This window comes from Macaca nemestrina, chromosome 4, assembly GCF_043159975.1.
Source record: "Macaca nemestrina isolate mMacNem1 chromosome 4, mMacNem.hap1, whole genome shotgun sequence".
In the NCBI taxonomy this organism is placed as follows: domain Eukaryota; kingdom Metazoa; phylum Chordata; class Mammalia; order Primates; family Cercopithecidae; genus Macaca; species Macaca nemestrina.
The window spans coordinates 86381140-86669497 of record NC_092128.1 but is presented as its reverse complement, the minus strand read 5'-3'; the positions used below and the strand labels follow the sequence as shown (position 1 = coordinate 86669497).

General features: G+C 35.5%; 1 protein-coding gene and 1 long non-coding RNA gene across 3 annotated transcripts; one reads left to right on the top strand and one right to left on the bottom strand.

The window, feature by feature from the left end:
• Positions 1–169254: 169254 nt before the first annotated feature.
• LOC105475617 (uncharacterized) lies at positions 169255–212941 on the bottom strand. Of its 2 annotated transcripts, none has more exons than XR_011622196.1 (8): positions 212865–212941; positions 205866–206469; positions 203124–203239; positions 198993–199580; positions 184379–184477; positions 176423–180337; positions 172889–173041; positions 169255–170502 (listed from the first exon to the last, which is right to left on the bottom strand). It is a non-coding gene; the product is annotated as an uncharacterized lncRNA (long non-coding RNA). The 2 variants fall into 2 exon arrangements; XR_011622197.1 differs by having other exon boundaries at positions 198993–199432.
• A 1616-nt stretch (positions 212942–214557) lies between these two features.
• Positions 214558–287004, top strand: LOC105475616 (mesenchyme homeobox 2). The gene is made up of 3 exons (XM_011731041.3): positions 214558–215439; positions 273912–274084; positions 285606–287004. Exons 1-3 carry the CDS (start codon positions 214926–214928, stop codon positions 285828–285830), a joined length of 912 nt encoding a protein of 303 aa, XP_011729343.1. The 5' UTR covers positions 214558–214925; the 3' UTR covers positions 285831–287004.
• Positions 287005–288358: the final 1354 nt, after the last annotated feature.

The window sequence follows — 288358 nt, the reverse complement described above, 5'->3', positions numbered from 1 at the left end:
CATTTCATATGCCTATTTGCCATCTATATCTTATTTCTCTGTTAAGATCTTTGGTCCATTATTTTTCCATTGGGTTGTTCTCTTATTGTTGAGTTTCAAGAGGTTGTTTTTTTTTTTTTTTTTTTTTTTTTTTTTGTATATTTTAGATAGCACTACTTTATCAGATATATCTTTTGCAAATATTTTCTCTTACATTGTGGCTCATCTTTTTTATTTTCTTGGTATTGTCTCTCACAGAGCATAATTTTTAATTTTAATAAAGTCTGACTTACAAATTATTTATTTTATGAGTTATGTCTTTGGTTTGGTATGTAGTCATGACTGTACCCAAGGTCATGTATATTTTCTTCTACGTAGTCTTCTAAGAGTTTTGTAATTTTGCATTTTACACTTAGGTCTGTGATCTATTTTGAATTCCTTTTTGTGAAGGGTACAATATCTGTGTCTAGATTAATTTTTTTTTATATGTGGATGTCTAGTTGTTCCAGCACCGTTTGTTAAAGGACTATCTTTGCTCCCTGTATTGCCTTCACTCTTTGTCGAAGGTCAGTGGACTATATTTATGTGGATTTGTTTCTGGGCTCTCTGTTTTGTTCTGTTGATCTATTGACCTGTTCTTTTGCCACTGTCACACTGTCGTGATTACTATAGCTTATTGTGAGTATTGAATTTGGGTAGTTTCAGTCCTCCAACTTTGTTCTTCTACTTCAATATTGTGTTCACTGTTCTGGATCTTTTGCCTCCCTGTATAAACGTAAGAATTACTTTGCCAACATCTACAAAATAACTTTTGGGGATTTGGTTAGGATTACATTCAATTTATGTATCAAGTTGGGAAGAACTGACATCTTGACAATATTGTGTTTCCCTATTTATGAAGATGGACTATCTATTTAGTTCTTTTTTGATTTTTTTATAAGAGTTTTTATAGTTTTCCTCACACACACACACATATATACACACACACACATACATATGCATATATAATTTATACCTAAGTTTTTCCTTTTGGGGGTGTTAATATAAATAATATTGTGTTTTTAATTTCAAATTTCACTTGTTTATTTCTGGTATATAGGAAAGTGATTGACTTTTGCAAATTAATCTTTTTTTATTATTATACTTTAAGTTCTAGGGTACATGTGAACAACGTGCAGGTTTGTTACATAGGTATCCATGTGCCATGTTGGTGTGCTGCACCCATTAACTCGTCATTTACGTTAGGGATATTTCCTAATGCTATCCCTCCCTGCTACCCCCTCCCCACAATAGGACCCAGTGTGTGATGTTCCCCTTCCTGTGTCCAAGTGATCTCATTGTTCAGTTCCCACCTATGAGTGAGAACATGCGGTATTTGGTTTTCTGTTTTTGTGATAGTTTGCTGAGAATTATGGTTTCCAGCTGCATCCATGTCCCCACAAAGGACACAAACTCATCGTTTTTTATGGCTGCATAGTATTCCATGGTGTATATGTGCCACATTTTCTTAATCCAGTCTGTCACTGATGGACATTTGGGTTGATTCCAAGTCTTTGCTATTGTGAATAGTGCTGCAATAAACATACGTGTGCATGTGTCTTTATAGCAGCATGATTTATAATCCTCTGGGTATATCCCCAGTAATGGGATGGCTGGGTTGAATGGTATTTCTAGTTCTAGATCCTTGAGGAATCGCCACACTGTTTTCCACAATGGTTGAACTAGTTTAGAGTCCCACCAACAGTGTAAAAGTGTTTCTATTTCTCCACATCCTCTCCAGCACCTGTTGTTTCCTGATTTTTTAATGATTGCCATTCTAACGGGTGTGAGATGGTATCTCATTGTGGTTTTGATTTGCATTTCTCTGATGGCCAGTGATGATGAGCATTTTTTCATGTGTCTGTTGGCTGTATAAATGTCTTCTTTTGAGAAGTGTCTGTTCATTTCCTTTGCCCACTTTTTGATGGGGTTGTTTGTTTTTTTCTTGTAAATTTGATTGAGTTCTTTATAGGTTCCGGATATTAGCCCTTTGTCAGATAAGTAGATTGCAAAATTTTTCTCCCATTCTGTAGGTTGCCTGTTCACTCTGATGGTAGATTCTTTTGCTGTGCAGAAGCTCTTTAGTTTAATTAGATACCATTTGTCAATTTTGGCTTTTGTTGCCGTTGCTTTTGGTATTTTAGACATGAAGTCTTTGCCCATGCCTATATCCTGAATGATATTACCTAGGTTTTCTTCTAGGGTTTTTATGGTTTTAGGTCTGTTATTTAAGTCTGTAATCCATCTTGAATTAATTTTCATATAAGGAATAAGGAAAGGATCCAGTTTCAGCTTTCTACATATGGCTAGCCAATTTTCCCAGCACCATTTATTAAATAGGAAATCCTTTCCCCATTTCTTGTTTTTGTCAGGTTTGTCAAAGGTCAGATGGCTGTAGATGTGTGGTATTATTTCTGAGGGCTCTGTTCTGTTCCGTTGGTCTATATCTCTGTTTTGGTACCAGTACCATGCTGTTTTGGTTACTGTAACTTTGTAGTATAGTTTGAAGTCAGGTGGCGTGATGCCTCCAGCTTTGTTCTTTTGGCTTAGGATTCTCTTGGCAATGCGGGCTCTTTTTTGGTTCCATATGAACTTTAAAGCAGTTTTTTCCAATTCTGTGAAGAAAGTCATTGGTAGCTTAATGGGGATGGCATTGAATCTATAAATTACCTTGGGCAGTATGGCCATTTTCACAATATTGATTCTTCCTGTCCATGAGCATGGTATGTCCTTCCATTTGTTTGTGTCTTCTTTTATTTCACTGAGCAGTGGTTTGCAGTTCTCCTTGAAGAGGTCCTTTACATCCCTTGTAAGTTGGATTCCTAGGTATTTTATTCTCTTTGAAGCTATTGTGAATGGGAGTTCATTCATGATTTGGCTCTCTGTCTGTTACTGGTATATAAGAATGCTTGTGATTTTTGCACATTAATTTTGTATCCTGAGCCTTTGCTGAAGTTGCTTATCAGCTTAAGGAGATTTTGGGCTGAGACAATGGGGTTTTCTAAATATACGATCATGTCATCTGCAAACAGGGACAATTTGACTTCCATGTAGTTGAGCGGTTTTGATTGATTTTCTTAGTCCTGAGTTCTAGTTTGATTGCACTGTGGTCTGAGAAACAGTTTGTTATAATTTCTGTTCTTTTACATTTGCTGAGGAGTGCTTTACTTCCAACTATGTGGTCAATTTTGGAATAAGTGCGATGTAGTGCTGAGAAGAATGTATATTCTGTTGATTTGGGGTAGAGAGTTCTGTAGATGTCTATTAGGTCTGCTTGGTGCAGAGTTGAGTTCAATTCCTGGATATCCTTGTTAACTTTCTGTCTCGTTGATCTGTCTATTGTTGACAGTGGGGTGTTGAAGTCTCCCATTATTATTGTATGGGAGTCTAAGTCTCTTTGTAAGTCTCTAAGGACTTGTTTTATGAATCTGGGTGCTCCTTTATTGGGCGCATATATATTTAGGATAGTTGAATTGATCCCTTTACCATTATGTAATGACCTTCTTTGTCTCTTTTGATCTTTGATGGTTTAAAGTCTGTTTTATCAGAGACTAGGGTTGCAACCTCTGCTTTTTCTTGTTTTCCATTTGCTTGGTAGACCTTCCTCCATCCCTTTATTTAGAGCTTATGTGTGTCTCTGCATGTGAGATGGGTCTCCTGAATACAGCAAACTGATGGGTTTAATCTAAAATTATAACATCTACTCTTGCTTTATTTTGATTAGTGTTAGACTGGTGTATTTTTTTCCATTCATTTATTTCTAATCTATCTGTCAATCTATCTCTCTCTATATATATATATCTTCATATTTAAAGTGGGTTTTTTGTAGAGAATATAAATTTGGGTCTATTTTTGGTGAACCCTGAGAATCTCTGTCTTTTAATGGCTGCATTTAGAATATCATTGTTTAGAATAATTATTGATGTAATTTGATTAATATCTACTATATTTCTTCCTGTTTTCTATTTGTTGCCTTTTTGTCTTTCATTCTTTTTCTGCCATGTGTAGTTTTAGTTTAGTACTTTAAATGATTCAATTTTCTCTCCTTTCTTACTATATCATTAAAAAAAAAAGAAAAATTTTTAGTGTTTGTCCTAGAATTTGCAGTATACATTTACAACTAATCCAAGCCCACTTTCTAATAACACCATACTACTTCATAGGCTAACAAAATAATCATAATTCCTTCCTCCTGACCTTTGCATCATTGCTGTCATTTATTTCACTTATATGTGAGTATACATAGGTATATACACAGACACAGACACACACATGAACACACAAACAGCCCACAAATATTTACATAAGCATACCTAGTCAAACACATTATTGCTATTATTATTTTGAACAAGCTCTTAGTGTTAGACTAATTGAGTAAGAAAAGAATGTGTACATATTTATTTTTGTTGTTGTTGTTTTGTTTTTTGAGACGGAGTCTCATTCTGTTTCCCAGGCTGGAGTGCATTGGTGTGATCTCAGCTCACTACACTCTATCTCTGCCTTCCAGGTTCAAGTGATTCTCCTGCCTTAGCCTCCAGAGTAGCTGGGATTACAGGTCCACATCATCATGCCCAACTAATTCTTGTATTTTTAGTAGAAATGGGGTTTCATCATGTTGGCCAGGCTGGTCTTGAACTCCTGACCTCAAGTGATCCATCCTCCTTGGCCTCTGAAAGTGCTGGGATAACAGGCATGAGCCATCAAGTCCAGCCTATCTTCACTTATTTCTTTTTCAATCCTCCTCCTTTCTTTATATCAATACAAATTTCTGAACTATATTTATTTCCTTCTTTCTAAATAACTTCTTTTAACATTTCAGGTCTACTGGCAACCGATTTCTTCAATTTTTGTTCATCTGAGAAAGTCTTCATTTCTCTTTCACTTTTAAAGAATAATTTTGCAGGGTACAGAATTCTAGATTTGTGGAGTTTTTTTCCTCTCAGCACTTTAAATACTTTCCCTTAATTTCTTTTTACTTAAATGTTTTTTGAGGAGAAGTAAGATGTAATTTTTATTTTTTTTTTTCTTTATAAGTAAGATGTTTCATCTCTGCCCCTACTTCTCAGACTCCTTTCAGGATTTTTTCTTTATCTTTGATTTTCTGTAGTTTTTTCTTTATTTTTGATTTTCTGTAGTTTTTTGTATTCTTAGATGTGGGTTTTTTGTTTTGTTTTGTTTTGTTTTTTGGTATTTGTCTTGCTTGGTGTTCTCTACATTTCTTGGGTCTGTGGTTTTCTGTTTGACATTAATTTGGGGTAATCCTCAGCCACTATTGTTTAAAACATTCCTCTTCCTCCTCCACCTTCTCCTCCCCCTTTCCCTTTCTCTTCTTCTTTTGTTATCCCATTATGCATGTTACACCTTTTGTAGTTATTTCATAGTCCTTGAATATTCTGTATTTGTTTTTACTATTTGGTGTTCTCTTTTCAATTTTGGAGGTTTCTATTGATCTATCCTCAAACTCAGAGATTCTTTCCCCACTTGTGTCCAGCATATTAATAAACCCATCAAAGTCATTCTTCATATCTGTTACACTGTTTTTGACATCTAGTATTTCTTTTTCGGTTCTTTCTTATGATTTCCATTGCTCTGCTTACTTTGCTCATCTGTTCTTGCATGCTGTCTACTTTATTCCTTATAGCCCTCAGCATGTTAATCACAGTTGTTTCGAATTCTCAGTCTGTTAATTCCAACATCTCTGCCATATCTGGTTCTGATGCTTGCTCATCTCTTCAAATTGTGTGTGTGTGTGTGTGTGTGTGTGTGTGTGTGTGTGTGTGTGTTTTGTCTTTTGGTGTGCTTTGTAATTATTTTCTTGATAGTGGGATGTGATGTACTGGGTAAAAGGAATTTCTGTAAATAGCCCTTTAGAAATGTGGTGGTAAGGTGTGTGGGAAGGGGGAGCATTCTGTACTTATTATTAGCTCTCAGTATTCTGGTTAGTCTATGCCTCCGAACTATGAACTTCATGTGTGCTACTGTGCTACTGAGTCCACCAACTTTAGATAGGACAGGATAGCTACAGTAGGCTGAAGTTGAGTGTTTCTCTTCCTCCAGGTTAGTTAGGCTTTAATAAAAACCCAACATGTTAGGCTGTGGTTAACTAGTTTCTTCTGAGGGCAGGCCTTATTAAGAACAGGATGCTTTGGCAAATTTCAAAATGGTTTATTTTCCTTTTCCCTACAGAAACCATGAAGGGATCTTTCTGTGATATTTATTGTGAGAACCTGGCCAATCTCCTGGACGTAAATCTTACAAAATTGTGAGGGCTGCCAAATCACTGAGTTCCCCTGGAGTTTTTAACTCTTGGAGTTGTCCACACTGAGCCTTCAGCAATTTGTTAATTACGGTTAGGTTTCTTACTGTAGCCCGGGTTGCCTTGGAGGTTTCTGCTTGTGAGGCAGTTGTGCTAAGCTGTGACTCCTGGCATTCTACCTGTCTTTCCAGTCTTGGGGCAGCAGTTCGTTGTGTGTCCTGACTCTCTCTTTCGGATTCAAGAAGAGTTACTGATTTTTCTGATTGTATAGTTTTTTACTTGTTAGAATGGGTTGCCAATTTCCAAGCTTGTTACATGTGGAACCAGAAAACAGAAGTCAATTTTAATTAATTTAAATTTAAATTTAAATGGCCACATGTGGCTAGTGATGACCATGGACATTGCAGAACAAGACAATCCCTAGGTAGTCTTCTAATTTAATTATTTTTTGATAATTAAATATGTGTAATAATGTTCAATTTGAATCATGTAACCAGATAGGCTGAAAACATATCTCTTAGAAATCCTGTTAAAATAAAATTATACAATTGACAATGGAGATTTCTGGAAAATACCTAAATTCATATTTGGTATAAGATATTGTTATGTGACAAAATTATTTAGTAATTAAAAATGAGGAGAAAATGTACGCAATTTGCTTTATAGTGTGGTAACACAGAACGGATTTCTTTGTCAAACAAAGGTAGAGCTGAAGTTTGAGTTTCTAAAATCACATTTGTGGCTGTATGACTATGAGCATGTCAGTTTACTTCATTATACCTTAAACTCTACATCAACAAGACAGAGATAAAAATAAATATTTTATCAGTTTAATTATGAGAACCAAATGAAATAACTTGTTAAACACTTAACATACTGTCTAGCACATAGCAGATTCATAAGATATTGTATTTCCTTCCATAAAATGGTTTAAAGTTCATTAGAAATACCCTCTGCATAACTTTATTAAAATCTGGAGGGTAACTGCCTATTGTCATGTCCTGTTGGATATGGTTTTGTTTCTTAAAGAAAAAAAGTCACAAACAACAGCAATAAAAAAACCCAGTACGCTATATATCACAAATCAAAGCAGGACAGAATTCAATCACTAAACAATAGAAAAATATTCTTCACCTTGAAAGCTCCTGTTTCCAAAATACCAAGTTAAAGAATTTCTTCACCCACTGTTGATGCTGGCAAAGAGACTGCAATGTGTTTGTTTTCCTTCTCATCTCCTTTTACTCCAAGTATTTATTTCTAAGCTTTGCCACTGGAGATGTTGGTTTACATACTTCCAAGGAGACCCTCTCATTTAGGGAAGGACTTGGGGCAACCAGGTTGCCCATGGCTCCATGCCCCAGCAGGACTGCCAAATGTGTGAGTAGCTTACTGCTATGTGTGGGCTGTGCCCAGGCTTTGGTACCGAAAGTTGTGTGGGGTCCGTTCTCACCATGTGCCTCCCATTTATTGCTGAAGCAATCTTGGAAAGTCAAGTTCCAAAAGCTAACCAAACAGCACAGATAAATCTTGTGACAATATACATTGACATTTATAATATGGTTGAGAGAAACACAGAACAGCAACAACATTGCCATGCTTGGTAACCTAGACCTATACTGATATGGCATTCTCAGTTGGAGAGATGTTGCAGACATTTCTATTTTAATATTTCTCCTTCTCCTTCTCCTTCTTCTCTTTTCTCCTTCTCCTTCTCCTCCTCCTCCTCCTCCTCCTCCTCCTCCTCCTCCTCCTCCTCCTCCTCCTCCTCCTCCTCCTCCTCCTCCTCCTCCTCCTCCTCCTCCTCCTCCTCCTCCTCCTCCTCCTCCTTCTTCTTCTTCTTCTTCTTCTTCTTCTTCTTCTTCTTCTTCTTCTTCTTCTTCTTCTTCTTCTTCTTCTTCTTCTTCTTCTTCTTCTTCTTCTCCTCCTCCTCCTCCTCCTCCTCCTCCTCCTCCTCCTCCTCTTCTCCTCTTCCTCCTCCTCCTCCTTGTCCTTCTCCTCCTTCTCCTTCTCCTTCCTCTTCTCCTTCCTCTCCTTCCTCTCCTTTCTTCTTCCTTTTCCTTTTTTTTTTTTTTTTTGACAGAGTTTCACTCTTGTTGCCCAGGCTGGAGTACAGTGGCACAATCTCAGCTCATTGCAACCTCTGCCTCCCTGATTCAAGCGATTCTCCTGCCTCAGCCTCCCAAACAGCTGGGATTACAGGCGTGTGCCACTATGCCTGGCTAATTTTTTGTATTTTTAGTAGAGAGGGGTTTTTGCCATGTTGGTCAGGCTGGTCTTGAAGTCCCGACCTCAGGTGATCCGCCCTTCTTGACCTCTCAAAGTTCTGGGATTACAGGCATGAGCCACTGCTCCTGGCCACACAGACATTTCTATTTTAAAAGTCATAGAGTTACCTATGATTGTATTTGCTTTTCTTTTTCTAATCACCAGCCCTTGAATGCTACTGGCAATTCCCATTGTGGAACTACTTTCTTTTTAGACCTTCTAGGATTTTCAAGATCTGTGAAAAGTTTTTTTTTTTTTTTTGATGTGTGTGAAGACTCTGAAGCACAATTTAACCGCAATAATTAGTTAATGAATGTTTCTTCAAGTAAGACCCACTATTGTAAAAGTAGGGCATGGTGAGTATGGTTGCAAGCATAAAAATCTCTCCATTTTATGCTAAAATGTGCAGGTATTTATCTATGTAGGAACAGAGAGTGCAATGGTTCCTTTAAGAAATTTTTCTGTTTCAATTCCTCTTATATTCAAGAAGCACATGCTTAATTCAGTGGCAACTTGGAAACATGTGACAAATGTACAGTAAAACACACCTATGCCCACACTAAGGGCTCAAAAGGAAAATTAAATCTAAGTAGAAGAACACAGGCAGTCATTTTTTCCATACTTTCCTGTATGTGCTCCAAGCTCTGGAATGTACTGAGGAATGCATATTGAATGATTTGGTGTAGATATTTTTTCTTCAGTTTCCATCAGATTTTATTGCATTCACAGGGAAATATGAAATCACTAAGTTATCTTATCCATAGATTTACATAGAAATGAAATAGTGTTTGATACTTAATGGATATATTTCTTTCTATGTCTAAGACACTTTTTTTTCTCCTGGGGAAAAATCAAATACATTTAAAGCCAGTTGTAATGCACCTTTCAAAACCCTAGGTTTGGTCTTGGCTGTAGACTGGAAATTAAATCACATCTCCCCTGTGTGTAGTGAGATACAGTAATGACTCATTTATCAGGCATTGTTAAAGGACAAGGAGCTCCATGTAAAAAATAAAAATAAAAATAAAAATAAAAAAACTCAGATACTTGAATCTTATTCCTTGATGTGTAAATCAAAAATTTAAAAAAAATTAATTCTTTAAAATATTACATGTTGCCTTCATAGGCAAAGTGTCCTGAACATAATTTAATCAAGTGTAAAACCGAGCTCAGCCACTTATTAGTTATATAACTTTGGCAAGTTAGTAAAATCCAGCTTAGCCATTTACTAGTTTTATAATTTTGGCAAATTAGTTAGCCTTTGTTTTCTCATCTGTCAAGCAGAGATAATTATACCTATGTCACAGTTTGAATTAGCTAATCTATATAAAACACCTCATAAAATGCCTAACACATAGTAGACCTACCCAGCATAGCCTCCTGGCCAGGCCTGTGGACTCCGTAGCCAGACTGTCTGCATTCGAATGTTGCCTATGCCACTCCCTAGCAAGTAAATGTAACAATCTTTTTACCCTAATCTCTCTGATCTTCAGTTTCCACATCTCTAAAATGGAGATGAAAATGCCGGGCATGGTAGCTCACTCCTGTAATCCCTTTGGGGGATTATAGCACTTTGAGAGGCTGAGGCGGGTGGATTACCTGAGGTCAGGAGTTTGAGACCAGCCTGGTCAACGCGGTGAAACCCTGTCTCTACTAAAAATACAAAAAAACTAGCCGGGTGTGGTGGTGCCTGCCTGTAATCCCAGCTACTTGGGAGGCTGAGACAGGAGAATCACTTGAACCTGGGAGGTGAAGGTTGCAGTGAGCTGAGATGGTGCCACTGCACTCCAGCCTGGGTAACAGAGCAAGACTCCGTCTCAAAAAACAGACGAAACGAAAAGAAAAGAAATGGCATGTAAGCATTAAATAACTCATGTAGAGCCCTTAGAGCAGTGACTAGTGGATATAGTGTTTTACAAATTTAACCTCTATGAATAAATGTTTTCGGAAGCATTTGTAATTCAGCTGTATATAATTTTGGTAGGAATGCGTGCGTGACTGCTTGTGGGAGTATGTGTTCTTTTCCTCTTGTTATTTAGATTTTGACTATTTCACTAATGTATTTCTACGCGTCAGCCATAAAAAGTTATCCGAGATAGATCAACATCCATTTCTATGCTTTTGCAATCTGTTTGTTAGTTTTGTTGTTCCTTTTTTGTTTCCTTGTGAAAATATCACATTCATCTCAGCCAAATGCTGGGGAAAGCCCAAGGTGGCTGAGGAAATAAGAGATTTGTTCAGGATCTGCCACTATTGCAACTGTGGTGGCCCAATACGAAATTCATGTCTCTGAGGCAAATAGTGAAATGAAACTTCAGTAGCAAATAAAATGGGTGTGCCCACTCTACTCTGCTCAGATTTACTTAAAGGAGTCTGTGCCTCTGGCCACATTTCTTCCAAAGAGCAAGGATTTGGGTAGGGCTTAAACGACACACCCACCAAAGTCCATCTGTTGGCCCACCCTCCAGATGATTACACTGACATGTTCCTCACCAGACCCAAGGATGGCTCAGGGGAAGCTGTATATGGAAAGAGGAACAAAGCTCAGATGCCTTATCTGGACAGTCCACAAAGGAGTGCACTGGGTAACCTTCTGTGGGGTGGAGAGGAGCCAGAGCTGGGAATCTGGAGGTCAGAAGGCTTTGGCTTGGCTTCCTCACATGTCTACACTCAGGTGTGAACTCTGAGTTTGCCCTCCTAGATCCCTCTGCAGGTAGATATGTCAAGATAAGAGGATAAAACCTGTTACCTAAGAGTTTGCCAGCTCAAGTTAGAACTTTTAAATATTAGACTATCATATGTTGATTTCCATTTATACTCCTTTTCCAGCCCTTGCAAACAATAGGAGTAGGCATGTATATGCATCTTTTCCCAAGTCGATTGCTTCTTTCAAGTTATTGATTTAAAACTTGGATACACAAGAGATGGTTTCATTATTGCTTAATGTTGAAGTTAATAATACTAAAAGGCACAGAAATATATGAGACAAGAATGACTTTGGGCCACAATGAGATGCTATTACACAACCAGTATAAAGGTTAAAGCTATATAGACTGACAACACCAGATGTGGATGGAGATATGGAGCTATTCATTTTTTAGTCAGAATGTAAAATGGTACAACTGCTTTTGAAAACATTTTAGCAACTTCTTATAGAACTGAACATGTACCCACCCAGTGACCCCGCGATGCCACCCCAATACATTTAGCTAAAATACAATTTAAGTTTACAAATACACTTTTCATAGTAGTTTAAAACTGCTGATCACCTAATTTTCAATGAACAGGAGAATGACTAAAACTTGGCATATGCATGTCATGGAATACCACTGTAGACGTATGAAAAGGAATGACTTTCTGATGCAAACAGTATGGATGAATCATGACATGTTGCTGAGTGAAAGAAGCCTTCCACAAACATACAGTACATTTTATATGGTTCTATGTGCATGGTTGTATTTACACAAATTTTAGAGTAGGCAAAACTATTCTATGGTTTAAAAAAAATCAGAACAGTGACTGCCTCTGGAGGATGGCAGTAGGAACTGATGGGGAAGAATACGATGAAACATCACAGCATGAAGATAATGGGTGTGCACGTGCTTGTGTATAAGGTCACATTTTTTGGAGATGGGGAAGCAGAAATCTAGCTGGGATTGCTTCCCCAGTAGTAGGAAGAGGGCCATGATTTGGCTCTGTCAATAGCAGAGATTCTCAAGGTGCTGTGTTCCACGGCAGTGGTGAAATGTCAGAGTAAAATGACCTGGTGCAACTAGAGAGCTTCTACAGTATAAGCACCAGGCCTGTGAGCTATGGCAAGGATCCCCGGTTTTCTACTTTGCACAGGAGTAGTCTCTTTCAAGGGATGGGTTGGTCTTAAATAGTAAATTAGAGCAGATAAATACAAACTAAAGACCAGAAAGCATTCCTTGAATAGGCTTTTGTAAGACTCTGGGGTTTTCACAAGACTTGGAAAGGGCAAGCACTCAAACTGACCGAGATGGAATTTTATGCTGTTCTGGCAAGCGAAGTCTCAGCCAGAATAGAAAATTAAGTCATGTTCTGGGTCTTCTACTTTGAGTTTATATTTAAAAATTTAGCCCTACTTTAGAAGGATTAAGTTCACGTGTGTGGCCCAGAAGGCAAAAACCATGACAAATGCATAGAAGTTTTACAGAAGTTTGTGTCAGCTCAATATAAAGGATATTTCATGTGTTCATCAGCTAATTTACATGGTTTAGTCTACTTCAAATTTGATATTCTCTTTGCAGATTAATAAACGGTATTCTGAGACATTAACACAAATATAAAACAGAAGGGGTTGCTGTTGTGAATTTACCTAAATGAATCTCAGAAAGATTGGGTTCCTTTGGTTAGATATCTATAGCCTGCAGCACCCTGCTACCATTTGGTACATTACAATAAAAGCAACTCCCAGGCTGAATTCTGCCACAGATGTATTTATTAGCAAACACACACAAATCAGGCTTTCGAAATTCATCAGCAAACCTGATGAAGTTTTTTTTTGGGGGGGGGATACGGGGGGGCACTCTTGCGATGAACTTAAATGAAAGGTCCCCATGTGGTAAATGTCACAATATTCCAGTAGCAGAATTATATTAGTTTGCTAGTCAGCATGGGAGATTATAACCTGAAACGTAAGGCACTATTTTGAAGGATTCAACCAAGGTTGGTATGTCCTATTCAATCAGTAGCAGAAGTGATACGTGCATGTCATCTGATGCAATACTCCTTTTATCACAGAAAAAGCACTGCTAATTTTCCTTAGAGTGACTAGCATACCATCTAACACTGAGCAGGGATAATGACTCAAGACAATTGAATTGATTATGAACGTAATTCTCCCGTGTGAGATTCAGATTAGGATTTTCCAGGTAGTAGTTAATCATCCCTAGAATGTGAAGTGTTTTTTTTTTTTTGTTGTTGTTGTTTGTTTGTTTGTTTGTTTGTTTTTAATAAGAGAGAGAGCTGTCACTCAGGCTGGAGTGGTACAATCCTAGCTCACTGCAGCCTCGAACTCCTAGGCTCAAAGGGATCCTCCTACCTCAGCCTCCAGAGTATTTAGGGCTACAACTATATGCCATCACATCTAGCTAGTTTTTTTTCTTTTTTTTTTTCTTTTTTTTTTTTAGAAAACTTGTAGAGATGGGGATCTGGACCTCCTGGCTTCAAGCTATCTTCCCACCTCATCCCCACAAAGTGCTGGAATTATAGGAGTAAACCACTGTGCCTAGCCCAGGGTGTGTGGTCTTGATTAGGATTCTTCCAGGTAACTAATTATCCATAGGGGACATGCACATTTATATCACTGTATTTAAACTGAAGTAATTGCAGGTAATTTTTAGAAAACACTATATGCTTCATGAATTAGTGAGCTTTTGTCAACGTAAGTGTGAAAGCAGAGGCTGTAAGATCAGCTGTTACAGTCCTGTCTATTGGAGAAAATGTCTTCACTGAGACCTTTGAGTCCTCATCTCATTCTAAAGTTCTCTATTTTTACTCAACACCACACATCTAATTAGTGGTAAAACCAGGAATGGAAACTGGGTTCTTCTTTTGATCAGAGTTTCTCATTCAGGCTGGCTACAAGATTTAACAAGTTATTCAATATATTCCTAGTCATTCCTGATTAAGATTTATAATTCAAACACCAGTTGCTTTTCTTACTGAGTACTATGTAAATATTTCCTATTATTCTCATTTTTTGTTATTTTTATGATTAAATTTATAGACTTTAAGTGGTTTCTTATTCTGCAGACTAATTGCAAATTTTATTTTATATAAAAATGGATAAAAATATATTAACCTCATCTAAAATGTTAAATAAGAGTTACTTCTGACATTTATTAAAGTGTCAAGTGAGGATTTTAGTTGCTCCACATCTCACTATTCACACAATAATTTGGGGAATTTGTAATTTGTCACAAAGCTCATATCAAGTATTAACATCTTTTATTTTTTCTAGATTAAAAGCTATGAATTTTAGTATATCCAAATAAGATAAAAAGGTTACTATATGTATATTTATCCTGTTCTGTTAATTTAAAATGCAAAATTAAGCATGGTAGTCCTAAACTTTAGGACATACAGTAATGAAAAATAAATATTATGACTGAATGATATTCTTAGTAAGTTCATTTCAAAAGAATGAAAATTGTTTTAATTTTCACAGTGAAATTGAAACTATTTTCTTCATTAGATAAAAAATATTCTGCAAGAGAACCAGGCTTCTAATTATTCTTTTTTTTTTTTTTTTTTTTTTTTTTTTTGAGACGGAGTCTCGCTCTGTCGCCCAGGCTGGAGTGCAGTGGCCGGATCTCAGCTCACTGCAAGCTCCGCCTCCTGGGTTCACGCCATTCTCCTGCCTCAGCCTCCCCAGTAGCTGGGACTACAGGCGCCCGCCACCTCGCCCGGCTAGTTTTTTGTATTTTTTTTTTTTTTTAGTAGAGACGGGGTTTCACCGTGTTAGCCAGGATGGTCTCGATCTCCTGACCTCGTGATCCGCCCGTCTCGGCCTCCCAAAGTGCTGGGATTACAGGCTTGAGCCACCGCGCCCGGCCCAGGCTTCTAATTATTCTAAGGCAACTTTCTCATTTCTTTATTGAGGAACCTTTCTTCCTGTCCTCACCTTCAAGTTTCAGGGACTGTGAAACCAACAAAAGGAACAAACTGTTCTGTGGTGTCAGAGTTGGTGGTTTTATGGAAACTTAACAGGATCCTTCCTTCTCAGAGCTGTCTGTATATTCTCAATGAGGACAGCTAAAAAAAGGCCAAACCAAATGTTTCCTTTCTGAGGTTTTGAGGCCTCCACTTCCAGTTGAGAAATAAAGGCACACATTTAGCGTGTTGGTCTGTTGGAATAAAAACTACTATTCATGGTTCGAGCAGTTAGATGAGTGGCAAATTAAAAGTCTGAAGACTTTTTTTAAAGGAATATTTTGATAGACTATATATTGATGAAGATGTCTAATTTAATTTTCAGCACATTAGATAATTTAGAAAATGGTTTTACAGCTGAATTTCTCTACAGTGCTTTGAAAACATGTATCTTCCAGTGTGCTACAGCAGAGTCAATATAGACTACAATTTCCCTGAAGACAGATACCTTGTGTTATTTATCTTTATAAACCAAGAGCTCAGTCAGAAGGTCAGTGGGCTATCACTAAATAGGGTTAATTAATACCTTAAGGATGCAACTCCTCTGTATAGATACAGTGAAATGAGAGCTGGATCAGTTAGTGATCAGATTTCAAAAAGATGTGTGAATGATCGTAGGCATTTTTTTTTTTAATCAAGGAAATGCAAATTAGCATCACAATGAGGTATCTTTACATTATTGAGTCTCCCGACCCATGACCACTGTATACTTCTTCATGTGTTTATAAGTGTTCTTAATCTTTCCCAGCAATATTTTGTAGTTTTTGGAACAGAGTTCCTGTACATTTTTTGGTATATTTATTTCTAGGCATTTTATGTTTTTATGCTATTGTTAATGGAATTGATCTTTAGTTGATTTAAATCATATTTTGTTAATGTATTATTCCGCACAAAAAATAAATGAGTTATCTAGACTTTTTATTATGATTAAATTTAATTCCATTGTCTTTATACCCTATTTGACATCCTTCTGAAATTATTATGGTTTTATTTCACAATATATTTACTTTGGTGGATGTTTGATCTGCATTTGAAATACATATATATTCTGCAGTTGTTGGGTCTATATATGTTCAGTAGGTTGATAGCTACAATGGAATGAATGTTTGTGTCTACCCAAAATTAGTATGTTGAAATCCTAATCCCCAATATGATGGTAATAAGAGACGAGGCCTTTGGGAGGTAATTAGGTCATGAGGATGAAGCCCTCCTGAATAGATTAGTGGCCTTATAAAGGAGACCTCAGAAAGATTTTAGCTCTCTTTCTGCCATGTGAGAATACAAGGAAAAGTTAGAAATCTGCAAAATAGAAGAGGGATCTCACCAGAACTCAACGATGCCCTGATCTCAGACTTACATAATCTGATCTCAGATTTTTAGCCTCCAGAATGGTAAGAAAAAATTTTCTGCTGCTTTTAAGCCACCCAGTCTATGATACTTTTGTATAGCAGTTTGTAGTAAGGCAGTAGTGCTGTTCAAATGTTCTGTATGCTTATTTTAACCGTTGGTTTTATAGCTTAGTGAAAAAGGAGTGATAAACTTCTACAAAAAATCTACTTTTATTGCAAACTTGTCTTATTCTTTCTTTAGTTCTGGTAATTTTTCTTCCTGATTTAAAACTCTTTTTTTTCAGGGTCTTGCTCGGTCACCTAGGCTGAGGTGCAGTGGCACAGTGACAGTTCACTATAACCTTGAACACCTGGGTTCAAGTGATCTTCCTGCCTTGGCCTTCCAGAGGGCTTGGATTACAGGTATGTAAAACTCTTTTTAAATTAATATTTGTGTTGTTACATCTTTTTGATGAATTGACCCTTAATCCTATAACTTTCATTTTATGTATGATAGTATTGCTTGTTTGTAGTCTACTTTGTCTGATATTAATATAGTTATTAACAACTTTTTTAAGATTAGTAAATGCATGGTAACACTTTTTCCATTCAGCTTTGTGGTTTTAAATTTTAAGTGTTTCTCTTGTAAGAAGCGTATTCTTGGATATTTCTTAAAATTTATACTGATTTCTCTGTCTCTTAATAGGAATGTTTGGTCCATTTACATTTAATGTAGTTCTTGGCACTGTTGAATTTGTCTACCATTTTCCTGTATATAAAATATAATTATATATAATATAATATATTCAGCTAATATATGTTAGATTAATACATATATTAGTCTTCCTTTCTTATATATTAGACATATTATTATAAGACTAATATATGTTATATATTTATATATTGATTATATATTTATATATTAGTTATGTATATAATATTAGACTAATATATATATTAGTCTTCATATATTCCTTTGGAACAATCAAATATTTTCACATATTTCATATCATTCCCTTTAATAACTTTTATCTATAATTCATTGCTTTATTTTTTGTTGTTTTATAGACTAAAATATGCATTCCATATGCTTTTCTCATTTGAACTTCTCTCTATGAGATCAGGATAAAAGTTTTTGGTTATTTAACACAAATATAATTTGTGTTCTAAGCTCTAATTTTGGAGATATTGAAAGACAAGGTATTTTCAGAGTGACTATGAGAGAGGAGGGTAGTTCTTATAACAGGAGACAGGAAGATGGGAATAACAAATCTGAGATAGACTAAGCCTTATTTATATTATTTGAACCTAGGAGTAAATATATAAATATTTTCTTTAAATATATTTTAGATAGGTGATACAGCACAATGAGACTTGATCTAAAAATAGTAGTGCATACCTGAAGCTATTATAGAAAGCTATTATAGAAAGCTATTATAGTTTTGAAAGAAAACTGCCTCAGATCAATGAAAAATATATTTGATTATAAGCCACTCAAGGATTTACATTTACATTCTATCAAGATAAAATATAACTCACTGTTTTCTTTTCATTCATTCATTCATTCATTCATTCATTCATTCAGAAATTATCTCAGTTTGCAATGGATATCACCATGACCACTAGGAAGTCTTGAGTTGATTCCTAAGGATAAGGCCAAGAACAGCTAATGTTTCTTTTTTGTTTCTTCAAAGCAAAAGGAGGCCTGGCCTAAATTAAACTGGGTGTGCTTTTTGCAAAGCATACCAAGCTTTATGGGACTTCAAGCTCAGCATTTTAGGCACAGTATTTCAAACTAAATCACATGAAAAAAAAAAAATTCACCACTATATTACTTCTTTTAAACAGTTCGGCATGGTACATTTTTTTCTTTGGAAATGGGATACAGCTGCTTCCTGGGTCATGATTATGTTTGATAATCTTTTATGGTAAACTGAGGCCTCCCTGAAGTATATCACTATTAAAATGTGCAAATATAAGTTCTTACTACACTAAACACTTATTCAGCTGTAGAAAAAATAAGAATAAATTTGCAGCAAAAAGGAATGAAATTCCATCTTTCTAATGCATATTCTTCAATTTTGTAAATTCAGCATCTTGTTTTTAAACCATTAAGAGAAATTGAAATCAGATTTGTATTTTTAAGTGAAAGAACACATTTTACTAAACAATACAGTGTAAGAAGAAAGGGTTCTATGGCTTCTTCAAATGTTTAAATACAAATATATTTTACAACCAAACTTTTGTGAAACATTTCCTAATTTAACAGGAACTAAACATTCTTTAACTTATCCTTTATCTTACAAATATTTTTACCATAATACAGATTACCTTATTGTTTCTTTATGTATTTTTTTCCTTATTTTTTAGGAGATTGCTTTATTGGGATTTTTATTTTTCTCTAATTGCAAGAGTAATAGATAGTAATTAGAAAAAAAAAACTGTAGAGGGAACATAAAAAGTAAATATTTTAAAGTCTTACTTGCTAAAATAGCCTCTATTACTATCTTGGGAGATTTTATTTCAGATTTTTTCTATGTATGTATTTAAATACCAAACATACACATGTATGCACATATAAACACACACATATAAACATATATATGTATATATATAATTTTCCAAGTATGTGTTGTTTTATATGCTACTTTTGCTCCTAAACATGATTTAGAAATGTTACATATCTATAAATATAGATTTAATTGGACTTTTATACCCATTCCATTGAAACGGTTCTATGATAAGTTCCCCACTAACTTCTATTTCAATGTGCAAGCTTCATTCTTCATTTTACTTGACACTGTGGATCCCTGTTGGTTTTTTTTTCTTGAACCACTGTCTTCATGTGACTTCCAGAGCTCTTCTAATTTTGCTTTTCTGACTGCTATTTCTTGGTCTTTTTTTTTTTTTTTTTTTATTTTCTGAGACAAAGTCTCACTCTGTTGCCCAGGCTGGAGTACAGTAGCATGATCTTGGCTTACTGCAACCTCCACCTCCCAGGTTTAAGCAATTCTCCTGCCTCAGTCTCCCGAATAGCTGGGATTACAAGTGCCCACCACCATGCCTGGCTAATTTTTATATTTTTGTAGAGACGGGTTTTCACCATGTTGGCCAGACTGGTCTTGAACTTCTGACCTCAGGTGATCCGCCTGCCTCGGCCTCCCCAAGTGCTGGGATTACAGGCGTGAGCCACCGTGCCCGGCCTTTTGGTCTTTTTGACTGACTTCTCCTCAATTCTGTCTCTAAACATTGGAATATTATTGGGCTTAGTCTTTACACTACTTTCCCTCTAGTTCCACAACCATTTTCTTAGTACACATACAGTCTGATACCTTTAAATATCATTTGCATGGTGGCATCTCCCAAATATATATCTCTACTCTGCTACCTTCCCTGAATTCCTTACTGCTGCATACAACTGACTAACATCTTTATTTAGAGGTTTCATAGGCATCTCAAACTTAAAAACTTCAAAGTTCAAGTTCAAACCTGATTTTCTGATGTTATCTGCCAAACCTACTCCTCTTCCCTGTATCATTGAATGACAACTCTATCCTTTCTGTTACTCAAGATAAAAACCTTGAACTATTTTTTAACTTGTTTACTAATATCCCACATCTGGTCTGATTTTTAAAAACGTTCTGTTGACGTAAATAAATCCTGAATCTTACTGTTTACCACCTCCTACGCCCAGGTCCAAGCCCCCATTATCCCTTGTTTAGATTATTGAGGAAACTTTGCTATTGGTCTCCTTCCTTCTACTCTTAGGTAATTCTAGTCTTTTCTAAATGCAGCAACCAGAGTGATCTTATTACAATGTGGAAAGTTCACATTTCTTCTCTCTTCCATCCTTTCCAAAGCCCATCACAGGACCTCTTTTCCTCCTTGACCTCATGTCCTACTGCTCACGTTTTTGCTTATTCCCCCTCAGTCCATGCAGGCTCCTTTCTGTTGCTCAGGGGCACTGGAATTTGCCCTTCCCTCTGGGTTAGGTGCTATTCCTCCATACACGGGTGACTTATTCTCTCATCTACTTTAGATCTTGTTGCAAATTCCACCCTTTCAGAGGGTCCTTTCTCAGCCACATTATTTAAAATCCTACCATCCCATTTAACTGCTTAATTTTTCTTCTTAGTGCTAATATACTATGTACATTGCTTAATACTATCTGTAGCTAGAATGTAATCTCTAGGGAGGCAGAGCTTTTTCTGTTTTATTCATTTCTGTGTGCCCAGAATATAGAATAGTACCAAGAATATTATGAGCAGTTAAATATTTGCCAAGTGAATAAACAAATTAAATGAAGTCACATTATTATTTGTAACTACTAATAGTGTTTTATTACATGGATGAACTGTTACTGTTTTGAACCAATTCTGCATTGATGCGTGTTTAGGTTATTTCTCACCTAACCTGTGTATTAGTATTAACACACTATAATAACATTTTGTGACAACATCTAAGCGTTTATTTAAGGTAAGTTTCTGTTAGTAAAATTGCTGCATTAAAGGACTGTCATCATTTGGCCAGGTGCAGTGGCTCATACCTGTAATCCTAGCAGTTTGGGAGGCTGAAGTGGGCAGATCATGTGGTCAAGAGATCGAGACCATCCTGGCCAACATGGTGAAACCCCATCTCTACTAAAAATAGAAAAATTAGCTGGGCGTGGTTGTGCGTGCCTGTAGTCCCAGCTACTCGAGAGGCTGAGGCAGGAGAATTACTTGAACCAGGGAGGTATAGGTTGAAGTGAGCTGAGATCGCACCACTGAACTCCAGCCTGGTAACAGAGCAAGACTCTGTCTCAAAAAAAAAAAAAAAAAAAAAAGAATTGTCATCATTTTAACACTTTAATTACTTGGCCAATAGTCCTCCAGAAAAGATGTAAAGTCGGTATGTGAGTGCTTCTAGACCAATGTATTGGCTATAGTGAGTATAATCATTCTCTATAATGCTTCCCAATGTGATAGCAAAAACTTGCTATCTCAGCATTGCTTTTTGTTCATACAAGGCTTCTTTAAAGGCTAGATGGTGCCATCTCTCTCAGTCAATAAGTGTATGGATCGCTTTGTATAAAACTGTGTTGACTGCACAGAGCAATTTCTAGAAATTCCTCAAGCCTAATTGACTTTCCACATTCACGTGTAGTTTTCTCTTTCACCAGGCTCTGATTGTACTCTGTTGTTTGGTCATCATTTCCTACTAAGATCCAGTTTTTGCAGAAAACAATAAGCAAAATGGACAAGCTATAGATTGAATGTTTATGTCTCCTCACACTTCATACGTTGAAGCTTAATCACCAGTGTGATGATACTAGAAGGTGGTGCCTTTGAAGGGCATTAGGTCAGGAGGACTTATCATTTATCTTTCATAAGCACCTTTATACAAGAGGCTCAGGAGAGGTCTGTTACTTTTTCCATCATGTGAGAGCTCAGCTTAGATGCCATCTATGAACCAGAATGCAGGCCTTCACCAGGCACTTCTGGAGCCTTGATGTTGGACTTTCCAGCATCCAGAACTGTAAGAAATAAACTTCTGTTATTTATAAGCCATCCCATCTATGGCACTTTTATTATAGCAACCTGAACAGATAGAGACACTACCATAGGTAACATGATCATCTTTACTAACGAAAGTCTCTTGGGGAGCTCCTGTCTGTCATTAGACCTTTAGTTAATTTTCAGATAGTGCAGGTTTTGCCATTCCTTTAGGGAGAAGTAAGATAGTCAGGAGTGTGTTGCTGTTCAGTGAGTCTACCAAGTTTTTTTTAACTAAAGCCTATTTGCTTTGGCTTTGATTCTGACAGGCCTCCTTCCTGTCCTCTTGTTAGGTTTTTCTGGCAACATTCATAAAATAGGGAGCCTGTCTCTTAGTGAATATTGAATTCCCTGTGTGATAACTTGTGATTTTAATGAAGTTTTGTTAATCTCTAAAACATGTGCTCCTTTGTGTCTAGTCCCTTTAATCTTCCTGAGCTTTTGTTCACTTACTTAGATGTTACTATTTTCTGTCTGTATAGTTCAGAAATAAAAGGATGGCCTATGTATACATTTAAAATTACATTTAAAAAAATAAGTTTCTTTCAATGACTTTAGAAATAGAAGTTTTACTCTGGTTAAAAGTTGTAATATGTTGGTTGAGACTAAACAGGGAGTAATGGTGACAGAGAAAAATGACTGTGTATGTGTGTTTGCTTTTTAAGGAAAAAGTAGAACTTTCTTAAAGCTGCATTTCCCAAACCTTTTGGTCTCTGAATACCTTTCCACTCTTAGAAATTGCTGAAGATCTCAAACAGCATAATTTTGCAGATTAGAACTATAATTTTTTGCCATATTAAACATCATAACAGAAAATGTTTAAATATTATTTAAATACTGGCTCACTGATTTATTTAGAGATAGAAGTGGTAAGCAAATTTCATGTTAATAGAAAATATTTTTATAAAAATAATGGTTTCGAAAATGTCCTTAGTGAGAAGAGTAGCATTGATGTATATTTTTGTAAATGTCTTTAATATAAGTTAGTAGAGAACAGGTAGATTCTCAACCTGCTTCTGCATCCAGTCTGTGGCAGTATCACGCCTATAGCTTCTGGAAAACTCCAATGCACATTTATGAGAGGATGAGAATAAAAAAGACAAATGACATTTTAACATTATTATAAAAATAGTTTTGACCTCACAGATCTTCTGAGGGTTTTCCAAGGAACCCCAAACCATATGATGTCCTAAAAAAAAGGTTCAACATGTTGCAAATATGAAAGAGCATAATGAAGGACAAAACTTGGAAAGTGGATTTTGTTAGTCTTGATTTAATGTACCTATATCTGAAAAGAAGCTATGAAGTCTGTTAAATTTTTAGTAACATTTGCTCCCTTTTGAGGAGCTCACATCCTTAGTTTACTGATTAGTGCTTTAAGCTACTTTATGAAAGGGTTTTCTTTATTTCTATGCAACCTGCCTAGAGAGCAGAGGCTTTATCTCACCAGAATAATTTCCTGTGCTTTATATTGACTTTATTATGTTCCCAATTATTTAAGAACAAAATAAAAAAGAACAAAACTTCCTCACTTATGCAAGAGCTAACGTTCTTATAATGATATCCTCTAGGTTTGTTTTTAAAATAACATCAGTTTTATTAAATAGACAACTAGGAATTATTTCTTAGTACCCGTTTTAGACTATTAAAGCTCCAAAATTGCCTCTGACAGCTCTTGATTTTGCCTTCCCTAAATTGGTCCCTGAATTTAGAAAATAATGAAAACATTTTCAGGGCATATTTTGCACCTAAACCTATATTTCAGATTTCCAAGAGGCCCCATGAGAAATCACCAAGGTACGTTCTTTAACCTTACAGAAAGAAAGATATGAGTCGAATTTATGTTCATGTGATGTGATATTATTACAGGAGTTACTTGGGAAGAGTTGTCAGGTTAGGAGAGACACAGACTTCTCTAGATACTGTGTGTATTATCTAGGTAAAATTGTATTAGTACAAATATTTGGAAATAGGGAAAATCCTGGAGTTGAAACAGGAGAGTTTCTGCGCCCCCTCCCCCCCGCAGGACATGTGACAGGAGTGTGGCTCTCTGTTCAGCTTAAACCCCTTATGGGAGGGGGAGCAGGCAGATGGACAGGTGAGGGAACTGAGGCAAGCACTTTTGGGTTCTGGCCCAACGGCAACATCTAGGGGTGGGTGTCTGTGACACCCAAAGCCCAAATGGGTATGTGTTACAGTGTGCTCCTTTAGTCTTGCCATCCATGGACAGCTTAAGTGTTAACCAGCTTAGTGGACCCGCTGCCTTTTTGCAAGAACAGAGGGTCAGTGTGACAGCTTTCTGTATCCCAAACTCTTGTCCAGCATCCTGGAAGAATTGGGTCGCACACTGACTTGAAGGATGAATGCGGAGGTTTTACTGAGTGATGGAGGTGACTCTCAGCAGGACGGATGGAGAGCTGGACAGACGATGGTGCAGAAAGATGATCTTCCTCTGCATTTTGGCATTCCAGTGGCCAATTCTCTGACCGTCCCCAGCTAAACTCCTCCCGATGTTCTTTCTCTTCTCTCCTTCTCTGCTGTGCCATTCTGCCATTTGTCTGATCATCTCCTCATCTCCTTGTCTGTTTCTGGAGCCCGGGGTTTGGGGTTTATATGGGTACAGGATAGGGGGTGTGGAGGGCCAAAAGGCAACTTTTTAGGCATGAAAACATTAAAAAATTTGGGTGCCTGTTCTCACATAGGGCCGTGGGTATCCAGGCTTGAGAGTGGAGCGTTTGCTAGGGAACCACCCTCTTCTACCCGGTAATTTCCTGTCTCCTGTCCATATCAGAATTTGTCAATGTCTTCCCTATTTAATGTGCTTTATCCCCAGGAGGAAAACTGCTCAAAACTCTTATAAGTTTGTTATGTATTATACCCCAATAGAAAATCTTACTATTTTTTATTTGGATACTTTTTATTATGATAACAATGTTTCTGATTGTGGTAACAAATTAATAACAGCCATCAAGTCTCTTTCATCTGTACACAATTTTGTTTTATTCTGATGCTTGCCTGAAGTCTCTGCCATAAGCTATAAACCAATAAAGAAAGTCTCCGAGGTTTTTTTTGTTTTGTTTTTTGAAACGGAGTCTCACTCTGTCACCCAGGCTAGAATGCAGTGGCACGATCTCGGCTCTCCCGGGTTCACGCCATTCTCCTGCCTCAGCCTCCAGATTAGCTGGGACTACAGGTGCCCGCCACCACACCCGGCGAATTTTTTGTATTTTTAGTAGAGACGGGGTTTCACCATGTTAGCTAGGATGGTCTTGATCTCCTGGCCTCATGATCCGCCCGCCTTGGCCTCCCAAAGTGCCGGGATCACAGACGTGAGCCACCATGCCCGGCCGAAAGTCTCTTGAGTTTTTAAATTATTGACACTTCACAGACTAGACTCAGGTACAGCCTTCAGAGCTAACATCATCACATAGACAACTTTAAAACCATGTTAGTGGACTGCCTCTTGAAAGCAGACTACTAATCCAAGGACTAGCAGAACAAAAATTAGTTTCCTGGGAATAAAAAAAATCAAAGAAGAAAATTTTATCATAATTGGGCATACTGTTGCTGTTGTTTTAAGTTTCCATTTTCTGAATATATGAAGCTCTTATTCTTCTTAAACTGTCTATACTGCATATAACTTAGTAAAATCTGTTTTTTTTAAACTTAAAGCATTTTAAGATAATACTTGATTCTTAATAACCACCTATATGAGTTATCTAGGGTTGCCATAACAAATTGCCACAAACTTGATGACTTAAACAACAGAAATTTATTATCTTAAAATTCTGGAGGTCACAAGTCTAAAATTCAAGGTGTCATCACAGTTTGTATTTTCTGAAGACTCTGAGAGGGAATCTATCCCTTGCCTCTCTCCTAGCTTCTGACGGTGGTTACATCCTTGGCCCTCCTTGACTTGTGTGTATATAACTTTAATCTCTTGTCTCTGTCTTTACATGGCTTACCCCAATGTGTCTGTGTCTCAAATCTTTCTTTTCTTTTTCTTATAAGGGCACCAGTCATTGGATACAGGATCCCCCTTAAAGCTAGGACGATCTTATCTCAAAATTCCTAATTACAGCAGCAAAGGGCCTATTTTCAAATAAGATCTCATTCACAAGTGTTGGAATCTGAACATAGCATTTTCGGGGACATAGTTCAACCCACTACCACCCCATCTCCATAATTCAGAAACTTAGTAAGTCTCCCAACTTTTCATGGAAATATTTACATAGGGACAAATAGAATCTATCCTCTAATGTTTTGCCTGAGGTGTTATAGTTGAAAATTATGCTTTTTAAATCAGGTATGACAAGTCTTTATTTAAGAAAAAAAAGGGGGGGCTTTGTTTACGAGCCAATGCCTCCAAACTTCTCCCAAGGAAACTGACCCAGTGATACCTGGCATATAGGGGGACAGGCTTACCCTTAAGAACCGTAAGAAACATTTTTGGCAGGCAAGGAACATTAAAAAATTTGGGAGACTTCCAGAAGATGGTATAATTCATTCCAATGTACCAATACTGCTGGTGAAATCTGATGGGGAGAGGTTCTTACGCTTAGCTTCCTGACCTTGAGATAGAAAAATAGAGTCTCTTAAAAGGTACAATCTGAGATTCCTTATGACATATTCAGGCAAAGGTTAATTTATGGACTTTGTAGCTGTTCAGTATTGTATGACTCAGGAATTGCAAAGCAAACTCAAGGAGCTTGTATGGTAAATTAATACTGTTCCTGTACCTATGTAAATAATCAGGTCCAATATAATAGGCCTTTTATAATCAAGAATAACTTTTGAGATTATGATCACAGGGGGATAGACTGTCAGAAAAAATGTGAAAGATTTTGAACAGGCAAAGATTATTTGGTGTCCTGTCTAGCATACTCTTTTGGGTTATATGTGCCTTCCATTGTTTTTGAGCTATTTTCTTACTGTAATCTGTAGAGAAATAGTAGCAATAAAAATATTCTTATTCATAAAACATAAATCAGTTTTATCTAATGCACCTCCAAGAAATCAGTTTTGTACCTATTTACAAAGTAATTTCAGCATCCCTGAGTGCTCATATTGTACTCATTTAGTTTTCTTTTAAACATGTTCTAATATTGTCCTGGTTGGCTCATTTATTAATAATAGTTTTAATAACAGTTATTAATGATCCCTTGTTTATTAATTGGTAAACAATTAAAATAAAATAAAATATGTCTTGTGTTAAAAAATGAATAAGATATAAAATTTGTATCTGTTGGATTTATTTACCATTCAGAAAAAATAAAATCTTGAGAAACTTTGGGATAATGTGAGAAAACTGCATATATTGATCTTTTTAATTGTTTATATCTTCCTCTAGAATGGAAGCCTCATAAGGGCAATGACTTGGTTTTAGTCAATACTATTATCTCCAGAAATTAGAATAGTGCCCGGCACATACAAAGTACTCAATGTTTATTGAATGAAAAAAAAATGATTAAATGAACACGTTCTCAGAGAGTGGATTATAATTTTTTTACATGATTATGTTTGAGTCAGCATTTCAACTCATATCCATGGAAGGAATTAAAAGATAAATGCCTTGATAAATTTAACAACTTGAATAACCATTTAATACAGTTTAAGCCAATAATATCATTTATGCATGTGTGCACTGTAAAATATATGTTAAAAATCATTTATGCCAGTATTTTTAGAAAAATACTAATTCAATAAAATCCAAATGTTTTGTAAAAACAAATTACCTGTTTTTAGCACTATCCTGTCTAAAATAAAATAGTATATAGTAGGTTTTTCATTTTCTTCTATAGGCCTTATTTCCTTTTTCAATGCCTCTCCCTCTCTTTCTCGTCTGTCCCTCTGTCCCTTTGGCACACAGGGCCATAAGGCTGTTTGACCTACAAGATTCACCTGTGGAAACATCCCTGCTTCCTCCCTGTGGGAGAACTAATGGTACCTGAGAGTTCTAGGAATTCTCGTCACAGGTGATATTATGGTACACAAGGTTCGATGGCAATCAATTGCAATATCCTTCAATTTCATATGCACCTTTCCTAAAACTAATCTGTCTTGAGAATATGCCTGAGGTCATGTGAATATGACTCTTCTTTCCTATCTTCCTTATTGCAATCATCATAATCACACTTTTTAAATAAGTATAGCTCTTATTTCATATCAAATCTTACTGTAATATATTGTTTCAATATGTAAAACCTCAGGGCACTAAATAAGGAAACATTAATTTCCACTTCATGAAGAGACAAAATAAATAAATAAATTTTATGTTCTGGTGATGAATTATTATTTGTAATAATTCAAAATATCATTTTCATATCAGTAATCATCATAATAAAAATTAAATCCAGAAGAAAAGTATTAAGCCTTAAGAACTCATTGTCACAGGAAATTAAAAACATTTCAATTTCAATGTAAATATACATGAATATATATTGTAGTTACAGCAAAGGGTGAAAAAAAGGATGGTTAATATAAAGACTTTCAAATATAAAAATATGTTACTTAGAGATGAATTTGGGGAGAAAGAGAACAGAAATAGTATTTCAAGGAAAAAAATAAACTGAAGTGAAATTCCCAAATACTAAAGAAGAGCTTGCCATGAGTATTTTGATAGATGTTGAATGTCAAATGGCTATTGTATTTCCATTACAATTTAAATTGTACAAATTGAAAGAGGATATTCTAAAAATGTACACCTAAATGTGTCTAAAGCATTAAACTTGCCTTTCAAAACATTCTTTTAGAGGCACACTTGCAAAAATTTTGATTATTGATTTATGCTATTTTAAGTCTCTAGGTACTCATTAAAGTAATGACTAATAATGAGTAACGAACCTGTGCTATTGTATTAGCTAGGGCTGAGGAAACCTCATCTCTTAGTACATTTAAAAGTCTAGAAAATCTTCACAAATATTCTAATGATGGAACTTTAAATGATACGCCTATGGGAACAGACGTTCTTAATGGTAAAAGACTTTGTATCGTACTATTAGCCTTGTAAAATTTACTTGCACATAGCACAGTACAGAGTATTGATTAAGACCCTGGCACACCAAATTACTGTTATTTTCACCAAATTGCTTAAATTTCCAAATCCCAATCTCCATTGTTTAAAATGGGGCTCTGCTGTGAAATAGTCCTATCCCTTAGAATCCTTCTGAGGAATTAATTACATATCGTGTTAAGTACAATGTCTGAAACATGAAAAACTATTAAATAATTGTTTAGTAGTATAATTACCTACAAAAATGCTGATTAACATATTGTCTACAATATGTGATTATTATGACTATTTAGCTCATTCAGTGTCACTGAGGATCTTTCAAATTTTTAGTCACAGAAATTCACTAATGCCAACATAATGCAAACTAACACATCTGTGAATCATGCATTAGGAAAGAAAAATAATCTTTCAGCAAAAAGTAGGACTAAGAACCAAAAATTTCAAATGGGCAGTTCTTCCTTTTTAATCCTATTATATAAAAATAACCAAGAAAAAGCTTAAGGGTAAAAGCTACCTATTATTTAAATAACAACGTGGCCTTCATTTTATTGCACCGCACTGCATTAGTTTCTTTCAGCCTACAAACAAATTTTAAATGACAAAAATAAAGCCCAAAACATTTTCTTTGACTATTTCATTATCAAGATGAAGGAATACACAGAAGAGAGGCTCAAGTCTGGGTATAACATGAATTTGGGAAGTCTGCATTGTTCATTATTACACCATTTAGAACCTAATTAAATTTTTAAGTACATAGACTTACAAACTTACATATATTCAGGTATTTCACAGATGTATAAATGTTTTGGTTTGGAAGACTAACTCTATCTTATTGGCATAAGGTCTCTGATAATTTAACACCTATATATAATGACAGTTAAATAAAAATTTTCAAAAGGTTTGCCAAACATTCAGTCAAATCATGCGTCTACCTATGTCTGCAAAGAGCATTGCTCTCTATTCTTCTTGTCCTTTGACTATTGGTATAACCAATCAGGTTGGTTTTAAACTTATTTCATGTTGGTTTTGTCGATGTGTGTACTGATGTTTAATGAAAGATGTAATGCATCTGCTGGTTTATTTGCAAATTCTCAAGTGTCTCCTGTTGTCCCTCAGAGTACTCCTAATTCACTCATATAGTTGGAGTCTAGCTAGCACCATTGCGGAGTTTTCAGCTTGTTAATCATACTAAATATTACACCATTTATTGACTCTCATTTTAAGCTAGGATAAGAAGTCAAATATAATCTCAAACATAAATAGTCTAATTAGTCTGCATTCCAAATGCTGAGGAAATATGATAAGGCAGTACCTGCAGAAAAGAAAAGCCAAGCAGCTTGAATTTGGTCTTTTTCTCATAAAACTGTGGTCGTTTTTCAGTTCTCATCTTACTGTACCAATCAGTGGCATTAAACACGCTCGTTCATTCCTTCCTCATTTAAACACGTTCTTTACTTGGCCTCTGGAACACCCCTGGCTTGATTCATTTTTTTTTTTTTTTAACTCACTGGCCTCCACTTCTGTTCTCCTTCCCTAGTTTATGTACTTATTGCCTAACTGCTAAACCCTGGTGTGCCCAGGAGTCAGTCTTAAGCCTCTGCTTGGTCTGCACACAACTCCAAATAATGTTTTCTTATCCCATAACTTTTAATACATCTACATGCTGGTAACTTTTACATATAAATCCTTAATCTCAACCTCTTTCCTGAACTCTAGAGTTGTATACCCAACCATTTCAACACTTCTCAGTGAATACCTATAAAAATCGTATTTTTCCCCACTAATTCCAAATGTTAAAATTGCTAATTCCAATACTGAACTCGTATTTCTCTCTCCCTCCAAAATAGCCTATCTGCAGGTGCGAGAATCTTAGAAAAAGAGTACTCTGTTTATTCAGGGCAAAACCACAGAGTCATTCCTGACGCCTTTCTTTCTCTCACAGTCTTTAGCCAGTCTTTCAGCAACATTCAGAGTATATTCAGAATCTTGCAACTTCCCTCACCTCCACTGTTGTCTCCTGAGTTCAAGCCACCATTGTTTCCTTTTTGGACTATTGCATTTGCCTCCTAACACGTCTTCCTGCTTCTAACCTTGCCTCCTTACACAGTCTGTTTCCTCACTTCAACAAGAATGTCACACCTTGCCAGGGGGCAGTGGCTTACCGTGTAATTTCAGCACTTTGGGAGGCCGAGACAGGCAGATCACTTGAGGTCAGGAGATCGAGACCAGTCTGGCCAACATGGTGAAATCCCATCTCTACTAAAAATACAAAAATTAGCCAGGCATGGTGGCAGATGCCTGTAATCCTAGCTACTTGGGAGGCTGAGGCAGAAGAATCGCTTGAACCTGGGAGGCAGAGGTTGCAGTAATCCAAGATCGTGCCACTGCACTCCAGTTTGGGTGACAGAGTGAGACTCCATCCCCCCCCTCCCAACAACAACAAAAAAAGTCACACCTTTGCCCAAAGTTCTTGAGAAGAGGAAAGTCTGAAGCCTTTATCGTGGTCTACGAAAACCTACAGTCCTTACCTCTATGTCTGCTCCAAGGTCTGTGTCCTCTTCTCCATGTCCTTATTTTTCATCACTCTGCTAATCACTCTACTCCAGCCACACTGGTCTTTTTGGTTTGCTTATAACACATCAGGTGTTCTTCCACCTCAGGACCTTTGCATGGCCTATTCCTACTGCCTGAAGACGTTTCCTCCAGACATCTGCATGATGGCTTCTCTCTGTTTTTTTGAGTTACTGCTTAAATCTCTCCCCCTTCTGTTTTTTAAGTACTTTTCTCACCACCTTCCTTAAAATAGCACACTCTCTTACTATCTATCATCTCTACCACTTACTCTCATTCTTGCTCTCCTTCCTAGCACTTATTCCCGTATGACAGGTTATAGACCTGTCTATTTGTTTATTGCCTTTCTGCTCCTTTGAAACAGTAAACTCCTTGTCATTGGAAATCTTGTTGGATTGTTTACTGTTTCTCTCCAGCCTAGAAGAGTGATTGACACGGCTCAACTAACTTCCTATTGTGTGATTCAATTCCGGGACATCGGTTCACTGAAAATGCCTTCCTTCATTCTTATTTCCTTCAATATGACACCTTCTGGAAGGCAAAAATGGACTAGTAGAGATTCTAATCCATGGTCCTGGATAACCAGCAGAGCCAACATAGGGGCAGGGATCCTCTCAGCCTTTTTCCACTTGTCTTAAAGCTCCTATATCAGTTTGCAAGATTTTGGAGCCATATGTGCAATAGAAAATCCAATTCAGCCTGGCTTAAACAATGAAAGGACAGAGGTAGGGCATGCTTTAGGATTGATGGAGCCCTGGCCCCACCAAACCTTTATGAGTTTACAAGTTCTGTCCATCTGCTTTGCCCTACCCAGTGCTGGCTTCATCCTGAAGCTATTTCTTGTTAGGTTTAGGGAGTAGTTGTCTGAGCCATTAAAGTCACAAACGATCTAGTCCATTTCTAACGTGAAAGAGAAGCTCCCTCTATCCCTCTCAGCAGATCCATAAAGAACTTCTCTTGAACCTCCAGAACACTTTATGTCTATTTGGCTAAAGTGAAGTCACATACTCACACTTGACTCAGTTGCCAGTAAAAGACGGAGGCTACCTTAGACGAATCATGCCCACCCATAAGCAGAGACTGATACAGTCACCCTTCTTTTGAGGCACATGGTTTGCATGAAGGATGTTTGGAAACCTGACCAAACTGACTCAGGCTTCTCTGGAAGGCAAACAAAAAGAGTGTCTGCTAGTCAGGTTGCCAAGAACATTTACTGTATTCTCAAACCAAAGGCCTGAAGGGACAGTGACTTGAAAGCCAAAAAAGCCAACAGACTGCATTAACCATGACAGGTGAGGCAGGCCGTCTGGTTTTCCCAGGGAGCAAGGATATGTAGAGAAGGCTGCAGACACATTGGTTGTTTCTTTGCTTCTTTGCTTGGGCCTTGGTCAGTTCAGTGCTCCAAATGAGTCTCGCCGAATGAATGAAGTGTGAATGAAGCCAAATCTCTTCCATTTATTTATGTTTTTACTCCCTTGGTGTTAAGTACAGTTTAAAAATTGTGTTTAGTTGCTTTCCATTTCTCGCTTGTCAGTGAAGTAAATAAAATATGCATTTGTGAATAAGAATGATTTGGCCCAAAATCCAACTTCACTTTCAACAGCATGCCCTTGGTGATGTTATTTTCTCTTTTGGAGATTCATGTTTTTATTCACTAAATGGATAACTATAATGCTACCCTTAATGACATTTAATTCAGATTGAGTTAGTGTGCAGAAAACATTTGGCATAAAGGAGATATCTCTAAATACTGACCTCAGACTTTCCTTCTTTTACAGTAAGACATACAGCTGTGAGTTTATAAAAGTCTACAGATTTTCATCAAATAATGGTAAGAGAAAAATAGATAAGCTTTCTTTCTTTTAGATTATGGATCACAAGACTCATTGGATTCATAAATTTTTATCGACAAAATAGTTAAATAAATGTTTTCAGTTGATTGGTTTGATTATTTTCTTTCCTTGGCCTTATTGGAAATAAGATAACTCAGTCATTATTTGGCAATAATACTGCATTTAATTCCAAATTTCAAATATATTAATATTTCCTTCTTGTGTATATATGAGATTTTTGTATTTCTTGTGTTACATTTTTGAAACTCAAAATTACTATGAAAATTTTTTTTTTTTTTCTTTTTGTGACAGAGTCTCACTCTGTCATCCAGGCCGGAGTGCAGTGGCATGATGAAGGCTCACTGCAGCCTTGATCTCCCAGGCTCAAGTGATCCTCCCACCTCAGCCTCCCGAGTAGCTGGGACTACAAGTTCATGCCACCATGCCAGGCTAATTTTTATATTTTTTTGTAGAGATGGGGTTGCTTCATGTTGCCCAAGCTAGTCTCAAACTCCTGGGCTCAAGTGATCCGCCCAACTCAGCCTCCCGAGTAGCTGGGACTACAAGTTCATGCCACCATGCCAGGCTAATTTTTATATTTTTTTGTAGAGATGGGGTTGCTTCATGTTGCCCAAGCTAGTCTCAAACTCCTGGGCTCAAGTGATCCGCCCAACTCAGCCTCCCAAAGCATTGAGATTATAAGTGTGAGCCATTGTGCCTATGTTAATTTACATGTGTTACTTCTTTCCTCACACTGGGTTTGAGAGTTTAAATACTTTGTAACTATATTGATTGAAAAAAAATAAGATGGGTCATATCTTGTGCTATTTACAAGAATATCTCTGTGCCCATTACCTCTTCCCAGAGTCTTCCTGTTTACTCACTATGGACCCAACCTCTCGGTGACCATTCTGACCCACAAATATAAACAACTGTCATGTCAGCAGTGTTTCCACAACCACTTTGTGAAATTAGAGCATTGTCTGACAAATAAATGAAATGTAGAGAAATGGAAAAACCAAAACTTTGACACGATTCATCCAGGTAAGAACTAAATATGTTTCCAAGTCATTCCTTTTTCTTCCTGGTACCAAAGCAAAGGCCAATAATGCCAGAAGCCTCACAATTCCCTTCAGTACTACCTACTGGCTTTCATTGTCAGGGCAGGAGAAGAGAACATTTTCCGTTTTTTTAGGCACCCCAGACTCTGGAACTAGCTTTGACCTCCTGCCAGTATAAATGAATTGCTTTAAGATAGTAGCTATTTCACAAAAATAATTAATTGGATTTCCCAGGCCAGATGACACTAGTGCCAGAAAATTCAAATAAGTGAACCTAACTCTAGGTCAACCACCGAAGTAGAGGAAAAGGGAAAAGAAAATAAACAAAAAAAGCAGGTCCAAAGACTAAAGGCAACACTTTTTATTTGATAATTCTTCATATTTTCTAATCCTGTATAACGTCTAATGATTTCTTTACTCATGCCTCGGTCTGCCCCAGCAGCACCAACTGTGCTTTTCTTGGCATCTTTTACAAACCACTATAATCTCAGTGCAAGTTTGCTCGTGGAATCCTGTCTAGCACCCGGTTACACTTCAGTGGAGCCAAGGTTCTCAATTCCTCAATCACTTACACCAGCCAGGGGCTCTTCTGATGGGCACACATGCTTTTCCCACCAAAGCCATGACTCTCTGCTGATTTGTGCTGATTCTACACACTCCTTGGTTGCAAGCTCATATTTGGATCTAAGCAGTGAGATCTGTTCAGACTCCAGGGCCCATTAAACTTCATCGTCTTGAAGTTCACTGGCATAGTTATTATTTTCAAGAACACTTAAAGTATGAAGCCCACATTCCACATTTGCTAAGTATAGCTTTCATCACTAAGAAAATTCCCATATTCAAAGTATGAGCTTAGATTTGATGTACGCTTTATGAAAGAAATCATTAGAAAGTCTCCATTACAGTTGAATACATGCTCTTTAATTTGTGTTTTTTCAAGAGATTATTTCCAAAAAGAAGAAACATTATACTGAGAAATCAGAAGATTCGCCCATGAGATAACTTTAAACATAAGCATCATTACATCTTATTCTGACCTCACATCAATTCCAGCTGATGCTCTGGAGAACAGGAAGGCCTTTATAACAATGCCTTTTGTAAGGGTTTTTTAAATTATTATTTTCGTTGTTTTTAACATATTTAGAGGAATCAATTGAAGAACACAGCCAGCAATTAAAAATTAAGCGAATGTTTATATTTGAGGCATTACCTCTGTAGAGATTGCTTTCATTACAAATATGAATCTTAATGTTTACACCTTCAAAGTGGGCATATTAACCAAAAGAAAAATCAGTTTCTATTTACCTTTTCTAGACAATTCTCTGAGTAGTGCTAAAGTGTTTGAGCAAGTAGGATGGCAAATTCCAAGGTGGTTTTTAAAAATGCAATTATTTCCATTTTTGTGAGCTTTTTTCTTTTAACATATCAATGCCTGACATCTCTCCACTGTCAGATCTATACCCACTGAGGTCCAAAAAATGTCACAAGTAGAGTGTGAAAGGAAAAGTTGGCATAATCTTTCTGGAGCTAATAAAATAGTGCATAATATACGTATTCTAAAGAAACCTTCATTCATAGATGAAATTGAAAAATCTTGCACTGGCAGTGAGGGGTCAATGATCCCCCTTCCACTTCCTCCGTGTCTTTGAAAGAGAACATGGTTGTCAAGTGCCCTAGAATTAATGACACTTTTTGATGGAAGCATGAGAAGGTCTACACTTCAGAGCCCCCAGCCACAGAACAGGAAATGGAGCTGTTTCCAAGAGAAATGAAGTTGCCTTCTCTGGGGGAAACACAGAGGAGCATTTCAGCAGGCAATTGATCAGCAGGAAGACTGTAAGGTGATAAAAGAACTGGAAGTCACAAAAGCCCTTGGCATAATAGTTTTAATAAAAAGGATTCTGTTCCAGGTATGCTTTATGCAATAAAATCCTTGACATATATTTCTAAATTTTATCTTTAACAATACAGGTGTTGTCATTGAAAGCCAGTCCCTTTCATTACCAAAGTTAAAAGGATCCATTTGGACTATTTATCTGACCAATCAGGATGTGCATTTATTTGGTTACTGATTTACTTTGCTCTTCTCCATTGTCCTAGGAAGGAGAACTGCAGTTTTGGATCAGTGACTTTTCACTGATTATATCTAGAAATAATTTTGAAACCATTAAAAAAAATAAGCACCCTTTTTTCCCTTTTTTAAATTAAGTTGCTTCTTGGCAAAAGTCCCAATAATTCTGAATAAAATATTAAATGGCCCAAATTGATTAGTATGTAAAATATATTCTAAAACATTAAAAGAAGTTAATATTTAACATGAAGACTCTTATAATATGCTGACTTGTATAATTTATATTGTGATAATTAGATTAGGATCTCACAAACAAGAACTAGATCATTATAAAGGTAGTATAAAAATCACAAATGCATTCCATATTCATATCTCCTCTTTGTGAATATATCATTAGATGGCACAGAGCCAAACTAGCTATTAAAATGATTTTCAGTTCAAACTGGTATATCTTGAGTTTCTAATTGGGATTTTCAGATTTGAAAATAAATTTACATAAATAAACAGTGGTGGTCCTGGCTCCAAATGATACATTCTAGTGAAGAAATTGTCTTTGCCTGTGCAGAAATTGATTTGTAGCATACTGAGATGATCATGGTGAAGTTTTCTCTAGTTTTCTCCTCCATACTTTCAGAACAAGCATTCAGCTGGCATTACCTGGGTAGTTTAAGATATCAGTACCACTGCAAGACATCCACTTTTGTTTTTTAAGTTTTATTTTAAGCTCAGGGGTATATGTGCAATGTGTGACATACGTAAACTTGTGTAATGGGGGTCTGTTGTACAGATTATATTCTCAGGTATTAAGCCTAATATCCATTAGTTATTTTTCCTAAGCCTCTCCTTCCTACTATCCTCCACCCTCTGATGGCCCCTAGTGTGTATTGTCCCCCTCTTTGTGTCCATGTGTTGTCATTATTTTGCTCCTACTTATAAATGAGAATAGGTGGCATTTGGTTTTCTGAGGATAATGCATTACTTTGCTAAGGATAATGGCCTTCAGCTCCATCTACATCCCTGTAAAGGACACAACCTTGTTCTTTTTTATGGCTGCATAGTATTCTATGTACCATATATATACCACATTTTATTTATCCAGTCTATCACTGATGGGCATTTAGGTTGATTCCATGTCTTTGCTATTGTGAATAGTGCTTCAATTAACGTACACATGTATGTAAGACATCCACTTTTCAAAATTGGTGTGAATAATAAACTCCAAATCATATGCTCTAGATGTTTCTTTTTTCTGGGATCTATTAAAAGACAATTTGTTTAAAAGACCCCAGAAAAAGTCAGCAACGCATCAGAATCTGTTGTCCATAAGATCCACTAGAATTTTCTGAATATCTTTTCTAGTGGTTTGAGAGTTGGGGAGAGAAAAACTTGGAGGGTAGGCAGCAGTCTTTTGACTTTGTGTATTAAGAGAAGACAGAACAGATTTTGTACATCATTTCTATTCACAATTCTTTGGAAATACTGCCTAGAACACAGAGAAAGATTAGAGAGAATCTCTCATGAAATCTCTGGCTGTCTATCAATATTTGTAATATCAGATTCATCTGGAGGTTACACCAATCCACCAAATATCCTACCAAGTACAGAAGAATGCATTGGGATTGGAGATGTTAAGGGATGGTTTCTTACAAACATAGAACATCAAAGCCATAATGTGTCCTTGGCCTAAGTCAAACCATTACTTCATAAGTCCTTTGTATATATGCTTTTAAAGAACCCAACTAAATAATAATAGTTGAAAGTAGTTAAAATTTTAAATATAGACTAATATAATCTCATGTTAAAAGTTTCTACGTCCAACTCTTTACTTATTTATGTATTTATCTGTTGTAATTAAAGAAGACATTTGTGTCAGCTACAGCCCAAGAGATACATGTTGACTCTTCTTTATGGCCATACTTTCTAATATTAGGTGCAAAGAATGTAGGTATCAGAACCCATCACAGCTGAATCAAGTACCAGCTCTGCCTCAGTGAGCTGTGCAAGTTCGAGTAAACTTCTTAACTTCTTTGAGTCTCATTTTCAATGAAGTATAAAAGATAAGTTTTCCTTGAGATTGTTTACTTTGTCTCACTTTTCATATAACCACTTATATGGCAGTGTCTTAGTCCATTTTCATGCTTCTGATACATACCTGAGACTGGGAAGAAAAAGAGGTTTAATTGGACTTACAGTTCCACGTGGCTGGGGCAGCCTCAGAATCATGGCGGGAGGTGAAAGGCACTTCTTACGTGGCAGTGGCAAGAGGAAAAATGAGGAAGATTCAAAAGCAGAAACCCCTGATAAAACCATCAGATCTTATGAGACTTATTCACTACCATGAGAAGAGTATGGGGAAAACTGCCCCCATGATTCAAATTATCTCCCACTGGGTCTCTCCCACAACATGTGGGAATTATGGGAGTACAATTCAAGATGAGATTTGGGTGGGGACACAGAGCCAAACCATATCAAGCAGTAAAGTCCCAATTAGGGAAATGCTGTATTACCGAACAAATATATAATTTAGTGTCATAGCCAGTGTGACAATGTTTTAAAATTATGATTTCCCTATAACTAGGGATTTATATAGTTGATCACCCAAATTTTAACACTTTTGCAAATGAATGTGGGCATGAGTAATCACCTTAACTATATCCACATGAAGTGAGGGGTTGGCAGTGCAATTTAGGAGAGTCTGGGGGTAAAAATGTCAGAATAAAAATAATGACTAATTATGTGCTTATAATCCCCTTAGGACATAATTACAATATAAAATAGTTTTTACACTCAGAGTAGGCTTTTTAAGAGTTTGAGTACTCTATCAAAGGTTAAAAATGGTTTTTCTTAACTACTTTCATTGTCTACTCAATGTTAAGTATGGTTCCATAAATCAGGGACATGCTGGTTAAACAACTTGAAGTGGGTTTCTATTCTGCAGAACTCTTCAGCTTCTTAACTACATTTATGACTACACTGACCTCCAAGGAAAGCTGCCTTAAGTATGGTCCCTCACAAGCAGATCCTGAGACGAACATTTATGTGCAAGGGATTTGCCAAGAAAGGGCTCCCAGTCCTTCCTTGCTTCTTTCCTCCTTTTCCTTCTTTTTCTTTTTTTCCTTCCATTCCTTTTACATGCTCAAAGATGGAATGGAGTCAACGATATAAGTAATGGAAGGCACAATGTATTATGAAAGTTCAGGGGAAGGAATTAGCTGGGCGTAGTGGTCGTGCCTGTAATCCCAGCTACTCGGGAGGCTAAGAAACTAGAATCACTTGAACTTGGGAGGCAGAGATTGTAGTGAGCCGAGATCGTGCCACTGCACTCCAGCTGAGCAATAGAGCAAGACTCTGTCTCAAAAAAAAAAGAGAGTTCACAGGAAACGATTTAATGCAGCGGTGGATGTGACAGGGAAGCATGAAGCAGAGGACCTATGCCAGAATGAAAGTGCACAGCTACACAGCTGGAGATGGAAGAAAAATCACACCATAACGTTCTTCTATGTACAAGGTCCCAATCAAGAGTCCAGTAGTGTTTTTTATATTGAATTTGGAATGGAAGCCAAACTTCTCTCCACAAAATAAAAGGTTATGCAAGATCAGGCCCCACCTGCCTATCTGACCTCTTTTCATGTCATTCTTCTATGCCTCCTCACTATGCCACAGCGACACTAGCTTTCTGTCAGTTTCCTTAACCTGCCAAGCTCAGTCCCACCTTAGAAATTTTGCACTGTTTGTGCTTTCTGGAAGAGGCATAAGGGAATTTTTTAGGGGAATGAAGATATTCTATATCATGATTGAATTGGTTGTTACATGGATAGATATAAATGTATTTGTGAAAATGCAAACTGTATATTTTAAGTCCATTTTATTGTATATTGTATTGTTGAGGTACATTGTAATACACCTCAACAAAGTTGGCTAAACAACAACAAAAATAGATTCACTAGTTCAGTTGTAGAACTCAACAATAAAGTAGAATTGATTTTACAGTATTTATTTTAAAAAAGAATTTTGCAGGAATGTGTTATCAATTCTTTAAAGTCACTGGTAAAATTCCACTTCTTTGGAATTTAGAAGCTGATTTTCCCAGACATTAAACATAAATGAATGGACATAGATTCAGCCTAAAGGAAGTGGAATTTGGCAAGGGACAGATTGCATGAACTGAAAATGGGTGGTGGACTAAGAATTCAATAGGGAGATATTACAGACTTCATCTATGATTTCCATCCAGGAACAGATCCAGACAGCTGTAGACTGTGTAGGGGGCCTTTAAAATACAGTTGCAAAACTCTATTTTAACTTGGTTTGTGTTAAAATCTTAAATCAGATCCCAGTTCATCACAGCAAAAACAAAACAAAACAAACAAAATTCTTTGGCTCCTTCTCTTTTAATATGGGGAGGTATACTTAAGACAGTTTCAAGGATAATCTTGAAGTAAGCCTCTTACAACCCACTTTGTATACAAGTAAAAGAGATCCTAAAAAATAAGCCAAGAGGGAACAAAGAAAGCATATACTACTGAGAAAAGCAGTATATTGTAAGAAAAATAAAATTACTTGTGATTATGAGCGGTATTTTTTATTATTATTATTTTTTTGCTATAGCCTTGATTAAAAGGAAAGGGAAGGATTTATGCAGTTGGTTTACTACCCCCCAGATTTTTAGAATTATGTAAGGATAATAGTATTTCCCCACCCATCCCCTGAGGAGCTTTTAAGACTAGCATCTGTGAGGTGCATTTCCTAGATAAATGCAAACTGCCCTTTGACTCTCTTCAAGATAAGAAAACATTGACCCTTTCAACCAAGTTATTTATGACATTCACATAATGTGAAACAGTGCTTAGACCTGATGGGAACGCCCAGAAGTATATACACTGAAGGCAGTTAAGATTCCCCTCTGCTACTATCCAGGAGAGGCCACCACACAAGTCGAACAATGCCCAAGGCTCATTAAAGAGTTTGATGAATTTAATACAATTCAAATTAAAGAAGATCTCAGGGGAACACGGTTAGAAAAGAAAACCAGATGGGGCTCCAGGGTAGAGCATCCCGGGAGCAAGTGTTGGATGCCGTAAAATCCTAGAGATTCTGGAAACATGAGAAAATGCGATTTATCTTCTCGGTGAATTAACATGCAAAATGCGTTGGTGGCATGATATTGAGTTTCACATTTTATAATGTAATTTCCAAGATTGTGAGGGGAAAAAAGACCACTAGATATTGGAAGGAGTCACCTCCCCTTTCCATGAGACTTGCCAAAGTAAAGGGGAATAAGAGAAAAATGCATGCAATATACCCACACTAGTTATCAAGTGTGAAATGGCAGAATGTGAGCCACCAAGTAGATAGAGATCATAGATTAAAATGTCAGTGGGCCCAGGAACTGTCCTTTCTTTTTCTTAGTATAGGAATAACGATGCTAAATGCTGCTGTTGGTCACTGGACTGAAGGGTGATGGGGTGCAGATTCTTTCAAAAGAAAGAGTATAGAAAAAGGGAAAAACACTGTTTGCTATTTTACAAAATAGACATAAAGTTTCAAAATAAACCTTGAAATAGGAAATAAGAAAGTTTTATTGATTAAACATATTCACAGTATGTTACCTCCATTTACTCTGGAGTTGTCAATTTGATTTAGTCATCATGGCATTACTACTTGTGAAATAAACCCTGACTAGGCTCAGGCACAGGTGAGGCCTAGTATCTCTCTTTGGTCAGACAGGGGCTCCAAACTATGAGGAAATGATGAATGGAAGGCTTTTGGTTTACTTTTGCTTTGTTTTGCAATATCTCTTGAAAACATTCTTAAAATAGAATGTTGGTCATTTGCATGACTAATATCTTGTTGAAAGTGTTAGCAGAGCTTGAACCCAGGATAAGTATTCCCAAATAAACAGAGAAAGGATTCTGAATTTTCAAGGAGCAGCTTTCTTTGCCAGAAGGTAAGACATTGTAAACATTAAAGTCATCTGAAATTCTATTACCCAAATAGAATTATGGACAAAACCTATCACAATGTAAGTTCATAGCTTATATCTAATTATGTAACATGCTTTTCTTTTATTACATATAATGAATAGCTTTTCATTTCAAAATACTAAAATAATTTTTAATAGCTGCTTAGCACATTATCTATGTACACTATGACTGTCACTAAGAATACCATCTTAGAGAATTTAGGTTATTTTTCAATATTTTCTGTGCTTAAAAACAATGCTAGAGTTAATATACGGAATTATTGGAACAAGTGCAAAGTACTTTAATTATATTTCTGGTTCTTAATAAATAACAACATTACAAAATTAAGGGTAGACTCAACAGTTTTAATTTTATGGTATATAAATTACAATGTATCAGAATTCCATTTTGCCCATAATTCTTTATCTTCACTTATTGACATAAACTGGTAAAAGGAAACAGGAATCATTTAGAGAGGAATTAGAACACAGGAAGCCTGGAATCTCCTACAATGACCTTATCAGAAACCTAAGGAAAAATATGTGTCACATATAAAAAATAACTTGACTGTAGCTCACGTTGGCAAGCTAAAATGGGAAATGAGGAAAGATCAGAGATGGTCGAGAGAAGGGATAAGAGCATCTTTAAAGGAAATCAAGAGATACACAAACTATGGCAGGTTAAATAGTAAAACAAAGTTGTACTTGGTAAATAAAGAGTTATGCTCTATATTTAATTGACAGACTAGTATAAATAAGTCATCAGGGATTCTGGTGAAACTTTTGGCTAGAATGTGCAAGCTGTCATGCTAAGCTGACTTGTGGTAGCAAAGACTAATGGTTTTCAGTACACAGTGTCCTTTGGGAGGAAACTGGAAGCAAACCTGGGAACTTCAGAGTGGTGATTCGTATCCCCATACTTGTCAGGAGGGCAGCAGCTGGAAAGAATGATGGCATCATGGATTCCTAGAAAAATACAACTTTTGGGGAGATATGTAACGTAGCTTCTATAAGGGGAAAATAGTGTCCCACTAATTAACTCAATCACAATTGGAAATTCCTATTAAATCTTCTAAAAACACATCTTCTCCCTTCCTTTCCTTACTGTTGCTACTCTTTAATGGTTCAGAGCATTGGACTAGATTTTTCAGATAACTTGCAAACATGCCTGCCTGCTTCCAGCCTTGTGTTCCATAGTATATTCTTTATTCCACCATCAGAGTAAACGCTCTAGCACATCTCTTATTGGTACCCACCCCTGCCTGCAAATATTTAATTGCCCAGACTGTAGGAACTCTCCACCATAGCTCAGAAGGCCTTCTGCAATAGGGCCTCTTCCCATCTCATCTTCCTCCATAGCTCCTCTCCTGAAACACCTGCTAGCCTGCATGCCCTTCACCACATCATGATGCTGGTGCCTGCCTTCATGCCTCAATATGTGCTCTTCCTTTTTCTCAGAATGCACCTCCTGTCCCTTGGGTATCAAGTGAGTTGTCTTTGAAGACTTAAGTGTTCACCTCAGTTAAATCTCCGTAGACATCCATGAAAGTAGAGTTAGAGGTTTGCCTCTCTATCTCATTACAGCTCTTAGCAGATTGCAGACAGCAAAGCTTTTTGAAAGCAAAATGGGCTTTTCTTGTATGTATCCTTAGAGTCTCTTACAGTACCTGGCACATAGAAGGTTATCAGTACCAATTTATTAAATAAACGAGTGTAGATTTTTCAGAGGTGATATGGACAAAAGAGAAGGTAATTTTATTTCCACTTTCAAAGAGATTGAAAGTGTATATCCTATAGGTGGTCAAACACAATTTTCAAAAACCGATTTCCTTGTTATTATGGAAAGTGTTTTGTCTTTAAGCGTGGAAATGGCTTAATAACAGGAAGTAATGTGTAGGAATAAATGAGCATTTCTCTACTTAGAGAAGGGTTAGTGTCAAGGTTCCCTAGGGACTGAGGCTGGAACACAATCTCAACTAATACGTTAAATATATTGCTTAGAATAAAGACAAAAAAAATTTAAGTTTTTTCTCTCTTATTACAAGGTCTTCTGTGTAGTGAAATATTGAGTTGGTAGACACAGCAGGGAAGAATTTAATGAAAGCAATGAAAATAAAGAATAATGACATTTGAGTTTGATGTAGGAAAATTAATAGAGTTAAAGAAGACCCATTAATTCAACTCATTTTGAGTACTTATTATATATAATACAAAGTCCTATGTTAAAAACTGCAGGGTTATAGAAGTGAATAAACCTGAGTCATTGTGTCTTGAAATATGAATGCAAATTTTCCCCAAAATAAAAGGCATTAAGCCTCAAAGTTACAAAGTTATATAGACGTTTCAACATAGTAAGAGATACATTTTAGTTGGAAGAATTAGAGCTTCATAAAAACCATGTTATTTGAGTAGCTATTGATGTGTGAATATGATTTTTAAAGGTAAAACTAGAGGAAGTGACTTAAAATAAATGATAAGAAAGGATTGAATATGATTTCCTAAGTAAAATTTAGTGTGACTGAAAGGAGATAGTTACCAATAAAAAAAAAAAAAAACTCAGAAAGTGGATTGAAGGGAGAAAAAAGGATCAGTTAGGATGGGGCAAAGTAAATGTATAAGTTACTACACTCTGAATTATAAATCATGACCTAGGAAAAATTCATGGAGTCTAGAAAACACCTTAGAATATTGTTGCAATGGTAACAGCAGCAACAACAAAACCATGCAATTATGCATTCTAAATGTTATTGAAAATAAAGAGTTTTATTGGCAATAAAGCATTTTATTAGAAATAAAGCATTCAGAGAGACCCAACTGTTCTGTAAAGCCATGGTGCTCCTCCACTTGAATAAGACTTAACTTTTTTTATTCTATTATTTTTTAATTGTTTTATTACACTTTAAGTTCTAGGGTACATGTGCACAATGTTCAGGTTTGTTACATATGTATACATGTGCCATGCTGGTGTACTGCACTCATTAAATCATCATTTGCATTATGTATATCTCCTAATGCTATCCCTCTCCCCTCCCCACACCCAAAGACAGGCCCCAGTGTGTGATGTTCCCCACCCTGTGTCCTGCAGGCATCCCACTACCTGACTTCAAACTATACTACAAGGCTACAGTAACCAAAACAGCATGGTACTGGTACCAAAACAGTGATATAGACCAATGGAACAGAACAGAGCCCTCAGAAATAATACCACACATCTACAGCCATCTGATCTTTGACAAACCTGACAAAAACAAGAAATGAGGAAAGGATTCCCTATTTAATAAATGGTGCTGGGAAAACTGGCTAGCCATATGTAGAAAGCTGAAACTGGATCCCTTCCTTACACGTTATACGAAAATTAATTCAATATGGATTAGAGACTTAAATGTTAGACCGAAAACCATAAAAACCCTAGAAGAAAACCTAGGCAATACCATTCAGAACATAGGCATGGGCAAGACTTAACATTTAAAGCTTTTTATTGTTTGCAAATTCTTTCATGTATGTGACTTCACATCAGGTGAAAAAGAACAGGGCTCTTACGTTCATTTTACAAGTAGAATTACATAGATCTAAGTGGTTTAAATAGCTTATGTCAAACTTGCATAGCTAGTGAGAGATAGATCAGTCCAGGGATAGTCTAGGTTTTCTGTAGGCAAATTCTGTTTTTTTGTTTGTTTGTTTGTTTGTTTTTTAATCCGCGCTACTTAGCACTCAAGGAAGATATGGATATAAAGAACTAGAAAAATCCTAAAGAGCATGCTAAAATAATCAAGAGAGCAAAGGGGATTCTATAGAAAGAAAACTTAAAAAAAAAAGTATATGTATTAGAAATCTGGTTTGAAAAGCAGTAGATTTTGTTAGTAATTGTATAAAGGTCACAAATAAAGTGAAGATGGCTTAGAACAGCAGTCCCCAGCCTTTTTGGCACCAGAGATTAATTTCAAGGAAAACAATTTTTTCACAGATGGTGACCAGGGACAATGGTTTCAGCATGAAATGGTTCCACCTCAGACTCAGATAATCAGGCATTAATTAGATTCTCTTAAGGAGTGCACAACCTAGATCCCTCAAATGAGCAGTTCACAATTGTTTGTGCTCCTACGAGAATCTAATGCCGCTGCTGAGTGGACAGGAGGCTCAGATATACTCAGATAATTAGAATTGGAAGCTAGACCAGAAATTACAAATACATGGTCTGTCAGTCACACCAGTCTGCTAGATACACTTTGTATGACCTTTGCAGTATATTTTAATTCAATATTTTAAGTGGTTGATATAATTTTGAAATTGAGAAGTTTTATAAAAAGATCCATATATGCAGCTTCTTTTTAAAATAAGAAGCTCTGAACAACATTCATGTTCTTTTTTTTTTTTTTTTTTTTTTTTTTTTTTTTTTTTTGAGACGGAGTCTCGCTGTGTCTCCCAGGCTGGAGTGCAGTGGCCTGATCTCGGCTCACTGCAAGCTCCGCCTCCCGGGTTCACGCCATTCTCCCGCCTCAGCCTCCCAAGTAGCTGAGACTACAGGCGCCCGCCACCACGCCCGGCTAGTTTTTTGTATTTTTAGTAGAGACGGGGTTTCACCATGTTAGGCAGGATAGTCTCGATCTCCTGACCTCGTGATCCACCTGCCTCGGCCTCCCAAAGTGCTGGGATTACAGGCTTGAGCCACCGCGCCTGGCCAACATTCATGTTCTTTGACCCAATAGAACACTCAGCCAAAATGGAATAGGAGTTTTGCTCTTTCAAAGAGGAATTTTTTTTTTTTTTCTACTTCAATACATTCTCACCAGGGTACACTACCAGGGTACACTTCTCCCACTGCATTACACCTAGACTGCCTCACATCTTTATATGAACGTGGTAAGTAGGCATTTCAGTCACTGTTCCAGAATCTAAGCACAGAAATGTTTGAGGTGCTATTTAATGATGATGACAGGCAAGTTAGTTGTATCTTCCTCCAAACTAACTGTTTGGGTATGCTAACAGAGAATGAACATCGAATGGGACTTTAGACACATTCTATCCATAAAAATGGGCTTCCATGTTAATGGTAGGTCTCCAGGGGAAAAATCTAAATAGTCTTCTTTTGAAATGACATGACCCTGATTCTTTCTGAAGTCACAACTTATTTTTTCTCAGATTTTATAAAATTCAGTTTCAGTCCTTTATTCAACAAATATTTGAATGCTCATTGTACGCCATTTGTTTTAGTTGCTGAGGCCAAAGCAATTGGTCTATATATAAATCTTAAAATTGTATAAAATCTCTGCCCTCATGGATCTTACATTTAGTGAGAGTAGATGGAAAATAAACAATATAAATAAGTCAATATGCAATATGTCAAGTAAAAGGAGTTGAGAATCTATAGGGGATTATAATTTTATTAAAAGAGGTCATGTAAAACCTCAGAAAGTTACACTTGAATAACGATTTTAAGGAAAAACAAGAAAAACTGAGACGTATCTGAGGGAAGAGGACTCGAAGCAAAGACTCTCAAAACCATTCCTATATTTTGCCCTTTATGCTTGTTAGTTCAAGTTGTTTCCTGCTACTGGTAAATAAGAGACTTAATAATTTTGATCCCCTGAATGTGAATGGTCTGATGATTCTTATGTCATTAGATAATTTTTTAAAGGATATAATTTTAATTTATTAGGGGAAGGGTAAATGGAGTACTGAAGGATCTAATAAGCTCAGTATCTAACATTCTTTCAGTTGCTCTTATCAACTCTATACTAGATGTAAGATTTTCTTTTCATCTCCTCTTTTAAAAAAGAAATATCAAGGAGCTATGCATTCAAAAGCAAACCATTATTGCCAGAAAAGTGTAGAATTAATTTGGGCTTTTTTGTAAAGTGACACTGGGGAGAAAAACAACATTTATTTCTGATGTTTAGGATTCTTCCAAGGCTCTCAAATTAATTGTCATTTTTGAAAGGGGAAGAAAGAAACTATTATTCATTTTGCATTGAGCATGGGTCAGATATTTTAACATTAGTTTTGCCTTGTAAAAAAATCACAGCACAAATGTGTACATTGAGACTCAGGGTAAATAATCTATACAAATTTATAGAGTTAATACAACAAGCCAGCCAGGATTCCACCTCACCTGATTTTAAAGTATGTTTCTATATTGTGATAAAACTGAAGGTCGTTCTTGACTACAATATAACCATAACCAGGTAAACACAATGGCGCTTACTTAAGATGGCTCTTGAATATAACACTAAGGGAGAAACTGGTGTCATTTTTTGGAAGCATTGCATGATGCTGATGAAAATATATGAATGGGGAGATTCATAAATAAATTGCTAATAAAACAAGTGTCTGTTACTGGCCGATGGCCTCCTGCAATTCTATCTATGTACTGTTGGACAACACTCCCACTTCCAAGAGCCTTCTGGAAAAGTCACCAAAACAGCAGTTCCTATATGTAGAAACCTAGAGCAATTTTTTGAAAAAGAAAAAAAAAAAAAAAAAGAAAAAGCTGAGCTCCCAATGGGCTCCATTGTGCTCAGGACACAGCAACAAAACACTGTTCTCTGCAAAAGAAATGTCAAGCCCATGGTGCTTGGAGAACCATCCAGCACTCTCACATAACTGTTCTGATGAGGTGTCGCCTATTTCCATCCAAAAGCTGTTGTAATATGATAACACCTTTGGGATAAGGCACTTTTCTGTCTATGAAATTATTGAATGCAGGCCTTATTCACCTCTCTACGTTAGACTTGGATGCTCAAAATCTGACTTCAGGCCCTGCAGAAATGAGAGGAGGCATCCAACATACAAAAATCTTCCATCTGGAAAACTCTTTAATAGGAAATAGATGAACTAGATGATCCAATGAGGTCTTCCACATCTTTAATTTCCATGATTCTGCCTAGGAAGTATTTTGGAACTTTCCTAAACCAAGGCAGATTCCATTGATTTCTAAGCGGGGTGGGGGACTGGCACTGAAAAAAGGAAAGGAACTGTTCTTGATTTCTAGAGAAAGATGGAAAGCCTAGGGAGGGAGAAATTGGGGAAATTGATCTCATACCACCTTATCTTGGTGAAATACCAAGAAGAGAGAAGGAGAGAACAAGCTGCCAATTTGCTGACTCTTCTGGCAGTGGAGTGGTCACTGAAACTATCCTCCCAGTAATTAACTGTTAAGAAACAGACTCACTTTCCTCTTTAGGGCCTAAGGCCTGTTTTTACATAAAATAGGCAATTAAGTAAATCCTTTTTGGTTTTCAGTCACTTCTTTAACTTCAGTTTTTAATCTGGTTGTGGTTAAATGTCCATAAGAGATAACAACCGGCTGTGGAAGATCTCAGTGTGAGGAAACCAGAAAGGGATTTGCAGTGTTTGGTGAAATATGCATCTTACTGGACTAAAGGAGACATGTGATATGATCTGTACACATTTCTGAAATGTTGCTTGGAATACTAAATAAAAAATTTTCAATTTCAAATATTTTTGGACATAAGAAAATAAAATATAATGCTCTGCTACTTTATCTTAATAGTCATCAATGTTACGGAATCTTACTGAAACTATTGTGACAGAGCCAGTATTTCAAACTGGATCTGTCTTTCCCAGGGTCAAGGCTCTTAATCAATACACTTTTAGAATTAGAAATTATAGTCTCTCTATTTGTTAGTGAACTAGTTGTATCATGAGTAATACAATTTCCTATTTGAAATTAACCATATTTTCTCTTTCTTTTCTTTTTTGTTTTGAGACATGATCTCCCTCTGTCTCCCAGGCTGGAGTGGCAGGATCTCAGCTCACTGCAACCTCCACTTCTCAGGTTCAAGAGATTCTCCTGTCTCAGCCTCCCGAGTAGCTGGGATTACAGGCGCCCACACCATATCCAGCTAATTTTTGTATTTTTTGGGTAGAGACGGAGTTTCACCATGTTTGCCAGGCTGGTCTCAAACTACTGACCTCAAGGAATCTGCCTGCCTCAGCCTCCCAAAGTGCTGGGATTACAGGCGTGAGCCACCGCACCCGACCAATTTTCTATTAGTTTTTAACTTTAGGATTAGGATTTGGGATCCGTCCTGTGAGATTTGTCAAAAGTCTCTGAGGGTTCACTATTTTTCAGTGGTCTCTTGTGACCTGTATATACAAGGATATCCTAGGTGCTTATTTCTGATTCTAAATATTCACTCCTAGGATATGTTTCTATTTAAAAATACTTCAATGATACATATATACTTTCTATAAAAATATGTTGTGCCACATTTTCTTAATCCAATCTGTCACTGATGGACATTTGGGTTGATTCCAAGTCTTTGCTATTGTGAATAGTGCTGCAATAAACATACGTGTGCATGTGTCTTTATAGCAGCATAATTTATAATCCTTTGGGTATATACCCAGTAATGGGATGGCTGGGTCATATGGTACATCTAGTTCTAGATCTTTGAGGAATTGCCATACTGTTTTCCATAATGGTTGAACTAGTTTACAATCCCACCAACAGTGTAAAAGTGTTCCTATTTTTCCACATCCTCTCCAGAACCTGTTGTTTCCTGACTTTTTAATGATCGCCATTCTAACTGGTGTGAGATGGTATCTCATTGTGGTTTTGATTTGCATTTCTCTGATGGCCAGTGATGATGAGCATTTTTTCATGTGTCTGTTGGCTGTATGAATGTCTTCTTTTGAGAAATGTCTGTTCATATCCTTTGCCCACTTTTTGGTGGGGTTGTTTGTTTTTTTCTTGTAAATTTGTTTGAGTTCTTTGTAGGTTCTGGATATTAGCCCTTTGTCAGATGAGTAGATTGCAAACATTTTCTCCCATTCTGTAGGTTGCCTGTTCACTCTGATGGTAGTTTCTTTTGCTGTGCAGAAGCTCTTTAGTTTAATGAGATCCCATTTGTCAATTCTGGCTTTTGCAGCCGTTGCTTTTGGTGTTTTAGACATGAAGTCTTTGCCCATGCCTATGTCCTGAATGGTACTACCTGGCACATATACACCATGGAATACTATGCAGCCATCAAAAAGGATGAGTTTGTGTCCTTTGTAGGGACATGGATGCAGCTGGAAACCATCATTCTTAGCAAACTATCACAAGAACAGAAAACCAAACACCGCATGTTCTCACTCATAGGTGGGAACTGAACAATGAGATCACTTGGACTCAGGAAGGGGAACATCACACACCGGGGCCTATCATGGGGAGGGGGGAGGGGGGAGGGATTGCATTGGGAGTTATACCTGATGTAAATGACGAGTTGATGGGTGCAGCACACCAACATGGCACAAGTATACATATGTAACAAACCTGCACATTATGCACATGTACCCTACAACTTAAAGTATAATATTAATAAATAAATTTAAAAAATATATGTTGTGAAGCATTTACTGAAATATAATTGTTCTCTAAAAGGAACACTGACATTTATCTAACCTGATATTCTTAAATAACTGCAATGTAGTTTTGTTTTTTAACACCTTGAGAGTATCTACCTGATGGAAAAGTCCTCTAATCTCCTGACCCTTATTCCTGAACCTAAAGAATACATTTTTGACTGGGCACGGTGGCTCACGCCTGTAATCCCAGCACCTTAGGAGGCCGAGGCAGGTAGATCACGAGGTCAGGAGTTCAAGACCAGCCTGGCCAAGATGGTGAATCCCCTCTCTACTAAAAATACAAAAAATTAGCCAGGTGCGGTGGATAATCCCAGCTACTCTGGAGGCTGAGGCAGAGAAATACTTAAACCTAGAGGGACGGAGGTTGCAGTGAGCTGAGATCACGCCACTGCACTCCAGCTTGGGTGACAGAGCGAGACTCCATCTCAAAAAATAATAATAATAATAAATAATAAATAAATGAATAAATAAATAATTTTTAAAGTAATGTTTTTAGAGAGTAGGAAGTATAAGGAAAACTGCAATTCAAAATTCAGTGAAGGGTGCGAATCAATGTCCTAGCATAACCTCCGTTCTCACTACTTACATGCTGCCTTTCACGATTGTGGTACTAACAGTCAGTGGCACCTGTGACTGATTTTGAATTTTTTTTTTTTTTTTTTGAGAAGGAGTCTTGCACTGTCACCCAGGCTGGAGTGCAGTGGTGCGATCTCAGCTCACTGCAAGTTCCACCTCCGGAGTTGACACCATTCTCCTGCCTCAGCCTCCCGAGTAGCTGGGACTACAGGAACCCGCTACCACGCCCGGCTAATCTTTTTTTGTATTTTTAGTAGAGACGGGGTTTCACCGTGTTAGCCAGGATGGTCTTGATCTCATGACCTGGTGACCCGCCCGCCTTGGCCTCCCAAAGTGCTGGGATTACAGGCATGAGCCACCGTGCCCGGCCTGATTTTGAAAATATTAAGGTAGGACCCTTTGATTTTTTTTCACTCCATGTAGCAGGAGACATTATCTTGGTGCCATGCCCATAGGCCATGAAGAGTCCTCAATGGCCTTTGCTTGTTAAGGACCAGCTCATTCTGATTGTTGCCTGTGGAAGCAGAGAGCAACTCTTTCCTGCTGGGATTCCACCTAATATGTCCAACTCTGGGTCCCCAACTTTTAGCACACTGCCTTGCCTAGGGGAAGGCTCAATACATGTTTGTTAAATGTTGACTGACTAAATTGATTGAATAAATGAATGTTTATTCATTCACTATTCATACAGAAACAGTAATATACTTTTTTTTTTTTTTTCCTGTTGTAGGACCACCAGCTGTTTGGAGAACAGTGAAGGTAGAATCGTATTAATACAGACAAACATGGTCTCCCACTAATTATACATGTGACCTTGTTCAGGGGACTTCCCTCTCTAGACCCTGGTTTCCTCATCTATAAAGTGGGTAAATTAAACCAGATAATCTTTGAAGTCCCTTCCTGTTATTCCTTACAATGATTCCTGTGTGATGACATAGCACATGCTTTAGCGTTATTTACAGTGTTGGGGCCGATGGACTTGCATGACACTCACTGCTCTTTAAAAAGGACATGAGTTGAGTTTAACAGGCAAGCGAGGAAGAATGCAAAAGTAAGGGATTTATTCCATTCCACAGCCTGGTAGTTTTTTTTGTTGTTGTTGTTTATGTTTCCAGAAGCAAAGAAGATAAAAAATGGAGTTAGAGCACAGAAATTATTTTTAATGCAGGGAAATATTTTATTTAGATTAACTGGATGATGGTTTTACTCAAAGGATAGTGCTTTTCATATTCGTAAAATATTAATGATTCCAGACCCATTTAATTTCCACACATCTGTTAAGCACAGAAAAAAAAAAAAAAAGAAACCTAATGATCTAAGAGAAAAACACACTTAAGGATAACATTTGGTTTGCAGATCTATCATTCTGTTGCCAAAATGAAGTTACTGAAGCTTTTGTAGTAATTGCTGTGACCGGGCAGAGCAAAGGCACTTATGTATATTCATGCTGGTATGTATACACATGTATTTACGCCTCTGGAGCCCGTATTAGAACCTGCTGTTTATTTCCTGAATGAAGCTTAAATTAGATAGTTGTATTCATTGATGCTGTTGAGAAATGGATGTTCAATGTGTTCTTATTTAAAAGAGAGACAATGAGTAGACAACAATACAGGAGCATCAAATTACTATGTCCCAATTTATTTTTTAGTGCAATTCCTGCTGAAAGGTCTTTCAGGAAAACAACGACATTCAGGGAAGTCATCCTCAGTCTCTGTTGCTGAATGTGTTTATTGAGAGCATGCTTGGTAAGCCTTGAACATTCTCTACTTTTTGAAAGTTTTTAATGACTGCTTTTATTAATAACTAATTGCCCTCTTTTTTTCCCCCTCCACAAACTACTCGCTGCTACCTTTTACCAAACACATGTGCCCAGAAGCCCATGCTGTGAATCTCAAAGTGGGTGAATCCTGCTATTTAGGTTCTCGGCCTTCTCTGCTTTATGCTTCCTTGGTATCAAAAGTATCTTCTGCTGTTACCTGTTGAACTTCTGTATTGAAAAGGGTTCCTCCAGATACCATAATGATTACCTGTCTGTGTCTTGGAGTTCCTGGCTACTTGGTTTGTGTGCGAAATTTAACTACTTCAGTTCATTCACCTCAAGTTTCCCTTTGGAAGCCAAGTGGTTTCAAATCACCTAAAGAAGGCTGCTGGCATTGACACCCTCCTGAATAAAGGAAGGGAGCACACCACATGGCCTTCTTTTACCTAACTCTTTTAATAGCATGTAACAATGTGTTCTGTGGCCAAAAGCGTATTTGTTGACTTGAATCAATATTGAGAGTCCTTTCTGCGTATCTCTACTTCCTTAATGGTTCTTTTAGTTGAATTCTTAAATATTTGAGTGTTTATAATTGGCCACAAAAGATAAAATTAGGCATTAGAGAAATAATATAGTGTACAGTACATCATTCTTGATCTTATTAAACAGGACAGAAACAAAAATCATTAAAGGGCTTCTTAACCATAAGCGTACGAATTTAACCACCACTCTTTGTAAACTCTAATAGAAAGATATGATGTTTAAAACTTTTCCAATCAATTATAGGGCTATATTTTAGCCATTCTAATTCAATGTTGGAAATTTGAGTTATATACACTTTTAAAACAAAAATGTATAATATACAGTAATTATTTCTATTTAAGAATTGTTTCTTTACAGAAAAACACATTTTAATATGTCCATGTCAACCATATTTATTGTATTTTTCCTACTCAGGGCTAGAGTGTGTGATCAATAATATTTGCTAGTTTTTTTTAAAAATACATATTTTAATTAATTGCTGACTAAATAAACATATGGCCCACAGGTACATCTTTGATCAGAAGCTAGAATTGACAAATCAATTAATAGAATTCATAGAGTGTGGAACAGGAAACAATTCTAATTAGCTGTTGCTATCTCTTTATGTCTAGGTCTTAATAAATTATATTTTGTTGCTAACAAGTAATTCATACTATGGTGGTATTGGTGATAATGTTTATTTTAAAATCCTGAATTTTCTTATAACTCTTGATTTTCTTAAGACTTTCCAGCAATATTTCCTATGATGTCTAAGAATGGGCTTTTCAGGAATCTCTGGGATCAAAGAGGTTATTTCAACTTGAAAGATGTTAAGTTCACTTAAGTAATTAACCAGCATCCACAGATCATTATGTTCTCCTTCATAATAAAAAGAACAATTGGATGATTATAAATTATATTAAAGTAACAAACCAAATATTGGGAGAGGGGGCAATGCTGAATAGGGTCCAAAAAGGAACTTATATGTGTGGACCAATGTATTTTTCTCTGATTATATATATTTTTAATTGTGTAGATATGAAACTGTTTTCCCTGCCATTTGACAATTCTAAGAAAAAAGAGCTAAATAAAAAGAAAATTCCAAAGTTGTATGAATTTAAATAGTACAAGTGTATATATTTTAAATGATTAGTATACATTTAAAAGAAACAGCTTAATGAAATACAAGTCAGTTTATTTTATATTCAACCCACAGCTTTCCAAAGCAGCAGTTGAATGTTTTGTTGAGTTTATACCATTCATTCATTCATTTTTTTTTCCTTTCTTTCATTCAGAAAATACTGGATGTTTCATATTTATTTCACTGTGCTAGTTTCTGGGACTGTGTAAGTCATATGCCATAGTCCTATTCTCTATTTATCTCTAATTTAGGAGGCATTATTTTTATTTAGTGAAATATGAATCAACATAGAGAAGAGTCAGGTGGTCATACTGAGTAGTCAGAGAGGTCTAATTCAAATACCTTCTCTGTCTTTATCAGATGAATGACTAGAAAATCTTATGTAAGTTGAATTTTCTTACCAGAAAAATAGGGGTAATTTTTCTTATCCTAGGGTTTTGTAGATTAACCAGATTGGCAGTTTAATGTGGTTAACTGAGTTTAGACATCCTGTAATAAATTTCAAGGCCTTTTATTGGCACATATATAGCTAAGAGTTCATGAATATCTTGCTTTAGGCTGGAAAAATGGAGGCTTCCTTCCATTAATTTGGAGTTTGTCACAATAACCATTTCTCTTGAATAGTCATTGAAAAAAGTCAATAAATATAAGTAAACTCTGCTGTCAATACTTAGAAATTGAGTAAAACAAAAAGCACCTGAAAAAATGTAAACAATGGAGGATAAAATTGTTTACTGATACTTTTACTTTAGAATTCTATATCATCTAACATATTTACATTTTCCTAAAAAAGTCAAAATGGATCCCAGACCCTCCTATCTGGACTGTAACATTCTTCAATGTATTAAGTTGTTTAAGGAAAGAATATGTACCCTCATGGAGAAATCATGTGGGTCATAGAATTTGGACCATTCTCATCATGCACAGAAGTTCTCACAGCAAAATAATAAACTGGTTGAAATATAATTTGGTTTCCTTTGTGACTTGACTACAGGTAAGGAAGAGGCTGGCTGTGTGGATGAGGGCAACTTGCTTTTTACAATAATCATTTGTCATTGTAAATTAACAATTTGCTCTTCTGGTATTATATGGAAGTCCTTGATCCTGTTGATGGCACTGCCTTCGCTTTTGCGAGATTAAAATGAAATGAAGTTTCTGAGATGTTAACTCAAATCTTGACCCCAAACATGACACCAAGATGACTGGATACAAGAAGAAAATTAATGTCACCTCAGGAAGTATCTCCCCCATACTCCATCAAGAGCACTTATAACCCCATAAGCACTGGCCACATCCCCATGCACCTGGGAACAATCCATTTATTTTCTAAAATTTTAAAACTTCCTACAAACCTGATTTTTCAATTTTCAATATGTTTCTTAAAGTATTTTACCAAGATTTTTTATTTATTTCCAAATACTGGCTTGGATTTTTTTTCTCATCTGAACACTGAGTAATTCCAGGAAAAAAAGAGTTATATTTGGTACTTCGTGTCTTCAGATTTTGATGCAACGACTTTATAAATTAGTCTATACTGATAGTGTAAAACTGGGTTAAAAAATAAAAAAAGGAAAAAACTTAGACACATGTGGAATATTTACCAATATTTACTTTAAGGTATAAAAATGTGAATAAATGAAAGTAGAAAAACTGGGCTGAAATGTATCCACCACTCTTTTGGTAATACAGTAGTAGGTATTCATTATGATTTATTTTCCCTTGAAGCATATTTTGTCTTTAAGTTATTTCGGTGTATAAGACCAGAGTACATTCACATTTGTGCTTTTTTTTTTTTCTTCAATAAAACTGTTGCTGCATTGTTCGTTCTAATATGTATCTCTGCATTGAATTGCTTCTTGAATTTTTCTTTTTTATTTTTAAGTTTCATATTCTACATGAGAATGTGTTTACTTCTCTACTCCGCTGCCAGGAAGTTAAATGTAACTGTAAAACTTTATTGAGAAGTAGAAAATAGAAAATTTTTGGAAATTGAAATTCTATGTCTTTCTTCTTTTGGAGAAAAGATTTTTGTACCTATGTGCTTTGGGGATTTGACATTAGTCATTTGATTGACCCTAGGAAAGGATGTGAACTGAATCCTCTTGAATGAGATCATTTTTGTTGTAAAATTTTTTGGTATTCTTTGTATAAAACTGATCTAAAAGATTCTATCTATTCTGATTGTTTTTCCCTCTATAAGGAAGTATATATATTTTTTAATGTTATCAATCCCTGTACCTATTTGTTAACATTTCCTTAAATGTGTTTTCTCCAGATGTTGGAAGTTAAAAAAAAGTGCTTGTTATTTTTTCCATTGTCACTCTTTACTACTTTCCATAGGCAGCATATTGTGCAAGCCAAGAACTGGAGGAAATAACAGACGTGTGAGCCCCAAAATTATAGGCACAAAAATAACTTTCATAAAATAGGTTTTAAATGACACCACTTTCCAAAAAGCCAGCTCTAATTGACTCAAGCCTAGAAAGCAGTAACTTAAGGGAACATTAGACACACGTCCACTGATCCCAGAAAGCGGTCCACGGTGTGACAGTGTGACATTAGCGGGGATGATGACATTCCCAGCTTGCTGCCAGCACATTCCAGATGGCAGGCCCGGCATTTTGGTACCAGTTGGGCCAGTTCTCAATAGTACTGTTCTGATATCATTGAGATGATAGTTTACGTATGTAAGCAACTTCCGAGATCCCCAACTACCTTGCTCACCCGCAAGAGATAGTAGAAAAGAAAGAAAAAAAAATGATAGAACGCAGAAATAAGAGGGGAGACTCCTCTGTTTTTTTTCTTTGAATGCAGACAGAATCCTCACCCGGGTTTACGGACTGGAGCAGCCCGGGTTCCTGCTGTTCATAGAATGTTACAGATGGCTGCCTGGGCAGGAAGCCCTCCCCCTTCCTTAACGGGGCTCTGGGGAATGCAAGGGGCCTGGAACCAGCCCTCTCCTTCCCTTCCAAACCTCTTCTCCAAACCCCTACTGAGTAAAAAAAAGAGAGAGAGAGAAAAGAAAAAAAAAATACGCACGTCCCTGGAAACATTTCTGCCAGTCTGTTTTTAGTGGAATCTTGAATTAACCTCTTCACTCCCGATTAGAATAGCAATTTATAATTTTGCCGACATCTCTTTTATGTCCTGAATCAGTTTCACCAGCTCATTGAAGTACCGTACCATTTGGGCTGAATTATAATAGTACTTTTGAGTTATGCAACAATTTCAAGTGAGAGAAAGCAATTTTGAATTCGAAAATAATTAAAAGTATTTTTAGCACATCAAATATAGTATTAATAGTGTTCTCTCCATTTTTTTTAAAAAAATCACATTTTGAATATTTTGTTTTTTTCATAGATTTTCCCTGGTGGTATAAATTTTATAAATACATTATCTCTTTGGGCACCAATAACAAGGGCTTAATTTCACAATCATACTGTTTTATTTATATTTTTAAGGCAATTTCATTATCATAGTCTTCCATTTATAAACTTTTACAGCATACTAGTATACTAAATCAAGATGTTTCTTAAAGATAACTTTTATTTTGGGCTTTTTAAAATTTTTATTTTAGGTTCAGGGGTACATGTGAAGGTAAACTCTTATCACACATATATGATGATAATCTCATAATAAGGTAAACTCTTATGTACAGATTATTTCCTCACCCAGAAATTAAGAGGAAACAAACCAAATAGGTTATGCTAAAGTATAAAATGAACTGTTATTTTTAACCTCATCATTGCCCTCATAGGAGAAGCAAAATATGCCACATAAAGAGTATATTTTTGTAGAACATTTATATTACATTTATTTAATTCAAAGCTATAGACTATGCAAACTCTATAATGCCTATGATAAAACGGTTAGGTATTTTGTCACATGAAGAATAACATGTTCCGACCAACTATATCTATACTGCACAAAAAGAAAAAAGCATAGAGAAAGAAAACTATTGAACAAGTAATTAGAGAATGTAACAGATGGAAGAGTTTAAAAAAAAAAAAACCCTTAATTTCATATTAAGCTACATCCAGATATTTTGTGATTGGTTACATCTATTCATTGATTAATTAACTGAATAGAAATTGCCTTCCATGTTTTAAGCATCATGCTATACATTAAGGATTCAATCATGAGTAAAACACACAGTTCGGGGGAAGACATGCCAGTCTGGGTTTCCATCACCGTCCATGTTCTGTCTAAATGAACACATGTCATTCCTCCCATTCTGACGCCTCCTTGGTCTTCACACCTGTCATCCATTCTGACTAGTCACTGCATACGCTCTGGTTATTTCCCAAGTTGCACCATTTACAAACATTTTTAGTTGCATGACTTTTTAGATCCAATAGAATTTGGTATTCTCTCAAATATTTTTAACAATGTATTTACCTTATATATGCTTCACTTCTGGCTGAAAACAAACATACAAATAAACAAATAAAAACATAAGTGGAAATCCATTGAGGAGTTCTTTAGAAATGTCTTTTCTTTGGGGACAAAAAAGAGAAATGTGAAAAGAAAGCCTTCACTACTTTTGTCCTCATCTTGAAGATTCTGGTGTAGGGAAGTGAGGGAGGTGGTGCTACAACAGTCTGTCAATTGTGAGGGAAAGCAAATGGCAGAGGTGCTGACCCAGGGCCCTGCAAACTTGAGTTGCTCAATTAACCCACCTGGAAAGGAACCTCTGAATTTCTTACGTGAGCTATATTGATAATTTTCTTTTTAAAAACCACTTTTGTTTTGAAAATCGGTTACTTGCAGTGAAAAGCATCTGAACTGAAATAATACCTTTAGAGGAAGTGGGATGACTTTTATTTCCTAGGAATAAAAATGGAATGTCTTTACTTATATTCCAAGTAAGGGATTTTGTAATATGTATATAGTTCATGCAGGTTTCCAAATCATAAAACTTCTTGGGAGGCATATTAAACTCCATAAAATCTAGATTCTAGAATTAAGTATTATTTCTTTGATAACCAGCCTTCCTCCAGGCATTCTTAAATTTCAGTTTGTCTGACTCTGATAGCTAACTTCAGGTGACTCTCAGCTTGCCAGTTTCAGAATCAGTGGTAGGGCCTGTAGTTATACCCCACAATTTGATCAACCACATCATAAAACACTCAATAGAAATATTGGCCAACACATTCAAGTGAGAGCCCAGGCCAAAAGCCAAAGTTTCCATCTCTAGATTTAATTGTCATTGACTCTGAATATGTATTTGAGGAAAAAGAAGGCCTATTGGGCAAATTAGAGCCTGTCGACATCAGCTCACTAACTATATCACAATCATTTTCACATCATGTATATCAAATTCAGCCAAATCAAGGGGTCCAGAAAAAAGACGCATGCTGTTTACACAGCACCTTTTGTCTCCAAGACTACAGACTTCTTTTGCTATAGTACAGTTGATTCCAGTTTGCATGGAGACAAGGGTTTTTGAAAATATATATATTTGAGGAATCTGAACAACTGATGTCACGCAGTTTATTGCTAAGTCGTTGAAGCCCAGGGGTTTTAAAAAGATGCATTGATTTCCTAAGCACAGAGAAAAATTTCATAGATATCCTCAATAAAAAACAAAAAAGCAAAAGTTCTCTGTGTGTATGTGTGTGTGAGTGTGAATGATTTCATTTATTGTGGTTTTTACTGAACAGCTGAATAGAAAGAATCATAATAAAGATACATGAAAGTGGAAAAAGAACCTCTGTTGTTTAAGTGTAATAGATAAAACATGAAGTGTGCTTCAGGGAAAACAATCAAATCACACTGGAAATGCCTTAAGTGTCTACATGTGTAATGATTCAGCAAGGCCCAATGCGCTAATGACAGGCCATTGCCACGTGCCACAATGCTGCAAAGCAAAGCCATTCCTTTACGTTGCCCTTATCCAAGTCCATTAAGAAATAATGGTTCTAAGATGAAAGTCTTGTTAGGGTTTCAATGAAAATGTTTGGCACACCACGATGAAAAGTCAACAATCTGCTTTTAACGAGAGACACTGGAAAAATGTTGGTTAACATACCACTGAAAATATTAATTCTCCTTAATGGCAGGATGCAACGTAGCTTTTTATAGTTTTTGATCCATGCCATAAATTTGACTATGACAAAGGGGATATTCCGGCTTTAACTCTCTGGCAAGAACATTAGCTATTTTCCAGGCCTAAAAAGTTTGGTCCTTAGTATTCTTTGTAATGCACCAAAGGGCCAGATTTCTGTCTTCAGAAGGACGGGCTGTGTTTGGGTATATGGACATACATTCACCTGTATTTGTGAGTGTGTAGTTAATGTGTGTGGGTTGACTGGGAGTAGTTTTCTTTGAACTTTTAGAGAAAGAAAAATACTACAAGTCCCAAGTCCCAGATTGTAGCATCATTGTCAGAATTCCAAAAATTGCAAAGCTGAATGAATGAGGAAGATAACAGCCTTACAAAACACAATGAGTTGGTTACTAAATGCCCCTTTCCACTGGATGTTGTTAGGAAAAGTATATTTTATCCTATTTTTTTTTTTTTTTTGCTTAGCATAATTATAAATTTTCAAATTTTAAGGGTGAGAAGGAATGACCAAGCGGGAGGAAGGGGGGAAAGTAATCTTCTCAGCTCAGAGCAATGAATTTTGGCTTTGAAAACTTACATTTTAAAAGAGGGTTATCCTTGTTAAGAATTTTCATGTAAAGTCTTTTTCTTGTAAAATACCTACATATATGTGTATGTGTATACAGCACCCCCCACATACACACACACATACATATATATGTGACGAGTATTAACATCAGTGCCAGACTTGAACATTTTATCCCTAATGCCTTCTCTCAACTCTGCCAGTGAATGAGTGTTTGTTTTGTTTTTTCTTCAACAGTATTGAAAGGAAAAGGAATTTTTTGAATTAGATAACTATAGGGACATTTACTAAAGGAATATTTTTTATTGCTATAATGGAAGTACATAATTATAACCATAATGTTATAAGTTTATTCCTGATTTTTTGGCATTCTTCAACAACAAAAACTTTTAAATTTAAAATAAGCTAATAGATTTATGTTTCTTCTATTTTAAATTTCAGCGTGTATCCAATGTTTTAGAGCAGTGATTGAAAAGAAAGAAGTGTAAATACAGAAAAAATAATTAATCACTGGAACACGTTAAATTTTTTTTTTTTTTTTGGAAATGGAGTCTTGCTCTGTTGCCAAGCCAGAGTGCAGTGGTGCGATCTCAGCTCACTGCAACCTCCGCCTCCTGGTTTCAAGTGATCCTCCTGCCTCAGCCTCCTGAGTAGCTGGGACTACAAGCGTGTGCCACCACACCCAGCTAATTTTTGTATTTTTAGTAACTAGTAGTTCTTTAACTTTCATGAACCCAAGCATCACTTAGTAGTGGTGAGTGACTTGTTAAATATCCAAGTTTCTTGATGCAGAGAGTCTAATTCAGTAGGTCTGGAATGGGGCCCAGGAATGTAAATTTAAAATATAACTTTCTCCTTTTCCCACTGATGCCATTGGTCCTTTTCTCAATTTTGAGAAAACACTGCTTTAGATCTTATGAAAAAATGCCTTGGACAAAGGGAGTTAGACTTATTCATGCCCCAGTTGGTTTCCTTGTTAGGGAATATCTTCATACACTCATAGAAAATGTGTACTCCTTTTGAAGACCATGGAGGCCTCTTCAATGCAAGTGTTCCTGTGTTGACTTGACAAGCACCTGGAGAAAATGTTATAAAAAAATTTGAATATCAGAGGGATGATTAAATTAAGTTAGCTTCAAGGTCACCTCTAACTTTGACCTTTATTCCATCAGTACTGTGTATATTCAGTATTAATTCTTTTTTTTTTTTTAATTAAACGTCAGAAAAGGGAAAGGGGATGATAAAGCAGTGAGTTGTCTGTTTTGTGTCTTTGATTTTCTTAAACAACATATGGTTGAGGACTAACATTACACACCTGTGTGTAGTGGCCTCTGATTATGTAGAGTTGAAATAATCTGTCTCTTCAGTCATTGCATGCATTTTTTAGTTTATAGGTACTCTAGCAAAATATGTGTTCTTTTAGAATGCACACATTTTTAGTTTACATACATGGAATGGTATTATATATCACATTCTCTTCTGTACTTTCCATTGACCATCATGACTTTAAAATCAATTTACATTGCAATGCATAATCGAATCTGCAGCATCTACCTGCTCCATAATCTCCATAGAGTCAATCCTTTACATTGTACCTATATGTTCTCCAAGAGATGAAGGAGTTTCCAGGTTCCCTCCAATTCCTCACCACCAAAAAAGATGCTAGAGTTAACATCCTCTTACATACCTTTTGATGGACCTGCACACATCAATTTCAAAGCATATAAAAACAAACTTTAACAAAGAGAAATCTATTGGGGTTTCAAATTTTCTGTGTCTCTTAGGAACACTGAAAAGTCGATTTATGATAACCTCATGGAAAATGTAGCTTACTCCTTGAAATAATTGTATTAATATAATTCACCCATTCTCCCCCGTAGCGCTCTCTAGAGTCAGAACCTGATTTAAACAAAAAGGAAAGAAAAAGAAAAAGAAAAAATAAAAATATTCTCTCTTCTTTGCTTTTTCTAAAACAAACGAGAAATAAATCGTACCTACCCCTCTAACCTACTTAGGTGAACTTGACCAAAAACACAGTATTTTTTCCCCTGTGATCATTTTAAAAATCAGTCCAAATGTATACAATGGTCTGACTCAAATTTAGAGAATAATTGAATGTTTTTTTAAAAAATTATTTCATAGCATTAGCACATTTTGAATTTTATATTTAAGAAATAGTATTTGAGATTCACATACCTTTTAATAAGGTACATACTTAACCCATTAATTCCATTAATAGGTCGGTCTGTTGTATTCATATTTATTGAATGAACTCTCACATCCTTGCATTTAATGAAGTGTTACTGTAATTTAATTCGTTTATCTGGTGCCTATTTCTTTATATTTGAAGTCATCCTGCCAGCCGACACACAAAAGCTGCTGTGCAGAATCAGCAAATATCTTTAAAAACTTAGCAATTTAAAGGAACCTTTTGAGCACATGTTAGAGATCCTTGTACAGCCCCTGAAAGCATCTCCATGTGGCCATTTCTGTTCTTGATTTAATTTCTGCACATTTTAAACAGTTGGATGCCCAGAATGATGGCTCGACTAGCATGTCCCAATAAAATTAGGTTAAAATATATGGATTTTAACCAACTTGGCAAAAGCATTTTTATTGATTAAACCTTTCAATGAGACAGCAGGAAACAACTTTTTAAATGAAAGCAAAGATCTGAAAGCACATAGAAAGTCAAGGTGGAAATGAAATTTGACATAAAAATTGCCACTTAGCATACCACTTCAAAGGAATATTAAATGAGTTTGTAGGAAGATGTAAGGTCATTTAAACATTTATTATTTTGACGATTGAGGACTGATATAAGTTGTAGGCTGTGCTTCATTGCTTGTGGTTCTTTAAAGCAATTGTTATCACTCTTACGTTAGCTATAAAACCCTTTTCCACCATAGAAACCTTATTCCAAAGCAGAAGTATAAGTGAGTAGGCATAAAGCTGTTCTGGTGGCAGTGGAGGCACAGCCTCACCTGTTTGAACTCATGTCTCACAACCTAACCCCTCCAAGGAGTTTTTAGGCTCCATGAGTACCCATTTGGAAAACACTGATTCTAAAATGTAAAGACCATCAAGGAAATGTAAATGCAACCAACCCTTGTGCCTGCTTGCGCTGATTAAAAGCAAAATGAGTATCACTGAGTTTGAGAGTAGGAGATGAGAGGTTATCTCTGTGTCTTTGATTTGGATGCAGACTCTAGAAGTTTCCTGAGTTAACCCGACTTGCATGACACTTTTTTTTTTTTTTTTTTTTCAGTATGCTACCGCCCCCACCACTGGGTCAGGCACAAAATGAACGCACAATAGTCTTAATTTGCATTTGTTATGCATCATGTAAGTAACCCTTGACAGAGAAACCATTAGCACTATTAAATACAGTGAATATTTTCTCACTTAATCTTCATTATCCTCTCAGGTAGATGGATTTCACCCTCTTCTACAGATGAGGAAACTGAAGTTTGAGAAGGGGAAAATATTTGTGGTAGCATTTCTTATCACAACACTCTTGAATAGTCAACAATACAGAATATCCCTCTTTGTGTTTGTACTCTAATTCATGAGCAAAACACTACATGTTTTTAAATTTTGGGAACCTTTAAAAGTAGATTTTATAGGTGGAATTTGTATGAAAAATAAAACATAGGAATCACAAAGAAAAACAATATTTTATTGGCTTATTCAAAAAACACAATAGTTATTTTCAAAGGGAAACAACAGATAAACATTGTTTACATAAGGGTAATTCAGCATTACTTGGCTGCACTCATGTTTGTTGATAAAGTTGAAATGAACTTTCACTGAAATATACTTTGAAGCCCAGCTCTGGCCTGGTTCCAAGGGTGGAGTGAAGGAGAATTTGGCCAGCAGCTGGTCCCGATTGTATTCAAGATCCTATGCTGAGCACAGAAGACACCACATTTCCTTTGGAAGGCAAGGCCTCTTCCCTACTGTTTGTAACACCTTTTAAATTTTCTTCTCCTCTCAGATAAGCAGCAGGAGGAACAAGCGCTAGGATAGACCTATTTAAAGATCTTACAATTAATGTGTTATTAGAGTGTACTTCCTTGATACTAACTTGATATCCATGTTCTTAATTAGGCCAGAGAGACTCTCTGTCACTGGTGTTATTCTCACAGTGATCTCTAGGGACCAGTTGGTTTTGGATGGGGCTGGCTTTAGACACACTACACAGATGTGTAATATCTACAGAATGTCTGCCCAAAGTTCATTTTCAATTAGCTGGATGACAGAGCTCCAGAGCTCTGACTTTCCTCTCATATTCAACAGAAATTCTGATAATCTATATATACACCTTGAACGTATGTATTGTGAATCTCTAAGGAAAGGATAAGAAATGTATATATACAGAATATGTATTCTGTATACAGAAATAGACAATCACTCTATATTTGATCTCTGAGTTCTAGAGGCCATTGGTGACTTATTTAATGTTTTACTTGGGTGTCATAAGGAAGCTAATCAATGAATAAACCAGACTGGAAAGACATTCATTAATCTCATCTTTCTTCTGCAGTGGTTCTCAATCTTGGTTGCATGGTAGAATTATACAGCAAGCTTTAAAAAATACTGATTCTCAGCCCTGCACCAGATCAATTGCATCAAATCTCTATAGATGAGGTATGGCAGTTTTCAAAGTTCTGTGGTGCTGCCAGGGTTAAGAATTATTGAGCTAAGTGAATATTTCTATTTTAAAAAAATGTAAAAGTATATTGTATCTTTAGAATTTCAAAATATAGGAGTTTATTCACCTAAAAATAGATAGGACTGCTCATCCATATTGAGTTTAAACTCACCAGATGACATTAAGGTCTTCACGTACAGAGAGTGCAGTGTATCTTAAGCTAACCCTTTACCAGATGACATTAAGGTCTTCATGTGCAGACAATGCAGTATATCTTAAGCTAACCCTTATAACCTTACTAAACAACGTGTGGTTCAAAGATCTGGGAGCTTGTTAGAAATGCAGAATTTCAGGCCGCATGACAGAATCATCGAATTTAAAATGTGCCTTTTAACAAGACTCTCTAGGGAGGTTTACATGCACTTTCAAGTTTGGAAAGGATCGATATACAATTTCAGCTATTGGAAAATCTTTTGAAGTTAGTAGATCGTTGTTTTTTGATAGTACATTAAAAAATGAATGAAACATGGACTTAAGAAACGGATGGAGGACATTTCCCCAACGCGTGGAGGTCATCCAAATAGAAGCTTTCCCAAGATGATTCATAGGTCTTCATTTCAGTCGTTAATTCTTTTCATCTGACACCTAGTTTCATTTCCTAATGAACGTGCTATCTTTTCACATATGCTTTCTTTCTTTGGCACTACACTGAATTTTTCATCCTATGTAAGAAAATTGTAACCAAAGGCAATAGAGGCAAATATTGAGGGATGAGGGAATTTGGTGATTGACAACTGGTGACTGAGAGTCTTAGGCAACAGAATATTGAGTTTCCAACATGCTTCATAGTGCAGCAACCAGGGTCACATTGAGTCTAAGCAAAACATCTTTAACTTATATGTGTATGTGTGATTCGTCTGCCTCTCTGTGGGGCTTGGTTTAATTCCTCTTGTGTTTCTCTTCAATCTCACCTTACCCTTCTTCGTAACTGGGGATAGGCTGGAGAGAAGCAGGCAGATAAACTTTCCCTAGAAGACCTAAGGATACTTGTTAACCTTAAAAAGCACATTTCTGGTAAGACTTTAGGTGCACAAACCTTTGGTGCATAGAAAGGCAGGGACTCTAGTTTGACTACCGATCCATTGCCACTTGGAGTACATTCTCAATAAATGAGAGTTTCTTTCTTTCTCAAACCCTCTCCTCTTTCCAAACATCCTCCAAAATAGCTAATACTTTAAAAATAGCTAACAATTATTGCACATTTTACATTTATCAGAAACTAAGTACTGCATAACTATTAATTAATTCATTCAGTTTTAACAAGAAAACTGTGAGAGCACTGAAACACAGTGTTTTTGTTTTAAATAAATTTTTAGAGCAATTTTAAATTTACAGAAAATTGCGAAGATAGTACAGAGACTTTGCATATGCCACATATCCAAGGGTATTAGTAACATTATTATTAACACCTTACATTACTATGGTAACAAATAAGAAACCAATAAAAATATATTATTATTAACTGCACTCCATACTTTTTTAGATTTCATTAATTCTTAATGTCTTCTTAGTGTTCCTAGCATAAGATGTTTAAAGTAACTTCCAGTAGTAGGCCGGGCGCTGTGGCTCACGCCTGTAATCCCAGCACTTTGGGAGGCCGAGGCGGGCGGATCACAAGGTCAGGAGATCGAGACCACGGTGAAACCCCGTCTCTACTAAAAATACAAAAAAAAAAATTAGCCGGGCGCGGTTGTGGGCGCCTGTAGTCCCAGCTACTCGGGAGGCTGAGGCAGGAGAATGGCGTGAACCCGGGAGGCGGAGCTTGCAGTGAGCCGAGATTGCGCCACTGCACTCCAGCCTGGGCTGGGCGACAGAGCGAGACTCCGTCTCAAAAAAAAAAAAATAAATAAATAAAGTAACTTCCAGTAGTAGTTGACAGATCTTGGATTCCAGCTCTAACTCCAGAGGCCCAAACTTTAAGTGTTACTTTATAATGCCTTGTGAGAGGAAGGTATAGCCATTAAATCAGATATCTCAATAAGAAACTATACCAATTAAAATCAGGAAAAGGGGTTTTTGCTTTGGTTCTGGAAAAGCTAGTACAATCTGAGGAATCATCCTGATGTTGTGGAAAACTCATATGTGGGGTTGTGGTCAAACAGATCAAGTCCATCTTCATCATTTATAAGTAGTTAGGACTCGGTGTCTGAAAAATGGGAGTGATATCATTTAAGGGCTATTGAGAGGATTTTTATAAAGGGAAAGGAACTAAGATTTCTGTAAAACTGATTTTTGTAAAGGGGAAGATACTTGTTGAGTATATTCGATATGTTTGATGCTAACCTACTTAAGCAACATTGTTTTCATTTTCTTTCTTTCTTGCATATCCCACACCTGTAGTCATCTACATTTACTATCCGTAAAGAGACATTTAATTACTGTAAGGTGATGAGATGTAGGGATGGCCTCATAAGCGAAAACTGTGATATTTTTCTTTGTGCTAAGGAAGTTCGATGGCTCATCTTCTCGCATGACTGCATGTCACTGATTTTATGACAGCATCACAAGACTAGATCCACATGAGCATTTAAGGCCAGCCCCCTTCTATTTTTATAATGTGCCATTTCCCTATCTCGGTTTCAGGATATTTAAATAACTTGATACAAAACCCCAAAAGAATTATTTTGTACACAAGGATGAACTCAATATTTAGAGGCATTTTTCCAAGAGTTTGTCTGGTTTTCCAAAAGCGTTGGCTCCAGGATGTTCCTGCTGCTTCCCGGTGTATGTGATGGCATCAGGAACAGGGAGTTCATCTTTTCGACACAGAAGATGGCTTTGGCAAAATGGCAAAATGTCTGTCCAGCCAGGAAAAAACATTCACACACTTGTTCATGTTCACTCCACCCACATCCAAGTTTGATCCTGGGAGCTGCCTTTAGAGTTGTCATCATATTCCAATGTGGATACTGGAGATCAGATAATACATATTGAGCAGTGCCTCAAGCCTAGTAATTTGTTCCTCCTTTGCTGACCTGTAATTTTCTTTCCTTTTTTTTTTCCTGTCATGCTTTAATATTGCTCAATATGTCTATGCTATGAGTATGTTAGGATAGACATTTAATTACTTTTACCAAAATTTGCAGAATGTGTTAAAACCACAGAAAGGACTTTAAAAATGAGATATTTCGAACTTTGTTCCAGCACAGCTCCCTCATTAACTATAAAAGGCATAGTCTCATTTAAATGCATATAGAATAAATTTTTAAAACCTTTTTCAAAATATATGAATATAAATAGAAGCCTAATTTAGAAATTCTGAGTTCTTTCCCACTTAGGATACCAGCTATTTCATTTTTCGCACGGAGGGAAACACATCTGAATCATACATCAAAGAATTAAAAAATCAAATTTTGTACTATAGGCCTCAAAGGGCACCATGAGAAGTTGTAACATTCATTCAGAAATTGCTAAACCATTTCAAATAATATTGTTGAAAATCTCCAGAAAAGAGATTTTATGACTGTTTGAGAAGTGATCTATTTTCTTAAATCCTTCCTGTCTCCTGTTCATACCTCAAGGGAAATGGAGGATTATCATTTCCCATTAACATCCCAACAGGCTTACACCGGCTCCACAAGAGGATGGGTAACTCCCACAAGGTCTGACTGCCAGTGTGAGTCAAGATGAATAAGAATAGGCCAAGAATACCTGTGGCTCTGGGTAGCAGGATAGCCTCAAGGTCAGGAATGTGTGCTCTAGATGCACACAAAATCAATTGTTTGGTTCTGCTACTTGTTTGTTGGTTTTTTTTTTTTTTTTTTAACTATCTGGCTTTTGAAAAGTACTTATTTTATCTGTCAGTCTCATCATCTTTAACTGAAGTGATACTACTACCCAGTTCATCAAGCTGTGAAAGATGAATGAATGCATTTTAAGGGGTTAAAGATATGTTTGCTAGATGTGATTATTATTCTCTGCTCTACTAGACCCTGTGCTTCCAGAGATATTTTAAATATTTAGTCTGACACATCATTCATATGCCATTATTATTCCCATTTTACGGATGAAGGAACAGGACAAAGTGGGATTAGAAACTTGTCCAAGAAGATATCATTAAACAGTCACAGAACTCAGGACTGAGAGTTGAACTCAAAGCGACCTCACTTCAAAGCTCATTTCACCATTCTGCCTGTATAATGAGGCAATTATCTGCTCATTCTAGAAAGGATACCTTGAAGGTCATTTCAAGTACCCTGTGAACGTGGTATAATTTTCATTTATAATAATTTGGACTTTTTTTTTTTTTTTTTTTGAAAGTGAGTCTCACTCTGTGGCCCAGGCTAGAGTGCAGTGGCACCATCTCGGCTCACTGCAACTTCCGTCTCCCGGGTTTAAGCGATTCTCCTGCCTCAGCCTCCCGAGTAGCTGGGACTACAGGTGCCCGCCACCATGCTCGGCTAATTTTTGTATTTTTAATAGAGTCAGGGTTTCACCATGTTGGCCAGGCTGGTCTTGAACTCCTGAACCTCAGGTGATCCATCCTCCTTTGGCTCCCAAAGTGCTGGGATTACAGGCGTGAGTCACCATGCCAGGCTCAGTTTAACTCAACTGAATTTTTCAGTGAGAAATTTAGACTTTTTTCAAGAACATATAAAGTGCCTTAAAGTGAAAACCAATTTTTAGGTCTGTTTGTTTTGTTTTCTCTGTTTATTCACACATTTATTTATTCAGCAGGTACTTATTGAAAGCTATCATGTATACAATGTTGAAGGTAAAATGCAGATCAAAAACTGTTACTGCTAACTGCCACTTACCTTAAGGTATTATCTAAGTAGAAGAGATGAGACAACTCCTCATTCAATGTATGAAAACAAATATACGACATCATACAATTAATTACTAATCTGAGTGTCACAGGAAAGAAAATACTGTGTAAACTGGGATAACTTTACATAGCTCAGTGAAAAAAGTAGTTCTTGAGCTAGGATTAAAATAATGGAGAGAATTTGCCTATAGCATAGAAACCATTCCAGACCAATGATACAGCGTGAGGAAAAGAGAGCAAGTACAATTAAACATGGCTTATTTGGAAAACAATGAGGAAACAGTCTCATTTGAACAAAAAACTGTGTTCAGAAGACTTGGGAGCTGGAACAAGAAAGACTATTTAAAGATTATACTGTGCTCAACCATGGATAATAAATTGAAATATTTGGATTTTATCATATAGGCATTTTAACTGCTAGAAAACAAAGGAGTCATGTTGTCAGTGAGCGGCAAAATTCTATGATCAGCCAAATCTATTTATGTGCGAGAGGAACGGATTGACATTATCAGGCATGCAAGGGCATAGGAAGGATGTCACCCACATACTTCCCTGGTAAAGATGACACAAATATATGCTAGGGTAGATTGGAGAATAATGGTATGAAAGAAACTGTGGTGTATCATGAAACCAGTAGACGCAGAATTAAGTCTAAATAATTGACTTCACAGGATATACAATAATATCTGTATTCAAAAGATTCTTACCACATTGTGTAGTTTAAAAAATAATAAGGCATATATCAACAAAAACAGAAAAATGGGAAGAAAATGAGCTGGAGTTATTTTTACAAGAGATATTACATAGATTCTTTTTCATCACTGGAACTGGTAATTCGAAGAAACAGTGATTTAAATATATTTTAGACAAAGATAATAAATGGCACAGCTGTAGCCAAGCCTTACTTGAATCTGCATAATGTGTACATGGAGTTTCATTGAACTCTTTTTGAGTATGTTAAATTATCCTATTAAAATAACAAAAATTGTCACAAAAAAATCACCCAAAGGGTTCTTCCCCTGTAGAATTCAACCCCTGGATCAGTAATGAGACACAGAAATAATTCAAGTGATATTATTCTAATTACAAAACAGATGCTAAGTAATTTTTTTTTTTTTTGCTGTGGTTATGATGTATTTTAATAACTAAAAAGTAATGACAACTTTTATAAGAAGGATGCAAAGTATCCAAATTACTAACAAAAATTGCAAGAAAAACATGATCTAAAAGCAAAAGATAGAAGAAGAAAGGAACACTGAAAAACACAACAAACAAAATCCCAGAAAGCAATGAGGATGACAGCATTGAAACTAAACTTCGATATTAGTTTTAAAAATATATGAATATGGGCCGGCGTAGTGGCTCACGCCTAGGATCACAGCACTTTAGGGAGGCCGAGGCAGGCGAATCACGAGATTAGGGGATTGAGACCATCCTGGCTAACACGGTGAAACCCCATCTCTACTAAAAAAAATACAAAAAATGAGCCAAGCGTGGTGGAGGGCACCTGTAGTCCCAGCTACACGGGAGGCTGAGGTAGGAGAATGGCGTGAACCCGGGAGGCGGAGCTTGCAGTCAGCCGAGGTCGTGCCATTGCACTCCAGCCTGGGCAACAGAGTGAGACTCCGTCTCAAAAATAATAATAATAATAAAATAAAATAAAATATATGAATATGTTAAATTTCTCTATATAAATTTGACAAAACACAAAAACCTAGCATTTTCTATTTTTTTTATTATTTATTTATTTATATTTTTAGAGACAGCGTCTCACTCTGTTGCCAAGGCTGGAGTGCAGATGTGTGATCGCAGTTCATTGCAGCCTCAAATTCCTAGGTTCAAGAGAGCTTCCTGCCTTAGCTTCTGGAGTAGCTGGGACTACAGGCATGCACAACCACCACATGTGGTCAATTATTTTATTTTATTTTTTTTGTAGAGACGCAGCCTCATTGTATTGTTCCAGGTGGTCTGAACCCCTGGGCCCAAGTGATCCTCCCACCTGGTCTCTCAAAGTACTGGGATTATAGGCATCAGCCACAGCACCAGGCACATTTGCTTTTTAAAAGAATATATTCATAACAGAATGATAGACATGGTTTAAAAATAAAAGGATAGACAAGTAAAACAACCAAAAGAAAGAATAGGCTGGTATCATTAAGATCACTCAAAGAATTATTGTACAAATAATTAAATCAATAAGAAAAGGCCCAACATACAAACAATAAAATGGACAATAAATATAAATAGAATGATCACAAAAAATATTGAAACAGCCATTTCATATCTGAAATAATGTTCACTCTACTAAATTAAGTATATTTATACGGTTCTCGGTGAATTCTAAATTGTACAACTGTTCTAGAGAATAATCTTGAAAAAAACCTCTCAAATCTTTAATAATATATAGAACTTTTGACCCAATAATTTTTTTTGCTAGGAATTTGTCTTAATGAAATAATCATGAATGAATACAGAGATTTGGGTGAAGAGATGAACAGCTGTTTTAAGCTCATTGTTGATAATAATGATGAATTGGAAACATGTAAATGAAATTTCTTAGATGAAGTATGTCATTAGGATAAAATATGATGCAACATTTATAAATTATAATTTAGAGGAATATGTAATAAGAAGATAAAATGTCCCCGATATATTGTTTATAAAGCAGATGTAACAAGAAAACAAGAAAAGATGAAATATGTATATATATTTTAAGACAAGGTCTCACCATATTGTCCACCTTGGCCTTGAACTCCTGGGCTCAAGCTGTCTCCCCACCCCAGCCTCCTGAGTAGCTGGGACTACAGGTGCTAGCCATTGTACCCAGCTCTCTCTATATTTATCAACATGGTAATGATAATATTTCAAATTTCTAGTCAATATGCTTTTCATCCCTCTTCTCACATCAGGTTACTTAACTTGTTCTCTAGTACCCATTGTGCAACATTGCGAAATTCCTGAGTTCCAGCAATGTAGAGAACCGGATGACAAATTACTCCATATATGGTACACGAAGTGATCTGAGATCAAGGTTGAGAAGTTAACACTCCCTTACTCCATTGAGATTCATAGCACCTGCACAATCCCGTCTCAAATTATCCTCCTTTCACCAAATTAGGTGGGAAGAAAGCGATTAAAAGGATTTGCATCAAACATAAAATAATTAAGAAATCCTTAAATTTAAATGAGATTAGATATATTTTTTCTTTAGGCAAATAATTTGCTTGGATTCAAAAAATAAATGCAACTAAATTTTATAAAACTTAAGAAAATAAAATGAGCTAGAGTTTATATAAAGTTGCATTTCCTTGGAAATATTTTTCATGGATAAATTTATACTGGCACTTTAAATTGTCCTTAATATTAGTCATTTTGAAAAATAACCAATATATTCAAAAAATTTGGCCAGAAGAGTGGTATTATTTTACATTTTTTGAAATCTCTTTGAAGTCTTAATCAAAGACAATTGGGTTCTTATATTTTTCCTGCAATCACTCTGTAGCAATATATTTCTTTCTACTTGAAGTATATGAAGAAAATCTTCTTTTACACAGATATATAATTGAAAAGAGGAGGAGATTGGAGATAATTGCAGATACTCTTCTTTGGTATTAAATTAACAACTGACAAGTAGTATTTTCTTACAAGTTAGTTGAAATGTAAGAATCTGAAATTATATCAACAAACTTTTCTTACCTTGTATAGCAAAATCTACTGGTTTATCTTATACTTTAGATGGCTTTTTTCTCATATATGATTTTGTAACTTAATACATTACTAATTTGTAATATAACAGATTATTGGCTTATGTAGATCTCCAAAGGTTGATATACATTATTGAAAAGTCATATTTTTAAGTATCAGGAAACTACCAAATTCATGAAGGTAGATAAACACTTTCCAAAATTTTTATTTTCTTTTGACAGCTCGAATTTTATCATAATTATTGTCACTTGTGTTTCTCAAAGTGCCAGGCTCATTTTATTCATTTTTAAGGAAATGTCTGCCCAATATCCAAGTCTGCAGAATGATAGTTTGTCTTTCAATCATTATTTCTAGTAAAATAATATTTCATGGTGTCATTTGAAGTCATTCTGAAAGTAATAATAGGATTATAATCAGCCTTGAAGAAGGAAAAGAGAACTTTCTAAGAAAAAACATGAATGCATTGATGTGAGTGTTATCCTATGGCCCTTGTAACTAAATTAGTTAATCTGGAGCAGGACAGAAAATAAGAGCAAGGCTGGTGGAGGAAATTTTGTGTTATTCAGAACCTTAAATTTATGTTAAAGTTCATGTTAAAAAATGATCTATTGGGAGGCCAAGGCTGGCAGATCACTTGAGGCCAGGAGTTTAGACCAGCCTGGCCAATATGGAAAATTCTGTCTCTACTAAAATGAAAATACAAAAATTAGCTGGGTGCAGTGGCACACACCTCTAGCCCCAGCTACTCAGGAGGCTGAACCATTAGAATTGCCTCAGCCTGGGAGGCAGAGGCTGCAGTGAGCCAAGATCACACCACTGCACCCCAGCCTTGGCGACAGAATGAGACATTTCCCCCCCCCCCACCAAAAAAAAAATTGATCTGCTAAATATTCCACTTATTGAAGCACAATTAATGTACTGAAATTTGGATTAGAGGTTATAAGAAGAAAATAACATTTAAAAAAATATATTAGCAGCATATTTCACTAGATCTTTTTTCAGGATTATGATAGATATTTTCTTTAAAAAGCTTGCACAGTATATAATATGAGGCATCATATTGTTCTGGAAATCACTGTTTATATTTTCACTTAGAATCCAAGGAGCTTTCTCAGTGGTTGTTCAACTTTCATGTTTAGCTCTAACAATGCCTTCACAAGATGAGTTGAAGATGGAGAAAATATCAAAGTGTGCAAAAATGTCTTTGCTGTTTAAAGAATTTCTAACTCATTCTAAACTTGCCCAATAGCTAATGCTTTCTTCTTGTGATTTTTGGATCATATAGGAGTTTTATCCAAACTATTTAACCTAATCAGCAGTTGGAGCTGAAGAATGTTAAATAAACAATCTTATTTTGATTCTTTCTCTGGATGTTTACCAGGCTGTTGACAAAATCCAGAGAATGTTTAATGACTTGTTGGGGGAACTTGAAACAGAAATGGGAACGGCTCTCAAGGCGACTCTTTGCCTTTTTTTTTTTTTTTTTTTTTTTTTCCCAGTACAACAAAAGGAAAACGATGACAGGCCACCTCTTGGTACCCAGTTTGAATTAGAAAATTCATCATGATCCTTGTTGAGAATTCAATTATCTCACATTGAATTGAATAAACATCTTCAATGAAAGCCAGAAAGACACAGGGAAAATTCAGATGTCTTTAAAAAGAAGCTACACAGGGTATCGAAGGATATAGGCTCTCCAAAGTCTCACACATGGACTTATGCAAGGTTGCTCATGTGCCAAGAAATAAGGCAGGCCGCCTCAGCACTGCATTATGACTGAAACCCTATGGGCACTAAATTAAGAGAGTTATCTCTTAGGAATGCAGTGATAAACAAGCAGTTATAATACTGACCAAGGAAATAATTTGGATGCACATCCATTAAAGGAATTACTGGAGTTATTCAATTTTAAATCCTTATTAATCTTTTTATATCTTGGGTAATACTAATTCCCTAGGGCATGCTATTTAAAGCTTAGGGAACATGCATCCTCAAGGACCTACTGCCAGCAAAGAAGCTGTTTTCAACATCTGGGAATAAAAATCACCACCAAATATAGATCATTGGGTCAACTTGCTTTGGGAAATGGTGAAATTCAGAAACGTGAGTTGACATTTGCATGAGCTCGTTGGCTTCATGGTAACTAATTTAGAGTCTATTCCTGGATCTGTATGCTGACTGAAAAAGTACAGATGTGGTTGGTTTATTATTTTCTTAACTGCTAAGAGACATGTAAAAACATATTAGTGGACCAATTAATATGGTAACATTGTTCTCACTCTTCTCCTGATTTATTTTATTTTTTCCTATTGATATCAAAATTCAAACTATTTATAATTTTCTGTCTCTATTACCTTATCCATAACTACACAGAACTTGGAATTTGTATTGAGTTGCTCCTCTCTCTTTAGAATATTTAAAACTGAAACCATATTTCTCTAAACCTAGGATGAGGGGCATCATTTTGATACAGGTGTTATTCCAAAAGTTATCAGTCAAATAGTATTTAATAATGACAACTTCAAAATTCTTATTTTTAAATTAGTTGTCATTTAATCATCTTCTAATCTAGATTTTGCTCTGCCTATTACTGAATATTTCTTTTTACTTTTCATCTAAACTTCTCCAAAGAATGGTCAACCATCTTCATTTATCATTACCCCCTAACTTACTATAGTATTTTCCCAACTCAACAACTCAACAGAAATTTTTCTCATTAACAATAATGACTTCTTCATTGCCCAATCCAAGGGTGATCTTGCATTGAGCACATTTTATTTTGTCACTTGAGATGACATTTATTGAAACAATTCTTGAACACCTTTGTTCCTCAATCACTCTTTCTTCTCTGTCTCCTTTTTGAACATCTGTCTTTCTCCACCAACCCCCAAATTTAAGGTTCCCCGAGACTTCATCTTGAATTTATGAATTTTTCCACTCTTCATTCCCTCTCTGGTCGATTAATTTTTATTCTGATAAAACACACACAAACACACACACACACACACACATACGCGCGCACACACACACACACACACATTCTGTAAGTAGAATTCAGAATTTCTCTGGTAAACAACAGCAAGAGTCTTCTTTTATCCAGCTGCATTCTGCATATATCCATTTGGCTTTCCCATAAATAACTCAAATTCACCATGTGCAAAGTTGAACTTTCCCACTGACGCTTCTCTCAATATTCACTAACACTATTGGTTGCACCACACAGTTTTGGAAACTCAAGAGTTTCTAGAATGTCTCCACTCTCTCTCTCATCTTAGTTCCATCTACTCTTGACAGTTTGAGATCCGAAGTATTTATTTATTCTTTATTTCCCCTACCCTACCCTAAGTATAGCTTTTCTAGATTGGGCTTTCATCATCTTCTTATTGAATCACTGTAACAACCTCCTAAATGGTTTTCTGCTCCAATATTGAGTTTTCAAAAAATGTATCAAATATATTTTAGTCAGAAATACCTGAAACAAAAATTCTGATCACACTCTGATTTCTGTTTAATAATCGTTAATGTCTCTGCAAAGCTTATGATGGAATAAAGTGCAAGCACCTAAATATATAGCATAGTTAAGTACTTGTAGTTAGGAGCTTTGGGTTTACTTTGATTTAATAGAAAAATCCAAAATGATACTAGAGTAGCCTATAAATGAGAAAATTATATTTCTGTGTCATATATAAAAAGTGTGGAGGCAGGATGACTTAGGCTGTTATGGAGGTTTCACAAAGTCATCAAAAAACTCAGTCTCCTTTGCTCTGCCATGCTTAGCACAAGATTTCTATTCTCAAAGTCACTTTTTGGTCCCAGTTAATCACTGGAGCTCCAGCCATCCTATCTGTTACAGGTAGCAGAAAAAGAAGACACAAGGTGAAGTTGAAGAAAGGAGAACATCTGAAGCAACTTCTTAATTTTTTTTTCTCCAAATGACACTCAATAGTATGAGAAAAGAAACATGATTTCAAAAGAATGGCCCCAAATAAAGAGATATTATTATGTGAGTATCACGTTATTTTCTTTATATTTAAGTATTTGGTATTTTATTATATTTATATTCTATTATCATTATATTCTAGTATATAATATTTATATTCTGGTCATAGATTTTTCAATAATATTTTTTTCTCAGTCATTAGTTACACAGAGGATTGTTTTGAAGATTAAATTGTGTTATGTATAAAGTGGCTGAGCGATGCATGCTACATAGAAGATGCTAAATCAACTTTTTAAAATTGTAAATTGTGTCACTTATAGATGAGGAGGGAAAAGGAAGATCTTAACATTGAAGTTATGCTTAGAATGGTTTTACCCTGGACTATCTAAGAGATCGAATTTTTTTTTTTTTTTGGTAGATATTTGGCTCTCTGTTGCTTTTATTCTCCTAGGTCACCAAGGTCCAAAGTCTTTCATAGATATGACTAAGAAAATAAAAAGGGTAGAAGAAGGGAATGGAAAGGAACATTGAGACATCAGGAGAAAAGTGAACAAGTAGTCAACTCCAAGAATCAAGAACAAAGAACTACTGGACTACCCATTGAAAAAGGGTGAAGTAAAGCCTGTACAAAATTAAACTAACCAAGCTCGCTGTCTAAAGCAAACACATTCACTATATCTTGGGTGCAATTTTCTAGAATTAGTGAATATTCCTAACCACTTAATGATGTTTTGTATTAATAGAACATGATATTCATCCCCTCTGATGTAAAGGCACATACATTAGTAATTAATACAACATTAACTAGTAATACTTTTTAGGTTTCCTTACTTAGTGAACTAATATTTTATGGCTAATTTGTTCAAATAAGGCTTCCATCATGAATTTATTGTAAAGAATAGCATGATTAGAAAAATATGATGAGAACAATAAATAGTATGTAAAACTACAAATACATTGCCTGGTATATCTTAAAACCTGAATAAGTAGTTGATATATAATAATAAATTTCTGTCAGACTACTGTTTATCAATTTTCTTTTTAGGAAAATTATACTTTATAGAATGTTTTTATAATAGTATGGCTGAGTTAGACTCTTAGTTGCTCTGGGTTTTGTCACTAGATTCAAAAGCTAGGGACAAATTTCTGATTCTGTCACATTCTAAAAAGAACTGGATACCTAAGAAAATACACAGTGCAGTATTTAAAGAGGCTAACTGTCTCCAACGTTCAGAAAATAGGTAGGTAGGTAGGTGGATAGATAGATAGATATGTGGGTAGGATGATAAAATAAAATATACAAAATTGACGAATCTAGGTAAATGAGTTTATTTGCAATATTATTTAAAATCTTCAGGAAATATGGAATTATATCTAAATAAATAGTATTGAAAATAAAATACTTTAAAAATGTGGGGATCAGACCTCCTTAGAATCTTCTTAGGAAGATACCAAATTAACTGTGCTATTCCCAAACATCCTTTCATTACTGCCTCCCAATCAGTCTTTGTAAGTGGAAAGATAAGAGAATGAGTCAATGAAGTACGACTCCTTGGGTCAGTGGGAAATTTTCAACACTTTTTTTCCTTTCCCTGCAGTGTGAATCGTGAATGTAGCGCTCCCTACTTCCAATCTTGTGAGTGATTCCTTAAGAGTCACTTAGAAAAATTGAGAACAAAGTGGAGACTGGTATCTCTCATCCAGTTAGATATATGGGAAAGGGAATTGCAGAGTAGGAGAGAGTAGGAGGGAGTGCGAGAGCAGGAGAGAGAGAGAGAAAGAGAGAGAAAGAGGAAGAAACCTCCATGTTTAGCAAGTCAAATGGACACTGAAGAAAACAGTCAGTCTTGCACGATTTTGCCAGGACAACCTTTCCTTTGACCTTATGATTCTCTCATGGGACTTAATAGATAAATTCTTTCCAAACCCTGCTGAAAGTCTCCCTGCACTTTTCATGACATGGGAGATTCACTTCCAATTATCTGTTTTCAGTGCTCCCTTCAGCTCCAGCTCCTGGTCGTAGAAACTCTTATCAAGCAGCCAGTTGTCTTGGGTGGTGTTTTGGTGAAGTTGGGAATAGCAGCCATTGATCGCACAAGCTTTACTGTCTGGAGAGAGTATCTGAGCCCAAATTGTTTACATCTTCTTTGTCCCCTGATAGAAAACAATTCCAGAGCAATCCAAAAGTCTCACTAACCATTTCCTTACACTTTCTTTTAAATATACAATGGCAGAAACAAGCTAATCTGGCTGAGATCAAATATGACAAATAAACAACTTTATATTACTCTTTGAGGAAAGGAGTTTCTAATTTATGGAATTGAGACTTTAGATTCCTGGGTTTTTGAATTATATTTTAACTTCATTGCTGTAGAATGAGATAAAAATATTTATTTCACTATGAATAGTCTTCAAACACTCTTCCTCTTATGCTCAAAACTTTTTTTGGCTCCTTACTATCTAAAATACACAGGCCCTGAACTTGCATTAAAGGCTCTGTGTAATCCAAGGTAGTCTCTCTTGCCTAATATTTCACCATTCCCCACATGCATTATTTAACCCAGGCTGCGATTTCCTTCTTACTGTCTCTGGTATTTGTCTTCTCCTTTATATTCCCACAGCTCACACTCTAGTCTATTCCATTATAACCTCACATCTGGATTATTACAGCAGCCTACTTAGGTAGTCTTGTCAAAGCCGTTTTCAAACCATACTTCAGGCTGCTACCGGATAATTCTTCGTAAAACATTACTTTTACCATGTCCCCTGTTCAAAACCCATCAATTCTCGAGAAAATCATTTTCATTTTAAGATTTTCCATGCTTGACTCCACAACAACTTGCCAACTTTCTCTGCTTTCCAAATAAACTCCATCTCCGAATGTTTTTGTTTTCCCTTTCTTCTACAATGTGCCTTACACATTCCCAAATTCTTTACACTATGCCTCAACCTAACTGGCTCTTTGTTTCTATCTACAGAAATCTTCCCCATTCCTCAAGACCAAGTTATTTTTTTTCCTCTCTCTTCATGTAAACTTCCAAATAATACATATTCACATGATAACTTCCATTTATAAAGTTAGTCAAATTATACTATTTTTTCTGGCCATTTAGAAGATGGTATTAGGAAAAAGAGCATGGACTTTCAATTAACAGAGCCAAGGTTTGAGCTCCAAGGTCATCAATTACTGCCTGTGAAACTGGACATGCTCTCTCATCTTCCTGAGCTCCATTTGCCTCGTCTATAGAAATAGAGTAACACAGTATAAGTGTGCAGTCTTCTGTTTCCCAATAAAGTGTAGTCTTTTTTTTTTTTTTTTTTTGATACAGAGTCTTGCTCTTGTCGCCCAGGCTGGAGTGCAGTGCTGCCATCTCAGGTCACTGCAACCTCCGCCTCCATGTTCAAGTGATTCTCCTGCCTCAGCCTCCTAAGTAGCTGGGATTACAGGCACCCACAACCATGCCCAGCTAATTTTTGTATTTTTAGTAGAGATGGGTGTTTGCCATGTTGATCAGGCTGGTCTCAAACTCCTGACCTCAGATAATCCGCCTGCCTCAGCATCCCAATGTGCTTAGGATTACAGGCATGAGCCACTGCACCTGGTCAAAGTGTAGTCTTATAGAAAGCAGAATCCACGTCTTTTATTCTAGATTGCACAATCCCTAGAGGTATTCAGAATGGAGCATACACACACACACACACACACACACACGCACACACATGCACTCGCACAGTCTTCTAGTTCTATGATCTTCCAACTGAGATCTGTGGGGGTACATAAAGATTTTCCAAGTAATGCATGGACATGAATAGCTTAAAATGCAGTGCAAATTTCTACATCCTCAACTTACATCTATGTACAGGCATACCTCAGAGATATTGCAGGTTTGGTTTAAACCACTGCAACAAAGTGATTGTTGAAATAAACTGGGTCACACAAATGTTTTGTTTCCCAGTGGATATAAAAGTTATGTTTACTTTTAAAAGTTAAAAGTTACTGTAATCTATTAAGTGTACATTGGCATTGTGTCTAAAAAATAATGTAAATATGTTAATTAAAACAATTTATTATTAAAAATGCTAATGATCATCTGAGGCTTCAGTGAGTTGTCACTTTTTTGTTGGTAAAGGTCTTGCATTGATGTTGATGGCTGGTGACTGATACGGCTGGTAGGTGCTGAAGGTTAGGGTGGCTGTGGCACTTTTAAAAAATAAGACACCAGTGAAGTTTGTCACATTGAATGACTCTTCCTTTTAAGAAAAACTTTTCTGTACCATGCAATGCTGTTTGATAGCATTTTACCCACAGTAGAACATCTTTCAAAAATGGGGTCAGTCCTCTCAAACTCTGCCACTGCTTTATCAACTACATTTATAGAATATTCTAAATGCTTTATTGTCTTTTTAATAGTGTTCATAGCATATTTACTAGGAGCAGTTTCTATCTACAAGATAGAAACAACTCCTCATCCATTTGAGTTCCTTAAGAAGCAACTCTGCATCCATTGGAGTTTGTTGTTGTTGTTGTTGTTGTTGTTTGAGACAGAGTCTTGCTTTGTTGCCCAGTCTGGAGTGCAGTGGTGTGATCTTGACTCACTGCAACCTCCGCCTCCTGGGTTCAAGCAATTCTCCTGCCTCAGCCTCCTGAGTAGCTGGGATTACAGGCGTGCGCCACCACTCCTGGCTAATTTTTGTATTTTTAGTAGAGATGGGGTTTCACCATGTTGGCCAGACTGTTCTTGAAGTCCTGACCTCAGGTGATCTGTTCGCCTCAGCCTCCCTGTGGCTCATGCCTGCTGGGATTACAGGCATGAGCCACTGTGCCCAACCTCCATTTCAGTTTTATTGTAAGACTGCAGCAGTTACATCTTTAGGTTCTACTTCTAATTTTAGTTCTCTTGCTATTTCTACCATATCTGCAATTACTTTCTCTACTGAAGTCTCAGACTCCTCAAAGTCATCCGTTAAGACTAAAATCAACTTCTTTCAAACTCCCCTTAGTATTGATATTTTGACCTAATCTCATGAATCAAAAATGTGATTAATGACACCTAGAATACTGAATCCTTTCCAGAAGGTTTTCTATTTACTTTTCCCAGATCTATCAGAGAAATCACTATCTATAGCTGCTATAGACTTATGAAATGTATGTCAGAAACAATAAGACTTGAAAATTGAAATGACTCCTTGATCCATGGGCTACAGGATAGATGTTGTGTTAGCAGGCATGAAAACAAAATTAATCTCCCTGTACACATCCATCATATCTCTTGGGTGACTGGGTGCATTGTTATTGAGCAGTAATATTTTGAAGAAAAAAAATTTTGAGTAGTGGGTCTCAACAGTGAGCTCAAGATATTCAGTAAACCCTACTGTAACAGATGTGCTGTCATGTAGGCTTTGTTGTTCCATATGTAAAGCGTAGGGAGAGAAGATTTAGCATAATTCTTCAGGGCCCTAGGATTTTTGAAATGGTACATGAGCATTGCTTTCAAGTGAAAGTCACCATCTGCATTAGCCCTCTAAGAAGAGTCAGCCTGTTCTTTGAAGTTTTCAAGCCAGGCATTGTCTTTCTTCTAGGTATGAAAGTCCTAGATGCCATCTTCTCCCAATAAAAAGCTATTTCATTTACATTGAAAATCTCTTGTTTAGTGTAGCCACCTTTATAAATGATCATAGCTAGATCTTCTGAATAATTTCGTGCAGCTTCTCCATGAGCACTTGCTGCTGCTTCACTTTGCACTTTTCTGTCATGGAGATGACTTCTTTCTTTAAGCCTCATGAACCAAATTCTGCTAGTTTCACACTTTCCTTTTGCAGCTTCCTCATCTCTTTCAGCCTTCACAGAATTGAATAGAGTTGAGGCCTTGCTTTAGATCAGGGTTTAGCTTAATAAGGAAGTGTGGCTTTTTTGATCTTCTATACAGACCATTATAATAGTCTCCCTGTCAGCAATAAGGCTGTTTTGTTTTAATATCATTCATGTGTTCACTGGAGTAGCACCTCTAATTTCCTTATATATATATATATATATATATATATATTTTGTATTTACAACTTGGTTAACTGGTACAAGAGTTTAGCCTTTAGCTGGCTTTTGACATGCCTACTTCACCAAGCCTCGTGATTTCTAGCTTTTAACTGAAAGTGAGAGATGTGTAGCTCTTTCTTTCACTTGAATATTTAGAGACCATTGTGAGGTTATTAATTGACTTAAGTCTAATAGTATTTTATCTTAGTGAATAGGGAGGCCTGAGGACAAAATGATGAGGAAATATCTAGTTAGTGGAGCAGTCAAAACACACACATTTATTGATTAACTTCACTGTCTTATATATGGGCATCCTTTGTGGTGCCCCAAAGCAATTACAATAATGACATCGAAGATCATTGATCACAGATTTCTATAACTGATATAATAATAGGAAAGAGTTTAAAATATTGTGAGAATTACCAGAATGTGACGCTGAGACATGAAGTGAGCACATGCTGTTGGAAAAATTGTCCCATAGGCTTGCTTGATGCAGGGCTGCCATAACCTTCAATTGGTTATAAAACACAGTATCTATGAAAGACAATAAAGTGAAGCATAATAAAATAAGGTGTGCCTGTACTTTCCTAAGAGTCATCTACCTAACAAAGTGCCTATAGTCAAGAAATTAATAGCCCTGTTTTCTGCTTTACAACAGAAATGTTGAATCTTATTTTATTTGTGACTCATGGTGTTCAAACCTGCAGCCAGCTGAGAAAAGGGACAATTCAAAAATATCGAGACACACACACTCATATTTTAATCATAGCACTGCTCAACATAAAAAAGACATGGAATCAAACCGTGTGCCTATTAACAGTAGATTGGATAAAGAAAATATGGTACGTATATGCCATGGAATACTATGAATAATATGCAGTCATAAAAAAGAACAAAATTGTGTCCTTTGCAGCAACATGGAAGCAGCGAGAGACTATTATCCTAAGCAAATTAATGCCGAAACAGAAAACCAAATACTGCATGTTCTCACTTATAAGTGGAAGGTAAACATTGGATACTCATGGACATAAAGATGGCAACAATAGATATTGGGGACTACCAGAGCAGGTGAGGGAGGAAGGGGGAAAGGTCGAAAATCTAACTGTTGAGTACTATGCTCAGTACTTGGGTGAGGGGATCATTTGTACCCCAAACGTTAGCATCACCTAATATACCTAGGTAACATTATGACACCAATGATAATGAAGGGCACTAATTTCTAATTACTGATTAATGAAATTTTTCTTTGCACATCAGATGGCTTCAAATTCTTTACAATCAGAAATACCAGATTAGACTGTAATCTAGTTATCTACATACTGATTATAAAAAATCATTTTAAACAATAAATTACACTGTCATATAAATCAGAAATTGTTCAAAGAATTGAATGAAATAGCTAAAACAATACTGCCTCCATTCAATTTTTTAAGTTTATGACTACATGGTTCCTCAGGGCTTAGATCTATAAAAATGAAAAATGAGTATCAAATTGATGTCGGAACCCTTACTTCTTATTTCATCCAAGGATTTAAAACCTAACTTGACCAAAAAAATGCCTACCTATCTCATTAAGAAATGCATTTCTTTTAAAAAAAAAAAAAAACAAAACCTTCCCTTTGAATGTTTAATAATTACTTAACAAAATGTGAATTATATCTTACTCGGATCAATTTTATGGCAATAGAAATAATTAGAATAAAATGCAGAAAAAAGCACTTTTTAATATTCAGAGAATTGTAATTTCAGAAAATGAGAAAAAAATATTAACTTTCCATTTCAGTCCTCATTATTGTGGCAGAGAAGCGTAACACATAAGCAATAAGATAATTTAAGACTAAAAATATATTACATTTTGTCAAAATAGTCTTTGCTGGAAATGAGGTTAAAAAGGAGCCAACACATACATTAAAAAAAGATTATAGATGATATCAAGTTGCTATGATGTTTATTAAAACAATAAACAATAAAAATAAACATTGAACAAATAAACAGTAAACAAACAACAAATATTGAGGAGGTTGGTTTAATGCTAATTTGTATAATATTCTGGAAATCTTCCAAAAATATGTAAAAATTTAATAAAATATGTATATTTTACTTGAAAATATGCATAGAGGAAAATAATTTTTAAAAATTCCTTTTGGGAATTAAAGCAAAAATGATTAAGACACACCATTTGAATTCCAATTATTTTTTTCTTACAAATTAATCCTTGCAATTAGGTGACAATCTAGTATACATGAAGGAACACACAGGAAAGAAAAAAATCTTTTTTTCTTTGGTAAGTCATACTGATAATCTTTCAACATATAAATTTTCAATAAAAACTAAAGAAAACAATTACACTTCCTTACTTGCTAGAGAAATTGATATAAGACTTACCCTCCTGCCATAAACAACTGGAAAATTGGACAAAATATATTGATATTATTTGGCCCTGTGTCCCCACCCAAATCACATCTTGTAGCTCCCATAATTCCTGCATGTTGTGGGAGGGACCTGGTGGGAGAAGATCAAATCATGGGGGCGGGTCTTTATTGTGCTCTTCTCATGATAGTGAATAGGTCTGACATGCCCTATTCTGATCGGATGGTTTTAAAAATGGGAATTTCTTCCACAAGCTCTCTTTGCATGCTGCCATACACGTAAGATGTGACTTGCTTCTCCTCGCCTTCCACCATGATTGTGATGCCTTCCCAGCCATGTGGAACTGTAAGTCCAATAAACCTCTTTCTTTTGTAAATTTCCCAGTCTCAGTTATGTCTTTATCAGCAGTGTGAAAATGGACTAATATGGTAAATTGGTACCAGTAGAGTGGGACATTGCTGAAAAGATACCTGAAAATATGGAATCCTCTTTGGAACTGAGTGTAAGGCAGAGTTTGGAAGAGTTTGGAGGGCTCAGAAGAAGACAGGAAAATGTGGGAAAATTTGGAACTTCCTAGAGACTTGTTGAGTGGTTTTGACAAAAATGCTGATACTGATATAAACAATAAGGTCCAGACTGAGGTGGAGATGAGGAACCTATTGGGAACTGGAGCAAGGGTGACTCTTGTTACATTTAGCAAAGAGACTGGCAGCGTTTTGCCCCTGCCCTAGAGATTTGTGGAACTTTGAACTTGAAAGAGATGATTTAGGGTATCTGGTGGAAGAAATTTCTAAGCAACAAAGCATTCAAGAGGTGACTTGGGTGCTGTTTAAGCATTCAGTTTTAAAAGGGGAACAGAGCATAAAAGTTTGGAAAATTTGCAGCCTGACAATGCAATAGAAAAGAAAATCTCATTTTCTGAGGAGAAATCCAAGCCCAAGCTGGCTGTAAAAATTTGCATAAGTCACAAGGAGCTAAATGTGAATCACCAAGACAATGGGGAAAATGTTTCCAGGGCATGTCAGAAACTTTGCAACAGCCCCTCACATCACAGGCCCAGAGGCCTAGGAGGAAAAAGTGGTTTTGTGGGCCAGGCCCAGGCTCCCCATGCTGCTTGGTGCCCTGCATGCCAGCCGCTCCAGCCATGGCTGAAAGGGGTCAATGTAGAGTTATGGCCATGGCTTCAGAGGGTGCAAGTCTCAAGCCTTGGCAGCTTCCATGTGGTATCGAGCCTGCAAATGCACAGAAATTAAGAACTGAGGTTTTGGAACCTCGGCTAGATTTCAGAAGATGCATGGAAATGCCTGGATGCCCAGGCAGTAGGGACAGGGTCCTCATGGGGAACCTCTGCTAGGGCAGTACGGAAGGGAAATGTGGGGTGGGCACACCCACACAGAGTCCCTACTGGGGCACTGCCTAGTGGAGCTGTGAGAAGAGGGCCACTGTCCTCCAGACCCCAGAATGGTAGTTGCTGGGGTGACCACTTGCACTGTGTGCCTGGAAAAGCTGCAGACACACAATGCCAACCCCTGAAGCCAGCTGGAAGGGAAGTTGTACCCTGCAAAGCCACAGGGAAGGAGCTACCCAAGACCATGGGAACCCGCCTCTTACATCAGCATGACCTAAATATGAGAGATGCAGTCAAAGGAGATCATTTTGGAGCTTTAAGATTTGACTGCCCCAGTGGATTTCGGACTTGCATGGGCCCGGTAGCCCCTTTGTTTTGTCCAATTTCTCTCATTTGGAATGGCTGTATTTACCCAATGCCTGTACCCGCATTGTATCTAAGAAGTAACTAACTTGTTTTTGATTTCACAGGCTCATAGGCAGAAGGGACTTGCCTTGTCTCAGATGAGACATTGGATTGTGGACTTTTGAGTTAATGCTGAAATGAACTGAGACTTTGGTGGACTGTTGGCAAGGCGTGATTGGTTTTGAAATGTGAAAATGTGAGATTTGGAAGGAGCCGGGGCAGAATGATATGGTTTGGTTCTGTGTCCTCACCCAAATTTCATCCTGTAGCTCCCATATTTCCCACATGTTATGGGAGGGACCCAGTGGGAGATGATTGAATCATGGGAGCAGATCTTTCCTGTGCTGTTCTCATGATAGTGAATGGGTCTCATGAGATCTGATGGTTTTAAAAATGGGAGTTTCTCTGCACAAGCTCTCTCTTTGCCCGCTGCCATCCATGTAAGATGTGACTTGCTCCGCCTTGCCTTCCCCCATGATTGTGAGGCCTCCCCAGCCATGTGGAACTATAAGTCCAAAAACCTCTTTATTTTGTAAATTGCCCAATCTCAGGTATGTCTGTATCAGCAGTGTGAAAATGGACTAATACATATATGAAGCAATGGTTTGCAGACATTGGACAACTGTCGTTATAGGCCATGAAGATATTAATAATCCTGATATTAAGAAAAGATAACCAAGTGTGATGAGCTCTATGATTTTTGTGACTTTTTCTCTAGAGGCATTCTCCAGTCCATGGTGTATGTAGGGTGGGAATCCCAAATATAGAATAGTGATCTCTCTGAAGAGGTAGAGACTAGATTTCAGGGAGGTGGAGACAGCTGAAAATTGAAGAGTAGAGTGCCAGAAAAGAGGGAGCTGGAGAGTGAAAGTCTCAGAAATCTGCATAGGGTACCCTTGAGTCTGTTTCTAAATTTGAAATTGTCCATGCATAGGAAACAATTCACTAGTCTAGGAAAAGAAAGACTTGAGACCTGAAAGCTAAAGAAGTGCAGAGTTTACAAGGTTAGGAGACTTTATAGTTTTGACCAGCTAGAATGGAGAGTTTAGAATGCACACAGCTAAAATGCACACTCAGTACATTCAATATACATAGCAGAGTTAGTAGTAGGACTGGAAAAAAAAATTCCTAGTGCAAAACTACTCCAAACGTGCTCTACTAAAACTTAAAAACAAGCCTCAAAAATTTAGTTTATCTACAAATAACTATCTGACAGACAAAAGTTTAATAGCCTTTAAACAATTTTTTAAATTAGTATTAAAAAATATAGAATTCACAAGTGCCCAGCACTAAATAAGAATGATTAGAAATAAGAAGAAACGGCCGGGCGCGGTGGCTCAAGCCTGTAATCCCAGCACTTTGGGAGGCCGAGACGGGCGGATCACGAGGTCAGGAGATCGAGACCATCCTGGCTAACACAGTGAAACCCCGTCTCTACTAAAAAATACAAAAAACTAGCCGGGCGAGGTGGCGGGCGCCTGTAGTCCCAGCTACTCGGGAGGCTGAGGCAGGAGAATGGCGTAGACCTGGGAGGCAGAGCTTGCAGTGAGCTGAGATCCGGCCACTGCACTCCAGCCTGGGCGACAGAGCGAGACTCCGTCTCCAGAAAAAAAAAAAAAAAAAAAAAAAAAGAAATAAGAAGAAACAGGAAATTGTTACCTATAAGCAGAAATAGAAGAAAACCCAAAAAATGACAGAAGGCCGGGTGTGGTGGTTCACGCCTATAATCCTAGCACTTTGGGAGGCTGAGGCAGGCAGATCACGAGGTCAGGAGATTGAGACTTTGCTGGCTAATATGGTGAAACCCCATCTCAACTAAAAATACAAAAAATTAGCCAGGCGTGGTGGCAGGCGCCTGTAGTCCCAGCTACTTGGGAGGCTGAGGCAGGAGAATGGTGTGAACCTGGGAGGCGGAGCTTGCAGTGAGCCGAGATTGAGCCACTGCACTCCAACCTGGGCGACAGAATGAGACTCCGTCTCAAAAAAATAATGAAAAAAAAAAAAGACAGAAAAGGTGAAATAAACAGATAATGATTTTAAAGGGGCTATCACTGATATCTTCAAGTATTTAAAACAAAATGTGAGGAAAGAAATATAAGCAATGAAAAAGAACCAAACAGAACTAAAATAAAAGTTTTACTGGATGAGATTAACAGATTAAACACAATGTTAAAAAAGATCAGTAAACTTGAATATGCAGTAGCTCAAACTACAAAATGAAGTCCAGAGAGAGATAAAAAGAAAAGGAATGAAAAAAATATATAAATAGACACTCAGGGGCTTGTGATAAATATCAGATAGTGTTATACAAATCCTGAAGTGAGAATCATTAAAAATATTAGAAGAGGGGCTGGATGCGGTGGCTCACACCTATAATCCTAGCACTTTGGAAGGGCGGATCACCTGAGGTCAGGAGTTTGAGTCCAGCCTGGCCAACATGGTAAAACCCACAAAAATTATCTGGGTGTAGTGACGGTCACTTGTAATCCCAGCTACTTGGAAGGTTGAGGCAGGAGAATTGCTTGAACCCAGAAGGTGGAGGTTGCAGTGAGCCAAGACGGTGCCACTACACTCCAGTCTGGGCGACAGAGTAACACTCCGTCTAAAAAAAATATATATATGTATATATGCTCGCACACACACACACATATATACACACACACATGAAGAAATAATAGCTGAACATTTTCCAAATTTAATAAAAGTATGACTCCACTGATACATAAGGATTAATAACCCACAAATAGTATGAATTCAAGACCTTTCCAGCTTCTAGAACCACCCACATAATCCCATTTCTGCATCTCCAAGGATCGCAACATTGCACCTCATTGTGAACTTCTTACATAGACATATCTTCTTCTGACTTTCTGAGTCTCTCTTCTAGTTTTAAGACTCCCTGTGAATACACTGAATCTACCTACATAATTAAGACTCTATTTTAAGGTCAGTTAATTAGCAAGCTTAATTCCATCTACAACCTTAATCTCCCTTTGCCACAAAAAATAGTGTATTCACAAGTTCCAAGTATTAGAGTGTGTTTATCTTTGGAGTGCCATTATTCTACCTACCACAAATACCTAGGCACATCATAATTAAATTGCAGAAAACTAACAATACAGAAAAAAAAAATCTCAAAAGTAGAGAGAAAAAAGTGCACATTATATACAAAGGAATAAAATAAGTGTGACAGCAGAATTATTTTAAGAAGCTTTGTAAGATCATATACAATGAAATGGCATTAAAGCACTGAAAAAATTAATGTGAACGCAATAGAAACATCTTTCAAAAATGAAGACAAATTAAAAGGGAATATAAAGGGAGATCATGTTTAACAAGTGTACCAAGATAATTAAATGAGGAAAATATTTATTTCCAAAAATGGTTCTGGTATAAGTAGACATATACTTGAAGAACATGTTCCTCAACGCTTACCTTAACCTATACATGCAAAATTAGTTTCATGTGGATCAGATATAAACATAAAAGTTAAAACTTATAAAATGTCTAAACCTTTGTAACTTTGGGGGTGGGCAAAGGTATCTTGGGACACAAAGAGTGTAAATCATAAAATTTTAAAAATCAACATTTGAGTTATATTAGCAACTTCTGCTCTACAAAAATATATTACTGAAAATGAAAAGAAAATGTATAGAGTGAGATCAAGTGTTCACAGTACATATTAACATTTCTGACAAAGGTCTGGTTTCTAGAATACATAAGAATTCCTACAAATGTAAAGAAACCAAAAAAATCAAAATAAGCAAAAATTGATAAATCTTTCATAAAGGAAAATACGTGAAAGACTAATAAGCACATGCAGGATTCTCAATATCATGAGTCATTCAGAAAATGCAAATTAAAATCACAATAACATGCACTACACCTCCACTGGAAGGGCTAATATTAAAATGTCTGGCAGGCATTCTGCTTCTGTCCATAAAGGATTTACTGTTGCAGAGAATGTCTCCTCAATGTAAACAGAAAACTGGACAAAATAATGGAAACAACTGTTTCCAGATATTGAACAACAGACACCAGAGGATTATAATCTCTAAGAGAAGGAAAACAAATGGGGTCAGCACTCTAAATGCTCCAGTGCTTCCTGGAAGCAATTTCCAGGCCTCAGGGTAGGATGGATGAGCCCAAATGGAGCCTGGTGTCCTTGTAGATTCAGAGTTTAAAAAGATAGAGTTTGAAGAGGACAACATGCTGGAATTTGTGAGTCAGAATACTTAAGAGGAGGAGGAAGCTACAGAGGGAGAGGCTTTTCTTTAGAAAATAGGCAGACTGATTCTAAAAATCAATATGGAAATTCAAAGGACATAGACTATGCTTATTAACACTGAAATTAATGGCAAAAACTGCAATTGCTTTTGCACCAACGTAAAAGCAGTAGAAGTAAAAGTCAAAGTTAGCACATTCTCTGAATTAAGAATTTAACAAAACTACAGTAATCAAGACATGGTCATAATAGTCTTAAATATACAAATCAAACAGAATAGGGAGTTTACAAATATAACCAGTCCATAAATAAATATGAACAATGATTTTGTTAAAAGTGTGAAGATAAGTATGCATAAAGTATAGCCATCTCAACAAATGTCATGGAAGAACTGAATACCTACACAAGAAAGGAAAAAAGAACCTCAGCATAACTGCAAACTTCCAAAAGACTAGAGACCTAACTGGGAAAGCTAAAACGATACAACTAGAACAAAGCAGAGAAAATCATTATAATCTTGGCATAAGCAAAGACTGATCAGGATATATAAAGCTAAATTCACTTAAAATATTAAAAAATGAGCTTCATTAAATTAAAAACATTTACTTTTCAAAAGAAATTATTTAAAAATTAGAAGACAAGCCACAAACTGGGAAAAATATTTACAAAACAACGATCTGATAACTGTCTTGTATCTAGAATATACAGAAAACACACAAGTCAATAAGAGGAAGAAATATAAAAATAGGCTGAAGATTTGAGCACACGTTTCATCAAAGAAGATATAAAAATTACAACACAAGAAAAAAAATTCAACATCATAAGTAATTAGGTATATGCAAATTGAAATCACAGTACAATTTCTATTTCTCATCCATTGTAATAGTGCAATATTTAAGAAATCACTGCCTGACCCAATATGATGAAACTTGTCTTCTCTGTTTTATTCTCAAAGTTTTATATTTTAAGGTTTACATTTAGGTCTATGCTTCATATTGAGTTAATTTTTATATATGGCGTGGAGTATAGATTGAAGCTTTTATTTTTCACAGTAGCCAATTGTTCCAGCACCATCTCTTATCTCCTTTTGCCATTGAATTGATTGTGCATTTTTTTTTTTTTTTGCTAAAAATCAGTTGTTTATATATGTGTAGTTCTATTTCTGGAATTTCTATTGTATTCCATAGATCTATTTTTTTTTTGATGCCATTAGCAGACAACCTTGACTATTATAGCTTCATAATCATTCTTGAGAACAAATGTTAGTTTTTTTCAATTATTTTATTATTTTCAATAGTTGCTTTGATTACTGTTGGTCATTTCTACCTAAATTTTAAAATCAGTTTACTTTTCCCAAAAAATAGCTTGCTGAGATCTGATTGTAATTAATGTGACATAGAAATTAAGTTGGGGTGATTTACATATTAAAATACTGAGTTCTCTCACCTGTATGCAAGTTTACCAATTTATTTAGGTTTTTAAAATTTCTACCAACATTGTTTTGTGAATTTGTTTGATATAGGTCCAGTATATCTGTTTTAGGATTTGTCCCTATCCTCTTCACACCCTTTTGGTTTGCATGGGATATCATCAATCTAGACATCCAAACCAAATTTTATTGGGGGTCCATCCTGTTTCTGTGGAGTGGTCACAACTGCAGGGAACATGACCATTGCCTTGAGGCAAAATATTGAAAAGAGTGTTACCCTTCTCACTCAGTCAGAAAGATCTTGAGTAAGAATGTCAATTGGCCTGGCTTGTTTTGTATGCCCAACTCTGGCTGTCAGGAGTGCTTTTGGCAATAAAACAGAAGAGAACCTCACAATAGTGGCTTAAACAATTGGATAATATTTTTTCCTATGACAAAACCAAAGGTAGACAGTTTGCGGCCAGAAAAGTGACTGAAGGACCCAGGCGCTTTCCATCTTCTTGAACCAACATCTTTAGTGTTGACTTATGCCCTCGGGCTTATTACTTCATGGTTATAGAATGGGTGCTGTGCCTCTAGGTATTACATCTGAATTTCAGGCTGGAGAGAGAACAAATGGGCAAAAGGACAAGCCAACTGAGTCCGTTCTTTATTATCAGGGAAGTAAAATCTTTCCCAGAAATCCTATTCAGCAAACTTTCACTTACATCTTATAGACTAGAAATGGACCACATGGCTACTCTTATCCACGGAAGAGTCTGAGACATCAATTATTTTGTCTTTTTCAGTCTCTGTGATAGAGTCAAGTAGGGGAAAATGTGATTATATTTGAGTATTGGGTGAGCCAAACTACAAAGGCTGCCACACTGACTGATATTTTATTTTATTTATTTATTTTTTTTGAGACGGAGTCTCGCTTTGTCGCCCAGGCTGGAGTGCAGTGGCCGGATCTCAGCTCACTGCAAGCTCCGCCTCCCGGGTTTACGCCATTCTCCTGCCTCAGCCTCCTGAGTAGCTGGGACTACAGGCGCCCGCCACCTCGCCCGACTAGTTTTTTGTATTTTTAGTAGAGACGGGGTTTCACCATATTAGCCAGGATGCTCTCGATCTCCTGACCTCGTGATCCGCCCGTCTCGGCCTCCCAAAGTGCTGGGATTACAGGCTTGAGCCACCGCGCCCGGCAACACACTGACTGATATTATGACAGGAGAATAGGAAAGTGTTATTGTCCCAGCCTGAGTTATGGGTCTGTCTCTGTGGTCAGGGAGGAGCTCCTATTTTCACAAAAGAAGGTTAGGGCATGACTAAATTGATAGAAAAAGTTATCAAGACACACAGAATTAAGACAAATCTCTGGAATCTCTCTCTTATTATAATGATATATCCTGGGCAACATAGTGAGGTCCTTATCGCTACAAAAAAGAAAAAAAGTTAGCTGGATTGGGTGGTACATGCTTGTAGTCCCAGCTACTCGGAAGGCTGAGGTGGGAGAATCACTTGAGCCCAGGAGGTTGAGGATGCAGTGAGCTGTGACTGCACTACTGCACTCTAGCCTGAGCTACAAAGTGAGACCCTGTCTCAGAAAACACACAACCAACCAACCAAAAGATAATGACAATCAGTTTGAATTTTCAGGACTGTTTTCCTATATTTAAATTGAATTAGCTATAGAGTTAAAAATGACATCTCTTATCCACTCCTAAGGCCTACTGATGTTTCTCTAAAGAAAATGTACTGTGTATGGAAAACTGAAGAGCAAAGTAAGAAGTCAAAGCAAGTCCTGTGTTCAAATCCTAGCATTCCTAGTACCTGAATTTGTCATCATTGGTAAGCTACTTAAATCTTAGGAGCCTCAGTTTCAACTAGTATAAAATGGGGATAACTATACCCAATGCCTGTAGTATTTGGGGAGATTCAGTGAGGTAATTGATATACAGCATCAAGTTTCTGCTTGACACTTAAAAATGTCAATTTTCTTCCCTGTTGCTTCCTTATTTTTATCCTTTTATTTCTGCTGACTAGATTTAAAGCATCTCTCAAGCTCCTATTTGTGCTCTTCCCCAAAGGACTCCTTAAATGTCAAGTTAAGTCCAGATTTTCAGAAGTTTGCATAATGTTTGTGAAGGAGCCATGGAAACATATATGTCTGGCCAAATGACCTTAACCTTCCCAGGTCTAACCAAACTATAGTTTAGAACTTCTCAGCATGGCTGTGTTCAGGAGACAAACTGCTTCATGATTTTGAGACTTACTTGCTCATATTATAGGTCAGCTTCATGATTTTCTTCAGAAAAGCCTCCCCTAGTCAATTTATACATTTTATACTCATATTAACAGGTACCTCTCTTTTCTAGCACTCAGGACAATTCTAATTTTGCATCTGTGGGACTGTTTTTAAATTTTGATCTGTCTTCCTTAAAGAAGGAACAGTATTTTCTTCTGCTTACCACTGTGTCCTAAGTGCCATGGCCAGAGAAAAGAGATAGACAACATTCCAGAAGAAATAAAATACCTTTCTTGAGTTTTCCCTGAAACCTGTCTGTACCCCGCCCCTTTCCACAGTTTGTGTTATCAACATTCACTTGCCTTCTAGGAGTTAGGAAGCTGCATTTGTGTCCAAGATAACAAAATTAGGTTTCTCTACCACTATCAACTTAAGGACTTCCTTCCAAACATTTACTCCTTTAAATTTTTCATTCACTTGCTGAAATAATTTACTCCTTTATTTTTTCATTCACTTGCTGAAATAATTTTAAGGAAGAAAATATCTCATGCAGCTCTCATTTTTATTTTTATAAATGACAGGTTCCGTTTTACAAAAGTGGGGATTGGGGGATTGAGTTAAGAGGCTCTAAAAATGCATTTCCACTTAAGCTGATGCACTCTAGAACAATGTGCAGCTGAATGGACATTTCCTGTCCTACAACCACAGAAGAATGGGAAAGCAAGCTAATGATTGCCTGTTGGGGCCTGGGATTCAGAGTTTAGCCTTGTAAGAGCTGTGCTAAGAGGTTTCTGTACTGTCTACCACCTCCTATTTGGAAACCCATTTGACTTTTTCCATTAGTGTTTTTCTTCTTTTTGAAGTGTTGTAATTCAGCCTCAGTGTGTGGTCTGGCTTCGTTCTCACTAGAGCAGAGACTGGAAGAATTGAGCCAAACTGTGGTGGGCCAATGATAAAAATTGCTTCTATTTTCCATTTTAACAATTGTTTTGACTTTAACAAGTTTGAGGCTGGAACTTTTTGGTTGGGAGAATGGAGTTTTGAATATCAATGAATAAAAAATAAATAAAAGTAAAGGGATGCATCTATAGGACATGGTGCACAAGAGGAAAAATAATTTTCTATCACAATATTACCCCAATTTGTTTAATTTTAATTTTTTAAAGAAACTACTTCTATGTGATTTGTCAAGAGTCATCAAGTTGGTATGCACTACCACTGTGCCACCACAAACCCACTTTCTCTGCTTTATAGTACCATACTTCCTTTAAGATTCTAATTTGGGTTTCAATTCATGTCTTTCCATAAGTCAGCTCACTTTTGAACCTGAACCAACTCCCTGACAACACATTTTGAATGAGTTAATGGGGGAAGTGTCCACATTTAAGACCTCATGTTATATTCATTGCCTTTCTGGTTACCCATAATTGAATGATTATAGAAGAGAAATCTATTCTAGAGCACAGAGTGTGATGCTTCTCTCACTCTGTTGAAAGTTATGTTCATAATATAAATTATGTCATAAATGATGTCACAAATTCAGGAACAAACATGTGGCTACAAATTGATATTCAACATGACACTATCAAATTAATGTTGAAACGTTAGACAAACCATTTACTTTTTACTGCCTCAACTTTTTTCTTTTTCTTTTTTTCTTTTTTTTTTTTTTTTTTTTGAGACAGCGCTTCGCTCTTGTTGCTCAGGCAGGAGCACAATGGCGAGATCTAGGCTCACCGCAACGTCTGCCTCCCGGGTTCAAGCGATTCTCCTGCCTCAGTCCCCCGAGTACCTGGGATTACAGGCATGCACCACCACGCCCGGCTATTTTTTTTTTTTTTTTGTATTTTTAGTAGAGACGGGGTTTCTCCATTTTGGTCAGGCTGGTTTTGAACTCCTGACCTCAGGTGATCCTCCTGTCTTGGTCTCCCAAAGTGCTGGGATTACAATCGTGAGCTATCTCTGCTAAATGAGATAATGAAGCCTGTCTCCACTTATGTTGAAGAATTAAGGAGTTATTTTTACTTATTTTTTCTTTTTTTGTTTCTTTTGTTTGAGAGGGAGTCTCGCTCTATTGGCAGGCTGGCGGGCAGTGGCGCGATCTCGGTTCACTGCAACCTCCGCCTCCCGGATTCAAGCAATTCTCCTGCCTCAGCCTCCTGAGTAGCTGGGACTACAGGTGCGTGCCATCACGGCTGCCTAATTTTTTATTTTCAGTAGATACGGGGTTTCAGCATGTTGGCCTGGATGGTCTCGATTTCCTGACCTCGTGATCCGCCCACCTCGGCCTCCCAAAGTGCTGGGATTACAGGGGTGAGCCACCGCGCCCGGCCAGGAGTTATTTTTAATAAAGTGATTCTAAAGTCATCTGGCCCCCAGATGCACTGCTTTTTAGAATAAGGTTAGACATAGATAAATAATGAGCTTTATTGATTATTTACCATATAGCTCAGTATTCAATGTCGGCTGAATTTAGAAGTTATAAAGCACTAGCACATCTTATCGTTTTGTAAAAGTAATTTGCCCACAACTCACATTCACCCTATTTTTAAAATTAATTATAACCACAGATTCTGAGGTTGTGCCTTCTTCCTGTATCATTGCTATATTACTCTGTCTCTCAGGATTTTGTTTTCATTCACTCTGAACTAATGCTATGAATTAGAAGTTTTTCTTTTTGTCAAACATTATTGCAAGTGTCTACACAATTTGTTCATTTATTTATATATTCAATACATATTTACTGAACACACTGTATGTGCAAAACTTGGAGATACACCAAAAATAAGAAACACAAAATCCCTGCCCTTGGGCAGCTTATTTTTAGGTAAGAGTGGGTGAAGCTATGAAGAAAAACAAAAGTGAATATTGGACAGGGAGTGACAAGATGGATAATGACCTCTCTATGGAGGCAACATTTGAAGAAAGACTGAAAATATATGAAGAGTCAAGCACTGTGAAGACCTGGGAGAGCATTCCAGGCAGAGAGAAGAATAAGACTAGACTGAGAGGGAGGGAGGGGAGAGAGGTAAAGAATAGAACCCCAGGGAACTGGGACAGAGCTAGATCCGTAAGACCTGTGGCACATGGCGAGTCATTAGGATTTTTTTGCTGAGTGTGATGCCCTTAGAATTAAAGTAAACTTTTGTGGTGTTAGTCTCTAGCATTATAAAGGCCTAATTCTTGGAAAATTCAATCCATAAGTATATATTGGAGGTTTTCATTGTGCAAGGCATTGGGCTCAATGTTTGAGAAAATAAAGAATACAGTTAGAAGCTTGACTTCCTGAATCTAACAGAGTATTTGAGTAGATGAATCACATACAGATAACGAAGCATTTTACATCGGGGAGCTGTGCCTGTCAAATTAATGATATGGACAACAAACCCATATTTCTTCTCTTTAAAGAGCTTATACGTTATGGGGTAGATAAAATGGTCATGGGTAAAGAAAATGTATAACAGCATAATGTGATACAATTTCTACCTAAAAGTATTTAGAAAATAAGCACATAAGTGACTGTTAGAGCAGTAAGGTAAGGTGATGCCTGTTGGAGGAAAGAAGGCTTGAGGTGGAGCCTTGAGCAATAAGCATTTACATTAACATTCCATTGCAACTGAATTTCATGTGTGGGGTGTGAAGAAGAAATAAATTATCACCTCTTTAATAAAAATTCGATTGACCTAGCACCATTTGCTGAAAAGATAACCCTTTCCTTGTTGCATCCTCTCAGTTTTGTTGAGGTACAGTTGAAAATTAAAAATTGTGTATGTATTTGCACATTGTGAAATACTCACGATCAAGCCAAGTAATATATAGTTTCTCAAAAGCAATTTTGGAATTGTTCGAATCTCACAGTTGTCTTTTTTCAAAAACAATTTTGTTGTAAATCAGAGATTAGAGGATTCAATATTATTAAGATATCTGTTCTTCCTGTATTTCTTACCACGATATTTTCCTCCCTTTGATATATTTTCTTTGATTTCACTTGTAGTATTTTCTTGATTTCTATGTAGCAGTATTACAATTTTTATTAGACTTATTCCTAGGTATGTGGTGACTTTCAAACTATTGTAAATTGATTTAGCTTTCAACTTCCATTTATAAATGCTTGTTGCTAATATAGGAATGTAATTAACTCATATAGAAATTATACTTGGCAACACTGCTATTTTTATTAATTCTATTAATTTATCTATATATATGTCATTTTCAGTCCTTTCTTTGTGCTTCATTACAAATTATTTTCTACTAATCTATAGGCCACTAATCCCGTCTTCTGCAGTTTCTAAGGTGCCATTAGATTAATCCTTTAATTCTTAATTTCTTTTTTAAGAGTTGATGTTTAGGAATTTTTCAAATTGTACTCTATCTTATTATATATATTAAACTCAGTTATTTTAAATCTATGTTTATCTCCAACAAAATTTAGATTACTTGGACACCTGTTCCTATATGTTTTCTCTTTGGGTTTGGTTAATGACTGTGTTTATTGACATGTTTTGTAAGTTTTCATTAAATGCTGGACAGTATGTGGGATAAAATGTAGAATATTTAGATGACATCTTCCTCCAAAGACAATTTCATGTGTTTTGTTTTTTCCAGTCCCAAGTACAGACAAATCATTTTCATCTAGGCAAAACTGGCCTATTTTTAGTTTGTTCTCAGTCATTTCTATGCAATGTTTGTAGAAATCTCAACTAAAAAAGAGCTTTGGTGCTTAGGATCATTCTTATTTGGGGTATCTGAATACTACTTTTTGTCTTTCTAGCACAATAAAAGTTTCAAAATCATTGCTAAGCTATTTTTTAGTTTCTAATCTCAGTGTTTTAGAGTTGGTAAATGCCAAGAGTAGAAACTGTGTTGAATGTCAAAGTCACTTTTCTGAAGTTTGCTGATTTGGGCCCCTCACATTTTTAGACTCTTGCTGCATGATCAGTTTCTATGCTTAGAGCTAATAATTGGTTGCTAATGCAAAAAAGTGAATGCAAATGAACATTCATCCTAATGTACTTCCATTCTCTTCAGGAACTCAGTTCCTCAATTTCTTGTTGACTTAGTTAATCTCCAATAATTTTAAGTAGTTGTTACTGCTTCATTTGTTTTATGCAACTTTTATAGTTGATCTCATTGAAAGTATTTGTATTGTGCCAAATACTGCACTGCAGAAAGGAATCCAGAGTAATAAATACAGTTTGAAGTAAATGAAACAATGCCGAAGAGAAAAATTGAAAAACGAAAATCTATACATTATTATGCAATTTTTGCCTATTTAATGTAATTTTACAGTTCAAATGCAAGACATATAAGAAATTTTATGATCTGACTCTAAACTCTTCTCCGGTACTATTTCCCACCATATTTCCTAAACCAAACTGAACTTTTCAAGGTTTCAAAAATAGTTTATGCATTTCCTCAAATCTTCATTTTTGCATGCTGTTTTATATGCATACAACTAAGCTTCTCAACTGGTAAATCCTGAATATTTGCATGCAACCAGTGGACTAAATGTGTGATATTGATTCCACAGTTCATAGGGTAGCTGGTCAGAGCCAGGGTGGCCAGATAACACAAGAAAGTTGCTTCCAGTTGAGAATCATTTTATTTCCAAAAGTGTGCCATAAAAATATTAATATATGTGCCATGATATGAACAAATTTGGAAGCAGTGGCCAAGAATATCTGATCCCCATATACAATCAACTTTTGTTCCATGAAAGATTTTGCTCATTATTTAAGACACTCCTCAGGTGTAATCTTCTTTTAACTCACTTTATTCATTTCTATAACAATTTAATTTTGTAATTTTGTAGTTTTTGATATTGTACCAAATATATGAGTCTTGAAGTTAGAAAAACTAAATTTGAATCCTACATAAGGACCTGTGGTCCTTGGTAAGTTTTCTCTGAGTGTCAATTGTCACATCAGGAAAATGAGGGAAATACTAACTATACTATTTTACAAATATTTACTGAATGCATATTTTATACTAACCACTGAAGTGGGTATTAGATTAAAAGAGAAAATTTCTATGAATGTGTAGCAACAGCACAGGAAATGACATATTATAGTAACTTAATTTTTATTTATTTATTTATTATTTTTTATTACTTTATTATTTTTTATTTATTACTTTTATTATTTTAAGATTAATACATTAGATTAATAACAGTTGATGAAGGAGTAGGACCAATTCATGGAAATTCTGAATGTTAGAGCCTGAGTAAATACACAAATTGTATCTTGCAACATTAGGCCCTCTAAGCTCTTATTGTTGTGTAGGTGAGTTGTAAAGAATCTTCTTTGACATCCTTTGCTCATAAGATTTATTAATATAAGTAGAGTATCATATTCGTATTGTTTGCTTGTTAATTCATGATTATATTTATTGCGGTGGTTCATTCATTCTATAGTGTAGGTTGTAAAGAATATAGGCCCTGAGTCAGGCAGACCTGGAGGTTGAATCCTGTCTCTACCATTAACTATTATAGCTCTTCATTACATGTTTATAATATATTCATTGGCTAATGAACCAACCTAGGCTCAGGCTTCCTCATCTATAAATCCTGGTGTGATGTTACATGCTTCATAGGATTTTTGTGACAATAGAAGGAGATTCTACATGTAAAACAACATGGCATGGAGCAGTCAGTGTTCAATAACTGCTGTCTATTGTTATCATTTGAACCTTAGGCTCTTTTTTTCAGGGTCCTAATATATTAGCCAAGGAGCAATTTAATATATTTCCATCTTCCATTTCCATTTTCTAAAACCCTCAATCCCAGGTGAGGGTGCTGGAAAAGGTTTTCTTTCTTAAACGAATTTACACAGACCAGTTATTCCACATAAATCAAGTACCCCCTTGAGGTTCCCGGTTTTAAAAGCATGGGAATGTGGGTAGTCTTGGCTTCACTGTCTTTGTCCAGTGTGTAGGATGTCCTGGCAGTCCATCCACTTGAGCTGAAATTTGGCCTTGGGGCTGGGTTCTGTTCACTTCCTCCTAACTAGGCTTTCAGGCCAGGAAAATGTTGTAATAGAGTTTCTTCTCTCCAGAAAATCCCTAGAGATTCTTCCTCTTGGACTTGAGGGTAGACATTCAAATACTGCCTTCCTTGGATGTTTTTTAGTTTAGCTGAGGATTAAATTTTTCAAATTGTCTGCCTTAATAAGTATGTCCAACCCTTCTATTCATTCCTTATTTGAACCCAAGGTCAGGGGGCTGTTTATGTTTTAGCCTCTTCCAGAAACCCATATTCTTTTCCTTTGTAACCTTTTAACCCACTTTCTTTCTTTTTTTTAAGTGGTAGGATTTTTAGTTGCTTGCTGACTTTTCCGTTTATGCCTTTAATCTTCTTTTATTTTATATTTTAATATGTGCACTAGGGCACAATGAGGTTACTTTTATAATAACATTAAAGGCAGAGAAAAAAAGAGTTTGGATCAATAACAGAATATTCAGGAAATGGACATGGAAAAGACCCATTTTTAAGTTTAGCTGGTAAAAACATAAGCTCTTTAGGGAAGGAGAAAGTGCTTCCAAAGGACAACCCTTGTAAAAGAAGAGACTCCCATGGCCCTGATTCACAGTCTATTTATTTTAGACTTGTGTTTCTGAGTGCAGTGTGAAAAATAGAAGAAGTCATATAGCTCAATTTATTGTTGAGGCCCACAGGTCATGGAGCAGAAATTTATAAACATACCGAGGGATATATGTAATGGCACAAATGACTGCACTGCTTTTCAGAGAGTAACCCACACAAAGCACCATTGCTTATAAATACTTCACTCATTGATATGATTTGGTTCTATATCCCCTCCTAAATCTCACCTTGAATTGTAATAATCTCCATGTGTCAAGGGTGGGACCAGGTGGAGATAATTGAGACATGGGGACAGTTTCCCGCATGCTATTCTCATGATAGTGAGGGAGTTCTTAGGAGATCTGATGGTTTTATAAGGGGCTTCCCCCTTCACTTGGCACTCATTCTCTCTCCTGCCACTCCGTGAAGAGGTACCTTCCACCATGATTGTAAGTGTCCTGAGGCTTTCCCAGCCATGTGGAACTGTGAGTCAATTAAACTTCTTTTCTTTAGGAATTACCCAGTCTCGGGTATTTCTTCATAGCAGTGTGAGAATGGACTAAGACACTCAACTATCTAGAATTTGCTGTTTTCCGATTGAAGGCACAGGGAAGGGTGAGGTATGTGCAAAGGATTACCCCAGAAACACAGAGATGACCCTGTAAGATCTTCATAGTATTCCTAAGAAACTTCATTAAAAGCACTACAGTTGATGACTGCAGAGGAGAGTATGTCTCTCTTTAGCTAAGAGTTGCATGCTAAAATTCAATCTATATAACCTAACGGTATTTTTTTTCTCCCTTTTATAGAAAAAAATCTAATATGCTATTTCAGTCATCTACACAGACACTGGTTCTGATGAATAATGCAGTGAGACCTGAATTCCCTAAAGAGTAGTCAGTGCCTTCTGGAATTAGGGTTTCTGAAGGGTCTTGGATGGACATCCACATCACCTTAGAGTATGAAATTGGCAAGTTTCACTGTCAATTCCTCTCTCTGTATTTCCATCCACCCTTCCAATTACTACATCCTATAACAGATGTAGCAAATAGTCCATTCTTACAGAACATATGAAAATAATTAGTTAATTAAATTAGACTGACCCCTGTCCAGGGAAGTGGAGGATACATCTGCAGGAAGCTGTAGATCTAGCTTTGCCCTCCACCCCTATGCTCCCCTTCCACCTTCTCTTCTCCCTGTAATGTACATAAAGGAAGGCCTGATTTGTCACTTGGGATGGTTACTGGACCCTTCTAAAATGTTCTTAGGTGAGGTTTTATATTCTCTGAAGTTTGACATTTCCTGAATTTTTATTAATTCTGATGACTGGGAAATTATCACCTAGTGAAATTTGTAAAATCAAAGTAGTCATGGGCCTCTCTTAAATACCATCTTTAAAATGCTGGTGGAGCCTGGCAAGCTAATTGGCTTTTCTATGTATTCCTTCTTACAGAACAATTGTAATTCAATACTGAGAGGATTTCCAGAAGAATTTCATCAAATAACAAGTGTGTTATTCAGAGATCCATAATGATATGTTCAGACCCAAGTACAGACACTTCTTTGGAATGATTGTAGCAGAAGAGAAATTCAAAACAGACAGTAAGAATTTTTATAATTTTTAGTAATAGTACTATAAATAGTTTGTTGGGTGGTAAATAGTACTTTCTTTATTGTTTCCAACATTTTGACTAATAAAATTTAAGAATGCCATTTAAACATATTATAAATGCTGTTACTACTGAAATATATTTATATTGACCATGTTGTTGACAGACAGCAATGTTTACTTTGATCTGGGTAAAGAAAGCTAAGCTCATATATTTTTAAATTTTCTATATTTTTGTGGGTATATAGTAGGTGTATATATTTATGTGTTACATAAGATATTTTGATAGAAGCATGCAATGCATGATAATAACATAAGGGTAAATGGGGTATCCATCACCTGAAGGATTTATCCTTTGTGTTACAAACAATTCAATTATACTCCTTTTGTTATTTTAAAATGTACAATTAAATCACTTTTGACTGTAGTCACCCTGTTGTGCTAGCAAATAATACATCCTATTCATTCTTTCTAACTATTTTTTGTATTAATTAACCATCTGTGCTTCCTCCAGTCCCCCACTACCCTGCCCAGCCTCTGGTAATCGTCCTTCTGCTCTCTATGTTCATGAGTTGAATTATTTTCATTATTAGCTTCCACAAATAAGTGAGAATGTGTGGAGCTTGTCTTTCTGTGCTGGACTTATATTACCTAATATAATGACCTCCAGTTCCATTCATGTTGTTGCAAATAACAGGATCTCATTCATTTTTATGACTGAAAAGTACTCTATTGTGTATATGTACACATTTCCTTTATCAATTCATCTGGTGATTGACATGTAGCTTGCTTTCAACTTTTGGCTATTATGAATAGTACTGCAATAATCATTGCAGTGCAGATAGCTCTTTGATATACTGAATTTCTTTACTTGGAGCATATAGCTAAAGTGGGATTGCTAGATCAAATGGTAGCTCTATTTTCAGTGTTTTGAGGAACTTCCAAAGTGTTTTCCATAGTGGTTATACCGATTTGCATTCCCACCAACAGTGTAGGAGGGTTCCCCTTTCACCATATCCTTGTCAACATTTGTTAGTGCCTGAAATTGAGATAAAAGCCATTATAAATGGGGTGAGATGATGCATCTCAATGTAGTTTTGAATTGTATTTCTCTGATGATTAATGATATTGAGCACCTTTTTATATACCTGTTTGCCATTTGTATGTCTTCTTTTGAGAAGTATCTATTTAGATTTTTGCCCATTTTTAAAATCAAATAATTAGATTTTTTTTCCTATAGTGTTATTTGAGTTCCTTGTATATTCTGGTTATTAATTTGTTAGATGGGTAGTTTGAATATATTTTCTCCCATTCTGTGGACTGCCTGTTCACTTTGTCAATTGGTTCCTTTCCTGTGCAGAAGCTTTTAAGTTGATGTGATTATATTTGTCCATTTTTGCTTTGATTGTGTGTGTTTGTGGGGTATTACTCAAGAAATATTTACCCAGTCCAATGCCCTGCACAGTTTCCCTTATGTTTGCTTTTAGTAGTTTTATAATTTGAGGTCTTGCATTTAGATCTTTAATCCACTTTGATTTTTTTTTTTTTTTGTATATGGTGAGAGATAGAGTTCTAGTTTCATTCTTTTGCATATGGATATTCAGTTTTCCCAGAACAATGTATTGAAGAGACTTCTCTTTCTCCAGTGTAGATTCTTGCACCTTTGTCAAAAATGAGTTTACTGTCTATGGATTTATCTCCGCGTTCCCTTTTTCTGTTCCACTTATCTATGTGTCTGTTTTTATGCCATTAGTATGTCATTTTGGCTACTATGGCTCCATAGTATAAAGTCAGGTAATGTGATTCCTCCAGTTTCATTCTTTTTGCTTAAGAGAGCTTTGGCTGTTCTGGGTCTTTTGTGTTTCTATGTAAATTTTAGGGCTACTTTTTATATTTCTGTGAGGAATGTCATTGATATTTTGATAAGGATTGCAATAAATTTGTAGCTTGCTTTTGGTAGTGTGGAGATTTTGGTAGTATTGATTCTTTCTATCCATGAATATAGATTGTCTTTCCATTTTTGTGTGTCCTCTTTAATTTCTTGCATGAGTATTTTATAGTTTTCGTTGTACAGATCCCTCACCCCTTTGGTTAAGTTAATTCCTAGGTATTTCATTTTATTTGTAGCTATTGTAGATGGGATTACTTTCTTAATTCCTTTCTGAGAGTGTTCGGTGTTGGCATACAGAAATGATACTGATTTTTGTATGTTAATTTTATATCCTGCAACTTTACTGAATTTGTTTATCAGTTCTAATAGTCTCTTTGTGAAGTCTTCAGGTTTTTCCAAATACAAAATCATATTATCTGCAAACAAATATAGTTTGAATTCTTTCATTCCAATATGGATGCCCTTAAATTCTTTCTCTTTTCTGATTGCTCTAGCTAGGATTTCCAGTACTATGTTGAATAACAGGAATGAAATTAGGCATCCTTGTTGCATTGCAGATCTTAGAGAAAAGGGTTTCAGTTTTTTCCCATTCAGTATGATATTAGCTGTGGCTCTGTTGTATACAGCTTTTATTGTGTTGAGTTATTTTCCTTCTATACACAGTTTTTTGAGGGTTTTTATTGTGAAGCGATGTTAAATTTTATCAAATGGGTTTTCAGAATCAATTGATATGATCATGTGGTTTTTATCCTTCATTCTGTTAATATGATGTATCACATTGATTGATTTGCTTATGTTGAACCATCCTTTCTTCCCAGGAATAAACTGCACTTTGTAATGATGAGTAATCTTTCTAATATATTGCTAAATTTGATTTGCCAGTGTTTTGTTGAGGATTTTGTATCAATATTCATAAGAGATTTTGTCCTATAATTTTCTTTTTGATGTATCTTTATCTGGGTTTGGTATCAGGGTAATACTGGCCTCATAGAATGGGTTTGGAAGTATTCTCTTCTCCTCTGTCTTTTTTGAAATAGTTTGAGTTGTTATTAATATTAGTTCTTCCTTAAATGTTTGGCAGAATTCAGCAGTGAAGGCATTGGGTCCTGAGATTTTTTCCCTGGAAGAATTTTTATTATGGCTTTTATCTCATTACCTGTTATTGGTATGTTCAAGTTTTGAATTTATTTGTGGTTCAATCTTGGTAGATTTAAGTCTAGGAATTTGCCCAGTTGTAGATTTTTCAATTAATTGGCATATAGTTGCTTATAATAGCCACTAATGATCCTTTGAATTTTAGTGGTATCAGTTATAATTTCTCATTTTTAATCGTTGATTTTATTTATTTAGGTATTTATTTTTTTCCTTAATCTGGCTAAAAGTTTCACAATTGTTTATCTTTTCAAAATAACAACTTTTTGGTTCATTGTTCTTTTGTATTGTTTTCTTCACTTCAAGTTCATTTATTTTTGCTCTGATATTTATTATTCATTTTCTTCTACTAATTTTGGGTTTTGTTTGTGCTTGCTTTTTTAAATTCTTTAAAGTACATAGATTGTTTGTTTGAAGTTTTACTTCTTTTTTTTAATCTAGGCACTTGGAGCTATAAACTTCCCTCTTAGGTTCTGCTTTTGCTGTGTCCTATAGATTTTGGTATGTTGTGTTTCCATTATTATTTGTTTCCAAAAATTTTTAATTTCCTTCTTAATTTCCTCATGGACCCAGTGGTCTTTCAGGGGCATATTGTTTAATTTCCATGTGTTTCTATAGTTTCCAAAATTTCTCTTTTTATTTATTTCTAGTTTTATTCCATTGTTTTCAGAGAAGAAGATTCTTGATATTATTTCAATTATTTTGAATGTTTTAAGACTTGTTTTGTGACCTAACATATCATCTATCCTTGAGAATGGTCCGTGTGCTGAGGAAAAAATATATAATCTGCAGTCATTAGATAAAATGTTCTGCTAACATGTATCAGGCCCATTTGTTCTATAGTGTGATTAAGTCCCATTTTTCTTTGTTGATTTTCTGTCTGAATGGTCTGTCCAATGCTGAAAGCGGGTTGTTAAAGTCTCCAGTTGTTATCATATTGGAGTCTATTGCTCTCCTTATCTTTAATAATATTTGCTTTGTAAATCTGGGTGCTCCAGTGTTCAGTGGATGTATATTTAACCCTTTTCCTATCTGCCTCAAGAATACTTGCCAGCAGAGTTTGTGGTTCCCAAGTTTATCCCAAGATAACTTGGACATGAAATTATCTCGCTTTTGCTATTTTTGTGTTGCTCTAGTAGATCAACATTGGACACAAGACATCATTTTATTTGTAGCATTCTGTTTTTAGTAGCGTGATATGGTGTGGCTTTGTGTCCCCACCCAAATCTCATCTTGAATTGTTATCCCCATATTCCCCATCTGTTAAGGGAAGGACCCAGTGGGAGGCAATTGGATCATGGGGGCAGTTTCCTCCATGCTGTTCTGGTGAAAGTGAGTGAGTCCTCATTAGATCTGATGGTTTTATAAGTGTCTGGCATTTCTCCTGCTCACTCTTCTCTCTCCTGCTGCCATATGAAGAAAGCCTTGCTTCCCTTTAACCTTCTGCCATGATTGTAAGTCTCCCGAGACCTCCCAATACATGTGGAGCTGTGAGTCAACTAAACTTCTTTCCTTTATAAATTACCCAGTCTCAGGTATTTCTTTATAGCAGTGTGAGAATGTAATAATACATAGTGGTATTTCCATTTACAAAATATAGTAATTCTTGATTACTGAAAATGTCAGACCTTGGAAAATGTGACATTTCATGTAATGTTAGCATCATTCTTGAACAGTTGTTGACAAAGATTCATTTTATAAATCTTATTTATTCCAAAAGGAATGATTCTGATGATTCTGATGTTAGTTCTGTTTAGAAATAACTCCAAAAGTAATTTTTATATTTTATTTTTACATTGAAAATCAGTCAGATTTGCTTCAGCCTCAAAGAGTGTATTTATGTAAAATTACATGAGTGCTGGCAATGAGCTGCACTTTTTTTTCTAAATAGGAATAGGGCTAAAATTATTATATCTTCTTGCTGAATTAATTCTTTTATCATTATATAGTGACCTTCTTTGTATCTTCTTATAGTCTTTGTCTTGGAATCTATTTTGTCTGATATAATTATAGCTACTTCTACTCTATTTTGGTTTCCACTGGGATGAAATATCTTCTTCCATTTCTTTCTTTTCAGTCTATGTGTGTTTCTATAGGTCAAGTATATTTCTTATTGGCCCGAGATCATTGGGTCTTGGTTGTTGTTGTTGTTGTTTAATCCATTCAGCCACTCTATGTCTTTTGACAGGACAGTTAGTTCTTGTTTTCTGGTTGTTTTGTGGTCTTCTCTTCCTTCTCTTTCTTTCCTTCCTGTCTTTTTTTTTTTTTTTTTTTTCAGTGAAGGCGATTTTCTCTGGTGATATTTCATTTCTTGTTTTTTACATTTTGTGTATCCATTGTATGGTTTTTGACTTGAGGATACCATGAGATTTGCAAATACTATCCTATAACTCATTATCTTAAGCTGATAACGATTTAACATTGATTGCAAAAAACTAAGAAAAAATAAAATTAATAGAAATTCTACACCTTAACTTCATCTCCCTGCTTTTTAACCTTTTGTTGTTTCCATTTATATCTTGTTGTACTGTCTTAGGTCTCAAAAAGTTGTTTTAGTTTTTATTTCTGATTGCTTTATTTTTTAGCCTTTCTATTTAAGATAAGAACAGTTTACACCCCATAGCTACAGTATTGTAGTATTCTAAATTTCTCTGTGTGCTTATCATTAGCAGTGAGTTTTGTACCTTCAGATGATTTCTTATTGCTCATTAATGTCCTTTTCTTTCTAACTGAAGTACACCCTTTAGCATTTATTATACGTAAGGTCTGGTGTCAATAAAACTCTTAAGCTTTTGTTTTCCTGAGAAAGTTTTTATTTCTCCTTCATGTTTGAAGAATATTTTCAACAGATATACTATTCTAGGGTCAAAAAATTTTTTTTCGGCTGGATGCGGTGATTCACAACTGTAACACTAGCACTTTGGGAGGCTGAAGCTGGTGGATCACCTGAGGTCAGGAATTCGAGACTAGCCTGACCAACATGGTGAAACTCCACCTCTACTAGAAATACAAAAATTAGCTGGGCATGGTTGTAGGTGCCTATAATCCTAGCTACTCAGGAGGTTGAGGCAGAAGAATCATTTGAACCCAGGAGGCAGAGATTGCAGTGAGCCGAGATCATGCATTGTACTCCAGCCTGGGCAACAAGAGTGAAACTTGCCTCAAAAAAAAAAAAAAAAAAAAAAAAAAAAAAAAAAAAGAAAGAAAAAGAAAAAAAGAAAAAAAAAATTCTCAGCACTTTAAATATGTCACAACACTCTCTCCTGGCCTGGTGTTTTCCACTGAAAAGTCTGCTGCCAGAGGTATTGGCATTCCATTGTATGTTATCTATTCCTTTTTCTTGCTGCTTTTAGGATACTTTCTTCATCCTTGACCTTTGAGTGTTTGATTATTAGAATTTCTTGAGATAACCGTGTTTGGGTTAAATCTACTGGGTGTTCTATAACCTTCATGTACATGGATATTGATGTCTTTCTCTAGGTTTAGGAAGTTCTGAGTTATTATCCCTTTGAAAAATTGTTCTACCCCTATCTTTCTCTCTACGTCTTTAAGGCCGATAACTCTTAGATTTGCCCCTTGGAGACTATCTTCTAGATCCTGTAGACATGCTTCATTGTCTTTACTTTTTTTTTTTTTTTGTCTCCTCTGACTATGTATTTTCAAAAAAACCTACCTCCAAGCTCACTAATTATTTTTTCTAGTTGATTAATTGTGCTATAAAAGACTCTGATGCATTCTTCAGTATCTCAATTGCATGTTTTAACTCCAGAATTTCTACTCGATTCTTTTGAACAATTTCAATTTCTTTGTTAAATGTATTATGAATTCCTCCTCTGTATTATCATGAATGTCTTTGAGTTTCCTCAAAACAGCTATTTTGTATTCACTGTCTGGAAGGTCACATATCTCTGTTTCTCCATGATTGATCCCTGGTGCCTCATTTAGTTCATTTGGTTAGGTCATGTTTTCCTGGCTAGTCTTGATGCTTGTGGATGTTCATCTTTGTCTTGGCCTTGAAGAGTTAGGTATTTTTTGTAGTCTTTGCTGTCTGTACTTATTTGTAGTCATCCTTTTTGGTGAGGCTTTCAGGTATTCCAAAGGACTTGGGTGTTGTAATCCAAACTTTATCTGCATTAGGAGGCATCTCAAACCCAGTAACACTGTGGTTCTTTCAGACTTGTAGAGGTACTGCTTGATGGTCTTTGATAAGTTCTGGAATAATTCTCTGGATTACCAAGCAGAGTCTTTTAGTGTCTTCCCTTACTTTCTCCCAAACAAATGGATTCTCTCTCTCTCTCTGTTCTGAGCCACCTGAAGCTAAGGGTGGAGTGATACAAGTACCCCTGTGGCCACCATCACTGGGACTGCTGGGTCAGACCTGAAGCCAGCACAGCACTGACTCTTACCCAAGGCTCACTGTAACCACTACTTGGCTAGCTGCTATGTTCACTCAAGGTCATGGGGCTCTACAATCAGCAGGGGGGTGAAGCCAGCCAGGCTAGTGTCCTTCCCTTTAGGGTGGTAAGTTCCCTCTGGCCTCAGATGATCCAGAGGTGCCATCTAGGAGCCAGGGACTGGAGTCAAAAATCTTAGAAGTCTACCTAGTGTTCTATTTTACTGCAGCTGAGCTGGCACTCAAATAATGAGTCACAGCTCTTCTCACACTTCTCTCCCTTTCCACAGGCAGAAAAGAACCCCATGGCCACCCCCACCACACGTCCACGGAGACTACTTCCAGGGTACCACCGACGTTTCCTTATGTCTCAAGGGCTCTTTAGGCAGCTTGCGTTGAATGCTGTGTGGCCTCAGACTCACTCTTCAGGGAAGTGGGGTGCCCTCTGTCTCAGGAGAGGTCCAGAAATGCTGTCCAAGAGGGAAAGCCTGGAATCAGGAACCCCAGGAGTCTGTTTGATGTGCTATCCTCCTATAGCCAAGCTAGTACCTAAGGTGCAAGACAAAGTCCCCTTTACTTTTTCCCATGCTTTTCTCAAGCAGAATTAGTCTCGCTCTGTAGCCACCACAAGTGGGAATGTGCTGAGTCTCACCTGAAGTCAGAAAGCCTCAGAGGCTCACCCAAGGCCCACGGTATACTACCTGGGTATTGCTGCTGAATATTTAGGACTTAAGGGCTCTATAGACATCATGTGATAGATGCTGCCAGGACTGGGTTCTTCCCTTCAAGGCAATGGGTTCCCTTCTGGCTCAAGGTATCTCTAGAAACGTCATCTGGGAGCTAAGGGGGCCTGGAAAGGGGAACTCCTACTGGTTCCCTATCCTACTGTGGCTGAGCTGGTATCTAAGAAGCAAGAGAAAGTCCTCTTTATTCTTCCCTCTCTTCTCCCAAGCAGAAGGAAGGGGTCATTTTTGGAGCTGTGAGCTATGACACCTGGGGTTGAGGGAGGTGTGGTGCAAGCACTCCCTCAGCCACTCTGGCTGGTATCTCAGTAGGTCACAAGCCTCCCAAGTTCACTGGCTCTGAGCAGTAAGACTCACCTACAAGTTGCAGTCCTTGTGGCCTAGACAGCCTTTTAAGCTTATTTAGAGCCCCAGAACACTTTAGCTTGTGGTGGTAAGACTTGCTGAAACTCAAATTTCAACCACTTGCAAGGGTGATTCCCCTCTGGCTAGGGCAGTTTTAAATACATGTGTCAGCTGAGTTCAGCCCAGTTTTGCTTTCTTCTGTGACAGAGGATAAATTCAATGAAGTGTCTCACAATTGCTGCACTCTCCCTCTCCCAAGGGAACAGAAACACTCTCTGTACTACATGGCCACTGCTGGGGGATGGGGGAGAAGTAGTGCCAGCTATTCAAGACTCAGTGATATAAAGTTAAAGCAAGTACTATGAGTGCTAACTGCTTTTTGCTTCTTATGAAGGTGCTTTTGTTGTGTAGATAGCTGTTAAATTGGTGTCTTTGCCAGAGGAACAATCATTGGAACCTTCTATTCAGCCTTCTTGCTCCCTTGCTCCACTCCTCCCTAAGCTCCCCTTTTTTTTTTTCTCCTTGAGTTATCTCTCTTACTGAAGAGCCTGGAAACTTTATAAAACCAAACTACAAGCTTAACTGTTTTCAAGTAACAAAAAACATTAATGCAGCTTTTTGTAGTGCAATGGGTATAGCACAAGCTAATGTTTTCTGTTAAATGCCATAATTGGTATTAAAAATTAATAAATATGTAATTTAAAAGTATTTTTATCTTTTAAAATATATAAAGTAAATCACATATTTTACTAGACTTAATATTTTACATCTTCTGGTGTTCCATGGAAACAGTCATAAAATATTTCCTTCAAAGCACAATTTTAAGAGGTGTGAATCCCTATGTATCTTTTCAACTTTTTAAACTAGAGTGGGAATCTCTCTTTTTCCTATTTATTTTTTTTAAATTCATGCTTCTATTAAAGTCAACAAATAAACATTGTATTGAAACTATGTACTCAGCACTCTGCTCATAGGAAAATTATCAGCAATAACAAAAATTATGGCTTTCACTAGGCATACAGAATTTTGTTGGAGGGAAAATAAAAACATAAATAGACAACAACATAAAACTTCATGCCAAACTGAGTGGAAGGAAGCAGATATAGTACATTATTTCAGGTAGTATTAGAGAAATTTTGCAGAACAATTGAGGTGATAGAGGACAGTGGACAGAAAAATGCCATATTTTAAAAGGAATAATTAAAACACACAATTTGGTAAGTTTGACAAAAAAGTACTGACTAAATTCTTGTGCAGATTATTACAATTTTTTTGATTATTTAGAATAATTTTAATTGTTAGGCATTGGCAAGGCTCGTTTTAAAAATAGGGCAATGTCTCTATTCTCTGCTGGGTGAGTATCTTTAGAGTAGAACATAACTGATATTCATATTTGTAACTTTTCTTTGTGCTTCAGAAGTGCCAAACTCTATGCACAGCACATCACACATATAACCCTTGTAATGCCTTCTCACAACAATTCTGTAATTTTGGAACTCTGTTATTTCTATTTTACATATAAGGAAACTAAGGCCTAGAGTGAGTAACTACTTTGCTTACATTCAGGCATCGTAAAAGCAGTAAATTTGTTTTCAAAGCACAATAATCTGACTCATAAACCTGCAATCCAATTTCTAAATTATAATATAAGAAAGATATTTGACAGACTTCTGCTTCTAGCTATGTCAAAGTAACCAGAGATATGTATCATACTCATGTTGCTGATTAGTTCAACTACTGTAAAAAAGCTGAGTAAATGCAAAACACAAAAACAGAAACAGCCAGTTGAAGGGATTAGAAAGCAACCAATGAGATCAAGAAGAGAAGAAGATGCATCAAAATAAGTCATACATCTATCACTGCAATTACACGTTGGGACATTTGATAATTCAAAGCACTGAGCATAGAGGTTACCAGAAAAATAAGGTTAAAGGTTTTTGTGATCAATCTGTATTTGGGAGGTAAAATATTGCAATTTAAGACCATTGAGCCAGCCAGAATTTGAGGGGCTGGATGTCCCAGATAATAAAGAAAATCACAGAGAAATGGACCTAACATTCTGTGTACAATTTCCTCTTGAGGGATTTCCTAACTCCTAAACTACTCTTGTATGGGCCATATTTAAAATATTTTTTTAAGAATAGAGATTAGCTGATAATGAAACCACCTTTGCAAAAATTGTATCAGTGAGAAAATTATGGCAGTGAAGGATTCTGATTTAACCCTTTCCTTATCTCACCTTCTCCTTAATTATTCCTGGGCTTTTGGACCAAGCTAACTTTGAGAGGCTTTTGGGTTATAGTTTAAATGATAATGGCCATTCTCCAAACATCAACTGCCTTTCTAAAGCTAATGAAAGGTCATCAAATTAGGGAGAGGAGCTAATGGCTAGACTAGTCATTAGATACACAACTTTTTTGCATGTGTGACACTCATAGCTATACGTGGACACAGAGACTCCATCTGTACTTGCTGACCCCCATTCCTGTGGGCCCACCCAGAAACCACTACGCTTAAGAGAACAGCTTCCACCACTTATGATTTTGTCTCCATCCCAACCTATCAGCAGTAAGCGCTGAAAAACCACTAACTACATGCCTTCAAGGAGACTGATTTGAGGTGGCATGGCTGGCTTCATGTCTATTAAATGCTTTCTTTACTGCAATGTTGTTGTTTTTCTTTGTGCAACAGGGAGGTAGAACTCCTCAGATGGTTACAATAAGGAGCTAAAAAATGAAACATACATTTTATCTGTCCCACAATATGAGACCTAGAAAAAATAGAATTTAGTGCTCATGAAGAAGAGAGAACACTTATAAATTGAGGCCCTACAAAAAGATCTTTCCTACATTTAAGAACATACCAGATATAATCCAGATGGCTCAATGACATTGAAATCTAAACTAAAATTATTTCAAATTTTAATTGAAATAACCTAACTCACCCATATTATGATTCATTGCCAGAAAAAAAATTAGTCTCTGACACATAAAAAGTCCATACATTTTTATATATACAATGTTTAGCATGCAATAAAAAAATTACCAGGCATGCTAGAAAATAGAACCAAATTATTGAAAACCAGGACAACAACAACAACAAACGGAAAATAGAAACAGTCACACAGGTAATTTAGACATTGAATTTATCAAATGTGAATTTTAAAATATGATTAAAATGTTCAAAAATGGGTACAAATGGAGAATTTCACTATACAAGAGAAATCTACAAAATAGAATCAAGTGAAAATTTGACAACTGAAAACTCCGATAATTAGAATTAGGCACTAAATAATAGAAACTCTAAACAGAAAAATGCAATAAAAGTCACATCTCATTATGAGTTAGAAAAACTTTTCAAAACCAAGATCTAAGAGATCTTTTTCAAATGAGACAGATAAAACAATCATATTACTATCATAGGTGCAGTGTAAGACTGAGACTCACTGTTCAGCTGACAAAAGATAGTAGAATGACATCTTTAAAATGCGTAAACAGTAGCAGCAACCAAACAGTCTATAAGCAAAAGTAATCTTTTCAAACAAAGGCAAAATATATAGATTTTTTTTAGACAAATATGCATTGGCAAGAAAGTACATAAAGCTAGTATTTCTGAGAAAGTGACAAATGTACTAATTTGAAATATAGTTTAATAAATGGTAAATATTGCAATCTCTGGGGTAACCACAAAAATGAGGAATGCATAACAAACAGAGGGGAAGTAAAATAAGAACATATATAGATTAAAGAGAAATAAAGAGTCTCAAGAAAAGAACAAAACTACTAGTAAAATTTAAAAGCTATAGTAAAATGCTAGATTGAAATACCAATATATAAACAAAACTTTAAATGTAAATTAACTAGGCTGGGGACAGTGGCTCATGTCTGTAATCTCAGTACTTCAGGAGACTGAGGTGGGAGGATTGCATAAGCCCGTGAGTTTGAGATCAGCCTGGGCAACATGGCAAAACCCAGTCTCTACAAAAACAAAACAAAACAAAACAAAACAAAACAAAAAAACCCCACAGGCCGGGCATAGTGGCTCACACCTGTAATCCCAGCACTTTGGGAGACCGAGGAAGGCAGATCAATCACGATGTCAGGAGATCGAGATCATTCTGGCTAACATGGTGAAACACTGTCTCTACTAAAAAAATACAAAAAATTAGCCGGGTGTGGTGGTGGGCGCCTGTAGTCCCAGCTACTCGGGAGGCTGAGGCAGGAGAATGGCATGAACCTGGGAGGTGGAGCTTGCAGTGAGCCGAGATTGTGCGACTGCACTCCAGCCTGGGCAACACAGCGAGACTCTGTATCAAAAAAAAAAAAAAAAACCCACAAAAATTAGCCAGGCATGTTGACACATACCTGTAGTCCCAGCTACTCAGGAGGCTGAGGCAGGAGGATCACCGAGGAGCAGAAAGCGGAGGCTGCAGTGAGCTGAGATTGTGCCACTGAACTTTAGCCTGGGTGACAAAGCAAGATTCTGTCACAAATAATTTAAAAAAAAAATGTAAATTAACTGAATCTTCCAGCTAAAATTCAACATTGTCAGACTGTATAAAACCACAGAAGTCAACTATATGCTGTCTAAGATACAGTCCTTGAATGTTTAAAAGTAAAATTATTGGGCCAGGCATGGTGGCTCACTCCTCTAATACCAGCACTTTGGGAGGCAGAAGCGGGTGGATCGCTCGAGGTCAGGAGTTCAAGACCATCCTGACCAACATGGTGAAACCGCATCTCTACTAAAAAAATACAGAATTAGCCAGGTGTTGTGGTAGGCGCCTGTAATCCCAGCTACTTAGGAGGTTTAGGGAAGAGAATCACTTGAACACAGGAGATGGAGGTTGCAGTGTGCCGAGATAGTGCCATTGCACTCCAGCCTGGGCAACAAGAGTGAAAAATCCATCTCAAAAAAAAAAAAAATGTAAAATTATTGGACATGTACTACACGTACTCTAAACAAAATAAACTAGTATGGTTCTACTGATATCTGATAAAACAACTTTAAAGGAGAAACATTACTAGATACAGAGACAGTCATTTTCTGATGAAGTTATCAATCCAACAGGAAGATACACAATTCTAAATTCTGCATAATTTTAAAAATAAATTATGCCCATTTATTTTGGTAGATTCTTGATACCTACCTTTAGAAACTCATAGAAAAATGCAGGTAAACATTATGATGTTAAGGAAGATTAAGAACATGATTTTCCCACAGTCAGAATTCTTCAGTTGTGCTACAACCTTACTGTATGTACAGAATCCATCTGGTCCCATCTGCATAATTCCTATGGGGTGGTGGGGGAGTCTGCATAATGACTAAGCAAAATTGCTAATAATCTGCCCACTGTGCTGAGAGTAAAAGATAACCTTGTCCCTGGCTGAGGAGTCTCATGTCTGCTGCCAGCAACTATCAGACACTAACGGGTTAACAGTGTCTAATTTATTAACTCACAAGTAGGTAAAATTCCAGATTACCTCATCACATTTCATTATTGATTTAATTATGATGTTTATTACTTATTACTTTAAAAATTATTGTGTTGATCACTTATAAATATTGCTTGTTATTTTCCCACTAAAATGTAACTTCCTTGAAAGTGCAGAACCATATTTTATTCCTGGATTTATGCCCAGCCACTAGATTAAATTTGGGGCATAATAAAACACTCAATAAGTATTTATTGAATAAATAAATGAACAATAAACAAACTTCCTCACAAAATAGTAAGCACCTAAAATTAGATACATTTAAATTCCATGCTGGGAACAAAAAGCTATATTACATGATTTCTATATTCCCTTCTATTAAAATTCTATACTTCTATGATTGCCACAGGCAACCAGTAATGTAATACATTATAAAAAGAGGATTTTAAAAATATGTATATGAGAAATACCTAGTAATTCCACTTCCAAATAACTGAGGAGCAAGATGGTATAATTACTTTTCATGAGTTAATATTTAAAAATGAGTTTTTAGATACTATATTTCATTAATGTCATGTGTGTGCACTTGTGCATTTACTGGAGAAATTATAAGAATAAAATAAAATGATTTCTTACATCTAGATTGATGTATCTAGTAGACTGGTGATATGTTTTAAGGGGGGGTATAATTTTTCCCTTTGATATGTACTTTTTTACACTTGAGAAAGAAATATGAAAATTCATTTTCACCTTAGTGAATGGTTGGCAGAGAAGCAAGATTGTTGCAGATATTTTACCTCCAGGGAGTAGGTGGGTTTGACAGCTGGAAGGAAGAGGTTAGAGCTCATCACTAGGGTAGAGTGGGAGGAAATTAAAACTCAGAGGTGGGTCAGAACATCTTTAAGAAGGAGGAGGATTTTGGCAAGTGACTAGATAAAGTTCCAGCTGGGTTAGTTAGTGAGTGAAGTGGTGTGGAATAACGGGCGGTGCCTGGGAGGAAGTTCAGTTCAGTCATTCATTGTGCGGAGTTAGCTTAGGTAAAATCGAACAATTCTAAAGGCTTTTTCTCTGTGATGGGAAGTGTAGGGGCTACGAAGAGACAACTCTTATTTCCTGCAAGATTTTTTTTTTTCCTAATTATCTAGAAGTCATGTTTGTGCTTCCTAAAACAATGTAGTCAGAATCCAACCATCTCTAGTACCTAAACCAGATAAATCTTTGATGTTAAACTCATTGTTTCAGACATCAGTTTGACAAACCATAGCTCTATTGAAAAAACAGTGAAAGAATGAATTCATTTTCTTTTCTGCCTTCTCTTGAATCATTAGCTGCCATAATTTTAATTCTAAATTTTTAGAGAGAGCTAAAAGAACATAACTATTTTCTTAGAGCCAACAAACTCCAAATTTCCTCAGAAACAGTGAACTGCCATGACATACCAAGAAAAAAACAAACATGGAAATTTATATTATATGATTTCTTATACTAATAGTCTTATTTTTATGTTATGGCAAGATCTTTCTATATCCTTTTCTTTAAAAAAACGGAATTTTTGATTATATGAACAGATTGCTGTGACAGACAATAAGAAGATTGGTCACTAGGCAGGGCGCGGTGGCTCACGCCTGTAATCCCAGCACTTTGGGAGGCTGAGGTGGGAGGATCACGAGGTCAGGAGATCGAGACCATCCTGGATAACCCAGTGAAACCCCATCTCTAATAAAAATAAAATAAAAAAAATTAGCTGGGTGTGGTGGCAGACGCCTGCAGTCTCAGCTATTCGGGAGGCTGAGGCAGGAGAATGGTGTGAACCCGGGAGGCAGAGCTTGCAGTGAGCCAAGATTATGCCACTGCACTCCAGCCTGGGCAACAGAGCAAGACTCCATCTCAAAAAATAAATAAATAAATAAACAAAAACAAACAAACAAAGATTGATCACCAAATGTCATGTTAATAAAATATTTCTGGCTTGACTCCCAATTAAATCTATTTAAAAAGAAGAAAAACTATTTTTAAATTGAAAATTATTCTCAATAGTATTTGAAAATGAACAGAAGTGCCTTTAATTCCTGCCTGACCTGACACAAACAGAAACAACTATGCAGGACATGACTCAAAAGGTAACACATAATATAGCATCCTGCACTTGTAGATGAGAGAGGAATTTCTGCAAGATACAAAGGAGATATAATCAGATTGACAAGAAAATGCACATAACATGGCATAAAACATTTTAAGATAGCATATCTATAATGGAAGATAAAGCAAAGTAATTAAATATAAGGAGCAGCCTGATAACCCTGGGATCTGCTGAGATAATTAATTGTAAACTTCGCAGGAATTGCTGACTGACTAGACCCTCTCCTGTCTCTTAGATTGGCCAAGTTAGAGGAAACAAAGATATTTGGACAAAGTCTGAGGTAGGTAGCAACTCTTTAAAAGGAGATTGAGCTTCCATATGCAGAAGACAAACTACAGTTGCACCTCATCCAATAATATTATATTCATTTCCCATAATCAACCATGCAAATTCCTATAATCAGAAACAGTTCTAATAAAACTTGAACAGGTGTTTTCAAATACAACAATGATTATATGATAATAAATCACTAAATACAGAAAAAAAAGCCATAGTGATCATAACATAGAAGGAAATTTCCGTGATAAAAATTGGCATCATACATGAATACACATGAGTAAGTCCTAAGACAAATAAATAAAGAAAGAACTACGTATTGAAATGCCATGGTAAAATGCAGAACTCTGAGGATAAAGAGTAAAGTTAAATCTTCTAAAGAGACAAAAATGAGTTACTACAATAGAACAAGAATTATATTTGAATAAGGCTTCCTTGTCAGCAGCAGATGCTAGAGCATATAAAGTAGTATTTAACAAATTGAGGAAATATGATTGTGAGTTTAAATCTTAGTCTTCTATCTAGTCAAACCATCAATAAATGAAAAGGGCAAAATAAAGACATCATAAAACATATAAATACTCATAAATTTCCCTAAACACAGACATTCCAGAAAAGAACAACTAGGGGATTATTTCTAGCAAAATTCAAAATAAGTCCAATAAACTAGGCTAAAAGTGGTAATAGACACATGGTAAGGAAAAACACTAAATTTTAACTGCATGTAGCAGTTATTTCTAATGTAAAATATAACATATGGATATAAAATCCAGATTAATGGAACCTGGGAGTGAAGAGAAATGCAGAAATGGAGAAATAAAAATATGTAAAATTTTGAGAAAGAGAAAATTGGTTTGAGGGAGAGGATATTGCTTAATCCTAGACTTTGGTAGAATAATTTAAGGGAAGATCTACAGAATAAAAAGCATAATGTTCATTAGCACACAAGATATAGATGGAAGCCCTCAAAATAACTTGAAAAAAAAATGAGGAAAAATAAAACAACAAAAGGAAGAATGGACTAAAATCTATCAAGAGCACAGTAAATAGGAAATACAATATACAATTACAGAAATATTCCCAAACATATAAATAGTTAAAACTTGCATTGGTGAAATAAAACCTATTAAAAGTTTTAGATTCACAAATTGTCTGAGTATTATCCTAATAATATATACTTACACAACATCTACCTACTGATATTACAAAGTTTTGAAATAAGAAGTAAATTTGCAGGTAAGTACAAAATAAAGTAGGCAGAGCAATAAAAATAAATTTATTTTAATGTGAAATTATTAAATTGAAAAAGGGAAATTATTTCTGATAAAAGATATACCTCACCAAGATGTCCCAGGAATTAACCTAACAGTTTTGAAAAATTCAAGGAGATTTAACAAACAAAAACGTCTAGGGAAATGTAAGGCAAATGACAAATATCATTCTACAAATATATACACTTGTATATACCCATACACATAAACACTCTGTATTCTTAAAATAAAACTCTGCTTTAGAAAATGTGAGGAATTCACCAATTAGTCACTAAATCGTAGACCAAATAAATCTCCATAGATTTTTAAAAACAGGAACCATGCAGCCTAAATTATTTTTCTTTAATCACAAATTATCTACTAATTAATCTTAAAATGTTATTTTATAAATTAGGATAAAGAAGAAATAAAAATAAAAATAAGAAACTCTTTGGAAATGACCAAAGATGGACTACTATGTCTTAGCATCTTTGGGAAGTGACTTAAATAATGCTCATGACAAAATGCGTTTATCTACGAATGAGTTTATTAAAAAATGCGAAAATGTAGGCCAGTCAAGGTGGCTCATCCTGTTATCCCAAAACTTCAGGAGGCCAAGGCAGGAGGATTACTTGAGCCCAGGAATTTGAGACTAACCAGGACAACATATTTATACACCATCTCTGCAAAACTAAAAAAATTATCTGGATGTGGTGGTGCATGCCTGTAGTTCTAGCTGCTCTAGGGGGCTGAGGAAGGATAGCTTGAGCCCAGGAGGTTGAGGCTGCAGTGAGCCATGATCTTGCCACTGCATCCCAGATTGGGTAACAGAGCAAGACTATCTCAACAACAACAACAACAACAAAAAAAAAAAAAAAAAAAAAAAGAGGACAAAATACTCTCAAAACAACAACAAAAGCAAATGTAAAAATGAGTTATCCAAGTTTCATATTGATGCAGGATTTTTTTCTTAACCCCTTCAATGGACATGCGACAGGGGTGCCCCATTTACTCAGTCCATCATGCTCAACCTCTTGCAGGAGGGAGCACATGAGCGATCAAGTGCAGGATCCAGCCAGCTGCTTTGGGCACCTACAGGAGCAGGCTCTTTGCGGTCTCTACTGCGGCGACCAGGTGGGGGTGTCTGTGACCCTGCAGCCCCAGAGGGCATGTTGCAATGCTCTCTAGCTCTGCCATCCATGAACAGTGCTGTGTTATCTGCTCAGTGGGCCCCTTGCCTCCTCACATGGGGGAGCTGCCCTCCACTAGTGAGGGCAAAGAGCCAGTGTGACAACCTTTTTTGGGCACATGCACTCAGTGAGTGCTGAGCTCTTGTCCAGCGTCCAAGAAGAATGAGGTTGCACAGACACTTGAAGGATGGTGGAGGTGGAGAATTTTAGTGATGAAAATGGCTCTCAGTGGAGAGAAAAGCTGGAGAGGGGACAGGATGGGCAGATAATTTTCCCTGAAGTCTGGTTGACTCTAGCCGCCTCTTCACAGTTAAGCTGTCTCTCCTCTGAAGTCCAGCTGTCCCTCTGAAGTGAAGTCAAACCTCTCTCCAGTCAAGCCAGGTCTTTCTCCCTACTGGCTGAGTCCGGGTTCTTTATAGGAACAGGGTGGGGGCCAGAGTGGGCCATAGGTAATTTTGGAAAAGGCAATATTTAATTGGTAAAAAGACATTATTCAAAGAACCAATTGGGAGAAAGCAGGCAAACAGAGATAGAAGTTCTCACTTTGGACCATGGGTTTCCAGCTTCTCAGCTTGAAGGTAGGGTTATGCCAGGGACCTGCCCCTGTCTGCCCAGAATTTCTTTGCCTCCTGCCTCTATCAATATCGAGAAAGTAGAATAAAAAACATATAAAGTGGAAGAAAGGAATACATAAATAAGAACACAATTTTCAAGAATACTAAATACACTGCGGCAAGACTAACAAAATAAAATAGAAGAAAAGAAGCACTAAGCAATATTAGAAATGAGAAGTTAAGCATAATTACAGATATTAAGTGATATTAAATTTTTAAAAAATGATGACATGTACTATGGATTAAATTGTGTATCCCTGAAATTAATATGTTAATGTCCAAACCTCAGTACCTAATCTAATGTGACCTTATTTGGAGATAGGGTCTTTACAGAGGTAATCAAGTTAGAAATAAGGTGATTAGACTTAAATCTGATATGGCTGGTATCCATACAAAAAGAGGAAATTAGAACAGAGACAGACACATGTAAAAGGAAAATGATATGAAGAAACACGTGTAGAAGATTGCTATCTACATACAAGGAAAGAGGCCTACAACAGACTCTTTCCTTAGAGCCTTCAGAAGAAGAAATTCCTGCCACCATCTTGAATTTGGACTTCCAGACTCCAGAACTGGGAATTTATAAATTTCTGTTATTTAAGCCACTTCATTTATGGTACTTTGTTATGCCAACCCTAGCAAATGAATATACCCTGTATGTATGCCAATATATTTGAAAATATATGCAAAATAGATGATATCTGTGAATACTTAAGTGTTATCTAAATCGTCCTTATTATTGGCTCAAGAATTAGAGAAGAAATAGAGTAGAAAATTTCAACATACCAATAACCATTGCAGAAATACAAGACTGCTGAAAGTCAGTTTATATTAAAGATACCCAGATCAGATAATTTTATGAATGAGTTCTATGATCAGATAATTTTATGAATGAGTTCTATTTAAATAGATTATTCTAATCTTTTATACACTGTTTTAAAGAGCAGAAATAGATGTTAGTAGATATAAAGTTTCCCTTTTCATTTTACAATACTAGCATAATCTTGAAACAAACCAAAAAAATCTTGGTTCACAGCAAAAGATACAGAGATTTCCCATATAACTCCTGCCCCTCCTTGTGCCTAGCCTCCTTCATTATCAACATTCCCAGCCATAGTGATACATATGTTACAGAGGATGAGCTTACTATGATACATCATTACACCCAAAGTTCAGTTTACATTAGGGTTCATTCTTGGTGTTGCACATTCAATGGCTTTGTTTGTCAGCTTTATGAGGATACAGCTGACAAAAATGGTATATATTTAAGGTATACAATGTGATGTTTTTATATGTATATACATTGTGAAATGATTTCCACAATAGAGCAAAATAACATATCCATCATTTCACTAGTTGCCATAGTTTTTTGTGGTGAGAACATTTACAATCTACTCCCTTAGCAAATTTCAAGTATACAGTACAGTACAGTATTATTAACTATAGTCAACATATTCTACATTAGATTTCCAAAATTTATTCATGGCACATAACTGAAATTCTGTACTGTTTGCCCAACGTCTCCCAATGGCCCTTTCTGCCCACCTTCTCCTGACAATCAGCATCCTACCCTATGCTTCTATGAGTTGAACTTTTTTAGATTATACATATAAGTAAAATCATGAAGTATTTTATTTTTTGTGACTGGCTTATTTCACATAGCATAATATTCTATAGGTTCATCCATATTTTCACATATGGCAGGATTTCCTTCTTTTTCTAAGGCTCAGTAATATCAGATTGTGTGTGTGTGTATGTATATATATGTATATATACACACACACATATATGTGTGATTTTAATATTATATCTGTGTATATATACACAGAAATATAATTTGTGTGTATTTTAATATTTTATATGTGTTTGTATATATATATACACACACACACATATATAATATTAAAATCTTCATCAGTCTTAGATTAATTCCAAGTAGATTTAATCAGCTCCATTTGATTCCATATTTTGGCTATTGTGAATAATGCTGTAATGAATATGGAGTGCAAACTTCTTTTTGAGATGCTGGTTTAATTTCCTTTGGATATTTACCCAGAAGAGGAATGACTAGCTTATATGGTACTTCTATTTTTAATTTTTTTTAGAAACTTCTATGCTTTCCATAGTGACTGTGTCAATTCACATTCCCACTAAGTGTACAAGGGTTCCTTAGTCTTCATATCCTCCCCAACATTTGCTATCTTTTTTAAAATAGTAGTAGCCATTTTACCAGGTGTAAGGTGATAACTCATTGTGGTTTTGATTTGCATTTCCCTGATGCTTAGTGATACTGAACATTTCTTCATATGCCTGTTGGCCATTTGGATATCTTCTCTTGAGAAATGTCTATTGAGGTTCTTCACTCATTTTGTAATGAGTTATTGGGGAGGGTATTTTGCTATTGAGCTGTTTGAGTTCACTATATATTTTGGATATTCACTCCTTATCAGACCTGTGGTTTACAAATATTTTTTCTCTCATCTTTTAGGTTGTCTGTTACTCTGTTGATTATATCCTTTGTAGTGCAGAGTTTTTTGGTTGATGCAATCCCATTTGCCTATTTTTTTTTTTTTTTTTTTTGCTTTTGTTGTTTGTGGTTTTGGGGTCCTTTCCAAAAAAACCATTACCCAGACCAATGTCAAGGAACTTTCTCCCTACATTTTCTTTCAGTAATTTGAACAGTTTCAGCCATTACTTTTAAGTCTTCAAACCATTTTGAGTTTATTTTTTTTTAATATCGTATGAGATAAGGGTCTTATTTCATTCTTCTGCATATGGATATCCAGATTTTCTAACACTATTTATGGAAGAGTCTTTTTTTCCCCTATTGTGTATTATTGATACCCTTGACAAAAATTAGTTGACTTTTTAAGTTTGGGTTTATTTCTGGGCTGTCTATTCTTTTCCATTGGTCTATATACTTGCTTTAATGCCGACACTATACTGTTTTTATTTCTGTAGATTTGTAGTTTATTTTGAATTCAGATGCCTTCAGATTTGTCCTTCTGAAGGCTTCTTTAGGTATTATGGATGCTTTATGATTCCACATGAATTGTAGGATTGTTTATCCTATATCTGCAAAATAATATCGTTGGGATTTTGATGGCAATTCTATTAAGTCTAGATCACTTTGAGTAGTATCAACATTTTAACAATAAGAATTTTTCCAATCCAGAAATATGAGATAGCCTTTCATTTATTTATGTTTTTTTAAAATTTCTTTAGAATTGATTTAACCACTTTATGTCTTTTGATTGAAGAATTTAGGCCGGGTATGGTGGCTCATGCCTGTAATCCCAGCACTTTGGGAGACTGAGATGAGCAGATCACTTGAGGTCAGGAGTTCTAGACCAGCCTAGCCAACATGGTGAAAGCCCATCTCTACTAAAACTACAAAAATTAACCAGTCATGGTGGAGGGTGCATGTGATCTCAGGTACTCAGGAGGCTGAGGCAGGAAAATTTCTTGAACCCGGGAGGCGGAGGTTGCAGTGAGCCCAGATCATGCCACTGTACTCCAGCCTGGGTGACAAGAGCAAGACTCAATCTCAAAAAAAGAAAAAAAAAAAAAAAAAAAAAAACCTAAAAAAGGAAGAATAACGTTACATTTAAAATAATTCTTCATAGGTGAGTACCTTCAACTGCCATTTTGTTAATTCTTTTCTGAATGTTTTGAAGTTTCCCTTCTCTCTCTCTCTCCCTTCCTTCCTTCCTTCCTTCCTTCCTTCCTTCCTTCCTTCCTTCCTTCCTTCCTTCCTTCCTTCCTTCCTTCCTTCTTTCTTTCTTTCTTTCTTTCTTTCTTTCTTTCTTTCTTTCTTTCTTTCTTTCTTTCTTTCTTTCTTTCTTTCTTTCTTTCTTTCTTTCTTTCTTTCTTTCTTTCTTTCTTTCTTTCTTTCTTTCTTTCTTTCTTTCTTTCTTTCTTTCTTTCTTTCTTTCTTTCTTTCTTTCTTTCTTTCTTTCTTTCTTTCTTTCTTTCTTTCTTTTTCTCCCTCTCTTTCTTTCTTATCTTTCTTTCTTTTCTCTTTCTTTTCATCTTTCTTTTCTTTTTTCTTTTGTTTCTTCTTTCTCTCTTTCTTTTCTTTCTTCTTTCTCTTTTTGTCTTCCTTTGTGATTTCTAGACTTTTATAGTCGTATGTTGTGATTTTTTTCTCTTTAGCTTTTGTGTATCTGATACATATTTTTTTATTTGTGTTTGCCATATGGTGTACATGAAGCATCTTATAACAGTCTATTTTAATAACAACTTAACTTGACACACAAAAATTCTACAATTTATCTTCTCTTCCCCCAAGATTTTATTTTATTTGTGTCGATTTACATATTTTTATATTTCATATCAACTAACAAATTATTGTAGCTGTAGTTTGTTTTATTACTTTTGTCTTTTAAGTTTAAAATAGAGTTAAAATTGATTTGCACACCACCATTACACAGTATCAGATATTGTAAATCTGACTATATTCCAACCTTTACAGTGAGCTTTACACTTTCATGTAGTTAATTAGTGTCCTTTTTCAACTCGAATAATTTCCTTCAGCTCTTCTTTTAAGGTAGGTCTAGTGGTCATGAACTCCTCAACTTTTACTTGTCTGGAAAAGTCTGTATCTCTTCCTCATTTTTGAAGAAAAGCTTGGCTAGATATACTACTTTTGTGTGGTAGTTTTATTCTTTCAGCATTGTGAATAAGCCATCCCACTTTCTCCTACTCTTCAATTTCTACTGAGAAGTCCTCTGATGACCATTTTAAGATTTTCTTGCAGTCAACAAGGTACTCTTCACTTTTCTTTCTGCTTTCAAAATTCTCTCTTCCTTTGAGTTTTGAGAATTTCATTATAATGTATCTAACTGAAAATTTCTTTACATTTAATCTAAATACTAATTTCCCTCTCCAGATTTGGAAACTTTTCTGTTATTATTTATTTAAATAAGTCTTCTGCCCTTTTGTCTTTCTCTCTTACTTCTTAGAACTCCCATAATGAGAATATTCATTTGTTTGATGGTGCCCCATAAGTTTTATAGTCTTTTTCACTCTTTTTCATTCATTTTTATTTTTGTTTCTCTATGTGGGTAATTGCAAATAACATGTCTGCAAGCTCACTGATTCTTCTACTTGAGTGAAACTCTATGGAATTTTTTACTTCAATCATTGTGTGCTTCAGCTCCAGAATTTGTTTCATTCTTTTTTATGGTTTCTCTCTCTTTGTTGAGCTCATCATTTTGTTCATGTTTTGTTTTCCTAATTTGTATCTATATATGTTCTCTTGTAGCTCACTGAGCTGTTTTAAGATGATTATTTTGAATTCTTTGTCAGATATTTTTTAGGTTCGGTTATTGGTGCTTTATTTTGTTTCTTTGTTGGTGTTATGTTTTCCTGATTATTTGTGATCCTTGTGCTCACCCCGGGGTGAGCCTAGCACCAGATCCATGGAAACAAACCTGATCCTGAGTCCATGGGGGCCAGTCTGGGATCCTGTTAGGTGGACTTACAGCCTTGGGCCATGGGGGAAGGTTACAGGGTCTTGCTCCCATAAAGGCTGGCCTAGAATCTGGGACTTTAGGGGCAGGATGTGTAGCCTAGATCCATGGTGGCTGGCAAGTGCCAACGTTTACTGATACAGACCTGGATCACAGGTTTGTTAATCTAGGGCCGTGATCAGCCTGGTGCTGAGATTGGCCTGGAGCCTGGAACCATGAGGGCTGGTCTGGTGCTGCAGTGGGTCTGGAACCTGGGTGTGCTGGGCAGTCCTGGAGCCTGGGGCCATAGGGGTGAGCTCAGAGCCTGGGGATAAATCCCAGGGAGTACGATTGCTTGATTGTATGGTAAGAGTAGGTTTAGTTTTGTATGAAATTACCAAACCATCTCCCAAAGTGTCAGTACCATTTTTTATGCCCATTAGTAATGAGTAAGACTTCCTATTATAATTTGTTTATAATCTCTGTTTTTTACAGAAATTGTCTTCTATATTAATTCATTTACTTACGGTCTAATTCTGTTGCCCCTTAATGGGATGTCTTATTATTGTTTTCCTAGGACAAAAAATAATAACTAGTTTTAGTTACAAGAAGCATCTTTAGTAAATATAACGTAACCAAATAAACCATTCAATGTAACTACCCTGCAGAGACTATATGAAAAGTTCTAGTACAACAAAATATAAAAATAAAAATAACCTAAAATATACAAGTAAAACATACAGATGCATTTAAAAGTGGTTTAAAATAATATAAGTAGTAGTAACATAAGTAGTTTAAAAATGCATTGAAATATGCTCAAATTAGTATCAAGAGAAAGGCAAATAAAAGAGCAAGAAAATATTATGTTTTATCTATAATATTTAAAAAATTTGATTTGAAGGATAACATTGCATCTTGTTATAGTTATTGGAAACCAGGGATCTCATATGGTTTCATTGAAATTGTAAATTGGTCATTTGTCATACATTACAAAATAAATATTTGTAGAACACATAGGAGAATAAAAAATATAGAGTCACTGTTTTCAAAAATTTTTGCTACTGGTAATATACATTGCAGAACTAGTGGCCTGGTTGTGTTATGTATTGTATAAATATTATACAACACGTGTATCTTCATGAATCACTTTTGTAATTTGAACAACATGTCTAAATGAGTAGTTAATGATTACAATCTTATACCCAAATATTTATACTTTACCAACTGGACCAGTGAGTGCCTTAATTTTAGGAGGTGAAACAATTTTTTTTTCTATTTTTGGAACTCTTTATTTTTATTTTTTATTTTTATATATTCAAAGGAGTCATGTTAGTCTTCAAAATGCTACAAATTGATCATATTAGTCATTTTTATTTATATCAATGAATTTTATGAAGATATTAGTAATACTTTTTTAATTATACTTTATGTTCTAAGGTACATGTGCACAAGTGCAGGTTTGTTACATATGTATACATGTACCATGTTGGTGTGCTACACCCATTAACTTGTCATTTACATTAGGTATATCTCCTAATGCTATCCCTCCCCAATCTCCCCTCCCCACAATAGGCCCCAGTATGTGATGTTCCACTTCCTGTGTCCAAGTGATCTCATTGTTCAATTCCCACCTTTGAGTGAGAACATATGGTGTTAGGTATTCCGTTCTTGTGATAGTTTGCTGAGAATGATGGTTTCCAGCTGCATCCATGTCCCTACAAAGGACGTGAACTCATCCTTTTTTATGGCTGCTTAGTATTTCATGGTGTATATGTGCCACATTTTCTTAATCCAGTCTGTCATTGATGGACATTTGGGTTGGTTCCAAGTCTTTGCTATTGTGAATAGTGCTACAATAAACATACGTGTGCATGTGTCTTTATAGCAGCATGATTTATAATCCTTTGGGTATATACCCAGTAATGGGATGGCTAGGTGAAATGGTATTTCTAATTCTAGATCCTTGAGGAATCCCCACACTGTCTTCCACAATGGTTGAACTAGTTTACAGTCCCACAAACAGTGTAAAAATGTTCCTATTTCTCCACATCCTCTCCAGCACTTGTTGTTTCCTGACTTTTTAATCATTGCCATTCTAACTGTGAGATGGTATCTCATTATGGTTTTGATTTGCATTTCTCTGAGGGCTAGTGATGATGAGCATTTTTTCATATGTCTGTTGGCTGTATAAACGTCTTCTTTTGAGAAATGTCTGTTCATTTCCTTTGCCCACTTTTGATGAGGTTGTTTGTTTTTTTCTTGTAAATTGATTGAATTATTTGTAGATTCTGGATATTATCCCTTTGTCAGATGAGTAGATTGCAAAATTTTTCTCCCATTCTGTAGGTTGCCTGTTCACTCTGATGGTAGATTCTTTTGCTGTGCAGAAGCTCTTTAGTTTAATTAGATCCCATTTGTCAATTTTGGCTTTTGTTGCCATTGCTTTTGGTGTTTTAGACATGAAGTCCTTGCCCATGCCTAAGTCCTGAATGGTATTGTCTAGGTTTTCTTCTAGGGATTTTATGGTTTTAGGTCTGTTATTTAAGTCTCTAATCCATGTTGAATTAATTTTTGTATAAGGTGTAAGGAAGGGATCCAGTTTCAGCTTTCTACTAACGGCTAGCCAGTTTTCCCAGCACCATTTATTAAATAGGGAATCCTTTCCCCATTTATTGTTTTTGTCAAGTTTGTCAAAGATCAGATGGTTGTAGATGTGTGGTATTATTTCTGAGGGCTCTGTTCTATTCTATTTGTCTATATCTCTGTTTTGGTAGCAGTACCATGCTGTTTTGGTTACCGTAACGTTGTGGTATAGTTTGAAGTCAGGTAGTGTGATGCCTCTAGCTTTGTTCTTTTGACTTAGGATTGTCTTGGCAATGTGGGCTCTTTTTTGGTTCCATATGAACTTTAAAGTGTTTTTTTCCAATTCTGTGAAGAAACTCATTGGTAGCTTAATGGGGATTGCACTGAATCTATAAATTACCTTGGGTAGTATGGCCATTTGAGTGAAACAAATTTTTAAGTATAAAAGCATTATTTTGCCATTGGAGATATTTTTTGTGTGTGTGTGTGTGTGTGTGTGTGTGTGTGTGTGTGTTGGTGAGAATTGGCAGCTTTTTAATATCAAATTTTCTAATATATTTATATATTAACATAATTTTACATTAAAAATAAAATAAAATATTTTCTTAGTGAAAATTTTCCCTTGTGAAGATCAGTTAGAGATTTTAAGAAGAGGCCTAAATCTCATCCTTTGTAAGAAGTATCTAATATTATCTGAATAGAGATATAGTTATATGAGGCCCTACCTTCTCTCTCTCTCTCTCTCTCTCAGATATATATTCTCTCTCTCTCTCAGATACATATTCTCTCTCTCTCTCTCTTTTTCTCAAATACATATTCTGTCTCTCTCTATCATTCTTGTGAGACATAGAAAATGAAAAATAACACTGAGGATTTCCCTATCATTCTTCCAAATCAAGCTTTTTTAACTTCAAACTGATAGTGCACAGTTTGAAAGTTCCTTGAAAGCCTGCTGTACACATTCATTTCAGTCTCTTGAAGGTGATGTGCTTAACTTAAACAGTGTGGGAAGTTGTTCCCTGATGATGCTAGCAATATAGATTTATTAGTAAATTGCTGACTAATAAAGAAAATACTTTGATCATAATTATTACAAATAAACACTTTGTGTTTCAAAAAATTCACAATTAGCTTATATAAATTGGAGGAAAGTAAAAAGGTCTAGCAAACATCTAATAGTCAATTGGACATTTCCTTTGCTTCTTATTGGTGAAATAAAAGCAATCCAATGGATTAATAACATGCACATGTTTAAGTAATAAAATGACGTTGTTCTGAATATATGGTATCTTTACTAAGATGAAAGACATTATTATATCTTTTCAGTTATCTAAACAATTCATAACTGCTCAGTTTTGTTATTCAGAGTTGGCTTCATAGCTAAAATAATTTCTGAAATCTGCTTTCTGAGATTAGCAGTGCCCTCTCCTCTAATTTGAACAAAAAAATAATTGGAAAGGCACATGTATCAGCTTCCAGTTTATACAAGTTCATTTATTTGAAATCCCTTGAGCTCCTCCAATTAGAAAACAAGTTTTTGAGTTAATATCCTTCAATTGTTAGAAACTTGCGTCACTGCAAGAGCACAGTGAAACGTAAAGGTCCCAGCACGCTGGCAGTGGATTGTGAGGGGATGTGATTGTTCCACATTTAGACTGGAAAGGGTTAGGAACTCTGCTTCCTAATGTGCTTAATGAATGAAAGGAAAATTGGACCCCTGAGCTAGAGTCAATGACCTAAGAGAGTGAAAAATGTTCACAGGTTAACAAGGGCAACTGTTCCTTGCTGTAATTCCCAGTGGAGGTGAATGACAAAGGGGCCAATGAACCTCTGTCTTGATATTATCTATTAATCTGTTTTATTCCAAGGAAAAATAGCATAGTTCTGGAAGACTCCAGTGTTGAACATCTTAAACTCTTATGTTTGTTCCCTTTTGCTACTGATTCATTCTTTGATTAATATATATTGTTTTAATAATTCGTTTTGATATGTTTTACTTAAACTTACTAAGAGATTTAGTGTATCATCTAATAAAATTTAAAATTTTAAGGATCTAATACACCTTAATGTAATAGACAAAGTCAGAACTGCTCACTTTATGTTCACACAGTAACAGATTCATTGGAATATAATTAGTGCAAGTGACTGTGGAAAATCTTTTTTTTCCTTAAAGTGGGGATTATTTCAAACTTTTGTTTAAAACTATTTGTTACTGTTGAATTGAAGGGAATTTTCATAGCCATAGCCAAGCCACCACCCTGGTCATGTTCACAGATAGAAAATCCCTGATTGGCTCTTGATGAGTCATTCCTGGTGAGGAATCTTATCTAACACCTGCTTTATCTTCAATATCCTTTTCAAATTCTTGTAGTAAAACAATAACCAAGAAGGAAAAAAAGAATTGGGACGACTCCAGTTTTGAAACACCTGCCTTAGAGATAAAGATTGTAATTTTAGGCATTTGTAATGCCTTTACTTTGGGGCTGGAATTTGTTCTGCATGCTGTGAGCATCCGCCAATTTTTTTGAACACGTGCTTGGCCTGGGCCTTACTAGTAAATTGTGAAACGACAAGATCATCTCTGTTTCCATGGAAAAATCCGTGTATCAAAAAATCTCTGAATCTCTGGCTTCATAGTATATGCATTTTATGAATTGAAAAAACATTACAACATCAGCCCTAATAAATCAGTCAATAATCTTTTATGACTTAATTCCAGCCTGATACTGATAATCTGCAATTTAAAGTTAAAGAGGATGTCCCAGGTTTATGTGACCACTGTGAATGAAAAAGGTCATTTTTAAAAAAAAATTACAGACAGGAATTACACAGCTGGAAAGCAGAAGCACTAGTTTTACTTGGGCTCTTAAGAAAATTCACAGTTAACTGAATAAAAAATATTTATTTTATCTCATTTATTTTTCCATCAGTATTTAGACTTCTCCCACATTGGAGAGGTTATTGGAAGGGTGTAGATTTGTTCTAAGATCATGAGTTAATTTGCTATGCAAACATAACTAATTACCAAGAGCATATATAATTTATGCGATTACATTAATTAATTATATTGATTTTTTTAAATTTAGTTTTATCCTCATGTGTAAATGTTCTGCCACTAGACAAGGAAGTCCTTGCCTGAGACTCACTCCAGCTGAACTCCAGGCACCCAGAAACTGTCTGGAAGAAAACTGGAGAAAGGGTATCTAAGCAAAATTAACCGGCTTCAGAGAGCTTGTCTTGCAAAACCAAATTGACTTAGTGATGGCAAATGTCATAGTACTAAAACAAAAGTATTTAAAAAAAAATCCTAAAAAGCCTTACAAGTTCCTTTTTATGTGTTGCATTCTGGGAATGTGCTGGCAGGACTTTGATAAGATGGAGTGATAGAGAAAAGCAAAGGAGTCATCACAGGGCAGAAGAAAGAATGAAAGAAGTTGTGATTAAAACTCTGATGAGGGCCAGGTGCGGTGGCTCACGCCTGCAATCCCAGCACTTGGGAGGCCGAGGTGGGCAGATCATGAGGTCAGGAGTTCAAGACCAGCCTGGCCAATGTGGTGAAACCCTGTCTCTACATGAAAAGACACTCAACATTATTAGTTTTAGGAAAACGCAAATCAAAAGCATAATGAGATACCACTTCATACTACTATAATGGCTAAATAAAAAGGATGAACAATAATAAATTGCGGCTCATGCATTTCTCATGGGATGATGAAAAGCTGTAGATACACTTTAGAAAATAGTTTTGTGGTTTCTCAAAAATCGGAATCTGGAGTTACTATATGACCAATAATTCCACTCCTAATTATATTCCCCCTAAAAATAAAAATACATGTCTGATAATAACTTGTACATTAATGTTTATAACAGCATTATTCAAAATAGCCAAAAAAGTAGAAACAACCCAATTGTCCATTAACTGATGAATGGACAAAAGTGATACATTTACTCAATGGAATATGTCAGCAAAAATGGATAAAGTACAGATACATGTTTCAATATGGATGAATCTTGAACACATGATTCTAAATGAGGTCAATCAGAAAATATCATGTATTATATGATGCCATTTACATGAAATGTCTAGAATAGGCAAATCCATAGAGGATTTGAGAGGAGATACAATTCAGTCCATAACATTCTACCCTTTGCCCCCCAAATTTATTTCTTTCACACATGTAAAGTATATTCATCCCAGCCCAACAGCCCCCAAAGCCCTAACTGATTTGAGCATCAGCTCCAAGTCCAAAGTCTCATTTAAACATTGTCTAAATCAGGTATGAGTGAGACTCAAGATACATTGTTCCTGAGATGAATTTTTTCTCCAATTCTGAATCTGCAAAACCAGACAAGTTATGTGCAGTCAAAATGCTTGGTGAAAAAGACAGAATAGAAAAATCATTCCAAAAGGAAGACATTGTAAAGATGAAAGAGGTAGTGAATCCCAAGCAAATGCAAAATTTAGCTAAACAAATTCCATTAGATCTTAAGGCTGGAGAATAATTCTCTTTGTCTAAATGGTGTGCCATCTGGACCAACTTTGCAGGCCCACTAGAGTGGCAACCCCACCTTCAGGGCCACACCCTCAACCCTAGGTAGTAATCTCACCTTCCATAACCTGTGGATTGTCCCCTGAAACCCTGGGCTAGGCAGCCTTGCCTGCAGAAACCAAAGATGTGTTGCAACCTGTAGAGCCAAGGAAGAGATTGCTTTGCTCCTCAGGTTTGTGCACTCTGGCCTCCTGGGGCAGTTAATTATTTATAACTCACTCCATAACAGGCACATACATAGGATTCGAATTGCTGGGTCATATGGTAACTTTGCTTAACCCTTGCAGGAACTGCCACTGTTTTTCCAAAATATCTGAGCTATTTTATATTCCCAACAATAAATGAGGGTTCCAATTTCTCCACATCTTCAGCAATGTTGTGCTTAGTATTTCTGATGCTTGACATTTTAAAGTAACTCCAGAGCACACTTACCTTCATCATAGTTTTTGTTTGTTTGTTTGAAACAGGGTCTTGCTCTGTTGCTTAGGCTAGAGTCCAGTGGTGTGATCTTGGTTGACTGCAACCTCTGGCTCCCTGGTTCAAGCGATTCTCCTGCCTCAGCCTCCTGAGTAGCAGGGACTACAAGTGCACAGCTAATTTTTTGCATTTTTACTAGAGATGGGGTTTCACCATGTTGTCCAGGCTGGTCTTGAACTCCTGACCTTAGGTGATCTGCCTGCCTCAGCCTCCCACAGTGTTGGGATTACAGGAGTGAGCCACCACACCCAGCTGATTTTTGTAATTTTGTAGAGACAGGGTTTCACCATGTTGCCCAGGCTGGTCTCAAGCTCCTGAGCTCAAAGCAATCTGCTCATCTTGACCTTCCGAAGTGCTGGGGGTCACAGGCATGAGCCACCGCACCCAGCCTATTGTTATATTTATGAAACTATTGTTTAATTCAAGGTGACAAAGATTTAGTCCTGTGTTATCTTCTAAACGTTCTGTTGTTTTAGCCTTTACCATTAGGTCTACTTTCCATTTCTAGTTAAGTTTTGTATATGATGTGAGGAAGGAGTCTAAATTTACTCTTTTGCAAAAATCTATGCACTTGCAAAAAATGATGGAAAATTTAAAAAGGCTATTTTCCCTCCATACTGGCACCTTTGCCTAAACTAAACTGACAATAAGTGTAAGGGCTTATTTCTGGACTTTTAATTATATTCCATTTATCTACATGTCTAGACTTATGTTAGTACCACATAGTCTTAAATATTGCAGATGTAAGTTTTGAAATCAGGAAGTATGAGTCCCACAACTTTGTTCTTGAATTTCAAGATTGTTTTAGCTCCCTGGGTCCCATGCCTTTTCATAGACATTTTGGGATCAGTTTGTCAATTTATTTTAAAAAAGCAACTGGAATTTGTGTGGGGATTATGTTGAATTTGTAGATTAATTTGAGAAACACTGTCATTTTAGCAATATTAAATGTTTCCAATCCGTAAACTTTTATTTCTATTTACTTAGGAATTCTTTGGTTTCTTTCAGCAACGCTTTGCAGTTTTCAGTGTACAAGAATTGAACTTCTTTTGTTAAATGTTATTACTGCTATGATTTGGATATCGTTTGTCTCAACCAAAACTCATGTTGAAATGCGAATGTGGCAGGTTTAGAGGTGAAGTCTGGTGGGAGGAGTTTGGGTCACGTGGCAGATCCCTCATAAATAGATTAATGACCTCCCACAGAATGCGTTCTCACTCTCTCAGGGATGTGTTAGTTTGTATGAAAGCAGGTTTTAAAAAACAATCTGGCTTCCTCAGTTTCTTTCTTTTGCTTCCTTTCTCACAAGGCATTCTCTTTACAAATGCCTGCATCCCTTCCACTTTCCAGTATGAGTTGAAACGGCCTGAGTCACTCACCAGATATAGAAACCCAATCTTGAACCTTCCAGCCACTAGGATCATGAGCCAAATAAAACTATTTTTTGGGGGGGTGGGGTTGGGAGACACAGTCTTGCTCTGTAGCCCAGGTTGGAGTGCAGTGGCACAATCTCTGCTCATCGCTACCTCCGCCTCCAGGGTCCTGGTTCAAGCAATTCTCCTGCTTCAGCCTCCCAAGTAGCTGGGATTAGAGGCATGCGCCACCGTGCCCAGATACTTTTTGTACTTTTAGTAGAGACGGGGTTTCACCATGTTGGCCAGGCTGGTCTTGAACTCCTGACCTCGTGATCCACCCACCTCAGCCTTCCAAAGTGCTGGGTTTACAGGCATGAGCCACCGCGCCCAGCAAAACTGTTTTTTTTAATAAAGTATGCAGCCTCATTGTTCTGTTATAGTAACACTAAACTGATTCAGGCAATTACCAAGTATTATTATTTTGATACTAAATGTAAATAAAATTGTTTTCTTAATTTCATTTTTGGGTGTCCTTTGGCAGTATATAGGAAAGGAATTGATTCTTTCTATATTGTTCTTATATCCTGCAAACTTGTTGAACTTGTTCATTAGTTCCAAAAGATTTTTTAGGGAGAGACAGGAAACTTCTTATGAGTTTTAACATTCAAAATCATGAGATCTCCAAATAGAGGTAGTTTATTTCTTCCCTTCCAATCAAGATGAATTTTATTTTATTATTTTATTTTATGTATGTATGTTTTTTTTGGTTTTTTGTTTTTTTGAGACAGAGTCTCACTCTGTCACCCAGACTAAAGTGCAATGACGTGATCTTGGCTTACTGCAACCTCAGCTTCCCAGGTTCAAGAAATTCTCCTTCCTCAGCCTCCCACGTAGCTGGGATTACAGACATCCACCACCATGCCCAGCCCGGCTAATTTTCATGTTTTCAGTTGAGACGGAATTTTACTGTGTTGGTCAGACTGGTCTCAAACTCTTGACCTCAAGTGATTCACCTGCCTCGGCCTCTCAAAGTGCTTGGATTATAGGTGTGAGCCATTGCGCCCAGCCGATTTTATTTTGTTTCCTGCCTAATTTCCCCATGTAGAACCTTCAGTAAAATGTTGAATAGAGGTGGCAAGAATAAATGCATTTTTTAATAGATACTTTTTACCACATTGTAGTAGGTCTCTTCTATTCCCTGTGTTTTGTAATGGTTTTTCACCATGAAAGAGTTTTAGATTTTGTGAAATGCCTTTTCTGCTCTGTGTCTATTGAGATGACCATGTAGTTTTATTCTTTGTCCTTTCAATATGATATATTAAACTGAATTATTTTCATGTGTTAAGTCAACTTTCCATTTTGGGATAAATCCCACTTGGTCATGGTGTATACTCATTTTTATTGTTGATGGATTTGGTTTTAGGATTTTTACATCTTCATGCATAAGAGATAGTAGTATCTAGTTTTCTTTCCTTATTATACCTTTACCTTGTCATTTTGTCTTTTTTGTTTCGTCTTCTTTTGGTTTGTGAGGTCACGAGTGATGTGGACTTTTATTCCTGATTTTAGCAATTTGACTCTTTTTTTTTTTTTTCCTTCATTCATCTAGTTTGTCAATACTTTTTATTTTTTCAAAGAATCAACTTTTGGCGTTGTGGATTTTCTCTACTTTTTTCTATTACCAATATCATTTATTTCTGCTCTAATCTATATTATTTTCTTCTTTCTATGGGCATTAAATTCAGTTTGATTCCTTCTTCTATTTTCTTTAGCTGGAAGGTTAGGTTCTTGATTTTAGAATTTTTTTTCTTTTTGGTATAGACTTCTACTGGTGTGAATTGACCTCTATAAACTGTTTTACACACATCTTATAAGTTTTGGTGTACTGTGTTTTCCTTTTCATTAATCTCAAAGTACTTTCTATTTTTGCTTCTGACTTCTATGATTCATGGGTTATTTAGTAGTATGTTGTATAATTTTCCCAACTTTGTACATTTTCAAAAACTCTTTAAATTATTCATACATAATTTTGTTCATTTGTATAGTTTCAAACATTAAGTTTATGAAGAGTTTTTAAGGACCTAACATATTGTCTGTTCTGCATGTACACTAGAGAAAATGTGTATTCTGATGTTACTGATCTGAATATTTAATACATGTCTGTTATGTCTGGTTGATTTATAGTCTTGTTCAAATCTTTTTGTATCAGTATACAATACTTTGGTATGTCTTTGGTAACAATTTATCTTAAATAATATTTTGTCTGATTTTAACATAACTCTTTGAGCTCTTTTGTACTTACTGTTTATGTGGTATATATTTTTTGATCACTTTACTTTCAACCTATTTTTGATCTTTGAATATACAGTGTGTCCTTTGTAGAAAATATTTTTTAAAAATCCATTCTATAAATTTCAATTTTTCTATTGGAGAGCTTAGTCTATATTTAATGTAATTAGTGATGAATTAAATTTACATCTATCATTTTGTTATTTGTTTTCTATATGTCTTAGGTACTTTTTTTGTGTTTTTGTTTTTGTTCCTCTATTTCTGTATTACTTCTTTCTTTTTTGTTAATGAGATATTTTCTAATATATAATTTAAAAAATCTTATTTTATTGTTATTTTTGGACTTATTCCCTGAGTGACTGCCCTAAGGATAAGGATTAACATCTTAAATTTTATAATTCAGATTAATATTAATTTAATTTTAATATTATATAAAAGCTTTGCTCCCATATAGCTATATGTTTTCCCCTGCCTTTGTGCTATAATTGTCTTAAAAATTACATCTTTATACATTATAACCTTATCAATACAGTTTTATAATTATTAATTTATGCCCTTATCTTTTAAATCCAATAGAAGAAAAGATTTACAAACAAAAAAAGCATACACTGTCACTTTTATTTCATCTATGTAGTCACCTTCACCAGTGCTTTAATTTATTCATGTTGAAGCACTTTATTGTCTAATGCCCTTTTATTTCAGCCTCACAAACTCTCTTTAGTATTTCCTGTAGGGCAAGTCTAGTAATGATGAAGTCTCTTCGTTTTGGTATTTGAGAATGTGTTAATTTTTTCTTTGTTTTTGAAGGATGGTTGTGGTATATAAATAAATCTTGGTTAACAGTGTTTTTACTTTCAGCACCTTAAAGAAGTCATTTCATTGCCTTTTAGTCTTCGTGGTTTCTGATAAAAGGCCAGCCATTAAACTAACTGAGGCTTTCTTTTACATCATGAGTCACTTTCCTTTTGCAGCTTTTGAAAGTCTCTCTTTTGACTACCATGTGTCTACATATACATATTACTTCAAGTTTATTAAGATTATTTAATCGCCGTATTAACATTTTTCTTTAAACTTGGGATGCATACAACCACAATTTTTTCAAATACCCTTTCTGCCCTTTACTTTCTCTGCACTCTTTTAGGAACATTATGTATGAAGTAGACAGCATAATGACTCCTCAAAAAACTTTCATGTTCTACTCCCCAGAGGATGTGTATATGTTAATTAGCATGGCAAAAGGTACTTTACAAATAAGATTAAGTTAAGAGTCTTAAAATGTGGTGGTTATTCTGAATTATTTATGTGGGCACCATATAATCACAAGAGTCTTTGAAAGTGTAAAAGGGAAACAGAAGGGTCAGAGTCAGAGATGTTATGACAGAGGCAGAGGTCAAGCTGATGTTTACCCACTAGCCAGAGATTTCAAGCAGCCTCTAAAATCTGGAAAAGACAAAAAACAGATTCTACCCTAAAGTCTGCACAGGAATACCATCCAATAGACACCTTGGCTATAGCCCAGTGAGATTTCTGACCCCTACAACTGTAAGATAATAAATTTGTGTGATTTGAAGTCACTAAATTTGACATCATTTATCATAGCTGCAACAGAAAATGAATACAATGAGTACATTCCTTTCCTCAATGGTGTCCCACAGGATGCTAAGGCTCTGTTCATTTTCTTCCTTTTTTTTCTGTCTGTTCCTCACACTGGATAATCTCAACTGACACTCTCCAAGCTTTTTGATTCTTTTTTCTGTAAGTTTAAATTTTAAATTTTCTTTTGAGCTCTAGTGAATTTTCTAGTGAATTTGTTGTACTTTTCAATTGCTTAATTTTTCTTAATTATTAAAACTGAATTCTAACGCTTTGTTGATATTCTCTTGTTGACGAGTTACCATTTTCACATTTCCTTTTAGTTCTTTAGACACAGATTTTTCAGTTGTTTAGCATATTTATAACAGCTTATTTAAAGTTCTTGCCTAGTAAGTCTCATGTTTATGGTTTCCTCAGGGACACTTTCTATAGGCTGCTTTTTTTTTTTTTTTTTTTTTCCTATGGGTAGACAATAATTTCCTGCTTCATTGCATGTCTCATTTTCTTTTATATTACTAATTGAATATTGTAGATAATATAATGTGACAACTCTTAAAATCAACCCCTACCCCTGTCCCTCGTTTGTTATTGTTGCTATTTATTTATTGGCTTTCTTGAACTAATCCTGTAAAACCTGTATTATTTGTCATATGTGGACACTGAAGTCTCTGCTCAGTTAGTTCAGGAGTCAGCTCATGGTTGGACAGGGATTTCATTAAATGCATCAAACAAATGATTCTCTCAGTCTTTGCCAACGGTGTGTGTGTGTGTGTGTGTGTGTGTGTGTATGTGTGTGTGTTGGGACATGCTCTTAATGTGTTGACAGGCATTTTATAACTCTGCCTAAGTCTTTATTTCCTGATTTGTAAAGCCTCAGAATAAAATGTGAGAGAATAAGGCCTCTAAAGTCTTTTCTGGGCATGCACATAGCCCTGCACATGGACATGGTCTTCTGGATTCCCAGAAATATGTTGGAACTTTCAAAGCTACCATGGACATTTCATTCCAAATTTCTGCTAAGTATTTTCATCAGCCTTTGTTAACCCAACTGATATGACAAGCTCAGAGCAATACAACATTAAACATTTGTCACTGATTGTTTCCAACAGACAACTTGGCAATAAAACTGTTCACACACGGCAATTATTTAGTCATCTCAAGTAAACACAAGACCTAAGATCAAAGCTTTTCTAGGAGGCTGCTAGACTAGTCAAATAGTGACAATTTTTGGTGGTACAGGTTATTTGGGGTGCTTCCAACCATTTCTGTTATCTACATTGGCTGGTAGGCTGCTGGTTTTCACAACTACCGTGGTTACAAGGGTATTGGTTTTTAAGGCTGCCCCAGAGTTGTAGAAAGAGGGTTGAGAATAGACTAAAATGTCAGAGTTCCTTGTTCTTAATAAGATTCAGCCATTTTCCTTAAATATGTTCCACTAGTGGTATTGTTGTAAGCCTTTGGTTAATTTCCAGAATTCTGTAAATGTTTATTTTGATTATCTTTGCTGTAATTCTTTTTATGAAAGAAAGACTTTTTAGAGGTACTCTCCTCACCATTTCATAAGTACTTCTCTTTTTCATATTAGATATGGTCACCAATCATGTAGAGTTAATTTAATATTTGAAATTCTACCTTTGCCGAAGATCTGAAACAATAAGATGAATAAACTTTTAGAAATGTAAACTTTATTGAGATTGCATTTATTATTTTAGCTCTCCATAGTTCCAGATTAATTTTTTCTGAATATGAATCAAAGATCTTATGATATTCATTTTATGGCTTAGCACTGCTTGCCAAGCATGTCACACTCACTCACACCATCTAGGTTTTGCATACTGTGTTCATTGGTTTGGCAGCTCCACTGATGAGTTCCTTCTAGTCATTTTTTTCAAGTCATAACTCATGCCAAACCTCAAGCCCTCTTTTACTGCATCCTTTTTATACTCTCAGAGAATTAATGCTTCTTCTTCTTCTTCTCCTTCTCCTTCTTGTTTGCCAGAATCTTGCTGTGTCTCCCAGGCTGGAGTGCAGTGGTACAATCTCAGCTCACTGCAACCTCTGCCTCCCAAGTTCTAAGCGATTCTCCTCCCTTGGTCTTTGGAGTAGCTGGGATTACAGGCACACACCACCACATACAGCAAATTTTGTAATTTTAGTAGAGACGGAGTTTCACCATGTTGGCCAGGCTGATCTCGAACTCCTGACCTCAGGTGATCCACTGACCTTGGCTTCCCAATGTGCTGGAATTACAGTCACCACACCCATCCTTTTCATACTTCCATTGCACCATGTTTATTGTTCTTTAAAATGCTTTTTACATAGTACTTCTTTCTCATTTGTGTCCATATCAACTGTAGGATTGAGATTACAGAATTTTAATTTTGTAAACCCAGCACTTAGAACAATATGCTATATACTATGAACTGCTTGTTCATATACTATACTGCTTGTTTATATACTATGAACTGCTTGTGTATTTGCTAAATAATTGAGAAGTGACAGTCCTTGACAAGGAAATTTGTAGGGAGGTAAAGGGTAATAAGGAGGATCATGGTGCTGGCCATTTTTAAGCAGAGAAGAGGAACACAGTTTGGGTAACTTTCCTTTATCCCCTTTCCAGTAAATGACAAAATATTTTGTTCCTTTTTCTTCCTTGTTGAGGAAAATCCCTTTTAGTTTAGTAATGCTCTCTGCACTAAGAGTTAATAGTTCAGAACTAAGAAGAAAAGACTTGGCATAGGCAGGGATGGGAGGAGAATTATGCAGCCAAAATATTTCTCTTCATTTTTTCCTCCAACTCTGGGAAGGAAGGAAGAAAACATAAAACTGAATATTATATTAAACATTAAGCAAGGCAAATATTCTTACTCTGTGATTAAAGAATAATGATGCTATTGTGGTGATGTCAGGTATAATAAAATAAACTATAAGTAAATTTTAAGACAGAATCTTGTTTGTACGGTGTTATACTGGTTGACATGTTGTATCTTTTCCATTTGTAGTTTCCCTAACTTTCTGATTTGTTGCCAACAAAAATTGGTGTTGGTTAAGATGAATAAAAACTTAAGCATGGGAAGAAGTTGATGGATAGCTTTATGTGGTGTGCATGGAAAAATCCTCTTCAGGAAAGAATCCAAATTACTAACTGGAAAAGGGTGGGAAGAATAACTCATGTCAGTAAAGAAAAATTTATGAAAAATCAAAAGGTCAGAACTTTGGATATTTGTAAGTTAAGGTGTATTTTGACTTGTTCTGGAAAGATTCGACAACAATTGAACTGTAGTATTTCCAATAAAATTACTTGGCTTAAGTAATATCCCATTTCATTACCTTGCTTGCCATGAGGATAAGAGACCAGTGCAACTTGCAGGCCAAACTACACAATATTTTAGGGAGATCTTGAATCATGAAAATATCAGCTACGTTGCATCCATGTTTCTTTTTATGAACCATTATTATAATCAACAACCAGCTCTTCAAAGCAACCAAAACTACTCTCAAAGTTTGTTATATCTTCTATATTTAGTAAAGTAGTATATTTTCTCTTACCAAAAGAAAAATTTATGTGTTTCGTTATCGATATTATTGATTAGTTTAAAATCAAGAATTAAAAAATACAGATAGTAAAAACTACCTTCTTTCACACTTCATTTAAAATACCACTAATTGATTCTAAAATAACATTAAAACAAATATACTACTTTGGGCAAGTTTTTATCTATCAGTTATTCCTATTCAGGAAAACAAATGTGCTAAAAACATTGATCTAACACATATTAAATTCCCTTTTTCCTTATATCTATTTGTTTTCAATTTGTGAGTATAATACATATTGATAAGTACAAGTATAATTCATATTGATAAATACAAGTATAATACATATTGATAAATACATATTGATAAATATATAATACATGTTGATAAATTTCTTTGTGTTTAACAAAATGTGATAGACCCACAACACAGAAATAATTCATGGTAGCTTTTGTGGAAAAACATACTTTTATTATTATTTTTTCATTTATAAATTAACATACAAAAATGATGTTATAGAAACTTTTATAACCTTTTATTAACTTAAAAGTATTAATAACATCTCTTCAAGTGACTAAATTTTCTTTATAACATGATTCCTTTTCTATCCCTCTAACATTTAAATAAAACATTCTACCTTGCCCCTAGAGGCAAATATTGGTAATATTTCAAACCTACATAAAAATTACTAGTCCCCTTTTATAATGAGGAAAGTAAATTTCCCAGAGCTTAATTTACTTATCCATGTTCACTCAACTAGCAAGAGCTTAAGCTGAGTTGGAACAGAAAAATGTATGACTTCATGTTCTTCCTGCTCACCATGCAGCATTTATTATTCTTAGTATCAGAGATCTAAGTGTTACTATTAGTTTCTAAATAAAATTATTAGCACCAAAATATTTAAATCTTAATTATTATTATATTTTCGATGACCATTGACCTAAATGTCATCACTAACAGATTAAGTTGCCTGCCAAAATGTAGTATTTTTTTTTTTTTAATTCGGAAACCAGGAATTGTACTAGGACTTTATCTTTCGTTACTACTTCTTGAATGAGTTCTAATTTTTAAAGTTTCACAGCTATCCTGTCTTTCTTCCCTCTTCATTTCCTTCCTTTCATTATTCAACAGATGTTTTTAAGAGTCCACTACATGCCAGTAATTTACCAGTGTGCTGTACAATAAGAATTTAACAAATGATAAGACAAAAATAAAAAAAGAAAGAAAGAAAGAAAGTTAACCTCCCTGCGCCTTTGGAATTTAAAGTTTAGTTCGACTTAAAATAGATTTGGTAACTCTAATGTTACTGTCAAGGAACATGAAGACTATGATACAAATAAATAGCTGCCCTACCATAGAGTAGGGGACATGACAGGATGGTTGGGGAGGGTGGCATCTAACAAGTTATGGATCAGAAGAACTGCAATACAGCAAGGTTATGGGTTTTTAAAAAATAAATGACAATGGGAAGCAAGTAGTGGTTGAAGCAATAGTAAGCATCAGGATATTCTGCCAAGAAGTAAAATGCAAAAAATTATCAAAATGGAGTTTAGAAGCACAGTTTCTCTGGGGCTCGTCAATGTTTGGGATAGGCAGGAGTTTAAATCCTTAGGTTATAAGACTCAAATTCAAAAGATAGAACCCTGGTTGGTTTTCGTTTCGGGAAAGGGGCAAGCAAGGGAAGACATATGACTTCCCTAGAAGATGGCTACAGCAATGACTAAGCTTGTAAAATCAGACTAAGACTTACGGGCATGTGTCTAGAGTATTATTGCTGGACACCAAAAAGAGAGAAGCCCTAGATTACAGCAAAACTGAGTTAACTTCTCTGATTTACAACTCCTTATATCATTGCTGACCAGGCTCGGGGTTGGATATAGATACGGGGAACGCCAGAACATTCGGGTGTTTCTTAGCTATGTGATGAAAGGATGGTGCGATCCAAAAAATTCCAACAGGTCATTATAATAAACAGGGACAATAGGAAAAAAAGGAGTAAAATAATATTTGGAGAAACACCCGTGGGGCTTTCCTTCCATTCTGAAATTCTGAATGACTAATTTGTCCCTGGGTACCACAAACATCAATTACTCATTCCAAAACTGCTTAGAACATTTTTTGTGAGTTTTTACAAAACATTTTTCAATCATTACTTTCAAGTTATATGAGTAGAACTTAGATATAGCCCCTTTGAGCATTTTTATGTTATGATATATAGGATGCTGTATTTTTGAATGGGGTAAATTTCCATTGACTTTATGTTCAGGCCTCCCAGGATCCTGTTCTCTGATACTGAAGAAACGAAACTTGATTCCATTGAGGCTACGTGTAAGTTATGGCATTCTCATAAATGTTGACTTGGATTACCCTAGAGAGGAAGCAAAAAGAGATACTCCACAGAATAGTCAGCAATAGTGGGTAAGAAACCTGTGGTTAGAGTCAGGAGGGAGATATGCACATATTAGAGCAAAGTGGCCTCCACGTAGCTGTCACAACGTTATATCATTGTGGTTAAGTGCAGACTCTGAAGATGAGATAACTGGGTTTCAGTCTCAACTCTGCTACTCGCTAGTATGTGATGTGGTGAAGTTACTTAACTTCTCTGCACCTCTGCTTGCTTATTAGTTAAATGAGGCTTTAATCATTGGACCTACCTCAAAGGGTACTATTATTACAATTGTAAGAGTTACTATATATAAAGCGCTTTGACCAGAATTATGATGATGATTATTATTTCTGGTTGGTGATACCCTGCACAGGTTTTGACAGTAAGTAGTTCTAGCATGGCAAACTCACAAGTATGCCTATTTTTCTGCTTATGTAACTAGAGTCTGAGAGCAACCAAACTGAATCTGATAAAACTCACTAACCATTCCTTACTAAAGATTTGGATTCAAATGACCATGGCAGAAGTCATATAATGGACATTTTGATTAACTAAACTAATTCCAGGCTGATAGCCTTCAATAAGAGAGCTTCTACTAGGCCCTCCGTAACATAAACGTTCTTCTGAGACACCCAACCTTGCCACTATTAGGTCAAGTGTGCAGTTCAGACCAAAAGACATGTCATCAAGTTTGATTTGAGTAGGGTTTGAATTAGATTTTTTGCTCTTCATTTTCGGGCATTGTATTTAATATTAGTTTTCTAGCAGTTTCATTACTTTAACTCGTATTGTTTGAGTTTAGATTTAACTAAAATTCCATGATGCCCCCAAAATTCTGCAAGACTTTGAGTTGATCAGCAAGATGAGCTCCACTTCGTTGCTTCTCTTATTTAACAAACTACCTATTTTAGTTGTATTGTTCCCAGTTAAAAAGTGATCTCATACTTGCTGACACATGTTCAGTGATTACAAAAAAAATGTTGATATTTTATCTTTCGTGCATCCAATCTTCTTTTCTCACTCTCTCCTAGAGTTCTGTCCTCCAATTTCTTTGAAGCCACTGTCCATTTGACATGAAAAATGTACTTATAGTCTTGTGGCTAATTATTTCAAGGGGAGGTGAAAAAAAGTCTTGAACATGGCATGATTAACTCCATCTGCTTCAGCTAAAGCAATTGCACACTTCAGAGTTTCTTTGTAATGACAACTTTTCAGCAATTTACTTTTCTTAAACATTGCATTCCATTCTTCCAATGCTGGACTGATTTTTGTATATATCTTCAGAGAATTAACCCTATCTCACAGCATGTTTTAAAGATCATATTTTTTTTCTGTGAAATTATATATAACTGAATTGCTTTGTTAGTTTTCACCGAACTATTATCACCTCTTGTGTTCTTGTTTAAGTCCTCAGTTTCCTGGCTCTCTAAATCTCTTTGTGAGTGACTGTCCAATTCAAGACCTGAGGTAAAGAACTGCAATCAGGGATTGAGGCTAGACTGGGGAGTGCTCCTCTGATCATTTACATATGACTTTCATCTCTGCTAATCATCCCTTATCAGGAGTGTATCTCCTGTTGCCATCAAACAGGATTCTTGGCAATAAAGCTCTTACAAGTTTTACATCTAATTCCATGGCTGAGACTGGATTCTAGATGGGCAATCTAGTAGCTGTGTAAACTTAGACAGGCCATTTAGGCTGCCTTACCCTCAGGTTCCTCATATGTTAATAAGGATAATTAATCCTGGACTATTCTTGGTAGAGTTGTTATACAGATTTGTTAGAGATAAGTTATTTAGTGTTCCACATAATGCCTGACATGTAGAAATTGCTTAATAAATGTTAGCTATTATTATTTCTGAAGTTATACACTCTTGAAAAGTCTTTGTGATAACAGTGATTTAGCTTAAATTGTCTTGCATTAGAATGTGAATAAATGCTACATAACGAGAATTTGGCAATGACTTGAAGTAAATAGAACTTTAAAAATATGTATATGACTGCAATTTTTCACTTGTACCCTAAAGTAATTGAGAATAAAAAGAGATAGTATACCAATAATATTATGTATATTTTATGAGTCCTAAGAATTAAAGAGATGGCAAATGCCCATGTTGCAATCCATCTATGTTTTGATGATTTCTCCTACTACATTCTTGTTACATTTTTTGGATTTGTGTATTATCTTCTACACCTAATAATTTAGCAATCAGGTATTACACTCCTGTTACTACCTCATCTGGGTTTGCTCTCATGGGGTGTAACCACCTATACATGGAGATTAATAACTAAATCACAGGTAAATAACTCATTCTGATCATTTTATTGTTTGAGAATATTGGAGCACCTGGTGGACTTGGATTTCTCTTTAACAAAAAACATTGCCAGTGTGGCTGGGAGTGTTCTTGGTGAGCCATGTTCAGTTGTCAACCACTGCAGACATTGCCTCACTCAATGGGATGACCGTTCCCAGAGTGTCCCACGTTCTCTTTGACATTTCCTTGACCACCCTAAAATCACAGTGCCTTTCCTGTTTTGCTGCTCATGCCCCTTCCCTATTTATACTTTTTGTAGCATCTCTATGTGACTTAACTTGATATCTATATCTATTTGTTTATTCTTGTTACTCTCTTTCTGTGAGGATACAAGCTCAATGAGGGAAAAAAGTTATAGTCTGTTTTGTTACTGTTATATCCCAAGTGCAAGTACTTAACGCATAATACTTGCTTAATAATTATTAATGAATAGTTGTGAACTGTACAGTGAATATCCTACCCTCTGTTGAAGGAGAAAGATAAACTATGAAGGATTCAATAAAAGAAACAAAACTGTTTTATAATCTGAATTTTCCTCAAGTAAAACTTCAGTGACAAAAGGTTTTTGTCTAGAGTACCAAAGCTCTACTTTGTTCTTCACTTCGTTATTGGTCCTTGAACATTTACATTCTTACTTAAGATCTAAGAGAAGAACTATGCCTGGCAGTCAACATAACACTCTTCTAAAGTGCATGTGGAGCTGTCCAAGGCCACTCAGCTATCTCACTGCTATTTTAAGAATTTGTCCCTGCTCTGCCTCCTAAATTTGGCTTTAAATATTCTTACACATATTTGGCTCTCTGTCATTCAGTAATTTGAGTTTACACCCAGAACTCTGTTTTTAAAGAAAGACCATTTTTAATGGGCTTTTTATTCAAAGACTCCACCAGACACTGATTTATAAATTCTTTCCTCTGTCCATGCCAGGCACAGCACATTATTGGCAACTGAAATCCTGCCTTTTTGCATAACCAGGACTCTAGGCCATTGGTCCCAGAATACACCTAGCAAAGTATCCACTGGTTTATGGGACAGGGAATTAGCTTAAAACATTTTTTTTGGTTGTTAACTTTATTGAAGTGTATTTTACATACCATAAAATTCACCCTTTTCAAATACACAATTTGATGATCACTGGTAACTTTAATGAGAGGTGTAAACATCACATAAATCAGTTTTATAATTGATTTTTAGCCTTCCAATAGGATCACTCCTTATGTACAGTTAATCCCCCTCCCAATTCCCAGCTCAGGCAATAATTAATCTACTTTCCCTCTCTAACAATTTGCCTTTTATGAATATCTCTTATAAATGGGATCATGCACTGCGTGGTATCTTTTGCTTGGCTCGTTTCATGTAGCATCACTTTTGAAGTTCACCCATGACATAACATGTTTCAATTGTTTTTATTACTGAATGCTATTTTATTGTATGAATATGCCACATTTTGTCTCTCCATCCATTTTTGTCTATCTAGTTGATTAGCAGTTTTTCAGGGTTTGGATATGATGAATAAGGTACTGTAAACATATGTTTTTGTGTGGAAATACCTTCTCTTTGGTAGGTGCTTAGGAGTGGAATTGCTGGGTCAAAAGATAATTTTATGTTTATCTTTCTGAGAAACTGTCAAACTATCGTCCAAAGTGGCTGCACCAATTTACATTCCCACCAGGCTTGTTTGTCCACATCCTCACCAATATTTGCATTGTCTGTCTTAATTAATATCACAAGCATTCTAGTAAGCGTGAATGGTATCTTATTGTGGTTTTAAACTGCATTTCTGTGGACAAGGGGATGGGAGTAAGCCAAGTTAAAACATCACCAAGTTCAGTAGTTTTTCCGGAATATAATTGCTCTTCAGAGTATTGTAAGCCTTTGGTTAATTTCTGGAGTTCCAAAAATGTTGATTTTGCTGATATTTTGTTGTGTTTATTGAAGAGAGGATCTACCAAGTTCCTTACTCCACCTTTCTAATAGTCTCACCTTGCCTAAAGTATTATTGTTATGAGTTCTTCTGTTACTTTAACCTTCTAAAGTTTGTCCTTATTCAGAAATTTGTTAAGTCTCTCCCTTTATTTTCTTGTTATTTGATATCATGTTGATTTTGCTGATGTTTTGTTGTGTTTATTGAAGAGAGGATCTACCAAGTTCCTCACTCCACCATTTAATGTTTACATTTAACATTTTTTCCTTTTTTTTTTCTGAGTTGGAGTCTCACTCTGTTGCCCAGCCTGGAATGCAATGGCCTGATCTTGGCAACCTCTACCTCCCAGGCTCAAGGGATTCTCCTGCTTCAGCCTCCCAAGTAGCTGGGACTACAGGCGGGTGCCACCACGCCCACTAATTTTTTGTATTTTAAGTAGCGATGGAGTTTCACTCTGTTAGCCAGGATGGTCTCAATCTCATGACCTCGTGATCCGCCCGCCTCAGCCCCTCAAAGTGCTGGGATTACAGGCCTGAGCTACCGTGCCTGGCCAAATTCTTTTCTTTAGATATTTATTTTGACAGAAGCTAGCCAATTGTCCAACCATCATAGATTAAATAATACTTCTCTTTTCCAGATGTTCATTATTACTCTTTGTCAGCTATGAGCATTTTTTAAATTTATATTTTTATTTACAATGATACTTTTATACTTTTTTTAAAATTTATTTATTATTATAATACTTTAAGTTGTAGGGTACATGTGCATAACGTGCAGGTTTGTTACATATGTATACTTGTGCCTTGTTGGTGTGCTGCACCCATCAACTCGTCATTTACATCAGGTATAACCCCCAATGCAATCCCTCCCCCCTCCCCCTCCCCCCTCCCCATGATAGGCCCCGGTGTGTGATGTTCCCCTTCCTGAGTCCAAGTGATCTCATTGTTCAGTTCCCACCTATGAGTGAGAACATGCGGTGTTTGGTTTTCTGTTCTTGTGATCCATACTTTTATACATTTTTAAAAACACATACAGTTTAAGGAAGAAAAAAATAGCCCACTGAAACACAATTCAAATACTACTTATATATTTTATTATTTATCTCTATATCTATGTAAGTTGTTAAAAGTAAGTTTAACCTGGACCTGTAGTCCTAGCACTTTGGGAGGCCGAGCCAGGCAGATCACTTGTAGTCAGGAGTTCAAGACCAGCTTGGCCAACATGATGAAACCCCGTCTCTAAATATACAAAATTAGCTGGGTGTGGTGGTGGGTGTCTGTAGTCCCAACTACTCAGTAAGCTGAGGCAGGAGAATTGCTTGAACCTAGGAGGTGGAGGTTAGAGCGAGCTAATATTGCACCATTGCTCCCCAACCTGGATGACATAGCAAGACTCCATAAAAAAGAAAGTTTAACCTGGGTATAATTTTTACATGATCACATTGACAAATAAGGGCAGAGATATCCATTGATCACATGAAAAACTCTTCAGTTGAATATGGAAAATGCAGTGATAATGATAATGATGATGATGATAATGATAGCATCAGTAATGATAACAAGCACTTATACAGTGTCTACAATGTGCCAAGGTCTGTTCTATGTAACACACATGTATTAATTCATTTAATTTTCATATCAAATCTATGAAGCAGAAACTATTATGATCCATGCTTTACATAGAAATAAATTGAGCCACAGAGGAGTTAAATAACTTTGCCATAGTCGCTCAGCTAGAAAATAGTGATGCTGGGCTTGTAAATTTTTTTGCTGTTAAATCCTATTGCTGTCCTTGCTTTACATGATTTATTTAAGCCATAGAGGGGTTAAAAGAGTTGTTCAACCAATAACTGGTGAAACTGTGATTTGGATTTACTCAGATTTCAGAGGCGACAAAGAGTAACTACTGGGGACAGAATATCCACATGCCCCTAATTTTAAGATAGATCATTTGGGAAAGAGAATTTGAGGACAAAGAGATTCCTGTTATCCAGATTACTTGGGGCTTAAGGTACATTCCATATATCCATTCCCTGCCTACTAGCCTGGAGAAGAGAACGGCAGACAGTTCAGATGTACCCAGACAGAAGGATATTGCTTGGTTAACAGGAGTTTGAATTCTAAGATGAGCTATTAAAACATCTCACCCTAGTAGCCATCTGCTTTTGGCAACATTCTGGCTGCAAGGGCAGAACCACTCTAAGGTAGGAAAGGATGCTGGAAATAAGGCATTGCTGATACACTTACCAAACACCTATTTGACCATCTTTTTCCTTCTGGATGAACTAGCAGTCCAGGATGACTGATATGATACTTCAGAGTCAAGATACATTGATGGCTCTTAGATTATGACAACTCTGGGCATGCCAGCATAATGTACGTATGGACTATGTCACACATATTGGCCAATTCAGACACATAGACCTTCTTAGATTACTGTAGGATGACCACCCCAGGCAGAGCACCCATTCTATCCCGTCTCCCTCTTCAGATTCCAAAAAGGCTCTGTTTTTTCTGCCCATGCAGCACACAAAGCAGGAAGGAGGTCAGCTGTGATCGCTCCAAATTGTAATGGACCATCTTCTTTTTTATCTTCTTTTATCTGCATGAAACTTTTATGTTCATTTTCCCAAACTTTATCTGACCATGGTTTTCATGTGATCACTCCAGCCAGTGAATACATGTCTGTTAATTTTAAAATGTTTACATTGACAGGTGACAGTTAGGTAGTGACAGTTTATAAGAATTTTATGTGTTTCTAAGCATTTGTTTACTTTAACTATTGAATGTAAACTTGGAATTTCTTCAACATGTAATGTTAAACATATGCCATGGATTTTGTACTCAATATAAGGCATAAAAGTATTTATGAAAATCATATGCAACTCAGAGTGTCAAAGGAATATACTTTGGCAAAATCTGCTTTTGCCTTCTGTAATATGTATTTAATCAGAGAAAATTATATATTACTTTTACGAGAGTTTGGTTATTGGGCTTATTTAGTGGTGACTAGAGTACAAATTTGTAAATTATATCTGTCATAATATATAGGACTTACTAAATTATACTTTGTTAATAGTACTTCCTAGAATGGTATTATATGAGCTAATTTTTTACAGTAGACATGAGTCATTTATTTTTAACCAGTTATGATAATATTTTATTAGACTTCAGAATCTTGTAGCAAACTACTGGAGGACTTGTGAATAATAACAGAGAAAAGGAAATGGTTTCCTTTGGCCCATGAGCTAGATTACACTATAAAAGGATAGAATGATTCTGCACATCAAAGTAGGTTCAATGATGTGGCCATTCCTTCCAACATACTTGCCCCCATGAAGATTCCTAATAGGGCTCCAGTGAATTACATTTTGTCCTATTGCTTATATAGGAGAGTCCAATGAAACATAGTTTGAGTCTTCATTTATAATTCGTATCATGTGACACATTTGAATCAGTTTTTTAGAAAGAATTAAGGCAATATTTTCCTCTATCTTTTGTAAGATAGAACACTAAGTAAATTTTCTCAGAAAATCTTCTATTTTATTTAATAAATTATTTTAGGGTATTTGTTTTCCCAAATCTTCCAACAAATGTTATCTCTTTTGTGTCAGAGAATTGTTGATGAGCCTTGTGCTGAGGTTTTGTGTGTAAATGGATTTCCTCATCCATGAATGAAGAGCTTCCTATCCCAGAACTCTGAAGTTCCCCTTGTGGGGCTTGAGTGTCCATCTATCTTGTTCTGCAATCACATTCAATAGAAGTGCTTCAACGGGGTCACATGCCTAACAAGCACTCAGCCCATGAGGCCATGCTATTCAGTGGTAGAATTTCTCTGACTGCTCTGTTCAAAGACCAATGTACTCTGCAGTTTTACATTGTAATGTGTAATATGCTTAAGATACTGTAAGACATTCTGCTTCTACAGTGCTCCTTTTCCTATTTGACCTATAACATTTTATGGTTATTACCAATTTTAGGACACATTAGAAGACACTTGTCTCCTCTGCTCTCTGAATTTTTTGTGTCCTAGAGTAAAATTTTCTAAGTGAATATAAAAAGAGAGGAGCTAGCACTTAGCACCCTGTAGTGGAAGCCATTGATGGCTTCCATTGAGTGCACCCGTGGTGCACTCATCTCCAAGATCTAGCAGTCAGTGTTGCTGCCAGCAACTCTCAGAAGCCTCCTTCCTGGATAATTGTTCTGGTCCAAGGTTTCTCACACTCTAGCATGTATCTGAATCACCTGCAGGCTGACTAAAACACAGATGTTTGGGTCGAGATGACAAAATTGAGCATTTTACTCTCTCCCTGACATTTGTAATTGGTAGAAAATAACTCCAGTCAGCTCAACTAGGGACTTGAAAAGGAAGGAGATATAATATGGAGCTGTGGTGGCAGAGGGAGAGAGAAAGGGAGAGAGACAGCAATAAGCACAAATACACCTAGATTCATAATAACTTTTTAGCTCCTGGTTTTAGCACCTCCTCAGACTCAGCAGTACTCGCTACTTGTAAATTCTGTGAGATGGATTGATTTCCACCAGTAAACTCCTCCTTCCACTTCAGCTGACTAAAACTTTTTTCTCACTGCTACCAAATGATCCCTAGCTAACACAGTCCTCTGCATCTTACGCAGTGTTCAGTGAGACACAGATAAACAAGTTTAAAGGATAAATAAACAGATATACAGTTGTAGGTGTCTGCTTTTGTTATTCCTTTAAGATAAAGGAGAAATGGCAAATGGAATTTCAATATTAAAGATGAAGATTGTTTAAAAAAACTGATAGAAAAATTTAAACATCATGGCAGTCTGAGTTCAATTAAAGCACGGTTTCTCAAATTCTCTCCCCAGAAGAGCAGTATCTTTCAAGAAATTGGTTCATTTTATCTGGTTTATTTGTGGGCAAAGAGTTGTTTATAATATTTATTTATTATCCTTTTAATATCCATAGGATCAGTAGTGATGACCCCTCTTTCATTCCTGATATTAGTAATTTGTGTCTTCTCTCTTTTCTTTTGGGGGCAGGGGTATTAACCTGGGTAGAAGTTTATACATTTTACTTATCTTTAAAAAAAAAAAAAAAAAAAAGCTCTTGGATTCATTGATTTTATGTATTGATCTCTTGTTTTCAAGATCACTGATTTCTGCTCTAATTTTTGTAATTTTGTATCTTCTTCTTACTTTGGATTTAATTTGCTCTTCTTTTTCTAGTTTCCCAATGTGGAAGCTTAGATTTTTTTGAGTTCAGGTCTTTATTTTTTTTCTAATATACACATTCAATGCTATAAGTTTCCTTCTAACTGCTGCTTTCACTGTATCCTACAAATTTTGTTTTTTTTCTCCCTTTTAATTTAGTTCAAATATATCTAATTTATCCTGAGACTTCTTATTTGACTGGTCTGTTATTTAATACTCTGCTTTATAATCTCCAAATATTTGGGGGATTTCCAGCTATCATTCTGTTGTTTTAGTTTAATTTTGTTGTGAACTGAGACCTTATTTTACATGATTCCTATTCCTTGTATTTTATAGTGCATTATGTGGCCCAGAAAAAAATTAGTGTTTGCCCTAGGAAATATACATTTACAAGTAATCTAAGTTCATTTTCAAGTAACACTGTGCTGCTTCTTGTGTAGTACAGGTACCTTATAACAAAGCATTCTCAATTACTCCCTCCCATGCCTTGTAATATTGCTGTTATTGATTTCGCTTACTCATAAGCTATAATCATCAAATATATTGTTGCTATTAGAATTTTAAACAAATCCATTTATCAATTAGGAATGGTAAAAGCAAACTATTTTATTTTACCTTTGTTTAATTCCTTTTTTGATGCTATTCCTTCATTTGTATAGGTAGAGTTACTGACCTATATAATTTAATATTTCTTGCAAGGCAAGTCTACAGACAACAAATTCCTTCCACTTTTGTCTGAGAAAGTCTTTATTTTTCTTCCAGTTTTTAATGATAATTTTATTCTTTATGGAATTTTTGGTTGGTGCTTTTCTCCTTTCAATACAAAATATTTTACTCCACTTTCTTTTTACTGTCATGATTTCTGTAGAAAAAATCTGATATAATTCCTATCCTTGTTCACCTATAGTTAAGGTGTTTTGGGTTTCCCCATCCTTGGCTCCTATCAAGATATTCCCTTTAACTCTTATTTTCTGCAGTGTGGCCATTATATACCTAGGTATGTATTTTTTGTATTTATCGTACTTGGTGTTCTCTGAGATTCCTCGTGTTGTGTTTTGGTGTCAGTCATTAATTTTGGAAAATTCTTAGCCATTAAGTACTTCAAATGATTTTTTTCTGTTCCTTTCTCTCTTCTTACAGGATTCCAGTTACATGTTTGTTACACATTTTGTAACTGTCCAACAGTTCTTAGATATCTTGTTTATTTTTTTTCACTTTTTTCTCCTTTTCAGTTTGGGAAGTTTCTATTGATATGTCTCCAGGTCTCTGATTCTTTCCTCAGCCTCCAGTCTGCCTATCAGGCCACTGAAAGACTTGTTTTCCTTTTTCTTGCAATATATAATTTTTTATTTTTAGCATATACTTTGTATTATTTCTTAGAATTTCTGTGTCTTCTCTGTTTATGGCATCCATCTTTTCTTATGTGGGGTCTACGTTTTCCGAGAGAGCACTTAGCATATTAATCATAGTTATTTTCTATTTCCAGACTGAAAATTCCAATTTCTACCATCTCTAAATCTAATTGTGATGCTTAATTTGTATGTTTAGATTATATTTTTTTTACCTTTTAGTACGCCTTGTGATTTTGTTGTTGTTGTTGTTCAAAGCCAGAAGTGACATATCAGGTACAAGGAGCTGAAAAAAATAGGTCATTAGTATGAAGTTTTGTATTATCTGGCTGGGGTTAGGCTATATCTACAGGTGTCAGAGGCTAAAATTTTCCTCCAGTGTCTTTGTTATTGCACCTCCTTTTGTCTTTGGATTTCCTTTTAGACTCTTTCTTAAGTAGGGTCTGAGCTTTGCACTTATTTCAGCTGTAATCCCTTGTTACTATTCAGTAGTCTAGTTGGAAATGTGTGGGAGGAGGGGAAGTGTTCTATACTCCTCTGATTAATATTTTAGTGGGCTTCTGCCCTTGGTCCCTGACCTTCAAAAGTGTTGTCAGCCTTGTTTTCCTCTTTAGGTGAGACAGGAAGGCTAGAGAAGCCTGGAACTGGGTATTTCCCTTCCCCAAGGTCCTTCAGTCTCTGGAAAAACCCAAATTGTTTAAGTTCTGATAAAATAGTTTCCCTTAAGGGCAGGACTTTGTTAGGAAGAACAGAAGACTATGGGGATATTTAAAAATGGTTGTTTTTCCTTTTCCTCTGCCAGAATCGTGATAGTATTTCCTGCAGTCTTCAGGCTGAGAACCTGGTGGGCCTCTGGAGGTAAAAACTCCAGAACCTCCAGAACGTATGACAGCTTCTTCAAGGCTGGTCCTAGGAGGTTTTACCCTTGAGCCAGTCCATGTCAGTCTTCAACAATTTGTCAGTTCCCAGATCCTGTCTTCTGACTAATTCTGTTCCTGCCAAATTGTGACTCTCCGTGTACCTCATTTTCTTCAGGACTGTAATTCTCTGATGGGTTTAAGTAGCATTGTTAACTTTCAATTTGTTCAGCTTTCTTTAGTTTTGAGGATGGGATTGATGAGTTTAAGCTCTTTACATGTTCGACTGAAAGTAAATGTTTTTTTTTTTTTTTTTAAATTTGCAAAGTACCAATGATAAAAATTAAAATCATAACAATGTCATTAGTTTTTTCTTTAACACAAAGGAAGGTTTGCTAAATCAGTTTCCTAATACCTATCCAGAGGTAAGATTTACAACATTGAACCTGAGCACTTTGCTCCACAACACAGTTGTGGTTAAGAATCATTCCCCACTGGCGCCCGGCCTGTAATCCCAGCACTTTGGGAGGCCGAGGCGGGCGGATCACAAGGTCAGGAGATCGAGACCACAGTGAAACCCCGTCTCTACTAAAAATACAAAAAATTAGCCGGGCGCGGTGGTGGGCGCCTGTAGTCCCAGCTACTCAGGAGGCTGAGGCAGGAGAATGGCGAGAACCCGGGAGGCGGAGCTTGCAGTGAGCCGAGATCGCGCCACTGCACTCCAGCCTGGGCAACAGCGTGAGACTCCGTCTCAAAAAAAAAAAAAAAAAAAAAAAAGAATCATTCCCCACTCTGTGTTTTTCAGAACCTCCAATATTTTATGTTCCAGAAAATTGTTTACTGCAAAGAACCACCTTTCACCATATGATTCAGATAAGATTTGATGTCCACTATTTATTGTGACTCTCCTAAGACTGACAGATGACCTCCTTGTTAACCTATAACAAGGCCAGATACAAAAGCTCTAAATTCCTATTCTTTGGCTCACCAATGATTAGGTGAAATGTTTGTCCCCTGATATTAACTAGACACGGAGATAAACATTTCTTATTCAGCTGATTGACTGAGACACTCCCTGATTATAAAAATAAGCCCAACTGGATAATTGCCCACCTGTAACTTGTTTATTCCTATTTATAAATGCCAAAGCAAAATCATCCTGCTGAGAAACTCTGATATTCAGATCTGGAGTGTTCTCCCTATTGTAATAGACTGAATAAAACTTTTGTCTTTGACACCCCCTTCTAACAAACTTATACATATTCTCCTTAGCTTTATGAAAAAGTTTTAAAGTCTTTGTTATTTTAATGTGTTGTGAATTGTAATGAACTTTTCTACATTAAACTCTCACTAATAATTTCAAGACGTAAGAAGACATTTTGGCATGTAGTCATATTATCCCATGCCCCAAATAATCAATTGTGCATTTTTAGTTGCAAGAAACAACCTTTGATTTGACTGTCTATTTAGATAAATCTGTGATATTATTAGGAGGAATTATTTTTCAAAGTATTATTATTTTGATAGCTTTCATGGAAAAATATATTAATAAGAGTGCTTGCTAGTATTTTGACATTTATAGAATTATTCATAATCTTGTTTTGTTATCCAATATAAATCTTAACAGCATATTGGCACAAAGTCTGAAATAAATGCAAATAAACAAAAAATTAAACATCCAAACTAATCACACATTCTTTCAAGCTGCTCATAAGTGATGCCTCTTGCAATCCTATTTTCTGAGAACTACAGACTTTGATAGTCAAATTCAATTACATCACATCCTTGGCAGTATACATTCTTGTAACAGGATGTTAAAATGGAAACCTTTCTTTTTAGTTTTGGTGGAGACTTCAAATTCCAAGACGAAAACAATAGCAGGCAAGTGCTTTCACATTCCACACTGAGGTGATATACTGCCTATATACGACCAGCAAAGGAAACAGTGCAGAAACAAAAATGAAAACAGTTTCTGGAACTCTAGCTACATATCCTTTTTAGCACAACATTTTTCAGGTTAAAGAGCTAAGAGGATTTTTTTTTTTTATACAGTTGCTGAACTGCTATGGATTTTTTTTGTGTATCTGCTCAAAGAGGCAAAAAATAATGGAGGGTACCCTAGCCTTAACTGAAATCAGCTATGGGATCTTTAATCTAATCATCCAGAGAACTTGAGATATATACTGTATATATATACAGATACATATGTATATATATTATGTGTGTATATATATCTGTATATCTGTATGTGGATATGAATGTATATGAATGTATATATAGATACATTTGTATATATGTATATAAGACATTTTGGCATTAGTCATATTATCATACATATTTAGTCATATTATCATACATACATATATTTGTACATGTTCAAATGCATCTATATATTCATGTACATGTACATACATATATATACACATATACATCTATCTCCTGGAGATATATATATACAGCTTCTGAAGTCAAATACAGAGCATACAGGTTCCTGAGCAATCTCTGAGAGAAACAAGAAAGAGAGAGGTAAAGGAGCCATCACAGACTTCCCTGCAATGTGGTTTTTTGTGATGTAGGGATTGTGCCAAGTGAGAAATAACTGGTCAGAGATTGATTTCGACTGTGATGAAGAGGACCATCTGTGGGTTTGATATGACCTCAACCAAAGCGATACGTCTTCAGAAATCTAAGACTGAGTGGGAAGGGAAAAATAATACAATTTATTATCCAAGTCAGGGGAGGTGCAGTAGGACTCCATAAAAGAGTCAAATGTAAACGTTTGCTAAAGTAAGATCACAACAGTAACAGACAAGTCATGATGTTTCTTCACTTTATTCTTCACTTTATTCTTCTCTTTATTCTAATTCTTTTCATGCTAGAGAGGATAGAAACTGGGGGACAAAAAGAAGCAATGGTTACAAAATAGAAATGAAGAAGACACATTCCCTTTTTCATTGCAGGCTCCATATCTGAAAAGGTACAACAAGGAGGGATGGAGAAAGATCACTGACCACAAATAAAATTGGGAGTTTAGACAATTAAATTATCTGGACATTTTAATTCCTGAACTAAGACTAGACAACAACATGTGGACTGCTGTGGATGTCACCATGGAACAGAAAATAACTAGCCTCATGAGAAAGTTTTGAATGGGCAAAAGGGAAATTGAATACAATTGTTTTTTGCTTGTACCATATGGAGGCATATTCTGTCTACGTACAGTGATAGGAACCTGCTGGTGTTTAACATCATTCAAAAACAGGGCCCATTTTTGATCCATAAATTATCTTCATGACCACACCCATTGCCTTCAACATACAGCCTAAGTCTCATACCTTCTAAAATATCTCCTGTACCTGCTCCAGTTCTCAGTGATCACCAATTCCTTTGACCTCCAAGAACATAAATTTCTTTTCTACCTTGTACTTTGAATTCTGTTTAAACTATCTTATTGTATTTAAAATAATTTTAATGAGCTATAGTTGACATATTTAGTTATCTGTCTATCAATCATCTGTCTATCAATCATCTGATGAAAATTTATCATTACACTCAAGATAATGAGCTCAGACATGATTCCCAAATATTTTCTCATCAGGCTTTGTAATTGTTACCTCTCAACACTCCCCAGCATCCCTCAAACCCAATAAACCACTAATCTGCTTTCAGTCACTATAGATTCATTTGCATTTTCTGAAATGTTATATACAATGGAATCATTCACTGTGAACGCTTTTTCCTCTGACATCTTATATTCAGCATAATTATTTTCATATTTTTCCATGTTGCAGAGTAGAATTTCATTACATAGATATTCTATAACTTATTTATCCATTTATATTTTTGTAAAGATCGTGAAATATAAATAAAATCCTAAGCCCTGCAACTGACTGAGTAGACACCTGCTGCCCAAGGAGACTCCAGAAAAACTTTGAAAAATTGAGATTCCTGGTCATGACAAGGTGGGAGGTTGATTACCCTTTGGTATACCTCCTTCCTTGCCAATCTTTACTAGATTATTTCCTAAGGGTTAAACAGAAACTGGCCCTGGAAAAATAAAGAAATGAAACCTCACTCCTTTGCTGATTTCAGCCAACTCTGGACACTGCAGCTGGAATCCCCTCCCTTCTTGTAGTTTCTACACAGCAGCTAACCAGTTTAATAGCGCATTCCTTTCTGATTTTTTATTACTAGCCATGGACTGGTTCTGGCCAGATACAGAGGTTGCCCACAAGATGTCTGTCACGTTTTAATGTATACAGCCTAATTTTAATATATTTCAGTGTTAATTCTCCATCATAAAGTGAACATGTGACATGTGTAATATGTATGTTTGCTTACTAGCATATGTGTGTCCCTTGTGAATATTCCTAACTCTTCTTATAACTTGTTGATATGTTTATTTAGCCATCCTGTCCAGTATAAATTCCTGTCTCATCCTTCTTCCATTGAAGTGCCTGCTTTTGATTTCTGCTGGAGGCTATGCTTCCCAGTCTGCAGGGTGGCCAGCCTGCAGGCGGAAACTCTTTATAAGAAACAAAGCTGTCCTCTCCATGATTTTAAGTGTACAAGACTTAAGTTGTTTTCTTTTTATTACCTTTTTTTTTTTTTTTTTTGAGATGGAGTTTCACTCTTGTGGCCCAGGCTAGAGTGCAATGGCATGATCTCAGCTCACTGAAACCTCCGCCTCCCAGGTTCAAGCGATTCTCCTGCCTTGGCCTCCCTAGTAGCTGAAATTACAGGCACCTGCCACCATGCGTAACTAATTTTTGTATTTTTAATAGAGATGGGGTTTTGCCATGTTGGCCAGGCTGGTCTCGAACCCCTGACCTTGCTTGATCCACCTACCTTGGCCTACCAAAGTACTGGGATTACAGGTGTGAGCCAAGGCACCCAGCCAGTTTTCAAACTGTTATAAATAAAGGTGCTGTAAACGTTGGTGTATGATCTTTATATGAACATCTGTTTTTATTTCTAATGGATAAATGCCTAGAAGTTAAATGGCAGGTTTATAAGGTAATTGTATGTTAAATTTTCTAAGAAATTTCTGAACAGTTTTTTCAATTGGCTGTACAATTTTTATCCACCAGTAGCATATGAGAGTTTCAGTTATTTAACTCTCTTACCAATACTTGTTATTATCTAATTTAACTATTATCTGAATTATTGTTATTATCCAAATTAAATTTACTAATTCTAGTGAGTAGTAATATCTCATTGTAGTGTTAATTTGAATTTACTTACTCCTGATGTTCCACATCTTTTCATATGCTTATTTGTCATAAATTGCTGGATTACAGCTAATAAAAAAATAAATAAAATGGAATCATAAAAATACTAAATTAGCCCTAAAGAAAAAAAGAAAAGAAAAGAAAGGAAAGGGGAAGAAGAAAAAAAATGGAACAAATAGAAAACAAAGGGTAAGGAAACAGTATTAATTAATAATATCAATAACCACATTACATATAAATGGTCTAAATACTCAAATTAAAAGGCAGATATTACTAGATAAAATAGCAAGAATTGCTTATCACTGCCATAAGAAACTTACTTTGAGTATATAGATAGCAATGGGGTAAAAATAAGTGAATGGGAAAATATATAATAATATTAATGAAAAAATGCTACAATGATTATAATAATTTTAGACAGAGTGGATTTCAGAGATAAAAATATTCAACGAAGCCACTTGAAAACTATTTAACTTCCATCTATAACGTTTATTTTTTCTAGTGTTGATTTATGTTAAAAGAACATTTTAATTTATTGCATTTGACTTGCAAAATACCTCAATTCTTTGTAATTTTAGGAATAAAGTGTAGTTAATTTAAAGAAGAACTTTCAATGTAGCCTTTATATAACATTATAATATAACTTTCTTCAGAAGGGTAACAGAAGCACTGAGTCATAGTAAGAATCTTCTTTTTTTTTTTTTTTTGTTTTTTTTTTTTTTTGAGACGGAGTCTCGCTCTGTCGCCCAGACTGGAGTGCAGTGGCGCGATCTCGGCTCACTGCAAGCTCTGCCTCCCGGGTTCACGCCATTCTCCTGCCTCAGCCTCCCCAGTAGCTGGGACTACAGGCGCCCGCCACCACGCCCGGCTAATTTCTTTTTGTATTTTTAGTAGAGACGGGGTTTCACCGTGTTAGCCAGGATGGTCTCGATCTCCTGACCTCGTGATCCGCCTGCCTCGGCCTCCCAAAGTGCTGGGATTACAGGCTTGAGCCACCGCGCCCGGCCAAGAATCTTCTTTTTAACTTTGAAAAAAAATGTATTAAAAGAGCTAACGAAGGCCTCTGCATAATGATGTAGAAGGTCAACTGATAGAAAATAACAGTTCAAAATACGTGTATGCCAAGTAACACAGCTTCAAAATACATAAAGAAAACTATGATGGTACTGCAAGAAAAACAGAGAAATTCACACATGTAGAATAAGATTGCATTCTTCCTTAAATAAGTCAACCAACTAGATTTCATTTATATTTATAAACAATCTATTCAACAACAACAAAGTACATACTCATTTTAAGTACACACAGAACATTTACCATAAAATGTCATATTCTGGGCCATGAAAAAGTTCTCAATATTTCTAGGAAGATCTCAAATTATACAGAGCATGTTATTTGACCAAGATAAAGTTAAATTAACAATCAATAAGATTAATATATAGGAAAAATCTTCAAACATCTAGAAACTACAAGACAAACTTCTAAGTAAACTATGGATCAAAGAAGACATAACAAAATAAATTAGAAAGTTTTTTGAACTGAATAAAAATGAAAACATACCAAAAGTTTAGGTTGTAGCTAAAACTATACTTAAAGGCAAATTTATAACACTAAATACCTATGTTAAAAAAAAAAGAGAGAAAAGTTATCAAATCAGTGATTTAAACTTTTACATTAAGAAACTAACACAATTTGAAAAAAATCAATCCAAAATACAGAAGAAATGAAATACTAAATGCAAAGTAAAGGTAAAAAGAGAAAACAGAGAAAAATCAATAAAAGGGAAAGCTGCTTCTTTGAGACGACAAATACAATTGATACATTTCTTGTTAGATTGATTTAAAAAAATAAAAATGAAACACAAATTAACAAACTAGGAATGAGAGAGGTGACATCACTAGTAATTTTGCACACATTAGAAGGATAATGAGCAGATATAATACATTTTATGACAAATTTAACAATTTCAATGAAATGAAAAAAATCCTTGAAAGACACAAACCAACAAAGCTCACTCGAAAATAAATATAACTCAAATAGCCTCAACTCTATTAAATAAATTGAGCTTACAGTTAAACTTTTCCACGAAGAAAAATTGTGGATCAGATAGCTTCATGGGAAAATTCCACCACAATGTCAAGGAAAGAATAATAATTCTGCACAAATTCTTAGAAAATTGAAGAGGACAGAATGCTTTTCAATCCTATGAGGGCATTATGATCCTGATACCCAAGCCAAGCAAGAGAAAACTGGAGATGAAAATCCGTCATGAACATCGACGCAAAAATTTCTAACAAAGTTTTGCCAAATGTTTATATCACACACACACACACACACACACACACTCATGACATATGTCATACAGATGTCATGTCTCATATATAATCCCATGACAAAATGGGGCTTTATTCCAGGAATGCCTGCCTGGTTTAAGATTTTCAAGTCAACCAATGTAATTATTTTCAGTAACAGCTGAAAAACGTAATCTGTAGAGCTGGAGAAAAGTATTTGATAAAACACACCATCCGTTTCTAATTAAAGCTCTGAAGAAACTAAGAATAGAAGTGAACTTCCTCAAACTGAGAAGGTGAGTAGTAGGCATTTATGTTATGCTGTTTAAGGTCCAAAACTCTCCTATGGCCTTCAAAATCAGTTTGTTTACTAATATTTGCAACTGATCTAACCATTTTGTCCAGCACGGCTGGAGATACAGATTGTTACATATGTGGGACATGAATATGAATAGTGGCCCCGGGGAAACTTCTTGTTGAATGTCTCTTCGATATTTCATGCTTGCCTCAATTCTCTTTCTCTTTCTGTATCTAATCCTTTGTCTTTAAATAATAATCTTACATGTGTATGTTCCATGGAGTCTGATGACTCCTTAAATATCCCTAAAGGGAATCCATGAAAAATTAACAACTCAAATCATAGTTAATGGTGAAGACTGGATACTATACCTGTAAATTCAGGAACAAAGCAAAGTGGCCAAAGTGGTACACTCTTTATTATTTCTATTCAACATTTTACTGGAGATTCCAGCCTGTGTAATCAGGTTGAAAAAGAAAGAAAAGGCAATCATTTGTGTAATACATTCTAAAAAATCTACAGAGAAACTATCAGAATTAGTAAATGAGTTTAACAAGGTTTCAGGATACAAGATCAATTTAAAAAATTAAATATATTTCTATTATACTAGCTGTGAACAATTAGAAAATGAACTTATAAAATAATACTATTTACTATAATATAAAAATATAAACTGCTTAGGGATAAATTTGACAGAGAGGTGTAAGTTCTAGACAGTGGAAACCACAAAAGATACCTAGCATAAATTAAAGATTGAATATGTGGAGAAATATGGTGCATTCATAGTGTGATGACTCAATATTGTTAAAACATCAATTCCCTGCAAATTCATTCAATGCGAGCCCAGTCAAAATCTCAGTAGACTTTGCTGTAGAAATTGTTTGTTTTAAAATTTATATGGAAATACAAAGAACTTGGAATAATGAAAACATCATTGAAAAAGAAAAATAATTTTGAAGGACTTTTCACTATCTGATTTCAATACTTATTATACAAGTTTAGTAATCAAGAAAGTGGGTATTGCTGTAATCACAGGAAAACAGATCAATGGATATATTAAATATCAATTCACACATTTATGGTCAATCAATTTTTGCCAAAGGTACCCAGGAATTTCAATTGGGAAGGATAAGCGTTTCAATATATACTATTGGAACAATTTTATAGCCATATGCAAAAAAGAAGCCTTATTTTATGTCATATATAAAAATAACTCAAAATGGATCAAAAACCTAAAACTATAAAAGTTTTGGGAGATGGAAAGAAAATCTTAGTCGCCTTGAGTTTGACAAATATTTTTAAAGCTATAACACAAAAAGCAAGAACAAAATCAGTACATTTGACATTATCAACATTAAAATTGTTGGGTTTTCAAAAGGCACTGTTATAAAAACAAAAGGCAAGCAAAAAACTGAGAAAAAAATATTTGCAGGACATGTATCTGAGAAAGAACTTGTGTTTAGAATATATAAAGAATTCTTCTAACTCAATAATAAAATAAACATCATAATTTAAAAATGGGCAAAAGATTTGAACAGACACTCTTGTTTTGATTTTTAGCTTTTCATGTGGGTAAGCCCTGAATAACCTACATTTCTTTAAGCTATCAGCACCAATCACAGTTAATAAATATATTTTGAACATGTCCAAACTGACAGGGAATGACTTAAATAAAAATCTGCTTCCATAAAATTTATACTTTTCTCTACAATCTTTATTGGAGTTATCAATGGAATAAACTAATATGGATGTTCAGACTACTGAACATACCAGTTCACCAATGCTATACCTTTGTTTCTGTTAGATTTTGGTGCCGTTTTGCTTTGATAGTCTAGACATAGCCTGTGTTTCTTAGACATGTTTATAAATACATTGGAAAGGTGGTCTAAATAAAGGCATTTCTGAAATACAAAGCATCTTTTTGTTATACAGGGTTGTTATTAAGAAAAGATTCCAAAATAAGGCTTCTGGCAATGAATCATAGATTCTGACTGATGTTTTCTACAGATGAGAGTTCAGCTCCACCTTTCTCAAAAATGTAAGTTTTAGGAGAGGCCTTTCTTTCAAAGCCCTTGGGAAATAAATTGTAGTGTAGACTGTGCTTCTTAAAACCACTCCTACCATTGTTTGAAATCCAATGGCAAAGGTCTTCTCTGGTAAATAAATGATTTTGAAATTTTAAAGCTTTCAACATATTTTGCTCCTAGATTTGAAGCTGCAGCCTTGCAATAGAATCTAAAAAATAAAAGAAGGGGGAAACATGAAGGAAGCTAATTTTCCCTCATGAATGTGAAATTAAGTGTGAAAGTAAAAGTTCTTTGTGTCCTAAAATATGAAAGAGACTTAGCAAATTACATTATCCAGAGCTTTATTTCATACATAAGGAAACTGAGTCCCAGAGCAGGGTGGTGCTGGAGCCAGGAGCAGAAACCTTAAGCCAGGATTCTACTTCTAATCCAGTGGTTTTTTCCATTACACCTTCTAAATGACAGGAGGAAATAATCTCTGACAACATAATTAAGACCACTTAAAGAGGTCAGATAAATTGCCCAAGGTCACGTAGCCAGTAAGTGGTAATGCTGGTACAAGAATCTAGATATGTGAGACCCCAATGCCCATGATTTATGCTATGCCATCATATTTTTAATATATTATTGTAAAATCAATTGAATATATTTGTATTAAAATATATTTGAGTTTCATGAAAGCAGCTTTCTGGTTTTGTTCATCAATATGTTCTTTAACATATTATAAATACACAATAAATATTGAATATTCATTCATAAGTTTATACATATTGATTGATTTTAATATGCATAATGTTTACACTGAATACTTACCAACTATTCACCTAGAAGGCAATGGGCATGTGTATTGGCTGCAATTCTTTAGCAGCAATAATTTACCTCCACTGAAACTCTCTTAGAAATATATTCTTCATGACCCCAGATACACAGAAGCGGTGGAGAAAAGTTTCTAGCTGATCAGCTTTACTAATGTGGAAAAAAAAATGAAAAAGAAAAGAAAGGTTTAGATTTTTATTAATATCTGTCTGCAGGCACTCTCAACTCTACTGATTTCTAGAGGAATTAAGCAATATTGGGCTGACAGAAAGGTGAGAAAAGAGTGAAGAATTTCCTTTGTATAAGTCAGTTTATCTTGAGTCCCATGACAATGTAGGATTTGTTCCTTGAACATCTCTCTCCAGCTATACTTTCTCACTTTCTATTTCGTTTCCAACTCCTCAATCTTTATCTTTAAAAACATCGTCACTGAAATCTCATTCTTGCCTTTAAATTTAGTCTTAAATTCCCAGCACAATTTCTATTATATTTACAATCAATATGAAATTATGAAACAATATTTTGTTGGGAGATAACATATTATGTTTGTTTATACATGCCTCTCATGAATATGTTGAAAGTTGACTGTGCCTTAAAAATAGAACATATGAAGAAATGTATACAACATAGGACTTCTGGCAAGCATAATCTCATTTCATTTATTCTTTGTAAATACTTCAATTATGTCTGCTAAATATTTTTAAAATCACTTTCAACATACTGCAGTGATTAAGAACAGACAGTACAAAGTTGACATCTTTTGCATGATCCTAAAGTCTAGAAGGTGTGTGCTGTGGGTTTGTTGTACTTCTATGTGCCGTTAGATAGATTAAGTCTATTTCTCCATGTAGCTCTTACTTAATGAGCAATCCTAAACTAAATTACTCCAAGGTTGCTTCAATGTACTCTAAAGTATTCTGAGAACATTTATTTAAAATATAGTTTAAAATACATTTAAACAGAGAAATACATTTAATTAGCACATTAATAAAGAATAACTTCTGCATTCAAATTTAGTAAAATTTGGGAGCTCATATAAAATGAAAAGAAAAAGATATATACTTCAATAACAAGGAAAACAAGAGTGCAACTTGACATTAGAAGACATATAAATGGCCAGCAAACACATAAAAAGATGTTCAACTTCATTAATTTAATAAAATAATGTTATACTCTTTACCTAGCTATTTAAATAAAAAGATTCAACAATGTTCAGTGTGGACAAAGATGGGGTAAAATGTATAGTCATAAATATGAATATTTGGTGTGAGTAGATATGGGTTTTGGAGAGTAACCTGGGAATATGTATATACTTTTAAGATTGTCCTCTCTTTCCCCCAGAAATCGAAAATCTAAGAATCTATTCTTTAGTTACATTAGTCTAACCTCTACAGCAGATACACATGCAGTCAGGGACACTTATGCATAAATGATATTCATTATAAATGTTATTTGCAGGCTCAATATCAATAAAAAATAAAATGAGATAAAGAATTATAGTACCTATATTTAAAAATTACTATGAAACTATTAAAAATAATGAGGTGCTAACCTAAAATGGTACATATGATAATTGAGTAAGTGGATAAAAATTTAAAAAACAAACCAATATTTGTAGCATGATTCCAATTTTGGAAAACAAAGAAAATAATACATGTAATAAATAGATCAGAGTGCACATGTGTATTAATATATATGCAAATGTATAATAAATACATCTGATCTATTAAATAACATCAAGGCATAATGAATATACAGGGGAATTAAAGAAAATAAGTATTTGGACTATGGCCCAAGTACAATCCTCCCACTGGAAATGGCTGATCTTCGGAAACTTGGTAGACATCTATGCTGATGTTCCTTTGAGAATCAAGGTTATCTAAAGACAGTTATCAAGCTGACATACTGGAAGATAAACAATATGACACTACAAGAATTGTGCGTATCAGTCAGTAAGTCAAAATCCAAGTATGTATAAAGTTGGCACCAAAGAGCTACTACTAGTTAGAATCTCCAACCACTGGGTTAAGCTACTGGTCTCCATAACTGTAGATCTTTCTGAAATACAAGACAGGGTATCGGCATATAAAATAGTGTACTATCCAGCTAATGAAGAATGGATATGAGATGAGAAGACACAGTTCCAAAGAACAAGACAAAGACAACAATAAGATGAGCTAAAAGAATAATTTGAGGTTAAGACGCTGACCTACACACTCAGAAAGCCTGACTAGAACAGAACAGGAAGATAATTCACTTGAATAAGAAAAGATCTATCTCACATCTTTGTTGGCAGCTTGATTACACCACCAGCGAAATATATTTTTTTCCTCATCAAAAAACAGACACTTTATAATTTTACTTTTGCTCCCAATGGCATCATTATTTTTTTCAGTCCACCAGACTCAAAATTTAAAATTATCTGTAACAAATTTTCTTCTTTACCAGCTTCTATAAACCTTGATAATTATAACCCCAAACTGGATATTTTCATTTTATTTTAATTACTAAAATAGTCTTATGATGTATCTTCCTTTTTCTGGTCGACCTTCTGCAGAAGTGTCAAGATAATCTTTTTCAAAGTAAATCTTTCTTACAAAGTCCTAATTCTTCCCAAGAGCACCAGCTGGGATGAAATGATGTGTCTCAGACAGCCACACTCCCAGACTCTCCTTTCTCAGATGGTTTGCATTGCCACTAGCTTGGATAATTTTCCATTTCTTCATCTCCAGAAATTGAGGAAAGTTTTCCTCTAAGTATATTAAAGCAGAATGCTTAAGATCACGGACGCTAAAACAATACTCAGTTGATTTTGCAATTTGAATCCACCATATTACAGCTGTATAACTTTGGACTGTGATTTAACCACTCTAAGTCTAGGTTTCCTTATTCATAAAATAGACATAACATTTCTAAATTCGTAAAACTGTTGTTAGAATTCAATGTTATCATCCACGTAAAGTTTATTGCTTTACAATAAACTTGGTATTGTATTGGCATTGGTATAGTGTCTGGCCCATAATATTTACAATGGTTATCATTATAATCATTCTTAGGCATGTCAGCATTTTTCTTTCATTTTTAACACATTTCTTACCAGTGTATGTATAGGGTCTTTTACAAATATACAAAATATTTTTGTTGGCCGGGCGCGGTGGCTCAAGCCTGTAATCCCAGCACTTTGGGAGGCCGAGGCGGGCGGATCACAAGGTCAGGAGATCGAGACCACAGTGAAACCCCGTCTCTACTAAAAATACAAAAAATTAGCCGGGCGCGGTGGCGGGCGCCTGTAGTCCCAGCTACTCAGGAGGCTGAGGCAGGAGAATGGCGGGAACCCGGGAGGCGGAGCTTGCAGTGAGCCGAGATCGCGCCACTGCACTCCAGCCTGGGCAACAGCGTGAGACTCCGTCTCAAAAAATATATATATATATATATATATTTATATATATATTTATAAATATAATATATATATATTTTTTTGTTCATTTAAAGAATATTACAGTGTAAATTATATAAGAAGAAATCACTTACTGATATGAAGTAACAGAGAATTTAACTTTCAAGTTCTTTCCTCATCCTTTGAGTTCTCTTTGTTTTTCCTCCATCACACAAGCCCGTAGGTCTTTCCACAGTCTGTTGTTTTAGGTGAAAAGCCTCCTCTGGAAATTTGTCAATCCAAAGCTAAATGGTTTCTTTCAATCACTTTAAACAAAAAAATTCAAAGTGAAGACTAATATAAATATGTATGTTACGGAACACTTTACTATTCTTCCTGGTTAAGGGCAGTGTTATTTTAATGAACATAAATTAGCTAAGAAAAAATAAATGTATCCGAGGAACACAAGGGAATCTCACCAAGTGACTGAAAGAAAGAGTAGCCAGGGCTCCCAGGAACGAAAAGTAGCTAGTCTCCTTTCTCTATCTGCCACTCATTCCAAGGCATGCTCATTAAGCCAAATACTCAGTACATTTTATCTGTTAGAACACACATTAGAACCAGATTTCCCTGTTTAATCATTAACTTAAACATAGATGAAATTGGCCACCGGCCTTAGAATATGTAACCTTAGGGTGTCAATATTTGTGAATACCTCAGAATATCTCTGGCACTATTAGTATGAATCGCTGGAAAAAAAATCAGATTTGTCACTGGACAACCAAGTTTATTGGTTTATATACTGGACAACCAAGTATATAACAAATAACCAAATGCTTATTCTTATCTAATCAGCAATGGCCAGAGGTATAGGGCTCCCTAGATAACGTTGCTCTGTAAGCTGATACTCTGGAACAGACGAACTCTGAAAAAGAAGCATAGAAAATATAAATGAATTGACTAGCACATTAGCAACATGTTCTTTCCTTAACCACCCCTCAAAACCCAAATTAATATCTCAAGAGAACCATCAATCTCTCCATAAATAACAGTAACTGATTAGGTAGTCATAAGGTGTCAGAGTGCTATTCACTCTTCTATTGTTATGCCAAGAACAGCTCATTGTTCACTTTTCATTAGTCTTCTATTGTGTTACTATCAACAGCTTAACAACTTTATTAGAAATTATAATAACACTGATCTAGTACCTATTCAGATTACATATTCAATTCAAGGGAAGAATAAGTGTAGAGGAATGGCAATTTGATAAGAAAATACTCAGAATTAAAGAGAAATTGGGAAAATGGTTCTTTGTTCTGTAATCAACTTCTGTCACCACTTGCCTCACCCTTCTGGGAGAGGGAGGGGCTTTCCAAAGCCAAGTCCGAATAGGGTTTCAGTACAATTTTTCCAAGACAAAGTCAGACATTGACGGTATCGAATCCAATGATACCTTCCTTTTTATTGGTGCTTATAGGAGTCTTTGACCAGCCACATATCCAAACTAACATACAAGGAAAGAACAATCATTTCATCATTCATTCCACATTTGAATAGAATGTATACATTGAACATGCAGCATCCTCTGCCCTGGCAGCTGTGGACGGAAGCGATATACAAATTAAATGGAAGGCCAAGCCATTTCATTATTCCTCCTGAAAAAGTCAAGAGTGGAGATGGCCAGGTCTAGCCACACATTAGAATCAGATGAGAGTTTTTATAGCCTACTGTTGCCCAAGATCTACCCCCAACCAATTTAATCAGAATCATTGGTTGTGGGTCCACACATTGGTATTTTCTTTCAAAAGTTACCTTGGAGATTCTAATCTGTAGCCAGGTTTGAGAAGCATAGGCTAGCCCTTGGGGAAATAATAGTTATTAAGAACACATGGGAAGCAGATTTCAGCCAGCTGGCTGTACTTCTCCAAACTTAAAAAAGAAAAATGAAAAAGAAAAAAAACACAACTGGAGGAAGTCAGGAAAATCCTAAGTGTTGAAGAAACCATGGAAAACAGAGCTAAGTGTGCAAGCTTCTTGCTTCATAGAAGGGCTGCCACTTGCAGTTTCTAAAGTTGTGCTCCCCACCTCAGGCATGGGGGCAGAGGACACTAAATTCAAATTGATCACACACTTTGTTTAAACACAAAGGACAAACATGGAATATTATTCTTACTGGGACATTGTACATAGCTAAGATTTAGTCCTAAATTAATGCTATTGAGACTGACATTTTTCAGGAGCTGTTCTTGAGCTGTAAGGGGAAGGAGCCCTGAATGGTAATTGTCACCTGGTGTCATGGTGCCATTCCTTCAAAAACTGGCCTCAGATAAGTCTTTTAATCAAACTACTTCTCAATTTCTTTGTTTCTAAAGTTACTGAGTTGATCTGACTGTCTACTCAAACATACCTTCATTTATTCAATGAACTGATAGTGAGAACTATCTCTTATCAGGCCTTGTCTTCAGTGCTTTCCTTCTAAATGGATCGCATGTGCTTTCTGCCCATAAATGTCTTACAGTCTATTGAATTTCAAGTACGGGGTTATGGTACAATGTGAGTTGGACATGTGGGGAGTTAAAGAGAAGGGTTCAAGAGGTCAGGAAAGATTTCTCTGTGGGGTTTTATTTTAGTAGGTATTAAAACACAAATGAAGATGTCCTAAACATGTGAGATTGGTAGGTAGGAGTGGGGAACAGGAAAGTGAAAGCGCAAAGTCTTTAAAAGAACTGTCATGAATCCAGTGTGACTAGATTTCAGGTTGGAGATGGAGAAGTGGAGGGATGAAGTACCATCATAAAGGAACATTGTGGAAGGCCTGTGTATATTTTTATGCACTGATGATAGGATAAGGAGATTAGAAAAATCAATCTACTGTGCAAAGGGAGAAGAATGGTGACACTGAAATTAGAGATTAAGTTAGGGAGTAAAGTAATAGCCCAGAGGAGAAATTATGATGGCCTAAATAAGAGCCTTTGGGGGCATACTATTCTATGTTAGAGAGCAAGAATGAGTGAAAAAATGAACTCACAACCTCTAAAAATGAATACCTTTGAAGTGTTTTTAAATGTATAATAAATGCTATTTTCATAGTAATTCTACTTACAAAGAAATATGTAAGTATTTAAAACTTTGAGGCCAAGTTTTCATTGTCTTTCATTAACCACCAGTAAGAAGATTATATTAATATGAGAATGACTAAACCTATAGGGATATTCACTTAGAGTACTGTGTTCGAAGATACCCACAGATTTCTACACAGTTATATACATCTTTACTTATCTCATCTCTAATATAGCCCTGGGGATTTTCAGAAAAGAGCATGTAATGTCAACTTTGTACTTAAACTGTAAGCATCAAACCCTTGGGAACTATCAAGTTATCAGTCTTTACTACTGAAAACATAACAGGATTTAAGTAGAGCTACTCTAAATGGTTCAGATTACATTTAGGTAATATTTTGAATGAGATGAAGACAGAGAGATTTTCACCCAAGTGACTAGTTTAAATTGCCTACATTTGTGTACCAGATTTGTGTGTGTGTGTGAAGTCAACTAAGGGTATAAAAATTTTCTTTCCAAAAAAGAAAACGGTCTCTATGTTGCTGATATCCAAACAAGTACAAACTAAATATTCTTTCTCCCTAAAAGAAAAAAAAAGAGGAATATAATTTGTGGTTCTTTAAAATACTTCCTAAGGTTTTAAAAGAAGAAATTGACCAAATAGAGCTTTATGATTTAACAAATATTATTTTTGTTTCATTTGTAATCTCTAATGGAGGTTACATGTAAAAAAACCTCGAGGCACACAAATAATGTTTACATATTTTTACTATTTATGCTTATAAACAATTCTTTTTTTCGAATCATTAGAGTAGATCCAAATGCCACAGCCAATTAAGTTACCCATAGAAGCATTTGTGCTTCATCTTGGAAACATGCTTGCTCCTCAGCCTCACCATTTGCGCTGATTCTCAAGTTTGCGTGGTCTCTCCTGCTTTTCCATTTGGGTGGTAGACATCTTTGGCCCCAAAAGGACATTTATTTCAAAATGCTGAAATAATTTTTCTGCTTCTGTCAGAAGAGGAGGAGGAAGAGGAAGAAGAGGAGAGAAGGAAATGAGTGAGCGTGGAGCCAACTGACTGTTGGTTTTGGACAGAGAAGCTTATACCACATACTCATGAGAGACTGTAATGTCTTTTAACTAAAGCAGGGCTGCAAGGTAAAACAGAATGTTGCGTTTTCCATTTCACAGACTCCAAACCAAACGACTACACCAAAACATCTTGTGATAATGCTTTAATGATTTAGTAATGTGTCATTTCAATCATTTCCATTTCTGCAAGAGAAAAATAAAGACTAACCCTCTAGACTTTTAAATTTCAAGCTCAAATGGGTGCTAGGATAAAAGAAGTTTTCTGGACCTTAGGATACCATGAGAAAGTCAGTGAAACAGGAAGTCATAAAATTATCCACTGCATGAGATAGCAACACAGTTAGAAGGGCATAGACAAATTATGGGCATTATATTTTCCTGGAGAACATATTTGTAGTGATGAAAAGAAAATGAACTTTGAGATAGTAATTAGCTTAGGAAGCTGTAGTTTTTTCTATGCCACATAAAAATAATGATTCAAGGACTATGGGATTATATTATTTTGGTTAAGTAGAAATCCCCTATATAATTTATTATGAGGACATAATAAAAGTATAAAATGATGAATCCAAAATAAAATGTTTCATATATTAAACACAATTATATATTGTTTCAGAAATTGTTTTGGTTATTTACAATCAGAAGCTTTGTTTTAGAACTCGGTTTTCCCTTGCAGTTTGAACTGTGACTGGTAGATGGCGCTGTCAGGGTGTGATTCATTGTTACATATTAAAACATTCCTTCCTCTTTTCTTAGAAATTCAAAAACCAGTTTCTTATTTGCAGTCTGCTGGGGAATGTTCTTAGCTAGAAAACATACCGAGAATTATTTTCTAGAAAATTCTCAGAAACGTCAATATATTTTGTAAATTACTTTTGGTTGTTTATTGTTCTAGATAATTGTCTATTTCTGTTCCTGACAGACTCTCACTTCTCCAACACTTAAGCATATTTTCCAATTATCCTTTTTTTAACTTTTTATTTTTCCCCACATTTAGGTCTTTGTGATGAATCAGAAAGATCTTGGAAGCAGAGGTTCTTTAGGGAACAAGACCCTTCGAGTCTGTAGCTATAAACTTATTCTTTTCTAGTGCAACTTTTCCATTCCAGAATGTCTAAACCTTGATTTAAAATCGTGCAGTGCTAAAAAATGATAATAAATTGTGCGGCAGAGGATTTCTTTTTCTCATCTTAAATGGTGACATCGATTTTGTTCACTTGCTTGAGAGGTTAATGAATGATTTCAAAACATAGTAAAAGAGATTCTGAAGTTCCTAGGAAAATCAGGTAATTCAGAAGGAAAAAAAAAAAAAAAAAAAAAACCATGAACAAAACAAGGAAATGTATCTTTCAGGTTCAGTTTCCTTAGTGTCGTAGTGGTGGAGTCAGCCATTTTTATGGTTCAGTCAACACAAGTTCAAAACATCTGACCACTGGAAAAATAGGGATTTTCCACATCTACATATTATGGGACATATCTTGAATAACAACAACAACAACAATAATACACTTCTTAGACGTTTGTTCCTAGATCTACTCTGTTATGAATAATTGAAAGTTACACGGAGGAGTTATGCCCTGCTGTTTTATATTCTAAATGTAAACTACAAAAGTTTTAAAAATGTACAAATATAATATTTTGCAAAACGATTTGGTTCAGTGGATTAAAAAAATTGACAGTTTCTCATGCCCATTTTCTGGTGGTTATAGCTGAAAATTTCCATAAAGGCCATCTAAAATGTTTAGTTTTTAGATTGACATTTTATGTTAAAAGTAAATAAGGGATATTCTTAAAGGTAATATCTATGTCTTCTCTTTTCTCTATAAACCTCACATGGTATTTAATGCAGGCCATGCATAAATCTATAATATTATAAAACAAAAATAACTGAATATTGTTACTTTTACTTTAAAGTTCAATACTATGAACACTATATTTTTTCCTTGCTAAAATAAAGAGAAGAGAAAAGGTAGAAACATTCAAAAAATTATATTGTCTAAATTAAATATATCATTAGAATATTTTCTTTACCTGCAGAGGTTACTTTTCTTTCCCACTCAAAATACATTGTATTATCTGGATGTGTGCTTAGTCAAATATATCATCTTTAGCATCTGCTATGTTGACAGAAATGTTTTACAGTGTGAAATGGTGGTTCATATTTATTGCTGAGAATTGTATAGAAGTTAAATTCCCTTAGGGAGGCAAGAATTTGGGAACCCAAATATATATCCTCTTGCATCAGAACGCAACTGTGGGAAAAGAATGAGACAGTCTATGCTTCTTTGTTTACAGAGAGCCGTAATCTTTTGACCAGATTTTAAATCAAGTCAATGACTTTCAGTTACCCATTATGTTTCTTTTTCTTCTTTTTCTATTGTAATATCATTTTTTATTTTCGTGAGGAGGGGAGATGATCAAAATTATTTCAAGACTGTTTGAACATTTGTCATCTTGATATAATGGCAATTGTAAATCATGCACGTAGAGAACATTCGTATCTGTATCAATCTCAATATCAAAACCCGAAAGAGCTTTTCTCCTTCAATCATAATAATAAGCATTTTACAAACACTCTGATTTGGTCTGTTTACCGTTATTTGTCTTTATAAAAGGAGACTTACTGTTTGGAATATTATTTGACTAAAATAAGAGTCTTTTATGTTCTAATTAGTTCAAGAAAATCTTTTTTATGGTTTACTGTATCAAGTATAATGTTGAAAATATTAATATTACATCGTTAAGGGGTAATGGGAAATGCCCAAATATCTTTGAACCAAACTTTCTTACACTAAAATATTGTATTTAAAATATTCCAAATTTAAAATCAAAACAAATAATTAGAATATGACAAGAAGTCAAAAATTCAGCTTAGTGATTCTAACTGCCCACTGGTATTTCTTCAACTTATCAATATTATTTTGCCTCAATCCATTCCTTTTTTTCTTAAAATAAACTCAAATTTTATGAGTCATTTAAATTAAAATACATATCTACAAATGGTCAATATTACATTATTATATTTCTGTGACAATGTAGAGAGATTTAAATTACATGGGATAGTAATTATAGATGTGAAAATTTACTTTATATATAATAATAACATTACAATAAGACAATAACAACATTTCTTAGTACATGAAGCTGGACTCAGAAGTAAATTTTGTTGTTGTGTTTTTCAAATGCAGGCTTGCTTTCTTCAAGTTAAGGAGGCATAGCGTGAATTTAAAATAAATGTTATAGAAACTGAATGAGAAAAAATACTCTCCAGATTATATAATTTTCTGTTTATTATATCTATGGCAGAAGATAGCACATCCAATTGAAGAAGTCATATTAAATCAATAGTGGTGATTACAATAATTGAAATTCATTCTTTGCCATCTTCTGGAAGAGAATATTAAGCCTTTATATATCTTGAAAAAATTATAATTTGAATACACATTTTAATGCCACTCATGTTCAGATAATCACTAATTGTAAAAACCTATGTCTTGCTACTCTCTGCTTGAAAATTGGAATACATCCTCATAGTGCTTAATAAATACTTGCTGAGCAGACAAAATCAATGTTGTCACTGGTGGTTGTATTTCCGACCTGACCCACAGTGTTCTGGTTAAGCTATGGATCGTGCATAAAGAATAACTCTTGGCCTAGCATTGCCAAAAAATTATTAAACGTAAGACAAATTCAGACAAAATCCCAAATTCAGATGACACCTTCACACTTCAGCCGTGACTCTGGACTGAGAAAACTCTGCCCGGTTGCAGTACTTGGTATTGTATGAGCTCTGAGCTCCTGTTGGGAGTTCCATGTCTGGACAAGTGGTCTTGGTGGCCAGGAGAAAAAAAAAAAATGCAGATCGAAAAAAAAAGTCCTGTTAAGAGCACACTTCTCTGTCCTGGAATCGCCTATCCCAGTTGTGTTTCTCCCAAGTCTGAATTTGGCTGCATAATTACCTTCTTCTGGCTGTGCCTGCTCCCATCAAACTCTGATATTCTCTCTTCCCTGCTATGAACAGAAAATGAAGCAACAGCTTCCTTCCATCTCTTCTTTTCCTGAAGGGAGAATGAAGAAACCCACTCAAGTTTTAAGGAATCTTCATAGCCATTAACAAATAGAAAGAAAAGCTGTGAAGAGGGCTCCATTTTTATCTTTCTCTGTTTTTCCCCTTTTCCCCCTTTGCCTTCTCCTTTGATAATCTACAGACACAAAAGCACACAGGAATAATAATTATGAGACATGCAGAAACTTGCAGTTCAGTTCCTGCGAGGAATCCTATATACTGAAACGCACTCAACCAGCAGCAACTCTCTAATCATTTCCTTTTATATCTAGGAGCATCACTCTGAAGGAAGAATGATAGACTGAGATACATATTCTCAGGGGAGGTGGGAGGCAGGAGTGTGATATCTTCACCTTTGTCATGCCCTTTCTCTCTCACTATCTGTCCAGACACAGTAAATCCTGCCCTTGACCAGAATTAAGATGAAGTAAGAAATGTGACCATCCCAGAAATTAGATGAAGTGAGAAAAGTAACCAGCCCAAAATTTAGATGACCTAAAAAAGAGATGACTAGGGCTAAAGGGAATGCAATGTAAATGTAGTGTGTGTGTGTGTGTGTGTGTGTGTGTGTGTGTGTGTGTGTGTGTAAATGTAGATATTCTAGAAAACATCAGATTTTGAAGTAATGAGATAGAAAGCAATCAAATGTAATAGCGGGAAAAGGTCTGGAAATCCCCTGAAATATCATTTTGGAAGGGGGTAAGATTTTCCAAATTCTTACGCTGAAAAAAAAAAAAAAAGCTAGTAATTCTTAGTGACATTTAGGTTTAGGAGACATCTTTAAATTAGATTGATGCAAACTGACACTGTGTCTCCACTTTTAATTGTGCATTGATTTCCTTCAAATAATTACCTTTATTGTTTGTTTGTTTTCAGACGCATTAGATACTCTGCCAGAATGGTCGCCAAAAGTTTCAGAAGTGTGCTAGCTTCCAAGAATAACACAAAACTTGTAACACGACATGTCAACATAAAACAATGGATGTGCATATTGGCTAAACCAGGATATATATAACAATAGCCAAACACTGTTCACTTGAAAAATTCATGATTTCTCCCATGTCATAAATTTGAGTTTTATTTCTAAACAATTTTATTTCCATCTTTACTTTTCCATACTTTCAGCTCTAACACTGCCCCCAATTCTAAACTGACTTCTGTAAAAGAAATTCATTAAATGAATTCTTATAGTTAATCCCAGTAATACAGAATCCCATTCATGCACTGAAAGTGTGTGTTGTTTTTTTTCCCCCCCCGCTCTTAAATAAATTCTATAATTCAGTTTAAGAAATACAAATCTTGGGCCAGGTGCGGTGGCTCAGGACTGTAATCCCAGCACTTCGGGTGACTGAGGTGGGTGGATTGCTTGAGGCCAGGAGTTTGAGACTAGCCTGGCCAACACGGTGAAACCCCGTCTCTACTAAAATACAAAAATTAGCTGGTTGCGGTGGCGCATGCCTGTAATCCCAGCTAATATGGGAGGCTGAGGCAGGAAAATTGCTTGAACCCAGGAGGCAGAGTTTGCAGTGAACCGAGATCGCACCACTGCACTCCAGCCTGGGTGACAGAGTAAGACTTCATCTCAAAAGAAAAACAAAACAAAACAAAACAAAAACAAATCTCACAGTACCAATCTTTCAATCTGTAGATTTACATCTAAGAAGTAACATCAGTCTATTCTGGTCTTAGAATTACTGCCATTCAATCTACTGCTAGTCTTACAACAGTAATAATAAAAATCATTCTAAATAAATTATCACAATAATACAATGTCAATGAAAGGAATATTAAGCCAACTCCATATGGCTTCAAGTGGAAATTTGTCACAGATCAATAGTCTAACTTATTTTTACCATAATTTCTATCGTACATAATACAGTGTGTATGTGTGTACATACATATGTATGCATGTATGTGTGTATATATATGTACACACACACACACACACTGCATTGTGTGTGTATATATATATGCATATAGATATAGATATAAAGGCTGCTTCACTGCTTTACATTTCTCTCATAGTACAATGGCTCCCCTAAGAGGGTTACAGTATTCCATTGACTGCTCTGTGAATTCATTTGCTGTGAGTTATTTCTGGCCAGCGGAAAGCACGCAGTTACCTTTTGGGTATCGTTCAAGTAGGCACTCTATGATTTTACCAGAGGTTTTTCCTGTAGAAATAAATCTATGTATTATTTGTCTAGTCAAAAACAGAGCATGCTGACATGGGATCAGTGGGAGATTGGAAAATGGATCTGGGTTGAGAAGAACGAGTAAGAGGGAATGTACTTAACAATACACCCCGGACAAAAAAACAAAATATATTCTTTAAAGTTATGGAAATAATGTGTGTATGGAGCAATTTGCAGGAAAACCTTAATCAGTTTAATTCCTCTACACAAGTACTTAACTCTCTTCTGTGTATGATGTAATTTTGTTGCCATTTGATTTCCATTCCCCTCATTAATTATTATATTTCACCACTTTTTTGTTTTGTTTTGTTTTGTTTTTCTTTTGAGATGAAGTCTTACTCTGTCACCCAGGCTGGAGTGCAGTGGTGCGAACTCGGTTCTTTGGCCTATTTGTTAAATTAGGTTGTTCATTTTCTTATTGTTGAGTTGTAAGAGTTATTTTTGTATTTTGGATAACAGTCCGTCTGTTAAGTCTTAGGCAAATATGTTCTCCCAATCTGTGGTTATCTTCCCCTTCTCTTGACAGTATCTTTCACAGAGTAGAAGTTTTTTATTTTAATGGAGCCCCCCGTTTATCAGTTATTTCTTTCATGGATCTTGCCTTTTGTGTTGTATTTAAAAAGTTGTGATCATGCCCAAGATCATCTAGAAGTTCTCTGTTATTTGCTAGGCATTTTATAGTTTTGTATTTTAAATGTATGTCAATGGTCAGTTTTGAGTTAATTTTTGTGAAGGGTATAAGGTCTGGTTCTAATTTTTTTTTTTTTTTTTTTTTGCATGTGACATAGTAAGGTGGAATTTTTTTTTCTGTTTTGGGTTTTTTGCTCATTTGTTTGTTTTAGAGTGATGAGGTCTTACTTTGTTGTTCAGGCTGGGCTCCACAGATTCCCAAATAGCTGGACTACAGGCACGAACTCTGGTGCCCAGCTTAGTAGTAAGGTTTTAAGGTTTGTTGGTTTGCCCTGTCTTTTTATGACTAAAAACTTTATAAATTATATTATATTTATTTTAGAAATACAATGCAGGCTGGGTGCAGTGGCTCATGCCTGTAATCCCAGTACTTTGGGAGGCCGAGGCGGGCGGATCATGAGGTTAGGAGATCGAGACCATTCTGGCTAACACAGTGAAACCTCGTCTCTACTAAAAAATACAAAAAAAAAAAAAATTAGCTGGGCGTGGTGGTGGGTGCCTGTAGTCCCAGCCACTTGGGAGGCTAAGGCAGGAGAATGGCATGAACCCGGGAGGCAGATTCATGAGTGTGAGCCAGCTTGCAGTGAGCCGAGATCATGCCACTGCATTTCAGCCTGGGTGACAGAGCAAGACTCCGTCTCAAAAAAAAAAAAAAAAAAAAAAAGAGAGAGAGAGAGAAAGAAAGAAATACAGTGCAAATTTAACCTTAGCTGTAACTACCAAGGACAAATAATCAAGAATTATAGGTACCACAATGTCTATGAAAAGAAAACCCTATATAAAGGCATTTGATAAGTATACAAAACTTTCATAAAAGTAAAAAGAAAACACTCTGTAAACATTTCCCTATCACATTTTAAATTATATCTTACGGGAATTTTATTGAATAGTAATTTATTATTAGTAATTAATTATTAGACAAATACATACCTAAACCTAAATTTAAAAATGCTGTCTCTAAACAGAGTGGCATCATTTCTGTAATAAAATCCAAGCCATTGCTTTTATGAAATGATGAGAGAAAGGAAGAGGAGGGAAGATAAACATCAAACTTGTTCAGCCTCTAATTTTAACAATGTCTGTATCAATCACTGTGTACCCACTAAAAACACTACTGCTAAAGTATTCTAAATCTAGGGGCTTACTTTAGAAGGTTACTATGTATCCCTTCAATGTAAAAAACACTCACTTATCTTAAAAGGAAGTGTGATAGGAAGAGCTTTTAAGAGTTATTGTTTGATACTGTGATAGGCAGATAATGTCCGTTTCACTGTGCATTCTTAGGATGGAAAGTCAAAAGTTGTGGCATGTGTGTTCGTGTGTGCATATATATGCTTTTTTTAAGGTATGTGTATGATGGGAGGTGAGTAGATAATTTTTTCCCAGGATTTTACAAACTGCATATTTACATCTCTTCCTAAATCAAGCACAACAAGAAAAGTGTATCAATGTAGGTTTATTTTGTAACAAAGGTACCATTCTCATGCTGGATGTTTAGTAGTGGAGGAGACTGTACGTGGAGGAGTGGGGAAGGAGAATATAGGAATTTTCTATACTTTCTTATTAAATTTGCTGTGAACCTAAAATTACTTCAAAAAAATTACTCTAAAAAAATAAAGTCTATTTAAAAAAACCTTAAAAACACACAAACAAAAAGCCTTAGTAAAATGTTTTCTCTTAAGGAACGAAGTAAATCAAATTACATTAAAAAAAAATAAAGTAGCCATAAGTCACCTTCCTGCCTAGGTCTCTAAGTACTTTTTAGCTGGCAGCTCATAACTGCTATGTCCTTGAAGGCTTGTCAATACTTGCCAGGAATTTTTATCGATCGTCACCATAATAACTATTGAAGTCAATTATAATGCTTAACTTTTATTTTACAGATCAGAACATGAATTAATTTCATACCATTATATGTAGGACTAATTCTTAACTTTTGGCAATGATGGGGGGAAAGGAATAAAGCAGATCTTGCAATCCACATATTCTCTGAAGCTTTCACACTAATTTCAACCTTATATTCTATTAAATAATTTTTTAGAGGTGATAACCAAGATTGGGCAAATCTGTCCAATTTATGCCTATTGTTGCATTATTGGAATGCTAAGTATGTGGGAATTATTTCTAGCTTAGTGCTCAAGATCATCGCCAAGGCCTGATTGCAAAAATTCAAGAAATTGCAACCTCAGGCATAAATGGGTTAATTTGTGTATTGCTTTTTTTCTTGTCCTGCTGTCTTTTCTTGTCCATGCTTTTTCCCCCTTGTCTCTACCCTTTTGAAATTGCTAATTAATAATGAGAAGTCTAGAAATAAGACAAATAGGCATACGAGAAAATCATGAGTTTGGATTTCTCAAAATTAGTTCAAATTTAGCTGAAGTTAGCAGAAGTTTAGAAATTCAAAATTTACAGTCCTCAAAACTTGTCCGATACTAAGATATGTGCAACAAATCTGATTTCCAAGTGTGGATGAAGTCCACTTAATTTTTCATAATTTTCCAGAATAGTTTCAAATCTAAAAAACTTCACCATTTGCTTTACTTGGATTACTTAGGTTTTGTTTTGTTATATGACTTATAAACACTTTGAAACAACCAGTTCTGTTTCAGGTAATCTGTAATTCTACAATCTCTCATCATTAATAGCTGCACGCAGACTTTCCAAATACAAAATTCATGACTAACAAATGCCAGCTGGACAGATGACTAGGCCAACCCTTTCCACGATGAGTAACAATATAGCAAGTGTTCAACATATTTTGGTTAATGAATGAATGATCTGATGAAATTATGAATGGACATTCCCAAAGAATTCCCATTAATAAACCTGAAAATCATCATTTAAGATGATGTTTTTTAATGCATGAGAGTGAAAAAATAATAGTATGTTTTTTTCTTCTAATAGTGAATTTTATGATGATAAATTTATATTAATATTACCCAACATGCAGGATTCTAGGAACCATTCCATTTGTAATTCTTTAAAACCCCTTCTGCTGCTGGATGAAATGGGAACTGTTATCACCACGGGTTTCCTACAGCACTGCAGTATGAATGGTCTTTTTCTAAGTGGCATTTCTATCACACGGATTGAATTTTAAACTGTTTTTTTCCAATGACCAATCAGACATTATAAAATAGTTTTATGCTACTGACTTGGTATGTGTTCAATGTCAAGCCATGTTTTTCCATTGACAGCTTAAGAAGATTGTAAAACCACTAAAAATTTAAATTTGTGGTTCAAAGACACTTCTGCAGTTAGGCTGCTTTTAATTTTTCTCATTCCATTTAGTGAACACCTGCCTTTCATTGGCTATTAAAACAATGCAAAACCTTTTAGATTTTGTTTGGAGCCTAGGTAAAAACACACAAAAAATAAATATTTGGATAAAAGAAAAAGAAAAGGATGGACTTATTTATAGTTAGACTTTACATACTCGTAAGTATAGACTTGTAAGACCTAATTTTTTAAAATTATGCAAACTATTACTTAAGATAATGGAATATTATTTAAGGAAATAATAACTTGCTCTATTAGATTGAAGGTCGAAGTTCTGGAAGAGTAATTTCAGATGTAGTGGCCTGATGCTCCTAACCCTGTGATCATAATTGCTAACTTGTTAGCACCTAATTGAAAATTAATTGTGCTAAAACCTGACTCTGCATTATCTACCATGTGTACCAACAGTTTTTATAGAGTTTAGCACACGTAAGGCATTTGGTTTACAGCTGATAAATTGAATTTTTAAAAACTGTCTTTTGAAACTTAGCGTTTATTTTCAATCAACAAACTTTTGAGCACCAACATTACATCAGATGTTCTTTTAGGTACTTAGGCTACCAAGGTAAAAAACATAGTCATATCTTCAAAAACTAAAACCCTAGTAGAGAAGAAAGAGAAATGTATCCTAATAATCAGATACGGCAAGTGATCGAGAGCAGTGATCTAAATCTTGACTTCACTTTAGAACCAGCTGAGAAGTTAAAAACAAATAAATATCATGACCAGGCTCTTCTGCAAACCAGTTGAATCAGATGTTTGGAAGCAGTTTCAGGGCATCAGAATTTTGAAATGGTCTACAGAGTAATCCTAATTTTCGGGAGGTTGAGAAGGACTGTGCTTGAGGAAAGCAAGGTGATAAGAAAGGCTCTCTTGATTCCATCTGGTAGAAACAGGGCAATAGATCTAGGAAAGGTGATGCTTAAACTAAGCTTTCAAGAATGCTTGAGATCAGTCAGTTGAAGACATGGTGAAGGTCATTCTTGGCAAAAAGGAAATCATGACTAAAGGGGAAGAAAAACATGACACATTTAAGAAACAGGAAGTGGTTGTTGTGGTTAGTATTTAGAATATGTATAGGCAAATCTGGAGCAGTAACATGCAAAAATCGAATATGTTACATGAAATATGCAATTGACTCTTCAATATTCATTGTGTACTAGTTAATTATTCTCCAGATATTGATAAACCTATCATAGTAATTTTATTCCTTCTTTTATGATTGGTTCAGTAATAGAAGAATCTAAGCAAATTTAAATCAAGGAGAAACTTTCTTCAACTCCATGGAAAAGAGAAAAATCTTTTCTGCAACCAGATGGATGGTGAGAGGTATGTTTCATGGTTGCTGCTTCATGAGAGAAGCCAGATTGAGAATAATTAGCAGATACTGGGTTATAGGCAGAGTCAAGAAAACCTGAGAAGCAGGGCTGGAAACTTGAGGTATCAGAAACTAGAAAACCTCATGCTGTTTCTAAGCTTCATGTGATATGAGATTTAAAATGTTCTTCTTGTTAAGCCACTTTGAGTCTGGGTTTCTTAGCAGTGAACTCATCCAACGAATTCATCAGGTAAAGAATTTTCATTGTCAAGGTAATAAGGAGGCATTGCAGCAATTTAGGAAGCGGATTTTAAAAGACAGAAACAAACATTCTGCTACCTTAAAGTGGGATTTTTATACATGCCAGGCAGTGTGTGTGCATTTTATATATGTATAAGAAATCATAACCAGATTTGGGTTTTATTCTTCTGGTATTCAATATGTAGGTTGGATTTGAAGAATCCGAAGCTAGAAACAAAAGAGTACAGAAGTTATTTTACAGACTCAGCTATAGAGATAATTATGAAGAGGAAAAAGAAAGAGCCAAGATATATTTACAATATGAACTTTCTAAAATTTGACAAATGGTAGAATTTTATGGCTAAGAGAAATGGAAGATTCTAGAATAAACTGTTGGTTAGAACTACTTGAGTATGTCTCAGTGAGAATGGACTAAACTGAACGTGAAACATCGATTGATGAGCCCTTGTTTTTGGGCAGGAACTTAACTTGGGCAGAGCAAATTCTTCACTAAAAAAGATACTCAAGCTTTCAAATTATTCTGCATGTAAAGTGAGTGTAAATAATTATAAATTGCTAAATCTGAAGATCTTATGCTCAAAGCAAATACATTTTTTAAAAATCTAGAAATTCCAGCAGGGGCAGACCCTGACATGTTCCTAGTGAGCAGGTGTGTTGAATAAAAGTCAAATGCCTTGCATCTATTTTACTTACTTCAAGTGTGTGAACTCTAGTGGAGAATCCTCCTATATGATGTATTATAGTTAGATTTTTATTTCAAAGGTTGTAAAATATTGGTCAGGGTTTTCAATGACCTGAGTCCCTTGGTTTTCAATTTCTCATGTAATTTTCATTATAGTAGTAATTTTCCTTCCATAGGAATTTTCATTACCTTCAGTTGATGAAGTATATATAGTATGCTTCATCGGTGCACTATTGATTCCTTCTCATATGCTAGTTTCCATAGCTTTATGTTGTATTTACAGAGGTAATTAGTTAAGTTGAGGCCATATAAGATTAGAGTGGGCTCTAAATTCAATATGACTGGTGTCGTTATGTGAAGAGAAACACAGTAATCAAGGCCATGTAACCATGGAGGCAGGGAGATATAGCTGCAGTCAAAGAACACCAGGGATTTCTAGCAACCCCCAGAAGCCAGGAAGAGGCAACCATGGTTATTTCCCCTGTGCCATCAAAGGGAGCACAGCTCTGCCAACACCTTGATTTCAGACTTCTGGCCTCAAGAACTGTCAGAGAATCAAATCCTATTAAGTGACACAGTTTGCGGTTATTTGTTATAAAAGTCATAGGAAACTACTCCCTTAATATGCATCTTCAACACCAGTTGATTCATTCATGGTTCATACTGGAGTCATGTCTTGAGTCTTCCAAGGCAGTTTTCAAGAGTACATAAACCTTACCTCCTTTAAAAAGAGACACAGAGCTGCATAATTATCTCACTCAATATTTTGTCTCAATTTTTACACCAGTTTACAAAATATTAACATTTCGTTTTTCCTGAAATTTATATATGCTTGATCTCACAACTTCACCATTCCTTATTTTTAAGTAATCTTTAAAAGATTTCTTTACAGCATCCTAAACTAACACTTGTTATTCTGAGGTAATTTCCTGGGAGAAATTTAAAAACATTTATTATTTTTTTTCCTTTTTAATTATAAATATATAATAATCATAAACATTAAAAGCATTAATTTACATTGTTTCAGATTAACATGTATCTCTGAATAGTGGTTTATGGCTAAAAATAAAGTAACTGAGAGAATGAGCCATATCAGACTATGTAAAGATTCAATGATTCAAACTATGACATCCTGTTTCCTGTAAGATAATATTGGGAAAATGCATTGTCCTAATGTTTGAACAAATATGAGTGTTGCTTGACAGAACTCACTGGTCAATTCCAAATTAATACATTCTTAGAAAGATGCTGAAGTGATTTAAAGTTAACAAAGTAAATTACATATTTGTGTGAAAGAGTAAATTTTTTGTAAAATTCATGACTTGTAGTGCTTAGCACTGTATTCTGATATGTCCTAAAATTGGATAATAATTTCCTGAAATCCTAATGAGATAAATATTTAGTTAGCTTTCTTTACCAAGTTCTTACTGGTCAGAAACTTGATGCGCATATTTCTATTACAGAATTACATAGCAATTGGGTTATGTATTATTGATTTTACTATTTATTCTAGATTTAATTACAGATAGATAAGGAGAATGCTACATATGCCAAATTCAAGCATATTTAAAATAGTAAGGTCAAAAAGAGAAATATACATGGAACAGAGAAACCAAGACTGCCAAGCAACATATTATTATTTAACACCAAAGTGATAATTTTTTCAAAACTCCACAATACCATCCCAGCATATGGAAAAAACAAACCAGATTTTTCCTTTTTTTTTTTTTTTTTTTTGAGACAAAGTCTCACCCTGTCGCCCAGGCTGGAGTGCAATGCTGCCATCTCGGCTCACCGCAACCTCCGCCTCCCAGGTTCAAAGGATTCACCTGCCTCAGCCTACTGAGTAGCTGAGATTACAGGTGCCCGCCACCATGCCCAGCTAATTTTTGTATTTTTAGTACAGAAAGGGTTTCACGATGTTGGCCAGGCTGGTCTCGAACTCCTGACCTCATAATCCACCTGCCTTGGCCTCCCAAAGTGCTGGGATTACAGGCGTGAGCCACTGCACCTGGCCACATTATTTTTAAGGTAGTATGTCTCTCTCTTTCTTTTCATTTAAAGAAAATTCCCCATTTGTATTCACCTTCTGTGACTTCCAAAAATATAACTGTTTTCATAATTTTTGCCATTTCCAACTATTTCTCAATTATCCACTCAATATATACTGAGCCCAGACAAGTACCAAGTGATGACAACATAATCACTTTCTTTCCTTCAACTTAAATTTCTTAAGGATTATTTCTTAGGACAAAGAAAATAAACAATAGCAAAACATTTTCATTGTCTTTGCTTCTCTTTTACATAGCTGCATTACTTTTTTTCCTGTTCGTATCTAGATAAACCCTGCATCTATTTTCTCTTTTCTTGCTGTCTTCTGGATCCTCTGCTGCTCTGATGAAACAGTCTCTGTACTGTTAACCACATCCTTCCCTGGGGCCTTTCTCAAATATTATCTTCCACAATATCTCTACTTGAAATTCTTCATCACCCATGTCCAGAATTTTTCTCTCCTCGTGGCTTTCTGGATATTGTGCTCGCTTGCTCCTTGCCTCTCTAATCATTTCTCTGACAAACCTTCCTTATGAGGTTTCATCCTTTTCTTTCTTCCTGAGAGTAAGACTACCTCCAGGAGGAGCCATTGTTTTTGTATGGTCACTCTACGTCATCTCAGAAAGCTTATTTATAATCATAGTCTTAATGATCGTTTGGTAATCAAGTCTTAATTTTATCCTTACTTCTAATGCAAATTCCAACTCATCAAATAAAGGAATATATTAAATATGCAACCATCCACTTGAATCGTATGTATTAAATACATAATACATAAGCACTCACCACTTTCCTCTCTAGCTAGATCCTTTTTGATATTTCTAATTCTGTCGGGGGATGGACTGCATGGCCACCAATAACTACTTTTTCAATCCTAAAATACAATCAATTGATAATTCTTACCTAACTTTTTGCCTCAAATACTGCACAAGCATTCTCTCCAAATGAAATTTCAGACTCCTTTCTAATTTGTGCTGTTTTATCTTCCTAGAGACCTTTTGTAGATGACTCTAACATGTATAGTCTCTATTTCTCTCTTTTTCTCTCTCCTCACTCTCCTCCCTCTCTCCATTTATGAATTACAGAAGACTATATATATATTCTCGTACTATTGTCTAGCTACCTTTTATGTGTAAATCTTATCTTCCTAGAAATCCAACAAGTTTTCTCAGGAGAGGAATCTGTCTACACTTTTAAAATCTGTCTGTACCTTTATGACTGAGCACCGCATTAGATCTTCCACTGGAATTTTATCTAGTTTTATTTTACTTGAATTATTAGATGATTAACAATTTTCTTGCACAGCTAGATTAGTGTTTAGTAATTAAAGCTAACATACAAACCTGAAATGTCTTAGTAATCATTTATATATAATTTATATGTACTTAAAATAAAATTATGAAGTCCACATGGGAAAAATTGAACCAGAAAAATATGTTTTGATAGACAGTTGCCACTTATTTCAAATAAGAACCACTATAACCAAATGCTGGTGAATGTAATAATGTGTGTATGCTTTATTGCCTACTGAAGTAAGCATTGGTCCCTGTTTTACAAATGTATAGAAATACATTTTATATTTCAAATTATATTTGTTGATTTTTACCCTGGGATTTTCACTATAGAAATAAATTATTAAACTGATTTCATAATTTTTATTTGCTCTAAACATACTAGTAGAATATACATGGTTTATATGTAAATTATCACTCAGATAAATCAGTAATACTTGTCTTCAAGAAATATAGAATGATTTTTATTTTATTTACTAATTCTGGCCCTGTATTGACATATTTTGACTAAAGATATAATGTCTTTATGGCATACGGTTAGTGTTATTTGCAGGTCATATAATTGTTAAAACCTATCATGTTAAGAAAACAATTTTGGGCCTTTGTGCTAAACACATCCACCTATAAACTCTATTATTTCAAACTCACACACATTGATGAAGGCAGTCTTCTTTACTCTTTCTACTGATTCAAATGCTAATGTCTTCCAGCAACACCCTCATCAACACACCCATTAATAATGTTTTACCAGCTATCTTGCCATTCCTTAGCTGAGTCAAGTTGATACATGACATTCACCATCACAATTCACCTTTGTCTACTTGGCACCCACATGCACGTCCTTTAACCATACTTAGTTTCCAAATAACGACAATTAACAAGGCCATAATTCTGCCTTACATAATACAACTATCTTGCATAAAATAAAAAATCCACTAATCCCTTCCAGAGGAGATACAGTCCTTAAGTAATATTTATCCTTCTGATATTTTATAACTTAAATACGATGATGTAAAATTAACAATACTCAATACTTATATAGAGTCAAATATCTTATGTTACATAATAGGAGAATGAGAGAAAAAAGAAAACAAGTATATTTGCTTAATATATATATATATAAGCAAAATATATTAATAACAAAATAAGGAGGAAATACACATGAAAAACTTTTGGTTTCTGTAACTGGTCCTGTTGTCATAGCTGGTGTTTATAACTACCCTCTTCTACACGCCCTTTGCTTCAGCACGAACCTTAGCTGGTCATGGTTTTTTACCTGGTGGGGAGACCCAAACCATTCCTTTATAGTTTGGGGCATTAGTAGTCCTGTTCAGATGAGGTTGTTGTAGTTTTCCATTAACGTTGAGCACAGGCATGGTAATACTAGCAGAAGTCCTAGGGAAGCATCTATATTTAAGGTATACTCATTTTTACCTCCATTGTAGAGTAGGCCAATTTCCTTTTGGTAGTCCAGTTCAATTTCCCTAGTCAACACCAAAACTCCCTTCTTGTTGTCTCAGAGGCATGAGTTGCCCAAAGTGTTAAGGAGGCAGTCTTAACTTCCAGTTCATTAGAATCACTGTTGCGTCTCCTAGTGGAAGCATTCCTCCCTCTGGGACTAAGACCTCTGGGTGAGCAGAGCACAAAGTCATGGTAACAAAAATATATTTTGCTAATAGGTCACTAGGGGTAATTGCGAGTGGCACCACTCTCATTTCTACTTCTGAATTCCTGGACCTGTGAATCCTTAGTATAGAAAAAACAAAACAAAACAAAACCCCAAAACAAAACAAAACAAAACAAAAAACACCATTCATTGAATGCTGATTCAGAGCTTGTGTAGCCTTCTGGAGAACTTGGCCAAGTGGTATTGTCACCTAACTAGCACTGTAACTGAGTCTTCAAAAGGCCAAACTACCATTCTATCAAGGCAGCTGTTTTAGGATGGTTGGAGACATGGTAAAACTAGTGAATTCCATGAGCATGAGCCCATTGGCACACTTTTTTTGCTGTGAAGTGAATTTCTTGATCAGAAGCAATGCTGTATGGCATATCGTGACAGTGGATAAGGCATTTTATAAGTATACAGGTGGTAGTTTTAGCAAAATCATTGCCTGCAAGGAAGGAAAATCCATATCTAGAGTTGAGTTTTGTCCAGTAAGGACAAAATGTGGACAGTTTCATAATGAAAGTGATTGAATGGAATCAACCTGCCATCAGGAAGCTGACTGGTCTCCTCAGGAAATGTTGCCATCTTGTCTCTTAACTGCTACTTAAATGTCACAATTATTCAAGTGTTTCATGAAAACTATTGTCAAATATGTACACAAGTAGTATATATTTGCATTCTTGATATCTTCTTTGGAAATGTTGATGAGAAATTAATTTATAGTATAAATTTATTGTACTCACCTTTAAACCCAAGCCATATCTGACCTATTAAAAGTTAAATATATGGCCTACTTTAGAGTCAAATATTCTAATCACTATGTTAATATATATTTAAAAAAACTCCTGTTATTACAGTCACAATGTATCAAATACAATAAAAGTTTTTAATACAGACAAAAGAAGTCAAGGTCAAAAGAGAGATACACTATTGACTGTCAGATAAGATGATATGATTTCCTCCATCTGAATTAATCAGGATCATCTAGAGAAACAGAGCCAACATAATACAAAAACACAAACACAAACACACAAACAAATAGAGAGGTTTATTACGGGAATTTGCTCACGTGATTATGGAGGCCAAGAAGCCCCACGATCTGCCAGCTGGAGAAGCAGGAAAGCCAGTGGTGTAAGACGTTTGGGTCAAAAGGCCTGAGAACCAGGAGAAGCCATGATGGAAATCTTCGTCAAAGTCCAAAGGCCTGAGAACCAGGAGTGCTGATGTCCAAGGGCAGGAGACAATACATGTCCCAGCTCAGTGAGCAAATGTGCCCTTTCTAAGCCTTTTTGTTCTATTTCTGCTGCAGCTGTCCCCTTTAGGGTGGTGCCTGAGTATTACGCAGAACATCTGTTAACCAGGCCCTAGTCTTCTCTTCTTCTGTCAAGTGATCATTGGGAACTCCATGAGACCACAGGTGCAGGCTGGGAGAGAGAAGCCAGGGTAGCAGAAGCGGAGACCAGGAGCATTTGGGCCACTTCTTCATGTAACTGACTTGTGCCTTCACAGCTGCTAGGGCCAGATCACAAATATACCACTTCTATTTGATGATGGAGTGTTATTTCACACAGCAACTTGATGGGTTGGTGGTCAGATAACACCCAGTTCATGGTGGGTAGCTCAGGTCACATAGTTACTTGGTAGCCCATTTTTATACCTGGGGAAACATGAACCTCTTTTCCTTATAACTGCAATTTTTGCCACAAAGCTTTCAGTTTCATCATCATTTTGCAATGAGAAATATATATTCAGCTGGGTGTGGTGGCTCAAGCCTGTAATCCCAGAACTTTGGGAGGCCAAGGCTGGCGGATCGCCTGAGCTCAGGAGTTCGAGAAAACCCTGACCAATATGGTGAAACCCCGTCTCTGCTAAAATACAAAAAAACAAAAAAAAAAAAAACAAAAAAAAACAAAAAAAAAACTAACTGGGTGTGGTGGCGTGTGCCTTTTGTTTCAGCTACTCGAGAGGCTGAGGCATGAGAATTGCTTGAGCCTGGGAAACAGAGGGTGCCGTGAGCCAAGATTGTGCCACTGCACTCCAGCTTGGGTTACAGAGTGAGACACCATCTCAAAAAAAAAAAAAAAAAAAAGAAAAAAAAAGAAAAAAAAAGAAAAGATCAAATTATTCCTAGTGTGTAGGCTAATTATTTTATGAGAAAATGTTTTTTATATATGGTTTCTCATGGCATGAACCAAAAAGTTATTTTAAAGTATAAGAATGACTGATGCCTTAATGAATTATGGGACTTTAAGGTAATATAATAATTTATAGCCAGTCTAAAATATTTGCTATTTACTTTCCTTAAATGGAAATTATTGGCCAGGCATGGTGACTCACACCTATAATCCCAGCGGTTTGGGAAGCTGAGGTGGGTGGATTAGTTAACCCCAGGAGTTCGAGAGCAGCCTGGGCAACATAATGATACCTCCTCTCTACAAAACATTTTACAAATTGGCCAGATGTGATGGCATGTGTCCATAGTCCCAGCTACTCGGGCAGCTGAGGTGGGAGGATTGCTTGAGTCCAGGAGATTGAGGCTGCAGTGAGCCAAGATTGCACCACTTCAGCCTGGGGGATGGAGCAAGGCCATGACTCAAAAAAAAAAAAAAAAAGAAAAGAAAAAGAAAACAGTTACTGGGACAATAAAATATTAATATTTGATACAAATAATTTGATATGAATTAGGGAACTCCATTTTTCTCCATCATCAAATTAGTTCCTTCTAGATATAAATATGTATTAACTGAGGTCACTTAGAAATTTTGGGTCAAAATATTAACAGCCCAATTAACTTTGTAATTTTATCAGGTTTGTTGACTATATAAAATTTAAATTTTGTCACAGCCTCTTAACAAATTACTACTAATTTCTAATTTAACTTGTGAGTTTATAGGTCATTCATATGCTGTAAATAGCCCTTGAATTATTCTTTTTAAATAAAGAAGATTGAATCAGATGATCTCTAAAGTCGCTTCCATCTGAGTCTAAGCTTTGTTTTTAACTTTACGTTTCAATGGACTTTAAGTACAGTTTAAGCTCTCATTATGCCAAGAGTATTTTCATATTAGAGACATCAATAACAGTATCTAAGTCGTTTGTGAGAGAAAGAGAGAGAGAGAAGAGGTGAGGGAGTAAGGGGGGAAGATAAGGATAGGGAGAGGGAGAGGAAGAGGATATTTACTACAAATGGATGTTAAACTGTGTTTTTTTCATGCAATATTTTTAGTATTAAGGAAAGACTATTTCTTTGGTTATGTATTAGAAATTTGAATGTGCTTATTTTTGGCTTGTTAGTTAAATATTTGTATTTTGCAAAATGGTATCAACTCAGGAGAAAAAGTAACACTATGAGTTTCATTTGAAATTTTGTGTAAAAATCTCAAGACCCTGAAACTCTGTAAACTTGTGCTTTAGCACTGCAGCAGCTCATGCCTCATAGGTAATAGAAGGTGTCATGTGACACTCTGAACTTTTCCTTGTCATCCCTTCATTCGAGAACACTTGCTGCCATTCTGACTCCCACTAAAGATTAGACCCTATCATAGCAAAAAACCCCAAAAATGTCCCTGCCCCAGTCTCAACTTTTACACTTGGGAGAAGAATTGGTTTCCGTTTACCATAACTCAAACTATTAAATAGCTATATTTGTCTAAGACAACACCCTGGTTTATACCCCCAGATACTACCAACCAGCCAGTATAAACTCTTGGTCTTAAGTATAATGCACTCCATATGCTTCACCTTACTCAGAGGCAGACCATTGAATCATTCACATTTGAGTTGGCTCGGATTAGTGCCAAATTGGAGATAGCAGAACAATACAATTTTAGAGTAATGGATGTTATTTAGAAAGAGAAACAACAGTTTCAAAGGCAAAGATTCATTAAAGATAATCAAGGCCTTTAACACAGCTGCTGGCCAATGAAAAATTATGTGATAATTGTGTCTATACATAATGGATTTATTTAACATGTGAAAACTTGGCTTGAGCCACTACAGATTTTTTTCTAATACATAGGACATCTTTTAAATATTTAGAAAAAACAAAGGCATTTTCCTGATAATAAAGTGTACACATTCACTATAAAAAAATTATAAAACTATTTAAAAACTGTTAGAAACAATACAAATACCCACTAATCTCACCAACTAGAGATAGTATTAATAAGCTCAAATTGTTGTCATTTTGAGTGTGTCTTTGAAATCAAATATATATACAATAAATACAACAGAACACGTATGGTGTGAGTGTATTTGAATCATATGGTTGTAACCTGCTTTCTTTCTCAGCATTATATCATGATTGACTTTCTATATTCTTTATTTTATAACATGATTTTTAATAGTTATGCTCTACTTATTATGATTTACCATAATTTAATCCATTTTATTTGACATATTTCAATATAATAAGTATCACTTCAGAGATATACTTGTATGTACATCATTTGAGATATCAAATTATTTCCATTCACTATATTAATTCATCTGCAATTATTGGATTAAAGTCAGCATTTTACTTACTCTTAAAATTTCCACTATATAATGTGTTCTAATTACACTCTTCCCAGAAGTGTACAACATTTATTATTTTCCAAAATCCTTGTCATCATAACCTATTTGTTTTTTAATGGTTATCAATTTGATAGGTGGGAAATGCTTTTTTAACTTTCATTTTTATTACAAATAAGTTTCCAGTAGTTTAATATTTCTTGATCATAAATAGTTCTACTTTGATAATACAGTAATTCATGTCCTTTACTCTCTTTTTATTAGACTCTGTTTTTCTAGCTCTGAATTCTGTGGGGATTTGATTTTTCTAGATTCCACTAATTAACATTTTGCTGTTCAGGCCTTACAGAGATGTCTCTGTTTTTTAAAAAATTGACTCTTGATAAATACAAGGGTATTAGATTAAATTTCTCTGCATTAGAAATATTTCTACATTCATAGTTTTAGGCAATCTATCTTTATATGTTAAACAAAACTTAGACAACTGGAAAGAATTTATAACTAAACAGCTGAAGAGAAAAATAAAGGAAAATAGGGTGTGGTGGCCCACGCCTGTAATCCCAGAAGTTTGGGAGGCCAAGGTGAGAGGATGGCTTGAGGCCAGGAGACTGAGACCAACTTGAGCAACATGGTAAGACTCATCTCTATAAAACATTTTTAAAAATTAGCTGAATGTGGTGGTACACACCTGTAGTCCCAACTACAAGGGAGGCTGAGACAGGATGATCACTTGAGCTCAGGAGTTTGAAGCTGCAGTGAGCTATGATTATACCACTTCACTCCAGACAGAGGAAGAACTTGCCTCTGAAAAAAATAAAAATTAAAATAATGTTGCTCAAATATTTGCCCCAAGAATGTACCTATCAAATGAATTAACAGACCAAGAAAACACAGGCATAGCATTTGAGGAGCCATTTCACTGGCTGTATTACATATATTGGAGAAATTCGTGTTTGGTTTTTAGGTTGTGTCTCAAGATCCATTTGTTTCTTTGTAGGTGCCACTCATGAGCCTGTGGGCTGTGAGGAGAAGGGAAAAATCACTGAGCAAGTGGTGCTTGGTGCCCCTGACCTGTGCGCATCCTGATTGCTCTGGTTCTCACCGCCCTTACATAGCTGTGTGCTACAATGAGTTTCCTAAAACAAACAAACAAACAAAAACCCAGAGGTTTCTTCTGATATTTAAGGTTTGGAAACTTCTCCTTCAGAAGGTTCTCATGTCTTTATTTTATATTATACTTTAGTCTATAATGTGTTGACCTTTAGTATTTATTTATCTATAGTCTTTATTCTACATTTACATTTTGTTTTATGAAATTATACTGTAAATCACCACAAAACATTTCTGGAAGTGGAGATTCAGTTGTAAAAGAATGTACATTCTAGTCAGCATTAAGCCGTACATTGCGCTTATTTTCAGCATAGCTTATATATACCCACTATATGAATCAAGCATAAATGATGTAAATAGATGTTAAATCTTAAGTTCTATGTTATTCATTTTATGAGTATTTTATTTCATTGTTAGTATGCTCATTTATTTGGAGTTAAGTGAGTTGCACTTAATATTATACTATAATTGAGGTTAGGGCTAGTCGTGTAGTTATTATCTCACTAAACCTCTATTGTTACAGGACTGTTCATTATTTTTGAACTAATGGCTAGATCCTGTACAACCTAAAATCAAATTCCACTATAAATTTATCCAAAGTGCTTTAGATAAGAAATGACACATGACTTTTTCTTTAGAACTTAATAGTTCTTTTGGCCATATGAAGCATTTTTGTCAGGCATCTCAAATTCCAGGTTTTATAAGCCAAGAGTTTTTGTTTTCCTATTACTTTGAAGGAAGTGGAAAAGTCAAGTGAAATATGTACAACCTAAATGTATAATCATTTAATTAAAAATGTTGATAACTAAAGTCACATTTATCTTTAGCATATTCTTTATTTGATTAACAAGTGTTACCAGTGGACAGTGTCCAGGTTCCTGGCATTTTGGACAAAAAGCACAAACAAAACCACGGAGGAAGAGCACAGAGTTATTGAAACAAAAGTACATCCAACAGAGTGGGAGCAAGATTGAGCAACCTGCTGGAGACCACTGGTTACAGAATTTTCTGGGGTTTAAATACCCTCTAGAGGTTTCCCATTGGTTATTCGGTTTACACCCTATGTAAACGAAGCAGTGATCGGCGACCAGTCTGACTGGTCGCGGGAGGGGACCAATCAGAGGTACGTTTCATTTTTCATCTTCCAGGCAGAAAGGCGGCAGGTTGCAAAGGGAGTATAGCCTCTGATCCTTTTGTTACTTGGGTGAGGAAAGTTGGGGTTTTCCTTTAGATTTAGTACTAGGAAGTCAGTGTGAATTGGCTTTAGGTTTCCTGTCTCCAGACCCTACTATCCTGCCTCACAAGCATTTATGAAATCTTGCTCTAGACAAGATGTCTCAAGGTATTAGAGTGTTATTTGGGAGAAAAGGTGGAATGAATGGTTAGATATATGTAAATACTTCAAAATTTTCTTACAAAGCTTGTTTTAGACAGTGTGCCTTCTTTTTAGAACATGGACCTGAAAATTGATGATAATGATGATAATAAAAATTAACATAAAGATAGTATCTATCATTTATAAATATACTATACATCAATTTACTTGCCAGTTGAGTAACATAGTTTATATAATTTGTCAACATGAAGCTATAGAAATAAACATCGTTTTTTTTAGAGATGAGGAAACCTAGACACAAAAATATTAATTAACCTGGCCACAATCAAAGTGTGGAAAACTGACAAAAACAAGACACAAACCAAAGTATCCTCTTCAGAGACAATGCTATAAATCACTACAAAATAAATAGTATTGGCTGCAAAAATATATAATGTCTCACTGGGAATAAGTCTGATTTACAGAGATTGGCATCACAACTGCTGTCACAATACGACTGCAGACACTGTGGGCAAATCCCCAAAGAATCTGAAACACTGTCATTGCATATGGACACAACTGTTGTTCTAATTCCAGTGAAAATTAGAAATGAACCTCTGCTCAAGGGCAAAAAACAAAGCAACAATTATAAACCAAAAAGAAGCAAGCAAACAAAACACAAAGCAAAACAAAAACCTGAAGCTGCGATGAGCATATAATTAGTTAATTTTTCTTTGCAGTTGTAGAAGCAGTTACATTTTCCTGATGTGGCCCAACGCTACACGGGTACTAAAATCTTGTGTAAAGTGAAACTCTTAGATCTAAATGCACTATTAAGTATATGTATTGAGCTCTCATTTTGTGCCAAACACTATGACAGAAAACATCAACATAAGATGCCATCAAGAAATAAGAAGTATAGAGTTTAGTGGTGTGAAGTAGGCCTAGTAGGAGTACATTTGAAGTTTGTCAAAACCTGTTGTAACAGAAACATTTACTGCTCACCAAATAGCCATGTGCTTCAGAATATTTTCTGGTCCTCTCGCAGGTATGCATGGCTTTGTTCTGGTCCATGAGCTGTGAGCAGAAATGGCACCTACCACCTCTGCCTTGAAGTACGTAACACCAGGCATGTGACCCTCCACCTCTTTTTTCCCCTGCTGTGGGATCTTGGAGATACATGCTGAGAAGACTGATTCACAATGCCAACTGCTGCCTGGAGAGCCAACCATCTTGTGCCACAATATGCAGGCAATTTTTCCAAGGCAGTAAGACGTAGAGGTAAACTTGTGACAGCATTGTCTAGTTCATCCTGAATAACATACCTGGCTCTTCTTTTTTCAAAAAGGACATTGCCAACCAAGCTCTTTTAAGTGTATCAACAGTTAATTAACAGTGATGCTCCTGATGCACAAAGGAATAACAGGCGTCTTCACATAGGGGGTTTTGCTGTTTCAGGAATTTCCTGTGTTTCCTTGAGATCTTGTTCTGGAGGTTTCCAGGTGTGGTATCACATTGTGAAGCTCCTAATCATGGGGTCAAGAGGATCAACTTACAGAGAGACTTTAGGTCCTACATCATTTTGACAGATATATATGTAATTTGGTACCTATTTGCAAGGGGAGGGAATAAAAGAAAGAAAAAGTTAAATGACATCCTCTAGCTTAGCACTGTCCAATGTAAACTACATAGGTCATTTTAAGTTTTCTGGCATCTGCCTGAAAAAAGTAAAAAATAACAGAAGTTAATTTTAATAATATATTTTATTTAGCCCAATGTATCCAACCATGGTTATTTTAACGTGTAGTCAATGAAAAACTTCATTAATTTCATAAGAAGTCTTTGAGATCTGGTGTGCATTTTAATCTTAAAATGGATCTTAATTTGGAAAAGCCACATTTCAAGTGCTCAACAACCACATGAATCTGTGTTCCACAGTGAGGTCTAGATGTAACTTAAATTTGTTAAACATTTGTTGAACTTATGCCAGTCATCATGGTAAGTATGTTCACAGCATTGTCTAAATTGTTTATTATAACATTCTCTTGAGTTAAGAAATGAATATATCCACAGAATCAGAAAGTGACAGAGCTAAGATCCGAATCAATTCTCCACCCTGCCTCTGAAGATGGAGGAATGCTCTAGGCAACTACAGGATCATGGGACCCCTCTATAAGTCAAACAAGAAGAGTGAGGCCCCCAAAGAAAGTACTGACTGGTGATGGAGAGGATTATGGAGTTAATGAACATTAAATAAGTATAATTGGTAATCATCAAGTAAATACTGCACTTGATGATTGACTGCATGGGGGAAAAGGAGAAGGAAGGAGGGGCCTGGCAATTGCGGGTTCCTACTTCTGACTTAAGCAACTGACTTGTCAATAAGTCTATTTAGAGAGAGACTGACATGGACTTGCTCACTTAAAATTGAGATTTAGCGATTTTTGATCACTGGAATTACCAGTACAGTACAAGGAAAATAACCCACTTTTTTGGTTCTAGCCACGGCTATATTTGACACAAATACCAGATTATAGTGATCTGACAATTGCTTTTTAAGAAAAATATTGTTCACATAGACATGAATCAGCAAGTCTTTAATACTGTTACAGAAAGAGAAACACCAATAGCTAATTCAATAACCTTAGATTTACAGTGCATAACATTTACAAGCTTCTAATGTGCTTCTTCATATCTTTCTTCTCTAAAAATACACACTAGGCTTTATCACCACATGTGCAACAGTGAACATTTTTGCAGTTTTATACTTATGTGCTTGTCTTTGGTTCTGGAAGGATTCCAAGTGGTGCTACCTGGTCCTGAGACCTTTGCCTGGTGGGGTCTATCTGATGAAGGTATGATCAGATCTTAAAACCCAAAAGGACTCAGCTTTCAACTCTGATCAAATCACGTCATTAACTGTAAGAGGTAGGATACCAGAGGTAACCAAGAACAAAATTTATAGAAATTCAAACATTTCATAAGCTGTTGACAGGTAGTACTGGCCCACAGATGATAACTATGATGAATAAAATAATTAACCTGGAAGGTCATAAATGTGCTATTTTTATTGCTCTATAGTTACTATATCAAAGGAATATTCTTAAAGTTGTTTGCAATAAATAGAGGTATTATTATATTTGACTATGGGTCAAGTCTATTTAATTTGACCTTGAGTATATTTTCAGAGAAACATTATCGTCACTTTAACCAGCACACTTAATCATCTTTAATAAGTTATTTGCAGAAATACTGCTTCAGATTACTAATCTGATGTCCTAAATTAGATGAAAAACCCATCAGTTTTCTTTTACTCATAAAGTCCATTTTCAACATCAGTTGTCAGTTTGATTCTATTTTATCACGAAGTATTACAAGATTATTTTGACCTCTTCAGTCACTGTTCTCTTTTTCTACCCATTAGTTTTTTTATACCCTCAAGAATGAATCGTTAGAAGTGGAATTGGACCAACATAAGGTCCCACAACTTTGAGCTTATAGTAAAAAGGTCATGCATAATGCATGTCTGGGGGGGCGGGGAGGAATCTTTTCTAGTCACTCTAAGGGTTGAAGAGGTTGTATCTAGTATTTATACAGTCTTATGTAATATAGAGAAAGCTTTGTTTTGATCACAGGCCCTTTTGTGGATGAAAACAACTATTAGCTGGTAGTATGAGAAATTGCCTTTTCCTGGGCCTTTGAGCTCAGAGCTGGTATTCCTCCTGGGTTCTGGTTGGTGTTCGGTACAGAATTTCCTTACTTGTGCTTTGAAGTGCTCTAGAGTGCAGTTGGCCCAAGACTTCTTTTTTTTTTTTTCCTCAGACACTAACAGCTGTTGAAAACCAGCTTATTCCCTTCCCATATACTATGAACCCAACTTAGCAGAAATCATCCTCTAAAAATAGATACAATTTAGAAAAACCTTTTGATTATAATGAGTTTCAGGTTACAAATTTGTAAGACGAAAAGGCAGTGATTTTTCAGAACTTCAGATATTCAATAGCCTGTGCATATCTAAGCACTGATCACATCTATATCCACATTTCATATTAATTATTTGAAACAGTTTCTCAGATTAGTAATATTTCATTATTACTTCTATCAAAAATATATATGCCATGCAGTTAAATATGAACCTTTCTGATTATTTATTTTTAAAATTCCAATTAAACTAAGATATGAATCTGGAATCTTTTTATCATGATCATATGTGGCTTACAATTTATGTATTAACAAATTTAAAATTATTTTTAATATCTTTAAGCTTATCTCGCTTTCTGTCTTTCCACTTGCTAAATACTCTTCTGATTTTTTTTTGGCTCATTCTGACCTTCTGTTACCTTTCTTGGTTCTTACGTTAATTAAAACATGGGCAGACAGTTGTCATTTAATCATTTCATCCTTGTTTTGATCCATTTCCATATGGCCATTGCCTTGTATGAAATACTCCGTATCACTCTCAAAATCTTCGAAAAAAACCTGTCCTCCATCAAGTACTATTATAATGTTAAACTCTCAAAAATATGCTTTTATAAGAGATCATGTATTTGGCCTTAACTTTTCATTTTGTTTGGTATACAAATATACAACATTTTTCCTTTATTCCTGAAAAAGAATGTTGACATAAAAGGCAGCTGGTGTTTCTTTGTTGAGTCTGAATCATATAAAATACGAGCATGCAATTAAATATTTTGGAGAACTATACTAACAGCTAAAACACAGAGGTTTTTAGTAATCCAAATCATAAACCTGAGCTCAAAATGGAAAAGCCACTTTAAGAATAAAACTTGCTACAATTTGATGAAGTATGAAAAATAAAAACACACAAGAAAAATGTATCATAGTGCCAAAGTTACATTAGTTATGTTAAACTCTTCAAGTTGGAAAACTTAAAACAGAAGACTAAGGTTTTACTTATAATTCTCGTCTGTATTTTCGATTCAATTTTTCTTCTCTGAGATTTGTAAACTTTTCTAAATTCAATTCATATGAAAGGATAGCATTGCTTTTTAAGACATGGGAGAAATAAATGGTGCAATTCCCTTAAATTGTGGATAGAAATGTAATGGTTATGAGTTGGATGCTATAGAAAATATAATATAGAGCATTTCATTATAAAATTATCTTGAATTAGTTTGCCTGTACATTTCCCTGTGTTGGAAAGGATATAATTTTCAATAATAAAATTTTGAAAAGGCCTACATTTATCAATAAAAATAACATACAACATGAATGCAAATGAAAATGTAGAAATTAATTATTGTCTATTAGCATTATTATGAAGTAACTATCAAATAATTATGGATTTAAAACAGGTGAACAAAAGGAAGTCCAGTTAGAAGTTTTTGAAATTTGAGAGGCAATCTATGTCTTCCCAATCATAATACTCCTCACAAAATAGAAAAGAAAAAGAAAGACAAAAGATCATTAGAATTTTATTAACTGTGTGAATACATGTTATGAAAGAATGCATATATTTTTGATTTTTAATTCAATCTTTTAGATTTAATTTTATTAGTCATAATCTATATTGCATGCTGGCTTTCTAAAGATTATCTGTTAAATAGTTCTAATTTTGATTTATTTTGTTTTCTGTCTTATTGCTTTAGGCAGAGTTATATTTAGTGTTTAGAACAGTTTCATTGATTATAGTATACCGGAATTGAACTGAAGAAAACCACTAATTCCTGAAAGAAATAAATGTAAATGCAGGAAGACCTAGAAACTAGAAAAACAAAGTACATTGGATTGTTTTACAGTTTAGAAGTAAGGTTTAAAGTGTTCATTTATTTTGGTACATGTAAAATGAATGCAACAAGTTTTATTGTGAACGTACCAATTAATGTTATGTAAAAATAATAACATTTAAAAAATGTGTAAAAGTATATGGAATCACTAAATAACATGCATTAACCATAGCAAAATTGTTCCATAAATTTTATAATGCATAGTTCCGGGGGAAAATCAATTCCTTAGTTTTATAAAATAAAGTACGTCATAAATCACATAAATTACCATTGGGTATTTAGCGTATTTGGATACCTTTTCAAAATTCTTTATTTTAGAAGAAGGAACTGAAGGACGTAGCTGCTACTTTTTGGCAAAATATAACAGAAATAATATTTCTATACTCAATAAAGTTTTCAGAAACAAGTTACAATATTAATTTAATTATCCATCCTTAAGTTCTTATATTACGACTATGTGTTACCAAGGAAAATTTACCTATTAGGTAAAATTCAAAGTAAAATTTCCTATTTAATTTTAAATATTTGAAGTACCATGATAACTCATGTCACACGTGTGCAGAAGAATGGCAACTTTTAAAAGAATCGTCATGAATCTTAAAGTAAAATGTAAGTACAATTTTGTTGTGTTGCTTAATATGAGTTCTATTCCGCTTAAAAAAAAATAGTCCTAATAAAAAAAAAAAATCTCTACCTTTACTCTTGAATGTCATTATATTTAAGCCAAAGAAGCAATAGATATACACACTCATCAAGTTTAAAGAACCTAGCCTACATTTAAAATCATTATAGTTGTGGAGCCTACAAGAGCTAGGTAGCTTACCTTTTCACATAATCAACCTCTTTATAATATGTTACTGGATATTGAAACCTTCCATGAAATATTGGCATTAATATAACTTTTCTTCAGGAAAACTCAAGTATATTGCAAATATTAGATAAATACTATATCATATATAGTTTTAAATGATTGTTTATAGAAATTTTATGATAAACTTTATAATTTTTACCATTCTTGATATCATTAAATAAAGAGGCATCTTCTCAATATTGGATTTGATGGATGTGAACACTGAAGTAGCTGTTATAGGAAAGCTAAGGATTTTTTTTTCCTGTTTTTATTACATTTTAAAAATTTCTCTAAAACCTAGAACATAAAATTCAATATTCTATCTTATTCCAAATATTTGAATAAATTAATATTTAAAAATCTTTATGTAATGATTAATACATATTTAGAAATCCAGAGAAAATTAAAGTCCTATTTAATTCTGGAATTTACCAAGACCTCCTTTTTAGTCCTTCATTTTTTTCCTTTCAAATATTTTCCTTATGTTATGTTTTCTATAAGAAAACTGGACTTCATAATTTTTGTTGATATTAAATGTTTTGTGTCTCCAATTAAAAAGACCTATCTTACTACCTTTGCTTTCATTGCATGCCTTTGCAATGACTTCCTCCTTTTCTAACCTTTCCTAAATTTTTCTTCTAGAAAAAGTTCTAGAGGCTGACTGACTGGGGCAGGTTGTAGAGAAACTTCTGGACAGATTGTTAACATCTGACACAATGAGTGAGAAAAAATCCAGCACAGTCACTGGGCAGGTTTAAGAAGAAGTGGCAGCTCTGGGAGATGAAAGATTTGTGTGTTCTTGTTGCTAGTTACCTGCAACACTCTGGTTAAATTCAAATCCATTCATTTGGTAATTGCTTAGCTTCCTCTAAACCAATGTAATGCAAACCAAAAGGACCATTGTGGATGTTTTGGACTGATGTCTGCAGATCATGTGTAATTTTAGTCTGTCTTGTCTGACATTTTCCACAATGCTTTAGTTGACAGCATTGTATTATGTAAATATTTCTGGTTAGGCTTATTGAGGTGGTTGCCTAAATCTCACTTTAAATAAAGCCTTTAATGCTTTCACCTAGAATCCATAGAGAAGCTACACAAGTTGGGGAAGTTTAGTGTTGCTCTTTGTACTTTAACTTTTAATATCAGAGCACATATTGAAACCATAAACACAATGAAAATACAAAAAATATTCCGACGATATTAGAGGACTATAACTCCCCCACCTCTTTTTATTCTTAAAGAGCCAAGAGCGTGGGGAGTGGCAGGAAGAAATATTCTTAAGATCTAAGTCCTGGACGCCATCCTGCTAGTGCTTAAAGCCCCTAGAAACGTGCAACCTGAACAACACCCCCTTTCGAAGTCTAAAACAATATTAGATTCCCAAAGTATCGGCAAAGAAATTCTTACCGTCAAAGACTTGCAGCAGGTTTCAGCTCAGACCCAGACTGAAAAGCTGAGCAGCTGGTGAACAAAAGTTTTAGTTTTTTTTTTTTTTTTTTTTTTTAAACGAAGTCTGCAAAACTAATTTCCCTCAAAATAGAGCTCAATTTCCGTTAAAGAAAGCAGCGCTTACAAATCTCAGAATTCCTGATCAACCCCCACTCCACCCCACCTCTAAGCAATAGAAAACAATTCGATCTTTCACACGGATGTTTTTGAGAAGCCACTATTCTACAGCATGACTTACAAGAAAAGAAGATAGGGAGGCTTAAGCAGGGGGACGGGAAGAGGAGGGGAAAGGTTCTGCTTTGGGGACACCTCTCAAAGATTAATCAATACTTTTTCCTAATTCAAACCAGATGTCTAGCCCAGTTTGCTGTACCCATTAATCCCACTAACAACTTCAAAGACCTGCTCATCATCCTCTGGACACCTGAGACAATGAAAATAACGGGGCGACACTGCTGGTGGTGCATTTGGGGCCCCGGGCGGAATAGGTGACTACAGATATTCTCCTGATGCGACAGGTCCCAGATGGGACTTGACTGTTTCTCCTGCTCATTACAGAGCCACTCACTTGTGTGTAAACGACTCTGCCCCCAGCGGACCCTGTCACCCGCCAAACAAGTGGCAGTCTCAAAGCCCTGCCATCGTTCTTGCATGCTTACTGGAGGCAAATTTTCTAATTTATTTTCAGCGATGCAAAGTTATAGCCAAGTGCCCAAGCTTAGTGAATTTTGGGAGCTATCGAAATGTAAGATTTCTCAGTAAATGGGACGGTGGTGATAAGGGATGCGATTAGCGGATTTATTTTTGAGCGGAAGAGAGTGGATTTCTGTAGGAAACTGCGGAGACCTAGGCTAGCTCCTGAGGGGAAAGGCTAGATATGTGCGTGCAATCTACACATCTCATGTGACCGGGACAAAATCGCCTGGAAATATTTTTGACCCAGGAAAATTTCTTCTTGGTGGACAAGTGGCTAGGAAATTGAGCGGGACCAGGAAAGAGGGGGAAGGGAGACTCCACCTGGCATCGCACAAGAGGATGCCAGGGAGCAGGCATCTGCAACCCTTTCAGGCTCACGCCTTCCTCCCACCCACCCTACCGGGTCCCTCTTGGTTCCGCACTGAGAACTGCCTTTTCCAGGCCATGGTACTCATCCCCACAACCTCAGATCTGGCGTCCCAGCCCATTAACAATCCACCCACAGAAACCAGCTGTGAAAACCTAGGCGCGCTGCGGCGCCCAGGGCACTGGAAGATGCGAAGTTTGAAAAACTTCGAGGATGCGCCTAACTAGCTCTGATCTTTTCGTTTAACCCTATTACTTCTTTTGGGTTCCTGAAAGGCTAGGCATATCCCTAGCTTTTCTGCAGGTGACAGTTCACAAATGACACTGACAAATCACGTTTCCCGGAGAGGAAAGTGAGTAGGTAGGAATCAGGGTGCTGGGTTGGCGGTGGTGTGCGCCGCGCCCAGGCCTCCAGAGTCTGGAGGGCAGAGTTGCTGCCCTCCCGGGCGGGACTTAGGCACTGGCGTGCCGCTTGTAGCCCTGGCAGCCGGCAGTGCTGGGCGGGCGTGGACGCTCTGCGTCTGTCCAGCAGGCGATAGGAAGTGGAACTGGGGAGCGCGTGGCGCAAACTGAGCGGGAGTTTTGGAGGGAGTTTGCATGTGGTCAACTCTGGGCTCCTAAGCCGGCCCCCAGCTCACGTTACACTCTATTTATAACCTCTCAGAGCCATTTCCCCCTGAAAGCAGTTCTCTGGGACCACCTTCTTTTGGCTTCAACCTCTCCCACTCTTGACATCTGAGTAGTTCAGGGAAGCTCTTCCAGGTCCGACTGTTCATATGCAAAGGAGACTGGCCGCTGGGGCTCAGAACCGGGATTATCCGAGCTCTGCAGAAGTGCACGGCTATTGCTTTGGGAGGGTAAAAAAAAATCATACGGTTTCCAGTGAAAAGTGACAGAGGGTGGTGGCCTTTGGAACCGTCCTGAAGTCTTCTGCCTGGAACCTGAAACTTGCATGCTATGGAACACCCGCTCTTTGGCTGCCTGCGCAGCCCTCACGCCACGGCGCAAGGCTTGCACCCGTTCTCCCAATCTTCTCTCGCCCTCCATGGAAGATCTGACCATATGTCTTACCCCGAGCTCTCTACTTCTTCCTCATCTTGCATAATCGCGGGATACCCCAACGAAGAAGGCATGTTTGCCAGCCAGCATCACAGGGGGCACCACCACCACCACCACCACCACCATCACCACCATCAGCAGCAGCAGCACCAGGCTCTGCAAACCAACTGGCACCTCCCGCAGATGTCTTCCCCACCGAGTGCGGCTCGACACAGCCTCTGCCTCCAGCCCGACTCCGGAGGGCCCCCAGAGTTGGGGAGCAGCCCTCCGGTCCTGTGTTCCAACTCTTCCAGCTTGGGCTCTAGCACCCCGACTGGGGCCGCGTGCGCGCCGGGGGACTACGGCCGCCAGGCACTGTCACCTGCGGAGGCGGAGAAGCGAAGCGGTGGCAAGAGGAAAAGCGACAGCTCAGGTAAGGGCGCACCAGGCACCCTCGAGAGTGCGCGCCGGCCTGGAAAGGGGGCGGAGAGATGCCAGGGGAGATTCTCGCACTACAGGGTGGCAGCGGGGAATATGGGAATGTATTGCCCTTTGTGGCTTCCCGCGGCCAAATTCGGCGGTGAAGCTTTGGTCCTGATATTTGGGGGACACGTGTTTATCCGAGAGCAATGCATATACAGCCAGCAGCTCTAAGCTCTCCAAGGTCCTAAACTAGTTTACCAGAAGGTTGATAAAAAAGGACAAGTGGCTGTGAAATCGATTGCGAAGCGTGACCTTCCATCCCAGCGCTGGGGAGGGAGGGGCGTGCGCCCAGAGATGCAGCGTCGGTTGGGCAGGCGTGCGTGCGGGTGCCGCTTCTTGACTTTTCTCTTGCAAGTTCCCGACTGTGAGTGGCTCGATTTTTCCCATCGTTAACTGGATTTCCAAATCATTGCACAATATTTGGAACTTGCAGTGGAACTTGGCAGAGCGCATGAGAAAAAAAAAAAAGTTTTAGTTTTTTTTTTTTTTTTCTAACATTCTTATTTCAGCGTTCTTTAAATAGCACCCTATTTCAAATGGTAAAATTTTCCCTTTATTGGGGAAAAAGACATTATCTAGGAATTCAGATTTTAAGGAATGTGTCAGAGAATTGTAAATAAATAGATGCTCACATTGGAAGAAAGACGAACCTTAATAGTACACGTTCATGTGGTGTAAGCTAATTACAGAATCAACGTTTCAAAAGTGGAAAACAAATCCCTCTACCAAGTGGGTATTAGTAGAGACAAATACAGCGAAGCAACAGTAGCTCAGGTAGTGTTAGTTAGCTACGTGCCTGAAGGTGGTATGTAAGGGTGCGCGCAGGAGGCGCTGATTTTAGTGGGGGATAATTTGAGCAGCCACGCAAAAGGGAAACCTTTCTGACCTCTGGTGCTTGAAGACACTTTTCTGTAGCAATCCAGAGAAACTCAAAGTTTTCCAGACCACTTTTCAAAGCTCTTACCTACCTGTATTATCATAAAATTGTTAAAAGATACTTTAAAATTAAGAGACTTGTGAGTTTTCTTTCGTGGCTATAGTGCAACCTGGATTGCATATTTTTGGAAGATATCATTTGTTTAATATAATATTTGCATATTTTTCTTCCTCTGCGGAATTGGGTTAATAATAGTCCTAGAAGGTAATCCCATATGTTGGTTTGAAGTATTGGAAAAATGTTTATCGTGTATAAAGCTTTAGGTAAGATGCCACATAAATGAAAATGTTTGACCGCATATTTAATATTCCTTCACCCTTCACAGCAATATCAATTGTTATTCAGCGATCCTATGGGATGGATTCTTCTGTCATGGTCTCAAAAGCTAACTTTTATTTTCCAAGGTCAGGGGGTGAACTTTTAAAATCTGTCACAAATTAGTTTTTATAAGAAAATTACCAGTAGTGTCACTGATATTTAATGTACTTTCCTAACTATAAGTGAAAGTCTCTTTAGATAGTGAGTTGAATGGTTAATCATAGCAAGAAGGTTTCAATTTGTATTAGAAAAACAGTCAATTTTAGAATGCAGTGACAATTTCATAAACCGAACATTTGATATCAGTGTCACTTTGGAAGCAGATCCCAGTTCAGGTTGATGAGAGTACTCTTGCAATTCCCGTAAGCTCTTACTGTTCATTTTATTTTTTGCAATGAGTAACCTACATGACAGATTGTCCTTTATGCTTCCTGAACTGAGCCATTGCTCTTAAGTTTCTTAGGGCAAACTGAATTTTCATACAAGCACATGTTATTTTGTTTGGGGGAAACCAAGAAAGTGGAATTCAGTAACTGATTCCCTTAATTTATTTTAATAATTTTTTTAAAGTGGAATAATTTAACAAAACGTATTTATCTCTCCCCCTAACTTAGTGGGAAATAACCATTTAACAAAATTAAGTTCATTTCTACATGTTGAAGCTGATAATGAGGGTACTGGAAAAACAAGCCAATATAAGTGTTTGTGTCAGCTGCATAAATTATTAACAGATTAAAACTTGAGTGGAAAGTACAATTAGTCATCACCAAGGATAAAAATACTGGGGACTTAGGACGAGCTTTTCTTTCCTTTGATATTTTGAAGAAATATTGACTAAAAGGAAGTATCCCAATAATTTCTGTTTAAATCTATGTACACTTATTGAAAATAAAATTTTATTTTCCAATGTCAGCTTGAGGTATATTTGTCAGATATTCAGATAGATTTAAATTAAAGATATCTTTCTCGTGTAACAATTGCATTAGGTTTTCCATAAATTATCTTCAAAGATATTTTATTTCATAGACATCTTGATCCAGCACAAACTAAAGCAACATTGAAAATGATTATGATCCTGGTATGCTATTAATACGTATATCTCTCATTGTTTATAGCACATTTTAGTATTTCAGTATTTGTAAAAAACAAAATTGAAGTGATTTCAGAACTCCTGAAATTTAAAATTGTGTTAGATAAAAATCTCATCCTATATAGTGAGACCATCTGTATTTTGGTAGGTAGTTTATAATTACTTTTCATTTATGGTTGAGAGAAGATTTAGTACATAAATCCAGGGTAAAGTCAGAACCAAAATTCTGTATCCCTGCATCTAATACCTAGATTGTATGTGTTTGCGCTAATTACCATGTTAAATTCTAATAGAATTTTAAGCACCAGAAAATATTGAAAAACAGCTTAAATATTTATAAACCTTACTATTTAATTTATAGTAATGATTTAAAACTATAATATGTAAGCTTCTATAGTATATATTTTATGCATTTTCCCTCCACAAATGCACATGGACACACACATATATAAACTCTAGCAGCTTCATGTTTTGGAAGCAAATATTTATGGACTTTAGGCTTCCTTTACATAAGTTTATTGACAATTGAAAATAACCAAATTTAATAGAAAAGCACGCCGTTATATTTTATATGTGTTAAACATTTTTGTAACTTTGAACCTGCTGCGCTTTCCAGCATTATTAGCAAAGCCAACATCTGCCACGTCTTCAAAGGGACTCTTAAAAATCAAAACTTTACAACTGTGCTGAAAAAAATCACTACAAAGCAGGTGATTCTGAAAAATGTCTATAAATAGTGTGAATTGCTTGGTTTCAATTACATTTGATTGCTCTTTGAGCAATCTAGTAGTAGGAATAAACTGCCCACTTTTAGTTAAAGTAACTAAAATTAATTCATTGATCTAACTTTAGCTTTTGTGCATGCATTATACAGTGTACATATCTAGATATTTTCTATTCAAATTTATGAATACATATTTTATAAAAAATAAAAATTATATCAAAAAAGAAAAGAGCGATTTGGGGAGGTAGATTTAACTAGGTTTTGAATCATATTAGATTCTTGTAAAATTACAAATATTTTATTTATAGCTACTATATCATAAAGCCTTTGCTGTCAAATTATGTCTGTCTATATGCTTGACTATGCAGAATGAGTAGCAAATATTACATTTAATAAGCTGGAAGTTAAACTCAGAGTAATACCTTCTCAACCTCATTCAGTATTACACTGTAATATTTCCAAGACATTTCAATCATTGTGTTTTCTGAAAGGAATAAAATAGTGTTATTTTTCATTTCTGTGTTACTGGATTGTGGCTTTTCAGCATTTGCTTCAGAATTTAAAAATAATATACTGGATCTTGAAGGTTATAGTGAAGTATTGAACAAATCAAATGGATTTGTTTTTCACTCTTTGTCTTGGACTCATAGACTAATTTTGGGTGTGAACATTTAAAAATGGTAATCTGACATAAAAAATTCTAAGTATCATTGACCTACATGAGTGTTCTAAAATACGATCTAAAATAATCACACTCAAGTTAAAAGCAACAATTCCTTTAGAATTAAAATGCTTTATTGTTGAACGTTAGCAATGAATGGAAGGAAGAATGCAAATAAAAGTAGGAATAGTTTCCACTTCTGTGTATATTTCTTCATTTATAGTTCATTTTAAAAGAAAAATCATAAATGCAAGTCATGGTATTGCACAAACTTTCACTGGGCTTCGAAATCCAGAACTTAGTATTTAAAATTTTAATCTTTGTTTACGGTAATTATCAATAGAAACCATTACATTGACATATTATAAGCTGATTTTTACTAATAAACTGAAAAAACAGTACTTCAGCCATTACCCCATTTTCCCTCTGTGTTTGAAAACATAGACCATTCATTATAACCCTAGAATTTAAGTTGTAATATTTATAATAAGATCTAAACATCCTAAGAATTTAATTTTAAGCAAAAATGAAATATCAGAAAGTAGCAATCCTTTCTCTTGGATTCTGGGAAATTTGGGAGGCCAATTCTGTATGTAATGAAATAATTGCTTTTTTTTTTGCACTTAAGAAATGTAAATCTGTAGATGAATTAATAGTTGAATTATGTAAAACGTCACCATATATAAGCCCACTACATGTACTTAGGCTGATAATGCTGCCTTGCTTGCGAAATTGTATTCATTTAGTGTTTTTATAATGGCAGCTTGACACACAAAACCAAATGTGAAGGCTTTTTAAATTTTCATTTCAAATGGGAAAAACCAATATAGTACAACAATATATTTTAGTTTTGAACTGTATTCACTTCAGGAATTTATTTCTAAATTTTCAGAGCATATCTCTTTTCCACACTGCTATGAGGACTGCAAATGTCTTTGAGCGATAAATGCTAAGGATGCAGAAATATTAGAAAATAAATTACAGATAGGAATTCCTTAAATAATATTTGTTGAATTAATAGTTGTGGATGATTTATCTCTCCCAAATTTTCTTTATTTTTGTCACTTTTTTTAAATAAATGAAGCATTTTGTGCAGGAAGATATATAAGCATTTCCCCCCTTGATTGTAATAATAAAATGAGAAGACTTAATTCTCAACTGGCCAGTTACATTGTATTTCCTGGCTTATAGTTTTGGTGAATGATTTCAGTGGTTAAAATCAAAAGCAAAAAAATAAAATAAAACACTAACTAAGGCCAAAGTCCACAGATTAAAAATTGACGTAAATGCGATCTATTTCCTATTTAGCGTTTTTAAGAAACAAGACACATTTTATAGTCACAATTTGTTTCTACATATCATGTGCTTTAGATGTTAATATGGTTTACTGACATACATTTTTTGTAAAGATTATAAATATAATGAGGCACTAACATTTTGCCTACTTTCCTTATGATGTTCTTATGACTATTTCTTTTATTAGCATGTTGAACTGAATCCCCAAGTAGAGAAGGGGTAACAATATAAAGTATAGTTAGTTGCAAAACTCTCTACACTACTTCTAAATCATAGTCATCAGTGAGATTCAAAATCCCATTGGAGAAAACCTCGCAGAATATTTTATTTATTTTAATGTAATAAAACTTACAATGGTTAAGGTCATATAGAGCTCAGCCTTTGATTTGCATTAGAGGCAGAATTAATCTAAATCTGATGCCCCTTTCCCTAAGAGTTCTTCCTATTTTACTTACATTATAAAAATATTGATTTTTAAGAATGTTTTACTAGATAATATTTTATGACACAAAATAATCTATAATGTATCTATTGATGCATTTGTGTTCATCTCAGATGTTCTTTTTAAGTTTCAGATAAGTATTTTCATTTAAAACCTTTTGACATTATGTATTACTAAATTAACAGAAAGTTACATGGTAAGTGTATGATTGAATGGGTTATTAATTTTCATGGGTGATGAGTGGTTATTAACTTTCCTCTATATTTGAAATTTTTGATATATAGCAAAGTAGCTCATTATTCCTGAAGCTTTCATTTATAATGTTACACTGTCTACAGAAACATAATATTTCTAAATTTATACGTTACTCGGTATTAATTGTGTACTGTATTTTTTAATATTGGTTTTCACAGTGTTATGAAAATAATTTACATGTTTTTGGTTTCTTACATCAGCATATGCACAAGAATGATCAGGTAGAATCTGTACTGTATCTATACATTTTTGGAAAGGGTTTGTATGAAACAGGGAAAAAGCTTTTAAAAAATAATCCCTTGTTTTATCAATAGAATTAGAAATTAATAAACTGGATCTTTAACTTGTGTGATAATATTGCTATTTTATTTTTAAAATTTCCATTTACTTAAATGTTTAATAATTCTAAACTATTTGTGTACCTTGATGACAATTCTTATGTCCTTAAAATGTGTACTTTTATTGCAAATATAACATCTTTTTACTAGGTGATAACTCACAGTGGTAAAAACTTTAGGGTATTCATTATAGCTTTAAATTCAAAAGCTGTTGCTCTTCAAAATTTTACAGAATCAATTCAATGTGAATGTTTCAAATGTATTTAAGTATTCTGCTGTTTGTGTTCATAAGCTTTATTTCTAAGATGTTAGAGGTATGTTTCTTAAAGCTTGCATAGGCTTCATTGATTAAAATTATGATTATAAGCTGCTTACTTTCATAGTTTTTTGTTTTTATTGTAATCTAGTAGAGAGGAAAATGGCAAGGAAAGGATAAAAGGGAGGGTGCTGAATTAACTAGGACGTGGAAGCTATACTTAAAACACATGTTAAAAGAAGGCATTTACTTTATATATGCATATAGATATATAGATATATGCACACCCACACCCACACATATATATGCATACATTACTAGAACTCCAAATTTAATTTTCTGATAATAGTAAATCTGAATTAGAGCATCCTTATTAAATGTCATAATATGATTATAAATGTTCCAATTACAAAATTTAATATTAAGCTTGAAGCATATACAGTTGTATGAGGAGTCCAGCAGGCTTAAGCTGGCAATCAATGATAGTCATAAAAGTCAAACCTGCCAAGTCCCTGCAGTTTTTGTTTTCTTTTGTTTTTCCTCTTTCTTTAGCTCATTACTCTTCACATACTTCAAGAGATTCCCATAATGTTACAAGAAAAATACAAATCTGCAGTTATCTTACGTGACCGTGGGCAAGAAAATGACTAAGGTGAAGTCTTCTGTCAGGCTCTGCAAAACCTAGAGGAGGGTCCAGCTTAGGTTGGCAGATGCCAGTAGAATTTTAAAGGCCTGGAATTTTACTCTTTGAAAATACAGCCTTAAATTTTTGCCAGAAATGACACCCAAATGAAAACTTATTTTTGCAAAGTGATAGTTAATTGCAAATGTAGTAGTGAAATATATTCGGAGTCTGTCGAGGTAGCTTGTCCACCGTCTGGACTGCACAGTAAACATTTGGATGATTACTCTTAGCCACCCAAAAAACTAGCAAACTAAACTGAGGTATATTTTTATTAGTTGAAAAAATTAAGTGGGCATGACTCTTATTAAATTAACAATGAATGCAAAGCAAATTTCGCAAACCATTGATTTATGTTGGTAGGTAACACAAGCAGGAAAATATTTAGGAAAATAAATATGTGTCATCTGAAATGTAATGGGAACTAGCTTTGATTTTGTGGGACAACAGCAATTTAGCAAATAACTTTCACATTTAAAGAACCATATAAATAATTCTTTAACACTCACTGCATAGGTTGGAATCAAGTGATGTCTCTTATTTAATATTATTCAAAGATAAAATGAGGTCTTAGTATGTTTACTGCCTTTAACAATTAAAATTTTCTCACCTATAGGCTATGTTTACATGGGAATTTCTTTTTCTTATTTGAAGTATAAACAGATCTGAATGCATTAAACTAGACAGAGTGTAGATGTAAAAATGATTGAGACAGATTGAAATGACAGGAAAGTCAGAGTTTAGGCATCCCTATTTGGAGGCTTGCTGCCACCCACGTTTCCAGGATTACCATCTTGTGAATGTCCACACTCAAAATTCAGATAATTATAAGTAATTTTTCCTCCAGAACTATTCTTTGTTCCTGGAAGTAACGCTTTATAATTTATTCTCTAGAATACCCAGATGTTTAGGAAAATATAAAAAAGTGGCAACACTTTTGCATATTTAGCCATTAGTTGATAAATCATAAAAGATTTATCCTATTTCTTAGTTATCATATTAGACAAGGAAATAGATGTCACACTCAAAGGGATAATTGAAGAGAGTTTGATGATGGCAATTTGATGGTGGGTAGAATGTAGGGAAACCACAGGAAATGATGAATCACCCAGGATCTGTCCACAATTGGAATATGTTAGCTCCCCTAACCTGAGGGGGCAAATGCAGGGAGCTGTTACCAGAATCCAATGAGGGCAACAGGACAGAAGCTTTCTTGAAAAGTTGGGACCTCAGATGGAGGATTGCATCTCATGTCAAATATCATCCAATAACCTGTCTTCATGTCCTCCAGTCTTCTTTTGTTGCTTCCCATTGACCAAACACTATCCAAAGCCAGAACCCCGGGGGCCAGGTGGATGAAACCCTAAGAGTCAACCGAAGAAGAAATGAGGCGAGCATATCTGGGAGAACACAATGGTTAGGGCTAAACCCCCGCTCTGTCTCTTACTATTGTCACCCCTCGGCCACAAATTTTAACTTTTTTGTACCATCGTTTCTGAAAATGAAATTGAATTAATATACACAAAGCAATTAGAACAATGACTGGCTTAGTAAAGTGTTATTATTTTTATCATCTATCAATGAAGGTGTCATTATGTCATGCATATGCACCATCTGAAAATAATCTGTTTTATGCTACCTGTTTGCATTTTATTACAAATACTGCTATAGGAAATGTGGCTTGCCTAAGTAATTACTAAAGATTTAAAATAATCATTGTCCTCAGAATTGTAAATGGCATGAAATTTCCCTGAAATGTAAGATGAATTCTAGCCAAGTTATGTAAGAGGCTCAAGTGCCTTTCCCACCCTTAAGATTCCCATTCCACAGCCTCTTTTGCTTAGGCCTCTCCTAACCTCCTCTTCTCTTGTGTCTCCTGCTACTTCTCCATTGAAAAGCTGTTTTCAGGAAGAGTACATATTGAACAAAATAAAGAATAAAATGGAGACTTTTTTTTTTTTTTTTTTTTTTTGAGACCAAGTTTTTTTCTGTTGCCCAGGCTGGAGTGCAGTGGTGCTATCTCGACTCACTGCAACCTCCGCTGTCCGGGTTCAAGCTATTCTCCTGCCTCAGTCTCCCGGGTAGCTAGGACTACAGGCGCCCCACCATCACGCCTAGATAATTTTTGTATTTTTAGTAGAGACACGATTTCACATGTTGGCCAGGCTGGTCTTGAACTACTGACCTCGAGTGATCTGCCTGCCTCGGCCTCTCAAAGCGCTGGGATTACAGGTGTAAACCACCACTCCTGGCCAGAACTTAACTTTTTAAAAAGAGTGTACAGAGGGGCAGGGCATTTAGTCAAGAGGAAACAGAACTTAAATAAAAGGAATTCAAATATGACAATGAAATTTTGGGTCTCTGTTTTAGCTGTTAACTAGGAGGGTGGGAATGACATTTTCCTGCTATGTTAGAAACTTTATGGCAGAGAGAATTTTCTTGTTGTAGTTCTGTTATTTTTAGCAGTTCCAGTTGGAGACCATTAAGAATGGCAAATGTGCAAATATTACTGAAAGCTGAAAACATGTATGTCTCACACAAAATGCATAACAATAATTTTATTTTGGTGGTATAATTTCTTTTTACAAAGAAAATATTTTAATTATTTGTTTGTTCACGCTTGCATATTTAATACGTTATTGAGAAATACCACTTAGATTGAGGTAAAAGGGAACCGCAAAACCCCTGGAATTGCAAGTCCTGGGTGGTTGACTGCATTGACTCTATTTAGTTTAGTCACCTCTCCCACATCCACAATGCAGTGTGCAGAATTCAGAAATGTACTTCAGCAAAATTGTAGATGATTATATATGCTAGACTTCTACAGTGCCTTTTGAATAAATAGTAGAATCAAACATTACATTAAAATCACAAATGCAAAGTTAACTCTTTAAGCATTTTCAGATCCACAGCAATTTGATCCCTAAAATGAGAGAAGTTTAAAGGAATAGTGTTTCTCTGCTAGATAATAGTAGAACGGGGAGGAGAAGAGTACAGGATGTAGGGAGAAGAGTACAGGAAGAACAAAATATTAAATGTCCGATAATACACAGCAGGGACAAGAAGGGTCCAACGGCATCAACCGGTGCATCAACTCTTTGATTTTAGAAGAGGCTTGATTTGTCAAAGTTTTCTTAATGAATAGTAATCTGTAATGTTTAAACAGATGATTAGAATCAAAATAATTAAGACACTAGAAGAGACTCAGAGCACTACCCAGTTCAATGAATGTATTTCCTAGATGAGGGAATGTGCCCAGAGAAGTTAAGTAATGTCTGTTCATTCAGCCAAGTAGTGGCAGCTGAGCTCCCATATCCTGACTTCAGCCTAGTGCCCTTAAAAGGAATATCTCATAAAATATTTTGAAGCCTTAAGTTTTTAGTCTTCCCAATAAAAATAAATTTCAGCATCATTTAAAATGTTGGCTACCGCTTTTAAGTGAACAAAATGGAATTTGACGAAGTGCTTTGCTTGGGTGCAAATTACCTCTCCCAGAGTCTGATTTAATGATTACCTCAGACATTTTTCAGCTTTGTTTTATGAATGCGAACAGTGACTAACTTTCCTAGCTTCAATTTTTAAATTTTTTAATGATATAGCTCTTGTGGTCAATTACCAAAGTACCTGAATATATTTGACAGAGTTTAATATCTGGCAATGTGTAGATGGGCTTTGCTATAAATAGTAGATATTTATGTGAATCGAATCATATTTTAGGTAGTTATTTGTGAATTGAAGAATCTGTTTTTTGTTTAAAAATTTAACATTTAATCCAAGTAATTTTGTTAAGTTGAGCATTACCTACATTGTATTTGCCTTTTTTGTGTGTGTTCAGATAAAGTAATAAAAAACATTATTACAAGTAGAGTCCAGGCAACCTTCCCTTATCTCAAGTCCTTAACTTTATCCCCAGTTTTAGAAAGCAATTGATTTAAGAAAATTGAATATAGTCTTTTTGCACAGAAGATGCTGAAAAATATTAATGATTGGTCATTTTCTAATGCTAACCAGGCATACTTTCCTTGTTTCTCCTCCTCTCCTGTTCACACCCATCTTCCCCACAATGTGTAAACACCAGACCCATCTGTTCCTCTCTAATACAATGAACTGTATAACCTCTGGAACACTCTGACATTGACTATTCTTGTCTATTTCAGATCCTTAGTTCTTACAAGACTCTCAAAACACAGAATTAAATGTCAAAAATACTGTTAATTATTCCATAGCTTTTTTCCTTTTGTTTTCTAAAGACAACACCAGTTCCAAACATGCATACACACACAGACACACACACGCACACACACAATCTTTTATCTAATTAATTTTAATTTACTTTCAAAATGCTTTCACATTCATAGTCTCAGTTGATGATTTCTCTTTTTCTATTAGACTTGTATTTAAGACTCGTTCCATTGCTTCATCCTACCAGGGCATGGTTCAAATCCATTCTATTCCATATTCTTCTGTATTTTTTCTCTATACCTACTTTCAAGTCACTTGCACTTAATTAGTTCTTTCCCCAGGACTCCCTAAGTATTCTCTGAGCATCTTTATCTGTTGTCATTCTTCTCTAATTAAATGCTGTAGAATAATACAACACGTAGTATTATTTTGACCCTATCATTTCTCTTCGTGGAATTCTACGTTAACCTGAAATTATTCTACACTTAAAATACAAATGTTGAATTATTGGCTTTGAAACACATGACACAGGGAGTGGCTAATGTGAATAAATAATATGTTATTAGATATCACTCGTACTGGCTCTTGTGTGTAACCAAATTTTGTTTAATATTATATTTATCGATAGATACATATGTATTATTATATATATCTATCATCTATCTATATACACATACACATATATGCATGTGTGTGTGTATTTAGAGCAGTGCTTTTCTGGCAAAGTGAACTTTTCTCTTAGTCTTTGGAACATGATGCTTAATGTTAAGAGTTTAAGACAATGTTCTGATACTTTCTAATGTGAATATCTAAATATTTATAGTTTAGCTACATTCAAGTTTTCTACAGGATTTTCCACATCTCTCAGTTAGTCAAGAATCCCCAGTGACATGCTATGTCTTACTATCTAATTTCCTCAGAAAAGAATTTAGACTATATTTTAATGAATTGCTGTCTACAGTCTCTCATCCTAATCATTACAACCTTTATTGACCAGCTAGGACCGTTTTTGTTGATGTTGGTTTTGCTTTTGTTTTGGTTCCAGGCTTTTAGTAGTAAGGCAAATTTTGAAGATGCTTGGGCAATCTGTAGGAAAGTTGAATGACTGTCCAGGTTAAGTTTAATTATCTGTGTTTGTGTCTAATTGATATTTATGGATACTTTCTTTTTACTTTTCTTTCTTTCTTTCTTCTTCTTTTTTTTTTTTTTTTTTTGAGATGGAATCTCACTCTGTTGCCCAGACTGGAGTGCATTAGCACGATCTCGGCTCACTGCAACCTCTGCCTCCCGGGTTCAAGCAATTCTTCTGCCTCAACCTCCCAAGTAGCTGGGACTACAGGCACGTGCCACCACACCCGACTAATTTTTTGTATTTTTAGTAGAGATGGGGTTTCACCATTTTAGCCAGGATGGTCTCGATCTCCTGACTTCATGATCTGTCCACCTCAGCCTCCCAAAGTGTTGGGATTACAGGCATGAGCCACTGCACCTGGCCCAATATTTACGGATACTTACTAAAGTGAAATACCTTGATTAGATGTGATATATTTGCTATTAATAGATTAATCAGGACAAATATAAATATACATTTTTAAAAGTTTACCATAAACCAGCGAAACAATCTATAGTTTGAAAGGTAAGATGTCTATATTTTTAAGAATTTGGTAACTGTCAAGTCTAATTTTCTAACTAACATGTGAGAATGCCTCAGTACATTATTTTTAAGTAAGACATAAGATTCTATATAGATTCTGTGCAGTTATGCTATACATTGTTGAGTTTCTCAGCATTATATACAGTCAAGAAACATAGTACTTAATATGCCAGTCTCACAGAGACAAAACGTTAAATAAGACATGGAATCATTGGACAACTGAGAAATATATGGAATATCAAGCAATCTGCATTGTAGTATTGGATAGTGGTGAAAATAGTTGGTGATCTGAAAATAAAAAATAGATTAATTGCAAATTTTTCAATTGACTACTTTTTTTTTTTTTTTTTTTTGAAATGGAGTCTTACTCTGTTACCCAGGTTGGAGTGTAGTGGTGCAATCTTGGCTCATTGCAACCTAAGCCTCCTGGGTTCAAGTGATTCTCCTTCCTCAGCCACCCATGCAGCTGGGATCACAGGCGTGCAGCAGCATGCCTGGCTAATTTTTGTATTATTAGTAGAGATAGGGTTTCACCATATATGCCAGGCTGGTCTCGAACTCCTGACCTCAAGTGATCAGCACTTCGTGGCCTCCCAAAGTGCTGGAATTACAGGCGTGAGCCATCATGCCCAGCCCAGATTGACCAGTTTTTAAAAAAGAAATGAAAAATCTCCTTTATGAGGACCTTGATACGATGATACTGATTTAAACTGTAATACCTGTGTCATGTCACTCTGCTTCTTGTATGACTGATTAACCATATTCATTAATGCTGTTTGTTTATGTGGTTATGAGGCACTGATAAGTAACCACACTGTGGTCTGGCTTGTAAGGAAGGAGCAATGATAGTGAGGGGTGGACAAGATAACAAAGTCATTTCAGCTGTGGTTCTGGGCTTAGTCAGGTAAACAGTCTAATGAAAGGGAAGTGTACAATAAGTCTACTTGTGCAATTGAGTTAGCATTTATTTCTGTAAGAAAGTAAAAATCAATCCATATTGCAATGCATTTTGATAGGTTTTAAAAAATCTATTAAATCTGATTTGTTTTGTTACCAATGACTCTGATACTGATTCCATTTTAGCAATTTATTTAGTTCATAAGAACAGATCACTGTCGGACTCTCCATGCTTCCTTAATTTATCATAAAATTACTTTTTTCTGACCAGTAATTCTCAACACGGATGTTACATTGGAATGATATGGGCATTTTAAAGAAATAATGATACCCCATAGAATATGATTAAGTTCATCTATAATGGAGCTTGCATTTAAAAAATTTTATATTGGAAAATTTCAGCATCTAAAAAATACAGATAATTGTATAATGGACTTCCCTGTGTCCATTATGTTCAATGTTTATCAACACCTGGCAAATCTTATTTATTTGTACCATCCCACTACTGCCTCATAGTGTCCCAATTATTTTGAAAACATTTCAGATATCTTATTATTTTATCTGGACATTAGTAGTTTTAAAAAAAACTTCCAGGTGACTGGAATGTATAGACAAAGTTGAGAACTACCAGTTTAGAATAGTCTTGTTTCTCAGTTGAAAAGTTCTGAGAGTCAAGGACCCTGTAGTCTAAATATGATCTTTTTCTGCACCTGGAGACCAATGTCAGACAGAGTTGCTCAACAAATACCAGAAATGTGCTAGAAATGGCCATCTGTACATATATGATTAGCATCAATTATTGTAATACTGTTTTATTCCATGTAGTATGGTATGTAAAGCCACATGTTGCTGTCTAAATTTAAATTTTAACTAAATAAAATTAAAAATTCAATTGTTTGGCTCCACTAAGCATATTGGAAGTACTCAATAACTCTATGTGGCTACTAGCTAATGTATTGGGCAGCACAAATATAGAACATTTTCATCTGTTAGTAACTCCAGTTGGACAGTCATTCTAAACAACGAGACAAACTTTCTTACCCTTCAGCTACTGAAGGAAGCATCAAGGATAGTATCCCTCTCCCACCTTAATGGACAAAGAGATTATGAGGTTCAAATACCACAAGAAGCCAATTATAATGAAAAGTTGAAACATATCTGAAAGTGAAATGTAAGAGTACTATTTTACCAAATGCCTCTGTGGATAAATTCTTGCATCTATCAACCAAATATTTATGAAAATAAAATGCATTAATTGTTTTGAAGAGGACAAATGCATCCTAAAATAATTATTAAACATAATGCATACATGTAAGTTATGGGGACTTATCAAAATAAAAGCAAACTCAGAAATATGAAATCACTGAAGTGAAGATACCCAATGAAAATGGAGTAAAGCACGACATAACAATGGAAGTGAATGTTAAAAAAAAAAGTGGAACTTTGGAAGCAGGAAAGCAAACAATAAAAGCATATTCAAGAATGTAAGGTCAACTAGGGAGATTCTTCCAGGCCTCTTGAGGAATGGGGAGGAGACATTTTTCTGGGAAAGGATGGGGAACATGCCAGGAACTAGGCTAGATTTTCCAGGGGGAAAGTATGAAAACTTAATCGAATCAGGCAGTGGCAACTAATGACCTGGAATCATTCACCTTTCAAGCCTCTCAAAAGATGTAATCTTTAGTAATCCATGGTCTGAATTCCAGAATCACAAGTCAGGTAGCTGAGAAACAGGAGAAGCTACTAGAGGAGTTTTTTAACTTTTTAGAAGGAAAATGGGAATAAAGTATTCATCTTGGCATTAGAAAAGAGCAAATGCAAGTAAGAGTGGCGTATAGGGAGTCTCTGGTCTATACCGTGAAACATCTGGGCCTGTTTGGCTGTGGCCATACATTACACAATTCAGCTGCCACGACTGCAGAGTTTTGACTATGTGGGAAGCAGGAGGACTATTCACCAGTGAATTCATTTTTAATAAAGATTAATTAGGAATTAATTGAGGGTTAACCTGTTAGTGATTTGTGGTAGAAAAGGTAGTATTAACACTACACATCAGGCAAAAATATTACTGGACGTATTCACGTTAGAATTTATGAGTTGAGAGTGTGCGTTAAAGTATGAAAATGTAGAAAAAATGTTAATGATTGCAATCAGGATATCTTAGAAACACAAAAAACAAATATACATATTATAGCATTGAGCCAAATATAAATAAGTGCCCAGGCAATTCTCATTATTCACAAAGGGTTTTGGAACAGAAATAAGTCTAGACCAAATATAATTTGTAATAAAGTTTTATTGGCAGTATAGCAGAAGGGTAGAGAAAACCTTTCAGTAGTTTTCACTGAGTGACATTTATGAGTTTACTTTTATATTGAAACTTTACTCATGATATCAGTGTCATTGGTGTGTAAATGTGTGGATGTGGTAATTGTGTTATTAATACCAATTGTTTTTTCCTTTAGATTAATAAAACTGACTTTTTGCAAATAAAGAAAAGGTGCTATTGTTTTTTCCATGGACATAGTAAGGAGAGATAAGAGATGATGTTTTAAATAGAAACCACTTAGAAGAAATAGTTTGCATATGTATAGCATCCCTATTAGAGACACTAATTAAATTAATATTAATTAAATGCAGTAAAGTATAGTTGACCCTTGAATAATGCGTAAGTCAGGGGGCAGACCCCCATGTGCAGTTGAAAATCCATGTATAACTTTCGAGTCTTCAAACACTTAACTACTGGCCAGTGGTGGCGGCTCACGCCTGTAATCTCAGCACTTTGGGAGGCCCAGGTGGGCGGATCATCTGAGATCAGGAGTCCGAGACAAGCCTGACCAACGTATTGAAACCCCATCTCTACTAAAAATACAAAAATAGCTGGGCGTGGTGGTGCATGCCTGTAATCCCAGCTACTCAGGAAGCTGAGGCAGGATAATTGCTTGAACCCAGGAGGCGGATGTTGCAGTGAGCCAAGATCGTGCCACTGCACTCCAGTCTGGGTGACAAAGTAAAAACAAAAACAACAAAAAAAAACAAACAAAAAAACAAAACAAACTTAACTACTACTACTAGCCTACTATTGCCCAGAAGTCTTATCAATAACATCAACAGTAGATTAATGCACATTTTCAATGTTATATGTATTGTATACTGTATTCTTACAATAAAGTAAACCAGAGAAAAGAAATGTTATTAAGAAAATCATGAGGAAGAGAAAATATATTTACTCTTCATTAAGTGGAGGTGGATTGTCATCAAGGGCTTCAGTGTTCATCACCTTCAGGTTGAGCAGGATGAGCAGAAGGAGCAAGAGAAGGGAAAGGTCTTCTGTCTCAGGTAGCAGAGGTGGAAGAGAATCCACGCATAAGTGGACCCAGGCAGTTGCACCCCCTGTTATTCAAAGGTCAGCTATAGTTAAATGCATGTTAGCACACAGTGGAAATAGCTAGTTTCCACATTGCTTGGCTTTACCTTGAAAACTCGAGATGTGAGAAAAACAAATTAAACCAACAGGAAATTTAAATATGTTATTCCAAGGGGATGGAATAAAGTGGATCTGTTGTTTAACTGTGTTGTAAAGAGGTGCTGAACTAGGGAGGGACCACTTACCACAAGAATCACACACAGAATGTGATGAAGGGAGTTTCCTCATCAAGTAGCTGTGCTATTCTCAGGTCAGATACAAATACTTCCTCACATTTTCTCTACCTTTTAAAAACTTTCTCCTTCTACATTTCCTAATGAAAATATACTTCACTTAAAATCACCTATTAACCTTAGGAAGCGCATTAGTATTTTAGCCCAAGATGAATTATTTAAAGGCAGGTAGCTCAGAAAAGGAGGATTTTCCTAAATGGTTATTCATTTCAAATTGTAGCCTACCTCCCCTAGGGCCCCCAACACACACCAATGCAATCGGTGTTTCAGCAGCATAATAATTAATAAGCTTGTACATAATTCTCTAAATTCCAGGGACTTGGCCCTATGTTTTGAGTACTCTAAGATAAATAGAACACCTTGAGGTTTCTGGAAGGGTCCACAGTATAATAGGGAAGCCAACGATGGAAACAAATGGTGACAACCTGTGATAGAGGGTATAATAATGCAGCAAACATGATGCAAATATCCAGAGAAATCCGGGAGGTTCCAGGAAAAGGATGGTGGCTGCCTCAACTCCTCTCACCTCTGACTGCCTACTTCTTTCTTTTTTTTTTTTGAGACAGAGTCTTGCTGTCGCCAGGCTGGAGGGCAGTGGTGCAATCTCGGCTCACTGCAACCTCTGCCTCTTGGATTCAACCAATTCTCTTGACTCAACCTCCTCAGTAGCTGGGACTACAGGCACGCACCACCACGCCCAGCTATTTTTTTTTTTTTTGTATTTTTAGTAGAGTTGGTGTTTCATCATGTTGGCCAGGATGGTCTAGATCTCTTGATTTCATGATCTGTTGCCCTCGGCCTCCCAAAGTGCTGGGATTACAGGTGTGAGCCATTGCACCCAGTCGTATTTCCTACTTACAAAAGGTGATGAGTACATGAATATCTAGTAGATGGTGGCCAGGATCAAATCATTTTGAAGAAAAATATTAGGAACCTTGTCAAGTAATAAGGATATTTAATTCAGTGTAGCTTTTGGGTTCCTGGAATCCTGTGCAAAATCTATTCTGAGGATATTCTTGTTCATATCCTCAATTTTTACCATTTGAATATTTCTTTTTGTTTTGTTTTGTTTTTTAAGATGGAGTCTTGCTCTGTTGTCCACGCTGGAGTGTAGTGACACGAACTCAACTCACTGCAACCTCCGCCTCCCGGGTTCAAGTAATTCTCTTGCCTCAGCCTCCCAAGAAGTTGGGATTACAGGTGCATACCACAACACCCAGCTAATTTTTTGTATTTTGGTAGAGACAGGGTTTCACTGTGTTGCCCAGGCTGGTTGCGAACTCCTGACCTCATGATCTGCCCACCTTGGCCTCCCAAAGTGCTGGGATTACAGGTGTGAGCCACCCTGCCCAGCCCCATTTGAATATTTCTTTGTCTCATGCACCAAGGTTTGTGAAGCAGTAATCGATCCAAGGTTACTAAACTTTGTATTTCAAAAATACAATTCCTAGGACATCATTAGATAAAGTCACAGTGAAAGGCAGATTTTCATAGCTGGTTAAATATATATAAGCTGTATTATTTTGGGCATGAAATCAATGCCATTTTGATAAGGTAAGGGAGGATTAGGCCTATGGAAGTCATTGAGAATTACATTTACAGGCATGACTGTGATTGTATTAGCTCTCCCATGTTTCAAGGACTGACTTTAGATGAAAATTACGAAACAAGTGATGTGACTTTTAGCCCTTTCTGAGTTTCCCTCCATTGGTCTTGGCATTTCTTCCTTTATTTCCATCTTTATCTTGAGAGCTCTTAATACTTTCCTGCAGTCTACATTTGAACACATTTGCAGAATGTTAGAATTGGAAGGGCATCTAGAATCCATCAAAACCACCATCTCATCTTAAATTTGAGAAAATTGAGGCTCTGAAAGTGGCACCCCTAAGACCATATATGCAGAGCTGGGAATAATAGCATCCAATTAAGTGTCTTCTATAATCTGTTGTTTGAACATTTCATTTCATTTATTTATTAAAGTGTCAAGTAACTGAAATTTTACCTTTGAGGATTATTCAGCTGAGCACTTTTAGCAATAAGGGTAAAGATAGCATGTAAGTCTACCTTCCTAGTCTAACAAAATTATTGTTCCATTACTGCTGTCCACTTGATCTGAATGAATACTGCAAATTAGTTTGTCAGTATTTTAAAAATTGAATCTAAATGGGATGTAATTCTCATTGATGAGAGCTCAGTGTCTGACCTGCACGATATTTACTACATGGTAAAATTGGTCATTTTGTGGGAAGAATAATTTGGACCATTCTGGAGTTGATATTTATTCTTCAAATTTATTTTGAAAATTCCACTTAACATTAATATATTTCATTAGTGACTAAAATGACAAGTAAATCTATAGTGCTGTTGTACTTGAAACTACTTCAGGATCTGAAGTTTCAGGGTTTTCCTGTATGCTCTTTCTAAATAACAGGCATCTTACTTGAATTCCTGAAATTAATCTCTTTTTGTTTTTAATATTCCTTCAAGTATTTTCCAAAAGATAATTAGGGTTACTGATTCATTAAGGTGTTTTTTTCTCTCACTTTAAGGTAACCTTAGTTTTCTTTGCTCATTTTATTTTCCCTGGGTTATTCTGGAAACATATCTGGAGGAAGTTATATAGATTCACAGATTTGATGATATTGAATCACATGCCTCTGGTTTGCCAAAATGTGTAACATTGTCTTGACAATTTAGAGCGTGGTTAGAAGGAACCCTGAAATATAAGAAAAGTAGAGGCTTTGTGTGTGTGTGTGTGTGTGTGTGTGTGTGTGTGATGTCCACTTAATAATAAATCTGTCATCACTGACTGGTGTTCATTTCCTCTGAAATAAACAAATCACTATTAAGTCCTTTGAAACAGGAGACTGCCAGGAAACACAAAAGTCACTTTTGCTTCATCCTTTAAGATAAAGTATTTAATAAGTGGAAATGAGATGCAACAGAAGGAGTGGTGGAGTCTTCACACCTGCTAGAAGTCCAGCAGATATCCACAGAGCACGAATTCTAACAAATCTCAAACTTTGACTTTTAGCAAAATTGCAGAGACTAAGCCAAGAAAGAAATCTGTACAGCCTTCGCAAACTTCTTAATTAGAAAGACTGATTTGTGGGAACATAGGAAGTTTGAAGATAAAATGTTAGCAATTATAGCTGGAGGGTTGTGTCCCCCACCCAATGAATTAGCTCTGAAGTATTTTTATCTTTAAATTATTTCATATTCTACTTTAAGTCAAATGGTAATTGATCCATATATAGGAGCTTTTACTAGAAAGGTGGGGTCTTGCTTAAGGAGTAAACATCAAGCATCTATTGCTGAGTTTCTGTTGTTTGTTTGCTGGCATATTTGATGTTGGAAAATTTCAGAGATATGACTCATTGTTATTTACCTCAATCAAAACAAATGAGTGCCTCCAAAGTAATTGCATATATATTCTCGCCAGCAATTTAATAGGGAAATACAAGATCAGGTAAGAGGTAAGAAAAAGAGAAGCCAAATGTCACAACAACTAGAAAGATCAAAAAGCAAATAAAACACAAAGGCAAGAAACAGACGTTAAGAGGAAGACAAAAAGTATATCCCAAAATTAAATTTAAAAGCATATTTTTGTTTTAATTCCTTATTTTTTTTTATTAATGAATTGATTTGTCTCAAGAGCAGAGTAAATCCCTCTTAACCGATCTCCTTCACATATATTGGCTCTTTAATACAGTCAACTGTAGTTTATATTTGCTTTAGCAATCAAGATGCTAAATGATTGCTAAAACAAAATAAAAACAGAAACAAAACTTGATCTGAACTAAAATTTTTATATGAATTCAAAATTTTCTTTCTCTCAAGATTTGATAAACTTCTTAAATCAGTTAGCTATCTATTATCTATCTATCTATCTATATCTCTATATTTTCAAACAGATAGTATTGAAAAGAGCAAGAGCCTAATCAGGAGATCAAATCACAAGTTATTTTGTGTCTTCCAGCAGCTTAGTCATTGGAATGATGCTGTTCCTATGAGCTATGATTTGCTTCTTACTGCCTGCCTTATACCTGTCTATCTTTCTCTTTACATACCTGCCACCGTGCATTTAATTTAATTTACAATAGTCCCAGCCTTCAGAAAGCTTGCATGTTATTTTCATCTTTCAAAACATAAGTTTAGTGCTATGTCATTCGTTTATATTAAAGATTATTGGCTGGGCGAGGTGGCTCATGCCTGTAATCCCAGCACTTCGGGAGGCCAAGGTGGGCGGATCACAAGGTCAGGAGTTCGAGACCAACTTGACCAACATGGTGAAACCCCATCTCTACTGAAAAAAAAAAAATACAAAAATTAGCAGGGTGTGGTAACATGTGCCTGTAACCCCAGCTACTCAGGAGGCTGAGGCAGGAGAATCACTTGAATCCGGGAGGCGGAGGTTGCAGTGAGCTGAGATCGCGCCACTGCACTCCAGCTTGGGTGACAGAGCGAGACTCCGTCTCAAAAAAAAAAAAAAAAAAAAACAAAAAACAGCAAAAAAAGATTACTACAGAAATGTATCTTGCTTGACATTAACACGGTTGGTCGCAAGATGAGTTCTTACATCACTTTTGAAAATTGAATCTTCTTACTCATTAATTTTCAATAATAAATTTATAATTATATTGATTTTCAGAAACCTCTGATATTTTTTAAATAAAATGTTATTTGTGGCTGTGAAAGAGTGTCATGCCTGTGTGTTCTGTGTGGCCTCAGTCACTGGGAACTTCGGTAAGAAAGCTGGTGTTCTCTCTGTAGAATAGATTTGGAGATTGGTTATTTATAGATGTGGGAATGACCACTATGTTAGTATATTTCATGCTATTTACATCCATGAATTATGTGATTAAAGAGGATGGGGGTCTTTTACGTGTGGGGCTTCTCTTCCTAAAGTATTGATAATAACTTAGACTTTGACCTTCAGAAAAAAATGCACTGTCTGTTAGATTATTGTTTTCTAATCACGGGACTCATTGATTGGTTTAATGAACTGTGTTTTTAAATTTTCATATGTCCTGCATTCAGTCATACATCTTTTGAAGTGTTTTCATTTTTTATAAATTTCAGTATGAAATGCAAATAAATTACCAAAAATACTCTCAGTCACTGTGCAGTGTGGATTTTAAAGAGGATGTGGAAAAACTTTGAAGGAATGGGGACCTGCTCCATTGTTCTAAGCCAAAAATATCAAAATTTGGCTTATAACACTATGGAAACTAAAAGTCTGCTTATTTCTATAGGGGATTAATGCATTACTCAACCTTGAAAAATTATATTGCCTGGCAACTACAAAATACATTTAATTTTCCCAGTCCTTCTGTCTTTATTCTTTTATTTTGAAAAGAGTATCATTCAAAAGCTCTATTCTGCTGACAGTTCACTTCTCATTAGACTATTGTACAACTGATGTTCATGCTGTTGGAGCAGTTTGGCATACACACTTTTAAAATTAAATATAAGTAAAATTGTCTCAATCTTTCCTTCCCTATCTACTTAATTGCTTTTAGTTTAAGAAAATGGAGAACTGAAAACCCCTATAACTAATGCACATCCCTAAAGAAAAAAATATTATGTATAACATTAATATTACACTCTTATTTGAAGACCTCAAAGTTGCTAAATTAGACTTCTCTAAATAATAGACTTTGACTGATTTTATTTTTCCTTTTCAAAAATTAACTGAAATATAAATAGTGGTAGTAGTGCTAGTTTTCTGTTCGATATTTTCCTAGTCAACACCAGTAGAGAGAATAAATGGAGTTGATGGGGTGGGGGGTGGGGAAACACTGATCTTTTTCATTTTAATTCCAGGGTGTAAGGATGAACTTGCTTCAAATGAAAATGAAATTGTTATCCTTGCAAAATTCTGTCTAAATACAAAACAAGTTTATTTTATTTTACCCTATTTAACTTGACTATTTCCATTGCATAATGCAATTTTATAGTATGTAGTGTGCAACTATGGAGGTAGTAGCATCTATGTTTGCCACCCCAGCCAGTCATTATCTGTTACTGAATAATTTGTCAATGCTTAAGTAGGTAGAGTGGTACTAATAATGTCAAAACCACAGGCTTAGGTTTTGAACGTTAGCTTCTCTCAGAGAATGATTTTCTTTTGTGACAATAGAGCACTGCCCCAATCATTACCAGCCACATAATAAATGCATTCTGTGTAACACAGGGAACTTTGTGTGTTTGCCTTGCCATAAATGGAAAACACATCAAGAATGCCACTTTGAAATGGCTGATCATATTTTTTAGAATGACTGATTCATCTCCCTACTCCTTCAGTCATTCAGTCACTCATAAAGTGCATATTGAGTCCCTCCCATTGGCAAAGTGATGAACTTCTAAAAACACATGTGGTTGATTTTAAAAGCAAAAAGTATTCCAAAAGTTCAGGCCCCATGGTTTATGTAGGTGGCTATTTGATCAAATCAGTTTGGTGAATATGCTAATATATTAATCAATCATAAAGAAAATTAAGAAACTTTGAATATCCCTCTCTCAAACCATAATTAGCTTAGCTCTAGAAAAATTAGAGATGTGAGTGAATACGCTTATTAGTTTATTATGTGAAGTAGCTTAGCTATAGGTCATGGCAGATTTGATAAGGAAAAAAATAGCCACTTATCAACAGAAAAGTTATTTATGTTTTTAGTTATCAAAGCCTACCAATTTTACATTCTAGGCAACTGTTTAATATTTCCCTTAACCCACTTTCTTAATTTAGAAATGCTATTATTCACCTGTGTCATTACAACAACCCCTCTTCAGTGTATCCTAATGCTTCCTTTCTCTCTCTCTCTCTCTCTCTCTCTTTTTTTTTTTTTTTTTTTGAGACTGAGTCTCACTCTGTCGCCAATGTTGGAGTGCAATAGCGCAATCTTGGCTCACTGCAACATCCACCTCCTGAGTTCAAGTGATTCTCCTGCCTCAGCCTCCCGAGTACCTGGGATTACAGACACCCTCCATCATGCCTGGCTAATTTTTGTAGAGGTAGGGTCTCACCATGTTGGCCAGGCTGGTCTTGAACTCCTGACCTCAGGTGATCTGCCTGCCTCGGCCTCTCAAAGTGCTGGGATTACAGGCATGAGCCATCACGCCTGGCTCCTTTCTCATTTCTAATGCCATTGTGACCGTGTATTTAACCATTGTTCATTGAGCATTCTATGACAGGCATGGACCTTTCATGTGGGATCAGTGGTTCTCAAGTCACAGTGATTTTGTCCCTCGGGAGGCATTTGGTAATCTCTAGAGACAAATAGTTGTGACACGTTGGAAGTAGGAGTAGTTCTATTGGCATCTGGTGATTAGGGGCCACAAATGCTGTTAAATATCTTATGATGCAAACAACAGTGCCCTACAACCAGGAATTACGTCATCCAAAAGGTCCATAGTGCCAAAGCTGAAAAATCCTCGAGAGAGTAGGGTGGACAGGATTTAAAGAATAAGATCAGGTTTCTATTCTTCAGGCATACTCATCTAATACAGCGCTGAGTGAAATTCTTGATTTTTATTTATACTCCCGTTGCTCACAGTCTACACTCTCTTGCTAACTTTTTCTACCATTCTCCGGTGTTCTCCATGTGCTGGTTTTAGTCCCAGGACAGTATGATTTTCCACAGGGCATTCTGTACTCTTTTGTGTTTCTAGATTTTGTTCTTGCTTTTTCTTTTGTGTGGAATACCCTTACTTTTGCATCTACAGAAATCTCACTCATTCTTTAAGATCTAGCTCAGGTGTCACTTCCTCCTAGAAGCCATCCTTAGCTCATTCAAGGAGGAAAGGTATTCACTTTTCCTCTCAATATGATAGATCATTGCACAGGCTTTTATTTTTGAATAAGTCATTTTGCATTGTAATCATTTATTAACTTGTGTCTCCTATACCTGATTACAGAGACCAAGTCTTTAGTTCCATGTGCTTAAGACAATGACTGGTACAGAATATCACTCAAGTACTTGATAAAAGAATAAAATAAATATTTGAATAATTGTGGAAAGAGAATAAAGAATCTATATCACATAAAACTTCTAAAAATCATTAAGCTGGATCCTCTTTGCTCTCTTTTTATTTTGAGAGGAGTCTCACTCTGTCGCCCAGGCTGGAGTGCAGTGGCGCGATCTCGGCTCACTGCAAGCTCTGCCTCCCGGGTTCACGTCATTCTTCTGCCTCAGTCTCCCAAGTAACTGGGACTACAGGCGCCCGCCACCGCGGGGTAATTTTTTGTATTTTTAGTAGAGACAGAGTTTCACCATGTTAGCCAGGATTGTCTCGATCTCCTGACCTCGTGATCTGCCCATCTCGGCCTCTCAAAGTGCTGGGATTACAGGATGAGCCACTGTGCCCGGCCCGCTTTAGTTTCAAGTGCTTAAAATTCTGGGTTTAGACATTAGGCATTCTTTGACACATAGCAGACATAGATACAAAATTTTCGTTTTATATGCATACACCCGACTGCAAAAGCATTTCTTTTTTTACTACCACTAATTCCTATGCTTACATATAAATATATGAAAATTGGTTGCAATAAAGATGCAACATTATGGTTTCCACACCTTTCATATTTTAAAATAACATTGCCTAGTTTATAAATAAGTTATATATTAAAGTAAATTTTTGGACTTCTTCTTCATCGCTACAAAATAAAATAAAATAAAAAATAGCCAGACATGGTGGCATATGCCTGTAGTCCTAGCTACCTGGGAAGCTCAGGTAGGAGGATTGCTTGAGCCCAGGAGATCAAGGCTGTAGTGAGCCATGATCATGACACTGCACTCCAGCCTTGGTGACAGAGTGAGACCCTGTCTTACCAAAAGAAAGTACTGGATCATTGGATATTATATGTAAAACAAACAGAAGGAATTTCTGAAAGGTAGAAAGAGGAGACAGAATAGCTAGTGTCTTAGTTCAGGGTACTATAACAAAATATTATAGACTGGTTGTCTTAAAAAATAAATCTTTATTTCTCACAGTTCCGGAGGCTGGGAAGTCCGAGGCCAGGGTGGCAGATTGAGTGTCTTATGATGATCCTTTTTCTGATTTGCATATGGTTGTCTTCTCACTATGTCCTCACATGCAGACAGAGATCATTTCTCTTGCATCTTGTCTTATGAGGCTCAAATCCTGTTCCTCAGGGCTCCAGTCTTGTGACCTAATTGCTTTTCAAAAGCCCCAACTCAAAATACCATCACATCGGGGATTAGAGATTTCAACATATGTACTGGGGGAAGATACAAACTTTTGGTCCATAACAGCTAGGGATTTTGAGATCGTGAGTTCTCTTTTTGCTTTTTTGCCTCATTAATACCAGAATTGAAGAAGCCAGAAATCCAATACACTGATACATACAGACAAAAAGTTCTAACAAATGTTTGCTGTTTTTAGACAAAAATCCAGGAAAGGAGGAGCCTCGCAAAGCATACCAATTTAAGACAACCACCTCTCTACTCCAGTTAAACACCGTAGGAAAAAAAAAAAACACCCTGGCTTCTTCTGCATCCACACTAGTGAAGGCTGAGTGAATAGCCTAGACTTCCGCCCTCACCAGGCTTTAATGAGAACCCCAATCTTCCTCCCACCTCCCCACCAGGCTGAAGTCAGAGAAACCTGAATAAGGACCCAGAGCCAACTGGCAGTAATGAGTTACTCATCTTGTTCCCCAAAGGGATGGTTCCAGAGGAGGCCTCATAGAAAGTCCGGACTTTCAGAACCAAGCAGTGTTAATGAGGATGACTCCACCTACCTACTCTGTGGTATTAGTAAAAAGCTAGTCTTATCCTTACCAACTAAGGTGGTATTATCAGAGGCCTAGTGGGGAGCTAGAAATCCTACCTCCAGCTAAGAGTAATCAAGAACCTTCTCCACTTCTGATGTAAACTGAGGCTTAGTGGGGGACTTATACTTCTACTTCAGGTAGCAGTAAGGAGCCTGCTCCACCTGCCTTACCCCTCATTCACTCATTATCACAGCAGTGTCAAAAGAAGCCTGCTGAAACAGAAGGTTTAAATAAGAGCACCATATATAATACTTAAACTTTCCAGGTTTCAGTGAAAAAAATCACTCATCAGACCTTTACCAATAACCAGGTAAATCTGAAGTTGAATGAAGAGTGACCATCATTGCACCTTAAAATTGAGATAATAGAGAAGTTAGATGTAGTAATTGGCTAAAAATGTTTTAAATCAATAATCATAAAATCTTTTCAATGATTAAGTACAAACATGCTTGGAACAAATGAAAAAAATAGAACATCTCAGCAAAGAAGCAAAAAATTCAACAATGCTCTAGAAGACATAAAGGAGAAACAAGCATAAATTTTAAAACTAAAAATATACTAGCCAAAATAAAATCTCAATGGATGAACTTAATAGCAGGATGGACAGGATAAAGGGAAGAACTGGAGAACATGAAGATAAAACCATAGAAATTGTCCAAAATGAATGATAAAAAGAAAAATGAAAAAAAAAAAAGAAAATATTTTTACCTTGTGGATCTGTGAGTCTGTGACCAAAAGCAATCTAATATTTGTGTAATTGGAATTCCTTAAGGGGAGAAAAAGAGGGTGAAACTGACAGAGAAATTGTTGAAATAATGGCTGAAACTTTTCCAAATTTAGCAAAAGACATAAACCTGCAAAAACAAGCAGCTGAGAGAATCCTAAATAGGATAAACACAAAGAAATTTACACTAAACACATCACAGTCAAACTTCTGAAAACTAAAGACAAAGAAAATAAAAGCATGTCTAAATCAGTGAAAGAGAAGCTATACCAATGAAGGGCAATTTTTCAATGATAGTAGATTTCACATTAAAAACCGTGGAGGTCAGAAAGAAGTAGTACAACATTTTTCAAGTGCAGAAAGAAAAGAACAGTCAATGCAGGACTTGGTACCCAGAAAAAATATTCTCAGGAAGGACAGGGAGATTATGACATTCTCAAGTGAAGGAAGACTAAGAGAATTTTCCTAGTAAGACTACCCAAAAAGAATGACTGAAGAATTTTTTTTTTTTTTTTTGGACAAAAAAGAAATGATAAAGGAAGTAATCTTAGAACATCAAAAGGTTTTAACAAAAAGGTTAAACAAAAAGGTTTTAACCTCAAAGAGGTTAAAGCACACAAAAACATGAGACAAATCAAAACTGTGTTCTAAATAAATGTTCAGTAACCAAGGGAATGGCAGATAAAAGAAAAAAGAAAGAAAAACCATGAAAAAACAAGGTAACAATGAAAAAACAAAAAGTAAAAGGGCAGACTTAAGCTGTAGCATACAATAATTATATTAAGTGTTAATGGCCTAAAAACACGCAATTAAAAGGCAGAGATTGATAGAGTGGACTAAAAACATGAACCAACCATTTGTTGTGTACAAAAAACTCACTCTAAATACAATGATAAATCTAGGTTGAGATCAAAGAAAATTAAAATTAAAAAAGATTTACCACTCAAACTTTAATCAAAAGAAGGAAGGAGTGGCTATATTAATATGAGATAAAGTAGATTTTGGAGAAAAAAATTACCAGAGACAGAGAGAGATATTAAAAATGATCAAAGTCAATTCATCGGGAAGATGTAGGTATCCTAAATGTATATTCACCAAAAGCAGAGCTTCAAAATACATACAAAAAACTGATAGAACTAATAGGAGAAATGGATAAACCCATTATTATAGTTGGAGATTTTAATATTCTTCTCTCAATCGATAAAGCAGCTAGACAGAAAACTAGCAAGGATATAAAAAAACTTAACAACACCATAAACCAACAAGAACTAATGGACAATTTATAGAATGTTCTATTCTGAAATGGTAGAATACACATATTTTTAAAGCTCACTAAACATACATCAAGGTACACCATAACTTGAACTACAAATCTTAACAAACTTAAAAGAATTGGAATCTTACAAAATGTGTTTTCTAACCACATTGAAAGTAAACCAGATATTAGTAACAGAAAATTTTCAAACACAGAAATTAAACACACTTCTAAATATTATGGATCAAAAAGGAAATCTTGATAGAAATAAGAAATACATTGATCTGCAAGAAAATGAAAATACAACATTGTTAATTTTTTGGGATCTAGTTATAGCAGTCCTGAGAAGGAAATTTATAGCAGTAATGAACATTAGGAAAGAGAAAAGGTTTCAAAACAATTGTCTAATCTCCCATCTAGAAAAAAAGAGAAAAATAAACTCAAAGCAAGCAAAAGGAAGGAAATAGAACAGATAAGACCAGAAATCAATGATGTTGAAAATATAAAAATAATAACGAAAATAAGTGAAATAAAAAGCTTGTTCTTTGAAATGATTTTTGAAACTGATAATCCTCTAGCAAGACAGATAATGAAAAACAGAAAGAAGCCACAAAAATGCCAGCATGAGATATTATATAAAAGATATTGCTGCAGATCCTGCAGACACCAAAAGGACAAAAAGAAAATACCATGATGAATTCCACTCACATCAATTTGACAATGTAGAGGAAATGGACCCATTTCTTAAAAAGCACAAACTAGTGCAACTCACCCAATATGAAAAAAATATTTCAATAGTTCTAAATTTATTTAAGAAATTGAATTTATGATTTTAAAATGTCAAAAAAAACTACAGACCCATATGAACTCATTTCAGAATTCTACCAAACTGAAATAAGACATAACATAGAATTATGTTAATTCTATACAATCTCTTCCAGAAAATAGCAGAGGAGTGGATACTTTCCAATTTACTTAATGAAGATAGTATTATTGTAATATCAACAGCAGACAGTCAGTATAACAGAAGAAAACTACAGAGTTATATTGTTCATTAATATAGATGTAAAAATTCTTAAAATAATATAAAATAAAATTCAGTAGTATATAAAAATAATTATATACTATGATCAAGTACTGTTTATTGTAGGGTTGCAAAGCTGATTAAATATTTAAAAATCAATGTAATTCACTATATTAAAAGCAAAAAATATTCTCATGATTAAACCAGTTGGTGGCGGAAGAAATATTTGACAAATTTGTAGAAGCATTTACCATAGAACCTCTCAGAAAACTAGAAATGGAGGCAAACTTCCTCAACTTGATAAAAATAAATTTAGTGGCAGCCTACAACTAACATACTAATGATGAAAGACTGAATGTTTTACCCTTAATATCAGGAATGTCCTCCCTCACCATTCTTATTCAACATAAGACTGAAAGGTATAGCCAATCCAATAAGGCCAGAAAAGGAAATAAAATGCATACAGATCAGAAAGGAAAAAAAAAAAAAGCCTGCCTTAGTTGCAGATGATACATGTGTTTTCAAGGCAAAACCATGGAATTTACCAACAAAATCTCCCAAATATTAGAACTTATATGTAAGTATAGAAAAGTTGTGGAATACAAGATAAACATACAAAAATTACATAATTGTATTTCTATTTACTGGTAATTAACACATGTACTCTAAAATTAAAACACAATTCAAGCTCCAATAGCTCAACAAGAAATATCTTAGGTATAAATCTAACAAAGCATTCACATGATCTGCATGCAGAAAACTACAAAATGCTGAAGGAAATCAAAGAAGATCTAGATAAATGGACAGACATGTTGTGTTTATGGACTGGAAAACTTAACATAGTAAAGATGTCAATTTCCTCCAATTTGCTGTAAGTTTTATGTCACTCTATCAAATTCCCAACAAGAATTGTTATAGACATGAGATTTTCTAAAATGTATATGAAAATCAGAGACACTAGAATAGCTAAATGATTTTGAACAGGGAGAATGAAGTGATAAGAAGTCATGGATTCTGTTTTGATGTATTACATACCTACATTAATCAAAACTGTGTGCTATTGGTGGAGACATAGAAACATATATTAATGGAAAAAAATAGAAAATCAACAGGGGAGAAGGCATATTCTTTTCAACAAATGGTGCTAAGGCAGTTGGACCATCATAGGTAAAAAAAATCTTGATCTAAACCTCAGACCTTATACAAAAATTAAATCAAAATGAATCATGAATGTAAATACAAAACATTCACTTATGATAATTAGAATAAAACATATGAGAAAATCTTTTGAATCCATAGAGCTTGGTGAAGACTTGTTAGACTTGACAGCAAAAGCATAGTCCATAAAAGGAAAAATTGATAAAGCAGACTTCATCAAAATTACAAATTTTTGCTCTGTGAAAGACCCTGTTAAGAGGATGAAAAGACCAGCTGCAGAATGGGGGAACATGTTAACAAACCACATATCTGATAAAGGATGAATATCAAAAATACGTAAAGAACTCTCAAGTCCCAACAATAAAAAAATCAAATGTGAAAGTGGGCCAAGGATAGAAAGCGATCTTTTAATCGAACAGAATATGAAGATGGCAAATAAATACACGACAAGTGTTCAACATTATTAGCTATTTAGAAAGAGCAAATTAAAACCACACTGAGATAGCACTACACAGCTATCATACTAGCTAAAATTGAAAAACGGTGATACTAACACATGATGGCAAACATGTGGAAAAACTGGATCATCCAGACACCACCACTTGTGAGAATGTAAATTGCCCCAGCCACTCTGGAAAAAAGTTTGACAGTTTCTTAAAAAAACAAAACATGCAACTACCATATGACTCATCAGTTGCACTTTTGAGTATTTATTTCAGAGAGATGAAAACATGTTTATACAAATATCTGTGAGTGAATATCCACAGAAGTTTTAATCATAATAAGCAAAATCTGGAAACAGTACAAATGCTCTTCAATAGGCAAATGGTTAAACAAACGGTGGTACATCCATACTATGGAATACCCTCAGCAATTAAAGAGAAGGGAGCTGTTGATGTATTTATAGCAACTTGGATGAATCTTTAAAGAATTATGGTGAGTGAAAAAAGTCATTCCCCAAAGACTAACAATGTATTATTCCATATAAATAGCATTCTCGAGAGGACAAAAATTACAGACATCAAGAACTTGCAGAAATAGAGATTGCATGGGAATCAACAACTATCTCAAAATAAAAATATTAACGTAATTAAAAAGATGGTGGCTTAGTTTTTTAGAATATCTTTATTTGTAACATATATTTGTTTATTTATTTATATGTTTACTATTTATATGGGCTATGATATGCTTTATACTCTTTGTAGATATTTTATTTGCCAATGTGGCAGTGTTAGTGCTGCCTTTAAAATGGAAAATACTTCTGGCTGAGAATAGAAGATCTGCTTATATGACTGGTGTTTACAAAAGATACTGCGACATATATTACATGCTTTTATGTCACGTACATTTTGTTAAAACATTATAGATTACTTAATGAGAGTATTCAAATGCATGAGTAAATGCATTTTCTACTTTATAACAGAGTTCTAAAGAGGCATCCCAAAATATCCTATAAATCAGTCACAATTAATTTACCTAAAAGTTCTTTTGAACAGTAAAAGCATGTAACTGCATTTGAAAACACATTTTCAGAAAAGTCAAATGAAAATGAATTAATTGCTGAGAAGCCTATAGGTTCAAAGCAATTGAGTCTTGAATCCCTATTCTCTTAAAAGATTTTTTCTTTTAAAGATGGTATTTTGTAAGCTGTTCAGATCCTTTGTTGGTAGATTCTAAGACCGGGAAGAAGATGAGTTAATCATTGACTGGGTTCTAAATAATTCCTTCTTCTAAGGATATGCTTGTTAACATTCAGTTGTCTTCTGTTGGGGAAGTGAAATTACTAAGTAATCATGTGAGTCTGTTAATGATGTGGTCACCTGTGTAACTGAAGACCCTGAGACTGTTGAAATCATATATGACTTTGAAGTTTTTCAGTAGGGAAGGTAGAAGCCACTAAATGTTGTTCATATCTTTTCTCCTTATTTTTCCTTTTTTTCAGTAGAGTCTTTCTTAGTGTGGGCTCAAAATAGAACACTTGGACAAGGGGGTCTTGAGTAGTGATCAAGAGGACAGAGTCTAGTGCAAGACTTCACACAATTAAACCCCAGCCCTTGTTGGCTATGTGATCTGGCATGTGCTACTGGACTTCTTGTGCCTCAGTTTCCTCAGTCTTGAAATGCAGGGTAGTGTAAATAAATGTAGGTGCTCAGAATACAGCCTGGTGCATAATCAGGACTCTAAAGGTTAGATATTATTATATCAATATCAAGAATACTGTAGAAATGACATTATATTCTAAAATAATTTCTTTTATTTTGAGTGATTAGAAATAGTATTGCATTGCAATTTTATAAGAGACAATTTCTTACAATTTTTTGACCATTAAGAACACGCCAGGGTTAACTGATTATTTTTTGTTCAATACCTACAATGTGACAATACTGGATATATATATATACTATTATAGGCAGGAGACATTCTCAGAATATTCAAGGAGCATGAATATTTTCATAGCAGTATTGAGGGAAAGTATATCACATTTCATTTATACATACCAAAGTTAGACATTCAAACCTATTTTATTCCCCACTCTCTTTCAATTTTAAAAATCACCAATGGCTTCCTATTAACAAGAGAAAATACTCAGTATGAAGATCGAGGACTTTCACAGGCTGGTCCCAGCCTCATCTCTCCTCTTTGCTCCATGTCCTTGTTTCCAGCACTTTAAGAAAGTTAAGTGTTCCCAGTACATTCCACATGCTCTATCTCAGTCTTCTGTTCACTTGTCCAAATGCAGTCTGCCCTCATTTCTCTTTTAGGCAAACTCCTCTCCATTTCCAAGTCCTGACTCATATTTACCTTCTCTGGGAGTCCCTTTTAATAAAAGGCAGACAGATTGAGTGCCTCTGTTGTCTTCTTGTCTGTTCTCTTTTTAAATCACTGTGGAAATCCCTCCATGCTAATAGTAATTCTTTCATTGCATTGACTTTTTTCGTTTAATTGCTTTTATAATTCAAAATTTTAAAAGTATGGAAAAGTGCAAAAAAAAAGTGAGTGTCAATTTTTTTCCCCTCTATTTCTTCTCTCTCCTGTGTGAAATGCTATGATCCTTAAGGGAAGGAATAATTTCTCACTTATCTTTGTGTCTCCTCAGTGCCCTGCACAGTTACTGGCACATAGGAAGCATTCAGTAAACATTTATAAATAACATATTCACAAGATATGGCATTAGTCTGAAATATGTAATGAGATCAGCATCATTTGCACTTATGAAACATAAATGGTAAAATAGAAACAATTTTCAAAGGAACAGTAAAAGCAAATTGAAAGGTACCTAGAAGGTAGGTAAAAAATTAAGTGTGAATTGTACTAAGAGATTATTGCAGTCATCTTAGCACAAGATGCTGAATCTGGTGCAGGTGTTACTTGCCATCTCAAGGGAAAATTACACAGAACATTGCAACTAAGTTATGGGGTATGGAGAAAAGTGGAAAACATTAGAACTCTTTAATGATTTTGAGCCCACAATTGGGAAAATTGTGGTGCAATTTACAGAGAGGTTGGAAAAGGAAGCAAGTGTCGTTTTTGTGAAGAGGAATTTAACTCTAAACCAGTTGACTTGTAAGGGATGGCCAAACATCCAAGTGCAGTTTCCCAGTAGGCAATTAGAAGAGCTGGACTGGTGAGAAGTCTCCTGAGATCCACCTCTATTTACTACCGATCTTTAAAACCTTTGATCTATATGCTTGGGCCTACCTGGTCACCAGCTTTGTGAGTTTGGACCAAATTGCTTTGCAGCAATTTAATATGGTTCTAGCACTCTGCTTAATTTCTACAGTGTTGACTTAATACGGAGACCTCTGCCTTGCTTACCCAAAAATATTAGATGCTCTGCTGGGTGAGACCCCTGTCCTGAGTTCCTGATGGCTTATCAGCAGCACAGTGTCCTGATCTACTCAGCCCCATGATACCATTGCCTGGACACCTGTACTTTTGCAATACCCCATACTTGTTGCTGTCACAGAACAGTTTTTCTGCTCAAAAATGTTCAACTTCATCCCTCAGCCTGCCATTCACTCATGGCATTGACACGGCCTTAACTATTTTTCTGAAATGAGTTTACCATCTTTCCCATCTGTATTCCAGATACTTACTGTTTCCTGCAACCACTAGTCAGTCCCTAACCTAAAGTCTTTGTTCTTATTTTTCTTGTCATCTGGGAAGTTATTTTCGGCTATCGCAGAAGCTCTGTCCTTTCTAGAAGAACTATCGTAAATGTAATTTGCTTGTGAAACTTCATGATTCTTCAATTTAAGTGATTCTCCCACCTTTCATCATCCATAGATGCTTGTATCTCTTTTCTAGTACAAAGCATGTTCTCTGATGTTTTAGCTATTTTTGAAATTATTTTTATCTGTTTCTGATGTCTCCCCCCACCTTTACTGCACACTATTTTTATAAGCTCCTTAATGAAGTTACATAATATATTACTTACAATTTGTTTCCTAGTGATTAAAACAATACCTTGCATTGTAAATATTCAATAAATACTGTATTTGTTGAGTGGAATTCATGTGGTAGTTAACACCTTAAAAACGGTGAACTGTTTAGGATACGGAAATTATTTATAGAAAAGATCAGCATATGCATGGCTATTGCAGAATTTCCTATTTCGGGAGGAAAGAGTAATGGAAACAGAGATGAGGCGTCCTGGAGATGGTGACTTGCTTTGTTACTCAGGGAGATGTGGGAGGGCCTCCCAGAATTCAGGTCAACTGTGTCTCAGCAAGTGAACAACTTAATTTCATGTAAATCAGCTATTATTAATCATTTATAGAGTGAGGCATTTCTGCTCCTGTTTTATAGTTGTGCTGGCAAGTGGGTGCCAAAGGAAGAGGGAATTCCCTGGGCAACTAAACTCCAACCTCAAATCTCTTTACTTCCTCTGGGTGATTAATTATGTTACAAGGTTCTAAACAAAGAACCCTTGATTCAGATTCTGAAGCGCTAGGTTATTGATGCTGCAGCACTTTCGCTGCATCCTAGTTCAGTCAAATTTTTCTCAAAGCTGGTTTCTATTTCTGGCAGTAACTCTTCAGTTCTGGAACCTTAGTCCCAGCCAAAATAAACTATTATCTCAGGTCTGTATTTTTCCTGAAGCACCATGGCATTTTTATGGAATGTGGAGACAGTTTTATGTAAGACTTTAATGGTAACAATAAAGGACCCAGATCTCTTTCTCTGGCCTGCTATCCTTTCCTCTGTATCCCAGCACTGATTACACAGTTTCCAAAAAAGAGCCATCTTAAACCTTCCAAATACAATCTCTCTTTTGTATATTCTGGGATGTAATTTACGCTTTCTTTTTATTCCTTCATCCGCACCGACATAAAATTATTTTTTTATGTATAGTTGGTTACAATTTTAAGGAAAAAAGCAGTCTAGTATACTATGATTATAGGGTTAAAATTGCTTTTCATTCATTTAAATAATGCTCATTCAGTTTTACTTCTTTAAATAGCTGTGTTTTATCTGTAAATATTTATTCATGCTGTTCATAATAATTCAGAGAAGTAAATATTACATTAAGTCTTAAAAACTTAAAAATGTAAAACGGGTAAACTTGTCTATTTTTGATTTTTTAAAAATACCTATTAATTAAAAATATATGTCGCTAAGGACGTATTTGCATGCTATGGGAATATCTCTAGCCTGATAGTATCAATATCTTAATATTCAGCGTGTTGAAGGCCAGATTTCCCAACTTCAATGAGTGAGTAAAATAAATGCTTCTGACACTATTATGTCTCAATTATTTGAATGTGTCTTACAAGTGATCCAAATCATGGTCTGTAAATTGAGAAGTTTAAAAATAAAGGAGAGTTCTGAAGTCAGTTATTTATTAGAAGATAGGCTAATGCATACGTGGTAATCCTAGAAACAGTGATCATTTTTTAAGGTCAATTAATTTTAAAAGTCCTACTGTTTTATTAAAAGATTATCTTTTAAAATGAGAAATTACATTTTAGTAATTTCAAGAAAATTGAAATAATAGAACTATTCATGATTTGTTTTTGTTTTTGGGTGTTACAAACAATTATAAAGTTTCAGCTATGTAGCATTGCTACTAGTATACAGTGGCTGTTCACAGCAGCTTTAGTTTCATGTTCATGTTCCATAAAATTGAGCTTCCTGTCTTTACATTTTAGAACCTAGATCATTATCCTTGAGAATGTCTATGCTAATGCATAAGATTGCTAAGGAAAGGAAATACTGTAATATGAGAAGACAAAGAAATTGAACCATCAAAGTAGACTCTTGCATAATAAGCAGAATCTTAATGCTTGTTGAGCCTAGCTAGAGAATTTACTAAAATGTAGCTTGCAGCCATATGTCTGGAAATGTCTTACCATTTAACGCAGAAAGCATGAGAACCTCTCTGAGATACTGCTATGGTGGGTTCCTGAGGCAAACTTGGATTATTGGTAAAAATAAGCAATTGTGATGTTCTTCCAACACTCATTTTATGTATGTTTGAGTAACATAGATTTCTGGGAATTGGATGATTATTTTTTTCTCAACAGAAACTTTACTATTTTTAAGGCATGATATCTATCAAAAACAACTGTACTTAGCTAATAAAAACTTTCTTCCTGTAGAAGTACTGAAATACCTAAATTAAGGAGTATTTTTAATATATGAGTCTTATGAGCATCAAAAAAATGCAATCTTTAGCTATAGTGTAACATAATAAATATATACTTGCTGTATTTGTTTCTTGAGGGGGTATGTCCAGATATATAAATGCACTGAATGTGTAGATAGTGCTGTTTATAAATTGCCTTTGATATAGCAAATATATTTTGACATAAGCACTTCAACACAGCCAATATAGTATCTTGAATATAATAGAATATTAATAAATATAAAACATTAATTAAAAGCAACTGTCACCTTAGAGAAGAAGAGTAAATGCTGATTCAATAATTTGTATATCAATCTTTCATATTCTGAATATTAGTTTTATGTCAGTGTGATTTTTTTAAGTGGCGAATATTGGTGCTCTTTTCAAATCTGTGATTAAATGTAATTATGAATTATGGAGATTTCTCCTTCCATTATGAAAACCTTCTTAGGTTCTTGAAGTGCTTTCTTTTAAGAAGACATTACTTCATTGATAAGTGTGATAGAGCTCTGTTAAATAATAAGGATTTAAAATATAATCAAACAAGTAATATTTTTAGTAACCCAGAGTTTTAATATCATGGATTTTATTGACTATACTTTGTCAAACTCAAATTTTAAACTTTTATATGTTACAAAGAGAATCTCCTTCAGTTGAGAAATCATATATTCCAGAGCAGGGAGTAGTTGTGTAGCTATGTGACAGATGATAGTAGAATAATAGAAAGCCAGTGTCATTTCATCTGAGGTTTGGGAAGGAAGAAGCACGATTATATTGTGAAGATATAAGTGCTATAGAAAGCTTCCAAAGAAGAAAATTTATGCTTATTTATGGAGGAGTTTATAAAATTCTTTCACATATATTATCCCACTTGCTCATTTACAAAAATTTGTAAGTCAGGGAGTAAACTAAGAGTAGAGAGATGTTAAAACTATCAGATAAATAAACAGGGACTACAACAGAGGTTTTTATGCCAAGTTTGTTGCTATTCTTATTTTCATAGCTACCACCACAAAATGTAGGGTTTTAGTGCCGAGTAATTAGCATTTATTGTGTGGCTACTAACATAGATATTATCTCATAAATTCTTCTTAATTTTGAATATTATGCATCCACTTATGAAAGATTTCTTTTGATTCTGTCCTTAAAGAGAAGATATAAACCAGAAATACTTTCTTTTAGCACTGCCACAAGGACATACACATATGCACACACAATGCTTGTGACACAAAAATATTCATATACATTCCTCAGAATACAAGGTATACGTATATTTCTGTGATAATTTCCCTCCTGTTTACTATTTGCAAGCCAACTCTTTCTAGAGGTCAGGCACTCTGCATATTTTACTTTCATTGTCTAGTACTTAAAATAGCACGACAGCCAAGAGACCACTTGAGAAATGCTTCTTTCTTTGTTAATAGTCTCCAGATAATTCAGGTACTCAGTAACTACCAAGGGTGTTTTTTACCAACCAATTCTTTACATTTCTGTTTGTTTTAAGTTGTAAATTCCTTAAGTAATTTCAATGTAGAAATATTTTCAAGAAAAAATAATTCCAATATCCATCTTAAAAGAAAACTATTATTGCAGTCATGGGGAATTTGGTGTTTCTTTTCACTGGTACGAGGCCATGTCTATACTTTTACATTTCAATATTTGGATATAAAAGGATGTTTGGTTTCTCCTTGATATCTTTTCTCAATGCTTTAGATTTGTCATAGCTGTTATTTCATTTAAAGAACACTGCTTATTGTGTATTGCACATGATTAAAAAGAAATCTTTTGCACTTATTTATGGCTACTCCTAGCAGTTTCCTTGCTTACAATGACATTTGCATAGCCTCTAAGATTTACCCATTTTGGTGAATTGATTGTCAGATTAACACTATAAGAAAGGTTATTAATGAATTATTAATAATTCATTAATCAGTTTTATAGATGAATTTTTAGAATATCGCTTTCAATACTGCTGTCTAATCATTGAGAGAACTTTCAAATTAGCTAATCATACCTCCTTACCCTTAATCTTCTTTCTTTATTAGGTTATCACTAAGGAGATCTTTATCTATTGTTCTATGACAGCTTCTGAATACCAGGATTTAGTTTGTGAAGTAGTAAGGTATTACAGCAGTGGGTGTTCTGGGGCCAGTGAATAGGGGCTCTCGGAGGCTGACTGTTAAATTTTCAGGAAGTTTGTAACCCTGTTGACGTCACCTTAGCTTAATGGCTTGGAATCCCCTTTGGTGGGTGTATTTACTTCATGGAAGGTGGCAAATTATGCAAAACGAGCATTTCTTCTCTCCTACCAGCACACAACTGGGTATAATTCACTGTAAATTACTCCAGAAAAGATTCATGTGTTGCATAAGTAATTGACAACAAAAAAAATCTAGATTTCTTTTCGAGGCCAGGCTTTCATTCCCGTCCTTCTGGGTTCTACCACTATCTAAAGCATATCCAGAGCACCTCCCTCGAATCCTGGAGCAAGGAGGTGAGCTGCAGAAAGTGACATCACAGGAAAGGCTGTGTTGCAGATCTGTCCGAGGTCCAGGAGCAGATTCACCTTTTCTTGGAGAATTTTTCCTGGGTCCATGTGCTTCTCCATCCTCCTCTGTTTCAGGCATAGAAGGATTTTGCTCTTTTAGATTCCTTGTGAAATACTTTGAACAAATATTTTGAGAGAAAGCACTGAAATTCTATCATAAGGGGTAAAAGAGGAACCCCGAGGCACCATATTTTGCCACAGAACTCTGAGATCCCAGCGACAGGAGGAATTTCCACACCCTCACAGACCTTTGGATTGGCAGAGGAGCCAATGGAGAATATATGGAGGCACTGCTTGAACCTGCATAGAGCCCAGAAGGCTTTGCTGTGCTGGGCAGCTACAAAGAAAATGTGACTCTGAGTGCTCATCTCCTAATGCCCTCATCCTGCACTGAACAACCACAGCTCCTGTTGTCTGCCTGGCTAGGAGAAAACAGAGCCCAGACACTCATGCACCCAGGACAGGTCAACTGCCATTGTCAGGGGACCAAGATGCATCTTAAACACATATCCCCTTGCCTTCCAGTCACCCCTGCAACCAAGACTGCCTGCCTGGCTGTTCCTGCAGTGGGGCCACAGCATTGTCTTGTTTTGTTGGTGGCCTGGGAGCAGCTCACCAACCCCATCACAGTTGATGCTTGACCCCGAGGGCCAGAGAACAAAACTGCTGGTCTGGTCCCAGTTCCCCAGGACACAAGCACTCTGCATAGGGGCATGAAAATGGGATTTATGGCTTGATCTTCACTACAGATTCACTTGCCCATTGTTAGAAAACAGAGAAGAGTGTGGCACAGGTTTGTTTAGGAGCACAGGGGCTGGGTATCCCTCCCTTCATGAAACTGGAATGTGAAGGGTGTGTGGCCTGATAGCTGCAGTTTTTCCCTCAGGGAGTCCCACAGTTTAGAAAGCCTAAAATGGCTCAGTGACCTGAAACAGGCAGTTTGGGATGAGCTCAGGCCTGTTACTGGGCTGGACATGGAAGGGAGACTCCCCTGGGCATGCCCCATGTCTGTCTGCTGGGCTGTAAACCCCAGCACCCTCCCCTACCCCCGTTTCCCTATGTGAGCTCTGTGGCACAGGAGGGACAACACAGCCCTTCCCTGAAAGGTTGGCCCAGTGGCCTGAGAGCTGCCCCTAGACCTTGACCAAGGTCAATGCTTGTACCTGCCTTGGAGAGCCTAGTGACTGAGTTGCCTGACCCAGCTCCACCCAGCTTTGCCACCTCCAGCTACCTTGGCAGCAAAGTGCAGAACATACCCCCAGGAGCCCCAGTGCCACTCTTCATTACGGACATATCAATACTTCCTTTGATCCACAAAGGCCAAGCAAAAATCCCACTGCCAACAGTGCAACTGCCTCTCACCTGCAAGCATCACCTACTGGCTGAGAGGTCAAACTGTATGTCCCATCACAATTTCTAGCCTGATTGTAAGGAACTCAACTGGCTCTTACTTGCAAGAGCTACCTATTGACCTGTAGCATAAACTGCACAACCCGATATAATTGTTGACAGAACTGCACGGCAAGGAACAAGATAAGCCTCTCTAGACCTCCAACACCTTATCCTTGTAGGAGACAGTGAGTCTGACCACAAGCACTGCACATCACTACTACAACCTGAAAACAATTAGCACTTGAGAAAACCACTAAACTAAGGTTCTCTATAGCCAAGGATTTCATATAGAGCCTTGGCCCCCTAAAACACAAAGAGGCAAAGCTAAAGGACCCTACTTAGCATATGCAATAGTTACATCCCCAAGAAGGGGAAACCGCCACCCAAATGAAAGTAAATTAAAAAATAAGAAATAATAACTTCTGCATATGAGAAGGAACCAGCATAAAGAATTCTAGCACCACGAAGAAACAGAGTGCTGTGACACCCCCAAAGGACCGTGTTAATTCTCTAGCAATGGCTCCTAACCAAAATGAAAACTTTGAAGTGAGAGATAAGGAATTCAAAACATGGGTTGTAAGCAAGATCAACAAGATCCAAAAGAAAGTTGAAAATAATCACAAAGAAACCAGAAAATCAATTTAGGAGACAAAAGGCAAAATAGATATATTAAAGAAAAGCAAAACAGAAACTTTGGAAATGGAAAATGCACGAAGGAACTTCAAAACACTGTGGCAAACTTAGCAGTAGAGTAGAACAAACAGAAAAAAAGAAATTCAGAGCTTGAAGACTGTACTTTTGAATTATCTCAGTCAGACAAAAATAAAGAAAAAATAATTTAAGGAAATGAACAAAGACTTTCAGAAATATGGGATTATGTGAAGCAAACAAATCTATGACTTGAAGGCTCTCCAGAGAGAGAAGACAAAAAAGTAACTAACTTGGAAAACATGGTTGAAGGGATAATTCAAGAAAATTTCTCTAATATTGCTAGAGAGGTAAACATCCAGAAATGAGAAATGCAGGGAATACCTGCAAGATACTATACAAGATGAACATCAACAAGGCATAGAGTCTTCAGGCTATCCAAGGTCAACATGAAGGAAAAATCGTAAAGACTGATAAAGAAAAGAGTCAAATCACCTATAAAGGTAATCCCATCAGACTAACAGAAGATTTCTCAGCAGAAATTTTATAGGCCAGAAGAGATTGGTGGCTCATTTTTAGCCTTTTTTAAAAAATGGCACCCCAAAATTTTATATCCTCTCAAACTGAGCTTCATAAATGAAGGAGAAATAAAATATTTTTTTCAGACAAGCAAACACTAATGGAATTTATCCCCATGAGACTAGGCCTTCAAGAAATGCTCAAGGGAGTTCTAAAAATGGAAATAAAAGGACAATACTTACTAGGACAAAAGCAAATGAAAATACAAAGTTTACAGATGCTATGAAGCAATTACACAACTGGGACTACAAAGCAACTATCTAACAACACTATTAGAGAAACAAAACCTCCCATATCAATATTAACCGTGATTGTAAATGGCCTAACTGCACCACTTAAAAAATACAGATTGGCAAACTGGATGAAAAAAACAAGACCCAACCATTTGCTGCCTTCATGGGACCCACTTAACATATAACGACACAAGCTCAAAGTAAAGAAGTGAAGAAAGATCTATGATGCAAACAGAAAGGAAAAGACAGCAGAGGTTGCTATTCTTGTATTTGATGAAACAGACTTTAAACCAACAACAGTTAAAACAAACAAACAAACAAACCAAAAAATAAAAAAAAGGGGGGATTGTATTAAAATAAAGCGTTCAATTCAATTCAGTAAGATTTAACTACCCTAAACATACATGCAACCCAAATGAATAAATTCCTGAAACATATAATCTCCCAAGAGTGAACCAGGAAGACATTGAAATTCTGCACAGACAAATAATGAGTTATGAAATTGAATCAGTAATAAAAAAGTCTACCAATGAAAAAAAGCCTGGGGCCAGATGGATTCATAGCCAAATTCTACCAGACATACAAGACAAAGGTGGTATTACTGAAATTATTCTAAGAAATCAAGGAAGAGAATTTCTTTCCTAACTCATCCTACCAATATATCAAAATATGGCAAGGCCACTACAACAACAACAAAAAGAAAATCATAAGCCAATATCTCTGATGAACACAGATGCAAAAATTCTCAAGAAAATCCTGGGAAGCCAAATCTGGCAATATATCAAAAAAGAATTCATCACGATCAAGTGAGTTTAATTCCAGGGAAGCAAGGATAGTTCAACATACACAAATCAATAAATATGATTCACTATGTAAACAGAATTAAAAACAAAAACCATATGATAATCTCAATAGATGCAGAAAAAGCATTTGTTAAAATCCAGCATCCTTCATGATAAAAACCCTCAACAAACCAGGCATTGAAGGAATAGATTTCAAAATACTAAAAGCCATGTATGACAAACCCACAACTAACATCACACTGAATGGGGAAAATTTGAAAACATTCCCTTTAAGAACTGAAAGAAAACAAGGATGCCCACTCTCACCATTGCTATTCAACATAGTACTGGAAGTCCTAGCAGGGCAAGAGAAAGAAACAAAAGGCATTCACATTTGAAACAAGGAAGTCAAATTACCTCTGTTCACTGATGTCATGATCTTATATCTAGAAAACTCTATAAACATCCCTTCAAAAGACTCCCAGATGTGAAAAATAACTTCAATAAAGTTTCAGGATACAAAATTAATGTATAAAAATCAATTGCATTTTATACAACAACAGTGCTCAAGCTCAGAACTGAATCAAGAACCCAATCTCATTCACGGTAGCCAGAAAACACACACACACACACACACACACACACACACACACACCCCAAACAGCAACAATAACAAACCTAGAAATATATCTAACTAAGGAGGTGAAACAATTATACAAGGAGAACTACAAAGCACTGATTATAGAATCATAGACAATACAAACAAGTGGAAAAACCATCCCATGGATAGGAAAAATAAATATTAAAATGACTATATTTGCCGAAAGCAATCTACAGATTCAATACAATTACTATTAAACTACTAAGGTCATTTTTCACAGAATTAGAAAAACAATTCTAAAATCCACATGGAAACAAAAAAGAGAGCTCAAATAGCCAAAACAGTCATAACTAAAACAAACAAACAAAAACCAAAAGCAAACAAAACTGGGGATATCACATTACCTGACTTAAAAGGATACTAGAAGGCTTTAGTAACCAAAACAGTTTGGTACTGGTACAATAGACACATAGATCAATGGAACAGAGTAGAGAGCCTAGAAATAAAGCCACACTCCCAATGCTAGCTGATCTCCAACAAAGTGAACAAAAACAAACATGGAGAAAGGACACCCTTTTTAATAAATGGTTCTGAGAAAACTGGCTAGCTGCATGCAGAAGAATGAAACTGGAACCTTATCTCTCACTGTATACAAAAATTAACTCAAGATGGATCAAAGATCTAAATATAAGACCCAAAACTATAAGAAAAAAAAAAAAAAAAAAACAAGAGGAAAATCTAGAAAGAACTCTTTTAGAAACTGGCCTTTAGATTAAGACCTCAAAAGAAAACGCACCAAAAACAAAAGCAGACTAATGGAACTTATTAAACTAAAGAGCTTCTGCACAGCAAAGGACACAATCAATTGAATAATCAGAAAATGGAAGAAAATATTCAAAAACTATGCATACAACAAAAGACTAATATCCAGAATATATAAAGAACTTAAACAAATCCACAAGACAATGACAACCCAATTATAAAGTAGAAAAAGGACATGAACAAATATGTCTCAAAAGAAGACATACAAACTGCTAATAAACATATGAAAACATGCTCAACATCACAAATCTTCAGTGAAATACAAATAAAAACCCCTATGAGATACCATCTCATACCAGTCAGAATGGCTATTATTAAAAAGTCAAAAAATAACAGATGGTGAGGATGTGGAGAGAAGTGAATACCTATACACCATTGGTGGGAAAGTAAATTAGCTTATATCCTATGGAAACCAGTATGGAGATTTCTCAGCTATAAAAAGAACTATAATTTCACCCAGCAATTCCACTACTGGGTACCTACCCAAAGGAAAAGAAATAATTGTATCAAAACGTCACCTGTTTATCATGTTTATCACAGCACTATTCACAATAGCAAATTTATGGAATCAACCTAAATGTCCATCGACTGTTGACTGTGTAAAGAAATTGTGATATATATACACCATGGAATATGATGGAACCATAAAAAGGAATCAAATCCTGTCCTTTGCATCAACAGAGATGGAGTTGGAGGTTGTTATCTTAAGTGAAATAACTCAGAAAGAAATGAAATACAAGTTCTCACTTACAAGTGGAATCTAAACAATAGGTACACGTGGACACAAAGATGGAAATAATAGACCCTGGGTATTCCAAAAGGGGAGAGAGAGAAAGAGGAGAGGGTAAAAAATACTACCATGTTCACTATTTAGGTGATGGGTTCACTAGAAGCCCGAACCTTACCATTATGCAATATACCTACATAACAGACCTGCACATGTACCCCTCTGAACCTAAAAAATACAGAAGATCTAGAAATGCTTTACGTATGCACAACATTTGCATGAATTTGACTAAATGCATATATGACCAATGATGACTAAATAAAGCAAAGTATTTTAAGTGTGTTACCTGTAATATATATGACCACACACATACAAATGTATATAAATAAAAGATAATGCCATTTAATTGGACTCAGAAAAATAATTTATGCTTTAAACTTGACTGCACTTTTTAGCAGCAAAGCTATAAAACATGAAAGAAATAAAAGCATGCAGACTTTCACAACCTATTAACTTTTTAAAAAGTAATAATACACAACTCTAGCTGATTGCTTAAAGAAATTATGAGGATTGTGGATCTTTTAAAATACACATAGGTAGAAAGAGCTAGAAAATAAAAATCACCTTTTTACTAAGTTCAAGGTCACTAAAAATGAAATAAAAGTGTATTTCACTAAATGTTAGGTGTTAAATGAAAGTTAAATGATTTAAACAGAATTGGAAAACTAATAAATTTGACTTAGAAAAGGCTAATAAATATAACAGTACCATCCTATTCCTGGTACATTTTAAGTTTAATATTGCTAATAGTAAGTTTGTATTATTGAATTTACTACATCTCAGATATACACACTTTAAATTCCCTTATTCTCCTATTTTCAACCATCTTGTGGATTCTTAGATGGGGAATCTGAATTTCAAAAGACCAGGCTCAGAAGACCACACAGTAAGTAGCAACAATGGATGTCCAGCTCAACTCTGCTGGCTTCAAAGCCCCTGATATATTCCCCAGCCATTCTTTCCTTCTAAATATTCGAATTGTAAACAAAACTATAGAAGTTATACAGCTATAATTATAACTACAATTCTGTTTAATCAATGAAAACCATTAAAAACTGGATACTACTAAGATTTTTCTGCTTATTGAGAAGTATTGCAAGATTAGCGGATGGTATGTTTTAGGTGCGTGCGTGTGCGTGTGTGTGTGTGTGTGTGTGTGTGTATTGGAAAATTACATTTTAGGAGTAAGCACGTACTCTTTTGGTGGATGGCAGCATAGTTGTTAAGTAAAATGCAAATGTGTATGCTTCAAGTCCCTTTCTCTCCACTGTGTGATAGAATACTGAATGTTGTCTAATATCTAACTGTAAGAAACTTATGAATCATTTCAAAGATTATAAGATGTAACCTATGACATGTGAAAAAAGTATTGTGAGTTTTGAGTGCCTGAATTTGTTATACAATTACAACCCAAGGATTGCCTGTAAGACCTAGATAAAAGCTTCCCATTCACAAAAACTTAATGTTATATCATTATAGGCTATCTTGGGAGAGATCAGAACTAGTAGAACATTTTTCACATTTAATCTAATATGAAATTAAGTATGATTTAAAAAAATATTTCAGGCTTCAGTGACATCATTTTCCTAGTATAATTTACTCAACAGAACATTAAAGTTAGTCTCTAAAATATCATAAATGAATGGATAATTCTATGGTCTGAATGTGTTCCCCAATATTCATGTGTTGAAAACCTGATCCCCGGGGCAACAGTGTTGGCAAGTGAGGCCTTTGGGAGGTGTTTCGGTCATGAGGATTTCACTCCCACAAATGGATTAATGCCACTATGAAAAGGGCTTGTATGGATGGGATCACGCTCTTTTGCCCTTTTGCCTTTTACCATTAAGGATGTAGCAAGAAAGCCCTCACCAGATGTTGCTGCCTTGATCGTGCACTTCTTCTCAGCCTCAAGGATTGTCAGAAATAAATTTTTTTATAAATTATTCACTCAGGTATTCTGTTATAGCAGCACAAAATGGACTGAGGCAGATAATTATTACATTTAAGTTCTTAAATTTCGATATTTCATGTATAATTGAATTTAAGATCTTCAAAGAAATGATTTAGATGCTCTCTAATTGGGAAAATCTTTGCGAAAAAAATCACAATTTGATTATAATGCAGATTCGTCAACCTGAGATTGTTTTCCTTCTTGCCAGTACAGTTGCAATCATGAAATAGATCACAAGAATTTAACTTCACTGGTGCAGTCAAAAGGAAACTGATGCCTGAGCTAGAACCCTATGTTGTTTGGATTTTATAATTAGTTTGATTTCATTACCTTTATGCGTTATTTATTATTGTTTATAATTTGTCTATTATACTTTGAAACTAAAGGAAAATCAATTTATGAATTCTTGGTCATTAATCTTTCAATATGATTATTTCAGAAAAAATATCTAAGGGATTTTTTTTTTCTCAAACCCTCTATATGAAGAAACTCATAATTAGATAATATTTTTAAGTAAACAAATAAGAGCACAACATTTAAGAGAATTGGCTTGTAAGTGTTTTCAGTAAATACTTCTTATCTTGCTCTTCTAAAAATCCATATAAAAGTATTAACTAAACTTTTTTTATACCTTAACGACTAGGCAGAATGTGATTCCTATCTTCCTAAATTTATGTACCTATTTGCCAGGACTTTAAAGGAGAAGAAACACACATACTCACACAAACACAAGCATACTATCTGACTCCATTTTATTGGGTATGCCAGATTTGGTTATGTTTCGTTGAATTTCCAAATAAAACTTTCAGAGGAAATAAAATTTCATACATTGATACCACTAAGACTTGTAAAGTGTCACCTCCCCAGGTTCCTTGGAAAATTGTAATTAAACTTTCAGCTTCATTTGTACATTAGCCAAAAATAACACATAGATACTTTTAGGGGCCCAACCATTTTTCAGTGTAAAGTGGAACTCTGCTAGTCACTATGTAAATTCCTAATTCTTAGATTTTTAGATTGAGGTCCATTTTAAAAACAAAATTTTCCTACATTAAAAAAAAAATAATTCCAACACATGATTTTATCAAATGCATAATCTTCGATTGCTAAGGTCTTGGACCACAGTCCTCTCCTAATAACGGCTAGAGTTTATAATGGATTATTGAGTGCCCGTAATATGTAGGCATTGTTCTACATGATTTGCTTAATTTAACCCTCTTCACTTAAATTCTGTATTAAAGATGAGCACAGTGGAGACAATAGGGGTTGAATAAGCAGATAAGGAGTACAGACAATGCTCTTAATATCTGTGTATTTGGAATCTTTTGTACTCAAGATTCTGTTTGAGTATTTTAGGTTTCATAACCATATTTAGTATCACAATTAAATGGCAGTGGTCCTCAAATCCTTGTTGTGAAAAGGCTGTGCAGTAGGTAAAAGATATTTCAGGAGTTCATAAAATGTATTCCTGTTGGTTTCTGTAGATGAATGACACTTAGGCCTAGAAACATTCTGTGACTATTTGTGACCATTGATGAGCCCTTCAGCCACTTTGAGCCTCACTTTTCTCAGGTAGAGAGCAGATGGAAATAGATGGTTTGTAAGAATCTCCTCAATTTCTAAAATGTGTGCCTACAAAGTCAATATTTATTAATTTAGTCAGTGTTTATTAATTAAATGATATGGATGTCATCAAATAGTTGATTTATTATTAGCGCTTATGTGCTTTGATGCATTGTAGAAACATGATACTTCCCTCCGAAATTTATTGAAACTATCACACCTCTAAGGGATGGCTTAGGGACGTAACAATTTCTATGGTGATGCCATATGTGTCATTTTACTGTTCTGTGTAGATAATCCTCTGAAGTTAGAGTCACTTATTCTGTAGTTATATTTTGGGTGAATTAGCACTGACAAAATCTCTTCTTGAACAATTTTATCTGCAAATAATCTCATCATTGGCTTGGAGGAGACAAGGCTTGACCACAGTATAGAGGTGGTATTATTTACACATAAATAATGCATGCTAACTTATGAATCAGGTTGGTCATTCCTAGACAGAGTTGTATAACTGAAAGTTATTGATATCTTCATCCAAATATTATCCATATGCAATGATTCTCTACTGGGAGCAGTTTTTCCCCTTGGGTACATTGGCAGTTTAGGATTGCCAGATTTAACAAATTAAACTACAGATATCTGGTTGAATTATTTTCATACAACAATAAACATTTTAAAATATAAGTATGCTTTGTGTAATATTTGTAACATACCAAAACTTTATTTATTGTTTGTCTGAAATTCAAATTGGACTGGGAGAACCATATTTTATCTGGCAACACTAAAATTAGGGTTGGGGTTTGCTGTAGGCATCCAGTGAGTAGAAGAAGTCAGGGATGTTCTAAACATTCTGCAATGCCCAGAACTGTCCCTACTTCACACCAGACATCTTTATTTTGAATATGTTTATGTTTCATTGAATATAAATGTAACAAGAATTATCCAGTCCAAAATGTCAATAGTGCTGAGGTTCAGAACTATAATCTCTGTGCAGTATGTTCCTTCACTTACTATAGCATTCAATCATTTTGGTTTCAAATTTTACAATAGGGAGACTGATTTGGTACTTTTCTATGTGAACATGTTTGGAGGTATCATTATAAATACCAGTCTGCCATTAGTTACACGAGATATGTGTAAACATGTCTTAAAAGTTAATAGAAAGCAATAATAAATGTTAATTTTCCTTTTTCTAAGCTGAAGGTCAGTTAAATTACTATACTAGAACGAGGCTTCTTAAGGGTTAGGGTTATTTTGTAATTGTAATCTATAACCAGATCATAAAATCAAAGATACAGCAGAATATTAGGTGTTTAGTATTAGAAATACAAAGATGAAATTCATAATCTTTTTTTTTTTTTGAGACGGAGTCTCGCTCTGTCGCCCAGGCTGGAGTGCAGTGACCGGATCTCAGCTCACTGCAAGCTCCGCCTCCCGGGTTTACGCCATTCTCCTGCCTCAGCCTCCCGAGTAGCTGGGACTACAGGCGCCCGCCACCATGCCCGGCTAATTTTGTTTTGGTATTTTTAGTAGAGACGTGTTTTCACCGTGTTAGTCGGGATGGTCTCGATCTCCTGACCTCGTGATCCACCCGTCTCGGCCTCCCAAAGTGCTGGGATTACAGGCTTGAGCTACCGTGCCCGGCCGAAATTCATAATCTTCAGTTACCCAAAGTCTAGAGTCCAAAGAAGCAAAGCAGACACGAAAATAAATGAAAAGTTCAATAATTTCTATGTCACTACTTAAAAATACATTAAAGCCGCTAAGATGACTTGCTGAAGAAATGGCTCAGAATTATGGCATAAATGCAAGTCCTTACACTCTGAGAAGGCGTGAACTTGTCTTTCATAATATAAATAAACTCTATGGAAGTTTTCCTGTTGCATGTCCAAGGGTTTTACTGCACTACTGGCAGAATTGGTGCTGAATTTTCTGGCATCACACTGCAAATCTGTATGGTGTTATCTGATATCATAAGAGGGCTCAATCCTTTTTGCTCTGTTGACAGCTGTAAATTAGAAGTGTCACAATTCTTCTGGTCGTTGCCAAGTTACTATTGTCCTTAATTTGTGAAAATAGTTTCTTTCCCTCCCCATCTTCTCAAATATGCAGTAATACCATGTAATTCCAGGCCATTTGCTGACATAAGAGCTGAATAGGAGGTGAATGGGGGACACATGTGGAAGCTTGAGTTCTCTTCACTATCTTGCCTATTGCTTCTGCATGTATTAAAATGTAAGTGTCAATGCAAGTATTGTTCTTATTGACCTCCAACATCTGAATAAATTAGAACAAGAGTTGGCTTCAAACACTTAACGTTCTAGTGTAGGAAAGAAAGCATCCATACAGTGACAGAATGTGGTAAGCATTGTAAGAAAAGAACAAAAAGAGTTTGAAGGGAGCCAACAGAAGGGGTACCCTCTTTAAACTAATATAATCATGGAAAATGGAATGGAATGCTTTATGTCAAAAAGTCTTATTTAGGGCCTTTAGTCCCACTGTAGGTACAAACGATGACCTTTGAGAAGTCCTTTGCTATTAGGCAGATCCAGGCACATGTGCCTTGTTTTTGTTGGATGGGTGGCCATGATCTTTCTGTTGTTTATGTTTTCTCTCTGGACTATAGCAAGAGCCATAAAGTCAATTCTGGGCTCTGTAAACTCTTTCTAAGCCTAGAAATGTGTAGTAAAATCTACAAAGTTTATTTTTACCCAGAAGACATGTCCTGGTTTTGTTTTTGTGCTTTGAAGTTGGTAGTTAGAAGAATCAAATCTGTGTCAAATTTGACTCAAGTAAATTGCATTATATTCCTGTTTTATATGTCTCTGGCCTTTAAAAACATTTTTAACAAAAATACTTTGTTTTTGTTAAATGGTTTTGGAATTGCACATTAATCATGATAGTAATTTCATCACCATTTTTAGTTCTTTGTGAATTTGTCTCTGTACTTAGGTCATGGAGGAAGAACCATTGGGTTGGCATCTTCTTACTATGAGGAAGCATTGCATAATAATAAATTATAGAAAAGGAAAGATAAAATTAAAACAAAATGACACTTTAAAATCTCATCATTTAAAAATAAGGATCTTTACTAAACAGGCTGTAAGGTAAAACTGAATTCATATATGATGGGCACAAAAAATAAGGAATTAAAATGAGTTATGTACTATGCACCTATTTTAAAACAGCTAAAATTTCTGTAACTTCCATCACCTCAAAATTGTGGAGAAGAGAGGAGGAAGCAAAATGAAAGACTTTGTTCTAATACTCACCAGTTTATTCCAGGAATGCAATGCAATGCCAAGGAAATTTTATTACCTACTTCAAGGAAACATCTACATCTAAGATGTGGAGGACTTTAGAGACCTAAGTATTTTACTTTTGTGTAAATTCTGAGATACTTGTTTGCAAATTTTTCAAATCCATATCCATGCTAAGTTGCTAAATTTCTACCCATTTAAGAATAATCTTGTGCTACTTTCTCCTCTGTCTCTCTCTTTCTCTACACACACACACACACACACACACACACACACACATTTAACCTTGGCTTAACTTGCTCTTTTCTTTTTGGTAAAATTTTATAGCCTGTGATAAATTTATGATATTTCCAAAAATTAAAATTCTCTTTCATATTAAAATAATATGTAAAATATATAGATTTTATAAAGCATCTTAAATCTTTATACTTTTCCCTTTTATATTATTGCTTTGTACAGCATAAATTGTGTTATAAGTTAGCAATTGAAATATTTTCTTATGTAAGTAGCTGTTGCTAAATACTGATGCAATCATGTGCATAAAATTTTCATCGATCTCATTTTAAGAATGAGTGGTATAAACATAAACCTAAATATATTGAGAAAAAGTCAAATCTATAAACTTAAATTGAAAGACTATTAGATAAAATTTTTAGCCACACCGTTACTCTTTCAATGTAGACCACTAAGTATGAACTTAAATGCCTTTAACAGGAATAACTAGGATGTCCTCTATAAATTATTTGTTCAAGACATATAATTGGCTATGCAAATATAATAAAAAAATCTATCTTCAATTATACTAAATTGGGATTTATCTGATTTATTTCCTCCCTGAAAGCATATTAGACAAACCCATGAATAATCAAGATGTTGAGCAGAGAGGACAGATAGTGAAAAAGAGTACATCTGCCAATTGATAATCACTGCTCAGCCGGTACAATGATTTTTTTTTTTTTTTGCATTTTGAAGACAACTATTACAATATTAATTACAAATCAATGGAAATTCCTTTTTTGGTATGTCAAATTTGGGTTTGCTTTGTAAGAGAAAATATTATTATAGTTATCAAAGAGGTACAAGAAATAATAGATGTTTTCTGGCTATCCTATTCTGGATCTAACATAGTGGTGCTTGATCCAATTTTTAACTCCTCACACACCTTAGTGTATAATAGACACATTCATGAATCTTAGTAGCTCACTATGACTGTGGTTCTCAAATCTGGAGAGTGGATTGGTAAGAGGATTTAAGAACTCCTGGAGAAGGTTGTTTACTTTGAAAAAAGAAGAAACACTGAGAAGCTGAAACGCTCATTCATTAATAAGCTGGAGTAGCAAATTGGATAAGTGCCCATAAAGAAGGCAATTTCCCCTTTAAATGTGAAAATTACTAGCACCAATAGAATGATTTCATAAATTTTTCTGCCTCCATCCACAATCCCTATGCCTACGTAAAAATTATTAGCTTTCCGTAACTACGGGTTTGTGCTGTTTTGTTAATAAATAATGAAATACCTCTCATTTTGAATAGTTTACAAAACATTGATACAAAGGTTACATCAATATGCTGAGGCTTAGTATTCATTTTTATTCAGGATATGGAAGAAGAATTTATATTAGTCCAAGCTATATAGACATTCCATTCAATTTTGACATTTTACAGACACAGGTAAATTATGTTCTTCATTTAAACGAGCTAATACATTTACCCAGAGTAGCCAAAAATATACTCAATCGAACTTTTATTTCTCGTTTGCTAAATAGCACTCTGTGCCACTAGTGAACAGACCAAGCCCTCCCATTACTTGTCTTCAATAAAACATTATTATCTTTTGGCATTCTCTTGCACTAGGGGAAATAAAAAGTCACATGTGGAGAAGTTCTAAATGCTAGACAGAAATGATCCTTGGAGGGCAATTTTTATCCTCCACGGAAGTATTGCAGACTTCTTCCATTAGCGTAGTCCCAGGGAGCAAAAGGTTAGGGAACTGGGACTGCCAACCATACCTGAACACATAAGTCAACATTTCCTCGAAGCGCTGAGAGAGTGTGTGAATGGACCCACAGGTGCATTAAAGTATCTGAGACAAAAAACAACAATTGTAGTATTTTACATGGGAATATACTGTACAGATGGTGACATTTTGTTTGTGGTTGTAGGGAAGAAAGGAAGGCAGTGTCCAGATTCCCCCCTCAACACCTACCATTTGGCATAGGATATGGGAGGTTGAAGAAAAGGGAGGGAGTTTTGCCTCACTTAAAACAGCTGGGAAACAGATGGAAACTGATGCGAAAATTGTCAAATGCATGGTGCAAATCTTCCACCCATTTTCTACCAAAGAAAGTCTAGTTAGGCGATGGCAGCAAGCGATAGGCTTTGGAAACTGTAAAGAAAGAAGCAAAAAAAAAAAAAAAAAAAAAAAAAATTAAAAACCCAAGATTGTAGGAAATACAAATCCCGAAATGCAATTCCAAGAAGCATGTTTTTAATAAAAGAGAATGAGGGTTGTGATGGAAACCACACTACAAGGGTAAAAGTACCTTTTACCATACAAGGGTAAAAGTGGTGGCCGGATTAATCAACACTGGTGCCACTTCAACTGCATGTACGTTCTCTCTCATAGGAGGTAAGGTCAAGAAGCACACATCCACTCTCTGTCATCTAATTTAATGTAATTTAATTACAATTTAATGGTTCCTTCTGTGGTTATAAATATGAGTGTGCACAACTTACTTCATTTTAGTCATTGGATTTCACTTTGTGAGCAATTTTTGGTTTGGTAGTCAGGCATTCAGTAAATAATTTATGGATTTAAATATTGAATTACAGCCAGATTTTAGTTTAAATCCAGTCACTGGCTGTATAAACCTCCTATTGTATATTTCTAGTTACAATGAGTGTGTATATAGACCCATTACCTGTGAGTGTTCTTCTGAGCACTGGCCCGTGTTTTGTGTTTTGGTTTGTGTTACTGTGTGGTATTTATGAAGTACTTTTGAATATCGCAAAAGTTAAAGAAGATCACTTTCAAAGAAACTCAAATAAATACAAGTCAAAGGCTTTCCTGAATTTGAATTTGTTCATTCATGCTTGCATAAGGGAATGTGCTAACTATGAATCATTCATATTGAATTGCTCATGAGAAGAAATGTGCTGGCTTTACTCTCAGTTTCCAGAGTGAAAGGAAAAGGGCATTGTCTCCACATAAAGAATAATGAGCCACAGATTTTAGGCAAAGCAGGGATTCAAACTGGAAAAAGTTGTTTCAATTCACCTGAGAACATGAATGCTTGTGAGAGGATCTTGTTATATGAATATTCTGTACTGTAACAGTTCACAGGCTGCAAGAACAGCCCACGGAAAAGTTAAAAAAATAATCAATCATTTGGAAATGTTCATGCAATGCCAGAATAGCTAAATGCTCCACCAGTGTGGATGTTGACATATCTGTAGCTAGAGAAAATTGGATGATAGACTGCAGTTTCCATCCTCACAGCCAGGTAAGTTGGTACCATGTAAACATGGCCTACCTGAGAGTACACACATCATCTCTTATGTCACTTTCCCGGTCCCAGTGGCTTTCTATAAAGTGCAGTCAGCCTGTGCATGACATGTCACAAACTACTTGTGTGCTGGATAAAGCCCCATGTGCCCTGCTAAGGTGAGAAGCTAGCTGATACAGGGGTAAGTGACAAGCCCAGAAATGTGGTCAGTGAATGAAGAGCTTTAGATAGTGCCAGTGCACCAGTGAGTGAAACACTCTGTGATCCATCAGAGGATAAGTAATGACCAGTGTGCCAAGTTGTTGAGGCAACTTATTGCTGCTGCTGCTGCTACTAGACCTAAAAAACCTTACATCTGGCTCACTTAGATACTTCTAAGAATCAAAATAAAAGTGTTTACGTTACAGTGCCTTGTCTAGTGAATTTCCATTATGCAGGTTCTCTTTAGTTCAGTTAAACATCCCTCAGGCAGATAGAAAGAAGTAAAACACTAAAAAATTCATTTTTGTACTTCTTAGCATATTTAAGCATCATTGCACAAAAAAAAACACCCATAATGTAAAAAGATCCTGTATAAGCCATACAATATTACATTTGTCAATTAAAAAAACAATTAAAATGTCACTCTTTGAAACCTTTGGTTAATGATGATCTTTCTATATCAATTTTGTATCATCTGGGCTCCTAGAAGAGTTAATTGTATTCATACTTTTTAAAGATATCACAGCTTGTTTGTACATGTGCAAAAATAATTAGATACCAGAAATAATTTTCAGGAGAGCATTAATGTGCTCCTTTATCTTGATTATGTTGATATTTCACTGAGGATAAATTTGTCATAAGTTACTAGAGCTGGGTATGATTACTTTTTACTTGGCGTGTGTGTTTACTATTGATTCACATTCTGTTTTTTCGTATATTAAGAATATCTTCTGACCTACATTTCAGGGGTACTATGAGGGTGAAAGAAATTCTATACATTAATTATGTCTTGAACCCTTAAGAGGAAAAATGGAATGATATGCTCAAAATTGTTATTGGTATTTTACACTGCATTATAAGATTTGATGTTGTGGATCACTGATGGTACGTGTTGTGCATCTCAAGTTTATCTTATATGTAATGAAAAACACATTGAAAAACTCTGTTCATAGTTTAAGTCATACGAACACAATTTCATTTATAGAGTCCATGTTGGACTAAGTATTATATATAATAAAAGAACATTGCTATTGCCCTCAATAATTTTACTTAAATACAGATAAAAAGACCAATAAGTACACACATACTTCTACATATGCTCAGTTTGAGTATAAAATTTTTTATGGTCCAGTTGCTGAATGTTTGAATTTCTCAAATACTCATGTACTAGATGCCACTTTTTAAAGGATTACTATGTTCAATCTTACTTAGACCTCAAGTACGTATGCTCAACAACTTATGAAACAAAACTTCATATCTAAAATTGTTTTCTAGAGAGGTTTTGGTTTATCTTAAAATCATATTACAAGCAGTTAGAAGTTTTGTTAATATTTTATAAGAGGAAAATTACATGCTTTCCCAATTAGGTTGTGAGTTACCTGAAGGAAGATGAGAAAAATAAGAAACATATCTCCCCCTGTTGAGTTGCCATCAGTCTTACTGTCTTTGGTCTATATTTGTTCCATGTCTTGTGCGGAACCTGGAAAAGTAGTAACTCAATAATTGTGAATGATATGATTGCATGTGTTTGAATAAATGAGTTATTACCAATTCTGTCTCGCTTTTTTTCAGACTCCCAGGAAGGAAATTACAAGTCAGAAGTCAACAGCAAACCCAGGAAAGAAAGGACAGCATTTACCAAAGAGCAAATCAGAGAACTTGAAGCAGAATTTGCCCATCATAATTATCTCACCAGACTGAGGCGATACGAGATAGCAGTGAATCTGGATCTCACTGAAAGACAGGTAAAGCTGGACATTGTCATTATATGATCTTTTTTAATTGCTCTGGGTCCACAGTTTTCTTTGCCATATTTGAAATACCTAGATCCAGAATTCTTCAATACCATTTGGAAGACAGGTATACTATTCCATGATAAAATTTTGCCAGCAAAATGACAAAATTAAAAATAATATAATGATATTTAAAAGAAAACCATACTTACTGAGTTTAAGAAAGAATCCTCCTATGATTATGATCCTTCTGTATTTTTTGGTTTTAAAATATTATTTCTTTTACATAATGATGGCATACAGTGAGGAATTGTGTATGCTTATATGCTAAAATCTCCTTATTTGGCATATGAGAAAGTTGGTAACCCCAGATTAGTTTTCTGTATTGCTCAGGATAGGGTATGTTACCCTGCAGTAACACGTTCACCCGTAAACCTCAATGGCGTAACACAAAAATATTCATTACTTACTCACTCTCCATACAAACTCTACATGTCCAGCATTCCAGATAATCGCTCACAGACCCATTCTGACTCTTTAACATCTCAACATGTGGTGTCCGTGGTAACTACAAGAAATAAGAAAGAATTGGAAGTTTATGCACTGACCTTTAAATGTTTTCACCTGGAAATTACCCATGTCACTTCTATTTACACACTGATGTCTAGAAGAGTCAAATGGTGCAGCTTAGGTGCAAGATGGCTGGGAAATGATGAAAGGCAAGGTCACATAGATCATTGGTAAATATTTCTGCCCCATTACCCAAAATATTTTTGAAATTGAATGGCTCTCAGATATTGAAAAATCTGCTATCCACTTAGAGAATATTTTGAAATTATTAATGTTTTTGGACTCTAATTAATGAGACCTAAATAATATTTTTAAATTAATTGCTTTTCAGGTCCCTTTCTTGCATTTTTTTAAATGACAAATGATTTGTTCTAATAGTCTTCCCAGTGAACTCCTTGTACAGATTCTGGTTTCCCCAAGGAGAATCTAGCCTACTGCCGGTTAACAGTTGCTAATCTTTACAAAAACATTCCTGAAAGGCGAATGCAAACATCTTTATGGACAGTGCAGTTATGATTGGCACTCTTAGGGCTAGAGTCTCATTTCCTCTTTCACTGTGTGTACCTCCTCCAGGATCCCATTGGAACCAAAGAAATATCAACAGGGTGTGGACAAATGAATGCATGTCTTACTAGAGCAAATTATTTTATCCAATTTCTTAAATAATCTGCTTTCCTTCTATTAATTTTTACATTTCAGCTTTGGTAGGTTATTTATGGGTAGTAGAAATATGCAGAGGAACACTTTTCTCTGGTTTTATTTATTGGCAGTTTATATTTTATTACATATTATGACTAGTACCTATGTTATGGAGCGCAGCATTTTCCTTCCCTTGGACTTCACATACAAAATTCCCTCTATGTATTCAACATTTGGCATGCTGGAAAGCAGGATCCAAAATCTACATCATCAGACCTTTATTTTATTATTATTTTTTTAAAACAGGGAACAGGAAAATAAAAAGGTGTATGTGGAGGGAGAATTACACAGTAATGTTCTTATATAGAGATGGTGAACTCTAGGAAATGCAAGCGTGTTTTATACAATACATGAAAGAACTAGGAACCTAGGATTTGCTTCCAATCTGTAGAAATGACAGGATGCACTACTGTGCTCTCAGCCAAGATGAAAAACAAGATTCTGTACTTGCCAGTTCGGGGATGTTCTAGGGTTATCTGTCATTGACCATGGAGCAGAATCATTTATTTTTAGAAGCAGTTTTGGAAATCTGGTTTGAAAATGTTGAAGGTGTCTTGGATATTTCTTCTTTCTAACTGACTTGACAAGCTTGGTAAAGAATTACATGCAAGAATTATATATAGATATACATACTATTTCAATGTTTTTTGAAAGATTCTTTTAAAATTTTGTGTTAGCTACCCTTTGCCGTGTAACAAACAACTCCAAATCTTAGTGGCTTCAAATAATAACTAAAGTTTTATTTGCTTTAGATTTTGTAAGTTAGAGATTTTGACTGGGCTTAGTTGGACAGTAATACTGCTGGCCCTACATGGAATCCTCATGGAGCTCCAGTCAGCTGGTGGGTTGACTAAGAAAGAGATGGTTGGGCCTCAGCTGGGACAGCTAGTCTCTGTTGCTTGTGGCTTCATCTTCTTATAGGCTAGCTTGGGATCCTTCCAATGGTGATAGAAGCATTCCCAGGAGCACTGAGGGGGAAAACTCTAGTAAGCAAGGGCTTTTCAGGCTTCTTACGTCATATTTTCTAATGTCCCGATGTCCAAAGCAAGCCACATGACCAAACTCAGTGTCAGTATAGGACAGAACACTTCATTGGAAGTCATTCCTGAAATAATCTAACCACAGCATCACGAGGGGAAAATAACAAAGAATATGAGAGATAATTCGGTTTTCACTGAATTGAAAATTTGTTACTGTGCACAATATATTTTTATTTAATAAATCTCTATGTATAGTTTTGCAAGTTAATGTGAAAAGATGTATGCATGCAGAATTTAAATTCCTAATCAACACTAAGTCTTTAGAAGGCCACATGGGTTAGTCAAAAAGAGTGTAATTGTTTTGAAAAAAGTCTGAATAAAAATCCAAGGTTTGCCGATTAGAATTGTGTGTTCTTAAGTAAGTAACAATCTCCCCAAGGCACAAAATGGAAATTAAAACTACCTGCTCTTTCTTCTATGTAGATTTATATATCATAATGGATATGAAATAATTTTTAGCATAAACTATAAAACAGAATTATCACCCAGGTGGGAAAAACCTTTGCTATGCAAAGTATGTTGAATTAATCCTTTTGTAACACAAATATTTGTTGAGCTAAGTGCTGGAAATAAAATCTTCTTAAAATAAGCTAAAGAAATACCTGTTAGAATTCACAGAAGAGGTAAAAGTCGAACAAGTATTTACAATTGTTATGAATGTAGAATGTCACAGGAGAGGGATGATGTAATTGTGTTGGATAATGTTTCTGGTTGCACCATTTCATTCCAACATTTCTATGCACACATATTATCTTAAGTTTCTTAAATTGAGAATCTGTGCACAAAATATCTTAAATTAACAATCAAGCTGGGAGTGGTGGCTCACGCCTGTACTTGTCCCAGCCCTTTGGGAAGACAAGGCAGGCCGGTCACTGGAGGTCAGGAGTTCAAGGCCAGCCTGACCAACATGGTAAAACCCGTCTCTACTAAAAATACAAAAATGAGCCAGGCATGGTGGCAGGCACCTATAATCCTAGGTACACGGGAGGCTGAGGCAGGAGAAAAACTTGGACCCAGGAGGCAGAAGTTGCAGTGAGTCGAGATTGCACCACTGCACTCCTGCCTGGGCAACAGAGTGAGACTCCTTATCAAAAAAAAAAATCGCATATTTTAATTATCTTTCTACCTTAAGTTATATTTGTATTTTCCGGGCTAAATTTTAGTATGCTGAATTTATCAGAAAAAATATAGTATGATGTCAGTCATCAACTTTGCTATTTTTGAAGGTCAGATGGCATCTTCTTTCAAAATGCCAGTGCTCTCATCCCAGTGAAATATTTTCAGTTTATTTTCTGGAGGTTGGGCTTTTAAAGTTATTGACAGAATTACAATCAGAACACTTTCAAATCCATCTTCTGTAATTTGCAATGCAGCTTGTAGTCTATTGGGGCCGCTGTGACAAAATGCCATAGACTGGGTGGCTTATAAACAACACACATTTATTTCTCACAGTTCTGGAGGATGGGAAGTCCAAGATCAAGGCATCAGCAGATTCGGTGTCTGGTGAGCACACACTTCTTCATAGACTTCCATCTTTCCACTCTACCTTGATATGGCTGAAGAGGCTAGGTAGCTCTCTGGAACCTCTTTAATAAGGGCACTAATCTGAGTAATGCTAGATCTGTTCTTATGACCTAATCTCCTTCCAAGGGCCCCACTTCCTAATGCCATCACCTTGAGGGTTAGGATCTTAACATAAGAATTTGGGGTAGAGAGGCCGGGTGCGGTGGCTCACGCGTGTAATCCCAGCACTTTGGGAGTCTGAGGTGGGCCGATCACTAGGTCAGGAGATCCAGACCATCCTGGATAACACAGTGAAACCCCATCTCTACAAAAAAATTAGCCAGGCATGGTGGCGGGTGCCTGTAGTTCCAGCTACTTGAGAGTCTGAGGCAGGAGAATGGCATGAATCTGGGAGGTGGAGCTTGCAGTGAGCTGAGATCGCAGCACTGCACTCCAGCCTGGGTGACAGAGCAAGACTCCATCTCAAAAAAAAAAAAAAAAAAAAAAAAAAAAAAAAAGAATTTGGGGGAGACATAAATATTTAGACCACAGGACAGCTATTCCATTATTTTGATTTTATATTAATCTCATAAATGCTATGTTTAGCTATGTAGTCTATATCTTGACCCTATATAATCTTAAATAACCTCTTTCCCTAGGATTTCCATGTGTAAAATATCTAACTATAGATATGTTGTCTTTTCATATTCATTCTTTAAGACTTTTTTTTTTCATATGTTGAAATAACCCGAGATTCAGTAAAATAAACATATACACCAAGGAATATTACATCTAACCTCATATTGTTCGATATTTTCCTTAGCTTTAATAGAATTATCTGAATATAAAATAGTTTCTTTAACATTGTCAAGGTCTTTTGAGAGTCAAATGCAGAGACAGGACTTATAGGCTCATTTTATGTGGCTGAGTGTAAATATATACATATGCAAACACATACACATATACACAGATATATATGTGTGTGTGTGTACATATAGATATATACACATCTCCATACCTCTAACTATACATATATCTATCTATCTACATCAAAAGAAGGATATCATGCAAACAGGGAAAAACAAATATTAAATTATATAACAAAATTTTTTTTTTTTTTTTTTTTTTTTTGAGATGGAGTCTCACTCTGTCACCAAGGCTGGAGTGCAGGGATGCAATCTCAGCTCACTGAAAGCTCTGCCTCTTGGATTCAAGCCATTCTCTTCCTCAGCCTCACTGGTAGCTGGGATTACAGGCACCTGCTACCATCCCCCGCTAATTTTTTGTATTTTTAGTAAGGACAGGGTTTCACCGTCTTGGCCAGGCTGGTCTTGAACTCCTGACCTCATGATCCACCAGCCTCACCCTCCCAAAGTGCTGAGATTTACAGGCTTGAGCCACGGCACCTGACCGGTAACAGAATTGTTTTTGAGAAATAATTTTCTCCTACGTGAAAACTTACTTTATAATCAGAACTAGTCTTTAGACATATTGTCATGTGGAAATTGTACATGATTGCATATAAAATATGCATGTTATATTCGATGTTATATGTGGCTACCCCTACCTTACTTATATCACCGATCAGTATATCTAACTCAAATTTTATGATGAATCATATATTTGTCATGAAGATTTGCAATAATAATTAGGTTTCCTTTTAGAAAACATAAGGTATGTTAAATCCTTAAATATCACTCAGGACTTGAATTTCCAAATTTCATTCTGAAGAATAGTCATGGAATCACACAAAGATGTCACACTCTTATATTTGCATCTTCCATAATGCAGTGTCAGGGTAGTCTGTAATTCTCTTTGAACTTAATCCAGCTAAAGAAGAAAAAAATAAAAAAACCGGCTCATTCTGCAAAGTAATTCCATGTTAGCATACAAGTGTTAAAGAAAATTATATTATGTTAAATAAAAATGCAGAACCTAGAATGAAGCTGAGCTTCAAATATTTTAATTATATAGTGTTATTTGTCAAACAGTTACAGATCACTCCAGTAAATCTTCCAGCTTCTAACTTACAGCTTCTAGTTTACAATATATTCTCATATACCCTTCAAGATCAACAGCTAATAATCTTCAATTGTCAGTCACCCTGAATGATTTGCAGAGAACTCAGTATAAAGGCTCTCCAGTTTCAAGGTATTTTTAAGTTGGACAAGCTTATTCTGGTGTTTTTTCTCCATCCAGATAAACTTGGAGGAAACTCCCACCAGATTTTTAATATCTCACAGTGGGAAGACGAGAGAAAGCAGCTGCAGGAGCATATAAAAGAAGTGGTAAAATGGACATTTTTATAGAGTTAAGGCTGCCAAAATGTAGAAAGAATGGGAGATCTTTTCCCTTCAAAACATCCTTTTCACAGAGCTAATAAAGGTGCAATGTTGCAGACTTGTAAACTAGTTAAGATTACTGGAATAAACAGACTAAATTAATGATACTTCTGCCAAGATAAATGGAAAATCCCACCTAACTAGATCACACTCCATTGGTGGAAATGAGAGGGATTATGTTTTGTTTTTTACTCATAAATCATCAAATGGCCCAATGCCAAGTATTTTCAAAATAGCTATCATTTTTTTGATGACTACTAAGGAGAAAATGATTCCCAATGTGCTAAATCAGTGGGTAAAGGTGAGAGGCAGTCCTGTAAACAGGACTTCAGCCTTTAGCTACGAAGTGTATCCTAACCCTCCACAGCCTCCCCAGCACACATAAACACCCTTTAATTGTGTAGAATCAATTCGTGACTCCAATAAGCTTTTGGAAATAGCTGAAGAATTCCTTCTCTTAATCAGATATAAATCTATCTATTCAGGAAGGGTAAAAAAAAAAAGCTTTCTCTTCCCCATTTTTCACCTTTACTTTTAAGCATTCTTGCTTCTAATTCTAATACTGCTAAATCAGTAGTTCAGCTACTTTGTTACTGAATTACTTGGGTGAGTTTTTGAATTTACTAGATACACTGCCATGATCACATGTAATCACTAGGGATGTGATTAAATCTGAAAATTTTATTTGTACAATTATCCTTTGCATGTTTTCATATCTCAAAGATATAAATAAATATTTATTAGACAATGTCTACAATATTCCAGGTGCCCAGATAAAAATGGAAACAGTTGGAATGTTGAATCTACAAATCCCAGATGTTTAGAGGCATCTGGGTATGTCACTGAAATATTTAGTTTTCATCCAGATGTTTGGTGTTATGGTTGTTTCTTCAAAACACAGACATTTATGTTATTACATAAATATGAGTTATGGCATTACATGGATTCAACTTTCTATCAACCTATTTGCCTCTGGACACCTTAGGAAATTGTGTAACAACACAGATTCATAAGTCACTTATTTTGTCTGGTAATATATTGTGAAACCTAAAAGGACAGGTATTGTGAACTTACAAGATAAAGGGTGTAAGGTGATGTCCAAATAAGTTACATTTACATTTCCTTCATTTTCTTGACTGTGAATACCTTAAGGGCGGGGACTATGTTTTATTTGTGCTTCAATACCTCCCATCTATGATCTAACACAGTACAGGTTACTGGACATTTGGTAATATTTTTAAATGTATGAATGAATGAATAGAGATCCGAAGTCACCAAAGAGATTTGAGAATTCTTGCACTCGATGTAGTTTATAAATTAATCTTATTATATAAAATATGCTTATAAATTTTAATAAAAATAATTCAAACACTTATTTTTTAGTAAATAAAATTTTAGGCATTTGGATGATTATAATTTAGCTGTCTTAAAAAGAAAAACTAAAAGAAAAAGTTTTTTTTCATTACAGTCAATAAAGCTGGGTTAATAAAATGATACTAAATTATACTATGAAGTCTTTTTATTTATAAATTGACTACTGTCCTACATTAATGACAATATTGACTTATAATCTGGAATTAAATTTGTAGATTTTGTTGGGGGGGTTGCTAATACTGTAATGCTAATAGAAAAATGTGTGTTTTTCCAAAAATCCTTCTCCACTTATTTTAATTCACCCCAATACTTTATAGTATATTTGAAAATAAATCTGAACATGCTGACTTTTAGAGTTCTATGTTCTTCCTTCTCTTTTCTATAAGATATGCCCATTATATATTTGTTGCTATTTTTTGTTTCCTTGCCCATATTATGGAATTTCAGTGTCAAATATATAATCTAGTTTTTAAATGAAATAGTATATAAGGTATTAGAGTTACTCTATATAATCAAATGCATGTTCTTATATGTATATATCTATTCATATGTATATACATGTAGCTACTATTGGCAATTATTCAGTCTTTTTTCAGTCTATTTTAAAAAATGAAATGGTAAAATTTCACATGATAGACATAGAAAACAACACACAAAATAGGCTCTAATATATCTAAAATCAATACCATATTCTTACATTTAGAATTTTCTTATTTAGAATTGCCCATAACAGTTTTTATACTGATATTACATAATTACTATACCCCTTCTTCTAGAAAAGGAAATATATGTAGATCTTAAAAAGTATATTTCTCCTCTTTTTCTGCCAGGATTATTTAGACTGAATGTTTCAGCTCTTGGGCACAATGATGATGATCATGGCATATGTATTTCTTCCATCTGGAGTTGTCCATGAGAAAATATCCCTATAGGAAGTCTTGAAAGGCTTATGATTCCAATATTAGAAATATGAAAATTGAGGTAGAGAGAAGTAAAATTTTCTCAAATTCACACAAAATGAACAAGTAAAGCCAAGAGTGGAACCCAACTCATGTACAATAGATCTAATGCAAAATGCAATGTCAAGCTTGCAAAGGTAATTGAACTCAGTAGTATAATTACCTAAATTATGGTACAGAAAAATTGTGTCATATTTACAAACCTAATTATATCAAGTGGGAGAATTACCTGAATGATAGTAATCATATGAATGGCGTTCACATACTCTATATGCTTTATTTTTTATTACAAATGCTTTAAAAATAGGAGATTGAAATATAATAGGAAACAAAAAACAACAAACAAACAAACAAACAAAACAGAATCTGGAATCAAACAAACCCCAGCCCTCAAGTTTAAATCCTGGCACCACGGTTTTCTTTCTGTGTAATCTTAGGTAAGTCACTTAACCTTTACCTCAACTTTCTCAGCTATAATATAAGAATAATGGTAATAATATTTGGAAAACTGTATGAGAATACTGTCTATCCCTAAGTAGGTCTATAATAAAAGGCAATTACTGATTCTTTTGTTTAGTAAGTAATAATAATATGTGAACACCCATCAGCTACTTTTTAGTGAATAGTCTTTGTACTATTTTTTCTTAATTTTTATTGTCAAATTGATTACTATATGTTGGGGTAATAGATGATACACGAATTTAACCATGGCTCAAAGTGAGACCAAGAAAAATCCAGAATAGAGAAATATCTCAGTTTAAATATTTCACTGTGAAAGCATGCTGATAAAGCATCGTGATTTGAAGATCACTGATATAATAATGCCTTTGGAAATTTAATATATTTTTCCTCACTTTCTCTATAGCACTATTTACAGAAATTGAGGTTATTTCTAAAATGAAAATAGAGAATATTCAAAATATTCCTAATATAGAAGAATGAAACAGAATTATCCCTAGCAGATACAGAGGTTTATTATAAAATTATAATTAATAAGATAATGTGGTTTTGTCACAACTATAGAAAAAATAATATAGGAACAGAACAGAATATAGCAATAAAGCTATGCATATATGGAAGCTTGATTTATGAACACAGATGAAACAGTGATCACTGGAAAAAAGCTGAGTTATTTAATAAATGGACCTGAGGCAATGTGTTATCCATTTAAAATAAAGTAAATTTAAGCCTATTCCTCAGACTATATACTAAAATCAGTACTTCATTGATTAACTACTTCAATTTGAAAGGAAAACATTTTTTTTTTCTTTTTGAGACAGGATCTTGCTCTGTTGCCCAGGCTGGAGTGCAGTGGTACAACCACCACTCACTGCAACCTCAACTTCTTGGGCTCAAGCGATCCTCCCACCTTAGCCTCCTGAGAAGCTGGGACTACAGGCACTGTGCCATCCCATTCCGCTAATTTTATTTTATTATATTTTATTTTATTTGTAGAGACAGGGTCCCATTGTGTTGGACAAGGCAACCTTTAAAACTCTTAGAAGAAGACACAATAGAATATCTTAGTGGCCTCAGAAAATAGATTTTTTTTTAAAAAAGAAAACACAAAAACACTAGTCATAAAAGAAATAGTAGATAAATTTAAACATATTAATATTAAGAGTTTCTAATCATCAAAAGATACTCTAAGAAAAGGAAAAAGAAACAGCATACATTGAGAGAAGATAGATAGTAGCAGCCATATAACTGTGTTCTCCAGGCAAGTTCCCATGATATGCTTATCAGAACACAAATGCAAGAATATCTGTAGCAGCTTACATATAGAAAAAAAAGAATTCAAATATATCCATGGACTTTTCGAAAATCCATGGACTTTTCCATGGAATGGAAAAATAGTGCTATACTGGCAGAATTTAGAATGCTGTACAATGATAAAAAATGAATAAATACAGTCTCTTGAATCAACATAGATATAGCAAAAAGCCTGCACTTAAGAACATTCCATTGATAAACCTAACAAACAAATAAAATTAAAGAGTATATTTTTAATGTTACGTGTTATGAAAAAAATTTGTTTTCTTTTTTAAGAAAGACTTGCAGATGATACATACAATTCAGGCCTGTGGCATTTTAGGTGGGGTAGACAGAGAAATACAATGTAAAAAGAACACTTAGCTTACTAGAAGCTATAATTATGAGAAATGCAATGTGAAAGAAACAGATTTCCTCCTAAACAAGATGCAATAATGCCAATAATATTCTAGTTCTGATAATGGATAGACCTTTAACGTCTGTTTGCTGTTTTTTTGTTTTGTTTTGTTTTTAACACATATGTTTTATATATATATATATATTTAAATGTATTAGGCAACTTCAATGAAGCTTTTAAAAGGAAAATATCTGTACAAAGTTGATGTGAATGATGTAGTATATAATCTTGGTGAGTTAACAAATGTTGAGATTTTTTTATTGTGACCATATTTTAAACAAATCACTAGATCAAATATTTGCTAAGTAAAATAAATGAATTAAGGTAGAAAATAAGAAGAATAGTTCTAAAGGAGATAGGCTCAGTGAGAGGTGGAATGGTCAAATAAAGATTTGTGAAAGCAGCAGTGGTTTCTAATGGCAGAGAATGGCCTTTCAGATGCCACTTAATCAGTAGCTCCCAGAACATGTTTTAAATTGGTTCAGGAAATGACAGCTAGATATCAAATCCAAGAAGAACTTAGGAGTGAGGGGGCTTTGACCAACACAATATTATGTTAGCTCCAATTCACAGAAACTCTTTATAGACACAAGTACTTTGAGTAAATGACAAAGTTTTTGTCTAGTTCCATATTTTACACTGTGTGCTGTAAAATACAAATACAGTACTTTGTATGCACCTTTTGAAAGTTTAAAAATTATCATGAACGTACAACCTGATTAAATTCAGTGTGGATTTATTTTTCTTTTCACTCCTTCAAGGTGTCTTTGTACAAGCCTTTGAGGAGCTACTTTTCATTGATGACACTAAGGAGAAGAAAATATCATTTTAATCATCTTTTTTCTTCTGTTTGTTTGTTCCCTTTCGTGGTTGAAGGTGAAAGTCTGGTTCCAAAACAGGCGGATGAAGTGGAAGAGGGTAAAGGGCGGACAGCAAGGAGCTGCGGCTCGGGAAAAGGAACTGGTGAATGTGAAAAAGGGAACACTTCTCCCATCAGAGCTATCGGGAATTGGTGCAGCCACCCTCCAGCAAACAGGGGACTCTCTAGCAAATGAAGACAGTCACGATAGTGACCACAGCTCGGAGCATGCGCACTTATGATATACACAGAGGACTAGCTCCATTCTCAGGAAAGAAATGTTGTGATGGCAAGCCTTACCCAAACATCGTTTACACAGAGAGATGACTATGGCAGTGATGTTTAATATTATTAAATCCAGGCATCTCGAATCTGTTTTTCATGATTTATAGAGGGTTTACACAAAGTGCCACTTATTAAAGAGCTTCACAGTGAAGATGGAGAAGGTGAACTTGCTTTGAATATTCCAGATGTGTTTGGTCCTGTGTATGGCAGTGAGCAGGTATGTATTTGCTTTTGCTTGCACTGAAAATTAAATTGCTATCGAGAGCAAACTATGAAACGTTTTTATTCAAGATGCCTCCAAAGTGAAGATGCCGAGGATGAACTTGCATTGAACATTCCAGATGTGTGAGGTCATGTGTATTACAGTGGGCAGGTATTTGCTTTTGCTTGCACTGAAAATTAAATTGCTATCAAGAATAAACCATGAAACATTTTATCCTGAACAGCCACAGTGCCTGAAATCACTCAAGTGGATAAAAAGTGTATTTTAACTCTGTATATATTACCCTTAAGTCATTTTCCTGTCTTCACTAATTGAGCAATGCATTCATATTAGCTGATGAAAATAGGCACTCACAATGACAACCAGAGCCAGCTTCTTGTCTTTTTTATACATTTTGTCATCCCAGAGACAATCAGTATGTGCTTACCTGTGTTCAAGTAGAGAAAAATACAGTAGAGTCTGATAGGACATATTCTTGTACCACAGACAAAACAAATCTTATGTTGCATTTACTATCAACTGCTGCTAATACATTATTATAAAACTTACCTAGCTCCTGAATTCTTCCTATCTTATAGCTTAAAAAAAATAGGATCATAGGCAAATCAGTTACCTTGCAGAAAGAGCTTTGTATGACAGACATTGTCTTATTTTATATCTGTAAAATATTAGCTGTATGAATATGATTTAATTAACAAGGAAACATTTCTTCCTGATTGACAACAGTGTTAGACAAGGTGCAAAGCAAAACTGATTGCTCAAGTTGATAGAAAACAAAATTCTGAATATCTTCAAATTAAATTCGGTAAAAACACATTATTTTTTTCATATGTGATGTATTCATGCAGAACAACAATCTTTGTATTTTGTTTTTAAAATGTGTTTAATAAATGATCCTTTGTAAATAACTTTGGTCTCCCTACTATAATTTCCTTAATTTTTATAGATTTCAATATCAATAATTAACAAAGTCTCAAATCTATCTCACTTGTGCAAATCCAGATGATTATAATTAGTGAATTATTTATGTATTTTCATTTCTGATTTTTTTATTATGGCAGGAAAAAAAATCAATCCTTGTGTAATCAAAGGGTGCCTAAGAATGGAGATATATTAAGCTATTTCCCTAATTTGAAGAATACAGTGAATGGATTTTTGGTGTGTGTTTTATGAAGCCACAGATAAAAGTAGGAAAAAAGTATTAAATAATATTATTCAACACAGTGAGGACAATAAAATAGTCATACATTTTTAAAGTTATGTCTGATATATGTAAGTTAATCCAACAGTGGTTTTATAGTCTGAATATGCAGAGTCTCTGATGTGAAATATAAGCTAAACAAGCTAATCAGAGTCCTGAGTCCTAATGGGACTAATGTAAGAAGTAAAGGATACTATTAATCTAATGTATTTTGCATCATGCCTGATTGTACACGCATAGGGTGCCTGAGTCCTACTTATAACTTTACCACACTGTTTTTCATTTGTTTCATATTCTAAGCGGAAATGCTTGGAAACATTGCCAGCCTTCCTTCCCTGCCACAATCAGAAACAAATACAGAAAAACGATCAGTAAAAATTTCCAAAAACTCATCAGTTAATTGATTTCACTTGCTTTAGAATGATTAGACTGGCAAAAATTAGATTCCATATATTTTAACTTAATCTAGCATGATATGTAGAGAGTATTCCAGAAATAAAGTAAATTTTTTTTTGTATCACATTTTCCTTTTGTTGTAATACATTTTATCTCAGTAGTTGACAGTATTTTAAAAGTTGACAGTATTTTAAAATAGACCATTCAAATTGAAGTCTCCCAGACATGAAACAGACACTTTTCTATTAGTCATCTGAATTAATACAAAGTCTGTTTGTGCTGATGACATCTACTTGGGTGGACTGATTTTCTTATTGTAGAATAGGATTTAAATTCAAAACATCTCGACAAATTGGTGAAGTGGGAAGATGTAAATCAAATTGAGTTCAATAGGGACAAAGTGGAGGATAATTCATTTGGGCAGGAAAATAATTTCCAGAAATAAGAGAAAAGGACCCCTTAGAAGTAGCTAAAAGGTTGTAGCCAAATAGATGTAAGAATTCCAATTTAGTATGAAAATGAGATAGGAAAAAGGGATTCCAAATAGATATAACATTCAGGAAATAGGAGGCTTTTGTATCATGGCCGTATCTTTATTAGAGAATTGTAAGCAATCCTAAAATGAAATTTGATCCAGAGAGCACAAAGTGGTAGGAAAGGCCACA

Excerpts from the sequence above, each read along its gene's own strand:
- LOC105475616 (XM_011731041.3), top strand. The coding sequence starts at position 214,926 with ATGGAACACCCGCTCTTTGGCTGCCTGCGCAGCCCTCACGCCACGGCG. Across the intron at positions 215,440-273,911 it reads GAGGAAAAGCGACAGCTCAG|ACTCCCAGGAAGGAAATTAC; the intron begins GTAAGGGCGCAC and ends GCTTTTTTTCAG. Across the intron at positions 274,085-285,605 it reads TGGATCTCACTGAAAGACAG|GTGAAAGTCTGGTTCCAAAA; the intron begins GTAAAGCTGGAC and ends TCGTGGTTGAAG.